Below are 288,358 nucleotides of genomic sequence, written 5' to 3'. Positions count from 1 at the left end.
AATTTTTGGGTGAACTATCCCTTTCAACGTGATCATTTCTATCAGCCAGAATCAAGCTACTGTAAAATAACATAAACCTAAAGAAATCATCCTGCAAAGTGAAGCTATGGAGTTTACTAGACCATCACACACTCCATCTTTTGATCATCTTGTCTCTATGTGGACTCCAGACATTGCGGCAGACAAAATTAGCCATACCACTCTATTTACTGGATTCTGGGGGAAATGATTTTGTTTTGGAGACGCGTTATAAACCAGTTTTCATTCTAAAATGATCATGCATGCTCTGTAATTCAGGCTTGCTTCTGGGAGACTGGCAGGATTTTGAGGAGCTCTTTTGGGTTTGTACTCCCAAACAGCCACGTTCCCCCTTCCTGCCAAGCGGTCCTGCCCAGACTGAGCAGACTCACCAAAACCACACGGAGCCACGTGTTAAATCACTGCCGTATGCTGGCAGGCCTCAATAGATCCAGTGATTCACTGTTATAGTTGTTCCTGTAGGCTTTACAGCAGTACATGAGCGTTTTTGCTGTCCTCAAGAGATTTCGCAGTTATAAACTTTAAGAATGATTTTAGTAAGGATCTTGACAATTGTTCTTTTTTGTGGGTTAAAAAAAAAATTAATGTTAATGCTTCGATAATTGATGCTTTCTTCTAAGAGCAGGAGTCGTAACATTTCACAGTGAAAAAATAATGTGTTTTTTCCCAGAGCTGTTGGGTTGCAATAAATGGCTAGAGAAAAACTAAACATTCTCTAGGGAGAATACATTTGACACATAATTATCTGTTTTTGCATATGTACACAAAAGAAATGCTGCAGTTCAACAATGAAGAGAAAAGGGAAGAAATGTGATCTATGAAATGTGCCAAATAAAATAATTCAAATTCAAAATAAATCAGGTTATTTGAGTGTTTTCAATTTTTAGATGCCACAGATACGGTCTTCAATTTAAAAGGGACCCCCAAAATGCAAACGCAGTCTGTATAGTTTATTGTCTTGTTTTTTGTTTATTGCTGGTTTAAATGTATTTTTGTTGTTACAGTTTGTAAATTGTTTTTGTGGGCTCCAAACATTGATGATGATTAAAAATGTTGATTAAATGTAAATAATATCCATAAAAAGAACTAAAATATTATTTGGAAACATTTTGTGTATATCACTATTGGTTGATTTCTTTATGTGCATTTTATTTAATAAATAAATAAACATGTAAATAAAATAACATGATAAATAACCATGGAAACACCCATGAAAATTATTAAAAATTAAATAAAATGCACATAAATAAATCAATCAATAAGCAATAATTTTCCCTCCTCAATATAACTCATCCCTACTCATTTTACCTACTCAATATAACACTCAGTTTATTGACTGATTTATTTATGTGCTTTTTATTTATAATTTTTTTTATTAACATGGTTTTTAATAAACTGCACATAAACAAATCAATCAATAAACTAAGTGTTATATTGAGTCAAGAAAAGTAATAATTAAATTAAAATATAAGCAATAAAAAAGTATTTGATTGACATTAATAGTTTTAATTAGATCAAAACAACCATGCAAATACAAAAATGCACATAAATAAATAAATAAACCAACAAAAAAAATTTCTCTACTCAATACAACTGGGTCAATATATGCTCAGAATATACTCAATATAAATGAATAACCATGTAAAATAACTACAAATAAATAAAATGCACATGAATAGATATGTCAATAAACAGTGTTATATTGGGTTGAAAAAAAAAATGAATTCCCTATTCATAACACTAAGTTTATTGATTTTATTTAATGAATAAATAACCATATGAACAATATAACCATGATAAATAACCATGTAACTAGCCATGCAATTTTAAATAACCATGTAAATAAATAAACATTTTAAAAAATACACATAAATAAATCAATCAATAAACTGAGTGCTTTATGGAGTAGGGAAAATGAGTAGGGATCAGTTATATTGATTGGCGAAAATGAATACCATACTCAGTATAACTCATTGATTTATTTTGGTTGTTTTATTTCATTTTTATTTATTTGCATGGTTATTTTGATCAAATAAAGCTATTAATTTCAGTCAAATATATTTTTTTCTTTATTGCTTTAACTTTTATTGTATTATTAATTTTTCAGACTTAATATATAAGTTTATTGATTGATTGATTTATGTGCATTTTATGTGATGAATAAATAACCATATAAATAAAATAACCATGATAAATAAGAATGTAAATAACCATGTAAATGAATAAAAATGAAATAAAATTATATCATTAAACTACCTGTCAAATTCGATAGGGAAATGAGTAAGGACGAGTTATATTGAGTAGGGCATATGAATGTTTATTGATTTATTTATTTATGTCTATTTTATTTGTATTTATTTACATGGTTATATTGATCAAAAGACAATCAATCAAATTATTATTTTCTCTTTATTGCTTTTATTTTTATTTTAATATTAATTTTTCCAATTCAATTTCAAAATTACATTGTTTATTTCTGTGAATTTTATTAATTAAATTAATAGCCATATAAATAAAATAATCATGATAAATAACCATGTAAATGAAAATTTAATAAAATGCACGTAAATCTATCAAAAAACTGAGTGCATTTTATTTTTATTTTTTTACATGGTTAATTTCATCAGATTAAAGCTATTAATTTTAATCAAATTATATATTTTATCTTTATTACCAACTTCCCTTTTACATGTTTTACTGGACTGTCGTGCTTTTAATTATTCCAGAAGGCTTTTTTTATGAAATTAACTCTCTTGAGGACCTTTTTAACAAAGTGACACCAGGAAAAATGTTAAAATGTTTATCCTGTATTAACAATAAAATTTTATTTAATTTATGTATTAATTTGTTTGTTGTTTTAATTGTATATTTATTGTTGAAACTTTCTTGCCATCAAAATAGCTGTGGTTGCTGACATGGAATTAAATGAAAAATACGTTACATTTTCCTTTGTTGCTTTAATTTTAATTATATTATATATTTTCCTGACTCAATATAGCACTCAGTTTATTGTTTGATTGATTTATGCGCTTTTTATTTAATGAATAAATAACCCTGTTAATAAAAAAAACATGTAGATAAAAAAAAATAAATTATAAAATGCACATAAATCAATCAATCAATCAATAGGGTTATATTAAGTAGTGAAAATGAATTACCAACTCGATATAACACTCTGTTTACTGATTGATTGATTTATGTGCTTTTTATTTAATTTAAATTCATTTATTTACATGGCTATTTTAATCAAATGAAAACTATTAATTTCAAGCAGATAATTTGTTTTCTGTATTGCTTTCATTTTTATTTTATTATAATAATTAGCTTATTTTATTACATTTACCCTACCTACCCTATTTTAATAAACACATTAAACTGACAGGCCTGGAGAAAAATGCAGCTCTTCTGACATGTCCATTTGTCTCTCTGAGTAAATGTAATGGTTCACAAATGCCAGTTTATTGCTCAATCTTTTCTTATTTACGCTTTCGTCCTCTTTTACCGCAGCAGGAGCTGGAAAGCGGCACACAGCAGTCCATCTATGGTCTGCACACAGATAAAGAGTATGAAGTGCGAGTTCGCTGTAAGATGTCAGCCTTCAACAACTTCGGTGAATTCAGCGACAGCGTATTTTTGCAAGTTGCACAGATTCCAAGCAAAGGTAGGTCAGCGCCAAACTACTTGACTTGCTAGTCAGCAAAGTGAAAGCAGATGTGCAGCATTAATCAGTTCAGCACCAATCAGTTCAGCACTTTACTCCAGTTTCAGATATGTTTTTTTTTTTTTGTTTGTTTGTTTGTTTGTTACAGAATCAACGTTTCCGATGGCGCTGGTGTTGAGTTTTATACTGATTGGGGTTGTGATTCTTCTGATCTTCATTGTCATCTCCCAGCAGCAGAGGTGAGGTAGTTTTATTATTATTATTATTATTATTGTTGTTTGTATCTTTCAAAGAAAAATCTAATATAAATAATATTAAAATCATATTTCGTCAATTCAGGGTTATTGAAAAATTTTAGTGCTTTCCACACATAAACTTTACTTGGGTGAGCCGCCCAACAGGCACGTGCACACATAGGGCTCAACCTGTGCAGTGCACATGCCCTTTTTAGTCTTGGATAGAAAGTGCCCTTCCAAAATGATCAAAAGTGCCCCCGCGACAAATCAAAAGTGCCCCCCCCCCCCCCCCTCCCGCTTTACAGAACTCGCTTCAACACTGCTGATGAGAACGCGTGACAACACCGCTCTTCAGTACGCGCACGGCAACAACAACAACAACTACAATAATAATAACAATAATAATAGTAATAGTAAAATGAAAAAATAATAATATGAATGAATCTTTACAAAGAAATGTATAACATTAATATTAAAATGCTAATACTGTATTTCAATAATTAATAGTATGAATGAATATATATTATATTTATTGTATATGCATCTTTACAAAGAAATGTAGAACATTATTAATACTAAAATGCTGATACTGTATTTCAATAATTAATAAAATCTATATATTGTTATTTAAATATGTAATAAAATTTAAATATTTAACTTAGTATCCATGATAGTAATAAGAGTAATAGTAAATAAATTTATATGAATAAATAATAGTATGAATAAGTACATATGTATTTATGTAAATGTATCATACAAAAAAATGTATAACATTAGTAATAATAAAATAATATTATTTTAATATTTAATAAAAATCAATATAGTGTTACTTAAATATATTGTATAATAATAGTTTAATATTTAACTTAGTATTAATTCTAATAATAGTATACTAAAATAAAAATAATAATAAATATTAATATGAATATATTTATTATTGTATTTGCATCTTTACAAAGTAATGTTTAACATTATTAATATTAAAATGCTAATATTGTATTTCAACATTTAAGAAAACCAATTTATTGTTATTTAAATATGTAATAATATTTAAATATTTGACTTAGTATAAATGACGATAATAATAGTGATAATGATAATAAATAATGGTATTAAAAAATATTTAATGAGTGTGTAAGGATGCTTCTCAGTGATGAGTTAAGGCAGGAAAAGGGAATCCTCTGCATAAAACATATGCTGGATAAGTTGGCGGTTCATTCCTCTGTAATAAAGGGGAACTGAACCAAAGTTAGAATTAAATTAGAAGTTAGAGTCAAATGATTTTAAAAAGTATATCATACACAATGAAAATCAAGCATCTTTATTTAATCCTATTATTGTAGAAATTAATTACATAAACACTATAAAAACGAATCATTATTTACATTACTGATTAAAAGTTAGATTCAAATAATTCGGAAGTATGCACTTACATTTATTTTTATATTATTTTTTTCCACAGGTTGATGGTAATCTTTTTACCACCTATTCCTGCACCTAAAATTAAAGGAATCGACCCAGAGCTGCTGAAGGTAATTTTACAAAACATGGTTACTTGTATAAAATGCCATTATTTTGTTTTATACAAATAATTATACTTCTATTGTTATTGCAACTGCAAGTTATTATGATATAATGTATAGTTAACAGTATGCAATATAGTAAACAGAGCAGGGAAATAATAATGCCTAGTGATTTTTTTATATAATATTAGAAAAGATTCCACTTTGTTTTTTGAGTGACTGACAAAAACATCTCATTAGTTGCCAACAAAACAAATGGTGGAGAGGTGAATACACTATGTACATTATGAAGGGTCTTGCATAAGTAAAACTGTAGCATTATAAAATTAGAGCGAAAAGGACTGCACCTGTGAGCAACAGTGGAGTGGTACGCTGTAGAGCGAGATTGTTTTGGAAAGGTCATAATTGTTGACATATTGTGGGTGTTCTTTCGTAATTTTCCACCTCCAGAGAGTGCAGGGACTCGTTAATTAAACAGCCCTCGTACTCCGTTTTTAGACTGCAGTGGAAGCATTAAGTAAACAATTTAACCCAAAGAGCAATCCAGTACAAACACACCTATGCACGCTGTTTTGGGGATTTTCACATGCAGAAATATTGTTTAAAATGATGTTTCTTTACATTTCTTATAATACTGGTAACTCACTTTTCACTTGCTCATTTCTTAAAGGGAAAGTTCACAACAAAATTACATTTTTTTGAAAACCTAAGTGGTTTTAAATATTTGATCATTTCTTTTTTGTTTTGAACAGAAAACAACATGTTTAAAAAATGTTTGAAAAATCAGCCATCCACATCCATAGTAGAATGAAAATAAAACTTGGATGTAAATGTTTTTGTCAACATTCTTCAGAACATCTTGCTTTTTGTTCAACAAAAAAAAGAAACTCGGCTTTGGAACAAGTAGAGGATGAGTAAGTGATTTCTGTATGTGTACATTTGTGTGAACTTTCTCTTTAATGCATTTGTTTACATTGCTACAATACTTCCAGCTGTAGCTTTGAAGTTCGCTTGAAATCTAAATTTACAGTGTTTATTTTGACTCACGTTTTTATTCTTAAGGTGAAAATTTAAGCCATGCAAGGTAATCCACTGAAAATAAATAGTTTGTTTTGTTATTCTTCAATGAAAGTCAGAAAAATTGCTTTATGTTTGGAGTGGCGGAACAGAATTTGCTTTCGTTATTGTCAACCTGAGAGGTTCCATAGCTACTGCATATTAAGAGGTTGTTCACATATAGCATCTAAAAGTGCATGGAAAGCGTTCCTTTGTCATCTTTCATAGTTAGGCAATCATCAATCGCTTTCTCTTAGAGGGTGACAAACTAGCAAAACATTGCTGCAGCTCTGATACAAGTTTTTTTATGAAAAAAATTTCAAAGCACTGCAGGGTTTGGGTGTTCTGTGTTTGTCTGATGTAATTGGTTCACCGCAATGTGTATATTCCATACAAAGTATAAAGCTGATTGGTCAGCTCTAGTCATGTGACTCATGGACATTCTGAAAAGTTGAGATGTTTTCTACTAGCTGCACATGGAAAGCGTGTGTGCGTTGCTTCCAATATTCGCGTGCAAGCCGCACACCTCCATTGGAATTAACAAACTTGCGCAAACCACCTAGTTTTTCGCGATTTTGCGATCGCAGAATCCAACACAAAAATCAACAATAGGTTGCAAATTTTTGTGTCATAAAAATTGTAAATAATCTCATTAATCATCTCATTACAAACCCTATAATCAAATTATATGTATTTCAGTTTGCAATTGTTTCACTTGACTTATAGACATAGTTGCATAAGCAGAGCATGTGATGTATTTTGAGTGTCTCTCGAAAAATGACATCTCACCTGTGCCCTCACAATCGTGATGTTACATGAAAGGTGGGGGATTGTTTTGCAGCCTGTGCATTAAACAGACGTGGGTGAAGACCGAGTGATTTACATGTGAAGTCAATGCAAAGATGCGATTAGACATCCTGTAGCACAAATGGAGTGAATAATACGGCGCGAATTAGGCGTTTTGTATGTTTGACTTGGTATTATGATGTGCATCAAATCAATAAATAATTTTTATTATTTAAAATTATTCTCTTATCCGTTGATAAGAGAAAATGCTTCCCTGCCAGTAACGAGTTTTTGGTAATCTGTATGTTAGGTGTATTATAGTAGGGGAGTCGTATGTGTGAATTACAAGATGTACATCATGAGGTACATTTTAGATCTTGACAAGAGACCAAAATAAATAAGCTTTATTTTTATGATTTGTGTCATTGTCATTGTGTCACATTTCACACCTAACATAGTTATCAAATATGGTAAATAAGATATCATACATATATATATAAATTTTTTAAATCACAAAATGGTCCTCAAATTTCTTGGAATTACCACCACAAAATCAGTCATTTTATTGCAAAAAAATCACATTAAAATAGTGGAAAAACTAGAGGGTCTGGATATGTGAACAACCCCCTAACTTCAAATTTTGTTCATCATAAATGTTAAATGTTAAAAAACAAACCCACATGTCAACTAATGAAATCACATAGTGTTAATTGACCTGTCGAATTTTTCTTGTTCTCCAACAGAATGGAAAGCTTGACCAGCTTGATTCTTTACTGAGCAGTCATGATATGTACAAGCCAGACTTCTACCACGAGGACCCATGGGTGGAGTTCATCCAGCTGGACATCGACGATCCTGCAGACAAGAAGAATTCTGATACCCAGCATCTGCTGGGCCTGTCCCACTCGGGTTCTTCTCACAACCTTAATTTAAAAAACGACGACGATTCCGGTCGCGCTAGCTGCTATGACCCAGAAATCCCAGATCCTGAAGACTTGGCTTCCCTTCTTCCCAACCATTCTGAACAGGGGGAGCACCAGCACTCTCTGGTTTCCAGAAGCAGCTCGGCCAATCCAGATTTCCAGCAGGAATCAGAAGTGGTGGAGACGCCCATCCAAACACAACCCAGCTGGGTCAACATGGACTTTTATGCCCAAGTAAGTGATTTCACACCAGCTGGAGAAGTGATGCTCTCACCTGGACAACTGAACACCTCTCCAGAGAAGAAGAAGAAAGAAGAAGAGAACGAGAAGAAGATACAATTCCAGCTGGTTTGCGATGGAGCCTACACTTCAGAGACCACAGCCAGGCAGTTTTCTGCAGATGTCCCATCTAGTCCTGGTCCGGAACAGGAATACCAAGCATTCCCAACTCAAGGTGTAGAGGGGAACCTCTGGAATGGCGATTACCTGGTGTCTGTCAATGATTCCCAAACACCTTACCTGCTTCTAGAACCTCCTCCAGCCCCAGTACTGCCACCAATCTCAGACTACACCGTAGCAGAGCCTCCCTCCAAATCCTCCTTCCTCGCTGCCTATGGCTTATCTGCGCAACCCAGATAAGCATCAACCAACTTTTTGGGAAACCTGACCCCATGAGGGGACTATTAAAAGCTTTTCGACGGTCTTATTGTACCTTCTTACTGCTGGAAACCAAAGTTGCACGAACGGCGGGACAAGGGCCGAAAATTCCTTACTGTTTGGGAGTTTTCCACATGGGCTTTCTCTGCTGTGCGCTACAAAATGGACGAAGCTGAAATGTTTCCTTTCTATCAGCCTTTGCAGAAGCGCTACGCTAATGTGCAGAGGGAGTTTAAACGTGTTATCGATTTACAATCAGCAACGCCAGCTGGTTACATGCAACAAAAAAAAAAAGAAATCACTACAGAAATACATGCTCGCTTGCTGTGTCAGAACTTTTTCTAAATTGCGTTTAGCATATTACTACAAAGATACAGATGTAGAGCTACAGTCAGTGGCATTGGGATGTTTACACGCAGGTTAAAGACGTATCCTTTTACTGCGATTCATCAACCCACATTCGCTTGTATGTGGAATATTACATATATTCCGTAGCATTAAATCAAGGTTCATGAAATATTTCCTTTTGCAGACAAAGTCTCAAAGTTCAGTTTTTTTTTCTCAAACATCGGCCTTGATTATTATTGGAGGAACTTTCCTCCTTAGGGAGCCTTTTGAGCGCTTTTTCCTGCACATTTTATTAATTATGATGTGGTGCAGTATTTTAGCATCACTATATATGACTGTAACGTTCGAGATCACTACTATAAAAAGTTTGAAATGATAGCTGAACAAGCGTTTACCTTGCCTTGTTCAATTGAGCTCATCTTTATTTGTATTAATGTATCCAGGGGAAATGTAAACAAAGCGCTTCTAGAGTCATTTCTGTGCAATGCAAACCGTATGGCAGGTTTTCTATGTTACCTTTGTACATGTAGCAGTTTTATATCAATGAAGACACTATAAATCTACACATGCATTTACAATGGGAGTTACGTTATGGAATAGCTGGGAAAGAAGTGCCATTTTCTTTTCATTTTTTTTGCCATCTAATGAACTATAATTCTTGCCAGGACTCAATGAAACACTGTATTCTTGTGCACCGTGGCTTCTACACAGGGACAAAGCTGCTTTAAACTAGAGTTGTTTTATGAAATAATACATTATGAGATATAATAACTGGAGATCTTTACTATTTTGTGATTGCGGACAGTTCTCAAGACGCATTGGAAGCGGAGTTGTTGGATTTCTCACAGATGTTAATTCTATGCTGTTGAAATGTTTGTACAGCGAAAGTGTTGCATGTTAAGTTGTATAGATCAGTTTATTTGGAGCGCTTTTTCACTCTTATATGTTCTCTGTTTTTAGAGAAACACAATGGAGGTAAATGATGGTGAAGAGGGAGGCTTGGGACTACAAGCTTAATTAGTCCTGGGTTTGCCTGTGATGCTTGAATACCGGGTCCTACGTTGTTTTAGGTGTTAGCTGTAATTACAGTGCCTTCTAAAAGCATTTCTTTTCTTTTTTCTTTTTTCTGTTTCCACCTGGTGTTAACATGGTTAAGTGGAGAGCCTTATGTTACAGATTGTTACAACCTGGTATTAACATGTTTAAATGTGTCTCTTGTTGTGACCACCTAACTTGTAAAAGCCTCCAACATATTCAGACAGCCTCACAAACCATTTTTAGATGTTTTTTTTAAATACTTAAAGGAATATTCTAATTTCTTGGGGCCTTTAGATTTATTTTAAAACTCCCCTTAAGTTAAACAGTCAAGGTTTACCATTTTGGAATCCATTCAGCTGATCTTTTGGTATAATGAGAACACTTTTAGCTTAGCTTAGCATAAATCAGTGATTTGGATTAGACCATTAGCATCTCACTCATATATGACAAATAGTTTGTAAATTTTTTCTATTTAAAGCTTGTGTATTTTTCTGAAAATCTTTCCTATTCATTCATTTATTAATTTTCTTTTCGGTTTCGCTTTATTAATCAGGGGTCGCCACAGCGAAATGAACCCCCAACGTTCCCAGCACGTTTTATGCAGAGGATGTTCTTCCAGCAAAATCTTTCCTAATCTTTTTCTTATTAATGATAGACGACTCAAAATTATATTTGCAGGTGCTGCCTATTATCATTGCGCCTGCTGCAGCCATTGTACAGCAGCTCAGTTGCTTATTTCTGCTTATTACGCCAAAAATATAGTATAGTTTCTAACCAGATCTGTTAGGAAAATGGCAACTTTCCATTCCATCAGTCTTAGTACATGATGTAGTAGCTACAGAAGAACTCAAGCTTTAAATAAGACAATTATCAAAATCCTTAGGTGATTTGTAAGCAAGATGCTAATGGTCCAATCAAATTCAATTGTTTATGCTAAGCTAAGCTAAAAGTGCTCCCGCCAGACCCCGAGATTAGCTGAATGGATTTAAAAATGGTCAAACTCAGCTGTTAAACTCTGTAAAATTAGTTTATTTAACAAAAAAAAAATAGTGGATTCTTTTTTCGCCATTTAAAAAATGATAGTGATCATGATTATTGAATAAAAGTTACAAAAGTAACTACTGCAAATCAGTTTCTATGTAATTCACTAGCTTTGTGTGACAAACAGACCAAAATGTAATCTTTAGCTCTATTCAGACTGGGTCATGACATCAGTGGCCATGTTTCCATCCAAAGTTGCTAATTCAATTTATACGAAAATTTTCCATGTGTCCAAGAAAACAAAATAGTCAACATAAAATATTAAAATATATAAAAATATAAATGGGAGAAACCACTGTGGCTGCACAAAATAACAAACACTTTCATGTTATCTTGCTCTTGGAGGTGGGTTCCTGATGTTAGAGAATACAATTGTTTGAATTTTGGGTCAGGTGTGCCCAAACTTCGATCTGGACAAAGGTTAGTTCCAATCTCAGTCAGACACAAGAGCTAATCAAGCTCTTAATAGGCTTTCTGGAGACATCCATGGAAGTTTGTTGAGGCAAGTTGAAGCTTTAATCTGCAGGACACTGGCCCTCCAGGATCAAGTTTGGGCACTACTGATTTAGATAATATTTTTTGTAGATCGAATAATTTATTCAATAAATGTGTTTCTGTCATAGTAAAATCACAATTATTTACCTTAAATTGAGTAATTTAAGTGTAGACATTGCATCTGCATGGCTGACTTTTTGAGAATTTGGTTTTAAAGAAAAAAAAAACATAAAAGTCTTTCAATGTGGTATCAGGAACACAATTTTACCAACCAAAAAAAGAAAAAAAATCTTAGGATCTGTTAAGTTAATACTTCATAGCATTTCCATTCAGTGGTTTTTTAACAATATCCCAAACCACAGAGTAAAAAGTACTGTTGGAAACTTGGCTAGTGAGTTAAACTTTTGGTGCTTTGCGCTGATAAATCATTATAACACATTAAATAAAATGCACAAAAATTTGCTCTGGCCTCATTTGAAAAATGTTCATTGGCAAAACAGAAAATACTGTGCCTAAAATAAAAGTCAACATTACCTCCTTGTTTGTTAGTTATTTGAACCGTTTTTAAAAATCGGTATCACATTTTAGATCATGCTTAAACACTGATATTCGACAAAGCATGTAACAAAATTAATTAATTTTCCTTTAGCTTAGTTCCTTTATTAACAATATCACATCTTAAAAATATAACAACACACAACCATTCAGAAAAAGGTTGTATTTATAAAGACTGAACACATTCTATATCATTTCTTAAAATCTTAAAAAAAAAAAAAAATCATGTAGAGCTATACTTTGCTTTCAAGATTGGAATCAAAGCCCATTCAAATTTTATTCTAATAGTCTTCATCATGCAGCAATGTGTTCAAATAAATCAAATCAAATAAATAAAATTAAATAATATTGATTTTATTTGCTAAAAATCACTGGAAGATTTTTATAAAATAACAGTCGCAATACGATCACAGACATTAAATTTCACACACGCTTACTTTCATGTGAGTTTATGTTCAGTTTTTCACTAGTAATCAAAATTCTGAGACAAAGGCAGCATAAATTCAGTCCTCTTTTTGAATGTAATGAAGTCCTTTTTTCTCGTTCACTGAAAAGAAAAGACTCAAAAGCACAATTAGTTCAGCTTTTTAGTTCACTGACTCACTGATTCAGTCTTAGCAGTTCTGACAGCTCATCGGAGAGGGAGATTACCACTGAATAATGACTGCAGAGAATATAAAGCAAATTCTGCTATCATTTGCACAGCTAGTCACTAGTTTTCAGTTTGTGTTTCCCAGAACAAAATGATCATTAGTAAATAATAAAAGAATGTTCAGTTTTTGGTTGACTCGTAATGTGCTATTTACAGACATCACCGTTGATGTTCTGCCAAATCTGTACAGATGCCTTACTTGTTTAGTACAAATAAGTATGTAAAAGGTCTAAAATGGGCTGTTATCTTCCTAACCTGCATGTATGTTTACATATCCTAAAGAGATCTACAGTTTAAATTAAAAATACTTAAATACAAAATATACTGAAATGCTTTTTTGGAGGGCACTGTATGCGTTTTCAGGCTAATGATTGGATTGTCTGATTGAATGATGCGTTTTGTGTATTTCATGTAGTTGCATTATAATGCAGGAGGATAAACTGATGATTATGATGCTAAGCTGTTGGTATTGTGCGAACACTCAGTTAGACCTAAGACAAATGGGACCAAAAACTGTTAAACAATGAGCCAGAGGGGAGACGTGAAGCAGAAGCTCATGTTGGAGATGTGATATATTTGGAGATAACTAAAAGTATGGTACTGGAGAGTAGTGTTGTAGTATAGAGCTTTTTTCTTGCTAGGAACTTCAGCTGGGAAATGTTTTACCTTTTATATTATAAAAAGATTTTAAAAATAATTTATATACACATATATATATATATATATATATATATATATATATATATATATATATATATATATATATATATATATATATATACAGTGCTATCGTATTAGTCGTATCCAAGAAAAAGGTTTGTGTTTACATAATATATACTGCTAAAATATACAAAAGAAATATATCTACATATATATTTGTGTTATACACTACCTGTCAAAAGTCTTGGCGCCTATCCAAGTTTTAGGAACAACGTATAATAACTTGACTTTTGGTTGATCATTTTGAATAGTGGTTTAAATAAAAGGCAAAGACCTCTAGATTATGCTTGTTTTACCTAATTAAAATATGATCATGCCTTGATTTTTAATTATTTAATTAGGACAGTAAGGTCAGACTTTGTAAGACAAAAGTCTTGTCACTTAACAGAAATAATGTACAGTGTAGAATATCAAGTCATGGTGCAGTGGAAAAAGAATGAATATTGTGAATGACTCCCATGAGCTTGGAGGACTGCATCCATACATCACTGCAATGACTCAAATAACTGATTAATAAAGTCATCTGGAATGGCAAAGAAAGCATTCTTGCTGGACTTCCAAAGTTTATCAAGATTCTTTGGATTCATCTTCAATGTCTCCTCCTTCATGTTACCCCAGACATGGTCAATAATGTTCATGTCTGGTTGACTGGGCTGGCCAGTCTCAAACCCTGATTTTTCCTTCACCAAACTTGACTGATTTCTGTGTTATTATTTAAGTTATTATTTGTTGCTGGGATCAACGACAAGACTTTTGTCAGGTAGTGTAAATAAATATTTATTCATGAATATAAACAATGTTCATAAATAAATATTAATTTTGGATGCAATTAATTGTTTGACAACACTAATATATACATGCATGCATGATATACCACTGCATATATGGATTTACTGGGCTTCATTTTCCCCCATAAGTGCAAAGATGTGGTATAGGTGAACTGGATAAAGTAAAATGGCTGGAGTGTGTTTATGTGACTGGAAGAGTGTGTGGGTGTTTCCCTGCACTGGGGGTTGAACATTTTGTGCCATAGTAAGGGCAAATCCTGATTCTACTCTTTATCTCTATGCTTACGTCTTCCCCTTAGCCTTTGAAGCAGAGTGCGAAGGGGTAGGGATGAAATATTCGACGCACACGTCATCACAAACGCCCACATGAACTTCTTCGTCACTCATGATGTCATCTGCAGTGTGGTAGTCCTTCCAGAGAACACAAGCGCAGTGATGTTTAATAGATTACTCATGTGCAAAGTTGTTTTGTGCTGTAATTGGAAATTATCAAACGCTTTTATTTTTGAGCGAGATGCTAATGGTTTATCCAATTCAATGATTTATGCTAGGCTAAGTTAAAAATGCTCCCGCCAGACCTAGAGATCGGCTGAACGGATTTTAAAATGGTAAAACTCAGCTGTTAAACTGTGTTCATTTACGTTTGCATGTGGCATCAGAGGCTAATGAATAAAAATAACATACATTTTCAGCTTGAAACCAAATGAGCCTGTGGGTTTCCTTGCGTGCCTCTGTTATAAATGGTGGATCATGATGCAAAAAGCACAAAACCGTACACTGTATTTACAGAGTGCTCATATTCATGGATGTAACCACAATAAAACAACATTAATGTTAAACCAGATGTGCTGTAAAAAGCTAATTTTATGCTCCTAGACCTTGACAAAATGGCCTACTCAGAATTAATGGGATTATTGTGTAGCAGTTATTATAGGGCTAAGTTACAACAACAATGAAGCCAATTTTTCCCTTGCATTTTAAAAAAAGTTTCAAATTTAAACAACAAAGTTTTCTAGACGTTCCACCTTTACACACGTGAAAACTACCAAAACTGCTGTATTAGGGATGCCAGGCTAGTATTTTCACCATAACATTGTTAGTAAACAGTCCCTGTAGGGGAGTGACTAAGTACAGTTGATGTATATGTAGAAGATCCGTCTGCACTGTTTGGTAGTAATGTGAAGTAAATCCACACTTTGCCGATAAAGCATTGATTAATATTTGAGCAACAACAACACTCTACCATTGATGTGCATTTGTTTGCTCTTGCCTTTGATCTACACCTTGCTAAACATGTAATATCCATGTGCGTAACGTCATCGTTTTCAAAGGCTCTCGTTTTCTGGTGTTTACATGAACACGACAACTGCAGCGTTTTTAAAAACATACACTTTTATGCAATTTTAGTCACAAAAATGCTGTTGTTGTGTAAACAAACATACAAAAAAAATCATTTTTAAAAAATGTCTATGCCTACGCCTCGAATTAAAAGAGAATCACAACCTACCTCTTCATGAGAATGCTCAAATTAGATAGGTAGGGGGAAGAGCTACTGGGTAGAATTTGGATTGGGCCTAACTGGCGGTTCATTCCGGTGTAGCGACCCCTGATAAAAGTACAAGCCAAAAGAGAATGAGTGTGGGTTTATTAGGAATGGGTTTGAGTAAGTATGAGGGTTTACCCTATTCTGTAAAGTCTGAGAGCATTTCTTCCAAATTTTAAATAAGAATATTGTCATCTAGAGTCTTTTTTTTTCCAAATATCAGCTGGAATAACATTTTTTTTTTACATTTATTTTTTTATTGCACACACACTCGCTGGCCACTTTATTAGGTACACCTATCCAACTGCTCATTAACAGTCATTTCATTGTGTTTATTTATAAAGCGATTAGATATTAGATATAGATATTATAGTATATTAATATTTAAATATATAGTACACTCACTAGCCGCCTTATTAGGTACACCTGTCCAACTGCTCGTTAACGCAAATCTCTAATCAGCCTATCACATGGCAGCAAGTCGATGAAATTAAGCATGTAGACATGGTCAAGACAGCAGCAGAATGGGGAAGAAAGGTGATTCAAGTGACTTTGAATGTGGCATGGTTGTTGGTGCCAGACGGACTGGTCTGAGTATTTTAGAAACTGCTAATCAACTTGGATTTTCATGCACAACCATCACTAGGGTTTACAGAGAATGTGCTGAAAAAAGAAAATATCCAGGATTTGTTGTCAACAACATCAAACCAGAAACCAGCCTTGTATTAATACAAGTAGTTGTGCAAGGGTGTGGGGGATATCGTCTTGGAAAAATTTTGTCCCAATAGTACCAAATGAGCATCGTGTCAATTGGCACATCGTGATCATCTCAGACTGGTTTCCTGAAAATCACAATAAGTTCAATGTACTCAAATGACCTCCACAGTCACCAGATTAGAGTCCAATAGAGCCTCTCTATTGTTGGGATGTGGTGGAAAGGGAGATTCGCATCATGGATGTACAGCCAACAAATCTGCAGCAACTGCATGATGCTATCATGTCAATATGGACCAAAGTCTTTGAGGAATATTTCCAGTACCTTGTTGAATGTATGCCAATAAGGATTAGGGCAGTTCAATAGCCAAAAATGGTACTAGTAAGGTGTACCTAATAAAGTGGCCCATGAGTGTACATTCAGATGTCTGAAAACTGAAACTTTTTTTGTTATTTTATGCAAAACAAAGATTCTCTTAACAACATTTTTATTTTGCATTTAGAAGAAATGTCATCATAAATCGAAGTGGCCTCTTATTTTCTCTCTCTCTCTCTCTCCATATATATATATATATATATATATATATATATATATATATATATATATATATATATATATATATATATATATATATATATATATATATATATATATATATATATATATATATATATACCCACATACATATATACATTTTGTTCAGTAATGCACAGATTTTAATTAGCAACCCAGCCCACACACTCTGTGCCTCCACATACACGACAGACAGAACATAAGCTAAATTATAGACGACAAAGGTTATACGAAGAGTAATGAACTGATATGTGTGTATATATGATTAACAGCGGGCCTATAGATGATGTAGTCAATCTTAACACTGTGCTAAGCAACGTGCCATTTTTTTATATATTATGTAAAAATAATATTGCCTTACTGAGAAATATCAAGTGTTATGCTGCCATAGCTGTGAAACCAGCATGTTCATGTTTTAATGGAAACGTCTTAAGCTCTCATGATATGTGGTGTCTGAAATGCATTTTAGCTTGTGTCGTATGTTGCTGCTCCTCGCTATTCTCTCATGTAGCATTTACTTCTCAATCTGTCCTGAAATTCTTTAAAAAATAATGCACAGGGGGCCGAATGCCTGTCTGTACACGCAAAGCTGACAAATGCACATGATATGCATAGACATTTGAATCTTCTGTACATTTAGTCCTGTTATGTGGCTATATTTTCAGAGCAGTTTGGTGTCCTTTGTTTTTTCAACAATTGATGTGTCTGCCTTATGAATGCACACCGCTGAGCATTATAAAGAACTTGATTCAGGTTTGTTAAACCATTTATACGGTTTGCTAGTGGAATTGATTGAATTCGTCATACCTCAGAGGATTGTAATTTTCAGCGTTTGCTTTTTTTGTTCTGTTTTCTTCAATTGAATAAAGATAGCTTCTCTGCCCGGATGATGTATGATGGTTAATGTAATGTTTGGGCTGGAAATATATTGTGTTTTAGGTTGGCTTAATGTGTGCTTTGTGGACTTGATTTGTGCCGTGAAAATAGGTTACAGCTTTTTAATACTATACAAAACAATACAATACAATAATTATTTTAAAAGCACATTTAAAAACAACCAAATTTGACCAAAGTGTTGTATATGGGAGTACTAAAGACAGAGAAGAACGCAGAATATAGAAGAAACATTTAACAAATAAATGCAATAAAACAGTGATCATATTAAAAGTGAGAGAAAATAGATAGGTCTTTCAAACGGACCTAAACACAGAAATGGAGGGGGGACGTCTAGTGTGAATTAGTCGAGTGCTCCAGAGTTTAGGACCAGCAACTGCAAATGCTTGATCATCTTGTTTTTTAAGACGTGTTCTACGCACATTGAGTAAATTAGGATAATAAGATCTCAATGATTGAGAGGGTTTTTTTTTTAATTCCCAGGTTCTGCAGGTTGCAGAGTTAAAAATTTTGATTGCCAATCTGAAGCCAATTGTTTTGGTTCAGTTTGGAATTTTCCTAACCGGCGCAGAGCCTGGGGTACCAGAGTGAGTGCTCCAACTTGGCCTTCCCTGGTCCAATCGAGAAATGGTATACAGACAGATCAAATACAGGCAAATACAGTCTCAGAGAGTAGTCTAGCAGCCGTATTTTGTACCAGCTGCAGACGAGCGAGAGAAAACTGAGAAATACCGAAAGAGAGTTATAGTAATCGTATTATGAAGGCAGGAATCAATATTTTAAAAATTCTCAGAGATGAAAATGGCTTTAGACAGCTGACTGAAGTGGTAAAAGCAGGATTTCACGACAGTACTGATCTGTTTGTCAAATTTTGATTTTAATCAGATTTCTTGCACACTGGGAAAAATGTAGGGCCAAAGATCCCACGTTGACATTTAACAGAGAATTTTCTTTGTGCCCAAATAAAATGACTTCAGTTTTTTTTTTTCGTTTAAATAAAATATATATTTTTAAAAAAGCTTGAAAGAGGTTGTAAACCATTTACATCTTTTTGTTTTAGAGGAAAATGCATCTGAGTGTCATCTGCATGTGCTTTTCAAGCTTCGTTATTGTCAATGTCAGGGACAGACATGGTTAAAAATTAACCAAATAGCCATGTATTATAGATTGCTGTTAAGATGTTTTGACTACTGTGATATTGATTAGCAGAACACACACACATATATTATTTACACAAATGTACTGTATACACATACCACAGTTCAAACATTTTGGCTTGTTACTTAAAAAACAACCAACAAGGGTGTATTAAAGTTATCAAATGTGAAAAAAAAACATTTATAATGTTACAAAAAATCTGTTTAGAATTAGTATAAAATAATAATTATAAATAAATTATGTATTTTATTTTATGTATACACTTAATAATATTTTAAAAAGATACTTAAACAGTTTCGAACTTTCATCAACTAATCAAAAAGTGTAATTTTTTTGCAGTTTTTTTTAACTCTGATAATAATGACGCTGATAATAAAAATAATAATAATAATAATGATAATAATAATAATTAGAGGGTCTAAGCTGACAAGAAAATTAATGAATAATTGAATAATGAATAGGGATGTCCAGATTCGATCACATGATCAGAAATCGGGCCCAATCGCACAGTTTCTGATTTGATCGGAAACGACATTACCTCCAGATCAGGACTTGACTATATATATGTATCCATTAAGCAACAATACAGTAATCCTACGGTTCAATACATACCTCGGTTTTTTAACAACGTTTTGGTTCGGTTTTGATGGCTTAACAGGTTTTTATTTATTTATTTTTTGTTATTCTATGCATAGGCAATGGGAACAGTAAGAGATTATAAGGAAAAAAATTAAACCGATTTATTGCAATACTCTTTTATTTTACCTAAAAGACAAAAAAGCACAGTAGTAGCCTAGTGTATTGTGTAAAAAAAATTTACACTGAAATCTCACAGGTGCTGGTAGCCCATGTATAAACTGGGGAACACATAAATCCCTACTTTTTGAAAGTAAACATAGATGTGAAGTTAACAAACATAAATTGACCATTTCAAATAAACATATTTCTACTTAAGTAAACATAAATAAACCATCCTACACTGTAAAAAATATATAAAATCTGTAATTTTATGGTTTATTTTTGGCAGCTGGGGTGCTGAAAAAAAAAAATAAAATAAGGGCCATTAAAATACAGAAATTTACTGCAAAATAACAGAGGTTGAATTAAAGAAATTTACCAGAAATGTAAATTTAAGTAGATTTCTGTAATTTAATGTCCGTTATTTTACATTAAATTTCTGTAATTTAACGGCCGTTATTTTACTTTTTTTTCCGGCACTCCAGCTGCCAGAAATAAATCGTAATTTTTTTTTTTACAGTGTAATTATCTCGGTGCTGAAAAAAGTGCGAGACAGTAGTCTGTGACGCGGATCGAGTGCTTTTATAAGATGATAAACGCCTGCATCTCCAATCATCAAAAACGGCTGCAAATCTTTAACAATGAACACCCCACAGCCTCAGTTTTTTATGTGTGTCTTGAAACCAGCTGGGTATGTTTGCTGGAAGGATTCAGCGAGGGATTGTTGTTTTTTGGAGGACTTTATTACCTTCTCTGGTATCCTGCCTTCAGACAGTGATATTGCTGGGTGATGGCGCTGCAGATGTGAAGTCATGGTTATACGTGTAAAACAATGCTTGCACACAGTCATTTTTTGTTCACCGTTATTTCTTTCATTGGCAATATTCTAAACGGCAAAACCGAAATGCCCTTACACCACAGATTTAAAAGATGCTGGCTCTTCCTCGTACTGTTGACTCACTTCGCCGCTCGCCATGTTAAAGTGTGGAATGATGGTTAAGTGCCCTCTTTAGAGCATAGTGATTGAATATTTACTCGTGGGGAGAAGTTTCCTCATCTCAGCTCGTGAACTTACAGTCTCACACAAACAGTCAATTCGGAGAGATATAAAACGCACAAATTATTTAAATGTAAAACCAAAAAAAAACAATTCTTAAGTGCGTATTGAACTGTGTTTGTCGAACCAAACGATTCAATATTAAATTGAGAATTGTGGCATCCCTAGTATCCATATATATAAATTGTCATTATTTTTTAACACATTTACAGTTATGCCGTGGCACAAAGTTAGATCTTTTTCTTGACTTCTCACAAAAACAGCAACATGTGCGGCAGGACATCACTTTGTTGCAGAGACGCTATTGGTTAAATGCCAGCATAGTACACTCGCTTGAAGCGGAAAGTGCAGTATGTCTGCGGTCTAGAGGTATTATAAAGTTGATGATGAAAACATGGCCATCACTAACATTGTGAGATATGTAAACTTGGCAATGCAAGAGGTGGAAAGGAAAAGGCTTTATTTAACATAACAAAACTGATAAGACACCTCAAATGTTGAACCTCGATTTGAATAACCATCTTGCCACTATTTCACTGAGAAAGCTCTGCCAGCCCTTTATAAGAAGATTTCTGACAAACTACTTGTCCTGTAAAAGGTATGTATGTAACGCATGTTTCATTTACCACAGACATATAGAGTCTGTCCGTAGTTCCCACGTCTCTACTAAGCCTTATATATTATATAGTATTATAGAATTATCGGATCGGGTTTTGGTATTCGTAGATACCTGAATTCAAATGACTCAGACTTAAGGGCAAAAATCCTGATCGGGACATCACTAATAATAAAATCAAGCATCAAATTAGTGTTATAATTTATAAAGGATTATATGATCTCAAAGATTGCTGAAAATCCATTGAAATTCAACTTATTTAAATAATATTTCAGATTATTTGTGTTTTACTTTGCATCTGATCACATCTTAAAATCAGTTATCAGCAAAAAAAATCTTATCAGCAGTTGTATTTAACAGACTATAAATCATTATTGGTTTTCAAATTTAAACCTATTGGTTCCATATCTCCCCAAATTTCAATATCGGTGCATCATCCATCATATATACAGGCATTTTTTAAAAAAATCTGAATATCATGGTTATATAGTTCTTTACTTTTTATAATTTAATTTGAAAAAAAAAAGGAATGAGCTCAAGACTTATTTGGATGTGTGTTTAAATTTTTTTTAAATTTAATATTCAGTTTCTGAAAAAAGTGATTATTTTCTCAGGGATCAGTCAAAAATAGATTTAGAAAATGTTCAAGATCTCCAGAGTATCTGCAGTCATGAACTCAATATTAGGTTGTGGCACATTTTGCATGAATTACTGCCTCAATCTGTCGTGGATGTGATCGCACAGCTTAGGCTTTATTGAAGTCCAAGTTGCTTTGATAGCAGCCTTGGTCTCATCTCTTGTTTGGTTGCATGTGTATTATTATTTTACTCTCCACAGCAGATTCTTAATGGCGTTCGGGTCAGTGGAGTTGGCAGGCCAAGCAAGCACAATAAAATCACGGTCAGCAAGCCAGTCAGAAGTAGTTTTGACACTGTGGACAGGTGTGAAGTCCTGCTGCAAAAGAAATTGGTATCTCCAAAAAGCCTGTCAGCGGAAGAAAGAGTGTGTGAAATGCTATATAATCTCTTGGTAGACGCTGAATTGACTTTTGACTTGATAAAGCTCAATGAGCAACACCAGCAGACGCATGACCTCCAAAATCTTCACAGACTGAAAACTTAATACTGGCCTTAAAGCGTCATGTATTTTCTGGTGCTACAGTCCTTTTAGCAATGACCTTCTGCTGCTTTTTATGCATGTGGAGGGTGTGGATGATTGTTTTCTAGACAACCGTCAAGTCAGTATCTTTCTTGTAATGGTGGTTACAAATAAGAAAGCTCAAAATTGAATATTTTGTTTAAAGATTTTCCTGTGATAACCATCAGAATTAAAATGAAAAACACTCTCGAAATCTTTCAATATGAGTGCAGTGAATCTAAAAAATGAGAAAGTTCGATTATTTTGAATTATTAAAAAAAGAACTTGTCCATGATATTTAGATTTGAGCACATACAGATTACCAATAACGCTTCATTTTTATTTTATTCCCCTCTTTTTTGTTTTCATACTGCTTTTGGATTGCATTTAGATTACTTTTGCGCAAATTACATCTGATAACAGACTAAATAAATTCCTTTAACAAGAGCCTTAACAGCTTCTTTTTAAAGTGCAATCAGATAAAACTTCAAAACACCAACACTACTGCACTTTGCTGTTAGTGTTTGCCAATAGTAACACTAAATAAAAATCACATCATGTGGTTTTGAAACATTTACTTAAAATGAAGTCAATTTAGAATACAGCAACATTGCGAAGGACAACATTAAAACCCATGACATTCACAGCAACATCGTTAAAAAATATTAAAATAAGGCAGAATGCATCTCCTTTTTACATCCATTTTGTTTTGCAGATTTCACTCACCTCTTTTTACCAAAATAAAATGTGAAGAATTACTAACATATACAAGTGGCAGGTTTATAAATGAAGAGAGTTAAAAATTGAAGTTAAAAAGAGATTAAAAAAAATAGAAAATTGTTACTGAATCATTAAATAATAAATTGTAAGCAACTTATTTCTTGTGTTAGAAATATAGTCAGTACAATTTAAGTTTTTTTGTTTATTTCTCAAGTTTATTTGTATAGAGCATTTTACAATGACTATCATTTCGAAACAGCTTTACAAAAGGTGCAGGTTATTTTGTTAGAAAAGTCCAAATTAGAAAAGTTATGGAGTTGTGTACAGGGTGGGCAGTATATGTACAGTTGAAGTCAGAATTATTAGCCCCCCTGAATTATTAGACCACTTGTTTATTTTTCCCTTAATTTCTGTTTAACAAAGAGAAGATTTTTCACATTTCTAAACATAATAGTTGTAATAAGTTATTTCTAATAATTGATTTATTTTATCTTTGCCGTGATGACAATAAATAATATTTGAAAAGATACTTTTCAAGACACTTCTATACAGCTAGAAGTGACATTTAAAGGCTTAACTAGGTTAATTAGGCAGATTAGGGTAATTATGCAAGTTATTGTATAATGATGGTTTGTTCTGTAGACTATCGAGAAAAAGTATAGCTTAAAGGGGCTAATCATTTTGTCCCTACAATGGTGTATAAACAATTAAAGCTTCTTTTATTTTAGCCAAAATACAACAAATAAGACTTTCTCCAAAAGAAAAAATATTATCAGACATACTGTGAAAATTTCCTTGCTCTGTTAAACATCATTTAGAAAATATTTTTAAAAGAAGAAAACAATTCAAAGGGGGCTAATAATTCTGGCTTCAACTGTACATGGTTAACTTGCAGTTGTACAGTTTATAGTTTCCTTTCCAAAAAGGTGATGTGTATAATACATTTTCAATCAAGTGTATTTTGTATTGCTTATTGTGTTATCCTCAAAGTCTGGAGGATTGGCATCAATATGAGAAATGGTAACCATGTAATCTATAAAAAAAGTAGCTGTACTCTGATTATTGGTATTAAAAAGTCATTCTAAGTATTCGATTTTTGTAAGTTGATTACGTAATCGTAATCTTTTGTAATCACTGTAATAAAAATGCTCTATATAATAATATGCACTCACCGGCCACTTTATTAGGTGTACCTTACTAGTTCCAGGTTGAACCCCCTTTTGCCTTCAGATCTGCCTTAATCCTTCATGGCAAAGATTCAGCAAAATAATGGAAATATTCCTCAGAGATTTTGGTATATATTGACATGACAACATCACACAGTTGTTGAAGATTTGTCGGCTGATCATCCATGATGCAAATCTTCTGTTCCACCACATTCCAAAGGTGCTCCATTGGATTGAGATCTGGTGACTGTGGAGGCCATTTGAGTACAACGAACTCGTTGTCATGTTCAAGAAACTAGTCTAAGATGATTCGCGCTTTCTGACATGGCGCGTTGTCTTGCTAGTAGTCAACAGAAGATGGGTACATTGTGGTCATAAAGGAATGGACATGGTCAGCAACAATACACAGGTAGACTGTGAAATTGACACAGTGCTCAATAGGTACGACTGGACACAAAGTGTGCCAAGAAAATATTCACTACACAATTACACCACCAATCCCAGTAGATCTGCAGTTTCTGAAATTCTCCGACCAGCCCATCTGGCACCAACAACCATGCCACATTCAAAGTCACTTAAATCACCTTTCTTCCTCATTCTGATGCTTGGTTTGAACTGCAGCAGTTCGTCTTGATTATGTCTACATGTTCAAATGCACTGATTTGCTGCCATGTGATTGGGTGATTAGAAATTCGCGTTAACAAGCAGTTGGACAGGTGTACCTAATAAAGTGGCCGGTGAGTGTACTGTATACTGTTGTATAATACTATACAATAATATCTATATCTAATATCTATAATATCTAATCACTAAAATAAACAATACTATTACTCAGCCACGCTGTTAAAAGACATGATTCATTCATCATAAGCGTCGTCTTACTTAGGCATAATAATCTCCAGTTCACAGCACAACAGGAAGTTGTCTTCAGTCTCATCTCTCAGGGTTGGAATGGAAAACAAGAACAAACTGTATCCTACAACGCAAGGGGTCCATTAGTGTGATGTTAGAGGGAAGCGTACGACAGACTAGCTTAACTACATCACTGACAGCCATGCTGCGGAGAAGGCCTGATGCATTACGAAGGCCGGGTCAACACCACCGCAGTCTTAATGTACTGGGAAGAGCAGGCGTCCAGCGAGCAGCAGATAGAAACGCTCCGGTCTCTGCTAAGTGGATCCAGCATCAGCAGGACCCCGGCGGATGGCCAAAGCAGATCAGGCAATTTGGCGAGTGGTGCGCACTTAGCAACTCTGCATGAGGCTGATTGAATCTGTGTAGCCCACTCGCACAGTCCGCTTTGCAGGACATTGTAAGTAATTGCCCATAAGCCTCTGCTCCCCTGCGCTGGATCTTCAAGCCAATTAGGCCTATCAGAGCCACCCACCCTGACCGTTTAATGCCTGCGCTTGCTTGTTGACCTTTAGCAGTGCGTGCTTTGAACGGGAGGTCTGAAGGAGTTGGCGTTTTCATGGCATCTCAAGGGTTGTCAAATGAGGGATCGTGATTCTTGATCTTACGCTGCAAACAGTTCAGGGTTCAATTATTGCTTGTCCGTGCAATCTAGACTGTACTCAATGGTTTCAAAATAATAACACAGATAGGTCAGGTTAATAGCGAGCAAGTTGAGAGGTCTTAAAAATGCGAATATGTTTAGCACAGATTTTCCCTATTAGTTTTCCTATGTAAAAAGTCAGATGAGTAGTAAACCTACTACAGAGCTATTAAAATGGGGGTGAGGGAGTACTTTGCTTCCTCGCAAATGAAAGTACAGCAGATTTTTTTTATATATGTTGTGAAAATAATTATAATATTATTAATAATATTCCGCTGTGGCGACCCCAGATTAATAAAGGGACTAAGTCAAAAAGAAAAAGAATGAATGAATGAAAAAGGTTATAAAATGCAGATTACAAAATGCATGCTCTAATCAGCAGTCTATTTTGTTACAAGATTACTGGTTTTGAAACTTAATTTTAACTTAATCTAAATACTTTAGAATACTTTGAATACTTGAATAACGTGCATTTACAATGTACAAATATTAATAACCAACAAGTCTGTTTGAAAGCTCATAGCAGGGGTTCCCACTGGTAATGGAAATTGTGGAATTGAATGCAATTTTAAAAGGTCTGTTCCAGACATTGAAAGTCAGAGTTTTTTTTTTCTTTTTTGTCAAAGTCATGAAATATCAGGAACTTTTTTGATTGTTTGACACTTTAAATTTTAGTCTCCATTTAAAAGAAATTAATTTTGAAAAAATGGAAACTAAAATTTCAAGTGTCAAACAATAAGAAATCCCTGATATTTCATGACTTTGACAAAAAAAGGTTTTTTAATCACACTTTTTTGCTGTGGTTAGGCTCACCTCCATCACAGCAATCTCTTAAATCATTTGCAGTCACCAGACTTACATGCCAGGTAATGTAAATGTTAGCAGCTTTGGCTTCAAATGACCATTTCAAATATTAGGTGTTTAAAAGGTTAGATGACAAAAATATTTAAACCTTAAGTTTGTAAACCTATTACAGAGCTATCAGAAATGGGAGAGAGAGCACTTCGCAGCCACGCAAAAAGTAAGTAGCTCTGATTATTCTTTTAATCTGAAGAAAACTACAAATTGTTTTTCTCAAAGTTGTTATTAAAGTTCTGCTAATTCATTTTCATAAGCTAAAACAATTTTAAAATTATGTAAAACACAACAACGGTCTGTTTGACCATAATGTAAATTCAGCTTTTTAGTCAGTGAAAGTGAAGGAATTTTATATTTGGCATCGAGTGGCAACCCTGTCTTGATGTAAATCTTGATGCTTTCCTGAGGACTGTATTTTCCTGAATACAGTAGACAATTAATTTTGTTTTTAAACTATGATTGACCCAATTAATGTATGGCTATTTAGAAGATTAGCAGAGTCCTGACCTGGATTAGGCTTTATTCCCGCGCAGTGACATAAATATTATAATACAATGTATTGTTGGAGAAACTAGATAGTCACCTAAACACTGAACAGCATTGTTCAAATCTAGATAGTCAAAATTTGGACTGATACAGAAAATCATTTTGAAAGCCAATAGTTTAAATCTCTATATGAGTTTTGCTTAAAAGTTCCTTGTTTAAAAAGAGATATTATTGTGTAATACACATTCAATTATTTACTCAACTGTCACTTGTTCCAAACCTGTTTGAGTTCCCCTTTTCTCTTTAAGACAAAATAAGTTATTTTCAAAGATGTTGTGTAACCATTGACTATCTATTCATTTATTATATGGAAGTCAATGGTTACAGGTTTCAAACATTTTTCAAAATATCTTCTTTTGTGTTCAACAGAAAAAGGCACCCTAAATATGCAAGCATTCGAGAGAGGGTACAAAGTGAGTGAAAAGGAGATTTGGAGAAAGTGGAAGTAGGGCTAGCCTGAGGCAATCCAATCTGACCACACAGGTTAAAAACCCTTTATAAAAATAAACTCAAGATGATGGAAGTCAATGTATGAATGTGTGGAACAAACTCAGCCTTCTCCACACCATTACCACACAAAGAAGAAAAAGGCAAATTTGGGCAAGGAAGCAGTTAATAGCAGCAAAATGGATCTGATTGGTTAGTGGTGCTTGAGACTAATAAGGGAAGGTGTGGTCTCTTGTTGAGGAGTGCAGTCCAAGGCCACAATCTTCCCAACAGTGAGTAAAGTTTCACTATTAGTTAAACAACCCTTAAAGAACAGGACCATGTGGAGGATAAAGTAAGCTTATGCTAAACAACAACACAAAATGATACCTTTACTCAGTGTTTTTGACTAAGATAATTAATTTAGCTGCTCAGACTGTTGGAGAGATTAGCTTAAACTAGCAATGTCCAGTTTAAAAGGACAGTTCACCCAAAGTGAAGATTTACTCGCCCTCAAGTGATTCCAAAACCTTTATTAGATCTTTATTCTGTTAAACACTTAATAATATATTTGACTTCCATAGTAAGAAAAACAAACACCATGGAAGTCAGTGGTCACATGTTTTCAGATTTCTTGAAAATAGATTGTTTTCTGTTCAACTGAGGAAAGAAACTTTGGAGTTGGAAAAAGTAAAGGATGGGTAAACAGAGACAAAATGTTCAGTTTTGGGTGAACTATCTCTTTAAAACAGTTCCTTTTATGCTACATTTAGCTATTTTTCAACAGAAAATTGGCGTAAAGTATAGCCTAAAGTCATGTTTCCTGGAAAACTAAGAAGGATATGCTTAAAACAAGAACAAATCTGCCTGTGAGGTCAAAAAAAAGAAAAAAAAAACTTTGGTTCATTTTCGAATTTAGCCTTTCTTTTCTTTTCTGACTGGCATGCTTTTTAAGTACAACTATAAACTCTTGATACTTTTTTTAACAGGGCTCAGTTGCCTTTAATATAAATAGATCACAAGTAATCAGGTAATCACATCTATAGTCGTTTCTACCAGGGACAAAAATAGAGAAATACTGAGTAAGAAACTGATTTATTGCAGAGCTAAACGATGGTAAAGCTATGGTTTCAAGCCTTTGTATTCACACATATCCATCATTTTTCCTAAGTGTTGATAAAAACTGACTGGACATTATGTTAAAACTGCAGGCATTGTACATTCTGTTGTGTTGTTTTAGATTTATATAAGAGATCCCACATAGAAACTTCTAGTCTTCAACTGAGGCTCATGCTGTTTTTTATTAATACTGCAAGTAATGCTGTGAAAAACTATTTGTCTTCTGTGAAAAAATAAATAAAAAAATATCTCCTCCTCTTTCTCTCTCTACCTACGTTTTCTGCCAGGAGACAGAGCTGGAGTTCGTGGGCAGAGACTCCTCTGGACCTGAAAGGAAAGACTGCAGACAGCGAACGATTCCAGGTCTGGGAGAAAAATGTTGTAGAGGCTCTCAAAGGGAAAGTGAGCAACGTGGACGAAAGGGAAATCAGAGAGCGCGCGCCATCTATCGGTGAATGTCGGTCAGTTACAGAATGACGCATTTATTTCTTTTCTTTTTAGTCCCTTTATTAATCTGGGGTCGCCTAAGCGGAATGAACCGCCAACTCCAGCATATGTTTTACGCAGCGGAAGCCCTTCCAGCCACAACCCATGACTAAGAAACGACGCATTTAAATGTCTAAATCGATTCATTTGAAACTTGAAATTGTTTTCTTACTTTATTCATGTGAGATAATTACCAAATAATGAAATTCCTTAAATATGTAATAACACAAATAATTTTATATTATGAATTATAAATTTACGAATTTATAGACTCGATTTCTGCAGGTTTTACCAAGACAAATTTAAGATTTTTTTAAGAACTTTTTAAGACCTTGAAGAATGAGAATTTAGACTTGCATCGGACTAAACGCTAAAGATTTTTAAATGGCCAAGCAGAAAAATATGTACTTTGCCCATTAAACAATTAATTCTAGTTAGTTTGTTAGTTTATTATTAATTTGTTAATTAGTTTTTATAATTAATTAGTTATTTTATATTTCCTATATTTAAAATAATAATATGTCAAAACAAGCAGACCCTTGCTGTATCTCTTTAATATCTAAAACAGGCTGTTATAATATTAGTTATGAATCTTGTTTGGCTAAAATATTTATTGAGATGTATTGTTGGGGATTGGGTGTGTGTGTTAGATCGATTTGGTAGCTTTTCATTTGTTCATTTTCCTTCAGCTTAGTCCATGATTTATCAGGGGTTCTCACAGCGGATTGAACCGCCAACTACTCTGGCATATGTTTTACGCAGGGGATGCCCTTCCAACTGCAACCCAGTACTAGGAAAGGTATAAACTAAGAAAAATTGAGACCTGCTGAAAACGATTTAAGACCTACAAGATAATATTTCAGTTTTTAAGGCCTAAAACTGTGTTTTTGAAAGTTAAGACATTTTAAAAACTTCTTAAGACTATGCAAATACCCTGATAGACAATTAGTTCAAATAAAATGTACAAATTGATTGTTTATGTAATCAATGATGCATGTAAAGCATTCATTCATTTCTTTTATTTATATATTTTAGATTGCTCTACTTCACACCCTCTATGTAGCAAGAGTCGACACACAACATAGAGTGATGTTTCTTGTGAATACTCAAATCTTCAGGCTTCAAACACTTTTAAATGTGTGTGTGTGTGTGTGTGTGTGTGTGTGTGTTTGTGTGTGTGTGTGTGTGTGTGTGTGTGTGTGTGTGTGTGTGTGTGTGTGTGTGTGTGTGTATACAATATTTAATAAATATGATAATAAATTGTATTAACTATTCAACATTAACTTTAATAAATCTAAGTAAAATACTTAAATGAATTAAGTGTATTTATTTAATCAATATTATTTAAATCTTTATTACTAAAAATTTCCAGTCAGATGATCCACATATGTAAGGTACAAATGCAAGTACAACACTGTTTATTTATTTTGATTTTTACTTTATTTGAATTTATCTGAGTAACATATTTTTCCTCTTCCATTTCACATACATTTCACATTCATTTATACCACAGCATACATTTCCATACAGTTTCTCGGGTCTTCCAGGTGATACAAGATTTACCAGAAAACCTTCATTAAGTATAAAAAATGTTTAAAACCATCTATCATAAAACAACAATCCAATCTTTCACTTGTTACTCCATTAAATTCTTGCTCATCTCTAAAAAAAAGTGTAGTACAAGATACAGGCTTTGTGCATTTCCCTATAATCCAGTAACATTGCTTTTATTGTAATGCCAAGTATACCTAAAACAACAGACATACTAGTAACTATTAGAAAACAAACTGATCCCAATAAAGTGATTCAAAAGTGTTTGGTCTTTTTTAAAAAATAAACTTTCCACCTACTTAACCACTTCTACTGCTTCTCCACACAATAAAAACATCTTTCTGAAAACTAGAACTTTAAGAAAAATAGATTTTAATACCCCAAAATTTTTATTAGGTATAGCCAAGGTTACAGGATGTTACATGACCTTTGCCCTCTGCTCTGTATGGCCAAACATCAGACAGGCACCACTAGTGCATAGTTTCTGCACCTGCCTTCATAAAGACCACATAAAGCACTTAGAGGTGAAAAGACACTAACATGATGAACCGAACACACTCTCAGGTGAAAAAATACAGACACTGGACCAGTTAAAGTCAGATTTAACCAGATAAAAAAATCACATTTATGATTTTTAGGGGAAATTAGGTGTATGTTTTACAAGACAATACTTAAAAATGGATTCAATGTGTTACTTGCAGTTTCTTTGTTTTTGCCAAATCAAAACTGTTTTATTTTGATGTTCCTGATTTGATTATCTTGCATTGAACAAGAACTAATTTGCAAATCGGGATGCTAAAGTCCAGTGCTGCCTCACACTGAGGTTTAAATACTAGTTGGTAAGTTTCACCTTGAGTGTTAACCAGCAGTGACTTGATGTTTACATGCTGATATTATTGATTGCTCCCTGTTTACTTCTTTCGTCACCCTCAAGTGGCGTCCCCTGCTGGTCAGACTCAGGTTGGTTGTGACAGCTCTCATTCGGCCGGAGGGGCGGGACGTCACTGTCAGGTCTCCTTGATGTGGTTGTCCTGCTCCTTCAGGCCCTGTCAGGGTCAGGAGGCCGGAAGAGGCTCATCACAGTGTCAGAGACCTGCCACGCGCCCGTTGCCCTCTCCGCCAAAGAGCTGTCGTCAGTGTCAGCATCAGCTGGCCACAGGGGAATCTGCCCCCTGCTGTCAGCTGTACTGCACTTTTCACCTGCTGTGCTTTGCTCAAGGCCGTTTCATCATTGGTGTTTCAACAGCCACCTGACCAAAGTCAACCTGGGATAGGACCTGCTGGTCCACATCAACCTGCTGTTGGCCTCGGTGGTGGTGATGGTGGTGGTGGGGATGATGGTGGCCATGTCTGTGCCTTTCCGCCTCTCCTTGATGCTCGTGATGACCCTGTTCATGATGACCATGATCTTGACGAGGTTCTTCTTCCACCGGTTTATTCACTTCTTCTGTGGCTTTCTTGCACTCTTCAAGTTGCGCTGAACTCTGTAATAACAAGGCAAAAATTGCACGTTGAAAGTATAGCATGCACTTTCAAAATGTTTTTATGTTGTCAGTGCCTTTTTGTTATTTAAAAAATATTAATAAATACTTTTTTAACGTTTTCTAAGTGCTGTGACACACCAGAGTGGGTTTCACAGCAGGTAGAACTCATAAAACTAATAACTAGACCTGGTTCCTTAAGAACTAACTTTCCTGAGACCATTTTTTCTAGTTGCATTCTCACCACCAGCTGTAGAAACACTGGGAACAGCTGTGGCAGTAAGATGTTAGACAGTTTAGGACTTTGGGTCTAGTTGGAGGTTTCGGGTCCAGGCACCAGCAGGGATTGTAACCAGATCTCTCTTCCACCCTCAATGTATGTAGAATGGAGCAAATATAAGGCTGAAAAGAGGCTGGGGAGTCACTTCAGTTCAGTCAGAGGCTGAAGCCAGATGCTGTTTGGCATGGGAGCAGGGAGAGTGAGGGAACACGTTGACCATCATTTGGTGATGGGGGAATGAGAAATTCTCCAGTGCCGCCACACTGCGAGTGGGGATCTTTAAGCCACAGGCAACTGTGAAATTTATTTCCCTCACTCTTCCATCTCTTTTCTCTCACCTCAACATATATTTTCTGTAATGTTTATAGTGTGCATTTATATTCTACAAGTACTCCTTCATTCAACTTTTTATATAACTATACATGTAAATGTTTGCATTTCTTTTATTAAGTTTGTTCTGTGTTTAAAATAATTGACACAGTACTGTTGTTGTGGCATGGCGACATCGTGTGGTCAACATCTTAACGTGACATTATGGGCTCTATGCACGGCGGCGCGTGACGCATTTCCGGTAAAATTTAAGACCCCGAGCCTACTTCCGCCGATCGTACACAGTGCTACAACAGGAGCGCTACTGATAAAAACGAGAAATGTTTTGGACAGTTGTCTTAATGTTTTATGCCATTATAGCCCACTTATATATGTTTATGTCAGCTACATAAATATGACATCTAAACGTTTAAAAGTGTCATTTCAAAGACGTGAGAACAGTACTTGTAGATACCACTGCTGTGTTCAGCAATGCACAGCGTCAAAAATTAAACTCTTACCTTAGTTTCCAAAAGACAAAGTCGTGCAGAAGAGGTGGGTTGTTGATATTAAACGTGAGAATTTTACAGAAACAGAAAAAAACAAGAGTGTAGCTGACAATTTCAGTCTAGAAAACTGATCGAGGCTCGAGTGCCAACCGGATGCAGACATTTAAAGAAAGGAGCTTTTATGGCAAATAATAGTTTATTTTCATTGCCTTTGAAGTAAAAAAAATGAACATTAATATACATAAACATTTCTTAAGCTACTTTCTAAGTGCAATTTTTAAATTCAGAATAAAGACCTTTATTTTATTCACTGTACATATAAAATATAATTCACTGTATGTAATTTGAAATAAAAATTGTCAAAAAAATGTAACATTTTGAAAAAAATATTTTATTCAGATGAACAGAAAAAATGACATTGAATCAGTTGTTTTCTTGAATCAGGTGCTTCTTCTGTAACTTGTGCATAGAGAGGTATTTGGGCTGATGTGTATTAAATAAATAAATAAACACCCATCTGTTTCATGGAACTTAACACATAATTGATCCATTCCAAACAATTGTTCATGTGACAACACACATTACACATTTCAGAGTAATGGGCTGTCTGGAAAAGCAAAGCAACCAAATGTTTGCATATCCCACTCTCAGCCACACAAGAGCAGGAGCTATTAACTAGCAGACGATGGCATGGATCTTCTGACGGATGTCCGCTCCAGGATGAAGTAACACATATAATTTTCTAGCTCTGAATCTCATAATGTTACCTAGAAAACAGAAACAAGAATATTAATAGGTTTTTAAAGAGTCATTAAAGGCAGTTCACTCAAAACTGAAAATTCTATTTCCTCATCCTTCACTTGTTCCAAACCTGTTTGAGTTTCTTTCTGATGTTTAACACAAACAAAAATACTTTGAAGAAAGCTGGAAACTTGCAACCACTGATATTCATAGTAGTTCTTTTTCATACTATGGAAGTCAATGGTTACAGGTTTTCAGCTTTCTTCAAAATATCTTCTTTTTAAAGGCATCTGCAGCAATATCATCAGATTAAACTACACAGTAAATAATTAATTTAAATTATTTAAAAGTATCTCCCTTTAGTCACACTTTAAAATAAGGTTTCATTAATTAATGTATTTGCTCACTATTAAAATAACTATTTAATATTTAATAGTTAGCATTGTTAAACTAATTTACTAATGAATAAAAATCCAAAGTCATGCTTGTTAACATTAGCTATTACATTGTGAGTTAACAAGCACAATGAATAAGCATTTGTTCATTAATGTAAAAAACTAATAAATATTGCAATTGACAAATTGTTGATGTGAAATTAACTAATGACACCTTATTGTTTTGGGTCACCCTCCCATTTAATTACAGTGTTATCGACTAAATAGAAAGCATGCTATCTACACTGTTACACTGCGTCTGTCATCTCCACTGTTTCAGCAATAAATCTCAGCATTGACACAGTGCTATTTGTCTGTTGTGGATGGAACGGCATTGTATTATTTTATTCCTAATATATCTTGCTCAATAATCATGCTTACAAGCTAAGACAGCATCTGTGTTTCTGTGATTATCCGAACTGAACAGTGGTGGTCACTTTAGAACAGTAAAAGTATGAATGGGACAGAATTTCACATGTATGCTGTCCTACTCTCAGCTGGTGAGGAGGCTCTCACTGAGATCTTATTCCTGCCCTGTTTTTACCTGACACTTTGAGACAGAATTACATACACATATGATTATTTTTACTTACGTGATAAAGCTGCAGATGGACGGATCGTAAGAGTATTAACGCTAAAGTTAGCCTTCAGGCTAGCTGAACTTACCTTCATAATTGCACAGGTAGGAAGATGCATACAACTTGAAACCTTTCTCAAGCTTTGCTCTGCGGTGTTGTAGAGCACATCCGGACAATCATTTGCACATCGTTGACCATAATTTACTCGCAAACAGCGAGTAAATATTGACGACTCTGCCATAATACTATTTACCTCCGCTTAACATCACCCAGACCGGAAGCTGGACCGCGGCCTTAGACAAAACGCGGAAGTAATGCGTGCATATAGCCCATTGACTGGAACTCTACCTCATTTCAAACGCGCCACTTCCTTACCGCCTTCTTTTCCTTATATGGTGTTGAGCGCACTCAATTATCTGCGCATGCGCAAACCAGAAGACGTTCTCGTGTGCATAATTCACAAATAATTTTATTATACCTTTATACGGTCTTGACACCTACTTAATAGCGAGTACCATTCAAGTGAGTAAATGAAAGTAATTGCATTATTATTTCATATAGTTTCTACAAAACAGCTTAATTTTTTTAGTTTTTGTCAAAACACTGCAATATCCCTTTTTGTAAAGTTAAAATGTTTTGATTTTCATTTTTATGCACCACAGTAATTAAAAACATATAATATATATATATATATATATATATATATATATATATATATATATATATATATATATATATATATATATATATATATATATATATATATATATATAAACCGCTAACGTGGAGCATCACAAAACCAAACTTTAGCTTTTTTCTAATCACTTTAGGTGATGGTTACCTCCAGGCTGCACTCTCCGCAAATGCGATCACAGTATGTATGTTTTATAGCCTCCTCCACATGTGGGTGGATCAGGATGGTGTAGGGAAGTGACAGATGGTAAGTGAGTCGGCCACACCTGGTTGACAAAGATATTTAGTGACATATTGATAAAGTTATACATTCATGTTAAGTGAATTCATCTGGATAAGCCAAACCTGTCATAGACCAAAATGTCATCCTTCTCAGCATTCACAGCCTGCCAGGCGTCCGGCTGGCTGAGGTCTTGGGCGTAGAGGGTGATGTTCAACAGCCTTTCTTGAAGCAGATGGTGCAGCCGCTGGGACCTTTCCTCACGGTTGTTTACCACCATGTAGGCTATATTTGGATAACCCTGGTTCTCCAGCTTCAGGAGCAAGTCATTAAGCCTTGAAGAAGAACATTCATCAAGCGAGATTAGATCAATACGCCTTGTGTAAACGCTACAGAGTGTTTAAGAATGAAGGGTTTGGGACTCATTAAAGATTGAGTTTCAATATAATTGTCTGCACTGACTTTGATGCTTGCTCCAGACAGAACAATCAGCTGGCCTGGAGGTAAGCCACCACTGTCACTTGTCCAAGAGCGTTCTTCATGGGCTCCACATCCCCAACCTTCCACTCGGGAGGAAGTTTACAGCGGGCTCCTTCTGTTTCGCTCTCTGCACTGCAGCCCACCAGCAGGCAGAGAGCCAAGGTAAGGCTGAGTGCCTTCCACATGACTCCAAACAACAGACCCACTAACCTAAACACAAAAGATCAACTGTTTAGACATCAAAAAACAACATAATTTTTTTTCCAGAGCAGACACCTGAAGTGTAATATTTTTATTGATAATAATATCATGTAATGTAACATAAATTTGTTAAATCTGTTAAATTAACTTAATCGATTTGTGCTGAGACAAGGTGAATTGTGTGGAACCCAGCAGATAATATTATATTTCCCAAGTGATGTTTAATGGAGTAGGAAACTTCACAATATAGGCTATCCAATAATTTTTTTTATTCTGGAAAAAGTCGTATTTAGAAATTTTAAACAAATATTAAAGTCAAAATTATTAGCCTCCTTAAGTTTTATTTTAATAAGATACGTTTAACTTTTTTTTTTTCAGAAAAAAAACTGTTGTTTAGTAACTTGCGATGCCTAATTAATGTATTGTACCGAGTAACCTACTAACATTAAGCCTTTAAATTGCACTTTAAGCTGAATACTGGTATCTTATAGTACAACTAGTTAAATAGTATATACTGTCTTTATGACAAAGATAAATTAAATTAGTTATTAGAAGTTCAACTATTATGCTTAAATATGGTTTGAAATAATTTTCTCTTTGTTAAAAAGCACTTAAAAAATATTTCAAAAAGAATAACATTTTCACACATAATATTTATTTTTTATTTTAATAACATTTGTATTTCAGATATATAATAACTTATTTTCCCAGTAATAGGTTGCAGCTGAAAGGGCATCCGCTGCGTAAAAAATATGCTGGATAAGTTGGCGGTTCATTCCACTGTGGCGACCCCAGATTAATAAAGAGACTAAGCCGAAAAGAAAATTAATAATAACTTACATAATGATAAAAAAGATATGCAGCAGTGCGCTCTAATCGTTTGTTTATCTAATCGTATCCATTCTATATTGGCCATATAAAATTCATGTACATAAATACCTGTAATTATGGTAATTAACCCAAATTTACTTATCAAAATCGTAAAAAGCCAGATTGGGTCAAGATCCATAGTCCACCCAGGTAATATAAATTTGCAACATGAGTTATCAAAGCCAGACTGGTGCACAGATAATGCATTCAAACCTACGTAATTACCAAACAATATTAAATTATATTATAGATAATGCACACCCACACAACAGCATCTGAACATAAAACTATAAAAAAAATAAAAATAAAAAAGCTGACAAGAAAAATGAAAAACTTTAGATTGGGAGCAAAAATGTACTAATAACTAAATGTTCTGCAGTTAAAACATACGACTTCATTACTGCAATGGCATTAAATAAATAGTTGTTGTAGTAATTAAGGGATCTATGATCATGCAAAAAGAGGCCATTAATAAGAGCATTATTTAAAACAATCAGCAAATATACTAGTAATATGCTATATTAATTAATGTGTTTTCCTAATGTTTTACCAATGTGTCGTAGCTGTAAAGTACACTTACTTGTTTTCCTTGAGGGTCTTCAGCAGCGAAACTTTCTGAGCTAGTTCTTGACAAAAACAACCCTCCTCTCACACGGCTCCTCCTATTTATACTCCTCTTGTTTTTCCTGACTAAAAGCGGGGCAAAGGTCCCTCTGTCCTTGTTTCGAAAACTTTAATATCTCACGTACTCGCCACAGAAGTTACACGCATCAGCAGTATATCAGTAACCTCCGTAATGTGTTTTAAATGGAAAAAGTTAAAGCTTTGAGCTGAAAAAAAAGCAGAAAGTTTAAGTGGATTAGTGGATTAGTTATGTATCCCTGCCAAAGTCTGTTTGGATTTTATTTAACCTAAATTAAATTTTCTACATTTTTAATTTATTTATCTGTGTCTTATGTATGGAAAAGTAATAATTAGCAGCAAAATAGTTTTGTTTCTACCAAAAAGTCTCCAGGCAGCAAACTGTTAAATCTCACTGCATTCCAAACTTCTGTTTCCCTAGAGAACTGAAAAGGGGGGGTTGAGTGCAACATTGAAAAGAAATGACAAGCAATTAAGTATGAAAGCACTGTGTACGTGTTTATTAAAGCATTAACTCTTAACTAATCATTGATTACTGTGCATGTATTTGCATGCTCCTCTTAACATCCTTTATTTTTTGTTTGTGCAGCAGTGCACAGCTGTTTCAGAGTCAGCACTTTTTTCCTGCTGAGATCAAACTTTGAAGCTTCCTGTCTCTGCTGAACTTTCATAAACACCATGTTTTTACATTACTGTAAGACGGAACAATGATAGATAAAACATACTGGCCTTGGACACAGTGTTAAAAACTTACATAAACATTCAAAAAACATCACATTGTCTGTAGACCCAAATTGTCCTTGTATCTGAGTTGTTTTCTGATTTATCAATTAGTTAATTTACATAATCAAGTCTCATGACCTGGAGGACGTTTTGACCTCCTAGAGATGTACTTTAGATACAGTTAACACGCATTACTGATTACTGCAAGCTAATGGTTAACTCTAAAGTATTATGAAATCACTCAATAAAATAAAATAAACCCTAAAACTTCATGTCCTTAAAAACAATATACTAGGCTCACCAGCCACTTTATTAAGTACACCTTGCTAGTACAGCTGATTTGGTGTGAATTCAAGAAGGTGCTTAAATGTTCCTCAGAGATTTGGTATATATTGACATGTCAACATCACATACAGGTTGCTGCAGATTTAACGACGGCACATCCATAGTTGGAATCTCCAGGTTCAGCACATCTTAGAGGTCTGATGAAAGACCTGGTGACTACAGAGGTCATTTGAGTTTATGAACTCTCTCATCTTCAAAACCCAGACTGAGATGATTTGATATGTGTGGCATTATTATTATCCTACTAGAATTATGCACCATCCAACCCTATTGGTCATAAAGGGATGGACATGATCAACAACAATACTCAATACTCAACAGTGCCTCAATGCTAAAATGTTTGGCGTCCTAAGTGTGTCAAGAAAATATCTTTCACATTCATTCCACCACCCCCTCTCTAAAATGTTATTAGAGGACAGAATGAAACCATGGTTTCATGTTAAATGCACCAAAATCTAACCCTACCATACGAATGTCACACTACTCTTCAGTTTCTTTCCACAAGCTGTTAAAGCCCTCAACTCCAATCACATTAACATTATCTGAAATATTCTCCACAATATTAGCTCCCAAAATCTCCACAACACCACACAAAAACCTCAAAACATATTGCCATTCCCAGTGTGCCGCATACTGGTGAGGGGGCTTGACAAACCACCTGTAGAAAACACTCTCTATCATCTCTTTGACATTTTAACTGACACTTTCAACAGTTTGCACATTTACCCCAGACACTTTCTTACAATCACTGCATATTTCTTGAAAAGCATTGTGCATTTCTGAGTGTGCTTCACAGGTGAGAGGGTTTGACAAACCACCTGTAGAATCACTTATGCAACGGACACTTTACTTAAAGGACCATGAACCATGACCTGTCTGTCAGATGAAGAACTGGAGTCAGAGATTCAAAAAAATAAAGGTTACTTAAGATAGTTTGCAGTTTCATCAGCAGAAGCCATCAGATGAATATACACGCAAGAGACAATCTGTTAATAAAACCCAAGGTTGTTTCTTCGTACTTTCAGCTATCTTATCAAACTTGTTCAAAAGAGGTATAAACAGCATTCAGGCTGCTATACAAAAAGTCTATCTAGAATAAAAAGGAAAATCACTTTAAACAGAATGAAAACATAATAATATCAAAATCACTTTAGACTTTAGAATCATCAAGATCTTCAGTTCCACTCGTGGTCTCCATGACCTCTGACCTATTGTAATGCCCTGCTACATAAGTTATTTGTAATTTCATATACACATAAACACAATTTGTAATATTATTATAAAGTTGATCGAGTTTATACAAACACTATTAATGAGGTGGACTTCTGTCCTCCTGTATCCCCTCGTCTGAATGCAGACAGACTGCGGATAGCAGTGCAGCAGGTCTCTTTCCCTGTCTATTTCAACCATTAGCCCTGCCGGCAATCTGTATGATTTTAATGATAGGCAAACACGGCAGCATGGATATAGGCGATGTGTCTGAATGGTAATGAACTCAACTGATAAAACACAAAGTCCACCATTCTCCAATTCTCGTACAGCTCTCTCAACAAAAATACTTGCTACAAACCAACAGCTTTGCTGTATCGGCCCCTGACAGCATCTCAGGAAAAAACATGCAACAAACCCTTGTGAACGCGGTCTCACCCAGTCACTGAGTCTTACAGTTTGGCAGGTCTGCCCTGCCTTCAGAAAGCATCTGCTCTCATGAATATTTACGAAGCAGGGTCTTCTCATAAGAAAACTCCGCTATGAATAATCATGAGAAACCGACACGTCATCACTCCACTTGTCGATTTTGATCCCGTCCCAAAAATTATTTTAAACCGGAAAGATGAAATTAGCTGACAAAAGCTCAAATTATCCAGTTTTCCCCACAATAAAAGCTGACAGTAGCTAACGTTGTCTTAACTGATGCTCAACACACACAAAACTGTTAAAATCTCAAAAATAAATACTCCAGGGTGTCTTGAACCTTTAAACTTCATCTTATAAGGACTCAGTAAGGAAAACAATGTTTACTTGTAAATGTACCACACATTCATGTTGCACTACTTGTTTTTTTAACCTTAAATACCTCTTGCACAATATTTTTCTGTCTTATGTAATAGTACTGTCTTAGGTTATGTGTATAGTTAAGTGTTTATTGCAGGCTATACTGTATGTTGTTAGATTATCGATCTGGTATGTTAGCTATAGGTTTAAAATGGCTCTTAATCATTTTTGTGATTGTTTGTTTATATAGGTCTGTTTCTACAAGACACCATATTGCGTTCCACTGTAGGTCCACATGTAGCAGAATGACAATAAAGCTCGACTTGACTTGACGAAATCAAGGCTAAATAGAGTAACCTTTTAATAATCCTGTGTACATTGCATGCTTCGTTTGGTGTTGTTATTTGACACGACTGTCAACAGTGTGCATCAGATACCAACTCTTCTCAAACTGACAAACATGCTAGATTCAAAGTCACTTATACCTTTCTTCCTCATTTTGATGATCTGTTTGAACTTTAGCAGATCACGCCTTGACCACGTCTAATGCATTGAGTTGCCACCATGTGATAGGCTGATTAGATTATGATAAGATATAGAACAGTTGCTTATGTATGTGTGCATACTAATATAGTACTAATATAGTATACAGCAACAATTGGAGATTCAATTCTGTTCCATTTCTGTTGATCTGTTAGAGTTTAGTTGTTTTTTTTCCCCTTGAAGACAGTACAATAATATCTGTTATTTGCCAGTAGCTTGTGATTCAAGGGTGTTTCTCTTGAAATGTTAACTCTACACTTTAACAAAATGACATTTACTGTCATTTTTAGAAGTGTGAAACAATATATTGAATGACAAATTAGCGATAAATCCTCAAAATAACAGAAAAGGTACTGTCAGCTCATTGGCTGGTTTTCGTGCCCTATTTTACAACCAGACGATTTATAGTTTCAAACTATGGCTGTTCAATCTATTGTTTCAGCATTGATTGCAATGTGCACTTCAGCAATAATCACATCGCAAGATATGCAATGTTGAGGCTGAATTAGTTTGCTGGTCAATAATTGACCAAGAGCTACAGAAATGTATTTATTTTCTGTATATATATAAAATTTATACGATTTATGCAACAATAAAAAATATATAATTTTTTGTATTGTTTCTAGTCCAATTTATCAACAGCATTATTTTAAATATATTAAATCAAATTACATAAAATGTATTATATTTTATTAACAAAATATAATTTTACTTATCCCACTGGTAGATAATTTTGCTATAAAAAACTAGATAAAAAACTCTTATTTTCATGAAGTTTGAAACAATTTTTTGGACTAGAATTAAAACAAATTGTCTCATTGGTATTATTCCATTACAGCTGAATACTATTAGACTCATTAGAAAAGTCTGAAACAATATATTGAATGAGAAATATTATATATAAATTCCCAAAAATAACAGCAAAGGTACTGGCAGCTCATTAGCTGGTTTTTGTGCCCTAATTTACAACCAATATATAGTTTCAAACTAGGGTTGCACATTATATCATTTCAGCATACTCAATACTATTTGACTCATTAGAAAACCATAAAATAGTGCTTTTCAATCTATCTTGTAAAACTGTATTCATATTCACAATATTTAGCGCAGAAAAATAAAATAATGCAATATCACATTTTTCCAATATCGTGCTGCCCTATTTCAAACTACTAAAATGTCAGTAAAAGTCATCAAGTCATCATATATATATATATATATATATATATATATATATATATATATATATATATATATATATATATATATATATATATATATGAGCAATATCACACGAGTAGCAGTGCAATATGGCTGTGTATTGGTACTGGTTGGAGGAGTGCCCCCACCAGTGCCGATTTACAGCCGTATCGCACTGCTACGAGTGTGATATTGCATTTATACAACAGTTTGACGGCATAATTGTGTATATAAAAACAAAATCAATCATGGAGAGTCTTAAAAACCCTTTTGAATGAGGAACTACTCTCTTCCACCTAGGATTCAAATCATAAGCTGACAGTTAAACAGCTGAGCAAGTATCTTTTAAACTTTAGATCTGTAGTGTCAGCTTTCTGGCTGTATGTGGGCGCCTGGGCGGAGTAATACACAAAGGGTAAAGAGGCTGTACGGGTGCTGATGTGTGTGTGTGTGTGTGTGTGTGTGTGTGTGTGTGTGTGTGTGTGTGTGTGTGTGTGTGTGTGTGTGTGTGTGTGTGTGTGTATATATATATATATATATATATATATATATATATATATATATATATATATATATATATATATATATATATATATATATATGCATTATGGATGTGACATATGCAGTAAAAACTCAAAACATAAATTCACATCTAAGAATACGTTATCATTATATTGACATATCTGTTTATATTTTCCAAAAGAACTAACCAGAGTTATGGGATCAGAAAAATATCAATCTGTAAACATTTTTTAAATTTTAAATGAGAAAAACAAACATGCGTTTTAGATGTGACAATAAAAAAACTTGATTAGTTTTCATGGCAAGGTTGACATTTGCATGGAATTGCTCATGTTTACTTTTAGTTTATTTTTATACAGCTTAGGGTTTCAAAGAATAGTTTTTGCTATCTTGGTTTTGCCTCACGAGGGCAGTAGAGAGCTTTGACTGTCAGCAAGGCAGAATATTAGATGCTTTGGGAAATAAAAAGTATAAATATATTTGATTATATGTGTGTGTTTATATCTTTCAAACATAAATCCATAATCAAATGTAACATTATCAATAAAAATAAAACATAAAATAAACATTCAAAAATAAAGAAAAACATTATTAATCATTTTAAATAATACAAACAATTCATGAAATGAAATGAATGATATGATTGTATGATAAATAAAATTTTGATTTTAAACAATTTTAAAACATAAAGACATGATCAAATAAAACAATCAAAGAAATAAAACGATCAAAAATTCTAAGAAAACAATAATAGTATAAACAATTGGATAATTAAAACAATACATGAAGTATATATTTATTTAAAATAAAAATCTAATAAATAGTGAAACGTTTTTAAAACATTTGTGATTTTTCCCCTAAGCTTTAACAAAACATTTTGTGTGACCCTTATTGCCACAGAAAATAAAAACAACAAATCAAATTAAAATACAATTGCAACCGAAATAGACAAAAATAAAACAAAATAAATTAAACTTTATAGATTGCATACATTTACAACCAAAAGACAATATCAATTATAAAAATAATTCAAATAAATAAATACCTAAATCAGTTATCTGACATAATTAAAGTAGTCTTCTACATAAATATGAAACTAAATAATAAAGTTAATGATCACATATAATGTGACAATTTCCTCTCAAGTGATATTCTTTTCCTCGCTAATTAAGTAGCGAAAGACAACATTTTTTACCTTGTTTGTCCATGATATTTTGTGTTCTGCTACTCCACAAAGATTTTTTAACACTAGGTTTTATTTCTAATTAAAAGCATCATTTAGTGTTTTAAATATTTGTGTACAACAAGCCCAGAACATCTGGAAAGTCTGCCTTGTCACTTTTACATGGATCATCAATTTCAGGATATATTTGTGAGAGTCTACACTTTGTGTAATAGGCACGAAGTCCGTTATCCTGGAATATGCAGTTTTTCCATTTCTAAACTAGTAGACGCTTCAGGCATTTCACTCGCGTTATTGCTAACGCTATCAGAATTCGCCTCTCACAGAGATGGACAAGCTTCTGTTCTTGTTTCTTTTCTCTGATTTTTGTAATGGACACAAAACAGCCCAGTAAGTTATTTAAATATTTTTTTTTTTTTTTTACTAGAACATAATAAGAGAACTTTCCAAACACACCACTAGCAGCGGATGCTCTTTGAATTTGCACAGCGCATCATTCACCTGTTGCTAGGACGCCATCTTGGACAAGGTTGCCAAGATGTTGCTGTTTGTACTTGACCAAGGTGAGTTCAATACCAACGGTACGAGTGGAGCCATGCCAATTTAACGAAGTCCGCTTCGTGAAGCTTCACCCGGGCTCGTCTGTGCTGTAGTTCCTCGTGGTTTGCGTACGTAAACGCAACATCGTGAGGAATATTACGTGTTTGTTGCTCGAAATGTGCCTCTGAGCAACATTCCGGGCATCCGGCACGGAATGGCGCCCGGTTAGCTCGTGCACTCCCTGGGGTGAGTCAGCTTATGAACCCTAGGCAGGGATCAATAAGGGCTGTGAGGACCCTCAGGGAAACACGGGAAGCTGGTATACTGGAACCTGCTGCCAGGTTTAGGGTGGGTGGGTGCAGCGTGGCGCACTTTGGCTTCTATTTTAATCTATGGTTTTAAACTATAGTTTATTGTAGTTATATGTGCCCGCGTATCATAATCATTTCTCCATTTTCGTTCTTCCGGTTTGTTGTTTTCAGATGAGTTTGCAAATTAAACAGAATAAAGTTCTCTTTCTCAACACCTGAATTGTGTTTTTATTTGTCTTGGAGCCCACTGTAATAGCTTACAATGTCATAGGAGTACCACTGCATTAAATGCATCTGGTTGACAAGTTAAAGTGGTCCAACAAATAGGTAGTTATTACAAATAAACCTTAATTTCTCTCCAAAGTATTAAAAACATCTTAAAATAAATAAGGATTTTGAACAATGTGGATTTCATGCTAAACATTCAAATTCATTCAACAGCAGAGCTTTATTGAATTAACATTGATTCAAGAGTGGAAAGGTTGAAACTTCAACAGTATATCAGAATCAGGTCTGCACCATCAATTTTTTCTTAATATTAGAAACGGATTCGAGATCACAGTGTTACTGAGAACTGATGATCAACTTAACAGGCAGAATCACTGAAAAAACATAACCTTTTTAGTCCATCTTGGTCTATTTTTCATCACTGAAATGATATGATTTGATTAGGCTGTTTAAAGAATAGCTGGTGAAAAAGCCCTTTATCCGCATTAAATCATAACTCTGACAAATGCACGTGTGAGATAGAAATTATTGCACATGAAATCTTCTGACTTCTATTTTGTTGTATAGTTCCATAAACCCTCATAAGTATGACCATATAATGTTGTGCTTATGCTTTTTACTGAAACATTGCTGTGATCTATTCACACAGTCCATGTTCATGTTTTATTGAATTTTAATAAACTGAGTCCTGCAACATTTTGCACTATTTAAAAATGAATTCATGCTGGTTTGACTAAGTAACGTATATCCACATCTTATATTTGTAATCACAATTACGGGGCGACTCAGTGGCACAGTAGGTAGTGCTGTCGCCTCACAGCAAGAAGGTCGCTGGGTCACTCGGCTCAGTCGGCCTTTCAGTGTGGAGCTTGCATGTTCTCCCTGCGTTCGCATGGGTTTCCTCCGGGTGCTCCGGTTTCCCCCACAGTCCATAGACATACTATTCAGGTAAATTGGGTAGGCTAAATTGTCCTTAGTGTATGAGTGTGTGTGTGTGTGTGTGTGTGTTTGGATGTTTCCCAGAGATGAGTCACAATAACATACTAATGACTGCGTCATGACAATGATCCTAATAAAATATTAATTATTATAAAGCAATTTGACAGTCTGTAATCTATTTTTGTTTATCATATGCATTTTATGTTAATAATAATCTAATGCAATTTAATAATGTTTATGACAGGCTATATTACTGTAATAAAAGACATGTTATGGATAATAAATGAGGTTATGTTTATTTTTTTTATCAAAAACCAAAGCGTGTGGGGATGAATCTGTCTACTGATTTCACAATCACTGGACTGCAGGCTGCATAACTAGACTGCTGAAGCACACACAATCAACATCTAATATTATATACACATATCAATTCAGCATTTTAAAAGATTAATTCATGCAAAAATAAGGAAATATATACTTAAAAAAACTGTTCTGAAGACAAAAGGGGTCCAACTAGGTAGAAGAAAGGTGTACCTAAAAAAGTGGCCAGTGAGTGTATAAACCTTCATATTATGTTTTATATTAACATCTATATCATGGTGTTGAAAAATACACTATTTATGGTAATACTTCTTCATATTTTATGTGAGTGCAAATTACTCCATTATGTGGATGCAGACAGAAACACAAATAACAGCATCGTTAAAAAGTTGCAGTCTTCAATGTTTACAAATTGCTTTTTTATTTAGCAATTTTTTTTTATTATGTTCGACTTGTATTTCATTTTTGAAAAGTGTTCCACTTTATTAGGTACACTTTACTAGATTCAACTAGATTGCATAGATTCAACACTGGAAATATTCCTCTGACATTTAAGTCCATATTGACATAATAGCATCACGCAGTTACTGCAGATTTGCTTCTCAAGATTCAGTTGCTTCAACTTTTATCAATATGTCTATAGGCTCAATCCTTTCACCATTAAACTGACTTAGTAAAGTAAACAATATTTGACAGCAAGTCAGCTTCTCTGCCAACTCTACTTCTGTACATGAGGAGGTATTAATAGAATTTTGTTTTTCTTTCATTTTAGTATACATTTAGTACAAATTTCTTACAGAAACTCCTGTCTTGACGATGTTTAATCATCACTGTTAAAATCATGTAATGCGGAGAATGAGTTGGAACATAGTACTAGTAACATCTCTTCATTGTTTTCATCCATTGTGTGAGAATGACTTATTTGTATGATGTTGTTTGTCTTATTTTCTTGGCATTTACATCAGCAATCCATCTAAAACTACTATTATTTGTGCAGTTTACTCATTCTGCCCAGTGTTTTTCAGTTCTTTAATCGGAAGATGTTCAGTTTAATCCATTCCTCTTAATCAGTTCCTCTGCATTTACACCTGCAGCCCTGAGACTGAGAATGATTATGTGCTGAAGGCTCCACATCCTGTTTTTAAAGACTGATATTTTATTCCATCTCATTTCTTAAGCAGAGGTGCTGATAGCAAACTGTACTCTAAGCTGCCATTACATGTTACTGGTTTGAGTATTGTGCTGTATGCTATTTTCAGTGATTGTTGACTTGCTCTCAAATATACCCATAACATTTGTTAGTTATTTTCTTTATCTGTGCATAATTTCCATCCATACTCCAAGCAATACTAATGGGCCCAAAGTGTGCCGAGAAAATATTCCCCACACCATTATACTACCACCACCACCACCTGCCTGAACCACTGATACAAGGCAGGATGGATCCATACTTTTATGTTGTTGATGGCAAATTCTGAGCCTACCATCCAACGTTGCAGCAGAAATCAAGACTCATCAAACCAGGCAACGTTTTCCTAATCTTCTATTGTCCAATTTTAGCGAGCCTGTGCGAATTGTAGCCTCAGTTTCCTGTTCTTAGCTGACAGGAGTGGCACTCGCTGTGGTCTTCTGCTGCTGTAGCCCATCCGCCTCAGGGTTGGACATGTTGTGTGTTCGGTGATGCTCTTCTGCATACCTCGGTTGTAACGAGTGGCTATTTGAGTTACTGTTGCTTTTTTATACCATGCCACATTCAAAGTCACTTAAATTACTTTTCTTCCCCATTCTGATGCTCGGTTTAAACTGCAGATCATCTTGACCATGTGGGTGCTTCATAATGTAAAAAGAAGAAACAGTCCTTTATATGTGGCAGCTATTCAAAAGTAAATATTGTCAAATATATCATTATCAGGATATGCGGTGACTTATATTGTGATACAAGATTTTAGATTTTTGTATGAGGCTTATATATATAATATTATTGTAATAGGCCTACTTATAATAATGTTTTGTAAAATTACTTGCAATATTATTTCTTTATTTTTTTAGGTACACATTTTTATATAATGCTACCCATAGACAGACAGACAGACAGACAGACAGACAGACAGACAGAGAGATAGATAGATAGATAGATAGATAGATAGATAGATAGATAGATAGATAGATAGATAGATAGATAGATAGATAGATAGATAGTAATAACCTTACTTTTCTGATTTTGACTTAATGCAATAATGTGCACATTTTGTAAAGTTTCTTTGAAATAACTGTTGTGAAAAGCGCTATACAAATACACTTGAAATGTATAGATGTTTTAATTATGCTTTAGATGTTTTAAATGTTAAACACGCATAAGATTGAGCTAAAAAATGTATAAATATCAGGATTTATTATTTTAATCACGTTGCAAATGAAATATTACTTTCTTAATTACCTTTTCTTTTTCTTTTCTTAATTTTACCTTCTCTTAAATACCTAAATATTACGGGGTCTTCTGTCTGTGAGCCTCGCGCGAGAAAACCTCTCCCGCAGGGGCTTATGGGAACTCGAGGCCAGAGCATGAGCGACCGCCCTTTTCCGACGAGCGGAGGAAAAACAGCACATTGATCGCTTCAGGCCTCCAACGCGAATAAACAACCGCACTGTACATCCGAGCGTCACCCGGGGTAAGTCCTCCGGAGCGTTAGCCGCCCGGCGACACTCATCATTTAGCTGAAACGAATATGTCTGATTAAAAGAGCATTTTAATGCGCGATTTGATGACGTAACGACAATGGTCCCGAAAACAAATGGCGAATGCGTTAGCAGCCACAGGCCTTGCGCGCGGATAACATGAAGCTGGCCAGCGCACAGTGCTGCTTTTGCCGTTTTTATATTTCTCTCTGGGTCGTTGAAGTACTTGGCTCTTGCGGCTGTTTAACCTGCTGAATGTAAAGTTGGCCGCCTGGCTCCCCGCAGAAATGCGCGCTAATTCGGCATGCTGCTTAGATATGCCCGCTACTCTGTGGATCTGTTGGCATAGGGGCGATTACAAAGTATGTGCTGAATTTATCTCAATTGTGATCTGTACTATACACGTCTTTGGAAGATTACTGACACTTGGCTTTTGAAATGCTCTGACATCTTGCAGTTTGATTAAATTGAAGCTGTCTGCCAGTTTAGAATAGCTGAGCAATTGCTTTTTGTTATCAATAAACCATATCTTTATGTTAAGTAAATGAGTTTTATGATTTGATATATTTCTTATTCCAGCGTGTTCTTATTGTGCTTGTGTTTTTATAGTACTTGCATGCGCAGGGAAAGGGCTGAACCATGTCTGTTGATGGAGATGTTGACTATGGGCATGAGTTTCCAGCTCATTATAAAGTGATGCTTGACAAACTGAATGAGCAACGTCAGCTGGATCAGTTCACTGACATCACTCTCATTGTGGATGGTAAGGTTTTCAGTCTCTCTGACTTTTAATGCAATGTCCTTTTCTGTGTTTGTGGATCTTAAAGGGGCCTCAAAAAGTCCTAATTCTAAAACCCACATTGTAAAATACTACATTTATCCTCATTTAAAATAGAAATCTATGTTATTCAGTGTTGTATACAATGCAAAACACTGTGTAGATATTTTTACATATATTTACATGCTTTCACTTCAGATGACAAATAATATTCAAGAATTAAGAAAGCTATTAAATCAATTTATGAATATAATAACAAAAAAATCAGTGGGTAATAAATAGGGGTGTAACGATATTAAAACCGAACCGAAATATCGCGATTCACCAACCACGATACATATCAAGAAACTCTCGTGGCGTACCGCGGTACTCTCACGCCCCCTGCTGCCCATTGTTGAGGTTGACGTCACTTGTCTCTAACTAATTAAACCAATTTAAACACATCTTCAATATTATATTTGATTAAATTGTTTTAGTAATGATGAGGATTTGTTCTAAATATTATATTCTAAAGTTAGTATTTTAGTGCATGTTATGTCATGTGACTTGAGTGAGCATCACACTCGTTACTACTGGACGCATGATGGCTGCTTCACATAGTACTGAGATTGCAGATCCCCCAGACACATTTAAGTCATCTGTGTGGAAACATTTTGGTTTTCCAGTTAAGTACAGGAATAGAATTCGTGTCGTAGACAAAGCACCTGCCTGTCTGTCTCGACTGTTTCACGAAACTTACTTGTAAGGAAAAACATTTAAAAAGTGGGGTAATTTCACAATGTGAGGGTGTAAGCAACAGAACTGCCAACAAAAGTGATTTAATGTACAAAAGTAAAACCAGAATAATGCTCAAATATACAAAAAAAGAGAAATATTTACACTAATAAAAATAATATAATAAAGTAACAAATTCAAACAAAAGTATCAAACAAAAATTAGTTAAACTCGAGCAAGGGGGTGATAGTGAAGACAAACAAAAGAAATAAATTTAATAAAACAATTCTAACTCATGAATAACCCCTCTTACCTCGCTAAAACTGATGAAAAGAAAAAAAAGGTCTTCAGCGCCGCATTCTTCCCTATACTGAATAAAATAAACAAAGATGACCTTCACCTCTTATCTGATGTCTTTAACAATACATTTTCTACGTGTTTGCAAAATGGAAATCTTATGACATTTTCCCTATCCACCTTACACTAAGACTGAACTTGAGGAGATACAGCTAGTTATATTGTCGGGAAGGAGCGGAGCTTATAAATAATATACAAATCAATTGAAATAAAAATGTACAAACCTCACAAAATTTCTTAAAGTGGGCAAAAGTAATGCAAAAATAATTTTACCCAAACGAAAGTTAAGCAAAAACAACGAAAATCATAATCATGTCAGAAAAATACACGAAAAACGAGATCAAAGGAAAAAGCGCTCTCTCTCCTGCTCTTCCTGACATGCTTTTTACATTCACGCGCTGCGTCGCCAAATGATGATAGATCGTTCTCCTGACCAATCAGCTGTCAAAAAGGCGGACCTACAGAAATGACAGGCATCAGCTGTCATGAAGGCGGACCTACATAAATGACCGGCATAGAGGGAGCGGGAGAGAGAGAGAGAGAGAGATCGGGAGGCAAACATACAGCCGGCTACAACCCTAACATTAGTTTCAGACACAACTGCAATGTATTTTACTGGTGAATATGTCATGAAAAAACACTTTACAAACACATTATATGTATATTTTTCATTAATTTAAACGGAAACCTATCTATCTAAATGAAACCATATAATCAAAAATGAGCGTCTGTGTCTGCACAGAGATCAAGCCTCTCATCGGAGAATATGGATATTATGGTGTTTTGAAGAAGATCTTTCACTAGTCTACACTGCAGTTATTTATTTAATTTTAGTTTACTTAGTTAAGATGGCTGCACTAAAGAGAATAGTTTTTTTTCTGACTAGTCTATATTGGAGGTATTTATTTAATTCTAGTTGTTTACTCGGGTATCCTGACTGTACTAAAAATGCGATGACAAAGTTAATAAAGAAAAAGGTAAGATGTTCTTGTTGTTAAGTGAATTGTCTCTTAGCATTGCTGTTAACATGACATCAACCCTAACCCCACAGCAAACAGAAACCGAACCGAACCGAACCGTGGCTCCAAAACCGTGAACCGAACCGAACCGTGCCTTTTGTGTATCGTTACACCCCTAGTAATAAAATATATGCTTCGGCTTGAAAAGGTTTGGAAGATATGCATTAGAAGAAATATGTCCTTTAAATTTTGAAGATTTCTCAAAGTCAATTTTATTCTCAAGTAAATGTATGCCGCTTCAAGAATTGTTTAGACTGTTTAAATTGAAAACAAAACAAAAAATGTTTTATGTTTACATTCATAAAGCCTGCAGAACTGTTGCTTTCTGAATTATGCAAATTAATAAAGAGTTAAGCAGATTCAGTGGTGCCTATGTATTTTATTTTTTTAAAACAGGCCATCAGTTTAGAGCCCACAAAGCTGTTCTGGCTGCCTGCAGTCAGTTTTTCCACAAATTCTTTCAGGACTTCACTCAAGAGCCTCTAGTGGAGATTGAAGGTATGTTATGATGTATACAAATGCATGTGGACAAAATGTGGATTTATATTATTTCCTTAAAGTCCTCTTTACCTTTCCTGGATAATGGCAGGTTTGAGCAGTGTTGACACTGTGTTGTCAGGTTTGGTATGACTAAAACAGCCTCTAGTGTGATTGCTCTGTTAAAGTGACATTTGTTTAAAAGTTCTGTTAATATTACTTGTTTCAAACATTTATAAACTTCTTTCTCCTGTTAAAAACAAAATTAGATTCTTTGATAAATGTTTGAAACTTATAACCATTGACGTCCATCGTATTTGTTTTTCCTATTTTGGAAGTAAGCCAATACAGGTTTTCAGCTTTCTTCAAATTTTCTTCTTTTTTGTTTAACAGAAGAAAGAAACTCATAAAGGTTTGAAACCACTTGAGGGGAAGTTAATATTAAGTACATTTTTAATTTGGTGTGAAGTTTGTTTGAATCATTGTAAAAGCTGAACATTGGTGCATGCCAAACATGTGGACCAAGACACCTCAAAAGAAGGGTCTGTTTTTTTAAATGTACTCTTGGTACAAATGTCAGCTAAGAATCATCATGATAAGGTGTGATTTAAAAAATATGCACACCATCCAACCTTGCCACAATGTTGCCAGTTATTTGAGTATATTAAAATGTAAGATTTTTAAATTTTTTTATCAATTGTTTTACCTATTGATTCCTTTGAGGAAAATACAAAAATATATATACAGGATTTGTGCATTTTGCATAGGATTTAGTTGATTGGTTTGGCTTTATAAAATTGTTATAGTTATTACACTTAGGCAAACAAATTCCAAGTGGATATGCACAAGTTAATATATCTGTACTGGGTTCAATGCTAAGGATTTTTTCCGTGGTTCAAATTTTTACTTGCCCTGCCAATTGTTTTTAGCCACATATTTTAAATAATGTGCCAAAAGCCAAACTTAATTGTATACACACACTTTTTGTCAGCATAACTTTTCTATAAATAAATACATTAGTTGTAAAGTTTTGTAAAAATCTATTTATTCAATTAATTAATCTATTAAAATAATGTTGGGTAAAATTATGCATTATAGGCTTAAATTGTAGAGAGCATTAACAGAAAACCAAGACTGCTGTCAGATCAAGAAGCAGATCAATGGTCAGTTTTCTTTCAAGGTGTCAGTGCAGAAATGAACAAAACAATAGGCCAAATACAAAATATTATAGGAATAAAATATGGAAACATCATCAGATGGTAATATTTTATATTTCAATATCAATCAACTCACTCAGTAAATAATAATATTTAAATAATATTTCAACATGCTTTCATTTTCGCATTCGACATGAAAAGCACATTAGCCAGTAGGAATGACATCCTGCCCTACTCATAATTCTCTCTTCATATAGCTGTATATTTGGCTATTACACAACAATAATACACTGTGATATAGCCTCGTTCATTAGTTTGCTGGATAGTTTTGATTTGTCAGTACAATCGATTCGCCCTAGAGTTTGTTTCAACTGGTCAGAGCGCTTATTGTTAAGTCCTGCTGTATGTAGATATATTCATATTAATAGCAAAATCTCTTGAATGGCTTATGTTTAGCAGTGGTCAGTCTGAATCCAGTGTCTAATAGCCCTTAGGTTTGGTCATTTTAAGCTGAGTAGAAGAGGAATAATTACATTGTATAGAGGGTAACTCTAGTGAAATTTCTGTTATTAATTACTTCATATCGTTACTTACTTTTGAGACCTTAGTTCACCTTTAGAACACAAAAATTAAGATATTTTAGAGTAAAATATCCAGGAGCTCTCTCATCCTCACGATAGTCCTGAGATGTTCAAAGTCCAGAAAAGGGACCAAAAACATTGTGTATTTTCAGTGGTTCACCTGTAATGATCAAAAGCTCCAAAAACACTTTTGTGTGCCCAAAATGTGAAAACTACTTTGTTCATCAATGTCTTTTGCATCAGATCAGGGTGTGTGTTTACTATGGGCAACACGATGCTTACATGTTCTACTGCTGACTCTAATTTCAATATGTCATACTGCCCATAGTAAATGCGCACCCTGATGACCTAACTATAGAAATTGGTGGTTTTCAGTCTTTACAAGTATTATTTACGATTTTTTAGTACACACATGTTTTTGTTTTTGGAGCTTGATTTGATTACAGTTTAGTATAACCACTAAAGTCACATGTAATGTCTTGACTGCTTTTGGTTCCTTTTTTGGACTTGGAATGTCTCAGGATCATTGCTTTCTATGGATAACGAGAGAGATTTTAAATAGCTAATGTTTGTTTTTAGGTTAAATAAACTTTAATTCACATTTCTACTTGCTGAAATCAAGTTTGTAAACAAGCATCTGCATGTAATGTACAAATATAGATTTATTAGCATAAACGCATCTTAATTAAAGCTTTAAAATGTAAATATATCACAATAACTAATTTTATCAACTGAAACAAAAAACATTCTAAAGTGTCGCTGTTTATTTGATTTGATGAAATGCCTAAAATGAACATTTAACTGACTGTACGTTGTCTCAGTTCAACTGGATACAATCTTTGTCTTATTACCTCAAACAGGTGTTAGCAACTCTGCCTTTCGCCATCTAATGGAGTTCACTTATACAGCTACATTAGCTGTGAATGGTGAGGAGGAAGTCAGTGATGTCTGGCGAGCTGCAGAATACCTTCAAATGCAGGAGGCAATCAAAGCCTTAAACAACAGGTTACTCGCATACTGCACTGACTATATTATTCAGACATTTTCTTCTCTCTGATTTGATCTCAGAATGTAAACGATTACTTTTCATCCTCCAATCTAGAAGGAATGGTTCTACCTCCCCCCAGCCCGGAAAGAGCAAGGCTAAGAAGAGGAAGATATCAGAGACCTCCAATGTAATTACTGAATCTCTTCCTTCAGCGGACACAGAAGCTGTTGAAATTGAGGTGGAAGTTGGCGAGGAGCACATCGAGGTTGAGGAAAGCGGTCTGGTGGAGGTGGTGGACGTGGCCCGGGGCACCACTGTACCCTCTTCAGATGACTCTGCTTTGGCTTTGCTGGCTGACATCACTAGCAAGTACCAGCAGGGAGAGCAGACACTTCACGTCATAAAAAAGGTTGATGAGACTGTAGTTGTGCAGGAGGAGGCAGTGGTGGCCTCCAAGACACTGGAGAACATTGAAGTGGTGGAGGTTCAGATCTCTCAGCTCGACAACCTTTTCCGGTGCGATAAGTGTGACCGCTGCTTCAAACTCTACTATCACCTCAAACAGCACATGAAGACTCATATCGCCTCCCCAGAAAGAGGCTTTGTTTGCAGACACTGTGGCAAAGCGTACGCCCGGGAAGGAGCCCTTAAACAGCACTTGAATAATTATCATTTTGATGCAGAGGAACAGTCCCGACGGCAGAAAAAGAAAGTGCATGTTTGCGAGTACTGTGAAAAGCAGTTTGATCATTTTGGACATTTCAAAGAGCATTTAAGGAAGCACACAGGTGTGTGGGTGAGATGTTTTGAGGAAAATTTCCATATTCAAGATTCATTTTTAAATAACTTCTCCAAATAAATTTGTTTTTGTAGGTGAGAAACCCTTTGAGTGTCCCGAGTGCCATGAACGTTTTGCAAGAAACAGTACGCTGAAGTGCCACATGTCAGCATGTCAAAATGGCTCTGGAGCCAAAAAAGGACGAAAGAAGCTCTATGAATGCCAGGTTAGTTTTTGTTCTCTAATATTCATTAAATATGGCAAATGCTTGCAATTTATTATCTTATTTGAATGGAAAATATTACACTATAACACAGTTAAAATATTTTTTTCGTTATTTAAACAACAAGACTCAAGACTGCTGTTTTTTCTCAATTCAATGCTATGTGTTGCATTTTTTGTTTTGTTTGTTAAAATGCATTTTATGGAAGATTGTGGTACTTGAGTCTATTAAGAAATTAAGTAATTAAGAATTAAGAAGAGTAATTAAGAAAAACTTATTAAATTAAAAAAAAAAGTTTAAGGCCAAAATTTCAACCAGTATTATATGGTAATAATTACTAAATGGCAATACAAAACATACTCCTTTATTTTTTAGTTTTGTAAAACAATGAGGATTTAAGAAAAAAAAAAAACATTTGACAATACAGCTATACAATTACAATAATAGTTTATTTTATTTGTTTATTTAAAGTTACATTTTTTTTTGCAAACAATGGGGTATATGCACATGGACTTTTAATTTTTCAATCAGCCAGTCCAAGTGCTTCTAGTAAACTATGGAACTTCCAGTCTTTTTGTTACATTTAAAAAAAAATAAAAAATCGGCTATCTTCACTGCCTGATAGATATATGATATAAAAATGGTCTCAGACTGGACAAGAAGCACGACATTAAACTTTCCCTACTGTGTCTTTTAAAATATGCAAATATTTTTCCCCAGTATTTTCAATGGAGTTTTTGCGCTAGCCTGCTGCTACTGATGGCACTAGTGCTTGCTCGTTTTTTGCTTAATCAAGTAATTGGATGTTAAGTTGATTTAACTGACTGTATTATAATTACATTACAACATCAGTGCTGTAAAAGGAAACTTGTAGACTATTTTGAGGGATGTAAACAAAAACAATAGTCCCAACATATTTCCTGTTTTACATTTTTAGTTTCTGAGAATACAAAGCGAGTCACATATTGAAAATTAATGTTATGACTGCTGTATTAACATTAAGTTATGATTAAACAGCTTCTTGTTACTGTTATGAAATAGTTTGATAACAAACAGTAAATGTTCATGGAAACACCAAGAGCAGTGTCTTAAGAATTATACATGATGCAGATTTACCTCTTAATAACAAATTAAATGCAAATTACAGTCTTGAGAAAACAGCAGCTTTTAAAAAAGTCCTTATGTAATTAAGATGACCTCAGAGTCATCTTCACTCTTCTTTATCTTTTTACTCACGGAAATCTGGCCTTGATGAAGTAAACAGAACAAATGAATGTAGATTACAATAGCCGCGTTTCCACTGTCGGGCCAGTGCGAGCCATGGCTTTTATCGGGCAGGGACGGGTCAATCGCCCGGGAGGTTGAGCAGTGAGGCCGAAATCATGTCACGTTTCCACTGTCGGGCTAGTAGCTCGCAGCGCATCACGCAAACCCCGCCTCCAGAGCGTCCCCTAAATCAAACTTCACACAACCCGCCCACTTCAGAGGGAATCAGGCAGATAAAGCGCACCATTGCATCATCACGAAATCATTAAAATGAAGACAATCGAAAAAAACAAATGACATGTTACTGTACAGCAGGACATGATTTGTCTATACGCATGGGCCTGTGTGTTTTTATTCATTATATTCATTTACTCACCAACCCATTGTTGGCATCGAAAATCAAAGGGTCTTGCCAGCACAGGGAGCGCACCATACATAATATAACACCACAGAAATTCTCCGTTCATAACTCGTCAGAAAATGTATAGACGCTGTCAAACATTTTGTTTTGCTCAGCAGCTTTTCTCTAATAAAGCTCTTCATGTAAATTTTATTTTTAAATTTTACCACGTTATTTATAATTATGAACACTTGTTTGAGGACACAGAACAAATTTTGTATTTGCAGTTTTCCTTGTAAAGCGGCGGTGCACAGGACAGAAAAAAAGGTAGCCTAGTTTCTGCTTTCACTCACCCAAAAAATGCTCTGTTTGCACGATTTGATTAATATCATCATATCCCAATACTTTATAAATAATATTTAAACCTTCTCCAGTGTTTGTTGTTGTTTTTTTTTAGAAAATATCTAATCTTTTTTCAGAGAGGCCTTTGTAAAATGAAAGTTTAATATGGCTTTAAAACGGTTTGATTTATGTATTGTATATTGTATTGTATATTGTAAATGTTTGGCACATATACTCGTGTGTGTGTGTGTGTGTGTGTGTGTGTGTGTGTGTGTGTGTGTGTGTGTGTGTGTGTGTGTGTGTGTGTGTGTGTGTGTGTGTGTGTGTCTGTGTGTCTGTGTGTCTGTCTGTCTGTCTGTCTGTCTGTCTGTCTGTCTGTCTGTCTGTCTGTGTGCGCCCCCTACCTGGCCCTCTTTGGCCCAAGGTTTTCGGTGGGCCAAAAAAGGCTGGCTGCTGGCCCCGAGAAAGACCCGATTAGGCCCCGTAAGTGACGCTGGAATCGTGACTGGCCTTGGCTCGCTCTATTTAGGCGCGTTATGGAAAATGCGGCTAATGTCAAACGAAGGCGAAGCCTCAGATCCACAGCTGTTACATCATTACCACATGCCAGGGGTAGTTCAAATGGTAGTTTTCCATTCAAAAGAATTAAAAGGTTGCTTTTGTGTGTTCTTTTAAACTCCTTAAACAACCTCCAAATGAATATCGTTTTGGTCAAAATAACAACACACCCGTTCGTTATTTGATATCTTACTTGCATGTGGCATGGTTGTTGGTGGCAGATTGGCTTGTCTGAGTATTTCAGAAACTGCTGATCTACAGGGATTTTCCCTCACAACCATCTCTAGGGTTTACTGAGAATGGTTTGAAAAAGGGAAAATATCCAGTGAGTGGCAGTTTTGTGGGCACAAATGCCCTGTTGAGGCCAGAGGTCAGAGAATGGCCAGACTGTTTCAAGCTGATAGAAAGGCAACAGTAACTCAAATAATCGCTTATTACCGCTGAGGTGTGCAGAAGAGCATCTCTGAGTGCACAACACGCTGAACCTTGAGGTGGATGGCCTACAGCAGCGAAATACCATGCTGGGTGCCAGTCCTGTCATATAAGAACAAGAAACTTGGGCTACATTTTGTACGGGGTCACCAAAATTGGACAATAGATGATTGAAAAAACGTTGCCTGGTCTGGTGAGTCTTAATTTCTGCAGCAACTGCTTGATGCTGTCATGCCAATATGGACCAAAATCCCTGAGAAATATTCTAGTATCTTGTTTAATCTATGCCAAGAAGTAATAAAGCAGTTCTGAAGGCAAAGGCCGTCTAATCCGGTACTAGTAAGGTGTACCTAATAAACTGACCAGTGAGTGTATTTGGACTTCTCAATAAATCGTGAGGTGCCAGTAATCTTTGCTGAACTTAAATTATGAACGGTTGTTTTCCCTTTGCATGTTTTCAGCTTTATTTTGTTCAATAATCCATCTTTTTACTCCTCAGGTTTGTAGCAGTGTTTTTAATAGTTGGGAGCAGTTCAAGGATCATTTGGTGACCCACACGGGTGAGAAACCCAACCACTGCACCCTCTGCGACCTGTGGTTCACATCACCCAGAGACCTCCACACTCACCTGCAGGAGCACCACAGCTTACAGGAGAAGGTAATCGTGGCAGAGGACATCTTGATTTCAGACCCTGCTAATGTCTTGTCTATGGAGGAGGGCGAGGAGCGGGTGATTCTGGAGGATGGTATACGGGTGGAGCACGTCACTGTGGAACCGGTGGACGTTGTAGCTGTTGAGGAGACTCTCGTGGTGGAGGAAGAGACGCAGATACAGCCCTCTCAACCCGAGGGTGGAGTAGCAGAGACAGTGGTTTTACAGGTAGACAGTGAAAAATTGAAAGAACAGGTGATGGGGATTCAAGTCGAACGGGAGACTGTTGCAGAACCAGCAGAAGCCAAACAAGAGCCTGCTAGCTGTGAAAAGACCGAGAATGTATGAAAGGCTGTACTTGGACGCTATAAGAATGAATTGAGGAGGCTTTTTCTCCTTTTCCACCCTTTTAAAATGATACAATAAAGCTCATTGTGGAGTTGTCCAACATAGATGGATCACCTGCTCTATTTCTTTCTTTCAGCTTGGCTTTTTCCGAAAGCAGTGTCAGTGTCTCTATAAGTACGATCACAAGTTCAGTCATGCTCTTAATGTATGTTGTGGATAAGAATAGATGGAGGTTTGTTTCAGGAATAGTGCACGTTGACAAGACTGTGGTGGAAAGAATGTCTTTTTTTATTTTTTATCTTTGGATGTATGTTTATAGTGTGTGTAAGAAGCTTATTTTCATAAAAGAATTAAAGGGCAACATGTTCCCCCAAATTATCCAGAGCCAACATGTATACTCTTCTGGCTTGTGTTTTTAAGCATTCTCCTCGTTCAGAGAAATATAAATGTCAGCAAGTGAATTCTTATTATGCTGAGAATGACTGCAGTAACAGCATTTAATTTAAGCTTCAGTTCAATTCATGTATATTTCTATAGCCCCTTTACAATGTAGATTGTGTTAAAGCAGCTGAACATAGAAGTTCAAGTAAACTGAAACTGTCAGTCCAGTTTTCAGAGTTGAAGTACAGTTTAGTTCAGTTCAGTGTGGTTTAAATTTCACTGCTGGAAGTCCAAACCCCGAAGAGGAAATACATTGATGCGCAGCTCTACAAGTCCCAAATCAAGCAAGCCAGTGGCAACAGTGGCAAGGAACAAACTTTACCAACTGACGAAAATGAAGGAAAAAAACCTTGAGTGAAACCAGGCTCACAATAATTTCTCCTCTGACCAAACATCTTGTCCGGAGCTGCAGTCAATCTCTTGAAACTTGAATGTACTACGGTATGTTTTATCGTTAGGTTAAACTTTGGGATTGGTCTTTTTGACCTTGATCTTAAGCGAAGCTGTAGATCAGGAGGAAAGGATCAGTAAGGGCAGCATGATGATGCAAACAAAATTATATTCACTCAATTTTAATGTTATTAAGAATGTATAGCAACTATTAGAAAAAATGTAAACAAAGTATTATATTTTACCGCTATTATAACAAATGAATTGTAATTAATGAATTGGCACAATTTATTTCTTTTACATATTTCAACATTTCTTCCTGTTCATGATTTGGGTATTTTTGTTGCTTTTAGTGACTTTTTTTTGCTTATTTATTTATCAGAAAAATCAACAAGATGCAGTTTAGTGCAGGGGTGCCCAAACGTTTTCGTATTAAGGGCTAAAAACCAAATATTATTGACAGCTGCGGGCTGAATGTAAATATACCAAACTATATTACATTAAAGTTGTCATGGGTAATTTCCAAAATTTTCATAATATTTCAAAATAGAAAATAAATAAAAAAACATTCCTTTAAATCATATAAAGTAATGCATTATAGTTTCTTTACGATAACATATTGCAATAAAAATAATTGCATCTATAACTGGAGTTGAGTGCTGAATACACTAGGCAAGTAGAATCTGCCTTTGCCTTGATTTTCTTACTAAAGTTTCTGCTCTGTCGGTTGACTGTTCGTACAATTAAACAAAATCTGATTCATTTAAACCATTTATTTTCATTTAGCTTTTAACAATATTACAAACAAAGGGTTACATTAAATTTGAATTAACAATCTTGAAACCATCCCCATTATTCCCTCTCTCTTCTTAGATGGGATGGCAGGCTAAGTCAAAGGTGAGCCCTAGTTTGGGCATCTTTGATTTAGTGGGTGTCTTCTGTAAATTGCTGTGAAATGTATAAGTCTTTATAAATTTTGAACACTTTGACATAAAGTATAAATAAATCTAATCAGGACATTATCTAATATTGGCCTACAGGACATAAAACTAACATGTACATTGCTTTGATTTAATTAGGGAACCTTTGAATATTATGTTGGGCAGTCAGGGTGTCTGAAAATATAACAACCAAATGTTGCTTTAGTGCTGTTAATGTGAAGTATGGTTAACATTAATTTTATATGACTTTCTAATTACAGAACCTGTTAACCAACAGTCCCCCAAAAACACATGTGTTCATATTTCTGATGGGGAAATATTCAATTCATCTTTATTTCTATAGCGCTTTTACAGTTGTGTCAAAGCAGCTTCACATAGAAGATTATAGTAAATTGAAACGGTGTCAGTTCAGTTTTCAGTGTTGAAGCTCGATTTATTTCTAAAACATACTAGGCGGTGAAATAAACATTTGTGTATCAATTTTTTATTATTTTTTTATTATTATTGCTTAAACTGGCAATACAAGAACATCATAACAAGGTCCAAGGGATCACAGACAGATTTAAAAAAGGTAAATAATACACATAGTAATAAATAATATATAAAAACACATACAGATACAAATAATACCATTAGACAGAAAGGGAAAAAATAAAAATAATAGAAGTATAATATTTATTATAATAATAAATTAATAATACTAACAATACTAAATTAAACAAACAAATGAATAAAATTACAACGACACTTAAAGAAGTAACCAGAGAATTTTCTGTAAATACATCTGCATAATATTTCAGGAATTCAGGTTTTTTTATTCTTAAAAGTTGAAGTGATTTTAGGAGGGAGTCAAATTCTATTCTAAAATGAGCAAATAATGGATAATTATTTACATTTGAATACTAATGGTTTATATAAGCACACAAAAAGCTTTAGTCAGTTAGTTGGTTAACTTTAAATACGTCTTTAATGTATTTCTAGCATTAAAAGGGCCAAATCATCTTATTGGTTTAAGAACCTGTTTAGTCCCACCTCCAGTCTGTGATTGGTTGATAGCGCTGTCCGTCACTTAACCTCCCTGTTGCTGTGATGGTGCCTGGAGTCCTCGCGCATCACAGTGAGGCCAATGACACACACACACCGAGCACTGAATGATCTCTCAACGGACACGCACGATACATTCAACCGGGATGCTTTTAGAAAAGGTAAGGACAACTACTCTTATCTATTCTTATCATATTCAGTGATTGCCAAAAAAACATGACGAATTCGTTTATGGGTACAAATTGTTAACAAGGCTTCCAGATACCATTTGTTTAGAAATCAATCGACAGATGCTGATGTTGATGTACCTGTCCTTATTACCAAGCAGCAGTCGTTATGGAAGCTATAATTTAAATTATAATTAATCTTTAATGCAGATAATAGCGTCGGCTTATTAAAAAAAATAGCTGTTATTATGAGAAATATTTTATTATAATATTGCACTGACTTTAAATAGGAACCAAAATCTAAGACGCATTCGTTTAATCTTCTAGGACGTGTTTAAAATACGTTTTTAATAACACATTTTACCTCTAGTTGCCTAACATTATTATAACTATTTATTTGATTAATATTATATTTAAAATTCACTATTTCCTATCTTATTCATGTAATTAAATGTTACATTAATGAAGCTTTACAATAAATATAAAATCCTTTGATCAAGTGCCATGTGCGATTAATAGCGTTGAGAATTTGTGGGGGTCTACAGCGTCTCTCAGGTGTAAATAATAAAAGCCCTCATCAGTGTTTGAACAGTACAGGTGTGCGAATCTCTGGGCCTGAATGAATAGATCTGATCCCAAATGGCTACTGAATAGAAGTATTAATTTGCAGAGAATATTATAATTTATGATACCAAATGATCCTTTCTAGTTTCTCAGGGATTGATGTCAACTTTTGTTCAGTCTCCTTTGATGACTCCTTAGTTTGATGACATGAAACATGGTTTTAGGTATGAGATTAAAGGTGCTTTGATGGGCTGGGAATATATTACCAGAGCACAATGCAACGGAAACAGCCTTTTTTGTGGTTTCGCGGCATAATCTGCATGTTTTCCCCCTCAAAGGTCCAAACATCAATTGAACTCCTTAATTATGTTCCTTTTTTAAGGGCTCATTATAATGGACATATTCAGACATGTATCAACATGTTCTAAAGCATGTGCAATGCTTGTAGTTTCATGCATTTTAATGCAGTTATTTAGAGTTAGCGGTTTAATTTTAGAACAAGGCAGAACCTGTTAATTTAATGCTTTCTTTTCCTTGCTTAAAAGTGTATGATATATAGTATTTTAATATAACATACTCTTTTTTTTAAATTTTATTTTCCATTTAAGAAAGTTTACTTACAATTGCTTTCGTTTTAACTACTTCATTCCTCAGTAAATTATTTGAAATTGGGTGGCTACGTGATGGAAATTCCAGATTGGCACCTCTGGCCCCCTATTGTCCCTGATCTTTTCACCACTGAGTTCTTTTCCCCCTCTCTAGCCATGTGTCTCAATCAAAACACACACAGGGGGGCTTTGTGTAGCTGTACCAATGAGTGTGTACACAGAAATTGCATGCTGAGTATGTACTACATTTAATTTGGTACTTGCTTCTCAACTATTTAAAAATGATATACTTTATAGAAAAAAGTTAGGAAATGCATTGGTGTTTGGGACATTTCGCTGCCTCAAATGTGACAGTAAAGTAGATGTAAACAGCAAAAATCTGCCCAAGGCACTTGAAAAATGTGGAAACATTATTTGAGCAACCCCTAAGCACTTTTTGTTTGATTTTGTATTTTTAATCCGTTAGATGTGTTCCTAATCTCACTAAATATAGCTGGGAAGTTATGTTGTGATTCTCTTGTGTATAGTAGCAATCCAGCACATACAAATCAGGACTTTAATCCACAAATAGAAATACACTGGATAAATCACATGCATACATTTGTATTTTACATGCATAGCACTTAATTGAGTAAAACAGAGTAATTTAAGTCATTTGTTTTTATTTAAAAAAAACAACAAAGACATAACAAAGCACAGAGTTTCAGAGTTGAAGGCGGTCTGTGAGAAAACATTTTGCGTTCTTGGACATGTCATTTACAATAATGGTTTGTGTCCACTAAATTCGACCTTTTTAGAACACTATTTGCATGGCCTGTTGCTGAGCATCCATTTTACGCTAAGTGCTGCAGTTATAAAACATTTGCAGTCAAAAATGTTTTGGTCGCAGTGGACAAGACTTGAGCCCAAAAATTAGCATTTTCAAAATATGATATTTTTGTGTAGATAATGTAGTTTGTGGAACCTTCATAAACTGAATAACAAGTGAAAAAAAGAAAACACACACAGATGCAAATTGTTTATTGATAAATATTTGTGTGTAGTTAAAAAAAAATTGTTATTTTTTGTATAACATGTAATATAAATATATAAAATGGGGATAAATAAATTTGCCATCTTGCTCCAGCAAAAGTGACCGGAACAAGTTTGACAATATAATCACGACTTGCAATTAGTAAATATGCATCTCCAATACACATAAATAAATGAGAAAATAAACAAAATAAACAAGGAACCGATGAACACAATAAGTTATTCATTCATTTTCCTTTGGCTTAGTCCCTCTTTTTCATCTGGGGTTTTTCACAGCAGAATGAACCACCTACTTATCTAGCATATGTTATACATAGGGGATGGGTGGGAAACACCCATACACTACAACCAATTTAGTTTATTCAATTCACCTATAGCACATGTCTTTGGGGAAACCAGTGCACCCAGTGGAAACCCACGCAAACACAGGGAGAACATTCAAACTCCACAAAGAAATACCTCGAACCAGCTACCTTCTTGCTGTGAGGCGACAGTGCTAACTACTGAGCCACAGCACAATAAATAAACATTGTAATAGAAACACACACTAGGAAACAAGGTCAACTACCGAAGATAAGCACATTTTACACATGATATTTATTGCACAAGTCATTTTTCACATCACATAAGCTTGTTTGTGCTTTGTTTGTGTTATTAGGCTAAAAAAAATCATATTAGTATTTGAATTCATCAGGCTGAAATTCATATATCATTGCATCTTATTAATATAATTACTTTCTGTAATGAAAATGCCTGTATTTTAGAGAAAAGGATTTTCTAGAATAACTCAGCCAGTGATTTTTTTTTTCTTCAACAAGGGGCCTCTGATGTCCCATGTGTTGAGTGTTTATCTTATGTGCAGATCAGAGCTGGAGTGGTCTCTGTGGATGATGCTTAACGCTTAGTCAGTGCTGTTGTCCTGCGGGGCATGAAGGGAGTCACACAGCTGATGCAAGTACTGCATTTCTAAATACTGCCCCTGAGATCATAGAGCTAATGGTGGAGTGTAGAAGAGAACAGCTGAATGAGGAGATTCTTAAGAGGAGTCACACATACTGAAGATGGCATTTTAGAAGATTTAAATAGCAAAATATACACTTTAAATGGGATAACTGACCTTTAAAAATTACATTCCAAACATGTTTGACATAAGGTTAAATAAAGGACGAAGCAGCTGAAAATCTAGATTTCAACAAGTCCATAACCCCAGCTTTTCCTTTAAATAATTGCACAACATTTTAGCAATGTTTTATAAATGTTGATAAAAAAAACAATATAGACTGATGGTGTTTCCATTACCCATTCTTTTTTCTCTCTTTCCTGAGATAAGCCATTGCATAAACCATGACACAGCATGTTGGTATGTTTATGTACAGTATATTGCAGCTATTTATTATATGCAAGGAAAGCCCCTCTTGGGAGTATCTGAGGTGTTTATTAGTAGTTTAGATTACAGTTAATGATTTAATAAAGGAACTGCTCATTAATATTTCAATCTTTTTTAGTTTATATTAGTTTATATTGTTTATAAATGTATATTGTTAGTTTAGTTTTAATTATAGTTTAGTTTAATATACTTTGTTTATATTAGCAGTGTTTGCTGTAAAACATGAGCTATTTTCAATTTCACTTTGAAGGGTAATGCAGCAATGAACTTTTTGTTATTTAACAAGACAGAGTTTACTTAGAAATCTTGGTGTTAGTTCACTTTAAAGATTTGCTCATCATTTACTTATCTTGTATCCTATCAAACCCATAAGCCTTTTATTCATCTTGAGAACACAAACGAAGCTGTTTTTAATTTAATCTGAGAGATTTCTTCATAAAGAGAGCAAAAGGAAATCTATTTGAGGATAAGTAAACGATGACAGAATTGTTTATTTTGAGGTGAACTTACTGACTAAATAGACAAATAATACATAAGCTGGTGTAATTATGTATACGTCAGAAAGGGGATGGAAAAGCACGAATCATTATCCAGACAATTGCACATCCATGCACTTGAAAGGATCGTTTTAGGATTCCTGCTTGCTTTATACTTTAAAAGACAATTCTGTCAGCAAGTGAATCTTTGCAGCTCTTTTAGCAATCAGCAACTACACACACACACACACACACACACACACACATACACATTCAAAAGTGTTTGAAGCCTGAAGATTTGAGTATTCACAAGAAACATCACTCTATGTTGTGTGTCGAGTCTTGCTACATAGAGGGTGTGAAGTAGAGCAATCTGAAATATATAAATAAAAGAAATGAATGAATGCTTTACATGCATCATTGATTACGTAGATAGGTTTACTGTTTACATAATAATTAAGTAATCGTCAGAATGACTGATATTTTAATATAAGATAGAAGTTATTTTTATTTGTCATAGAATGCATTATAGTTATTGTTCTTGTTGCATTATTGTGTTGTTAATCAGAAATATCTCCCTAGCTGCAAATGAGCATCTAAATTGAATTCTAAAGAATCACTTGACTTGAAATAATAATGGAAATTATAATTTTACATCACAGAAATAAATTACATTTTAAAATATCTTCTAAGACAGAAAATAGTTATTTCAAACTGTTAAAATATTACAAATTATTTTTAAAAAGTTGAAGTCTTGAATAAATGTAATATGTTTGCCGTATGACTGACGGCACTGGAATTAAGCTCTTGTTTTCAGTGAGTGAAGGAAAAATAATTAAATCTACTTGACTTGAAGACATGCTTTTGGTTCTCATTAGGTTTTTTTTAAATCACTGATTATTTATGGCACATTTTTATATCATAATAAGCTTTCTTTAGCACCAGCTTAGCTCTAATACACTTTTAGCTGATCTGGATAATATAGCTTTAATTCAGACTTTCAGATGATCATAAAAATACAAGAACATGGGAATACAGTTTTGGTTTGTTATACACCACTGGATTGTGTTCCAGTATGATCTGCAGAAAAACACAATCACATCTATAGAGGTGTCTGTACAGGTGCAGCATTTTGTATTTTTGAAAGAAGACTGCATTTATTTGTTTACAAATACATTACTTTTGTAAAATATACTCACCGGACACTTTATTAGGTACACCTGTCCAACTGCTCGTAAGCACAAATTTCTAATCAGCCCATCACATGGCAGCATCTCAATGCATTTAGGCATGTAGACATGGTCAAGACAATCTGCTGCAATTCAAACCGAGGATCAGAATGGGGAAGAAAGGTGATCTAAGTGACTTTGAACATGGCATGGTTATTGGTGCCAGACTGGCTGGTCTGAGTATTTCAGAAACTGCAGATCTACTGGGATTTTCACGCACAACCATCTGTTGGGTTTACAGAGAATGGATCGAAAAAGACAAAATATCCAGTGAGTGGCTGTTCTGTGTGCGCAAATGCCTTTTTGATGCCAGAGGTCAGACTGGTTTGAGCCGATAGAAAAGCAACAGCTATGCAGAAGACCACAGTGTACTCATGTTCTGATGGCTACTTCCAGCAGGATAATGCACCATGTCATAAAGCGCGAATCATCTCAGACTGGTTTCTTGAACATGACATTGAGTTCACTGTACTCAGTTGGCCTACACAGTCACCAGATCTCAATCCAATAGAGCACTTTTGGGATGAAGTGGAATGGGAGATTTGCATCATAAATGTGCAGCTGATAAATCTGCAGCAACTGTGTGATGCTATCATGCCAACATGGACCAAACTCTCTGGGCAATCTTTCCAGTACCTTTTTGAGTCTATGCCACAAAGAATTAAAGCAGTTCTGAAGACAAAAAGGGGTCTAAGCCAGAACTAGTAAGGTGTGCCTAATAAAGTGGCCATTGGTTGTAGTTATAAATGTAAAAAATTAATTGCTTTTATGTAATTATATTTACGAATAATAAATGTATGACTTAGATGCAAAAGTGATATTTCAATTGAATTAAATCAATTGAATTTACTATTTAAAGGGTTTGTATTTAGGGTGAAGCAGTGGGGCAGTAGGTAGTGCTGTCGCCTCACAGCAAGAAGGTTGCTGGGTTGCTGGTTCGAGCCTCAGCTCAGTTGGCATTTCTCTGTGAAGTTTGCATGTGGGTTTCCTCCGGGTGCTCTGGTTTCCCCCACAGTCCAAAGATATGCAGTACAGGTGAATTGGGTAGGCTAAATTGTCCAAAGTGTATGAGTGTGTGTGTGAATGTGTGGATGTTTCCCAGAGATGGGTTGCGGCTGGAAGGGCATCCGCTGCGTAAAAACTTGCTGGATAAGTTGGCGGTTCATTCCGCTGTGGCGACCCCGGATTAATAAACTAAGCCGACAAGAAAATGAATGAAGGTTTGTATTTATTTTTGAAAAATTTCCATTTCCATTTTGCTATTCTTGTTATCTTGGCAAAAAAGTTGCTTAATATTTATTATGTAAACATTATCTCTTGTTCAATATTTCAGTTTATGTATATTGCAACATCATAAAGTCACTTTTGATATGACTTTTAATGCATCTTTGTAAAAAAAAGTATTTCTTTCTCTGATATTTTATAACTGCTTATACATCATGAGTTTTGTTTTAATGTGGAGTATAAGGTTTGAGGTGTTTGTTTTATATGTGCTGTTGGTGCTCAGCGGCTCTAGAGAGTGAAATGAGGCACTCTGTGTTCTAATATTCGGCTCTTCTGGGACATTGTTAGAAGAACTACATCAGCAAACTCACCCTAATTGCATCCTCAAACAAACACAAATGCACACACTGAGCCCCAGTCAAATTTGCAGTCAGACTTTTATTTAATTTATATAAAAAATTATAAATGCATTATAAATGCACCGGATCCTCCAACACTAGCACTTTACATTCTATTCTAAATCTGTGTAATGGTTTCTTCTTTTCTTTTCTTTAATAAAAAAACCCACTATGTACACTCATCTTAATTAAAGCTTAACACTTGAACTACCGAGGCGGCCATTTTGACCGTTTATAATTTTTGCAATTTAATAACTTTGTTGAAATAAAACACACATATTTACTCTTCCTAAATATGTGGATATTTCTTTCTAACATTGTTAATTTAATAAAATTACAAAGCATAAAAAGGTTTTGATTATTTCTACCTTTAAAGGTGCACTAGATGATCTGCCAAAATGCTAACCGTTAGCATGATAGCTTTGAAAACACAGTCCGTCCCCTGCCATCCAAAGCTACGTTTTCTGAAATCATGAAGGCGCATTGTAAAGATGACAGACAATCCTCTAAATAATGTCATTTGCCAATTAGAAAATTCTTTAGTACTTTATTATGCTTCCTTTATTTCCGAACAAAAACTGTATTGTATCTAGTACATATTCAGATGTGTAGTTAGCAAGCAAAACTTAAAACGCATGACTAAACCCATTCTGTGTGAATAGCCTTTCATGCTGGGTTCACACCAAACATGGAGCTCCAAATATTTTTAGCACATGTGACTTTTCAGCTCAAGTTGAATTATTTGAACTTTTTGTGTTTGAATTTACTGTATCTACATGTGTCAATGCTTATTTTGCTTTTGGTTTGAGCCAGGCATTATTGTATCAAATAAAAAATTCTAATCAAAATTTTGAATCGGCTGCTCATTTTGATTAAAGCTTAATGGGTTAATGGGCAAAAAAAAAAATACAAAAAATTCTTTAAAAAGTGTGCTAAAAAGTACAAATACTACTATAAGATAATTTACTCTCTGTATGTGTACTGTTGTTATCATGGTCTTGATGTATTCTCTCTCTCTCCAGGTTAACAGGAAAGTTGTAGTTGAGTCACTCCAGTTTAAATTGGAGATTTAGGATCCACTAAAAAGACTCGGATTAGGATCTCTGCTAATCCCAGAGAGAAGACTAGAGCAAGTCAGAAGCTCAGAGAAAACCCCAACACATGAACCAAAGAGAAGCAGTGACTCCCTGTTTGCCTCCTTTCTGACCGACAAACCAGCTGAAGATGTTAAATGAGAGGAAGCCCCGTACAAGAAGCCAGGGTCACCAACAGCCTCAAGGAGGCTTGTTATTATAGCATCCAGGCAACAATCACAGCCTTCATCGCTCTCAATGCTGATCCTCGGGCTATTTTTATCGGTGACACAATGCAGCAATTAAATAGGGCATTTGTGATGAGACTGGGGGAGATGCAGGACTGAGGGAAGAACAGCACTGGGCATCTGGACCACACTCATTGTCTGCTCGTTTATTTTTGGATATGTGTGTAACCTTGAGCTCAGATGGGGCCGTAATGAGCTAATTTTGGGACGCGACACAGACGTTCAGGACAACATGTGAAGGTGAGGAAGAAGAGCTGTGTGTATGTGTGATAATGCTTTTGTAGTGTGAAATTATATTTTTATTATACATTTATTTTGTTAGATTTTTTTTGAAATATGGTCATTATTAGTAAAGAAATTCACTGAATAATTGATTGTATTATATTTTATTGTAAAAACTGTTTAATATTATTTAATTATTTATATCATATTCTAATATAATTATTTTAATATATATTAATTTCTTAATTTCTTAAATGTTTGTATAAAATCTTTTCAGTATTAAAAAGTAATTTTAGACTCCAAATATATAATTTTACTGCAATATCCTGGAGATTAATTATTTGTAATATTTCATTTTATTTTGTATATAAGTACACCCCTCACAAATCTCTCTCATATTTTTAATAGGAAGCTTTACAATATTATATTTCCATATACATTAGATTAGTTAGTACTGAAGCTTAAACTGGAGCTTATCTAAAAAATAACTTCTAATAACAGTCCAAAAACTAGTGCAGCCAAATCTTTGTTATAGAAAAATAGTAAAGACAAATTTTAAAAATTGGAAAAATCAAGAGAAGCAAAAATGTGAAAAATTTAGTAGAATTTTTGTAAGTTGTCATTTTTTGGCAATATTTTGATTGAATTTAATTGTATCATCTTTCAATTTCTAAATATGTTTGGTGTGTTTAAATGCACCAAAACGCATTGCCTATGTTCACTGAGAAATAGATAAAAATATTCAGTTTCAAAATGGGTGTACTCAATAATGCTGTGTATATATATTCCCATCCCATATAGAAATCTGGTATACAGTGGTATATGTATATGTGTATATATATGTATACTGTATAATAATAATATTGTGTACACACACACACACACACATACACACACACACACACACACACACATATATATATATGTATGTATGTATGTATATGTATGTATGTATGTATATGTATGTATGTATGTATGTATGTATGTATGTATAAATATATATATATATATATATATATATATATATATATATATATATATATATATATATATATATATATATATAAAAAATAGCATTTAAATAACAAAAAAGTTGTTGTAATATAAAATAAACATTAAAATGATAATTGTATTTATTACATTATTAAAGATAAAACAATAATATTAATTAATCAAATACTCATTGAATATATATATGTATAAAACATCAATACATTACATGAAGTGATGTTTAGAATGGTTATTGTTCAACATTTTTAACATATCAGAGGAATTTTATAACTCTCTTTTATTGCTTTTTATTTATAATGAACACTATTCTGCAAATGGCCGATACGGTGGCTCAGTGGTTAGCAAAGGTCACAGGTTCGAGGCATTACTGTGTGGAGTTTACATGTTCTCCCCGTATTCGCATGGTTTTTCTCTGGGTGCTCTGGTTTACCCCACTGTCCAAAGACATGCGCTATAGGTGAATTGAATAAGCTAAATTGGCTGTATAGTGTATGAGTGTGAATGTGAGTGTGTATGGGTATTTTCCAGTACTGGGTTGCAGCTGGACAGGCATCCACTGTGTAAAACATGCAGGATATGTTGGTGGTTCATTCATGTGGTGACCCCTAATGAATAAAGGGACAAAGCCAAAGGAAAATGAATGAATGAATAATCTTTTGTAAAAACCTTGATAATACAGATAAAGTTAAACTGTGAAATTTGTTTTAAGTAGTGCTAAAGTGGAGATTTATGATTAATGAAAACTCTTTGTGAGAAAACAGCCTTAAAAAATTGTGTATTCTCATTGAAATCTTCAGACTCAAATGAATCAAGTTTTTGCCTGTCATATTTCTCCTTATTGATTAATCACGTAGCTTTGTATATAATAATTTCAAAAATGTAGAATAATATTGAAATGACCTTTATTATACACGATATCATTATATTATGTGCTCCTTAAAGATGCCATTGTTTTGAGTGTGTAAATTGTTGTTTGTGTCAGGTGTTGGTGTAGTTCCAGGTCTCCTGCCATGAGCACTCCCCCCCAGTGGCGTGTGGCAGGATGACGGCCGTGTATCCGGCTGTGGGGGTCTCTGTCGGGGTCTCATCCGTGGGTCCGCAGCGTTATGCCCGCTGGAGCCGTCAAGACAGCTCTGACATCTGCACAGATGATGAGGGGACTCAGGCGCGCCGCCTCACGCCGCTGGAGAAGCTCAATCTGGACATGTGTCAGGATGAGAAGATGGTCCGAGAGCTCACCGTGGGCCGACGCATCGGCTTCTACAAGATACGCGGTGAGATTGGCTGCGGAAACTTCTCTCATGTCAAGCTGGGCATCCATGCACTGACCAAAGGTAATTGTACACATGCTTTGATTTTTCTCTGTAAGCTTCAGTACTGCCCTCCAAAGGCAAAGTGCAGTATCTACGTAGACACTAAACTTGAACTAAGTGTCTTCTTGCTTTTGTTTATAAACTAAAATGGATTTTCTAGTCAAAGCAATCGTCACAATCTTGTTTCTCTAAAATGTTGAGAATTTGTCACAAGATGAAGAGATGTCACTTAACTTAATATCAACAACAAAATGTGTAGTTACTGCATTTTGTCTTTGTACCTATGTCCAGCTTATTGACACTGTAAATGGAATGCTCATATAACCTATTGAATCAGTCTTTGTTTAAAAGTGTACTGAGCCCAGAAGTTTGACCAGTTTATTGTTGAATGTGGAAGTATGATGATTTCTGCTTATGTGCTTATGATAAAAAAAACAATGAACATTTATTTGCATTTATGAATGTATTATATCATCTTTGCGTCAATTTACAAAAAAATGAATTACCGCTTATGCAAGGTGTTTCTAATGCAGCGTATATAAATCTGAGAGAAATTTGATGTTATTCTCTCCTCTGAATACAGTCATTGTTCTCACACGTCTTTTTTTTTCCTTTTTTTAAAGTCTTAATAACTCCATCGTTGAGTTTGTATTTTTATTTTTCCTTATTTCAGCAAATAGTATTGTAAATTAATTATTTGTTGTACTTTCTTATTCACTGGGATCTAAGTTTACCCAACTATGGTGCCTTTCGCTACTGAGATTCTCAGATTCTCTGAGAAGGGTATGTTGATAAAACTGACTTTGCTACAAAACAAGGTTTTCATAATTAAATTATAATTAGTGAAATACATTAAATTGATGTGGTATGAATTATTAGTTTGTAAGTTCAGGCATCATTATGAGCTGTTCTGTCTACCTCTAAAGTCAGACACATTAAATTTAATTTAAATTTAAAGTAAGTCTGTTCTTGTGTGGAAATTTTGTTTTTATATATATTAGGTTATGTGTAATCTATCTTTAAATTGTACAAAAGTATAATTTTTGTATTTTTAATGGTTTTATTTTTTTCAACTGACACATTGCAAAGTGACTGGAACACTGGAACACAAAAGTCTTTTTTTGTATAAGACAGGCTTTTAGAAAATTGTTCATTAAGAATAGAAACTTCAGATATTAATTTCCAAACATCTGTATTATTTTATATATACTTTGCATAAATAATTTTTATTATTTGTCATTTAATTATATTGCATTATTTTAAAATTTTTATAAATTATAATAATTATTTTTATGCATTTGTTTATTTTAATTGTCACATCATTACTTAACATGTTGATATTTCTGATTAAAATAATTATGTCGAGTATGCAAGTGAAATATTCACTATTCACTGCTTGGGTTGGTAAAATATTTAAACGTTTGAAAAAATATTATGCTCACCAAGGCCATATTTATTTGATCAAAATGCAATAAAACAGTAAATTATTATTACAATCTAAAACAACTGATGTCTATTTTAATAAATACAATTTATTCCAGGAATGAAAACGGTGAATTTTCTGACCCTTCACAAGTAATTTTACAGTACTGATTCAGTGCTACGTTGCACAGTCAAATTTTTTATTTTCATTATTTTTTTAACTTACCCCCCTTTTTACTCCACCTCAAACTTTTTGAACAGTAATGTATATAGAATTTTATTAGACTATGCTGATTTTAATTTTAAATATTGTATTTTAAGATATTATTTACTTTAAAAATAATAATTTTGTAATTTATAAATTGTATATATTTTTTAATTTATTTGGATATTAACTTATCACTTAAGGTGTATACAACTGTGAAAAAACATATATTTGATCCCAAACAGGGAATAATTGTTTATGTAATAAATTTAAATTAATATTCAGTTAATAAAAATATTACATTTTAAATAGCATTTTCCTGGCAAATTCAACTTCCCAGCTGTTAAATTTTAATTTTTACCTAAAATAAATGTAAAAAATATATTGTTGAAATGCTTTTAATGACTTGAGTGTTTGTTGACATGGGCAAGTGTATTTGTTATTGTGTTGTTGTGTATCTGTGTCCAAACAGTAAGGTCTTCATTGATCATGTGGAAAGCATGTTCTCAGTCAAAGTCAAGCTGAGACAAGTTGTCTGATCCAGACACAGATGGATCAATTTGAGGAGTCACATTTCTGTCCAGACCTTTAGAATTGCTGTGGGCCTCATCAAAGATTGCTGTGTGTGTAAAGGATAGGAGCCTGTGGTGTGAATTACACACGCAGAGCATTTTCTACTGACTTTTGTGTTGAGCTGCTGCAGATCTTCAGAAGAGGGTGTAGAATGACTCTCCGTATCGCATGACATATCATATCTGACCTGTTAGAAAACTGCTCAAAGGTCTTTCCTTTATTACAGCGGAGCTTTGCTGACTAAACAGTTCCCATAAACAAATTTGATTAGAAAGCATTGATATAATAATATAGTTCAGCCAAAACTGAAAATGAAATCATTATTTACTCTTGGTGTTGCATCAATACTGTATGTTATTAACGCGTATATAATACGTATGCAATAATAGAACATTAAAATAACACCAGGTTGAGTAAATTATATATTTTTTAATAATTTAAAAAGGGTGACGCGGTGGCGCAGTAGGTAGTGCTGTCGCCTCACAGAAAGAAGGTCGCTGGTTCGAGCCTCGGCTGGGTCAGTTGGCGTTTCTGTGTGGAGTTTGCATGTTCTCCCTGTGTTCACGTGGGTTTGCTCCAGGTGCTCCGGTTTCCCTCACAATCCAAATACAGGTGAATTGGCTAGGATAAATTGTCCGTAGTGTATGAGTGTGATTGGATGTTTCCCAGAGATGGGTTGCAGCTGGAAGGGCATCCGCTGCGTAAAAAATATGCTTGATAAGTTGGCAGTTCATTCCGCTGTGTCAACCCCGGATTAATAAAAGAACTAAGCTGAAAATTGAATGAATGAATGTTAAGCTCCAAAGACGTTTTGAAAGATGTTTTCTGAGAAAATGTACCTGAAACTTAATGTGTTGTCATCCGCAGACAAAGTTGCCATCAAGATCTTGGACAAGACGAAGCTGGACCAGAAGACACAAAGGCTGCTGTCCCGTGAGATATCAAGCATGGAGAAGCTGCACCATCCAAACATCATCCGCCTCTATGAGGTGGTGGAGACTCTGACCCGTCTACATCTAGTGATGGAGTACGCCGGCGGTGGAGAGCTGTACACCAAGATCAGCACTGAGGGCAAGCTCTCCGACATCGACAGCAAGATTGTCTTCTCTCAGGTTCTCTCAGCCGTGAAGCATATGGTAAGATGCACATTGACAGAGTCAAATCAATTGAATTGTTTTCTCTTCTTGACTTGTTGTAGTCCAACTCTTACATTTAAAGCAACAGTTCATCTGAAATTATATATACTAGCATGAAGGTGATTTGTTTCTTCAGCAGGACACTACAGAAGATTTTTAGCTAAAAGTGTGATCCTTAGAGATTCATAAAATGGAGTCAAGTCAAAAAGAGAGACATGCAAAACAAAATGAATACCTGTGGCCCAGAAACATTTGTACACAAATCATGTCAAGAATCATGTGTGTTTCGGTCACACATATGTGATAGTGCAACTTGGTAACTTGCTCTAGATAATTGTCAACATTCTCCGTACCATCTGAAACAAGGTCAAGATCAGTTAAAAATCTTCAGTAAGGTTCTACTGAAGATTTTTTTTCTTATTTTTTCTGTGAACTACAATTTTAAGTAATTTTATGGCACTTTACTTTTTCAATTTGGCTGTAAGATACATAGTTTCACAGTCAATAACATGATGCCCCTTTTGTCAGAAGCTGTTTTATTTTAAAATGCAAAGCAATTCATATGTACAATCCAGAGGTGGGAGCAAGTCACACATGTGCAAGTCACAAGCAAGTCTCTAGTCTTAACCTTCAAGTCTCAAGCAAGTCAAGTCAATTTTTGTCAGACTCAAGTCAAGTCGAGCCACTGCTTATCTCAAGTCAAGTCAAGCCGTAGCTTGGTCTAGCAAGTAATTTTCAAGTCAATCAATCAATTTATTATTTTTATTTTTTTTAATTTTGCAATTTATATTTACATATATAACTTTTTGGTTTTGTATGTAATGCTTAATATACAACAAACACTTATTTATTTAACAAAAACAAGTTATTTTGAGTAATTTAACTCAAGTGCAATTCAATTCTGAAGTCATGACTGTCAAGTCCAAGTCAAGTCGAGTCTTTTTCGGATATTTGTCAAGCAAGTCTCAAGTCCTATATTTTGTGACTTAAGTCTGACTTAAATCAAGTCATGTGACTCAAGTCCCACATCTCTGGTACAATAACATACAAACACCTACATTATGATTATAATTTTAAAATTCAAACTTCATCTGAGAACTTAATATATTATATTATTATAACATTATATTATGTAAGATTTTATTTGGCTATGATGAGTCATAAATAAGTCTATGTGAATATTATTATAATTTTAAAAAATTATAATGTACAGATCATATTTAGATCTGGAGATTGTGCAGGCCATAGGAGATGTTCAACTTCACTTTCATGTATATCCAACCACTGTCATCAGTCTTGCTGTGTGTATTGGTGCATTATCATCCTGATACACCTCACCACCTTCAGGCACACAGAACTATAAATGCACGATTACACGCCATGCTGGCTCTGTGAGTTACGCCATATACATTTCAAATCCCATTTTTCTAGTTCATCTATCTGATTATCATCAACATTGCTCTCCAAAATATCTGAGGTTGATCTTCCTCTTTTCACAGCATGACAATAACATCATTCACCGAGACATGAAAGCGGAAAACGTTTTCTACACCTGCAGCACTTGTGTTAAAGTGGGCGACTTTGGCTTCAGCACCGTCAGCCGTCGTGATGAGACCCTTAACACGTTCTGCGGTTCTCCGCCTTACGCCGCTCCGGAGCTCTTTAGAGACGAGCACTACATCGGCGTCTGTGTGGACATCTGGGCTCTGGGGGTCATGCTCTTCTTCATGGTCACTGGCACCATGCCCTTCCGCGCCGAAACCGTGGCCAAACTTAAGCGCTGCATTCTGGATGGGACGTACACAGTGCCTACTTGGGTGCCCGAACCGTGTCAGAAACTGATCCGGGGCATTTTACAACCCCAGCCTTCCGACCGCTGCAGCGTGGAGCAGATGATGGCCTGTGAGTGGCTTCAACCAGTGGAGTTTCCCAAAGCCATGGAGCCTTTCAAACTGGACCCGCACCATCTGGTTGAGTCCGGGCCGGGGGAACTAGAAGAGCACGAGATAGAGGTGAGGAACGCGCTGGAGATGTTTGGAATCACCGCGGAGCACATTCGCAACAACCAGGGCAAAGACTGCAGGAGCTCCATCACTGGAGTCTACCGAATCCTCTTACATCGCGCACATAAACGGCAGGCAGTGGAAAGCATGCCAGTGGTTACTCATGTAGTGAACGGGACGGACGCTAAGAAGGAGCGTCTGAAGACTTACAGGAGCCTTAGACATACATCTAAACTCTGCATCATTCTGTGACGCTCAGGAGATTGTGGCCTACAGTAATATTGGCAAATATGGTGGTAAATCTGAGAAAAGGAGGCCGGGCAAAAATGTTGTTATTGTTTAACCTTTTAATCTTTTGCTTAAGGGGAAGTATCGTCTCACTTTTCCCATTCTTGCGTGAATCCACAAAATCTTAATTTTTTGAATACTTGTAAGAATTACAGAGATTAACTTTTGTCTCACTCTCTCTCAAACAAAAAAAAAAGCACTTGGAGGCATGCCATAGACGACATTATACTTAGTCAACAGTGCACGAGCAGGCAGCTTTCAGCAACTGACTACTTCCTGTGATATCCCTGTAAATAAAACAGGGGAACTACTTTAGATAATGCTGAGTTCAGACTGCAGGACTTACAAAGTAGTTGTGTCACAGATGTTTTCACACTGCATGACTATCTGGGGTAGCATTCTGTAGCTGCTGTGTTTACACTGTAAGATGGATCGACAACAGGGGGTTTCATACTGTATGACTTTACAATCGGAGAATCGCCAACAAGCTTTGTCTTGGCAGGGCCGGAGCAAGCTGAACCGATGTTTTAGGCCAGGGTTGGGAAAACTCGGTCCTGGAGGGTCAGTGTGCTACACCGTTTAGCTCCAACACTAATCAAACACACCTGAACATGCTGATCAGCGTCTTCAAGATCACTAGAAATCTATAAGCACGTGTGTTAGATTAGAGTTGGAGCTAAACTGTCCAGGACACCGGCCCTCCAGGACTGAGTTTGCCCACCCCTGCTTTAGGCAAACGACCATCACGATGCCCTAAACCCAAAGGTTAAAAAGGAAGTGATTGGCTCGTGAAGTGAAGAGCAGGGTGGGGGGTTGGGGTGTTGAGGACGAAAGTGAGGAGCAGGGGGTGGGGGTGGTGTTGGAGTGGTGTCGCTAACGACCTAGGTCGCCTCTATGGACGCGTCGGCCCTGTGTCTTGATACACAAACTACGTCTCACAACCAAATGCATGTGAGAAATAACACGTAAAGTCACATAGTGTTCCTTATGTTATTAATTACATAATGAGAAAAAAAGCCTTCAGTGGGATAGAAAAGGTATGTATTTTGCTGACCTTTGAAGAGAATTCGCAATTTCTCTGTAGCTGTTTTCTTTTTTTTTTGACCCAGTTGTAATATTTCTCAGATGACACATCAAACAGACATGGGTGCTCCTTCCACTAGTTTTTCCTTCATTTCTGTCCAAATAGACCAAAAATAAGCACTTTTAACTTCTCTCCCAACCTGCCGCTGGCCTGCAGATACCTATACTAGTGGACGCTGCTCTCTCATTGGCTGTAGGTAATCGCCGATGTCCTTTTCAATTAGAACACATTTCACATGGCATGATTTGAAGATTTGAATCACAGACATGTCCAGATATTTAGCATGCTAGACTCATCGTTTTTAATTGTTCACTCTGTGTGATTGTTACTCACATAAATGAGCACCTATTTGCCTGTGATTTCAGGCATTTGTCAGCGCCTTCTCAAAACCTGTCAGCGAGTTAAAATCGGGGATAAAATAATGCAGTCTGAACTCGGCATTTGAACCTTTTGACACACATAGGCTGGTTCCTGGAGTGTTTAGTACATCATTGATTTGCTGCTAAATTCAAATCTGCCCTCCTGGAATGGGTGGCAACGAGACAGAGAAAGACAAGTACATCAATACTTATAAGTACTTTCAATGAAATAATGTTTCAAATAATGGGGGGTTGGGGTTGGGATGATGAACTATCTTATGCAATCTTTTAGCCATGATTCTTGGAGATTTTTTTGACCACTCAAACCATCCTCCTGACAAGATAAACACACATCCAGGCTTTTTCATAACACTTACAGTTGACTGGATTTTCTGCATTATTGCCCTGATGGTTGACCTTAGCAATTTATTTTTTCATTTTCTTGTAACCAAATTTCATTTTTTGATGCATATTCACGTCTTTGTTCTTTGATTTTACCCATTGTGGTGAATGACGGAGTGAGTCCCCATAGATAACTACATATGCGAAATACAAATGGGAATTTACTTGAAATATTTTGCTATTATGAATTCATAGGGGTTCCGATATATGTGCACATATATTTAACAAAGATATTAGTTGTTTATTCTGTGTTTGCAGCGAGAGCAAATTTTGAGCAAATAATCAAAAGGTTGAACAATAAACACATTTGTTTTGCACGGCCATCTTCGCACATATTTGTAACTTACAGGAATTATAGTTCAGCTAGATATATTTGATATACCTCTTTTGTTATTGTTTTTAATTGAAAATGAGATCAGAGATGCCTCTAATAAACTAGTCTTCTATATGAATGAATGGAGAGAGTGACTGTAAGAGAGTGAAGCAAGAGATTTGTCTTAATGTCTTGGATGACACACATTTTGTTCATAAATGTAATAAAGTGCTTTGGACTGCACTGTTTTGAAAATTCCCTTTTGTCTGGTGTAAGTATCATTTAGGGATAAGAAAAATTTTTTGAAATGCAATAGTCCACTGTTTAAACATGTTTGTAATATATTATTTAAAAAATGTATATTATTTTATATTATATTATATTATATTATATTATATTATATTATATTATATTATTTTATATTATATTAAGACTTCTCAAATAAAAAATAATGTAATTTTTAAACATTAATTGTTGGAAAATGTTTTATTATTGTATTTTTTTTTATGCATTTTAATGTTGTACAGATAAAACTAATTAAGATAATTTGAATAATTAACAAAATATGACCAAGAACCCTGAAAAACATTTTGTTAAGCGATTTGTTTAAATAATTTGTTTTGCTTTATATATATATATATATATATATATATATATATATATATATATATATATATATATATATATATATATATATATATATATATATATATATATATTTGCAATATTATATTATGAAACCATTCTAAAAATTATAATTGTGAATAAAACAGTTACACAATATGCATATGTGTGCACAAATAAAAAAACTTTTTGTAATATACACATTTATACTCAAGCAAATGCATATTTTAAAATGTACACCTCATATGTAATTAAACAAATAATTTTAAGTTAACCAGTACTTCAGTATTTGATCTTGAATCACATTTCAACATCACAAATCTTTCATAAATAGCTTAGTCGAGGCGTGACTTACTGTACTTCACTACAACTCCCAGGATCAATCTCGCAGAAGACGTGCCGATACAGACGCACCCTTACGTGATGACGCAATTTTTGCCTTGTTGGAGGGTGATTTCATCAGGAACTGCTGGCGTTCAAGACAAAGAGAGAAGGCACTTCCTATTTGTTGTATATGTCAACGTATCTTGTTTCGGTACAAGATCAGCAGAGGTAAGAGCTTATTTAAAACCTTTTTAGATTCGTCTGTGAGGGCGACTTTGCGTCTTACCAAATGTCATTATCACTTACAATTCGGTCACAGTAAAGCTGTCAAATACCAGACCTGTCACATGCTTTACCAGAAACTGCATTACCTTATATTCTCTTTATCATTTAACATTTACCACAACCATTATTCTGTTGTTTACTACTATTGCTGTTGTTATTTTTTTGAATAAACATGTCCATTTTGCGTCGCTATATTGAGCATAAAGGACAACCAAATCAGTTGCAAATCATATGGTCGTTGCATTAGTATCTGTTTTAGGCTATACAATCATTAATTAACTCAAGATATTTATTACTGCTTTCGTATTTTTTTGATACAATTGAAACTACATATTTATCACACACAGCATACCCGTTTCATGTTTGCGACTTTGATATAAAGTTGTTGGTTTGTGTGTTGTTGTGTTTCCACCAAATGTTGGTCACGTGAAGAGTGGGCGGGGTCTGGAGGTGATCGAGCTGTCAGTGCGCAGCGTCACTGCGGATCTGCTGAAATTTCTCCACTTCTGCAAATGTCTTTCAGATGTCGGTAAGCGAGGAGATGGAAAACGCAGACCTGCTCGGTCTGATCTTCCCGGACGGTGAACCGGGATCCGGCGATCTGTTCCTCAAAGAGGGGAATAATTTCCTGGATGATTTTTTTTCAGAGCAAGATGTACGTAACGTTAACTCGCTCTTCAAGTGATCTAAATACTTCTGTTATCATGTGTAATGTAAATAACAAAATGGTCATTTAAATGTATTATCATACAAATATTATTTATTGGCATGTTTGTAAGATACAGTAGATAGCATTATTGTTTTGCAAATGCTCATATTGTTGCAATTGCTGAATAGAAGGGATTTAACAAGCCCGTAGCCGGAGGGGGGTTCGGGTGATATGAAAGGACCCACTCCCCACTGACAAAGGTCCTGAATTTGTCCCTACATGAGCGCATTTGTACTATTTTGACTGCTCTGCCATCATAAATTGTGAAAATAACTCATCAACGAAGGCTTTAAAACAGAATAATCTGATGAAGTCATCTTTCTGACTGAGGAAAGTTAAATGTGCTGGCCAGTTTGTTATTAAATGACAATACTTAGCCTTAAAACTTTAACAGATCTCTTTTTTCTTAATGATATTTGATGAAAATGACACATATAAATACATATTTTTTTCATATTTCTTAAATCTTTAGCAAATGCTTTGGTAGATCAAAAAGTGTGGTTATGACCACCCGACATGCTAATCCAGTAATAAATGATGCTTAAAATGTCACTTAAATGCAATATAGCTATTTTAACTAATAGAAAATGAGGCGAATAACTGTAAAAAAAAAAAAAAAAAAGTTCCACGTTTTGAGAAAAAAAAAAAACCACCCCTTCAGTGGTTTCAGTTCAGATGCAAAAACTTGCTGTCCGAAATTTCCATCGAAAATTAACATTTCTCTTACCCTCCTTTGTTTATGTTGAGATATTTCACTTTAAAGATCAGAAACAGGACTTATTCTATGCCATAAGAGTGATATTACTGAACATACTTGCAGGAGATTGATAAAAATGCCCATTTTAGAGGAAAATTTCAGATGGCATTTAGTTTTAATACACTATATGTATGCTATATGAATGCCTCAGAATAATAATAATATCATTTATAAAATAATATAAACAAAAATATGTTTCTTTTTAACCTAATTTACTTTACTAAATTATAGAATAATAATAATAAAAAGTAAAAATGTTGTCCATATAGTAATTTAAAAGTGGACTAGATAAATAATTCCTATAGATTTTCTTAATAATTATTACAAAAGCAATATCTGTATTGCATTAATTTTATATAATAGTAATAAAGGCGACATGGTGGCGCAGTGGGCATGTTTGCCTTACAGAAAAAAGGTTGCTGGTTCAAGCCTAGGCTGGGTTAGTTGGCATTTCTGTGTGGAGTTTGCATGATCTCCCCGTGTTGGCATGGGTTTCTTCCAGATGCTGCGGTTTCCCCCACAAGTCCAAAGACATGCAGTACAGGTGAATTGGCTATGCTAAAATTGAACGTAGTTTATGAGTGTGTGTGAATGTGTATGGATGTTTCCCAGTGATGGGTTGCAGCTGGATGAGCATCCGCTGCGTAAAACATATGCTGGATAAGTTGGCGGTTCATTCCGCTGTGGCGACCCCATATTATAAAAGGGACTAAGCCGAAAAGAAAATAAAGGAATGAATGAATAATAATAAAACTAATTGATTATAAATATAGCAATATTGCGTATGTACATGTAGATAGATGTCATAAAAATATATAATTACAGTTTTATACTTTATTGTCATTGTATAAAAATGAATAGAAATAATGTTAGTGCATACAGATGGATAGATTATAGAAACAAATGCTTTATTGCAGATGCTGAGTGGAATGGACACAGAGGACTTTCTCAGCAGTCTCCTGGGTGAGGAAGATGACGGTGTGATGGTCAACTGCATGTCTCAGTCTCCTCACGGCAGTGACAGCGGGATCTCAGAGGACACCACTCCACCACACTGCCAGAGTCCACATGATGGCAGCGAGACCGACACCGTGCCCAGTCCAGGCCAGGAGCCGCTGCTGTACTCAGAGTGTGTGACGGAGAGCTACGAGGCCCAGGTGGTGCAGACTGACCACTGCTACACCCTCCCACAAGACACCAACACCCTGCTGAGTGTCCGCTCTGAAAATCCTGAGTCAGATGTCTTCATAGATGTTGGTAAGGAAATGTTTTGGTGTGATTTGTTGATTTGTTCAAATGTGTCCCATCCTAAGCTATTTTTTCTTCCTGTCAGATGATTTGGATGCTAGTATGGAAGATGATGACTTCTCTCCTGAGCTGCCATGTTCACTTACCATTGAGGACTCCATGCAGAGCAGCAAACTGGACAGCCAGGTACATTTTCAATAACTTAAAAAGCCCCAGTTACTCTGTTTTACTCCTATCAATGGTTTACATTCTTTTAGTTACCACATAATATCCATTGCAGCATTAGCACTTTTTACACAGTGTCCGAAAGGGTTCAATTAAGTATCTGCTTATTCTAAATGCAGCCTTTTTGAGAGCCTGCTCTGATTGGTCAGATGGCCTAGTCTGTCGTCATTGATCTAACATTTAGGAGCCGATCACAACAAGCAGACTTTTTAGTTCTGAACACACTGGATGCACCATAAATCCTTTTTGTTGACTTTCGAGAAGAGCAGTGTGCTGCGCTTTTTACGTTGCAAGGCAACCACTATCAACTGTTTTGATGCTGGAGCACATGACGTCGGGTGCTTTTTTTCACATAGAGCGGATTTTTGTTTTTAACTGAAGGCACAGTAAGAGTATGAGACATATTCTGGGGCACATAAACAGCACTCTAACTGCATGCTGCCAATAGAAAAACATTTTAAAATGGTCCCCCTCACTGCAAAAAAAAAAAAATGTATTCATTGTAATTGGGGCATGGTACATGTTGGAAACCATATGCTCATTACCATATCTAATTTCAGCTCTAGAGGCCTTTTCAGGGCTTATAAACAGATATGAAGAGTAACAATGTTACTCCTTGTGCATTCAATGTGAATTTGATTTTGCAGTGCAGAACAGTGTCTGCTACTTAACCCAACTACTGTATTTCTCAGGTCAAGAGTTGTTTACAAGCAGCCAGTTAAGATCATAGGCTGGCATTATGCATATCTTTTACAAAACTGCTTGTTTGTGTAAAAATTAAGACAAAATTTCTGAACGACTGACTCTGTCTTTTTTCAAGTCAATAGGGGATTTGCACCAGTGGAACTTTTTCACAGTTCCTAGAACTAATAGTGGAAGTACCCATTTTTTGTTTGGTTCACACTGCATGAACTGGGACTGAATTAAGTTATTGGAGGAACAAAGTTGGCTCCTACATCAGAGCAGAGTCTAATCCAGCCTGGTAGGAGCAACAGTGCATTTAGTGTACACTGACTGAGGGAATACATTCCCATACATACACATGAAACCCCTGTACATTATTTTATAGTGGTAAAGGTTGTCGATGTACACAAAGCTGGGGCTTGTTCATGCTCAAACGGTGCAACAGTGTTCTCGTTAGGTGAGTTTTTAAAAAATGTAAGTCCAGTCAGCAACAACATTTCCATAAAGCTCACATTATTAAAGAGACAGTTCACACAGTGAGTACAAGAAAAGTCTGTTCTCTTTTATTATGAACGACAAGGCCAGTGACTGTAACATTGAGCCTATTTTGGCCCAGAATTCTTCAGAAAGAACAAAAAGAATGGAATTCCCAGCTGCCATATTTGCAAGACATGCGTCAGAAGATGTATTGCAGAGTGTTCAAAGCACCACTGATTACATTTAAAAATTGTTTTGCGACATTTTTGTTGGGGCTGGGGCTTTCCTTTGTGGCTATGTTTTCTCATCCTCAATTTTATGCAGGCCTACAAGTTGTCACAGGTGATTTAGTCTTTTTTTTTTTCAGTTTCAGTTACATAACTTTTGCAGTCCTTTTCCATTGTCATGAAACACAATGAAAACCGAGCAACCTTAGCCATCTTCATCCTCCAGTTTGTTGATTAGTTGAATGCCACATTAAGTCACTTCATAGTTCCTAGTAATTGTGCGACTCAACTAGGAATATAGTCTGGGTGGAAATGAGTTGTCAGGCAACTGGGCCAGGGTGCTAGATCGTAATACTACCCTAAAGCCCTAATATGTCCATGTATCTTTACTTAAAACATCTGAAACATTATGTATCTTTATTCACATAAAGCCATGTTATATACTATAGATAAAGTAATGTCTGAAAAAGAATAATTGGACAGCATTTTGTTACAGTATAATGTGCCTCTTTTATCTGCAGTTCCAGTTCAAAGAGATTGTTTTGACTGATGAGGAAAAGAGACTTTTGGCGAAAGAAGGTGCGACTATTCCATCTCACATGCCTCTTACAAAGGTAACAGAAGTGGTTTTTGATTTATTATGGTTTCGTATAGAAGTTTTCATGAATTGCTCATTTAATGCAATACGACAGTGTTAAATGTTAAATTGTTTCTTAAGGCAGAGGAACGGACCCTGAAGAGAGTGAGGAGAAAGATCCGGAACAAACAATCTGCTCAAGAGAGTCGCAAGAAGAAGAAAGTTTATGTTGACGGCCTAGAGAACAGGTCAGTGTGGAAATATCTCTCAAAATACAAGCAGCACATAACTAGTTAACTATAAAGGTCTTGTGTTCAGTTGATCCTGATTATTAATTTATTCAGTATATAAAATTTGAAGAATTGTAAATAAATAGAGCACATTAAAATGCGGTTTTTTTTTATTAAATCTTTTTAAATGACTTTTTTTTTTTACCAAAAGTACCACATGTAATGCTACTATTCAAAAGAAAGAAGGGTTTATTGTCACTTTTAATCTATTTTATAATTTATTCTTCCTAACCAAAAAAATCCTCACTTTAGAACAGCGTGGTAATTTTGGGGTATTTTAATAAATTATTTTTTAAGATATTCAAGCAAATATTCTGTATGTCTATAGGGTTGCTGTTTGCACTGCTCACAACCAGGAATTACAAAAGAAAGTTGAGATGCTGCACAAACAGAACATGTAAGTGTATTTCTATTTTTCCTTTTGTCCTGAAGGTTATAATATATGGAGGACCAGGAGTCCCGGTTAGAAATGAAATTAAGAATCAAATTATCAGTTTAATTATTAAATCATTAAAATGTGTATAAATACACGTTTTTGTGTCTTCAGGTCCCTAATTGAACAGCTAAGAAAACTGCAGGCTATGGTAAAAATGTCCACAATGAAAACCACCACGACTAGCACTTGTATTATGGTAAGTATTTTGCCCCTGTGTTATTTTAATCTAATCTGAAGTATGGTGTATAAGTTTGAACTTTCACCTGCATGTCATTTTTTTTTGTTTCTGTTTTACATTTATTCAATAACATGCAATATGTTTCTGGATCTTCTCTGTCGTCAATTTCCAGGTGTTCCTGCTTTCTTTCTGCCTCATTATTTTCCCTTCAGTCAATCCGTTTGGCAGCAGCGATCAGAAAGACCTGTATGCGTCATCCACAGGTGAGCTGATTTGTTACAGTAAGGAATGTTGTCAAGCTTGTTGTTCTGCTCTTTTGACTTACAGTTAAATAGAAGTTGTTCAGTGTAACAATAGCTTTTGTACAAAATAAATCTTGTCAGGCATATTTACAAGCTATATGCTATATGTTAAGTTTTATATATATATATATATATATATATATATATATATATATATATATAAACTTGTTGAGCTGCTTATAGCTGGATTCGCTCTTCAGTGTTTGGACTTTCAGCAGTGAAATAAAACCACACTGAACTGAACTGAACTAAACTAACCTTCAAATTTGAAAATTGGACTGACTCATTTTAAAGATTTACACACACACACACACACACACACACACACACACACACACACACACACACATAAATATATGTATGTTCATCGCATTTATATATACGTTGTTATTTTGATACCAAATTCATTAATTTTATAATAAGCTAATGAGCTTTAATGAACTAATTTGGATTTTCAGAAATAATTTCTATAAATAGTTCTTATAATTATAAATTACAAAACAGACTACTTTCAAGTTAGTAAAAATTACCATTTAAAATGTTTATTAAATACAATGATTAAGTCAATTAACAGAATAATGAGACTAGGCATGGGATGATAACCCGGTTTCAAGGTTTACTGCGATTTGGAGAAGTCAAGGCTTTTCAAATCACAAAAATGTTCCGTTATACCATTCCTATGATACATGTAAAGGTTAATGTGTTTGTTTTATGTGTTGAAAAGAAATCTGTGTTTTTGAAACTAAGAAGCAGAAGACATGTTTACTGTTCCAAAATATTATAAATGTTTTCTAAAATCAAATATATTGTGTTCAATAGAGACATTTTAAAAATAATTTATTTTAGAGCAGGAATCACAATACTGTGAAATCGTGATATTGTCACCCAAGGTTATCATACAAGGTGTCCGCAGGGTCCTAAAAAGTATTAAAAGATGATAAATCAATTATGAGAAAATTAAGGCCCTTAAAAGGTATTAAAAAAGTCCTTATCACATTTTTACGAGGTCTTAAATTTTGTTCAAGCATTTACTTCAAAAAATTATGTATATTTATTTTCCGCCTAATATTAATAATGGCGTGCTCGATTCACATGATTGGTTCGGACTGTGGCGCATCCGGCCAAGCTCCTCTGTCCGGGTGATGCAATTTGCGACAAAGATGATGTGATGCTCTCCACGTGTAGCGAAACTATAGAGCAAAACAGATAACAAAATGTACGCTTACTCCTTTTTGTAGAATGACAAGTTTAAACAGATGCTGAAGCCTGTTGCTGAAAACAACCGCGTATTTTATTCTTTCAAGCTTTGTTTCTTCCGAGCTTTTCTGAGTTCTGTTGCATGGTTGTGCTAGATTGATAAACTACAACAGTTTATTAACAACTGTTTATTAAGTTAAAGGTTTGATAACTATTAAAACTTGAAGTGGCAATGAGATCTGAAAATATTTTTAGGTCTTCTAAAAGGTATTGAAATTACCTTTAGGATTCCCGCATTTAGCCTTTCATACCTTCAGAAACTTATGCCGGCCCTTGACTAAATAAGACAAAAACCAAGCAAATAAACTGTCACTTAAATCACAATTATTATTATTTTTTTTTAGAAACCCACGAGCAAAAAAAGTTTTTAAAAAGAGATAAAAGTTACTTTAATTATTAAACTCAAAAGCTTTATTATACAAAAAAAACAAACTGGTGTATTAATGTTGTACAGTAGCATCAGTGTTCTACTTGAGTACTTACATTTCTGACATCACTAAATAATATTCTTTTCCATTCCCTTCTAGGAATGTCCCGAGCCCTGCGATCTTACCCAGCTATTAAAAAGGACAACATCATATCGACCTCTGCAAAAGAAGTGGTGGATCAGGATGTACTTCTGGTGGCCACAATTGAGAATAACCAGGCTCTTCTGTCGGCCGGTCAGAACCACACACCAGATTACCAGCGGCTGGAGCAGTCCGACTCTGAGTCTGGAGTCAACAGCAACTCCTCATCCGACTTCCCCGCTCCGCCACAGTCAGATCTCAAAGCAGACGCCACTCTGTCCGAATCTCACAGGAACTCTGGTGCACCACCGGTCATCTATGATGGCCAGAGCAAATCCAAGGAGAGCTGGATGGAGCAGAAACCCACCTCAGTCATAATACAACAACACCGATCTGATGAAATGTAGTAACATGTCTAAAACAAAACATGCGCTTCAAAAAGTGAACTGTTGGGTCGAATTAGAAAAAATATAACTGGGTAAAAATGCTTTAAATTTAGTTGAAATAAATATTTACCTCTTTTTTAACTTAATGGATTACACTTTTTTAACTTAATTTGTAATAATGAATTAAGTTGAATCGTTTTCTTAGATGTAACCAGTTTATCCGCCTGTTCACTTTTTTAAGTGTGCATTGTTTTAGATGAAAGATCAAGTATAGCCATTTTTCTTCATTGTAGCATCGCAGTCTGACCATTTTCCTTTATTTTTATCTGCTGTCATGCTATAATAGCACTTTTTGATACCTAGTCATTTGATTATTATTGGATATTATTGTCCGTTTTATGTACACAAATGATGAGTCTTCTTAAAAAGGAAACGTGAAGGAGTTTTATTCTGCATTGCGTCCACGTTGAGATTTTGTAAATTCTGGAAATGTATTCATATGTCTGTATTACTATTTTGGGGCATCTAGCAAATGATTATTTTCCCTTTTTTTTAAAGGGAACCGTATGCTTAAAAGAGATTCCACTACTGAAAAAAATAGAGATCAATCTTAGTGATTTAAGAGCGTATTTAGAAAAGGGACTTGTAATGTTTGTTTTCTGCTTGTGCATTATTTGTGATTAGAAGAACCCTTTCTGTTAAAATGCTGTAAATCTAGCTTTAAATGTACTTTTCAGAGGGGGGATAGTGTTGCACATATCCATGCAATAATAATAGAATGTTTATGTCTACATATGTATATACTTATGAAACAAATGTCATGATCTGCTGTGTCAGTGATGCATTTTATGTCATTTTATTGGTGTTGATATTTTGTCTGATGAGACTTTTATGTTATTTCATTTTTTTTATGATTTATTTTTAGTCTTCGGTCATATGATGCACTGATGTATCTTGGAATGTTCATAAACCGTTCATTTATGTCATTATCATGCTATTCATTAAAAATGTCCAGTTTACTATATAAAAAAGTTGTCATTTATCTGTTAAAATGTATAAATTTATCTATTAAAATATAAAAAGAAATAATAATAATTCCTTACATTTTCATAGCGCTTTTCAGGACCTAGCAAGCATTTTTTTGTTGTTTTTAAAAGATATCTAATACATGTTTAAAGGACGTCTAAACAGTCGTCTTGGCTAAAACAAGGCTACTCCAGTTTTGGGCTTTTCTTTGACGTTTATTAGATTTCACTGACAGCCCAAATTTAGCAATGTTTTAGCCAAGCTTAAATGTCTATTAGACGCCTGATACTGAAAGGGGGGAGGGGGGGGATCTTACTCTCCAAAATATATATATATATTTTTTTTTTTTTGTTTTTTTAGATAAAAACGTGATATTTTCTGTCAGAAATTGATACTATATATTTCGTTAAACTAAACGAAACTAGAAATAATAAAAATATTTTCTTCAAAAACATTATCTTGTTACGACTCATGTCAAAACAACTGGAATTCTAAGAAATTGTCTTGCATCAAAACCAGGTCGATGTTATGTAGGCTACATGTCCAAGCATGTCTCAGTCAGACATATCCTATTTTTGCTGCTCCAAAGAAATGCAAATTTACAAAAATGAAGCCATACTTTTAAAGCAGAAATTAACATGTCTGACTTCTATGCAAATGCGCTAACAAAACATAAATGTAAATATGAGCTATTTTGATACCCTCTAGCACGCACGCAAATCGCAAAAAACACATGACGTCATTACTGTAGTTCATACATGAAGTAAAACATATTGTTTACTTACCAAAATATAAAAAGGTGTCTTTATCTATTACATTAAATATGTCTTTATTATATTACATATATATTTATCTATTACAGTTTTTTTTCAATTATTTTGCCACAAATTTTAGAACCCTGATGTCAATTTTCAAAAATCTAGACACAACTCTAAACACTCACCACTTTTAACACATGCTCTCCATTGTTTAAAACTCTGCAAACTGCATTCATTTCCTTTAGGAACTACTGGATTTGAAGGATCATTGGTTCACATAATCGTTTTATCATACAAATTCTACAGGAACACAACTTTAGATAACCAGCACACAAAATGCACATAGTTTAAAAAAAACAATCTTTAACAATCACTAAATATTGATGTATAAAATATATGATACAGGTTTTATTATGGTTTATAAATAACTGTAGAGGGAACAGTATACAGACAGTGGACACAAACTAGTTTTACTCATTCCATCATAATGTAGGTTTACTGTCTATATATATATATATGGCATGATAAATGGCAACATATCCAAATTACAACTATAATCAAAATAGTACGAAAATCACTGTTTACATTTTTTCAACCATCTATCTTTCTATCTGTCTGTCTGTCTGTCTGTCTGTCTGTCTGTGTGTGTGTGTGTGTGTGTGTGTGTGTGTGTGTGTGTGTGTGTGTGTGTGTGTGTGTGTGTGTGTGTGTGTGTGTGTGTGTGTGTGTGTGTGTGTGTATGTATATATATGTGTGTGTGTGTGTGTGTGTGTGTGTGTGTGTGTGTGTGTGTGTGTGTGTGTGTGTGTGTGTGTGTGTGTGTGTGTGTGTGTGTGTGTGTGTGTGTGTGTGTGTGTGTGTGTGTGTGTGTGTGTGTGTGTGTGTGTGTGTTCTTATACAGCCATATGGACAATATTTTGACATTTTTGACATGTGTGGCGTATTTTATATATGTACAATTCATATGAACTATTATTTCACACAGGTAATTTGCATATATTTCTATATATCAGATTTCTGTTTTGGGATCTGTTATCATCAGTCTGGTCTTGTGGATTTGGTTACAGGTTCTCCTCTACATCACAGTCATATTTTCATTAATCAAAAATCTTGGAAAGAACCTTTTGTTAATGTGAACCCAGGCCTGACACTGGTCTGCTGTGATTGGGCTTTCTTACATACAGTACAGTAATGTCATATACAAAAACATTGTCTGTAAAAGTGGTACACGGATGGAACAAAGAAACCATAAATATGGAATAAGGATGAATAAAAATGAAATCTATAGATAATGTAGTCCAGTTGGGTCATCTTCTGAGGTAACTGATGTCATTTGATCTATCCTGAATCTTTCATCATCTAAACATGTAATATTGTACATCAGTTTCCACACACCAAGAATAATGCAACAGCTATTTATCATTCTAAGTGCTTGTATCAGTTGATAGTAACATCATGTTAAGTAAATGAATACGCATTTATTTAAATGTAATGTTTGAGTTGCATTTTGAAATGGGATCAATTTGATGTTTAATTGTGTTATATTGAAAAGATGATCTTAGTTCAATGAACAAAGTATCTTTTACGTGTGTATTGTTTCCAAGCATTTGAAAAAAAGAGTTTTGCAAAAACATACAATTTTGGCAATGGTTTTGAATTTTGTGTCAAGAGTTTTATAAAATTGACTCCAAAGTTCTGACCTTTGTGGCGAAACGATTGTAAAAAACAGTAGGACATTTTTGTAGAGTTTAAATGAATTTATTTAAATCTGCAGCTCTGGCAAACCGTCTCGTTCCTGCAGATGGCGCCACAACAACATCTCATATCACTCTGGTGTCATTAGTTCTACACTTGAAGTTTTCTAAATGAGCAACTACATATCTACTGATATCATTCACATTTACATCGTAGTTTGCAGGGGTTTACTGAGGTATTATGTATCAAAATACTATGCAAAATACCTTGCATGTTTAATTTGCCATGCATAATAGATGTATAATCTATGCATGAATTCGAGGAGTGTTTCACACAAACAAGTAAATGCACAACCGCAAGATGGCGCATTACATTCACATTTACTAGATTTTTTTTTAGGCTATGGTTCAGATCTGCAGAAATGTGACAATAAACCCAAAATCTTAATGTTTTATCAAAAACAATAAAGCATTATTAAGTTCTATACTTTTAATTCTCAGCATAACAGGAGACACATCTACATATAAACTGAAATTTACTTAAATGTACTTAAATCTTGCTGCAAAAAAGAACCCACATAGCAAAATATCTCTGGCCCACACAATCAGCTTTTGCTTGGCCCACATGCTGGAGTGAATTATGGTACATGACTGGACCAAGTCTAGCTTCCAGACAAGGGCCAAACATGGACCATGTCTGGGCCAAGTCTCAGCCAAGTTAATACCCATAACTGAGCCTGAACTGGGCCAGATATGTTGGTACAGTATGTCACAATGGCAATGGAATTGATAAACCCATGAATCATTGTGCTTTAGATGTGATTTAGCTGTGCTTTTTCTTAAAGCAATCTGATTAGTAGATTTTTATTTATTTATTTATAAATAATAAATATGTATTTTAAATGTGGGTCAAGATAGGCCAAACCTCCATGTACCAATTATTAACATCTGAGCCAAATACTGCATTTTACATCTGGCCCAAGTATTGTGTGTCGCCTTAAAGACGGTGCCACCTTTGCCAAAACAGGGCCATGTTTGGCGCACATGCTGTATACCAGTGTCGGATGAATGCCTGCTGTGCCACATTTAGGCCAAATTTGGGCCAAAATTCTTTGCTACCTGGGAATGTATTTTGACCATAGGTACATTTGCAGAGGATTAAAGCTAATAATGTTGTAATTTATTTATTTATTTATTTTTTTTTGCGCATGGACTGCTTAGCCCTGATGTATAACACAAAGAGGTAGCCTATTAATTTTGTGTTGCCTGTAATTGTTTCTTTGACTTGCATAATATGAATCACCAAAGTGATTGAACCACAGTTTCAGCCAAAAACCTTTGTTCTACAGAAGAAAATGTTGCATAAAGCAGAATAAATACAGCGTGCAAATGTTCATTATTGGGTGAACCTTACCTTTCAAAGCAGCAAACCAGCTTAGGCTGGTCAGCAGGGTACATATGCGACATTACAGAGTCTAGACCAGTTTGAACAAGACTTGATGTAGTCTGATCCGTGCAGCGATGCCATTTCAAGGTGTTTCTAAATAATTAATTAATCTCTATTTACTGGAATGGCATTGCTCACAGTTTTGCACAAGGTATTAAAAGCTAAACACGTTGAAGGTGGAGTGAGAGCTATCCACTAGTCTATTTGTATATATGCACTAAGCTGACCCACTTCCAAAAAGCAGGAACAAAAGTTTTGGCTCTTGATCTCTCCGGGACACACTTTTGGCAAGCTGTAACAAAGCCAGGGGCAGGTGGAACATGAGGCTATTATTCCTGCTTTAGGGTCGGCCAAGCAGTCATTAATGGGCACACGACAAAGACACGTAAATGAGGATGACTTCTATACAAATGCAAAAGAGTGGCGTGTGCCTCACTCTTCGGCCTTTGTGTGCTTGAGTGTGGAGGAGGGGGTCATGGACCAAATGTCCCCACAAGTCCAGTAACCCTAATGAAAGCTGGTCTGAGCTGGTCAGTAGGTGGAGGAGCAATAACAAACACAGTCACATAACTTGCAGTTAAACAGATAACTGTTGTTTGTTTTACAATAAAGTTATTTAGCTGCGTTTCTTTGTTATTACTGGATTCTAGCAATTAGATGAAGCTATATGAACTCAACTTCTTTTGAAGAGGTCAAGCCTTATATGAGGAAAACACCCTGAACAAACAAATCTAAAAAAGAACATTTAAAATACATTGTAGTTTTTGAATATACATGTATAGAAATCAAAACAATATAAAACAAATATGTGATAGACTCGAGCAAACCACATGAATCCTACCATAGCCCAAAAATGGAGGATGAATAAATTCCGTAGTCAATTTCACACAGTTTGTACTCAAACATTAAGAAACAGCACGAGCCGTGCTTTGTGTTGTTGATGGAGTGATAGTTGAACACCCACGTGGGCTGTTTACAGGCATTAGAGTGATTTACATACACCCGTGCCACGAGCCAATCAGAAGCGAAGATAAGCGGGGCTCCTCCTTCTGCCGAGAAATTCACCCGATGCTGTATAAAAGACAGAGAGCGCTTTGACAAAGCATCACAAGCGCACAACTCACAGAAGAGCAAAGACACGCGAAACGCGACCTAAAGTGGATTTAAACAATGACTTTTGAAGAACTTAGTGGACAAGACAACACAGCTACTACTGGCGATAGGTAAGTCCTTGTATTGTGCTGATGTTTATATCTTTAATGGCGTTATATCGATGTAACTCTGCATCCAGTACATAGACTAACACGCCGGTTGTTTTCTCCAGAATGCAGACTGCCGGAACAGCACTAGAGGAGCTCCTGGTCTCCGCTAAAAAGCAGGACTGTCTTACTGTCGGTGTATATGAATCTGCACAAGTCATGAATGTGTAAGTATCCTATCTGCTTTTGAGGATGTAAAATCTTATTTTAAAAATCTAAATGTTGCTTTTTAGTGTGCATAATAATTACATTAGTCAAATAGAAATGTGATTTAGAGTTCCTAGTCCTCACATAAATGCATGCAGCACGTTGAACTGTTCTCTAATCAGCATGTCTCCTTTGTGCACCCTCAGTGACCCAGACAGCGTGGCTTTCTGCGTTCTGGCTACGGATGAGGAGTATGAATATGACATCGCCTTGCAGATCCACTTCACCCTCATCCAAGCCTTCTGCTTCGACAACGACATCAACATCGTTCGTGTGAACGACATTGAACGTCTTGCTGACATCGTGGGCTGCGATCAAGACGAGGAGCCTAAAGACGCACACTGCATACTTGTAACGGTGAGTAGATCACCTCCTCTTCACCACACTCTTATCAACACCTACATTTGCACGGGATATTAATATTGCTTCTTCTTTTCTTCCCAAAGCGCCCCAATGATGATTCTTGGAAAGATTCTGCTCTGGACAAACTGGGCTTGTTTTGTGAGGAAAGCCGTAATGTCTACGAATGGGTGCCTAGTATTACTCTGCCTGAACGCTGATGGGACTTTGGCATGTTCAACGTGAATGAAACAAGTCGAAGACGTCCATCCTAAAGGGTATACCGGTGCAAAGCTAAAAAGCTTTGAGATGTTGTGTGGATTATCCTTACAAGTGGACTGACCCAGCGTACGGTTGGTCGTCCTGGAAAAGCTGAGGTTCAGAATCTTTTTTTGGACGAGCATGGAAAAGTCAAGGCTCCTGTGCCACTCAAGTCTATTGTGGTGGTCTCGTGGAGACAATGGGAGAGACAAAAGGACAGTTGGACTGTGAGAGAGCACGTTTATGAGAGATTGTCGGAAGTGAAGAAGTTCTTGAGGAAAGAGAAGATGTGGATTTTACTTAAGTGATATTATGAAGAACTTATCTTTTTGAAGGCACTTGGGATGTTGTCTGAAAAAATATTACATGGACATTAATGTAATTTTGTCATTTGTGGGGGCAAAAAAGATGGATTTACTTATATGGTGATATTATGAAGTTGTGCTTTGTGTATAATCAAAATGCAATGTCAAACTGTGGCCAAGAAGCCACTGGTTTTTCAAATTTCTAAATAAAACACCTTAAACATCAAATATGGCATGTGTCTTTCTAAAGCTGATTTATTTTCACCCAGTTACATCAGAGTGGGGAGTTGATGGCAGTTCAGTAACACACTACAAGAGAGCGAGTGAGGTTGCGATTGCACTAGAGAGACTGGCATCTCTCCAAGCACTGCCTGACCTTTCACCACCCATGCACCAGCTGCTTTCTTTAAACGGCTTGCTCAACTGAAGAGCCCCCTTTGCAATGAGGGTTTGACTTCTGTCATGTGTAGGTTTTGCACCATCCGTTTGAAGTAGAGTCGAGCCAGTTCTGTCAGATGACTAATTTTGGAGAATACACCAGATATAACCATACAAACTTATTTGTTTTAACAGCAAAGGTCTTTAATAGTGTATAATTAGAACATTTGAAAATGAAAACAGGATTTTAAATTTAATATGCAGGTTTTTTTTATGATGTCATCAAACAAAATTGTGCATAATAATACAAATTAAGCTAAAATATATCTACACTGTAAAAACATAAGGGATGGAGATAGTTGCTACACTATTTTAATTCAGTGTGCATGGATCGCAACATGTTAACAGATGACTGTCTTCACTAATCAGTTTGAACTCTTTCATTGTGGACGTGTGCTTGGTTTGTGGTTTACTAGAGAAAGGATGCCAAACTACCAGTAAAACAGACACTCATTTGTGGTTAGTTTGAACTGTAGTTATGCTGTCCAGTCAGCCTCGCTCTCAGTTACTTCACTGGAAGTTTTCTGTGTGTTTAACAGCAAATAAGTGCACCAGGTGTTATGTACTGATGGCAAATGCCCGAAGCAAAGTGAGCCAAAACTTAAAAGAGCACTTCAGGTAGCGGCTGAAAACTCTTTGTGCACTTGAAAGTCAACCGACAAGAAAGCTAAGCACATGCATTCACAAAGCAACACACACACACCTGCTTCTGAAAACAAAGAAACAGCAGACAGCGGTTCTGCTAAATGTATCTTACACTCCTTTGGAGAGTAACTGATCTTTGCCATTAACTAATGACAACTCATGCACTAAAATCTAGAAACTGGGTCAGTTGTAATGGAGATCCCCCTTAAGGTCATTCTAGTAAACACCTACAAACAACTTCTTTGAAAGTAGTAATCACACATTGTGTCTTTCAGTATTTATTTGTAACAGATTTGAATATTAAACATAATTTTCTCAGTTCAGTGTGTGCATTTATAAACCAGAGAGTGATTAAAAACAGACAGACAAGCAGAACACAAAGACTACTCGACAAACAGACCCAGTGGCTTGTTGTCTTTTTCATCACAGCTGTAAATGGCTTCTCAGAAGCCCTTTGCAACAGCCATTTACAACAGTTATTGCAAAAGGGTCTATACATATCGATTTCACAGGTGCAGTTCATGTTTTCTGGCCAAGTTTACACAGCCACAGGATATGGCTGTCTGTCAGTCCTGTTTTGGGGTCAGTAATATTGCTGTTTACTTATTTGACTTAAGAAAGAGGATATATCATTCCTAAACTCTCACCTTACAATCATATTGTCAGTGAAACCTTGATGTGTGAATGTAAGATGTAAGATGTCTGTCACATCACCTGATAATGAGAAAGATGGAAAAGATCTGTTATTTACATGTACAGTAAATATATATATATATATATATATATATATATATATATATATATATATATATATATATATATATATATATATATATATATATATATACACACACACACACACACACACACACACACTATTATTATCATACAGTATACATATATATATACATATACTGCCGTATATCAGATTTCCATATGGGATGGGAAGGCAGTCTGAGGCTTAAGCATTCCATATTTATTAAAACTTAATTTTGTATATGAATTTTTTAAACAATTAATTTGTGCATCATATTAGTTTGAAAATGTACAATTTTCTTAAAAAGTAAGCACTATGCCCCATCTCTGAACATAACCATATTTGAGATTTCAGAAGATGAAAAAGATTGTACAAAGTTTACAGTAAAATGTACAGTGATTATAAAAGAAGACTAGATAAGCCAAGGTTTGATCTCAGCTGCACATTCATACTGACAGTATTCAAGTTTTTGTTATGAGTTGTTGCATAAACCTGGAGTCCAATCTAACAGAAAAAAAACTTTATCTAATTCATAGTAGCTAATTCGTATGAATACAAGAAAGAACATGTGCCCCTAACCCCACCCCTAAACGTAACATTATTGGGGCATGGCCAAATGGTACTAAAATGTTTGAGTGGGATTGGACAAATTTTACGAATCTGCGTTCACACCAAAGGCAGCTTGAGCGTCAAAGTTTGTTCTGGCCACCCTGGCGATAACGATGTCTGCCTTCACAGCTCTGCCAGCGAGAGCATCAAAATTCGCTACATTGATCGTTGTTTGAAATGTTGCACACTTTTTATCAGATTTATATAACAGTGGAAGATCAAGTTGTTGTTGGTGATGTGGCTTAGCTCCACTTATCCAATATGCATCCATATTTCTGAAATATTCTGAAGTAGCAATACTGTTTTGTATTGTTGCGTGAGAATCACACTTTTTTTAAAGAAAAAGAATAACATTAATGCACATCAGTAACTCGGCAGTACCTTTTTTAAATGTAAATCAATGTAAGAAAACATGCTTTCGGTATGAACGCACAGTAAGGCTGTATCCAAAACTGCATACTTTCATAATATCTAAAAACAGCATGCAAGCCAAATAGTATGTCTAAGTACATAGCATTCTAAAAACAGTATGCGAGAAACACCCGGAAGACTACTTCCAGCAAGACTCTGAAGTGCGCATTTGATGGACGTTACAATATCCCATGAATGGGAGTGAATCGAAACAACTGACGTTCCAGCCTGATCTCACGAGGAAACATAAGAATTTTACGTTTTGTCAGTTTAGTGGCTAATTCGTACGAATTCGTACGAGCTTAGTCGTAAGAAAATGTACGCTTTTAAAAAGGAGGCGTGGCAATCAAACCCCATACCTAACTGCACCCGTCATTGGGTAATGAGAAAATTGTACATAACTGTATGAATTTGATCGTACGGATTTATAAGAGTTAGCCACTAAAATCAAAAAGTTACGAATTGCCGTGAGATTGCGTTGTAAGTTTGAGGTCCATTTCTACTACTCACATTCATACTATATAAAAGGTACTTTTCTAACGGTCGTGTAGTAAATTAAAAAATGAAGAGGCCTTAGAGGCAGAACTTGTAGTACGTTAAAGGTGTAACTTTGTTGTCTGCAAAATGGCGCTGTACATCAGTTATTAACGTACACCAACTCCACACCTAAACCTAACCATCAGTTATTAAGGTCTATACCTACCACAACCTTAACCCAACCATCATAGTTATTTATGTCTACAACTAACACAACCCTTAACCTAACCATCACAGTTTTTAACTTCTACAGTTTCCTCAACCATTAACCCAACCATCACAGTTTTTAACTTAGAGCCGCGAGTTGCGGAGGCTTTCATACTTGACATGCTTGTCATTGTACTTTTGTTTGCGAGGCAGGTAAAAGGTTGCTGCTAGTGTGAATGAGGCATCAGTCTTTGATTTTTCTTTTTTCTCCATTTCCTCTATAAAATATGTGTCAAATATATTGACATACATATGACATGAAACCAATTACAAACAATGTAGTGCTGTAAACATGCTGTATGCAAATCAACGTAGCGTATATAGATAAATGTAGACATTTACCAGCAGAAAGCTTACATGTACATGTTTAGGTCAGTTAAGTTTTTAAACTGTCTAGAGCAGGGGTGCCAAAACTTATTACTGGAGGGCAGATGTCCTGCAGATTTTAGCTCTAACTTGCCTTAACACACCTGCAAGGATGAAAAGCCTAGAAAGCCTAGTAAGAGCTTGATTAGCCAGCCCAGGTGTGTCTGATTGGGTTGGAACTAAACTTTGCAGGACTCCTGCACTCCTGGACCGAGTTTGGAGGAAGATTGCATTGTAACATGATGTTTCATAAATGCAGTTATCAACTGCAGACACTGAGTGTAAATAAAGTCTTTTTGAGCCTTGTGGTTTGTGAAAAAAAAAGGCATCAAGCGAGTTCACTTTATTTACTTCAAAACATCATACAGATTTAATTTAAAAAAAATGTTGTATCATTTAAATATTACTTTTAAAGGTCTTCTTTCCTCTGTCTGGTCATCCTTTCCCCCCCTGCAGTCCCTAAATGACTTAAGCAACGCACACATCTGTCACCTGCTCAATGGAGACTGTGCTGCTGCATGTGACTATCAACGGGCCCTCACATGCTCTCAATACGAAACACATTTCTCATCATTTCCGCCCGCAGCATAGTGCTTTTCTTAGAGACCAGGAGGCCTTCTGAGAAAACCACACAGTGAAGTTCCACGCAGTATTTTTAAGGAAACACCAGTAAAAAAGGTCAGCAAACTTTCCTGTGCGCTTCAAAGTTTTAGCATTAGACAACTCAGCACCTTTTAAACTGAAATGACTTGTAGCTCCCCTTCGATTAAACATTTAGTACCTTTTCATTTGTGTTCACAGGTGCATGAGGCTTCAAAACATCAAGAAAAAAAGCACTTGAGTCTGAAAAGCGATTTGCAGCTGGCTTGATGTCTGCATGCCCCTCCTTTGAGAGCCCTGCAGCTAAAGTGACTCAATCCAGACAGTAGTACTGGCATCTGTTATCGCTAACGCTCGCTCTGAACACCAGCCACAGACATAGCGTTCTCTGCCTCTAATGAGTCAGGAACAATGAGCGATGCAGATATGTGAGGAGATTGTGGGTTTGTCATCAGCTTTTTCTGTCTTTTTTTTGGACGAGTTTAACAAGATCAGTTGTCAGTTGTGTAGATCTATGAAGCATAATCACTTTCAAACTGAGTCGCTTTCTGTTGTCCTAGTGGTAACTTGTGCGACCAAATGAAAATATTGCAGATTTTTCAGGGAAGTTTTTTTTTTTTGCCCTCACACACAAATTGTTATTGAAGTGACTGGATTTCCAGGGACATTTTGCAGAGCAATGATAAAGGGTCAGTTATGAAGCTTCAAACATAAGTTTAAACTGAAAGTGTGATAACAATTGAAAGTGCTCCTGAAATTCGTTCTTTGTTTGGTAGTAATTTTTTTTTTAAACATAAAGCTGTGGCATGCTGTTGTGTCTCAACCACAAACATAACTGCACTATGACAAAAGTGAGAAAAAAGTGGTTATGAAAGTACATAGTATATTAGTATATCTTTTTATTACAATATATTGTTTTAAAGAAAGCAGTTTAATAATACATTGGAAAATATACAGTTTATATAAATAAATAAATAAATATTTATATTTATAATATATGTATTTTGTGATTGCTGAATCCAATGCAAAATCAGCAAAAAGAGTTTTGCGATCCTACAAAATTCCTAATTTAAATGCAAAATAATTGCAAATTAGTAAATAATTTCATAAAACATTCAATAGCAAACCATATAATCAAATAATATTTATTTATATTTAAATTATAGTTTGTTTTTCGCAATTAATTGCTTTACATGGTGGCTCACGTGATTTATTTGAGTGTCTCTCAAAAAATGACGTCTCATGTGCCCTCACAATCCTAACATTACAAAGAAAAGTGTCAGCTTGTGCAGTAACCAGACGCGGATGAAGTGTGAGTGATTTACATGTAGTCAAAGCAAAGATGGGATTAGACATCCTGTGGTGAGAATTGGGTGTTTTGTGCATTTGACACGTTTCAGACTGCAAAAGAAAGTTGGAGCAAACATCTAACAATCAGAGCAATGAAACAGACAGATGGAGAGTGGTTCATGGATGACGTGGACGTGATTGAATTGAAGGACATTATTTTTGCTTTACATGTTTGGCTGGTATTATGATGTGTGTCAAATCGATAAATGATTTCGTTTAACTCTTTCCCTGCCCTTGACAAGAGAAAACGCCTCCGCAATCCGTGTTTTAGGAGTATTACGGTAGGGGAAGCCCTAACACCGGTCCTGAGTGAGGTACATGTCAGATGCTCTGGGGAGCGAAGTCTGAGAGAAAGTAAGATCGTGGATAAAAATAAGAGTTATACAAACTTCCTTTGGCTTATTCCCTACCGTTTTAGATCTTGTCTTGACAAGAGACCAAAAAAAAGAAGCTTTATTTTTAAGATTTGTGTTATTGTCATTGTGTCAGATTGCACACCTAACAGTAGCCTACATGATATGGTAAATAAGATACATTGGGTTATATAACTTAACCCAATGCATAGGGTTATTTTAATTAAATGTTATTCATTCATTTTCTTGTCAGCTTAGTCCCTTTATTAATTCGGGGTCGCCACAGCGGAATGAACCGCCAACTTATCCAGCAAGTTTGTTTTTTTACACAGCCCATCTCTGGGAAACATCCACACACACACTCATACACTATGGACAATATAGCCTACCCAATTCACCAGTACTACATGTCTTTGGACTGTGGGGGAAACCCACGCAAAGGCAGGGAGAACATGCAAACTCCACACAGAAACACCAACTGAGCCGAGGTTCGAACCAGCGACCTTCTTGTTGTGAGGCGACAGCACTACCTACTGTGCCACTGCCTCGCCCTAATTACTATTACCATTACTATTACTAGTACTACTATTAATTAAATAATTATGGCTGTGTAAATAAATAACATTCAGTTTACAAAAATATTGAAAATGCTTTATTTCCATTACATTTTAAGTTGCAGACAATTTTGTTAAAATAAAACAAGAATCTCAAATAATGAAGAAGCAGAACAAAGTACATACAGTTATAAACTGTGCAAGCGGAAATCATGTGTTGATAGAGCAGAACATGGAGTTCTGTGTGCTGTAGAGACTGTCCAGCAGCTGCAGGGGGCTTCACTCAGTGTCCACATTGAACAATACATTTAAACCACATTCAAAAGCTTCTAAAAGATGGTCTTGCTTTAGTGTTATCCTTCCAATGATAATGAAGATTTTGTAGTTTGGGATAAAATCCCAAAATTCAATGTCATGATGGATTCACTCTACTCCTACATATACCACATGATGTTTGCTCCAACCTTAAAACAGAAATTTAAAATTGTAAATTTGCACATGTATGCAGGACCAAATAACAACACAAATCATGTACTTACCCAGTTTAGCAATGGAGACATGATAACTGGAAGGCTGCAAGGGGACATCTCCAAGATATCAAACTGATATGCTCTTTGAAAGCTGCAGGACTAGGTTTTTTATGTGAGTTTTAAGGTGCATTACATTTGCAAATTTGGTGGGTAAAAACGGTCCATTTTACATTGCCAATGGTGCACTGCTGTTCATCAGTGTGCTCAATGCTCATGCTTAGAAACTTGCAAAATTATATATATATATATATATATATATATATATATATATATATATATATATATATATATATATATATATATATATATATATATATATATATATATATATATATAATAATAATAAATATTTTCACTTTTAGATATCATTTTTAGTAACTTTAAAATAAACAATAAGCAGAAAAACGTTATTTGGTAAACTTTAGTTGCTTTTTTAAAAGTAAAATCAACTCGAATTAAACTGATATATATAATCTATAAATATATATATATATATATATATATATATATATATATATATATATATATATATATATATATATATATATATATATAAATGAATTTAAAAGATGTAAAAGTAAAAGTTTGCCCTTTTAATGGATAAAACATATGTTGAAGCGAGTTATTAAAGTTTCAACTTTCCAAAATGAATACCATCTGGTTTAATTTTGTTTGAACCTTACTTAAAAGTGCTCTTTAATGTTATAAATTCAGAATGATTGCATGTAATGTGTGCTTTAACTGTATCATGCAACAGATAAACAAACTCAATGTACTTGTTGAATAAGCGGCACCTTGTTCATTCAAAGCAGTCTGTGATCTCCTGGATTAAGATTGGCTGCTTTTTATGTAACCTGTTCTGATCTAAGAGTACATGAACTAACAGGCCCAGAATAGCATTGTAACTCCTGGGTACAGACACTGCATTCAGAGCAGAACTGTGTGGTATGAGTGCAGGGCAGCGCCAGGATATTCATGGGTCACATGCTGCTCAGATTGTTCTGCATTCCTTCCTATTGATCTACTATTAAGGCAGTACAGCAGAGTGGAAGACGGAGTCAACATTCCTGACATTTTTAGATTATCTTTTGAAGTCATGTGTCTGCGCGGTGTTGTCATTATTAGAGAGGCAGGGTTGCAAATTTGCCAACACTGCTGATGTTTAAATATGTTGGTATAACATGCATGTGAGCTATTTCAGAATGCGGAGCTGACATCCATGAAATATCAGAATCAAATTCAGAACTGTCCAGGCACGATTTGTCTGTATGGTCTTGAAATGCAGTAGGTATGTTGTGATATCAGCACTATGTGCCTCTCCAAATGCCTGAGATATCTTGAAGTCTGGAGCAGATGCCACTGCAGGTACAACAGATGGCCAAATGTGAGCTACATATGGAGTTTAAAGAAAAAAGTAGCATACTTTCATTAGAAATGCAAGAATGTCAGGATTATTCAGAGGCCAAGAAAGAGAATCATGAGGTGAAATTCTTGAGGTGTTATTAGTGAGACTTGAGCTTTCAGACACAAGGTTTTTGCTGTTACATTAGTGACATTTTGATTACATTTCCCAGATTGCAAAAGGTTAATTGCAGTAATGCATAAGGCATAGCAAGCCATTATATCAATACCCTAACATACAGAAGTCAGAATTATTAGCCCCCCTTTAAATTAGTCTTTTCTTTTTTAAATATTTCCTAAATGATGTTTAACAAAGCTTGGAAATTTTATGTATGTCTGATAACATTTTTTTTCTTCTAATTCTAATTTGTTTTATTTTATTATTTTATTATGCGTTTTACTTTTTTTTTGAAAGCCATTTTTAGGTCAAATTTATTAGCCCCTTTAAGTTATATATTTTTTCAATAGTCTCCAGAACAAACCATTGTTATACAAAAACTTGCCTAATTACCCTAACCTGCCTAGTTGACCCAATTAACCTAGTTAAGCCTTTAAATGTCACTTTAAGCTGTATAAAAGTGTCTTGAAAAATATCTAGTCAAATATTATTTACTGTCATCATGGTCAAGATGAAATAAGCAGTTATTAGAAATGAGTTATTAAAACTATTTTGTTTAGAAATGTGTTGAAAAAAAAATCTTCTCTCCATTAAAAAGAAATGTGTTGAATAAACAGAAATTGGGGGAAAAAATAAAAAGGGGGCTAATAATTCAGGGGGGCTAATAATTTGGACTTCATAACCCAACCACCAGGGTGATGTCTCTGCTGGGTCTTAAAGATGAAAATGACAGCCAAATATCCCAAATATGTGTATCATTTCCTCAAAAAAAAAAAAAAAACTGTTGAGATGAACAGAAAAATAAGCATATTTATCTATTTAACATATAAAAATAACAACAATATAATTGCGTTATAGCAAAGTCACTTTAAGGCAAGTAATTTCACTCATCGGCCATCTTTTAAACACCTCTCGGGCAGTATGCTCGGGCATTCTGTCTGAATGGGTAAACATCAAATTCTCCAAAACTGCTTGTCAAGATTGCGATTGAATTTCATATTGGGAATCACCAGTAAAATTAAACAACAGCTTAGTTTCATTTAAATAACTAAATTACACAAAATCTGCAGAAACTTCACGCCTGGTCCGAGCCCCTCACCTAGAGTATCGTCAGTCTACAGCCATCGATGATTGGCTCTTGTAATAGAAAAGGGACTTTATTCGCCATATAGCGATTGATGATTGGCTCCTGTACTAATAGGCAGGGTTTTATTCACCATATTGCTTGTTATACTTTTCCCCATTCAAAAATATAGAAGTGAAATGTGTTTTGTATTCTAGAGTCTTTGTTTATAGCTTAAATAAAGCTTAAATATTTGTAACACAAAAATAACATTACGTACATCAAAACAGCTGTTCTGTGTCAGTTTAATCAGTTGACTTTTGAAATTCAAATTTTTAAATAATTAAATTAAATTTAAGTAATTAAATAAATAACAAATATAATAAATATAAATATAATAATAATACAAATAAAAAAACAACAAAGCATCAAATATGTTTAACTCAACCATTGGGTTAAATAAATAACAGTGTGTTTTAGAGTGCTTTGTGTTAGTCAGTGCTGTAAATTTGCATGAACACTATGAACAATATGAAGTGGAATCTGTGTGGGAACTTTTACGCCCTCATGCACTCCCAGTTGCACAAATTCCTACACATAAGAGTCTTGAAATGTTGCTGAATAGTAAGTGTGGTGCTAAATCTGTGGCCACAGCACAATTTAAGCATGCAAAATATTTGCAGGCAGCAATGGAAGCAATTGACATTAACATTTGTTGAATCTTTTTTTTTATCTAGTTTAATATGTCATCCATTAAAAAATATGGATGCATTGGATGCAAACTTGCAGTTTCCTCTTCACAGGTAAGCTAGCTCAAGGGTTTTGAACTTGGATGCTCTTCCAGCTGCAACCCATTACTGGGAAACTTCCATACACACTCATTCATACACATACACTACGGCCAAGTTTAGTTTACTCAATTTACCAATACAGCATGTCTTTGGAGTGTGAGGGAAACTGGAGCACCCGGAGGAAACCCACGCGAACAAGGGGAGAACATGCAAATTCCACACAGAAATGCCAACTAACCCAGATCAGACTCGAAACAGCGACCTTTTTGCTGTGAGGCGACAGTGCTAAACACTGAGACACTATGTCCCCTAAAAGGGGTTTTTAATGGTTTTAATTCCGCTAAGTGACAATAGCACATAAACTACATACTTTTAGCAGTTGCATTGCAAAGAGTCCTGGGTCCAGTGTACAGGTTTCTGCTGTTGGGCCCCTTAGTAAATATCGCGTTCCAGGGATTGCATTCCAGCTTCCGCAAGGGGGCCCCTCCAAGCCTTTGGGCCCTATGAACTCTGTCCTCATTCTCTTCCCACCGCCACCTTGAAGATATATTTTGCCATTGTGAGGTGTTAGGTAAGCTATGGAAATACTGTCTTATGCTTACCAGTTGTTTATGAGATTTTGAAGTCATCTTAAAAAGTAAAGCAGAACAATACATAGTATGGTCAAATCATATAGAATGAGCTATGGCATTTAAAATGCAAGATTCATTCATTCCTTGATTTTTCTTTGGTTTAGTTCCTGATTTATCAGGGGTCACCACAACAGAATGAACTATTTAAAATGCAAGATGTGCACATAAAAATTCATATATACAGTTCAAGTCAAAATTATTATCCCCTTTGCATTTTTTTTTTTTACATTTTCCCAAATGATGTTTACCAGAGTAAGAAAATGTTCACAGTATGTCTGATATTTTTTTCTTCTGGAGAAAGTCTCATTTGTTTTATTTTGGCTAGGATAAAAGCAGATTTTAATAAAAAAAAAAAAACATTTTAACATTAAAATTATTAGCCCCTTTTAGCTGTATTTTATTTTGATAGTCTACAGAACAAACCATCGCTATACAATAATTTGCCTAATTACCCTAACCTGCCTAGTTACCCTAATTAACCTAGTTAAGTCTTTAAATGAAACTTTAAGTTGTATAGAAGTGTCTTGAAAAATATCTAGTTAAATATTATTTACTCTCATCATGGTGAAGATAAAATAAATCAGTTATTAGAAAAAAGTTATTAAAACTATTATGTTTAGAAATTAAATGAAATGAAATGAAAAGAAATTTAAAAAATCTTCTCTTCGTTAAACAGAAATCTGGAAAAAAAAAAAACTGCGGGCTAATAATTCTGACTTCAACCGTCTATTACTTGACGTGGTATAAAACATGCAGTACAATGCCAAGCTAGTATTTGTTTACAGTGAAGATCATTTGAAAAGCAGCGCAGTGAAGAGCAGAAGCACATTCTGTTTAAAAGTATGTTTCATCATTGCTACCTTTTTTTTGACCATGCTTTTGCCTAAAATATTCCTTAATGTTCTACTAAATAAAAAAATGCAAATGCATTACAGTTATTAGGCACCATTTAAAGAGCCCTGCAGAGAACGAGGGTAAATTTAGGGCAGGCGTTTTTAGCAGCTGTGTCACCAAAGAGGTCTGCTTAACTCAGCTCATAGCAGCAGCAAACTGTAAAAATGAACAGACAAATTCGGAAGCCCTCAGAGAACATCTAGGCATCTCTTCAAATAAGGTCAGCTCTTTGAGCTTTAAGCTTACACGATGGAGCACGTAAGTTTCTGCAAACCCTTTGGTGGTTAAATTACTTTAAAAAAGTGCCCTGAGAACATAATGGGCCTTTTTTTTTTTTTTTTTTTTTTTTGCAAAGATAGCATCTTCATCTAGCACTGTATTCTGTGCAGACATTGATTGTTCCACGGCAGACGAATGTCAACACAGAGAAACAAGCCCAGTCTGTCTGATAAGAGGATTGTTTAAAGTTACCAATTTTACAGTATCACTATCTGATTTCCACTCTTCTTGTTTCAGTGAAACAAATTAAAGGGCCTCTCCAATTCACTAGGGATAGTTCCCTAATCCAAAAGGATAAGATCGAACTGTCTTAGTGCAAGAAAGTCCTAGAGTTTAACAGGATTACACAAGGGTATCAAAGCAGTCTAGAAGCCTCACTGACTCCAGAGGTCTTTATGATGGTCTAAGCTGCATAAATGCACCTGCTTGTCATCAAAGACATTCGCTATAAAACAAAGAGACAATAGAGAGATAAACACAGAGACCTTTTAACAGCTAGACTATTGTAGTGCGATGAACCAAATGACATGATTCATATATAAAAGAAGACTTGTAGGTGAGTTACATTCTCTGGATTTTATTATGTACCTCATTATGTCCACAAGCAAGTCTGAAGAGCACAGTGCAAACAAGAGAGTTAAAAATGGGTTAGCAGAAAGTGAAAATGACATTTCAGTTTGCTTAGCGTGGGATGGAAAAAGTTTTGTTTTCCTGACAGTTGGATCTGAAAGGTCAGGGTCACCAACTGAGGGCCATGACATGTCCAAACAAGTGATGGTAAACACCGAGACTTTTAAACCATGCGATCGCTGTTCCTTGAATGCCTTTCCGACAGAGTCAGACTGATGTTGACAATGATACAGTGTGGAGAATTTCCCCAAGTTGACATCCTTTGATTAGTGTCAAATTTACCTGTGCAAATTTAGCTATTACCTATATATATATATATATATATATATATATATATATATATATATATATATATATATATATATATATATATATATATATATATATACAGTTGAAGTCAAAATTATTAGCCTCCCTTTGATTTTTTTTCTTTTTTAAATATGTTTAACAGAGCAAGTAAATATTAACAGTATATGTCTGACAATATTTTTTCTTCTGGAGAAAGTCTTATTTGTTTTATTTTGGCTAGAATAGGAGCAGTTATTATTTTTAAAACATTTTTAAGGTCAATATTATTATATATAAACTATATATTTTTTTTTTTTCAATAGTCTACAGAACAAACCATCATATAATATCAAATATTCATATAATTTGCCTAATTACCCTAACCTACCTAGTTAACCTAATTAACCTTGTTAAATTTAAACATTTAAATGTCACTTTAAGCTGTATAGAAGTGTCTTGAAAAATATCTAGTCAAATATTATTTACTGTCATCATGGCCAAGATGAAATAAATCAGTTATTAGAGATAAGTTATTACAACTATTATGTTTAGAAATGTGTTGAAAAAAATCTTCCCTCTGTTAAACAAAAATTGGGGAAAAATAAAGAGGAGGGTGAATGATTCAAGCGGGCTAATAATTCTGACTTCAACTGTATATATATATATATATATATATATATATATATATATATATATATATATATATATATATATATATATATATATATATATATAGTTGAAGTCAGAATTATTAGCCCCCCTGAACTATTAGCGCCCGTTAATTTTTTCCCCCCAATTTCTGTTTAACAGAGGGAAGATTGTTTCACACTTTTCTAAACATAATAGTTGTAATAACTCTTTTTCTAATAACTGATTTATTTCATCTTTGCCATGATGACTGTAAATAATATTTTACTTGATATTTTTCAAGACACTTCTACACAGCTTAAAGTGACATTTAAAGGCTTAACTGTTTTAATAAGGTGAACTAGGCAGGTTAGGGTAATTAGGCAAGTTATCGTATAACAGTGATTTGTTCTGTAGGTTATCGAAAAAAAATTTGCTTAAAGGGGCTAATAATTTTGTTCCAAAAATGTTTTTTTTAAATTAATAACTGCCTTCATTGTAGCCAAAATAAAACAAATAAGACTTTCTCTAGAAGAAAAAATATTATCAGACATACTGTGAAAATTTCCTTGCTCTGTAAAAGAATTATTTGGGAAATATTTAAAAGAAAAAAAATAATCAAAAGGGTCTAATAATTCTCACTTTAACTGTATGTATGTATATATATATATATATATATATATATATATATATATATATATATATATATATATATATATATATATATATATATAAATTATTATTTAATGGCCCAAAACAGGAATAAATTAATAGATAAATACATTTGTTATGTATGTTCTGATCAAATTTTAATAAAAAAAAATGCAACTAAATAATATTTACAAATAAAAAGCAATAAGTAAAGTTTATTTATAGACTCATTTCGAGAGGATCACATGCTTATGATTGACTACGGATGGTCCTGCATTAGCTATCATATGATTTACCAATATGACGAATACAAATGCTCATAAATAATTAGATTTCCTTACCTTTGTTATCTTCGCCTTAAAGAATTCCCGCATTCACTTCTACTCCTCCCCCTCTTTTCTAGACTAGTCCAGGACATGGCAGCATGGCGGCTCAGTGACTAGCACTGTTGCCTCACAGCAAGAAAGTTGCTGGTTTGAGTTCTAGCTGGGCCAGTAGGTGTTTCTTTGTGTAGTTAATATGTTCTCCCCATGCTTGCAATTAGTTTCCTCCGGGTGCTGTAAGACAAGCAGTATAAGTGAATTGAATAAATCAAGTTGGCACAGTATATGAGTGTTTTAGTACTAGGCATTCAAAGCATAATCATATGCTGGTATAGTTGGCCACTGGCAACCCCTAATAATCAAGGAATAGGCTGAGCGAACGAATTCAGGGGAGCTCTCGAGTCCTACTTGAGCTCAGACTCCCCTCTCTCCGGATGAAATGGGAGGGAGCCCCAGTCTCAAGGACCTTTTGAGCTCAGGACTCTCTCCTGAGACAGCATGCCAAACATGCTTTATTATCAACCATCAGCTAAGTGTAAACTCTTGAAATCAAAATTAAATGGTGTGTTTATGGCATACGCATGTTCAACACACATAAAATGTCAGTATGAATTTGAAGTCTCTGTATAAAGTAGGGCATCACGGTGAAACAGTGGGTAGCATGATTGCCTCAAAGCAAAAAGGTCACTGGTTTGAGCCCTAGCTGGGTCAGTTGGCATTTTTGTGTGGAGTTTGCAGGTTCTCCCCATGTTGACGTGTGTTTCCTCCGTTTTCCCCCACAAGTCCGAAGACATGCGCTATAGGTGAATTGGGTAAGCTAAGTTTTCCATAGTGGAAGAGCGTATGGGTTTTTCCCAGTGTTGGGTTGCAGCTGGAAGGGCATCCGTTGCATAAAACATATGCTGGGTAAGTTGGCGGTTTATTTCACTGTGGCGACCTCTGATTAATAAAGAAACTAAGCCGAAAAGAAAATGATTGAATGAAACTGGCCACAGTGTATGTGTGTGAATGAGAGTGTATGGATATTTCCCAGTGTTAGGTTGCAGCTGTAAGGGCATCCACTGTGTAAAACATACAGTATGTTGCATAAGTTGGCAGCTCAATCTGCTGTGGGGACCCCTGATTAATAAAGGGACTCAGCCAAAAAGAAAATGAATGAATGAATGTATAAAGTAAAAATAAAAATAGACATGAAGATTAACTGAAGTATATAAACAAGATGTACATAAATAAAAATAAAATGCATTTAAATAATAAACTTTAATTATATTTACAAAGAAAATTAAATGTTGCTCATATCAAATATAATTTTCGTCCAATATTCACTAACACTTACTTTGTGTCAGACTAACTGATCAAAAGATATGCTATAATGAAAGTTCTCCTTTTACACTGCACCACTGCACACACACAAAAAAGAAACATTGACACAATTTACACAACTTTAATATGCACTAGCATCCAGATACTTTTTTTCCAGTAGGGTTGAATCATAATGTATCTGATGCAACACTGTGCCTTGAGTAGCACATATTATATTTCACCCGATCTCATCATTCCTGCTTCCTCAAAGAAGTAACCCTGGCAACAAGGATTCACCCCATTTCTCTCCTCTCTCCCTCACAAAACCCTCTTCCCAGCAAACAGCAAAACACAGCCCACTGTTGTTGTGAAGCCATGCAACTGCAGCAAAACAAATCTAAGCTTGCCTTGTTTTGATGATGTTGCTTAATCTGTGTGGATGAGAGCAAGAAGAGGGAGGGCCTTCCAGCTGAATGCTTGCAGAGTTCTGACCAATCAGAAGCCTGGATTCATCCCCATGCTGCTGGACGGGTTGTTGCTGGTGGTAACAGAGCTTTGATTGGTTGTTCAGCTGTGTCTAAGAAAAGGAGTTTTTGAACAGAGTTATTATTGTTTTGGTTAAAGAGGTGTTTTGATTAAGCTTGTTTTTATTTGGCTCAAATGGGGTGAGCAGAGTTTACAACCCCTTTGATGATGTCACTTGTGTTTATCATCTACCTTTCACAGTGATCAGTTCAACAGCCCACGTCAGCCTCAACGCCTTTGATATTCTGGATAAACAGGGTCATGTGCCACAGGTCAAACAGCACTATTGATTTTGGATATCTGTCTCATTCTCAGTCTTCAAAGATGTTTTTAGGCAAAAACAATGGCTATCATGCACCTGTAAAGTTTTTTTCTCTGTTTTGAAAATTATATATACAATTAAATGCTTATAAGAATAATTTATATTATAGTAATATTTCATAGAAAATTTTATAATGATTTTTTTCTTCTGCATTGAGCCATATATCACTTTAGCAGCACTTACATGCACCAAAATTAAATGTTTATGTTAATATATATATCTGTTTTCTAGTAGATTTAACTAATTTAGCTGATAATATACTAAATTTTATTCTGGCTGTTCATAGTATTTTAAAAATGCTTGTTGTAAAAATATTTCACTCTAATAAAATAAAATAAAATAAAATAAAATAAAATAAAATAAAATAAAATAAAATAAAATAAAAATAAAAAAAATAAAATAAAATTTAACAATCAAAACAAAACTAAAATAAAATTAAATTAAAAAATTAAAAAATGAATGAATAAAATAAAATAAAGTAAAATAAGATAAAATAAAATAAAATAAAATAAAGCAAAGAAAAGAAAAGAAAAGCAAAAAATAAAAATAAAACAAAACTAGAATGAAATAAAAATAAAACTAGAATAAAATAAAACAAAATTAAATTACACAAAACAAACAAAACTAAAATAGAATAGAATAAAATAAAATAAAGCAAAACAAACAAAAATAAAATAAAATTAAAAAAATAAAACAAAAGAAAAGAAAACAAGAATAAAACAAAACGAAACATAACTAGAATAAAAAATAAATAATCAATATATAAAATAAAATATAATTAAATAAAACAAAACAAGAATCAAATAAAACAAAACTAGAATAAAATAAAAGAAAACAAAAATAGAATAGAATAAATCAAAACAAAACAAAAATAGAATAAAATATTGAATGTTACTGTTAAATAAACACCCCACATATGCCTATATTCAAACATACATTTTTTGAAAGCATGTACTACAAAAAATATTTTTAATTGTTTAATGCAATCTTTCAATGTTACGGAAGTATGATGGATATTTGGGGATGACTATTAGGTAATCTTATTAGTCTATATGTCTCGCTTTCAAAACATTTACCTGAGGTTAATGCATAACGTATTGTATCTTTAGAGTTCAAAAGCGCATAGATGTCAACAGCGCTGACAGCATTCAGCATAGTTTCTCTTGCTGCTAGAGTTCAAGGGTGTTTGGTGCGTAAACGTCCTCTTGTTGTCTGATGTGCTGGTGGTGCTTCAAAGGGGTGTCTTTGTTCTGATGCTCTGTTGCTTTGGAGACAGGCCGAGCTCTTAGCCAATCAGATGCTGACTGGAGGACTGTAGCAACTTTTATTTTACCTCTCTAAGTACAGATCCTGCAGTACTGTAGCAAACATATTGATAAGTGCTATGAGGGAAAACACAAACAAACTCAGAGATAAGTATGAAAATTGATATCAGATTTTCTGTATATTCAGTTATTATATATAGAAATATAAATAACTATATTAATGCAATTAGATATTAAAGATTAAATTAAATTGTTGTTTTAAAAAATGCACACTATGTTAAATAAATACCATATTGCATAGTACAAATGAAGTAACACAGCATTTAAAAAGGAATATAACATAATGTTGAAACCATAATAATAATAATAATTTGCAGTACAATCCAACTTTTATTTAAAAAATATATGCATGCATGTTTCTGTTATATAACACATTTTGCATCTCATCTGCTTAGTTTCAGCTGAGAAGCACATTTACTAAATGGTATTATGAAAGCTAATACAGGAAAAGTGCCATGTGACTCACAGTCTAGAGTGCACAAGTGGGAAACTATTTTATAACTTTCTTTACACTTACACTTAGATAGGGTTCCTCGACACTGAGTAAACTGCAGGCTGTCATAATACCAATAATGCCAACAACAACAAAGAAGCTGCAAAAATATCACATATTAACAAATATCATGTCAAGATTACACAACAGCATTGCAAACACCCAACTGTGGCTTTGCAGTGCACGGTGTAGTGTAGACGCAGGTGTGTGTATGTGTGCGTTTTTGTGTGTGAATGGGCATATGCAGCTTCAGAAAAACAACTACGAGCAGTCGGCTTTCACACATACAGGAAGCAGCTGGTAAAACTGCACTGACTGAGAATGTGCAACACCCTGCAACTTAATGCAACAAAAGAGAATAAGGAGAGGAGACACTCGAGAGAGAAAGGTGAGCAAGCTGCACACTGGTAATGTGATCTACTTGATCTTACTGCTGCATTTGACACAACTGATCACAACATACTCATAGATCAGTTACAGAATTACACTGGTCTTAAAAATTAGGAACTAAGTTTAAATCCTCTCTGACCTGTTTGTGTATTTCCGTGAGGAGTCATCCTGGTTGACAGCAGTAAAGTAGTGTCACAAAGATCTGTCTAGACCCCCTCCTGTTTCCTAGACACTATAAGGTTACCAAGTGCGACATTTTCACGAGACATAATTTCAGTCAGCCAATCAGATGTTCAAGTTTACAGTTTAAATTCAGTTTGGCTTGCAATCAGGGTTTGGGGTTTGTACACCACTGTTAGACTATGTTTACACTACAGCGATATAGTTAAAAATGTAAACGTTTTTCAAGTTTACACGACAACATTTTCAAAATGATTCACATTTACACGTAATGTAATGTAATGCGATGTGTGTATTTCTATAGCGCATTTATCATGTATGGCCGTACACCCAAAGCGCATTGAAATCATGACGGGGTCTCTCCACACCACCGCCAGTGTGCAGCATCCACTTGGATGATGTGACGGCAGCCACAGGACAACGGTGCTAGTGAACTCGCCCCATACCAGCAATAGTTGGAGTGGAGAAACAGTGATTGAGCCAATTCAGTGGATGGGGATGATTGGTAGGCCATGATGGTTAAGGGTTGATGGAGGAATTTGGCCAGGACATTGGGGTTTCACTCCAAATCTTATGAAAAGTGCCGTAAGATTTTTAATGACCACAGAGAGTCAGGACTTCAGTTTAACGTCTCACCTGAAAGACGGTGCTCACTGACAATATAGTGTCCCCTTCACTTTTACTGGGGCCTTAGGACCCACACTGCTGGCCTCACTAACACCACTTCCAACAGCAACCTAGCTTTCCCATGTAGTCACCCATCCAGGTACTGACCAGGCTCAGCCCTGCTTAGACCGAGTGAGTAACCGACCTTGGACTAGAAGGTCATATGGCTGTGACATTGATGAAAATGGTCAAAGACAATATATTGCGTATACCAGTATTTTAAAGCTACTGCTAGTATTTAAAGCTATCATCTTGTTAGCACACAGTACCCTGTAAAGAAGTGATTACAGTATGTGATGCCAGAGGTTCAGTGTTGGTGTGACGTAAATTCACTCGATGCTGATAAACAGTCAGCAACAACAACACTACCACATAATCTGCCATTGTTTTGCATTTATTTGTGCTTGCTCAATGGTCATGTCCACACATACACAGACATTTTTTGTAAACAGATCTTACAGAAATAAATCTAGTGCATGCATGCAGTTTAAAAAAAAACTTAATTCAAATAAAAAATGCAAAAATAAAACTTTGTCAAAAGCATGCCAAAGCTATAGGTGGTGATCTACTTTTAACTGTAAATTCATGTTGGTTAATCAGAAGCCTAAAAAAGTATGGAGTCAATCTAGGTCCATATATACTTGCAAAATAAAAGATGTTTTGAAAACAAAAATAATAAATAAGGCAAAAAAATAAATAAATGCAAATCATCAAAAATCACAAAGCAAAAATACATTTTTGAGAAATAAAAATAAATTTTGCTAACAAAAATAAAAAACTCAAAGGGAAAATTAAGTTTTGAGAAATAAAAATAAAATTTGCAAACAACAACAACAACAACAACAACAACAAAAAGAACTGCAAATAAAAATCAAAGCAGAGCAAACAAACAAATAAATAAATAAAATATTTGCAATAAAAAACTATGTATATTTGCAAAACATTTTTTAAATTGCGTTGCTTTTACAAAAACCTGTCCAGTCAATTTCAATGCTCATTTTGCTTTTTAGTCAACTGTGATTTGGTGATGCTGTTTTCACTTTTCACAAGGGGGCGGAGTCAAGGAAACTTGGGCGTTTACAGCAGGCCCGGACTTACTGGGCTGTAAAACCATCTCAGTAATACTGTGTCTCCAGATGATGACTTCACTTCAATAAAGGCAGGTCCAGGCCTACTGTAAACACCCAAGTTCCCTTGACTCCGCCCCCTTGTAAAAGCAGGGCTACAAAGTGAAACGTGCAGAACTGTGAAGTGCAAAGTGAAAACAGTATCGCAAACTCAATATGCAAATTTTTATTTATTTATTTTTTTGCTCTGCTTCATATTGATCTGCAGTTTTTTTTTATGTTTGCAAATTTTATTTTTATTTCTCAAAAATACATTTTTGGAGATTTGCATTTATTTATTTAGTTATTTTGCTTCAAACAATTTTTATTTTTATTTTTTTTGCAAAACTTTCTTTTATTTTGCAAGTATATCTGGCCCTAGATTGACTCAATAAAAAAGTGTTATTATTGGTTCTGGTTGACTCTCAATTTGGTGCATCGGCCATTGCACAGATGCATGTCTTGTAAACAACAAATATCATGGGGCACAATCTGATGTCAAACAACGTAAATTATGTCATGGACTAGCCAAAAACTCTGGTTTTGCCAGCTACACAACTACACAGACTGATATTGTTGACAATTTACAAAAAGTTGCAGCTTCATTGACCCGACACTGTGTTTGCATGTGGATGAACAGCTGCAGTTTTGAAATGACTCAAGTTTGTGTGGACAGGGTCTTAATCTTGTGTAACATGCATGTCCATGTCATCATCAATTTCAAAGACTCTTGTTTTTGAGTGTTAATATGGACACGGCTGTGTAAACAAACAGGAAAAACGCATAAAAGGTTTCCTGTTTTTATCTGAAAATGTTGTCGCTTCTTATTCACTTATTATTTGCCTCTAATTTTAAACTAATTGTGTTTAGGGTTAGGGATAAGGTTTGGACTAAATTTCAAACAAGAATGATGTTCCAAGTTCAACAAAATATTGTGACTAGTTTGTATTCAGCATCTGCCCAGGATTTAAGATTATCTTATTACCTGTGATATGATGCCAGCTCTAAATTTACATAGCAAAATCCTCTGAGTAAAATTTACTCAGTTTAGTATTTGGGTGCTCTCTAAATTGAGTTAAAGCTGCTCAAATTAATGGGACATTGAAAGGATTAATAAAGTGATGATTGAGCACTGATAATGAACACCTGCTGTTGATAAGCAGAAACACAGAAGAGAAACACACAACTACAACTGACTTCAGTCACAGAAATCAGCTCAAATATAATACATTGAATCTCTCAAAATCTCAGCAAAGGATCAAGTCGAACAATAAGCAATTCCACAAACAGCAGCTTTACTTATTACCAATATTGTTTGCCCTTATTTAAAGAGGGACCAAATACTCTTTAAACTGAATAAATTTTACCCAAAGAATTTTACTGTGTATTTATAAAACTTACAATTTCCCTTACATTGCATAATTGCATTCACAAAATGTAATCATCATGTTTATTTTGCTTGAATATCACATTAGTTGTAAGCTTGATTCATCCCGGAACTGGACATTTCTTCAGTATGAACACAGTTTCTCAGCAATGCACATCACAACAACATTTATGAAGCATACATAAGTTTAAATTACAGCAGAATCAAGCCAAAACACAACGAAATTTAAAATGCTAATTTCTGTTCATAACACAATCAAATCAAACCACAACACAATGATCACTAGAACTCATTTTAATATTGGAGTCTATATTTAAATTTCCCAAGCAACAGTAAAGCATTCAGACCTTAAAAACATATGAGGAAATGGCTTATTTCCGCAGACCAACACCTAGTGGTTAAAAGCATTTCCATTGTGTCCATTATGTGTTGATTCAGTTGTGTAGTAAACTTACAATTTCTTTTTAAATTCGGTTATATTTTGGCTTGTTTCTGTTTTGTTTTGTCTTGTTTTCCCTTGTGCTTTGGCTCATTTGCATTTTGTTGTGAATTGATGTTGAGATTACTGGCACACCATAACTTTAAGAAAGTTATTTAATGACAACAGTACTCTTAATTGTAAATTGTAATTATCCTTTTTTTTCTTTGCATCTGTTTAAAAATGGCATCTATGCTGAAAAGCGCTGCAGAAATTACCGTGAATTGAGTTGAATTGGTAATGAGAGGCAGCCTGGTTGCTGGGTAAAACTGAAAGTGTTTCATCAGCAGTGGGGGATTCGCTCTTGAGGCTCAGGCTTCCCCTCATCCTAATGGAAGGAGCACAAAGCCTCTCCCTGTGCCCGAGGGTCTGCAGTGGGTTGTAATATCCTTCAAATTAAAGAGCCCGCAGTGCCTCTGTGATAGAGTGGTGGGCTGAGAGGAATCCTTGGATTGTATTAGAGGACGTTTAATTCTTGAGGAGGGTCATGTAAACCACAGCCTCCGTCAGCTGGAACTGAACAAAACAACTGGCCGTTTTGTTTCTGCCGTTTTTTTGTTATTCAAAACCTCAGGATATTTGAACTGCCTCCCCACAGCAAATTTTTTTGTATGATGATATTTTACATAATTGTAGTATATACAGTATGTTAATATTTCGGTTTTGCTGTAATTTGTATTATATTATATTATATTATATTATATTATATTATATTATATTATATTATATTATATTATATTATATTAATATATATTATATATTATATTAATTATATTATATTATATTATATCATATTATATTATATCATATTATATTATTATTATATTATATGCACCTATATTAGTTTTTTTTATCTAAATGCATCTATTATCATCTATATTATCATCTTCTATATGCATATATAATATTAATGTCAGGCTCAGGCTTAAAGGATGCTCCTCCTTCTGCACCCATTCACCTTCATCCCTCTCTTTCTCCCTCCCTTCCTCCCATCATGACATTTGGGGTCTCTGGGAGGCAGATGGGAATGAGCTTCCACTAACGTTAGTCTGAAGCCCGAGGGAGAGAACCCATTCAGAGGCACACAGATAGTCTGACAGCCACTGGACTCTTCAAAAAAAGAAAAACCCTAATGTAGCTTTTTGTTCTCTAGGAGGTACATCAGAGGTAGAACACATCTCTGTTCACTTATAGTACATTTCACCTGTTTTCACTCTTAACAAACACACACATACACACGCACGCACACACATGCACGCACAATAAAGCTTTAATATAATTTGTTTAAGTGCATGAATGAGGACATGCACTGACTGATTTTATTCCTCAATACACACATACAGTAATCTAGTATTAAACAGGAGCAATGATTTCTAGGAGAAAATATTACACTGTTGATTATACTATAGAAAATCCTTACTTTAACAAATGGAAGAAAGTGTAGATATAATTAAAATACAATTAAATGCTTAATAAATGGTTAAACATCATCAAATGGATAACAGCACGTTTTCTTTCTATTTATAATTACTGCAAAATATATGAGCTTCCATTCAATACAATGAAAAAAAAACAAGTCAACAAACAAGTTTTACAGTAAAAAATGTAAAATGGCATTCACTGAATTACATCACATGCTAATACTTTATCCTTTTTCTTAAAATCCATTTTTTATAGTACATGCAACATTTATCCTGGGGAATTTCTGGTAAAATATTTATACAAAATCTTGTATAGTCTTGTATCTTCTATAACAAAAACCAAAACATTATTAACACACAGCCGTATGATTTTTTTCAAATATATAACATACACAGTAACAGAAATAGATACATAATATTAACGATAATTGTATCTTGTAAAAATGATTGCAATAGTGTCTGTTTTATTTCAGTTCAAGTAGTATTGACTGGTTGATTGATTAATCGATATTATGGTGAATTATTTGGTCAAAATAGCCTGGTAGGAATGAAATAAGCCAATTTGAGCACTTGAGTGAATGAGTGAGTGAGCAACTAAGTGAGCGAGTGAGTGAGCATGATTGTAACAGTGAAAAGGACATCCATCAATGTACCAAAAATGAAGTATTTGTCAGGTTATAATTCTCGACAGTCAAGTCAAGCTTTTTTTTCTTCATTTTTTTGGGACTCCTATAATAGTATCCTGGGCAAGACTGGTTAGCACTGTCAACTCACAGCAAGAAGGTTGCTGGTTCGAGTCCTGGCTGGGTCAGTTGGCATTGTTGTGTGGAGTTTGCATGTTCTCCCTGTGTTCACGTGGGTTTCCTCCAGGTGCTCTGGTTTACCCCACAGTCCAAAGATATGTGGTATAGGTGAACTGAATAAACTAAACTGGTTGTAGTGTATGTGTGTGAATGTGAGAGTGTTTGGGTGTTTCCCAGTACTAGGTTGCAGCTGGAAGGGTATCCGCTGTGTAAAACATATGCTGGATAAGTTGCCGTTTCATTCTGCTGTGGCAACCCCTGATGTATAAAGGGACTAAGCTAAAGGAAATGATGAACGAATGAATATTGTAAAGCATTTTGCATATACAATACCCTCATTGCTCATCAAGTCAGTTTGGATTTTTTTTTTACCAAAACTGTAATATTTGTCATGCTATATTGGTCAAGTCAAACCTTTTTTGTTTAATAATAGTAATAGTATATAATAGTATCCAGTAGGATAAACTACATTTCAAGAGTTCACACTAACGGTGCATCCACACCTGTGGATCAATTGTTTTATTCCAAAACATAGATTAAAATTGTTAAAATGTTACTCTTTGTTCTTGGAGTGGTTTGCTTTCATACCGCAAAGTATCTAAATGGACTAAAATAACCAAAACAAGTCACATGCGAGTAAACCTTCCTCACATTGGTCACAGTTTTAGGGTTTATTTTGAAGAGCATATGAGTCCCGCTCAGCTGTAATGAGTCTTTATTTTAATTTATGGCAATAAGCAATGAGACATTATAAGCAAAAAGCTGCACTTTAATTTTGAATGGTGACACCTACAGACATGGCCACCTAATATAAATCAGAGGTAACACTTTCTCATACATAGCAGTTGACTAGAATTATGTATTATAGGCTTTACATTATAGAGAGAAATAACAGATAAACCAAGACTGCTGTTTGGTAAATTTTCTTAATGGATAAACCGCTCTCATTAATAGTTTAGCATGCTTTCACTTTCGTCTTTTCTAATATCTTTTCTTTTTTTGACATTAAATGCACATTTACCCATAGGAATGACATCCTGCCCTACTCATAATTCTCTCCTCATATAGCCGAATATATGTCTGTTACATAACCATAATACACTGTGATATAGCCTGATTTAAATCATATTGCTTTCTCACTATAATCAATGTGCTCTAGAGTGCGTTTCAATCGAGAAGAGAACACCTCATTCAGGCGATCTTAGACCGAATGTGTTAGCCCAGATCCGGGCTAGATTGCAGGATTCACAAACGCCACACGAACCGCGCTAACAGGAGAAACACACCAGGTTTCGAAACAAAAGTCTAGGTATGAAAGCACACTTAGATATTGCTTGATGCTATTAGCAGGCTGCCGCCAAGTCTTTTAGCATGTAAGGGGGTCCGAGATCAAGTAGATGTTGAGAGATCCCTCTAGTAAAGCAGGAAAAGGAGGAGATAGGGTGGAAGGGGGGATTCTTCCAAAAGGAAGATATGGCAGTAGGGCGAAATCAGTCTATTTGTAATAGGCTTAGATTAATCTGATTGGATTATTACTGATCAAGGATGAGAGACCTGCCTCAATCAATCATGTGATCCTCTCGAAATTAGTTTAATAATTTCACTAAAAACTGAATGATCTGATGCCACACAACAGCACGACAATTTAGATAAAGTACATGCCAAATTCTCAACCTTACAACCCACTTTAACATTTTCCACTTTAACAGTATGTGTGGCTTGGTCTTCTTGATGGATGCTTCTGAAGGTGTCAAGTATCGCTGCAATGTGTGTTGCAAACTGTTGCTGAAAAAGTGGACATTAAAGTGAATTTGGGCGCAGCGAGAGGCCTCTTGACCCTGCAGCTCTATTGTTTCTAATGAGTGGCAGATTGAGGGAACTGACAGCTGTGTTGGCTCTGTGTTTTCCTCCTCCTCTCTGCTTTTCCTCGACAGCTGCCCTTGCCTCGGGCCTCGGTGACTTTGGCTTGGACAGATTAGAGAGATGTAAGCACGTGTGCAATGGCTCCACAGACAATGCACACACTCCCCCTTCATCTCACTTAGCTCTTCTCTCCCTGCCTTGTTATCTTGATTGAAAATAAAATGACCATTTAAAATGTACCTGTTTGATGTCAAAATGTAAGTTTTCACCCATTTGAATTAGGCACTTAAGACAAGGCACTGCAGGTAAATAGGGATAAAGCATTACTTTATCATACAGCTATACCCCAGTTGATTAATTACAGGTACATTAATTACAAGTTGGCGGCACAGTGGCTCATTAGGTAGATCTGTCACCTCACAGCAAGAAGGTTGCTGGTTCAAGTAACTACACTGGCATAATTTGTAAGGTATGAGTGTGTGTGAATGGGAGACTGTGTCAGTGTTTTCCAGCACTGGGGGCTTGTGAGTAAGAGTGCACTCACACTATGCTATCTGAACCATGCCCAGGTGCATTACTCAGTTCTGTGACAAGTGTGAGTGCTCTGAATTGGGCCCAGGCATGGTACGTTGGCCGGCCTAGGTTTGCCAGAGTACGCTTGTAGTATGAGTGCAAAGCGCACCTGAGCCCGAAACTGAAGATGCGACATCACTTTTAAGGTACTGTTTCATATCGATTTATTAATTATTCTTACTTTTCAACAAAGGAAAATTGCCATAGTTTATTAAAGATGCAAGTCAGCTGCACCTTCAGCAAACCTCCAAACAATGACTTTTATGATAATTTATGAGCATTAAAAGTTGTGGATCTGTTCTGCAAATATCTGACTTTTTTAGCCAAATGGCTAAAACAATACAACTTTAGCAATCTTCACTATGCTGAGTGAGAGTGCACTGCAGTATGAGTGCAGGCCATCAGGGAAGAGAGGAGGGGGCGACAATCACACTTCGGCACGGTTAAAGGCAACAGCATCTAGTGTGAGTATGCCCTTAGTGTACTATCTGAGCTACGCTACAGCAGGAAGGACCAGTAAAAGATATGACAGGGAAATTGGTGGTTCATTTCGTGAAATGTTCTGTAAAACAACAGACATTAAATTACAGAAATTTACAGTAAAATAACAGACAATAAATTACAGAAATTCACTGTATAATAACATACATTAAATTGCAGACATTTACAGTAAAATAACAGACAATAAATTACAGGAATTTATTGTATAATAACAGACATTAAATTGCGGAAATTTACAGTAAAATAACAGACAATAAATTACAGAAATGTATTGTATAATAACAGACATTAAATTGCATAAATTTACAGTAAAATAACAGACATTAAATTACAGAAATTTACCGTAAAATAACAGTCATTAAATTTCAGAAATTTACAGTAAAATAACAGACAATAAATTACAGGAATTTATTGTATAATAACAGACATTAAATTGCGGAAATTTACAGTAAAATATCAGACGTTAAATGACAAAAATTTACCGTAAAATAACAGACATTAAATTACAGAAATTTACCGTAAAATAACAGTCATTAAATTTCAGAAATTTACAGTAAAATAACAGACAATAAATTACAGGAATTTATTGTATAATAACAGACATTAAATTGCGGAAATTTACAGTAAAATATCAGACGTTAAATGACAAAAATTTACCGTAAAATAACAGACATTAAATTACAGAAATTTACCGTAAAATAACAGACATAAAATTACAGATATTTACTGTAAAATAACAGACATTAAATTACAGAAATTTACCGTAAAATAACAGACGTTAAATTACAGAAATTTACCGTAAAATAACAGACATAAAATTACAAAAATTTACCGTAAAATAACAGACATAAAATTACAGAAATTTACAGTAAAATAACAGACGTTAAATTACAGAAATTTACTGTAAAATAACAGACATTAAATTACAGAAATTTACTGTAAAATAACAGACATTAAATTACAGAAATTTACCATAAAAAATGTTCAATTACAGAAATTCACCAGAAATTTTAATTTAAGCAAAAGTAAATTTCAGTAATTTAACATGCGTTAGTCCATGGTCAATTTCTGTAATTTAACGTCTGTTAATTTACTTTTTTTTCCGGCACCCCAGCTGTAGATTTTTTTTACAGAGTATGTTATATGCATATTATGCATTGTTTAAAGTGCTACTTCTGCATTTACTTTAATCTGATCACATAAATTATTTACACATAAATCTGAACAATAGAGGAGGTCAAGTTCAAAATTTAATTTTGAGATTTCTTTTGGCCAAAAAACATTCTTCACTAAAAGTTTTTTCTTTTCTTTCTTTTTTTTGTCACACTTAAATTGTGTCTGCATTTTCCAAGTACAATAAATATTTTTAAAGGACATTTTCTATGAGATTTTCTCTGAGCTTTATTTCTGTCATTGCGTGTCTCATTTCTGCCTTGTTTTCACAGGAGGCAGTGGATCAAATAAAAATGGTACACTTTTATCTGTCAAGATAAAACAATATTGCCTACAATAATATTTCTCCAACAGTCAAACTAAGTGTACACCTTTTTGACTATACTTGTCTATCTGTGCCTATACATGTGTGTAATGTGTGTTTTGCTTAACATATTTATTGTCTTTCACACATTTATTGTCTTTTATGTATTACTGTTAACATTGCTGATAGTATTGTTTTGTTTTTTGGAGTATTTCTTAGCACTTAGCACTGTCTGTATTTTCACTATTAGCTTTTCACTCAAAGTGATTTGATTTGATTTGATTTGTAAAATTTTGTTCCTTGTTCTCATCATCATTGTGTATCTGAAAATTTTCTGCACCAGTGGGTGTCGATGATGATTGGAAATCATCCACAACTGAGTGCAAACTTGCATTCATATCTTCCTCAATGTTGTTAGCCATGCCCATCTTCCGATGATTCAATCAGTTGCCAAAGGACAAAACCCTACATTATTTTCTCATTTCAAAAATTGTTTTAATTGGATGGAATGGGGAGAAAAAAAGAGCAATCTTAACTTCTGTTTCTTGCTGATTGCAATGCAATCAATCACCTGCACTCAAAAAATAGTTTGCTGTTTGTTTAAACTGCTTATTTAAAAAGAGCTGAAACAACACGATTATTGAGTTTTTATTGAGATAATTGAATTGCTTTATGTTTAAGTAAATTAGTAATTTGTAAACTAATTCCTTCATGTTGTCCTAACATAAATCCAGCAATGCTTACTGTGTGGGAAAGTATTACTATTATTATTTTTTACCGTATTCACTTGCACTGTCCTGTCTTAAAGTGTCAATTTACACCTAAATATATTTAAATGAGTGCATCAGAGCACCTACAGCAAGCAGGCTCATCCAGAGCAATGGTGCAGTCAGAGATCCACACGAGGAAGGACAAAAGCAGCAGCAGTCAGACAGTCTGAATGGAGCTGCTGTGTGCGTGTGCTGAAAGCTCTGCTGTGTGGCACAGTGGCAGCTGCTGGAAATCTGACTCTGCTTTCTTTCACCAACACATGGCTGGCTGGACGAGCAGGCGGGCATACAGTGGTTTGGGAGGGGGACAGACGTGTGTGTGGAGAAAAAGGGCACGCTTTGGCCCAAATAGCTGCCTTGCAAATGAATAGAATGAGCTGTAGAACAGAATGAGACACTTTCACCCATCAAAAGAGAGAGAGAAAAAAAAAACAAGCATGTGACTTGATCTCCATTTAGTGCACACAAAAGATCTTCAGTTTAGTGGTCTGCTTATGACATATTGATGTGACTTTTACGGTTGTGCTGATTTAGCAAAACAGGACTAATATAAATCATTTCTGAGCCTTTGGAAGTAAAGACAAAACAGTTTAATTAAAAGTTAAACCGTTTTGTTAGAGGACAATCAGCTGATCGTTATGGCAAACTAAAGTCCATATGTACAGTAAACAATTTTACATTTATTTTTTACATTTTAACAATGCAAATATATCCTCAAAAATATTTATTTATACATTTTTATGTTCCATTTATTATTACTTAATAGTTTTACAACATTTAAATAACCAAAATCTTTATTTTTTTACCATCTATTTTATTTGTTAGTTTATTTATTTATGCATTTTAGTATGTATATATATATATATATATATATATATATATATATATATATATATATATATATATATATTCACATTTATATTTATTAACTTATTTATTCTTTATATTTTTTACAAAAAAAAAGTAAAATAATGACCATTAAATTACAGAAACTTACTGTAAAATAACAGAGGTTTTAGTTATTTATTTATTCATATATTTATTTATATTTAGGTATTTCTCATATATATATATATATATATATATATATATATATATATATATATATATATATATATATATATATATATATATATATATATATAAAATAAAAGTAAAATGATGGCCATTAAATTACAGAAACTTTCCTTAAAATAACAGAGGTTTTCTTTATTTATTTATATAAATTTATTTATATTTATTTATTTTTAATTTTTTTAAATTGTGATATACGTTTATTTATATTTATTTATTTATTCATATTTATAATTACTTATTTTTATTTATTGTTTATATTTTTATGGGGAAAAAACATTAAATAATGGTCATTAAATTGCAGAAACTTACAGTAAAATAACAGAGGTTTTATTTATTTATTTATATTTATGTATTTCTTATTTATATTTATATGTTTATTTATTTATATTTATTTATTTATTCATATTTTATGTATTTTTGTTTATTTATTTAAATTAATTTTTAAAATATTTTTTAGGAAAAAAAAAATAAAATAATGGCCATTAAATTACAGAAACTTACTGTAAAATAACATTGGTTTTGTTTATTTATTTATAGCTATTCATATAAATTTATTTATATTTATGTATTTTTAATTTATATTTTTATATATGTTTATTTATATTTATTTATTTTTTCAGAGTAACATAACAAAATAACAGAGGTTGAATTATAGAAATTAAAATTTTAAGACATTTCTATAATTTAACAGTCGTTATTTTACAGTTTATTTCTGGCACCCCACCCGTAAATTTTTTTACAGTGTAGGTTTCATTAGTTAATGTATTTACAAACATGAACAAATAATGAACAATACATTCATTACAGAATTTATTCATCTTTGTTAATATTGTTAATATATAATGGCCCATATAATATGGAAAGTAAAGCCGAACACATTTTTAGCCTATTAATAAGGCACTAGTAAATGTTGAATTGTCATAATTAAGAATTGTGACACAAGTATGTCCATTTTTAGTTCAAATTAAATACATTAGCTACCGTTAACTAATGAAACATTGTAAAGTGTGACTTATTTTTTATATTTCACACAATATTTTTATTTTTTACCCACTGCATTAATGTATGTACATATAGAACATCTACAGTCAATGTCAGAGTTAAAAGACTAACTGTACAGTCAAATGACATCCTTCTTCATGGCCTAATTTGATCTGACTATTAAAATCAGATTTGCAGTAACTGTCACCCTGCCACATGCCGTGCTTGACTGCACCCGCTCACTCTCTGTCTGCTTTGTGTAGTAATTAGAGGAGTTGTGATTGTCAGACTGGGCGGTGATTAAACACCCCTCACACCCTCAGTAGGGCAGATGCTCCTGCATGATCTTCTGGGTCAATCGTCAGCTCAACAAAAGATGAAAACGAACACTCATCAGCCTTGCAAAATGCTACCCATTATATGCTCTTTTGTTACGAAGTGTGTCTGTTTTCACTTGGCGCCTTATTGTAACGTCTTTATGAGTGAAAGGTTGATGGACAAACATGGTAAAGCAAGACAATATCGATAAATAGTCGAGTTTAAAAAAAACACAACAGCTAATAGCTATAACCATATACTTTAACAGTCAATTGATTACAAGGATTCTATATGTCTAAAGAATAATTCTAAAATTATATGTTTATTTGAAGAATTCAGATGCAAAAGCCTCTAAGTGATATTGGCTCAGGCCTCTGTCAGTAATATCCCACCTTTAAGGCAGGGAATAGGTAATTTTGATTGTCTTTAGATGTAAAAATAACTGACCATACTTAGAAAAGGCAACATTTAGAAGAAAATGAACAAGGTTTTTGCATCTGAACTCTTCATACGAATGAGGCAATAAATAATTTGCATACATTGCTAGCTCACAAATCTGAAAATTCAGTCAGAGTTTACTACAACTGATTAACTGATCTATGAACTATTGTCTGCAGGCTGCCACTTTCAACCAGTCATACAAGTATTCTGGAAAGCTGTAATAAAGTATATTATAAGAATTATGTCATTTTAATTCAAGTGTATTGTACAGTACAAAACTAAATTAATTGCAGAAAAACTTTTGAGGAGTTCAGAATGTTTCTTGAGTGACTGTGGCAATGATTCAGGAGCAGTGAATGTGACAGACTGACAGATTGGGTCACTGTGATCTCATCATGACTAAACTTACACTAGCTTTATACCCCCACAGCGCCATTCACAGCAAGAGAACAAGTCAGAAAACCAACTAACTTTTTATTTTGAACTTATTAGGAACAACAAACAATGCAAGTCCACCACAATTAAAATGGGGGTTGCTTGAAGGGATGGTTCAGTCATTTGTTGGGATAGTTCATCATTTACTCATCCTCTACTTGTTTCAAACCGGTTTGAGTTTATTGCTCCTGTTGAACACAAAGGAAGATATTCTGAAGAATGTTGGGAAAAACTGCAATTGACCTAGTTTTTGTCATTAGAATAGATGTTTATAGATTATAAAAATATTTAGTTTTGTGCTAAACAGAAAGAAGAAATTCATAAATGTTTAGAACCACCTGAGTGTAAGTAAACGGTGGGGAAATAGACATTTTTGAGGTGAACACTTTTTTTTTTAATACCTCTTAAGATAGAGACAAACAAAATAAATAAATAAATAAATAAATAAATAAATAAATAAACTGCCTGTCAGTTGAGCTTTGGCTTTTCATAAAGTTGTCACCTTGGAATTATAAGGTTTTATCTGACATCTTTGTCAAAATTGAGTTACTGTATTGACACATTGTTATTAAATGACAATATATTTACATTATGGGATGTTTTGTTTTATAAGTTGTTTACATTTTAAGACTTATTAAAAAAAACAAATGTCACACACATACCGCTATGGAATGCAAAAACTTTAAAGCACAATATCTCAAAATCAATCAGAACGCAGATAGAACCCTATAAAAAAAGTGTTTTCACCCCAATAAAAAAATAAATAAATAAATACAAAATACACAATTATTTTGTCAACCACTTTCAGTATTGATCTGTAGATTTGAATTACAGAACATTTAAGGAATAAGGGATTTACAAAGCATAATTAGTTCTCACTTTAGATTAGGTCACAAAACTGGAATAAGTTATTATAAGAGTTAATAAAGCATTTGTTAACATACATCGTATCCATTACTATATGCCTGAATAATAAAATATATAAATGTGGATTTGAACAATTTATTAATTGTTTACAAACGTATACCAAATGATTCTAAAAGCCACCAACTACTCTTAAATACAAATTGTTTGTAAATAATGCAATACTAAATTTAGAAATGAAAAATTTAAAGTAATAAAGTACGAGAACACAATTATTAAGTACATTATAAATGTGCTTATAAGTCAAGAACACAGCATTTCTAGCTGTACTCATAAACTGCTTACTAATGTCAACTAATGCAGAGGTAATGCTTAACAGATAACGAATTGACTATTTGTAAATGCTTAATAAATGATTCATAGTGTGTAGTTATTATAAAGTGTTACCAAATATTTCAGTGTTATTTACTGATGTTTAAATTTAATTTAGATAAGACATTTGATACGATTTCATTTGGTATCTTGAAATAAGGAGAAATAAATTAAGTTGTTTATAGTCTTTTTTCCTGTTTAGAGTATGACTGAGCATTTAATATTCTTTTATAAGCAATTTATAAAGCATAGTCATCAAAACTGGATGAAGTTAAGTTATAATAATAGTTACAAAGTAATTCTGAATAATACGATATATAAACATAAGTTTAAATAGTTTATTAATAATCATTTATAATAATCATTCTGAATGATCTTAGAAAACCATCAACTATTCTTAAATCTCTTGTTTGCACATAATGCAATGCTCAATTTAGTGATGGAAAACTGTATCACTAACAAAGTAAAAACACAATCATTTGGCACATTATACATGTGCTATTAAGTCAAGAACACAGCATTTGTAGATGTATTTATAATCGGCTTATAAAAATCTATTAATATAGAGTTAATGCTTAACAAATAATGAGCTAACTACTTGCTAATGCTTAAATGATTCATAGCGTGCAGTTATTAAGTGTTACCAACATTTTTGTTTGCAATTCTTAATGATATCAATCAAAGTATGATGATAACTATTAATTCCTTTTTCTTCTTCACCATCTTCACCTGCGGTGTCTTGCCTTAAGCTTCATAGGAAACACTGAGGCGTTTGATGTCTGGGTTAATCCAGAGTTTGAAGCGCTCTCAGATGGTGGTTTCCTCCCTCTGTGTTCAGAGAAAGCGTGCTGGGTTTACGGTGAGCAGCTGTGAGGGGCTGTACAGAGGGACTTCACTGCTGGCTTTCAGCAGAATCACAGTGTGTTTGCTACACCTGGGGAGAAATGCTGAGCTGTTCAGGAGATTCTGACAGACTGAGGCTGTTTGATGAATGCCATCAGTGCGATTTTCTGAGATAAGGAGCTCTGCTTTCTGCTCATCACTGAGTGTCATGATCACATCAACTTTTGTGTGTTACTTTACACTCCACAGCAGGATTGAGGCTAAAGGTCTTCAGTTGACAATGAGATAATCAAACCACAGTATACTGTCCTGCTGCATTTATTCAGGACCGGTAATTCAATTAGTTTGCAGTGGAAACTAAAAATCAATACTACATTCTGAAACTGCTGACATGCAAGTATATATTATTGAAAAGAAATAATCAAGAGATCACTCTCTGAATGTCAATTAAATTAAATTATTCTTTATTTCTATAGCGCATTTACAATGTAGATTGTGTCAAAGCAGCTTAACATAGAAGTTCTAGTAAGTTGAAACTGTGTACGTTCAGTTTTCAGAGATGAAGTTCAGTTTATTTCAGTTCAGTGTGGTTTAATTTTCAATGTTGAAAGTCCAAACACTGAAGAGCAAATCCATCAATGCACAGCTCCACAAGTCCCACACCAAGCGAGCCAGTGGCGAAAGTGGCATTGAACAAAACCTCAAGAGAAACCAGGCTCAGTTTGGCACAACCATTTCTCCTCTTTCCAAACGTCTTGTGCAGAGCTGCAGTCTAGGTCCCCGGCGGGTGTACAGGCTGGCCCATGGGATCAATGCAGAGACTTGTCTGTCACTGGGTCTTTCATGAATTAGTCTCATGCTCTCCACCCCTCCATGATCACCACATTTAAAAGTTATGTGCGTGTGAACATTTTTGGTTCGCAAAATATTGATAACAACCTGGTACCCAGTAGACTCTCGCACGGACAACAATAGCCGCCAATCAGGGAAGCTTCTGGCACTACAAGCCCTGCCTTCGATGTACTGTTTTGGCTTATGATTGCTATTTCAAACTTCTGAGGATGTAAGAATTGTGTGCCCAATGGACTAAAGCGTATTAGGCTGTCCTGACAACGACGCGTTGCTATGTGTGGGCATCTCATTTGACATTTATTATATTTAAAGTAGTAACGTTATGACATTTTTAAATTACATTTGAATGACCTCAGTGCTGCATTTATACAAACGATCATAATATTCTCCTTGATAGGCTTGAAAATATTGTTGGTATTACAGGAACTGCTGGGTTCAGGTTTTATTTCTGAGAGTTATCGATAGAATTAATACATACAATGTCAGTTGGTCAAAAAAGGTTGCCAGATGTTTATGTTCATTTTTAAGACAACTTTATACCCATGTTTTAACACCAAAAGAGTTAAAGGTCAACTAAAATTGAAATCTCTGTCATCATTTATTCGCTTTTCACTTGTTTAAAGCCTGCATAAGTTTATTTATTTTGTTCAGGACAAAAGAAGACATTTAGAAGAAAGTTTAGTTCTTTAGTTTTTTTTTTTTTCTGCTATGGAGGTCGATGGCTTCCGGCAGCCAGCATTTTTCTAAAAATATTATTTTGTGTTCAACAGAAAAAACAACAAGACATGAGGAACAATACATTTAGATAGTTTTTTTTTCACACTGTTCTCTTGTCCCTTAAGTAGGCAATATTTGGTGGAATCATCATGATTTTAAATCATATCTACTCTGTAAAAAATACGTATATACAGTTGAGGTCTGAATTATTAGCTCCCCTTTGATTTTTATTCTTTTTTAAACATTTACCAAATGATGTTTAACAGAGCAAGGATATTTTCACAGTATGTTTGATAATATATATATATTTTTTTTCTGGAAAAAGTCTCATTTGTTGTGTTGTTATTTATTTATTTTTTTAATTTAAGGTCAAAATTATGGAGAAGGGTACAAACGGAGGTCGGAGCCAGCTCCAAGTGGGTGGGCCTTGGAGCTCCTAGTGGGCTGTGCAAACCTTATTTAGTCGTATTTAGAGTTCAATATTGTGCTTTATGAATGTGTACACCTAACCCTAACCCTAAACCCAACCTCACAGTAACCTGTTGTGTTTTATAACCGTTTACACTTAAACCCAACCCTAAACCCAACCTCACAGTAACCTGATAAACCCAACCTATTTGTGGTTTAGGTCCCTCATACTTGGAGGTCACCCAACCTACTTGTGGTGTAATCCCTCCCATTTGCAGGTCTCCGGGCTGCAGTAATACTTGAAATTATGAGCCCCTTTAAGCTATATTTTTCTATAGTCTACAGAACAAACCATGGTTATACAATAACTTGCCTAACTACCCTATCCTGCATAGTTAACCTAATGAACCTAGTTAAGCCTTTAAATGTCACTTTAAGCTGTATAGAAGTGTCTTGTAAAATATCTAGTCAAATATTATTTACTGTCATCATCACTAAGATAAAATAAATCAGTTATTAGAAAATTAGTTATTAAAAATATTATGTTTAGAAATGTGTTGAAAAAAATCTCTCCGTTAAACAGAAATTGGGGAAAAAATAAATAGAGGGGCTAATAATTCTGATGGCAACTGTACATTATTTGAAAGAAATTAAAAAATTGAATTTTAAAGAATAAAAGAAATATCAAGATACTATAAAATACAGTAAATCTATCTCTTAATTCCTCCATATAGCTCTATAAGTATATTATTATTAATATTATTGATACTAAAATATATGTTGTACAATATTAATGTAAAAACCTTGCATTATACATAAGATCATTAAAACCTATATAATAAAGTGGCTTTGCCCCTCATGGTTTTACCATGTTTTGTGCACCAGCATAGTCTTGCTTAAATTATCAGTTTGGCCAGACTGAAAATAGGCATGCGCAACAGATCCTGTTTTTTTCTCAATTTTTTTTCCCCTTCACTTTCATAAATGGGTGAAGTTTGTTCCTCACCACTGTGGCTTGCTAGGTTTGGGACTTGTGGAGCTGCACATCGATGGATTTGCACTTCAGTGTTTGGACTTCCAGCAGTGAAATTTAAACAACACTGGACTAAACAAAGTGAACTTAATTTACTAGAAAGTTGCTTTGACACAATCTACATTATTAAACCGGTATAGAAATAAAGATGAACTGAATTAACTTGAATATTCTGAAACAGGTTGAGTAAGAAGGTCTTAGTGGCTGAACTACCAAACCCTGGTTAATACACCAGCCTCTAAACAGAGCAGGGTGTTATTGTACTGCTGTTGTGTTCTGCTCATTCATTCTGTGTAAGGACAGTTTGTCCTGCAGCAGCTGCTGGAGACGCTGTGGTGACTACAGCTGGACTGTGACCCGTCACAAAAAAATACACTGAGGTATTTCATTGCCCTCCGCTGTTTACCTGTGACACACGCTGCTGATTTTATCAGCGCTCCGACACACATGAATTAAGCTGGAGACAAAGGGCACACTTCTGGCTTTTCCAGCAAAGATAATTTTTTGAACTGGGTAACTGTGCATTGTGTGCTGTGTTTACACTCATAACAGCACACACAGCTCTGGGATTGATGGAGATCAGAGCGAGTGTCTGCCTGCCTGTATATCTGATGCTACGGCTGCATTCACAGTGGGACTGTGTGTGTGTGTGTGTGTGTTTGTGTGTACAGCTCATGGAAAAACATGCAGTCATTGCATTAAATATGTGCTCTCCTACTCAATGTATAATGGCACACACACACAGACACACACATGCATATATTATGTCCATGTTCCTTATAAATCTTTCTGAGAAATATTACATATGATAACAATGGTGCTTGCATTGCCTGAACATTTTAAGCATATGTAAATAAATCTGAAGCATAAATGAATACATATTGTACACATGCATGCTTATGTATATACATTCATTAATTTTCCTTCGGCTTAGTCTCAGAGGTCACCATAGCGGAATGAACTGCCAACTATTCCAGCATATGTTTTCTGCAGCAGTTGCCCTTCCATCAGCAACACTCATTTACACATACACACTCATACATTACGGCCAATTTAGTTTATCCAAATCACCTCTACCACATCTTTGGACCCAGAGGTACACCACTTTATTAGGTGCACCTGTCCAATTGCTCGATAACGCAAATTTAATCAGCTAATCACATGGCAGCAACTCAATGCATTTAGGTATGTAGAACAGGAAACTGAGGCTACAATTCACATGGGCTCACCAAAATTGGAGAATAGAAGATTGGAAAAGCGTTTCTTGGTCTGAAGAGTCTTGATTTCTCCCGCCACATTCGGATGGTAGGGACAGAAATTGGCATTTACAACATCAAAGATTACACCATCCAGCTGGTGGTGTAATGGTGTAGAGAATGTTTTCTAGGCATACTTTGGGCCCATTAGTACCAATTGAGGATTGTGTCAATGCCGCAGCCTACCTATGCCACAAAGGATAAAGGCAGTTCTGAAGGCAAGAGGTCAAACCCGGTACTAAGGTGTACCTAATAAAGTGGCCAGTGGGTGTATATATACAATATATGTAGCCTGTTAATTAATTAAATTAAAAAATGTGTATTTGAGTTTATTTCAACTGTGATTTTTTTTTTTTTACTGATATCTCCACTTCATGGCTGTATTTTTTTTATTTCAAAATGATTATAACATAACTTTATTTTGGTGCAAAAAAATTTTATTTGTATTTGTGCATGTGCACTTAACTTTATAAACCTTTGAGATATATTAAAACTGTAGGCCATGCTACAATAATGATAAAATCTTATAAAACAGAAAAATAAAATAAAACCTGAAACAAACAAAACCTATTCATTGTACTAAACATTAATGCAATTTTATATTATTTAGAACAAATATTTCAGAGTATAGGAAAAAAAACAGAAGAAACCATAGAAGTATTAAAAAACCTTTTAACTAATGATGACATCATTTCATTTAGTGTGAAATGTCCCTTTACAGAGGTATTTCTGCCAGCAAACATTACAGAAGTCAATGACCAGTAAGCTCTTGCTCTTTTTACCGTCTTTCATCAGCGTTTCCTGGCAGCAACCTACGATCAATATATCAAACAATATCTACTTTTCTCACCCCCTTATCAATCCATCCCAAAAAAACTCATCATGTATTTTGTCACCGTGAAGCATCAGATTTTATCACTCCTCAATATTTAGCTCTAAAAGCCCAGCTCAACCTTCTTTCCACATTTTCCCGCTCACAAGTGCATGTGAAAGACTGTGAGACACCGGTGTGGCATAACCTCTCAGTGGACTGAGAACAAACACACCTCTCCGTCCACTGCTTGAACCGGCACAAGGTGAATTCAGAGAGACGTGTGAGGCACAGCCAGGCAGAGATGTAGAAATTTGCTCCTGTGTGTGAACAGTGAGCAGTGAACAAAATATTTTTACTGCATTACTGTTCATATGTATTTGGACTTCATCTAAATATTTCTTTATCTTTAGCCAAATTTACGTCACTGCATTCCAAGACTAAATATAGTTTTTTTATTACACTACATTTTATAAATTGAGAACAAAGTAATTTTGACCAGGAGAAATCATCAAAAATTGTCAGTTAACCTGTTCAAGTCCATTCACAAATCACACTGAACTATTAATTTGTCAACTGGAGAGATCTGACTACATTTGTTTTTGAGTCAACAACTCACTGATTCCATTGATTCATTCTGAGAGAGTCTATAGTTAACGATGGTTCAACTGATCTGACTCTGAAGTTAACGATTCACTGATTCAAATCATCTGGTCAGAGAGAGTCTGCAGTTAAATATTTACTTGTCCAAATAATCCATTCAGAGTGTAGATGCAGTTAACGATTCTCTGATTCAAGTGATCCAGACAGCGCCTGCAAGCAGCAATTAACTGATTCAAATCATCAGCGAGAGTCTGCAGTTAACGATTCTTTGCTTTAAATATTTAGCAAATTTTCACTTCAATGCAGTGCTGATCATTATCTATTTAGAGTACATTTCTAGTTAACAATTCACTAAATTGTACATTCTTTCAGAATAGACAGACTGTCACACAGTGTTCTTAAAATGTTCTTAAAGTTTTCTTTGACACACAGACACACACTTGCTTCATGACTTTATGCATAGTTTTGACATTTTTCACACACACTTTTTGTTTACTTACTGTTTTTATATACCAGGCTATATGTAGGCTATATATATATATATTGAATAAATGTATATTTATATTTATTATTATCATTAACTATCGATGTAGGACAAGTGTTGATCAAACTTTATTTTAAGGTGCAATTTTCACTACTAACAAGCTATTAACTATAACTTTTAGCTCATTGAATCAGAATTTGCTGCTTATTAATAAGATCACTTTATTTTGATGGTCTTTTTAACACATTTTGTTAAATTTAATTTACTTTGCATCTACATACCAACTATTTCTCAATAGATTATAAGTACACTGTTAGGTTAGGGTACGTTGACATGTATTAGTGTAATCAAAATGTAAATAAACTTTAACCAATAAGTACTTTAAAAAACTTTAGTCCTTAAGTACAAATCAAATTCACTACTTTTGTTCCTTGACTCAAGTGAAATTGAAAAAGTGTGCTCAATTCTTTGTCTTAAGCAAGATTTTATGAGGGTTTCTGTGCTTTTACTGAAGTGCCTGATTTATGTTCAGCACTGGCTGCAGGTGAGGGTTAATGAGTGCCGGGAAGAGCTGCATGTTTCTGCACAGCAGCGGTCGGTGTTAGGAAACTCCAGCGCTCTCAAAGACAGCTGACTCACCCTGCTGTCATAGCATTACACAAAGACAGAGAGAGGGAGATAAAGAGAGGGAAAGAAAGAAAGATAGTGGGCAGAAACATGAAAAGAGCAGAAACTAAGCGTGAATGCGACTATAGTCTGTTTGAACATCTATACCTCAGTCCTTTATTTTGAGCCTATGCTGTTGTAAGACGGTGCCCTTTGAAGTCTTTGGAGAAGAAAAAAAGACAACTTAAGATGCACCGAAATCTCTTTGATCACACTTTTGAAGAACTTTTTCTTTAGGAGGAGACGATTGAGGTGCTCGAATCACTGATCCAGTGTAATTATTGTCAATGGTAAAGCTTTGTTTAAAAGGTTACACAGCAGTAAAAGGGACGTTTCGGTTACTAGAGCGCACGAGTGTCGGTTTCAAACACGGCAGGTCTCTTTTTAATATCAGTGGCTGCAGAAAATGACTCAGCAAGCGGATTGTTAAGACGCTCTTGACTCATCAAGCTCACATTTGCTCTATACACACTTGGCTTGTATGAAATAATCCTTATCCATGAAGTGTAAAACTATTTTTCAAAATTAGTCATCATTCATTTATTTGCTGTTAACATAATACACTCAAAAATAAAAAATAAAATAAAAACCTCTTTGGATAACATCAATCGAATTAAGGGCAGGATTTCCAATAAATCCAATAAATTTGTTTAGCACCAACTAAAAAAATAGCTATTAACACAATTAAATGCAAATGAGTTGATCCAACATGAAATCAAATAAAAGTTTAAATACATTTGTATTTTTATTTAACTTAAACTCAAAGGTCGGATAATATAATTTGTGTCTATTATGTGTGATACATTTTGAAGTCAGTTAATTTTAATTGAAGTTATCGTAAATAAACTAAAAGAGCCATTTTTAAGCATTTTTAATGGGTTACATATACAGTTGATTGAGACTGATCACAGAAATAATTTTAGACAGTTATTGCTCATTAAGCAAAGCAACAAATGGCAGCTTTACTAATTAAGCTGCAAATACCCAAAGCATGGGTGCTTCTGCAAGGTGGTAATCTCACAACTCAAAGCATTACATGAAAGTCTTCTAAATCTTCAAACTAAAGTGAAGATTAAACTTTTAACAAGTTTTCTATTAACTTTAAACTCCTAAGATTACTTTTATTGTCAACATTTCCATCTCTTAATTCAATCCCACGCAAAGCATGCTGGGGATTACAAATACCCTAACAAGGTAGTTGGACCAACATTTACAATATTTTAAAGGCGATGTCATTACATCATTAGGTACATTAACTTAATTATCAAATTCTGCATCATTTAATCATATATACAGTTAACAACTGTAAAACCATCACCAAATGGCATTGCACAAAGCTAAATAGTTGTGGAAACAATATTCAGTCAACATTTTGGACACAAGAGTTAATTTTCAGTTAATTTTCTACATGTTTCATTTTTAATGACAACAACAAAAGAATTATAGCGCCCAAAAACATAAAAATGACACATAAAAGCATCCTTCTATTCTTTAAAAATACATATGTTCTATATCCAGAAATTTAATATTTCTTTAATGCTTTATGGTATTTTTATTATTTAATTGAATTAATTATTTTGTTTTTGGTTACTAAAGGTGTAAAATTATAATGTTTTTCAATATTTTCATATAGATCACATTATATTAGGGAAAGGTTAAGGAAAATTCAAAGTTGATAGAAGATGATTGCCATCCTCTGAAGACTTTTTTGTATTGTTGCCTTCTGGAAGAAGGTTTAGAGGCATTAATTGCTCTTCTAATAGATATAAATTTACCTTTGTTCCTGAGGCAAAAAGGCTGTATAACCTTACCTTATATTTTAGCATGTTTTAAAATGTTTAATATATGAGTCCTTTCTTATAGCTGTTTTTGTTTTAGTACTATTTATGAAGTTATTATGAGTCATGCTGGACTTTTTATTATTGTTTGTAAGTGATTTGTCTTTTCATGTGTTTGTTGTCATAATGCTACTGCCCTAATTTAATTGCCCCTGGTGGGAGTAAGTTGTAAAACTATTATATCTATTACATCATCACCTTGGACCAATTGTACTAAATGTAGTGAACATTTCTGTTAAATCGAACAAACTTTGTATAGATTTCCTAAAAAAGAAACTAAGCCATTTTATTATTTGATTTAGCGTAAGGTTCAATATATTGTGCAAATGTTTTAGGCAACTATAAATTTGTTGATTTATTGATATGTTCATTCTATTTACTAGAATAAAAACAGAAAATACAGGTTAGAGTTGGAATATTATAATATAAAATTGTTGGTAACGTTATTTTGATGGTCCATTTGAGTATTAGTAGACTTTCTGCTTAGTATCTGCTGATACTGCTCCTTCAACAGACATTTAACTGACTATAAGAAACTTTGCAAGTACATGCCAACTTACACTAACTTTAACCCTAACCACAAACCTAACCCCAACCCTAACAGCCTACTTACAATCTAATGAGACTGAGTTGACATGTAGATGCAATGACACTTAAAACCATCAAACGAACCATCAAAATAAAGTGTGACCAAATTATTTTATAAATGTGACGTGGTGAAGACTTTGTCTTGGTTTGCATCGATTTGTGGCTGCATTTCTACCAGAGCTGTTGGTAATATTGTCTGAACTGATGGTGAAATGTACAGCCAGTATTTATGGCATTCCGTATGCCATAAAATAAACAACTGCGGAAATTCTGACAGTCATGAAATGGCCTCCACAGAGTCCAGACCTGAATATTATATGGACAGTATTCATCTGGACAGTAAAAGAAAGATATTACAGCCTAAATCTAAAGAAGTTGTCTGGTAAGTGTTGAAAAAGGCCCGATCTTGCATACAGCACATTATTTCATTTAACTTCAGCACAGTCTTTCCAAAAGAGTTCAACTTGTTTGGTGTCATGAGAGGTCGCACTAAACAACAACTTCTGTGTAAAGAAATAACTTGTTCTCTTTAACCTGCAAAATTTGATGAGGATATTTCCTGCACTTTCTGATTATCTTTTAATAAAGAAACTGAAAATTAAATATGGATTTAGAATAGCTTTGCTGGCCGATAATTAAGTCTTTATATTAACACCTCCAATTTCATTTTTTAACAACTCAGTGCATCCAAATCTATAATAAAAAAAAATGTCTTCTGTCTTTTGACCAACGACTCACTGTAAGTGTCAGCGCCCCATCCCTGCTCAGCCAGCTTGACATGATCAGACATATGTTACCCATCCCAGAGGACTGTTAGTGCGACCGATGAGCGTTTCTTACAGTCTGCCCTTGCCCGTATTTTGCTTTAAGAGCCCTGGCAGCTGCGCCGTGTGCATGAAATCTGAAATGGACAGGTAGCGCCACATGTTTGGGGCTGGAGTCAGTTCTCCAGTTACCAGCTGCACGCGACAGCTGCTGTAAAAGCGCTCCAGTTTCATGTGGCTTTATCGCAGTTTATGATGAACGTGCTGGACTGCACACTTGGCCCCTGTTCTGGGTATTTAAGAAAGACAATTAAAATGCCAAGCACCAAGGACGCAGGACAGGACGGTGACTGTTGAGCCTGTTGAAAGCTTTTCCGGTTTATGTAATAACAAAAAAATCTCAGTCAAGAACTGCAACTGTAAACAAAACACAAAGGATGCTTTATTCTTGGAAAACAGTGTTTTCTCTGGTTAGACTGGACTTGGGTTTGTTGCAGGTGAAGATGTATATCTTATCTAACGCTTAAAATCTTAAAATCATCTTATCAGATGTTATATTATGGATGTTTTGAGGATTTTATATACAGTGGTTTATTCATGCCAGCTTTACAATGCAACTGGTGGAGCCAAAAGACTGGAGATAATGAATAAAGGACAGTTGTTTCATACTGTATAGCTGAACAATGGACTCCATACATAAACCCAGATGTAGTCGATATGGTTAAATTGCTTATGTCTAAAATATGTTGATGTAATAATGTACAGTATTTTTTGTATTATGCTGTGAAAAGCTTATACTTCTATGCATCGATCATAGTTAAGGCTTTTTTAATCTCAGATTCGATAAAAAAAAACTTAAGTGAAAATAGGGAGTTTTGACAACATAAAAACTCAAGAAATTGACTTTTGTCCTCAGAATTTTCTAAGACTTATCAGAATTTTGTTTTGTAGACTTGTAATTACTTAAAACAAGTTCCAAGTTCCAAGATAAAAACTCAAACTGACTTTTAGACCTCAGAATTGTGACTTTTTTTCTCAGAATTGTCAGTTTTTTTAGACTTTTTTCATACAGTTGCGAGTCTATAATCCAACATGGGTAATTCTGAAAATTTAGCCCTTTATACATTTCTGGAGATAGCAAATTATGTAGCCAGAATACGTATTGCTGTATTTAGTTTTTAAAACGAACGATAGGAAGCGATATGACATTGTTCCTTTTCGCGCTAGCAGCTGACCGATTACCTCCGTATGGCAGCTTCCCCGCTGTTACCAGTTTGTCTGGTAGCTTACTATGTATGCCAGTTGACTTGAAATGTCCCTTTAAGGCAAGCCATTTCTCTCGACTGCCATTTTTGAAACCAGAAAATTTTTGTTTTCAAGAGCACTTGCTTTTTTTTAAAGTACAGCTTTCAAGCTTTATGTGGATATATGTGGATATATTTCTTATGTCTGTGAAGCAAGTATTCACTGAGATTCCATTGCATTTGATGACCACCAAACTGTCATAAAAGCACACGTCTGGTCTGAGTTTCTCCCCCGCAGAATCGACAATCTATAGCAATCGATGAATGGCTCCTGTACTAGTAAGTTGGGCTTTATTCACCATATTGACTGTTAAGCGTTTTCCCATAAAAAAACTATACAAGTGACATGTCTTGTGTATTCTATAGTCTTTGGATGCAGAGAGGAGTTGACCAGGGTGATGGGGTTTGAGTCTGGTAAAGAACGGTTCCAGAAAGCAGATAAGACAAAAGCAAAAGCCAAAAGTAAAATAATCAAGTAAATAACAGGGTACAAATGTGGTAAAATCTAAAAATGTGGTAAAAATCAGGAGGCTTTTCTTTTTCTGGATTGCTTTTGAAAATACTGTCAGTTGAGTTCAGAGAAGTGATTGGGCGCTTGTCAATCTGTGTTTTTTAAAACACTATCGGTTGGTTTATAGGGAAGGGGGAGGGTGGGGTTATCAGTCGGTTGGTCAGTCAGTCAGTCGACAGTAGTCTCCGGTGGATTCACACTAGAACCGCAGGCGTGAATGGCACTGGCGAGAGAATTTTGAGATCTCAAAATCATCCAGCGGCCTCTGGTGGATTCGTGAAAACAAAAACTGCCAAAAAAAGTGTAGTTTCTGGGATGTATTTTGTGATCTCCAGAAATATATATAGAACTATGTTTTCAGAATAAGCCTGGGTTGCTATAATACCATGGTTGATCTAGTTTTCTCACATTTCTGTTAATATATTGCAATTCTGACTTTTTTTGTATTAATTTTGAGTTTATATCTGACAGTTCTTACCATTTTTTAAAAATTGCAAAATGTGTCCTTTTATCTTGAAAGTTAAAAATCACAACTCTGAGCAGTTCAAATGAACATGTAGAATGCTACTGCCAAAAAGAACTGATATTTTACAAGAAAAAACAAACAATGATTAAGAAAATCATTTCTGCAGTTTTGCAATTTGAAAGCTGTCTACACAATATCTGCATGCTTTTAGCATAAACCATAGAACGATGATAACATGGTGATTTGTGAACAAAAATGGGCATCATAGTCTGAAGACTCAAAAAGAAAACAAACTAGTATTTTTTAGCTGAACTGTGATCTATAATAGTGGTTTTTAATCCAATGAAATTATTCTTGTTCAAAATATCCCTGATAAGAGTTATTGGGTGTCTTCCATATGTAGGACTGATATGTATCTTTATTATTAGTTCCAAGTTTGCACAATATCTACATTTTACAAAGAAAAACATAACAATTATTTAAAAAAATCACCAACTGTCTAGCTGCATTTGCTTGTAAGGACACATTAAACTTTTTTTTTTGGACTTTTGAAAGTCTGTTTACTTATGCTTTCTTTCAAAGTCTGTGCTTTATGTTGTGTCCTCTCTGCCCTCCCACCTGACGGCTGTCTGAAGTCATGTTGTATAAGCAGAGTTACAGAAGTGTCTGAACGTGTCCTTTACTGCTCCGCTGAACCAGAAATATGATCTAGCACATGTTGTTTACACTTGAGAGTATTAAAAGGAGGATGATGGCAAATGAAGATGCCATTATTATGCCCAACAACAAGTTCTCTATGACCAGCTCAGTGTATAATGCAATAAGTACATTATATTCAATTCAACTAGCAAGGCTCCTGGTACTGATTTTAGATTTCTTACCATGTAATGTGTGTATGTATGTGGCACAATTCTTCCTACATTTGATAGACAAGTAATTATTGCCAGGTTTAGACCACAAAATATCAGCTTGATTCATAACCATAGGCGTCAAAATCAATCCATTTTTGTTTTAAAATTTGTTTCTTTTTAAACGTTTTATTTATTTTTGTTTTATTTTTTATTTTACCTAAAATTATGACTTTAATTTCTCAATAGGTTTATAAGCTCTCACAATTCTGACATCACTTCAGACAGTTTTAAGTTTGTATCTCTTAATTCTGACTCTGATGTAAACTCACAATTCTGTATTTAACTATATTTAACGTTTGAAACTAATATTGATTTTAAATATATATTTTTACGGAAATTTTACCATATAAACTGAAAATGTTAAATATTCTCAGAATTATGGATTTTTTTTTTTCGCAAAGTTGCAGGGTTATAGGCTCTTGTCAATGACTTTTTGCAGTTCTTGATTTTATATCTTGCAATTCTGACTTAACTGCTATCTAGGATATCTATCTTATTTCTAGGTTACAGTGCTCAGCAGAACTGAGTGAACCCTGATTTGAAAATGAAAATTTTTCTCCATTTCTTAGTGAATATAGGACAAATATTTTATTTAAGTGATATTTAAGTCTCCAAACATATTTAGAAATTGAAAGATAATACATTTAAATCCAAACAAAATATTGCAAAAAAATAAAAAAATAAAAAATACAACATACTAATTTTTTCTATAACATATAAATTTGGGTATACTACTTTTTTAACCGATATTGTAAGTTTTTTTGTCAGATAACCTCTAGAGTTGGCTTTGGTACTGACTAGTCTAATATATATGCACAAATATAATATTGTATAGCTTCCTATTTAAAATATGAGTTTAAAAGATTTATGAGGGTTTGTTATATATGCCAAGCACTGTATATCTCACAATTGTAACAATTCTAACTCACAATTATGTATAAACATCTCAAAAAACTGCAAGCCAAAAACATCAAATTTCAAAATTTCAAAATTTAGTTGATATAAAAGAACTGTTTAGTGATTGTGCCCCATATATTTACTGGCAAAACATACATGAAAAACAAGTAAATAAGAAAGTGATAGATTTACGGAAACTGGCATCAAATTAAAAAATAAATAAATTGTGAGTGCTGTCTCAGACTACATGATATCAGCTACAATTTGGCAACATTTATTGTTATTGTGGAGATTTATAAACAACAACAAGCGGATAGTGTCATAGTGACAACCCCTGTCCCCTGAGCTTTTCTTATAGCAATACTCTTGCCTTTATAATGTTTCCTCAGTTCTTGTTTCTGGAGGTTAGTCACTAATTTTGCCTTCATTCATCTTTATCTGCATTCATTTATTTATTCATTCATTCATTTATTTTCCTTCAGCTTAGTCTCAATTTCAGAAGTCACCACAGCGGAATGAACCACCAACTATTCCAGCATATGTTTTATGCAAAAGATGCCCTTCCGACCGCAACCCAGTGTTGGGAAACACCCATACACACTCATTTACACAAACTATGGCCAAGTTTATTCAACTCACCTATAGTGCATGTCTTTGGACTTGTGGGAGAAACCAAAGCACCCAGAGGACACTCACGCGAACACGAAGAGAACATGCAAACTCCACACAGAAATGCCAACTGACCTAGTCGAGACCAGAACCAGCAACCTTCTTGCTGTGAGGTGACATTGCTAACCACTGAGTCACCGTGCCTCCTCAATACAGTTTATTTCAATATTATTTTTATTTATTATATAATCACTAAAAAACTACATAATAATTTATATACAATTGTGTTTAGTTTTAATTTGTTTAATTAATAGTTTTTCCAGTTTATGTTGTGAACACATTTCGATTTAGTTTTTCATATCTAGTTTCAGGTTTAGTTGAGCTACTTAAATGAACAAAAAGATAAAGAATTCGGACAAACAAATTCACAAAAAAAAAATGAATTCATCATTAAAATATGAAATATATTATATTTCAAAAAAAATCATCTGTCATAAAAATTCAATCATAATTTTTTTTTGTTTAAAAAATATGATTGTTTTTTTTAAATGCCGGACTGATGTGCTTGATGATTGGTGTGGTTGTAAAAACTATTATTGTTGCTTCTTATTTTTGCTTCAGTTAGGTTTTTTCAGTGGTTGTTGTTCATTTTATTTTCTTAACTAAAATGTTTTTGAGCAGTAGTTTTAGTTGATATTACCTTGATGGCAAGTAATGATTGGTTATGGATGCAATGTGTCATAATTTGTCATAAACAGTCATAATCTGACGTACGTAGTGTCTATCTTAACAGTAAGTAGCATAATGTAACGTGAACCAGGCATTAGTCATGAACAACAAGAGGAATTTATCTCCCAATTATCAACTGGAGTAAACAATCCCACTCAAATATCCCACTCTATATCCCCAACAGTGTGCAACAAACCACTGTTAATGATTTTACCCTTTTCCCTGCACAGAACAAACTCTGCATTTTTTTCTTGATATTTTGATGCAGCATATTTTTATCTGCTATTAAAGAACCTTGGCCTTGCTCTGGTTATGTTAAATAAGAGAAGTCTTAATAATATAGAGCTGTGGGAGGCAAACTATTTCAAGATTTCAATAAATATTACCTTGGTGATGAGTCCTTAATATACTATTGGACCTGTTGACAAGGGAAAAGGAGGGAGATGACAGTGAAGGAACATCATGGTCTTCATTTTAGGAAAGAAAATGAGTTTTTATAATTGTACTGTATGTACAAATCCAATTTACTTCTCAAATTATGATTTAATGTTCTATCAGTGAACATTTTGAACATGAAAATAAATCTCAGAGGCGCCAACATGAAGATGTTGGATATTGTGTCTATATTTAGATTGACAATACAGTTAAACGGAGTTTAAGAGGATTCAAATCAACAAAAGAGAGTGTGTTCAGACATTTCAAATAAATTTTTTTCTTTATTACAAAAAAGATCACAATATATAAAAAAATATTGAAGTCTGTTTCTGCCACTGGATAAAATAAAATAAAGGGCGTCACGGTGGTGCAGTGGGTAGCACAATCGCCTCACAGCAAAAAGGTCACTGGTTAGTGCCCTGGCTAGAGTGCAGCTGGCATTTCTGTGTGGAGTTTGCATGTTCTCACCGTGTTCGCTTGGGGTTTTTAAGGGTGCTTCGGTTTCCCCCACAAGTTCAAAGACATGCACTATAGGTAAATTGGGTAAGCTAAATTGCTCGTAGTGTTTATGTGTGAATGAATGTGTATGGGTGCTTCCCAGTAATGAAGGTTATCACTGGATAGAATTGGCGTTATCAGGGGTTATCAGCTGATATATAAGGGCCAGTAGGGGCCTTCTGCACCTACTAGTAGGCTCAGGCTGTTATTGTCTATCCACATGGTAAATCAGCTATATATCACATACAGCTGCAGCAGGAGGTTAACAAGAATCATTTACAGTATATTATTTATTAAATTTCCCATTAATTGTATTTTATTAATGTCTACCCCTACAGCAACCCTAACCCCAACCGTCACAGTAATGTAAAAGAAGATTGGGATCTGGAGTAGTCTCTATTAGTATAGCTGATTAATCATGTGGATGGATGATAACAGCCTTCTGAGACTACCAGTAGGTGCAGAAGGCCCCTACTGCCCCATATCTATCAGCGGGATCTGGAGTCGTCTCTATTAGTAAAGCTGATTAATCATGTGGATGGATGATAACAGCCTTCTGAGACTACCATTAGGTGCAGAAGGCCCCTACTGCCCCATATCTATCAGCTAACAACTGATAATGCTTATTCAATCAAGTGATAACATTCAAAGCTGGTGGAAAAGTCAATAACTCAAGACATAAACTATTGAGAGGTTAAAAAAAACTCTTACCATTATTCATTTATTTCAAGCAGTTCTTCAGTTCTTATTAAGTCAATTTACAATTTTTATTATTTGTTTATTTTATTTTTATATTTATGGCATCTCATATTAGCTTTGTGTGTCGAATTTGTGCTGTTTAAAAGTCAAATATCATGTAAAAGTAAATGAATCTGAACTCACCAAAGTGAACTCAGTAACCTAATTCTAACCTTGTATCTCACATTTTACACATACAAACTCAAAAAAGTCAGAATTCTGAGTTTATATCTTACAATTCTGAGCTCATATATAACAATTCTGCTCTAATTTTTTTTTCTTAGAACTGCAAGATGTAAATTCTCAGAAGTTTAACTTGTGAGATATTTTTACTGGAAAACAAGATTAATTAAGAAAACGATGTTCCTCAGAATGTACAAAGTGTGCATGAGCGAAAGCAAAGAAAAGAATCTGCTACAGGGCCACAAAACAAATAATCCTCTGTTTCAGGCTCATGCCTCATTCATTGAGAAGCCCAAAGAGCTTCTTCACTGTTTGTGCTGCAGGCTCTCTTGACGTAAAAAAAAAAAGTCAGTATTTATGAAGCCGAGTGGGCAATGAGTGGACCTTTTCATCTCCTCTGGGTATTCTTCTGTAGACGCATTCAGGGGGTGCAGTTTTTGTTATGTGTGGAGATGTGAATGAGGTTATCCGAAATGTCTCTCATGTACGCAAAAGAGCCAGCAGTGACGGAGATGTGCCCACACACAGACAGACAGGGAACCCTTCAGCTGTGTGACTACCTTACTGGATAATTCATTGGCTTTTGATAGCAGTAGCACAGTGTTTGCTTGATGTCATTACTACCACTACTACTAAACACCTTGAAGCTAAACACTCACACATTTGTTTTCATACAATAGTGGAGACTTTTCATGAATTCTTGTTGTTTTTTTAACTGATGTATATATTTTTTATCTTCTAATCTTAAATAAAGCCCTTTTAGATGTTTAGAAAAGACATTATTTAGTTTGTAGCCTATTTATTAATTACATCTGTACAATATACCTAAAGGACTAGTTTAGTAGTTGTTAACGATGCAGGACTTTTAAATAAAGAAGTTAATCTAAATGCAAATCATAATATTTAATGGCTTTATAACATATATTCCTGATAGTATTATTAGTTTATCATTTAGTGTGGTTGTAACAGAGTCTGTGAAAAACAGAGGTGTCAAGCAACACACTTACCTGTAGGTTTCTAACAAGCCTGAAGGACTCAATTAGTTTGATCAGGTGTGTTTAATTAGGGTTGGAATTAAACAGTGCAGAGTTGCAGCCCTCCAGGAACTGAGTTTGACACCTGTGGTATAGAAAAATAAATATATCAAAGGAAATATACCGAGAAAACTACTTCTATATTGTTGCATTAACTTAGCTCCCAGATCACCTGTTATTTGATATTGAACTTTCAATTAATAGTGTATAGATTTTATTTCTCTTTTATATTTTTTTGTATTTTTACAATATGTGAAGTTACCTGCTTCAGGGCCTGTAAATTGTCAGGGCCCTATGCACCATGCAATTTTCCTGGAAATAACTGCAACCAAGCGACTTTGATAACTTATAATCAGTGTGTTACAATGCTGTAGAAGAATTTTGGCTCACTCAACCTTGCTGAATTGTTGTAATTCGGCCATATTGGAGGGTTTTTGATCATGAACCACATTTTTAAGGTCATGCCACAAAATCTCTATTCTGAAGTAGACTTACTGGTGTGCTTTGGATCATTGTCCTGCTCCAGAACCAAAGAGAATATCAGCTTGAGGTCACTAACAGATAGTCGGGTATCTTTCAGGATATTTTGGTACACAGCAGAAATCATGGTTCCCCTTCGGGGGGAACTTCAGCACTATAAGTGGATTTGATTGTAAAATCCACGCATTGGGAGGTTCGGTTCAGAAGCTACTCGTCTGAAAGAGTATTGAACGGGCCAATTAAGAATGAATTGGCAGCGCAAGCCTGCGCAGGTGAGCGGCATAAGCAATCAACTGAGTATATAAGCTCACCTGGCGCCAGCAGACGCTATCCTTTTCGCTTCAGAGACTTTCTGATCGAGTCGATGAGGGTTCCTCCTGCTGTGACCAGCGATTCTGAGCGAACGAGAGCATTCTCCCGGTCCAGAGTGTGTACACGCAGGGGCAGACGGTCGAGCTGGGTTTCTCCCTTGCCTGGCGTTCTTTGGGTCCGGTCCTCCAGAGCGGTGCGTATAAAGTTGCAAACTTCACAGAAAGAGCAACACAGTCGTGCAGCACGTCCTTATCAGGACGGCGCTCCGACTGTGCGTTTCTGGATGCGGTGGTTTCCTGTCCTCGGATGATGGGCGCGGGCACTGCGTTACATGTCTGGGGGTCCAGCATGTTAATGCGCTGCTCGCGGACAGTTCATGTCGTCATTGCGATGCCATGACTGTTGCGCAAGATCGCGGTTAGCCTTTGCAAAAGGGCGAACCACCCCAGTTGTCCCCTGCTCTGCAGCGGGCACTCGGGCAGATCTGAGGGTTTCAGCGAGAGATAATCCGTCGCCCACGGGCCCGCGGACCTCCCGCTCCTCTAAGCGCTCCATCCAAGCTTCGGGCGGGGGAAGCGATCCGTCTAACAGATGGTAGCCCTTACGCCCGATGACACCGGAGACCAGATGTCCACCGCGGCATCGGAGGGTGGGCTTTCATTGTCCGATGATGATCCAGACCCGCTCGCCCCCTTCGGGCTGGTGAGCGCTGTCACTACGGATCCTGAAACGGACATGTTAGCCGTGCTTTCCCGGGCTGCTTCGGCCGTGGGTTGGAGATGGTTTATCCCCCAGCTCCGCGGCCGGACCGACTAGAGGGGCGTTCCCTTCTTCCCGGAGGTGCACAGTAGGCTCACGCGGTCTTGTAAAGCACTTTTTTGTGCTCGTGCTGCGTGTTCCTCCACCCTAACCACTCTTGACGGTGAAACAGCCAGGGGGTATGTGGCGATTCCTCAGGTTGAGTGCGCGATGGCGGTAAATCCGCGCGGCGCCTCTTCTTGGCGGGGTCCGCCTCGTCTCCCATCCAAAGCCTGTAAGTTATCTACCTCCCTCGGAGCTAGAGCTTACATAACTGCGGGCCAGGCTGCTTCCGCCTTGCATGCGATAGCCACCTACCAGCGCTACCAAGCGCAGGCGCTGGCCGAGCTGCACGAGGGTGGGTCCAACCCAGGCTTACAAGCTTCGCACCGCCGCCGACTTAGCTCTTCGGACTACTGAGTCCGCTGCGTGTGCGTTGGGGAGGACGATGTCCACATTAGTGGTCCAGGAGCGCCACCCCTGGCTGATATGCGCAAAGTCGACAAAGTCCGCTTTCTTGACTTCCCCATATCCCCAGCCAGGTTCGGCGACACTGTCTGTGAATTCACCCAGGAATTCAAGGCGGTGAGAGAGCAGTTGGTGGGTGATGTCTTATCGGCGGTCCGTAGCCCGCTCCGCCCGCCGTGCCATTCATACCTGCTCCTCGCCGAAGGCGCCCGCCTACGAGAGCTGCTCCGCCCCCGCACACGCCTCCGGCGAAGCGAGCGCGTCGGGCACCTCGTAAGCAGGCAGCCCCCCTGCCCAGAACGCCGCTAAGTCCGGCAACGGACCGCGAAGCGCCCCTGGGACAGGCCATCTGGAGAAGAGGGAACTTGTTCTTTCCCCGCTGGAGGGCGGGGCCCCATTTCCAACGGCACTTTTTACTGCCATGAAACATTATGAAAGGGCACTTTTCACTTCCCCAGATGTGACAGCCCGAAATCTGCCAGTCTGGGACGCTATGCTTTCTAGCTTGCAGATTCGGTGCGTTTCGCCAGTGGCTCACGAGCGCTGGGAGGACGGTCTCCTTTCTCCCACCCCTCGAGCCTCCTCTCCGGAGCTCGGGTTTGGAGTGAGAGCAAATATCTCACCTCCAGCTTTTCCGTGGGACCCGCGAGCTTCCCGGATCAGCACACCCACTCCGCGCTGCCCCACTGCTGGTACGTCAGCGATTGTAGCGATGAGTCCATTAGCGGGAGCTCTGCCTGCCTGGTTAGCGCGGGCCAGCTCTTCGCGGTGGCTCATACGCACAATCAGACTCGGCTATGCGATTCAGTTCGCGAAACGGCCCCCCAAGTCACGGGTGTGTATTCACCAGGGTCAGCCCCCTGTCCGCCCGTCTTTCGAGAGGAGATTGCTGTCCTCCTGGCGAAGGATGCAATCGAGCCGCTCCCTCCAGCCGAGATGGAGAGCGGGTTTTACAGCCCACACTTCATCGTGCCCAAAAAGAGCGGTGGGTCACGGCCAATCCTAGATCTGCGCGTTTTGAACCGCTGCCTGCACAAGCTGCCGTTCAGAATGCTCACGCAGAAGCGCATTCTCCGGTGCGTTCGTCCTCTGGGTTGGTCTGCAGCATTAGACCTGATAGACGCGTATTTCCATGTCTCCACTCTTCCTCGCCACCGACAGTTTCTGCGGTTTGCGTTTGAAGGTCGAGCTTGGCAATACAAAGCCCTCCCCTTCGGGCTCTCTCTGTCTCCGCGGGTCCTCACCAAGCCCGCGGAGGGTGCCTCAGCGCCCCTTCGGCTCGCGGGCATCTGCATACTCGATTTCTTACGACTGGCTGATTTTGCCCTCTCTCGGAGCAGTTGATTATGCACAGAGACAAAGTGCTCTGGCACTTCCACCTGTGGGGGTTTCAGGTCAACCGAGAAAAGAGCAAACTCGCCCCCGTGCAGAGGATCTCTTCTCTCGGGCTGGAGTTGGACTCGGTCACCATGGCAGCGCGCCTCTCCGGAGAGCGCGCTCAGCTGATGCTGTACTGTCTGAGAGAGCTCGACAGTAAAACAGTGGTCCCACTGAAACTATTTCAGAGGCTCCTGGGGCATATGGCATCCGCAGCCGTTTCATGCCGCTCGGATTATTCTATATGAGACCACTTCAGCACTGGCTGATCACGATCGAGTCCCCAGACGCGCATGGCACGCGCGCGCACACCGAGTCTCTGTTACTGCGCTGTGTCGCCGCGCCCTCAGCCCTTGGAGCGATCCCTCGTTCCTACAGGCCTGGGTGTCTCTAGAACAGGCGTCCAGTCTTGTTGTCGTTTCAGCAGACGCTTCCAACACGGGCTGGGGGGCTGTGCGTTGCGGGTATGCGGCTGCGGACCTGTGGAAAGGTACCCAGTTGCATTGGCATATCGCCTGGAGCTGTTGGCAGTGTTCCTCGCTCTCCACCGTTTTTTTCCGGTGCTGGAGCGGCAACACGTGCTGGTCAGGACGGACAGTACGGCGGCGGTGGCGTATATCAGCCGTATAGGGGGTATGCGCTCTCGCCGCATGTCTCAGCTCGCCCGCCGTCTGCTCCTCTGGAGTCATCCGCGGCTGAAATCGCTGCACGCCATTCATATTCAGGCAAGCTCAACCGTGCAGCCGATGCGCTCTCACGGCAGCCTTGCGTCCTGGAGAATGGAGACTCCACCCCGAGTCTGTTCAGCTGATATGGGCGCGATTCGAGGAAGCCCAGATCGATCTGTTGCTTCCCCCGAGATCGCTCATTGCCAGTTGTTCTTTCCCTGACCGAGTGCTCTCGGCACGGATGCACTGGCTTACAGCTGGCCTCGGGGCACGCGCAAATATGCGTTTCCCCCAGTGAGCCTGCTCGCGCAGTTACTGTGCAAGGTCAGGGAGGACGAGGAACAGGTTGCTGGTTGAGCCCCTCTGGCTCAACCGGACCTGGATGTCAGAGCTCTCCCTCGCGATAGCCCTCCCCTGGCAGTCCCTTCGAGAGAGCACCTACTCTCTCAGGGACAGGGCACCACCTGGCACCCTCGCCGATCTTTGAAGAGATTTTTAGACGCGAGGAAGACTTAGGTAACCTCCGATTGCGGTGGCTAATACCGTCACTCGGGCTAGAGCCCCCTCCCCGAGCGCGCCTATGCCCTGACGTGGAGTCTATTCACTGAATGGTGTGTCTCTCGCTGAGAAGACCCCCGTAATTTGCCAGATCAGCGTTGTGCTTTCTTTACGCCGAGAGAAGTTGGAGAGCAGGCTGTCGCCCTCCACACTCAAGGTTACGTGGCTGCCATCTCCGCTCTCATAACGCGGTGGCTGGCGGCACCGTGGGAACGCATAACCTCATCATCCGGTTTCTCAGGGGCGTTAAGCGAATTAATCCACCCCGCCCCCTCTCATGCCCTCTTAGGATCTCGCCCTCGCTACACAAGCCGCGTCAGATCCCTTCGATCCTCGACTCAGTATCTTTCTGTCCCTGAAGACAGCTCTGCTGGTCGCGTTGATATCGATTAGAGGGTCGGGGACCCGGAGGCATTTTTCGGTCAGTGACTCGTGCCTGTAATTGGGCTGGCTTCTCTCACGTCCTGAGACCCCGCCCGCGATATGTGCCCAAGGTTCCTACCACTCCGTTTTAATACGAGGTAGTGAGCCTGCAAGCGCTGCCCTCGGAGGAGGCAGACCCAGCCCTTCTTTATTGTCCAGTTCGCGTTTTGCGTATTATCCGGACCGCACTCAGAGTTTAGATCATCTGAGCAGCTCTTCGTCTGTTATAGCGGTCGGCAGCAGGGAAGTGCCGTACCGAAATAAGTTCCCACTAGATTGTGGATGCCTTTCTTTCACTATCAGAGCCGAGATGAGCCGCGTTCCCCGAGAGCGCGTGCGCACTCCACTCGGAGCTTCGCATCCTCTCGATCGCGCGCACGCGGCGCCCCTCTAACAGACATCTGCAGAGCTGCGGGCTGGGTGACACCCAACACATTTGCAAGGTTTTACAATCTGCGAGTGGAGCCGGTTTCCTCAAGGGTATTAGGTAACCCTTGGTGATTGAGGAAACAATTCGGTAGGGTGTTGAAACACGCTTGCTGCGCCATTTTCCCTAACACGGAGATACGTGCGCCTTTTTATCTGTCAGTAAAGTTCCCCGTCAGGTGAGCCCTGCAGATTCCTCTGTGGCCCCCAGCACTGACTCAGCGGAGGAGTCACTTGCTGGCCCACTACGTTGTAGGTCTGCCCGCTGGTCAGCCCGCGTTTTGGGTAAAGGTGCCTGTTATGCGTGATCCCCACTAGGCGATCCCATATACTTATTCCGCCACGGTTAAGTCCCCCCCCTGGGCGGACCCATGTCTTCCCTCCCCGCTAACCACTCTTTTGCTATGCGTACTCCCCCTTTTTAGGGCTAGTCCATATGTAAATTCTGCCATCTATCCCCCCTTGGGTAACAGATGGCCTCCGCAGCGTCCTCCCTATCGGGATTGCACGCTTCCCAACGTACTGTCGTATTTCCTAGAATTATCTAGATGCTCACGACTTCCCAAAAAATATATATAAATCCGTAAAACTTCTGTTGAAGTAGGATAAATTAGGGCCAGGGACACGTTGGAGGACCGCGCCCCCCATGATGTGGGTGCGTCACGCTTGCTTGACTATCTCCTCATCGGGGGTGTTGGTAAGGTGCAGTCATTATGGCGCTTTCAATGGGCTCCCAATGCGTGGATTTTACAATCAAATCCACTTATAGTGCTGAAGTTCCCCCCGAAGGGGAACGTTCGAGGTTACTAAAGTAACCCTTCGTTCCCCGAGGAGGGGAACGGAAGCACTATACTCCGTCGCCATAATGACTGTCCCTTAGCTGTTGAAAGTCTCTTCAGCTTAAAAAGGATAGCGTCTGCTGGCGCCAGGTGAGCTTATATACTCAGTTGATTGCTTATGCCGCTCACCTGCGCAGGCTTGCGCTGCCAATTCATTCTTAATTGGCCCGTTCAATACTCTTTCAGACGAGTAGCTTCTGAACCGAACCTCCCAATGCGTGGATTTTACAATCAAATCCACTTATAGTGCTTCCGTTCCCCTCCTCGGGGAACGAAGGGTTACTTTAGTAACCTCGAACGTTCCATTTATCATAGCAATTCCTCCAGGTTCTGAAGCAGCAAAACAGTCTCAGATCCCAGTATAACCACTACATTTTACTGTTGGTATGATGGTCTTTTTCTGAAATGCGTTGTTACTTGTATGTCAAAAATAATGGGACACACACCCTTTAAAAAGTTCAAATTTGTTGTATCAGTTCAAAGAGTACTTTCCCAAAAGTCTTGAGGATCATCAAGATGTTTTCTGGCAAAACTGAAATGAACCTGTACAGTATGTTGTTTTTGCCCAGCAGTAGTTTTCTTGGAATTTTCTTTTTTTCTAATGATTGAGTCATGAACACACCAAACACAGGGCTATGTAGTTTTGGATTTTGTTTTCCCTTAATAATAAAAACCTGTTTAAACTTTACTTTACTACTTTAATTGTGTTTTCTTTGACTAACATTTAAATTTGTTTGATGATCTGAAACATTAAAGTGTGACAAACACAAAAAAGTAAGAAATCAGTAATGGGCAAACACTTTTTCATTTTTTAAATAGTTAAACAGTATATATTAGGTATGAATTAAAAATACATGTATGTTTATTTTTAAATTAGATTTTATTTTTAGTTTATATATGTATATTACCTATCATTAACTGGTGATGTAATTATTAATAGTATGACTTAGGTTTTGGTTTTAGATTTTTATATTTTGTGTCCCTCATTTTCATTGCTTTAATCTACATATTACGCAAACCGAAATACAATTTATGGGTGACAAACCAAATAAAGGGTCAACAAAATACATATGCCACTTATTACAGTTTATTGTAAACATTTTAGATATGATCATTCAACATTAATACAACAAGGTATTTATGGACATACAGTATTATACTATTTTTTGTGAGATTTTCTTTTTTTTCCTTTAAAGAGCCCATATTATACATGAAATAGGGTCATATCTTGGTTGTAAGGGTCTCCAACAACAGTCTAATATGCATGCAAGGTCAAAAAACACTTTCATGGTCTTATAATCTGCATTTATTTTTATCTAATTATCCCAGCGACTCCTGTATGAATCGTCCAGTGATTCATTTGTTCCCAAACCCCTCCTTAGCGCGAAGCTAATCTGCGCTGATTGGGCCGATGACAGTCTGTCGCGATTGGTCGACTGCCTTCAGTCAGAGAGGGAAATGGCCAATAGCTAATCAGCAATTTAAAAAGTAATCACAGTTCATACACGCTCGATAGTGTAGGCGTGGACTTTAGCTGCCACACTATGGCGAGTGGATACTCGCCATACCACACACACACAAAAACACACACACACCTCCGGATGACAACGCTCCCGCTTCAGCCCGCACCCGCCAGGTTTTAGCCTGAGAACCCGCTCCGTTTTCTGCCCGCCGCGCCCGGTCCCGCTAGAGCGGAGAACACAACCAAATATCACCCAGTATACAGTCCAGACAGCCAAGCTGTCTGTATAAAAACACACACACAGCACAAAGTACACAAAGCTCGTTCGTTCGTTCGCTCTCTCTCTCGCTCTCTCTCGCTCTCTCTCTCTCTCTCTCTCCCCGCGCCAGATTTCTGCGGCGCGGGAATACATTTCCGAATAAATCGCGGGAGCAGAACTCTAGCACGGAGCTCCATAAACAAACAGCACGCGTCGCGTTTTTAACGTGACTTTGCACGCGATAAGATAAAATATCCAGTTAACCTGATACAGTACACGCGGTTACAAGTAACAAATCACAACTAAATACATTTGCAAGCTAGAGTAAACGAGGCAACAACTTTAACCGCACGTACTTACACTTGAGAAATGTAGGAAGAAACCCATCCTGACGTCCATCAGTTACTCTTTACTGATCCTTCCTTTAACAAACTCAGATGAAGTATTCTTTGTAGCATGTAGCTTCCAGAAGTTTCCAACTGCTTGGTTATAATGCTGATGTTTTATCTTTGGGTAGAGACTCAATATAATATCCATCTGCAGTGTGACTTCAATCGACCGGCATGTTTGTGTGCGTGTGTTTGTGGGTGTGCGTGTGTTTGTGGGTGTGTGTGTGTGTGTGTGTCTGGGTTACTGCGTCAGAGGGCGGGGCCTCAGGTTTGAAATCTCCCGGGTTTGCGCGTGCACGTGAAAAACTTTGTTTCGTTCGTACGTCATGGCGAAACACCTAATGAGTCGGTATCAAGGCGACTCGTTTGAAGCACTATGATTCGACTCTTTTATAGATGAATCAACAGTTTTAAACACTGTATTCTTACAGATTTAAGCCTTAGCTGGATACTTCACTTCACTTAGAGCTGTGTTACACACTACATGGAGGGGAATTTTCAAAAACCCATAATATGGGCTCTTTAAAAAAATTTATCTTGAGGCTTGTTATTTTCCTAAAAAAATTGATGTGGTCTTTTGAATTAATGTGCATATTTTCTTTAAAAAGTTTATATTCTGGATTTATTATAAAATATTGAGAAGATTTCGCTAACATAACTAAGACTTAAATTTCACTTCTTTTTTAAAGCAAACTAATACAATTATTGAACTTAATTTGAGAAACCAATTAAGCTAATAATATTGAGGAAAGATGGCTTCACGTTTATTTTAAGAAAATTCACTCAATTATGTGGATTTGATTGAGTTGTTTGCATTTGAATCTCAACAACGGCAGTGATCAGACAACATTTTGAAAGAGCAGATCAACAGTGAGCTTGTTAAGAGGTAAGCATTAACAGTTTATAATTTTATTGTCTTAAATAGCCTAAGCTCTTTCAGGAAGGACACATGCTGTTCAAGCTTGTTCGGGAGCTTAGTTTTTGCCATATGATGTATATAGGGATACACAGGTATTTTAACCACCCTTCATTCACCCTTTCATTCCTATTTGAAATTGATTTGCTTCAATGTTTATTCTGAATTATATAATGAAATTGAACAAATTATTTGCATAATGATCAGGCAACAGTGAAGCAGGGTGGACGAACAACAGTGAGCTTGTTAAGTGGTAAGCTAAGTTAGCTATAGCTATTCAATGGGGTTTATGCACAGCTAGAGCTTTTCCATTTCATAAGGTTCCTTTTACAGCATTGATGATGTAATGTAATGAACTGTGTTTATATAAAGAATAATATTGAACATAAATACTAATATTTGTTTGCTTCATTTTTCAGATTATTGAAGAAAACTTTCGCAGTATTTTCCCACTAAAGAGGAGCAGTTTATTCAGGCAGATTTTGATAAAGAGAATCGGTGCCATACATCAGGTATTTTTAATAATGTTATTTGTGCATTATTATTATTATTTAATTATTATTATTATTATTATTATTATTATTATTAATATTATTATTATTATTATTATTATTATTATTATTATTATTATTATTATGGGCAAGGCAGTGGCGCAGTAGGTAGTGCTGTCGCCTCACAGCAAGAAGGTTGCTGGTTCGAACCTCGGCTCAGTTGGCGTTTCTGTGTGGAGTTTGCATGTTCTCTCTGCCTTCGCGTGGGTTTCCTCCGGGTGCTCTGGTTTCCCCCACAGTCCAAAGACATGCAGTACAGGTGAACTGGGTATGTTAAATTGTCCGTAGTGTATGAGTGTGTGTGTGGATGTTTCCCAGAGATGGGTTGCGGCTGGAAGGGCATCCGCTGCGTAAAAACTTGCTGGATAAGTTGGCGGTTCATTCCGCTGTGGCGACCCCGAATTAATAAAGGGACTAAGCCGACAAGAAAATGAATGAATGAATTATTATTATTATTAGGCAATTTTACTAATTTCTACACTTTTTTTTAAGCATCAGACCTTTACATTAATTCAGAGATGAAATAAGAGATGTTCTCCTCTGTTGCTGGTCTATCTGTATGAATAAGGGAAAGAGCTCATCCAGGAGTGCAATGTAAGTGTCTCAAACCGTTTCAGATATTTATGGTCTTCATAAAACTGCATTTAAAATTTTTGCATTACAAAAAAATATGTATATAGCTCAAGCACTAATGTTGAATGCACTATTCCTTGTATAAACATGGTTTGTTTTTATAAATTTCTAACCACTAGTATACATTTTAATAACACCCTGTCCATTATTAGTCAAAATACATGTGTACTTGTGTCAGTCAGCAATGTCTACTCAAACATTTTGAAGAATTACTGTTCACAGAGATACTGTACAAAGAAATGGTTTATTTCCTTTATATATTTCCTTAATATGTTTTAGTAAACCTTAAACATTTGAAATGTACAACTGCATAATTTCAATATAATAAACGTAATGTTTATTTTACAGTGTGGGAATGCACAGAGAATTGCTGCCAGAGGGATGACCAACCATGAGGACTTTTACATTGTCTTGGAGGATGAGTGAGTCATGGCTAGCTTGGAAATCTAGAATTGCTGAACTGGATTTATACAAATATTCCCCAAATAAAATAACTTACAAAGAAACCCATATTAAGTTTCTGACACAAATTCACTGCTACAACCTTTTGGGGAAAATTTCACTGCATTGACTGATTGATTTTGGTGCTAATATTTTGAGATACAGCTTTTATACTGGTTTAATATGTCATGCAATACACAAATTATGTCAAATTTTGTCTAAAATGTGACTATTCCTACAAAAGAAAGCTGACAGAAGACTTTTTTCCATACCATGGATAAAAGATTTTTTTTTTATCAGAGATTAACATTGCTGTAAATTTTATATAGATTTGTTTACCAAATTGTACCATTTTGTTATCAGTGGAACATGTATTAAAATGATATTTGGCAAAAATGTATTGTGTGTGTATTTTATTATACATTATATATTTTACATTTTTTGAATGAGTAATTTTCATTACTAAATTTGAGTAAATGGTGAGTAAATGGTGTTTACAAAGCACATTCCTAATATTAAAATCTTCATATATCACTCAAAAAAATAAAAAATAAACTAGTAATTTTCACGATTCATTCAAGTGTTTTTTGTTAAAAAAATAAACAAATGTGAGTAAACGGTGGTGGATTTGCTTAAATTATAAAAGCACATTCCGCTAATAATATTAAAATCTTCATCTATCACTCAAAAAATGTTGTAATTTTTCACATGATTCATTCAAATGGTTTTTGCTAAAAAAAAAATCAAGCCTTGATATTTACTTAAAAATGATACGTGCAATAGTGTTACCACTATTTTTTTTAAGTATATAGCACTTAAGATTATTTACAGTATAGTTTTATTTTATTTAACTTTTTGGTTATGTTTTAGTTATTCTGATTTAAGTTAAACTATAACTTAAATAAAAAATGTATAATTAATAACTAAAGTCAAAATATTTTATTAATGTTTTCTTTAATCCAGAATTATTTAACTATAGTACATACAATAAACTATGGAAATAAAAGTAATTCTAATATTATTATATGGTATATTATTAGTACTATATTATTAATAAAAGTAATATTAATCCTGGTCCGATGTTTGCATCAAATGAGTTGAAAACAATAGGATCACAGCATTGTAAATCTGTCCACATTGTTTACGAAATGCATTCACACATCATATATACTTCATGTATATCCATTAATCTCCCAAACAGATGCTGAAATGAGCCTATATGCACAAACACAAAACAGGACGGCCTGAGGATGTTTTTCCCCATGCCTCCATCAGCTTCCTCAAGGATTCCTATTCGCCTAATGCTTCTCCATTATGTTGTTGCCAAGGAGAATCTGTCATAATCCAGAGCGATCCTCCTATAGCGACAGCCATCCATAAATCTGGAGATCACAAGCTGCCACAAATTAAATAACATAAGCAGGACTTGCCTGTTTTGAATCTCAGCCTGGGCTGCCCTCTGTCCAGTCCAGGTAGATGACAGCGGGTGGAATCCAGCTGTGAAGATTAACAGTTAGACCAATGCATCAACAACTGCTAATCTGTCATCTGGATTATGAGTAACAATCAAAAGGTTAACAAACATAAAACACAAAGAAAAGACAAAAGCTTTCCGCCCTCAATCCCCCCTTTGCACCCAACCTATAAAATCAGACAATTAACATGGCCTGGCATGAATCAAATCACTTTGTGTATGTACTTAAAGGGTTGTGAACTTCTTTTTGTTTGTTTCGTGCTGTTCACTGAGGTCCACTTATTATTTAGGTTTTTAGGATGTTTCCATTAAATCAGCACACCTGAAAATATATTACACGTTGATTGGTTTGCATTAATGATATTTATTGGTTATTGTTATTTTTTTAATTTAATGACTTTATGTCTGATAAAGGTCAGGAGAATAAAATGTTACATTTAAAAAAATTGCTGGATTGTTTGCTTGTTTTTGCACATTTTGACAGGATTTTTAATCAAATACAATGTAACTTAGAAGTTATTAGTTTTATTGCTAACCTGTTTCAGCACAGTTTGAATGGGTGTTGAATAGGTGCATTTATCCTACTTAGTTCTGTTTTTTCCAGCTTATTGTTTTATTTAATCCAGATTTTTTTATCTCCTTTGTGCCTTCACTGCATTTTTATTGTAGAAGGATTTTGTAGAAAAGTTTTGACACACGCATCTTTGAAGAATGGTAATTCAGACACACTGTAAGGTTTTAGAGCATGACCATGCCACACCATGCCAATTGGATTTTGGTCAGTACTTTGACTAGGCCACTCCAAAGTCTTTATTTTGTTTTGGTTCATTGTCCTGCTGCAGGAACAAAGTTCATTTCAGCTTGAGGTCACAAACAGTGATTTTCATCTTGAAATTCTGCCATGCAAATAATTTTTTCTCATTTGTCTCTTCAGAGCATCTTTATTGTTTGTTTTCTGTGCCTCTGTCATTAATTACCATACTACAGCATAAATTGTTGGATTGAGCAAAAAACATGAAGTGATGTAGAAGTGGATGTTTAGACACTATTATGTAATGATATTTCACAAATCATTTTGTCTAATTGGCTTAAAGATGCATTTTACTAACAAGAATGTCTTGAGTATTGGAACATATAATATGTTTTATTATAATTAAGGCAATTATGATTTCTCAGTTTGTGACATCTTAAATACAAAATATAAAAATCCTTTCTTTAAATCACACATTTAATGCTTAAATATACAGGAAAAAACATTTAAGGATAACACTAATAACTATAATATGCTCACTAAAAAAAAAGAAGTCCTTTTTGTTGAAGACCACATTATGTACGCAGATTTTCTGCATAAAAAGATTCACAGAAATCTGTGACAAACCTTTTGAAATTATTTTGTGTGGAGTTTTTGAGGCCTTCTGGTTATTCTAATTGTTATAGCTGGATGTTAATTTAGCCTCTGATTGTGTATTTCCGACATTGCATCTGTTGGTGAATGAAAACATGAATTATTGATTCATAGCATAATATGTAAATGGGTGATGTGTATTCATTGTGAAATACGGAGACCCTCAGGGAAACAGTGTTTGGTCTCCTGTGATGTTTGATTGCTCTCATTAAAGGCAGATCAGGCATGTTATAACGTCAGGTCATTAAGACTGAAGGTGCACAACATGAACGCAGTGATCTTATGAAACACAAATAATTTAGTATTAATAAAGTTTAAAGGGATATTTCAACCAGAAATTAAATTTCGAGTCATCTAAGTGGCATACTCCTAAAAAAAAGTTTCCTAATTTTTTTCAAAATAATGACATAATAATAATAATTTAAAAAACATGATTAAGGGTCAATTTTTAGTGTCAGTTTTGGATAATATTTGATGAAATGCAATTATTTGAAAATCTGATTCTGAGGGTTCACAAATATTAAGAAAATGGCAATATAGTTGTGCAAATGTTAGCAATGCATAATGAAAATCAAAAATTAAGATTTGAAATTGACAGTAGGACATTTACAAAATGTCTTGAAAGATGAAATATAATCTTACATGTTCTAATGACTTTCGAATTAAAAATTTTTAGATTTATTAAGGTATTTTGACTCATACAATATATATTTGGCTTTTTCCATAAAAGTATGCAACATAAAACTGGATTTATGGTCCAGGGTTTACATTTCAGGACTATTTTTGGTTCCACAAAGAACCTTTTAGATTAAAAACAATTCTTAAAAGAACCGTTTTTTATTCACATAAAGAACATTTTAAAAATCTAAAGATAATTTTTCTACCCTAAAGAGGTTATTTTGCAATTTTGCAATTGAAAAGTTCCATTTGTCAAAAGTTCCACGTTTAATAATTGATACCAATAAACAAATAGTTGTATAATGATGGATCTTGTACCAGTTCAAATCAACATCACGCACACATGCTAAAAGCTTCTTGTGATTGCAAGTTTAAAATCTAGAACAAAGGAGCTTGTGTTCATGTTGTGGAACAAGCTTCCCAGAATATGCTCTTTATCCTGTGGACAAAACAAGAAAGCAGTAAATCCCCTGATGTAAACAAATGACGAAGTCACTATGCAAAATCTTCCGTTTATAGGATGGATTAATATTGTAGTTTTGACAAGCAATAATGAAACCAATTTTAATACCCACAAGTGCTGAAATGTAGGGAAAAAATGCACAGAATGTGAACAGCTGTCGAGATAAACAGTGATTCATTTAGGGTTTTTTTTGTGTTTGATCCAGTTGGGAAAATTAGATTCATTAATAGCTGTGGTATCAGAGATATGGGTGAAGCACACAGGGTTTCCCCTGGCCAGGTCAGATCCAGCGTCAGCACTGCTCAGGTCGGAGGCATGAGAGGAATGTTTTCCGATCCCCGAGTCGGGGTTAGCCGGCCCACTTGAATTCCAGCATGTAGCTGCCAGAATGCAAAACACCACCGGTGGACAAATAAAACATAGTGCTTAATATTGCTGTCTGCTGTGTCATATAAAGGTCAAGTGTCTTTGAATTAGTTCCGACACCCTAGCTTTGCTATTGACTACATGTATTTGGGATGTTAGACTAGAAACTCTCAACTTATCTCTCTATTCTATTAAGAAGGGTGTTGGCCCAACACAAAGCCAACATCTTTATGAGGGATTTGGACATCAGGTAGAACACAACACAAGTTAACAAATGAAACAGAGGTTTTAAAATCACACTTAATCCTGTTCAATGAAAACAACTGTGAAGAGATTAACGGCTTACATCAAATCAAAAAAACAGATAAAGCTATATATTTGCTAATCTTGATAATGAATATAGTACTTACTAAAAAAAAAAAAAAGAATACTAAAAAAAAAAAAAAGAATACTAAAAAAAAAAAATACTAAAAAAATAAATAAATAAATAAATATATATATATATATATATATATATATATATATATATATATATATATATATATATATATATATATATATATATATATAGTCTTTACTGAATGTTTTGATTATGCTTATACTACTGTATGAAGCAAAAGGTTAAACGTCTGCAAAATCTGATGTTTTGTTAAAATAATATAGTAATTTATGGTATTCTACAGTGTTTTTGAATTATACTGTACTAATTTTGTTGCTTGTATATATTATATTATTTACAACTGTTTGATAATGAATGCTATAGCATACTGGAGAATAATAGTAATTACAGTGAACTGATAAAATGTAACAAATACTGTAGTACACTTTAGTTTTTACTAAAGTAACTTGAAAGAAACTGTCATGTATTGTAGTATGGTATACCCTATAGTAGTTGAAAACTACTGTATTGGGTATTTTGCCTTATTACGTGTTGTATTACCATGGTAATTACAGAATTACCAAAATAGTTTAATTCAAGTACTTTACTATGCAAGACTATAAAACCCAAAAAGTTAAGGTAACTTCTCAAAACCATTTGAGGAAATCGATTGCAAACCATTTAAGATCAAAAAGTATCCTAATGAGTACTGTGAACCTAATCCCTTTGAGTAAACGAAGCAATTTGATTACAGTAAAACCCAATAAATGAAGAGAACTCAAACCAACTAAGTACTGTAAAACCCGAAGAGTTAAGGCAACTCAAACTGTTTGAGGAAACCAATTGCTACAAACCATTTGAGTTAAAATCTAATCTACGTATATGAGTACTGTGAACTTACTCCATTTACGCTCCAGTATATGTATTAAATTATCTCATTACCTTCAACACTGAGTTCAAAAATTTTTTTCAATTAGTAGAATTAACTTTCAGTCAATTTTGAGTTATACACATTTAACTTGATAAAGTTGACCGTTGGGTTTTACAGTGTATGGTTCAAACAAAGTTGAGTGTTTACTAAAAAACTACTAAACGATTTCTTCATATAGGGGATTTACTATTTACTGACTATGTTTTTACTACACTCCTGTTTGTACAAGTGCACAGTCTCTTTGTAATGAGCTATGAATCAGTGCCCTCTGTACAAACTTAATGGACGCAGTGCTTACAGAACACACATGAACACATACTTTAAACAGAGCAAGCAGCTGTGCTTTCACCTGTTCTGGAGATAAGGTGATCTCTAATGCTTTTAACAGAAAGGCCACTCCGGTGGTCTAAAGTGCGACACACTGACCCACATTAAGATTGAATCCAAAGTTGAACATTCTGGCAAAATACAATTTAAAAAAATCTATATTTTCCAAGTATTTGAAAAAGCATATACTTACCATTTTAGAAAACTATAAACGATTATACAAGAGAATTTTCATTTTTGGGTGAACTATTCCCTTTGTAATTCTACAGTAGTAAACTGTTAAGTTGCATTGATCTGGGATATACTGTAAATGTAACTTTACAGTTAAATTAAGTATTTCAACTGCAACCTACTGCTAATTCACATTAATCTTTAACTGTAACTTCATAGTAAAATATAGCCAATTCTGCAGGAAATACTGCTAAATTAACTATCTGAAGGCAGATTATGGCTGTAGTTTCAAAGTAATGTTTTTTTTTTTTTTAATCACTGTGACCTACTGTAAACATAATTATTTTTCATCTTGTTTATAGTCCAAATATCAAAAAATCTTAAGTCAAGAGGCATTTTCTAGACAAATAAAACATATAGTCTTGTTTTAAGAAATAATGTCTAAATTAAGTGAAGTTTTACTTATAACAATCTAAATAATCTGCCAATGGGGTAAGCAAAATAATCCTATATCAAAAGGAAAAACAAGATTATTTTGCTTACCCCATTGGCAGATTGTTTAGATTGTTATAAGTAAAACGAAGCATATAAGAAAACTAGATTTAAAACTAGATTTAAAAATCTAAATAAGAAAAGCATTTTTTTGCAGTGTAATTTACTGTGAATGTACACTGTACCTTGCTGTGAAAGTAATGCTTTTATTAGCCAATAATTTACAGTGAATTTAGGGTCAAATATTTAACAGTGTATATTCAAACTCTATAACAAGGATAAAGGCAGAAAAAAATGAGTTAGTGAAAAAATATATCCGTCTCTGACAACAGGTTTATTTACATATGCTGATAATTATAATGATTGCATAGCAAGTACACCATAAAACATGCAAAGACAAAAGTGTTTTTAAAAATAATCATTCACTAACTTGAAAAAAAAAATTAAAGACTGCAGGTGTGCATTTCACTTTATCTAGTGCTTTTTGTTTGTTTTAAAGATTTATCAAATGTTTCATCCCATGCTTTTCAGAATGAATCCTGAACTCTCAAACTGAATTCATTTATCTAACTAGTTTGACTGATTCATTTAACAGAATCAGCTTGACTGATTATTCAGCAGTTGGACATTTCTAGATCAGAATTGAAGAACTGAAAAAAAGCAAAGTGATCAGAAGGTCAGACAGAAACAATGAGTATGGAGGGAAAAATAAACTCACAAACACCGAATTCGACACATAAAGAAAGCAACCATCTGCTACAGGATCATTTTTGAAGCAATCAGTTGAGTCGTTAACTGATCAATATAATTGGATGAGTTCAATACTGAAGAGTTCATGCCTTTGGCCAAATCCTATAGGATTTACACTACAACGTGAACATTTTCAAGGGTGCAGAGTGCAGGGGACCAAAACTCAGAACACATGCATCATCTTGAATCTTAAGTCACAAAATGCACATGTGCAAAAAAATAAAATTAATAATGATCATTGCCTGTTTATTTATTTTAAAGAGGTTAAAGAGAGTTAAAAAAGAGAGAAATTTCTGCCATCCCATACTAAAAACTTGACATTCTTAAAAATATATTTTTTGTGTGTTTAAAAGAACAAAATAAATAAATAAATGAATGAATGAATGAATGAATGAATGAATGAATAAATAAATAAATAAATAAATCAAACTGGTTTGAAATAAATCAAGTGTAAATGATACAGAATTATTGGCAGAATTTTTGGGTGAACTATCCCTTTAAGCTGCTTTGACAATTTACGTTGTATAAAACAATATATAAATAAAGGTGTCTTGTTTCTCATAAACTAAAAATGATTTCAAAATTATTAAGTACAAACATACAGAAAAAACTGTATCATGTGCAATGCATACTAAGAATATAAACACAAAAATACTTTTACAATTATTGAAAAACGTAATCAAATATCATTATTCACACTTATATAAACCGTTTCTTTACTGCACAAAATATGGCATGGTTATATTTAAGTACCATGGGATGATTAGTATAAAATTGTGCATATCTCTCTGCATATTAAGTGTGAAACAAGTATTTAAAAAACTACGCTGAGAACTTGGGAATCTTTAATAAAACTAACATGGCTCTAAAAAATTAATCAACAGATGTGTTTCCGGTTTCAGTGTTTGCATTGCTAACACATTTGCCGTGAGCTTTGTTCACTGTACTCGTTACACTTTTCTCTCTCTCTCTTTTTCCGCTTTCTGGTACCCTCACCGTCTCACACCCAGCTATATTTCTAGACAGGATCTCTGCTGTGTACTGTGTGTGTGTTTGCTGTGTAAGCAGTGTGTGGAGGCCTGAGGCCATTCAGCAGCATATGGGAGACAGAGTGGGAGGAGATGTGAAAGGGCAGATGTAAAGGGGGGAGAGAGTTTAATGAGGACTGAACCCAGGGCCAGACAGCGTGCATCACCTGGTCTGTTTGATGTGGTTGACGCATAGAACAAAGAACGATATTTCTTTAAAGTTTCGACAAGCCACAGAAGTCAACGCTACTGTAGGACAACGCTAAAGAAACCTGATGCACAGGTGAAGGAGAGAGACACAAATATGACTTCCTCATTTAATAAACTTTTTAGATATGTATACAGCCCACTACATGATTTGAGTGTAAAATAAAATTCCAAATTAGCTATTTTCAGGCTTTTATTTTATATTGACTATCATAAAGCGTTGTTTACACTTGGAATGCATTTTGACTACAACTTCACTAATCCAGATAGATATAAAAATGGTGTTTTTTAATCTAAAGTGCCCACACTAATGTTTTAAACTGCTTAACAAAAGTTTGTCATCCACACTAAAATGACTGAAAACACTTTTGTTCCAGTATTTTGCATGCGTTAGGTCATTTAACTTGGTAATTTTACTTGAGTATTTACTTTCTATATCTTTGAAATGTCACAGCAATATTTTGAGGAAAAGGCAGAAATTTATAAATGGACTGACAGTAAAGTGTAGTAGCTTTGAATAACACAGCAGTAAGTTATAAAGTTACAAAGTCGAGAGAGAAAATAGAGCTGTTGTTTTGGGATGTCTTTCAGTCTGATTGAACATTCCTTGTTCTTTGAAGTAAAGTATTAATGTAAATTAATACTATGATTTTAATATTTAACAAGTTGTCAAAATGGAGAGCAACCAAAACAAAAAGCTGTACAATTTTGTCGTTTTAGCTTGTTTTGACAAATTTTGACAATTTTAGCTTGCTGGTCTTAGGGACCCCTTAGGTGGAGGGCAAGGGCTCCTCTGGGGCCCAGACTGCAAGTCCAGGGAGAGAGGTTGGCCCCTAGGTAGCTTGCTGGGGTTAGGGACCCCTTAGGTGGAGGGCAAGGGGGCACCTGGGGCCCAGACTGTAAGTCCAGGGAAAGAGGATGGCCCCTGGGTAGCTTGCTGGGGTCAGGGACCCCTTAGGTGGAGGGCAAGGGGCCCTCTGGGGCCCAGTATGCAACTCCAGGGAGACAGGTTGGCCCCTGGGTAGCTTGCTGGGGTCAGGGATCCCTTTGGTTGAGGGCAAGGGGCCTAAAGGAGCCCAGACTGCAAGTCCAGGGAGAGAGGTAGGTCCCTGGGTGGATTGCTGGGGTCAGGGACCCCTTAGGTGGTGGGCAAGGGGGCCTTACGGAGCCCAGACAGAAAGTCCAGGAAGAGAGGCTGACCCCTGGGTAGCTTGCTGGGGTCAGGGACCCCTTAGGTGGAGGGTAAGGGGTCCTCTAGATCCCAGATTGCAAGTCCTGGAAGAGAGGCTGACCCCTGGGTAGCTTGCTGGGGTCAGGGACCCCTTAGGTGGAGGGTAAGGGGTCCTCTGGGTCCCAGATTGCAAGTCCTGGGAGAGAGGTTGGCCCCTGGGTAGCTTGCTGGGGTCAGAAACCCCTTAGGTGGAGGGCAAAGGGGCCCTAAGGAGCCCAGACTGTAAGGACCTACTCACACTATGCCATCCGTACCGTGCCCAGGCCCGTTTCCCAGATCGTTTGAGAAGTGTGAGTGCGCTGAATCGGGCTCAAGCACGGTTCACTTGGCCGGCCCTGGCCCGGTTGGAAGAGGTGTGCCTGAGCGCGGATCATTTGGGCTTTGGCGCGGTACGCTTGTGTGTGAGTGCAAAACGCGCCAAAGCCCGAAACCGAAAGCGAGACGTGACTTTTAAGAGGCTGATTCATATGGATTTATTAATCATTCTTACTGTTCAGTGCGAAATATCTGACTGCGTGTCCCTGCATCCCTAAGGACTGTTTGGCGAAATATTTGACTGCAAATCTAACGACTGAAACGATATAACTAGAGAAATCTCCACTGTGCTACTGGGTGAGAGCGTATGGCAAGCCGTTTTAGCATTTAAACCTTGTTCTGACTATCCATAAATATATTTAGAGATATCTCTAATTATATTTTGACTAGTCATAATTATAGTTCGACTTGTCAGAATGACAATTAGAGATATCTGCAATTACAATTGTACTAGTACGAAATCAGATTGGAGATATCTGCAAATATATTATGACTAGTCATATCTCTAACTGACTTTTGACTCGTCAAAAATCCAATTCAAGATATCTACAACTGTAATTCGACTATTAGTAAATTAATTAGAGATATCTTCAAATATATTTGTATACAAATATCTTTAAATATGACGAATTAAAGACATCTCCGAATGTAATATGACTAGTAAAAACTCGGTTAGAGATATCTCTAATTACAATTGTGACTAGTCAAAACTCATTTAGAGATATCTGCAAATATTTTTCAATGGAAGTCAATAGAGGAATATGACTAGTCATAATATATTTGCAGATATCTCCAATCTGATTTCGTACTAGTACAATTGTAATTGCAGATATCTCTAATGGTCATTCTGACTAGTCGAATTATAATTCTGACTAGTCAAAATATAATTAGAGATATCTCTAATATATTTATGGAGTCAGAACAAAGATTTAAATTCTAAAAAGGCTTGCCATAGAGAGCGCTTCTGAACAGCGCAGCAGCGATGACGTAAGCGTGCCGAGGCCCGATATGGTGTGAGAGCGGGCCGTCTGGGGAGACGGGAGGGGGGACAAGCGTGCTTTGGCCCGGTTCGAGGCAACTGTACCTAGTGTGAGTACGGCCTAAGTTGAAGGAGAGATTGGCCCCTGGGTAGCTTGCTGGGGTCAGGGACCCCTTAGGTGGAGGACAATGGGCCCTAAAAAGCCCACACTGCAAGTCCTGGGAGAGAGGTTGGCCTCCTGGTAGCTTGCTGGGGTCAAGGATCCCTTAGGTGGAGGGCAAGGGGACCTCTGGGGCCCAGACTGCAAGTAGAGGGAGAGAGGTTAACCTCTGGGAAGCTTGCTGGGGTCAGCAACCCCTTAGTTGGAGGACATTGGGGCCCTAAGGAGTCCAGGCAGCAAGTTCAGGGAGAGAGGTTGGCCTCTGGGTAGCTTGTTGGGGTCAGGGACCCCTTAGGTGGAGGGCAAGGGACCTCTGGTGCCCAGACTGCAAGTCCAGGGAAAGAGGTTTGCCCCTGGGTTGCTTGCTAGGGTCAGGGACTCCTTAGGTGGAGGGCAAGGGGCCCTAAGGAGCCCAGTCTGCAAGCCCTGGGAGAGAGATTAAAGACTTTTAATTTAAATACCTTGGAGAGCATTAAAAAACATTTGTTTTGCCATAAAACGTGACTGCCTGTAGTGTATATGGAAGGCCAAGAGAGATAAAATCAACTTAATGGTGAGGACATGACCTTTGTCAATCTGATCACAAGTGAACAACGCAATGTTTTGAGCTTGTCACCTTTGGCCACTTTTATGGCACTGCAAAAAGGCGTTTTTTATTTAGAAATGTTTGTCTTGTTTCTAGTCCAAATATCTAAAAATTCTTAAATCACGCAAAGTTTTTTGGACAAGATAAACATTCAGTTGAAGTCAGAATTATTAGCCCCACTTTGAATTTAGGAATTTTCTTGAATATTTCCCAAATGATGATTAACAGAGCAAGGAAATTTTCATAATATGTCCGATAATTTTTTTTGCTCTCGAAAAAGTTTTATTTGATTTATTTCGACTAATAAAATCAGTTTTAAATTTTTTAATTAAGCATTTTAAGGTCAATATTATTAGCCCCTTTACACTTTAATTTTGGTTCCCGATAGTCTACAGAACAAACCATAATTATACAATAACTTGCCTAATTACCCTAACCTGCCTAGTTAACCTAATTAACCTATTTAAGCCTTTAAATGTCACTTTAAGCTGAATACTATCATATCTTTAAAAATCTAGCAAAATATTATTTACTGTTTTCATGGCAAAGATAAGTCATTTATTAAAACTATTACATTTAGAAATGTGTTGAAAAAATCTTCTCCGTTAAACAGAAATGAGGGAAAAAAAAACGGGGACTAAAAAATTCTGACTTCAACTGTATATTGTCTTGTTTTTAGAAATTAGCTCAAAATTAAGTGAGTTTTTTCTTAAAACAAGCTAATTAATCTGCCTATGCTGCAAGTAAAATAATTTTGAAAAACAAGATTATTTTTCATATCCCATTGGCAGATTATTTTACTTGTTTTAAGGGAAAACTCTGAAATGTTTGAAAGCAAGACTTTTTTTTGCCTGTCTAGAAAATGCATCTTGACTTAAAAATTTATAGATATTTTGATTAGAAACAAGACAAAAACTCTAAATAAGAAAAGCATGTTTTGCAGTGTGGTAGTTGATAATAGAGTGCATTAAAACAGATATGCTATCAGTAAATAGGTATGTGGTTCAATGCATTTAAACACCTACAAGAGACTTTATTGTATAACTCTCCAACTACCGACCAGACATGTTATTTCTATGTTATGTTGTGAGACAGCAATTTTTTTAATTTAGTTTTAGTCTTAGTCTTTTGACTAAAATTCCATGTTACAATTTTGGTTTTAGTCAAATTTTAGTCTTCTGAATCATTTAGTTTTAGTCTAGTTTTAGGCGACTAAATTTTATAAGATTTTAGTAGACTAAATCTACTCTACTCTTATGATGATGTTATCGCATCTCGCATCTACTGTGGATCAGTTACTTTTCAAATGTGTGTGTGCATCATGCATCACAAACCAAGATTAATTCTGATTGGATATTTTCCAAAAAACGTTCCACAATCACATTATCATCTCGTTTTTATTAGTCAACACATATGTCAGTATATTTTTATTACAGTTGTATTCATCATCACTTGATTTATTCATTTTTATTTAGTTTTCATGTGAAGAAAATTGTTCCATCACGAAAATTAAGACGAAAATATTGTCAACGAAATCAACACTAGCCGAAACAGATCATTGTCAAATTTGACTAATAACACTTTATTTTGTATGCCAGGCCTGCAGTTGGTGATGTCACATTAAAGAAACACTACACGCTGAGCACATGTAGTCCATGCTATTGTTGTTTTGTCTTTTAGATGTAGTTTACACATAGATTTTTAAACTTTAGGTTTGTATTTTAGGCCCCCAAAAATTTCAATGGTGCGTAAATAGTCCAAAAAGAATTGAACATTTTCAATTTTAGTTTAAAATTATAATTAAATTAACCAATTAAAATCAGAATTTATAAATGAATAAAACCACAATAAACAAACTATGAACAAAATCTGATGATCATATAACTTCAACAACATTTCATGCATTAAATTGAAAACCCATACACAAAACATTCAGAAGTGTTAAAAGCCTAAATCTTTTCCAAGATTTTATCTACAAATGCATAATCCTAGGAGCTTCTTTCTGAGATGTTAAACACCCTTCTTATACAGAACAACAACTTAACATAGTTGCTGGGTTCATTAATGAGCCCTAACATTCATTTATTGTCTTTTAGAGCACAATGAAAGCTGCAAATCCAGGAAGCCTTGGCAAACAAGTCCCACCTAAACAAAGGGATTGTGCAAATGTCTTAATGGCTTGTAACACAAACAACACCTTTTGCAAATGTTAGCCCTTTAGTAACATGCTATGCGCTTTAAACTCAATTTAGGTCGGATTTGAATAAATAACAGGTATATTGTTAATATGCAGATTCATTGAAATCTAATTGCTAATCTGTTTGTTCTGAATGAAGCAATTAAAGTGTGAAAATCAATGCAAGCCAGAATTGCAAGCAGACCAGTAATGTAATATCTTACAAATTGCCTTATATTCACCCTGGCTTTGCATGAAGCAAGTTGTTATGCAGGGCATTTGCATGCAAATATAAATAATAATGTGATGTAAAGCAGCCCTAGGCATGTAGACACAAATGACATACATTCATTAGATTTAATTTGCGATGCCATGCAAAGCAGAGAAAGAGTAAAAACGGCGAAAAAATAATATGAGATCTACTTTTGTGCTCATTAAGGATTTCAGCACAGAGCTTCTACGCGGCTCTCTGCACTCACAGTGACGAAGGGGAATTTGTCACGTAAGCTGAATTATCCAAACAGGCCAAATGTAGGTGACTGTGTATTTATACCGAGGGGATATTTATTGCCAGCTCTGCTTTATTTTTAGACAAAGCCATCTGAGGAACAATCACATGCTGCTAACACAGTCACACATATTGTTCAGAAACACAAGCATTTTAGCAAATCCATATGACGTCGATGTTGCCTTAAAAAGGAAGTTTCCAGATTTAGAGCTCAATCTGCTCAACAATGTTAGGTGTGAATTGAATTTTAACACTTGGTGAATAACACACAAATAATATTCTGCCGTGGAACACATTGTTCTTGCACGACATGGCATTAAAGCAGATCAATATTTTCTCCGATGCATCTTGTTTAAAATTGTCGAGATTTTAAATGAAAATTAATTATTGAATATTATTTGAAATTACTATAAAATTATGTGAAATTATTATTTATTTATTCTCATAAAATGCACAAGTCATAATTGTTCCAAAACAGCCAAGGAGTTGCATTTTAGATTATTTTTGTATTTTTTTAAGTGCAAAAATAATACAATAAATGATTTCTTTACACACATATTTTAATTATTTGTGTCACATCTGCTAGACTCAAAATATCATTCTTCCTATAATCTACCAGGGTTGAATTATCATACTTGTTTTTTTTCAAAGCCACCAGCTACCTGGGATATAAACAAGTCCCTCTTAAATACAGTCAGTTCACTTTGCAGTCACCTAGTAACTCACTTGTGCAATATGCAATAGTTCACCCAAAAATGAAAGTTCTGTCATAATTAGGGATGCAACAATATTGTAAATACCGTCATACCGCAATAGTAATTTTTTTTCAATATTACCGTAGGCGCATGACTCAATAAAACTATATTTCTGAGAAAAGTTTGCTCAGGCGAATGAAGCGAACGGGAGGTAGCGGGAACTACAATTCCCAACAGCCTAGGCGTGGCCATCATCCTTTGCAGTCTGTTGTCGCTACAGATCCAGTAATGCGGAAATGGAGTGTGTTGCTAGTAGCAGGGAAGAAAAGGAGCTGGAAATGATCAAACCTAAAGTGGGTTTTAAATCGGGTGCGTGAAAGCATTTCGGTTTCTCTCTAAAAAGATACAAGAAAGGAGAAAAGGTGACAGACAAAGACAAAAACAGTATGCAGGCACTGCCAGACTGTGGTGAAATATAAGTCGGGGAATACGACTAAAAACAGTCATGGGGACTGCAGAACACAGCACACTTGTTAGATTGATGCAGACATTAACTTGTACCGCAAAGAGACCACTATCTCACTCATGGCTTGTCCTCTCAAGTGGTGGAAAGACAATGCACAACGTTACCCACTGCTGTCAACCTTGGCTAAATCATATCTCTCTGTCCCAGAAACCTCAGTCCCAAATGAGAGGGGTTTTTTCTGTTGCAGGGGACATGCCCAGAGATCCCAGCTTTTACCAGATTATAGTTATATGATAATTTTCCTTAAAAAACCCATCTCTATCTAAGTGAGTGAGTGATTAAATGTTGAATGTGATGAGTTTTCAACAATAATAAATTGAAACTTTTTTTTTTATATAGTTTAATAGTTTTTTGTTATTAAAATTGAAAAATTGAAGTTTCTGTTTCGAAACTTACAAAAAGATGGCTAATTTGTATGTCATTGATATGTTCAGTGCTAAGGTAAATAAACACTTTTGGCACTTTTTTCGAGTCTTTTCATTAGTTTTGATTTTCCTGTAAATTATTCAATAAATCCCGTACCGTGCCATTCATACCGAGGTATTACCGTACCGTGAAATTCTGATACCGTTACATCCCTAGTCATAATTTATTCTTCCACATTCATTAAAATTTACTTTTGTGTTAAGCAGAAGAATCTCAAAAAGACCTGAAACCACATTAGGGTGAGTACATTTTCGTTTTGGGGTGAACATTCCCTTTGAGAAACAATTTTAATTTGTAGTAGCTCATATTTAGACCTTGCTTACTTTTGAAAACAATTAAAGCAATACTGCCCATTTATTTACACAGAAACTGCACTCTGGGCACCTTGAAACGTTTAAAAATTAGTTTTTGGTGGCTAAAAACAATTGAGATAGTTATGAGTTAGTTTTTTTAGAGTTAGTTATGAGTTATAAGTTAAAAAATAAACAGTACATAAATCGTAGACTTTTATGCTATTGCAGCAGCTATAGATCAATTTATTCTTTGATACTGTATGTAAGCCAGGCTCATTATAAATACATGCCTTAGCCTACATTTTACATACTGAAATACATTGCTCCGGGAACATTTCATTGCATGTTTCAGATGACAAATCTACTAGAGGGCGCTGTCTAACAATACGTTATTTAGGTTCCGTTTACACTGGTTACATCTAGTATCATCATTACTCCAGCATCATCAAAAAACAAAGGTTTTTGAAAATGCTAAAGACCACATTTTAGTTTAGAAATGCTAGTCTTGTTTGTAGTACAAATGGACTGAAATGCAAACTTCTAAATAGGAAGGCGCAGCCATCTACAATTGCTGATCTTCTGGTTCCTTGTTTCTTGATTTGTAAACCCCCTCTTATATGATCATTACACAACCATTAGACTGCTTGTACAGGTGCAGGCAAACTATGCACATGTCCAATGAGCAAGAATGGTCATGTATCACGTGTTTTAGGTTGTAGAGTGCAGACAGAGATAGTTTTACTTAAACACAATAAAACAGTCATTGCATGGTGTGTTTTCAATATAAAATGCTGCTTTAAAATGAAAATACACTAATGTAAAAGTCACCTTAGAGTACGTTTGCTGTAATTTTTAAACGCATATCTTTCTTAAACTTGTTGTATAGATCAGTGGTCGCCAATCCTTTTATCACTGTGTCCAAGTCAACGCTTTACAATTATACCATTTGGTGGATGTTTTTAAATGGGACACAAGCACGTTGCTCCCAATATGCACACCTCCATTAGAAATGATGAACTTGCAAAAGACACGATATGTGAACTGCCCCCCACTGTCATTTGCAATCTCCAGCAGTTGATCTTTGTCTTGGACAAACATGCTGGATTGACCTTATTTGTTGACAAATGGGATGTGAATGCATTCATTGGCAGTTTGTGGGTCCTTCATTGGGGCTTTTCCTCTTCACAAAAAAACTTTTCAAGTCAAGAAAACTATTATGAGACATGTTTCTTGCTCATTTTGCAAGCTTGTGGATTAAATCTTAGTAAAGAGTAAAGTTCACTGTGACCATGCACATTCTTTACCTTGATTTCATTTTACTATTGTCTCTGGTGCAATCATGTTTCACCAGATTCAAACAGAAGTGCTCTACATAACAAATACAACATTGTACATAGTGATCTACCAAGCAAACCAATGACACCTGAGACAAATGTATTGCATTTTAAAACATAGACACCCTTAAGTTGATTTGTTTGATGTAATTTTATATAAAAACTGCAGTCAAACATACAGTATGTTAAGGTTTGTTTTGGAGGTTTCACAAAATATAGGCTTAAGCATGTTTTTTCAATGAACTTGAGTTGGATATGTGCTCAGCATAATTGAGTACACACACTATTTTTTTATCTATTTCTCTGTAAATATAGGCAATGTATTTTGGTTTATTTAAACAAATGTATTTTTATTAAACAGATATATTTATTAAAATAATACTTTAGACATCAAACATATTTAGAAACTGAATTATAAAACAAATAATTAAAGCAAAATACTGCAAAAAAATTACAACCAACAAAATTTTAACTAAATTATTAAATTTTTTTGCTTCACTTGATTTTTCCTCTTTTTAAAATTTGTATTTATTATTTTTCTTTAACATATACATTTGGGTGTACTACTTTTTGGACCGTTATCATAAGTTATTTTGTTAGATAAGCTAAAGATTTGACTTCAGTACTGACTCACTGAAAAAAAGTGTTGCATGCAGAACTGTTGCAAACAATTTATTTGTGTTGAATTTAAACAAACAAATTAAATTGAGTAATGTTCAACTTAATTTGTTTGTTTAAATTCAACACAATTAAATTGTTTACAGCCACTTAACGTAAAAAAAAAATTGTAAATCCAAGGAATCATCTTTAAATATTTTTTTTCAGTGTAATCTATTTGCACAAATATAATAATGTGATCTATATATGCTGAGTACTGTAGATCAAGGTCACTAAAAATATGTATTAAAAATTGCCAAAGCATTTGTACATCTAAGGGCTAACAATACCACCACAGGCCTGTTTACCTTAAATCATGGCAAAAGAGCAGAACTCATAAATATTTTTAAGCAATTCGCTGGAATTTCAATCATCTGCAAATAGTGTGCAGTTTGTTTCCTTGGGTAAACTATATACTATACAGTGCAATATAGATACAGTCTAAAACTGTCTACTCTAAAAAAAAAATTAATAATCTGAAACAACAAAATGTTTTAGATTTTTTGGGACAACCTAATTGTTTTATGTTCAGTCCACTTAAATTTGCAACTAAGTTGACTTATTTCCTTCTGGTTGTCTGTCCTAACACAAATCTCTCGACAACTGACCACTTTTTTATTTGTCAAAGCCAATAAAAGCTCACTTCTGGCACTTGGTGTGTTCATTTTGGATGCTAGTCAGATTTTGAGCAATAAGATTTACTCAGTCAGCATATCTCTATTAAAGCAACTGTTGCACATTGATTGTGCAGTTTTCTATATGCATGATAGAAATGGGTGAAAGTTTATGGTATAAGTGGATTAGGAAAGTCCATGGATGAGTTTCAGCTCTCTCTCTCTGTCTCTCTCGAATGCACAGATGAGATTAAAGTCTGCTTTAGAGTTACAAAAGCAGCTGAACATGGATTTGCACATCACGCTCCTTTTAAAACATGTTCAGAATAGCTTGTGTTGCGACCTACTGCTCTGGAAAATTCTTCACACATCCTTATGGTTTTTTTGTCAATCTTATTTCAAAGTCGGAAACCACAAAGGCCATATCATAGACAGTTCAGCCGTCTGCAGCAGAGCAATCACAGCAGACGAGTCTGAAGTTAATATCAGGTCAAATGTTACCCGCAGATGATGAGGCTTTCCTTCACAAACACGTGCAGACACTTTGCATGAACAGTTGATCAATGTCACCTGACCACAGTTACAAAAGATCTTGCAAACAAGACAGATTTGTAAATTAGATCATTTCCTTTGTTTCTTTAAATGCACTCAACATAGATTTTTTTGGCTATATAATTAAATACTCGGTTCACCATGCTAAAAAACAGCACCTCTTGATTTAAAGGTATATGTGGCTTATTTGCACTTTAAAAATACATTGACTCTAATATAATTAATTTTCAATTATTATTTCATATATAGTACAAAAATGCACAGTGGGTCAATGATTGGGCTTTAAAATATAGTTTCAGTTATCGTAATGTTATCATTCGCAATAAGCTTAACCTTAATAGAGTGAAAGAAATTTGGCCATGTTAAATTGTGAAGAGAGTTTAGTCGAATCGCGTGACCATGGCGGCTTCGCAAACTTTGATGTTTTGCCACAAAACAGGAAGGCATGCATTGTCTGATCTGCCTTAAAAATCCATACTCTTGATAACAGTCTTGACCTGAACATGTTTACATGCCAATATCCAGTTACAGTTGTAGTGCCACCTGCTGGCAACAGGAAATTACATGTTTTACACTGCAACAAATTCCTCCTAAAAATTTTATCAGATCTTGTTCCTTCAGTTTAATCTGATGTTAAATTGTGAAGCTCTACAGTTTTCATCAAAGGGCGTGTCCATAGCAGATTGACGAATTTAAGTGTTTCGCCATGGAAGAGGAAGTACTTATAATTCAGCTACAGAATGTCTGATCTGCCTGAAAATTCACAGATTCGATGAAATTCTTCGCCTGAAGACATCTACATGTCAATATTGAGGTACAGTTAAAGTGCCACCTGCTGCCTGAAGAAAGTTTAGCATAAATATGTGATTTTCTTTATATTTATCAACTTAAATTATTATTGTCCACTGTTCTCTGTCATTCTAAGGCCAGCAAGCGGCGGTGAGCCCGGATGCGAGGTCCCTTTCATTGCTGCTCCAATATATATATGTAAAAAAACACGTGTTAGATTTTATTTTAAAGAGCAGGTATTAGGTTCAGCTGTGTCCTTTGTTTCATTTTCTGTCTGATTCAGGCACAAACTGATATGGCTAACAGCTACCCTGACTAACAGTGTTTATAGAGTGCAAAAGTGCGTGCTTGAGGGGGCATGATGCTTTCCTGGTGACGTGGAGACTGTCTGCAAATCACACTACGTTATGTTAGCTGACCAATCAGAGCCTCTTGAGGGCAGGACTTTTAGAGGAACTAGGAAATATGACCATTTCTTGTTAGCTGAGTAGCTGTATATAATCAAAGTAAAATATATGAAAAAAAAAAATAACATTATTTTTTTTTTACTAATAAAGCATGACCACACATTGCTCTGCATCTTTTAAACACAACCAATCCTTAAAAATGCACTTTGTACCAGCCCCTTAAGGAAACAGAACCCTTCAGCCTAGTAGTGGGAAATGGGCTCATCTGTGTGTAAGAGCAGGCCCTAACATAAGCGTCAGAGCAGAGCTCATTAATATTTACAACCATTCCAAATATGGTCAAAACTGACCGTTTCATCCAAGGGGTAACTGCTCTGGTTATAAATGAACAAATAAAAGCATATAATTTCTGGAGAATTTTTGAACTTGTCTGAGCTACTATGTAGATTTCAGAGAACAATTTATCATTGAACCAATGCACTCCAGGGCTATGTACTATGTATGCATTATAGTTCTGTGATTTTTTAATTCCATTTAAGCACCTATACTGTTTGCTTTGTTGTTTTTATTTTTCATTTACTTGGATAATAGAGAATAGAATTTTGGTATAGCATATTTCAAAAAATGTTATCATTTTAAAGTCAGTGCATCTGTTACACTTGCGATTTATTTCTGCAAATAAATATAAATCCATGCACTGTCCGTTAACTGTGCCATCTACACACAATAGGGCCCAATTCAGGTTAGGGATTGTATTGTTGTGAACGGGTCTGTACACTGCAAACTAGGGCTGAATGAAACAGTGATGTTCTTACACTGATCACAGAATGATGCTCCCATTTCTGTTGTGTCCCTTGAGATGACAAAGGAACAGATAGAAAAGATAGAATGGCTTATGTGTAAGTGGGTCAATACATAGCCGATGCGATGCATAACCTGGTGCAGATGACCTCTTTCAACGTTATGCTGTGTAAGTGGCCCATTTTTAAGGGACGCTACAGCATGTCTGTCACATGTTGAAAAGACCAAAGCCTGGAGAGAGAATGAATGATGAATGAAAGGTGAACAATGAGACAGACATGTGTTTCACATTCACATCAGATTTAAATTAATGAAGATGACCGTTAAATGAAGTGTTTATATAAAAATGAAAATTTGGTCTTCATACTGGTACTGCACGTGTTCCAAACCTGTATATGTTTCTTTCTACTGTTGAACCCAAAGGAAGATATTTTGAAGAATGTTGAAAAACAAATAGTAAATGACATATTTAAGTCAATGAGTATGTTTACATGGAATCTGATTTTAAAACTATTAAGACAATACACTGATTAAGAGTCTACCATGTAAACAGCTATTTTTGATAACCTTAATATGGCTAAAGTCATAATCAAACTAAACAGAAATCAAATTAGTACATGTGGAGTATGCCAATTTAAGTTGCGTTATTAAAGAGCAGTACAGACACATGCAGACATGTAAACACCTTCATCAAACTATTATCATTATGTAGGATTTTTGCTGCATTTTGCGACAGGATATTTCATACACATATGGCTGTTTGACATTCTTTGCACCTACGGAGTCAGTGAAGGACCACAGACAGCTTTTTTGAGAAATACAGAGGTTTTTTCATCCATACAGCATGTGGTATCAAATTCCATTAAAACTACACTCTTCCAGCAGTCCATACTCACATCCAACATCTAGTTTGTCAAGGGGACATGCATGAAATGTTACTGAATAAAAGTAAAAGTGCTAAAATGCCATTAAAGTCGACAAATTAAAAATGAAACACCCAAAATCACATGAAACTCCGGAGGAAACATGGATAGCATGGGGCCACAATGACATTAATAAAATTTTGCGCCATAACATGTCAAACGGGATTATGAAAGGTCCATTTAAAATGCAACTCATAAGAACACCTTAATCCTATTATTATCTTATTCAGATTAAGGCAAATAATTTGATTACTGATGTCCATGTAAACGCAGTCACTGTTTGGTTACCAAAATATGTATAACTACCTTCTATCTGTAATTTCAGTAACATTTCCAGTCAGCTTTACACTTTTTATTTTCTTTTTAAAGTAAAAATGTAGCACTGATGACTGGAGGTTCAAATTCAGGTAAATTTTTTAGTGTCCTATTGCTCTATTACCACTCCCGCATGTTACATGTATATGGGAAAATATATTATTCTCCAAAAAAAAAAAAATGTACAAATAATTATGACATGACTGCAAGTTGAATAAAATATTGGGACAATTTAATAGTACCTGGCCCCAAATAAATGTTGTGGAAAGAAATTCTTAATATCTACATTTTAAAGTCTGACGTTTTAAAGTTTTTTGGGTTATCAAAATGTTAGATTATTAACAATAATAAAATTTGCAAATACAATGTATGTATTCAAAATCTTTTACTTCCACCAATATCAACGAATAATTTTAAAGATATCATGCTACATTTTAGCTTCTTGTCAGATATGGGGCCCTATCATACACCCGGCGCAATGTGGTGCAAGGCGCGGCGCAATAGTCTTTTGCTACTTTCAGCTCGGCGCATGGGTCAATTTGAGGTGTTGCGCCACACTGTTTAAATAGCAAATGCATTTGCGCTCAAATGTGCGGCCATAGGCGTTCTGTTCTAAAAAAGCAGGCGTGTTTTGGCACATTGCTATTTTAAGAAACTGTAAATAGTCTGTTCTTTAGACCAGAACAAAGTCGGTCTATTGTCTGGTGCAAAGTGTGCCTGGCTTACACACTACACACAAGATGTAGAGCAATACGAAAATATCTTTACATATGAAAAAGATATAAGATCTTAAAGATATATATATATAATAAGGATATATATAGGATATAAATATAAATGATTAAAATATTACAAAACATATACATTTTTAGCCTACATGAATTTAAAAACCACTGCCTTACTTTCTTCATCTCGGAAGCTTTTTCAGTTCATTCAATTTGCTTTTGTATAATGTTATTATTATTAGCAGTATTATTTATTAGATGCATATTTATATTTGTTTTATTAAAAACAAGTTTAGATTTGTCCACCTGTTATTAATCCTAGTCATTTCTCCCAAAGGCAACTAAATCGGAAGTTCTAAAACAATCGCAAAAACGAGTGCACTTCCGCATTGAAGAATATGGTCAATAATCCCATACAATCACCAACAATCCATCTCAGTATTTGACATTTATTTTATATAATTTTATTATAACTCTATTTACCATGAAGGTTGATTTAATTTCCTTAAAATAACATTTGTTTAAAAGTTCTCCATTTAGGGCTGAGGATACTGACCAGGCCTATATTTTTATTATTAAATGATAACTATTGTTGTTGTATTATTAAATGTATTAAATTACAATCATTTATTTGATGGGGCATGTGTAAATCTTTACCAACTGGGATATTCTAAAGCCTAAATAATTTGTTTAGCCCGTATAAGTTTAAATTTTGTCTATAGTGGTCTTAAAAAGTCTTTTGGTGAAACCTACAGAAGCCCAGATCCCCCCTTCTCTAAAAATGGATCCTAAATGTGCTACTGAAATCAGTCACTTTTTCATACAGTTAAACTGTATCTATATGGCTAATGATATAGTGCACTAGTGTGAATACATTTTTCACTGACATCAGTAAAGTCTGATTTTGTCTTAGTATCCTGCAATCTACCCCGGCACACACATAGTCTGCTCATAGCACTTTAGGATGCAGCAGGATTTGAGTCAGTAAACTTTGTATACTGCACATTTTTGCTAATCTAGTAGGTAAATCGGCTAATAGCAGGGGTATTACTCCCCTTATATTCATAGATTTAGTGAAAAATCTAAAAAGCTAAAGTCCTTGCTCTCTATTTAATCTCGTTCATCTAGTTCCTTTCATCATGGATTACTTCACATGGTGATTCTTACATATTACATCACATTGTATAAAGTGCACACAGAGCAGGTGATTTTATATCCGTCAGCACTGATTTGCAATGAACAGACATTGCCTAATACACCATCACTGCTGGAGGAAAACTGAATTTCAGTGTTTGATTGTACTGTATCAGTCATTGCGTAAGTCGGTGCACAATGGAAGCCAACAGTTTATTTCAAAAGAAGTCTGAATAAAAGAACACTTTCACTCTGTCCTTGAGTGTTGACATCCAAAACATTATACATAGTACTAAAGTTCGCTGACAACTGAAACCAGAAGACAAAAATAAGATGGCCTAGAAAGGCATTTCTTTTGTAATCATAAAATGGTTAAAATTGCAAATACCTTACAAGCATCAAATAAACGAATGAGAAGATCATGAACAAGTTAAAATGGCTGAAAGATGTTTTTATGAATACATTTTCATCAACTGAGCAGAATAAAAGAAAAGTCCTTGAGCAGAAATCTGGCCTATTTTAGCTTGCCAGTTTATGGTATCTCTGTGCTTTCTATATGAAATAGCTTTTTTTCCCCACAACCTTCATAATATTCACAATATTGCATCTATTATGCTATTTTAAAAGTTTCTAATTTTATTTTGGAGGTCTTCTACTAAAGTTTTACATCCATTCAAGATATAAAAAATATTTTTCATTTTCTTTTATTGCGCATTGCAGCATCAACTATATTCTACAGTCTGAATTTTATTTTTAAGGATGTGGTCCGTCTAATATGGAGCACAAAAGCTGCAAAAACAATAAATAAATAAATACGTAAATATATAAATAAATGAGTAAATAATCCATAAATAAAACATTAAAAAAACATCTGCAAATGAATAAATACATGTATATAAAAAGTACACAAATTCCTGCATAAATAAATATTTAAACGGTTAATAGTGCAGGCAGGTAAAAAATAACATAAATTATATAAATGTTAGGAGGAAAAGAAAATGCTAAATAAAGTTTATTTTTTCCCTCTTTCAAACGGTTATTCATTTCCTGAACGTAGTTCCGTATTTACTATTTTTCAGAACAATATGCTAATAAAAGGGTGTTAATCATCAGAAGCCATGCAGTCAAAAAAAAAAAAAAGGTCAAATTTTTCTAATGATCAGCAATAATGGCATAAAGACTACCTTCTGATGATTGATAGACAGCCTCTTATTATCATTTTAACCTGAGGAAAAGTAAATACGTGTTCAAGGTTAAATAAGCGTTTAAAAGGCGGGGACAAAGAAACTTTCAGTTTCGCATTTTCTTATTTACCCAACATTCATGTAAATTATTTAATAATTTACCTGGCCACATAATTATTTATTTATTTATTTATTTATTTATTTATTTATTTATTTATTTATGCAGGAATTTGTGGATTTCTTAATTCAGTCATCAATTTTCTTTTCGGCTTAGTCCCTTTATTAATTTAGCGTCGCCACAGTGGAATGAACCACCAACTTATCCAGAATTTATTTTACGCAGCGGATGCCCTTCCAGTTGCATCATTGCAGAACACCCATACACGCTCATTCACACTCATACACTACGGACAATTTAGCATCCCTAATACACCTGTACTGCATGTCTTTGGACTTGTGGGGGAACCCAGAGCACCTAAATAAAACCCACCAGAACGTGGGAAGAACATGCAAACTCCACACAGAAATGCCAACTGACCTAGCCGAGGCTTGAACCTACCTTGCACTACCTACTGCACCTTTGTGGATTTTTATAAAAAAAATTTTTTTGCATATTTATTTATTATTTTATTTATACAGGAATTTATGGATTTATTTATTCATTTATATATATATAGATGACTCAATCTGTTGTGACTGATCCACTATGACATTAGAGTGTGTTGAAACTAAATGTGCATTGACCATCTAACCTTCTGCTCCAGAGGCTTCTTTAACAATTGTTATAACAGTTTTACAGGAAAACCTTTAAGCCAGAGTCCTCATAATTTAAAAATGGAAGCAAACAGCTTCCTCTCAAAACAACATTTCAAAGACAACAGCCCAGTGCCTCTAACACTAGCTTTTGTTGAATATCTGTGTCTTGTAACACTTTAAAATATGATGTCAGTATGAAATACGCCGTATGACATACATTTTCCCAATTACTGTAGACGTATGGCACATTTCCACTGCACACTATGACTCAGCTCAGTATGGTTTCCACTACAGTTTAGTATCGCTTTAAGTGGGTGAGATTACAAACGTTGTTAGCCACTCATTTATGATGATGTCACAATCAATAGATTTTGACATTGTATATCAGTATTGACACAGAGTTCCTCTTATGTGTGAGGTTGTATGCATGGAGAGAGAGAGCAAAAGAGAGAGCGTAGAAGACGCTGCTTGTTTGTATTTAAATTTTTTTTTTAAATTGTTTGTAAATAAACAGTTTATACTGTTTATTTCCTCTTATACCCCACTTTTTGTGTTGATAACAACTATAAAGATAAGTGGAGCTGTTTCTTCCTGTATAGGCAGATTCTAAATATAGAACAAACGCCTTACACCAAAAGAAACGTCAGCACATCATCTACTGATCATGATATAGCCTTGCACAGTGCAACAGTACATTAAAATACATGACACATAAATAAACAGTAAGTTTACAGTTTATTTAGGTGTCATGGGAAATCCAGTGATACAGATAGTGAGGATTATCTCCAGTCACTAGGTATACTGCAGTGTTTACACATGGTATTCTGGTAACTGTTTGGCTGTCTTGAAATCAAAGCCTAGTTGGTATTTAAAAAAAAAAAAATACACGTACCAGGCACTATACCAAGTGGAAGACACCCCCCAAAAATATACCGTAGCATACTGTACTATGTCATACCAGGAAGAGGAAAAGCGCCATTAGTTGCCAGGATTAGACCCCACACTTAAGTAGAGGTTGTTTTATTTACCCCTAAATGGCATTCCCATTTCTTGCAATGCAAAGTTTATAGTTTATAAGTTTATAGTGCAAAAGCATCTCATATCGACAACACAAAGCAAACTTAGCTTTACTGTGTTTGTGAAGGTCAAAACACAATTTTTGCAAGCAGCAAATGAAAATCACAAACAGGCCTTATGTATTTGTGATAAAACATATGCAGGTTTGTGCAGGAAATATGACTGTAATTACTGATGACCAGGCCTAGATGGAATCTGTCGATATTTTGTAGCTATTCCTGCACAGAATTTTGTTAAAAATGCAGATAATTTTGAGACTATAGTAACAGTAGTCTTAACACGTCAAATAAAAAGGGACTTTTTTTTTTTACTCTTATTTAAGGTTTACAATGCAAATACAATTAGATCCACCTGGGGGTAATAGAAAGAAAATAGTTCTTAACAAACTGTATTGTACATAAGTCATGAACACTTTTAGAAATAAAGGTACGTGAGCGGTCACTGGGGTCCTAAATCATTATAAGGTACACATTTTTACTTGAAGAGTCCATATAGGTACCCTATAGGTAATTTATATGGACCTTAAGGGACAAATTTGTACCTTTTGAAAAGGTACCACCCCATTGACCGCTTGCGTATATCTTTATTTCTGAGAGAGTACATTTTTGCATATTGTTTAATAATATTATTGGAATTAATATGAAAACTCATGTACTCACTATACTTTGGCTTAGGGCTTTTTTCTTTAAATGTAATCACTCAATTAAACAGGCATTATCAGTGGTTATCATCTGATAGATATGGGCCAGTAGAGGCCTTCTGTGGCTCCTAGTATGCTCAGAAGGCTGGTAATCAGCTATACTAATAGAGAAGACTCCAGACCCAGATCTGTTTTTACATTACTGTGATGGTTGGGTTTAGGGTTGAGGTAGGGGAAGATGTTAAAAAATACTTCAATGAAAAATGTTATAATTAATATAAATAATTCTCGTTAACTTCTGGTTGCAGCTGTATGTGATCTATAGCTGATTAACCATGTTGATGGATGATAACAGCCTGAGCATATTAGTAGGCGCTGAAGGCCCCTACTGGCCCTTCAGCTGAAAACTACTGATAATGCCCATTTTTTGAGTGATATGATAGGGGTCTTCACATATATATATATATATATATTAAAAAACTGTATAAATAAATATTTTCAATTACAATAACACAGTTATAAATGAACAGACTTGATGCGCTCAAAATATGTGAAAATGTGCTGGCACAGATTCTATTTGGGCTTATTGAAGACTCAATCAAGCAGCTCAAAAACAGTTATGTTTATTAAGGGAAAAAAATATATATATATATATATATATATATATATATATATATATATATATATATATATATATATATATATATATATATATATATATATATATATCTGCGCTTAAGTCTTTGCAGACCTTTAATATTCCCTATAATTCATGCTACATGAAAGCTAATATCCGAAACGGCATAATGGGGGCACTTTAACAAGATTGCAAATCAAGAATCCTCATTTGCAAATCTTGTTCTTCCAGTTGCTAGGCATCTATTAAACTGAGCCCTGCGTTTGTTTGGCTAATGCCCTCTGGCCGATCTGAGGAAACAGGTGTGGGCCTTGTCTCTGCTATGAGTTTCTGTCTTATTGGAGCAACTGCATAGACCACAGAAACACACACATACTGCCCGTCAAGGAGATGGAATCAAACATCTACTGTTTCAAAGGATTAAAGCGCTCGAAAGGCACGCTTACTCACACAAAGGGGACTATGGGGAATTCTAGCATTATTTTAAAGATGACTCTTTAATGAGCACAGCTGTCTCTGTCTGCTCCTGATAAAGCAGAGGAAGACATTTGTGAGGGGCATTATGTCCCTGTCACAGCTGTGCAGCTGCAGTGTGCAGAACGGCCAGCATTCCTCGAATGGCTGGAATACTTAGTGGTTTTATTCTGGAGCCTTGAGTCAATCTCGGTGACTTTTTCATTGGCTCGAAGACTTGGAAACAAAACATTTGTTATAATTCATCACTGGGTGAGCTGAAGAACATGACGTCACGCAAGCTTGTTCTGCAGCTATTTATCTGACATGTGATCAATGCTTTGAGCTATAAAAAATTAGCTGATATGCTTGGCACTTAAGTTAAAGACCATTGTATAATCATAAATTTAGCTTTATGCAATTGCAGTAAGAACAACTTGCATATATGCTTTATGATTTGCATGCATTATTCCAGGGGTTGGCTGGGTTAGAAAGGTTGCTTCACAGTTAAAAGGGTCGCTGGTCTGAGCTGAAGGCTGAAGCTGAAGGAAATTGTGAGTGAGTGTTAGTCCAGCGTCAGCTTCATATGAGGATTTCAAATGCCATCTGAAATTTACTTTTAAGGGGTTCTTTGTTTGGAGGTAAAATAAACTTGAAAGTTCATGCTACTGTTCATCTTGGTATTTGTTGCAATATACTGTTAGAAAATATCCCCACACCTTTAACAGAGTTAAGAGCAACATTTAGATAAATATGCAAACATTGTGCATTCCACGAACTTTACTCTCAATAACAGATTTAAAAACTTAATTAAGCAATGAACAAAACATATTTCTTCAACAAGTCAGAGTCATTGGAAGCCCCGTTTCTAAAAATATTGTGCATTTAAATAAACTGTATTTTGCTAAGGTCATGCAGTCAGTAGTGTTCTAATATGGATCAGTGAAGACCGATGGGGACTATGGGAGTTTCCTAGTGACATTTAGACGAATATGTAAATACATTACGCATGGTTTACTCTCAATAATAAACAAGGAAAAAAAAACTGTGAAACAACACCAGCAGTTCAATTAAAGGTCAACATATTTTTTCAGTAGTTCAGTAAAGAGATGCCCATTTTAAAAAAAAAACTCTGCGGTTTGGTGAGGTCATTGGGATATTACAGTTCTTATAGCATCTTACATCTATAAAATGGCATAAATAAATAAATAAAAAAACCCTTTTTTACTTTTTAGGTACTAATATTTATACTTGAGGTATTAATATGGACCTTTTAGGTACAAATTTGTACCTTTTGAAGAGGTACCACCCTAGTGACAGCTTGCGTGCCTTTATTTCTGAGTGTATGATCTACTGGTTTTGCAAGTTGATCCTCCAGTCATGTTAATTCAGATTAAGTTATTTTAAAAACTGATTATCAAAAACTCATTATCATATTAACTGATAAATGATTAATTTATTAGATTTCAGTTAAGATTGCAAATTTCAATTTCAAATTTGATCTAAAAATAAATGTAATATATAATTGTAATAAATAATTTACATTTTTCAACAATCTTGTGATTTCATTCATTCATTTATTATTTTATTGGCTTAGGGCATACTCACACCGTACAGTTGCCTTGAACCGAGCCAAAGCACGCTTGTCCCCCCTCTTGTCTCCACAGACGGCTCGCACTCGCATTACATTCGGGCCTGGGCATTCTTGCGTCATCGATGCTGCGCTGCTCAGTAAGCGATTTTGCTCAGCACAGTGGAGATTTCTTTAGTTATATCGTTTAAGCCATTTGATATGGCAGTTGTCACGCAGTCAAATGTTTCGCCGAACGGATCAGCCCCTTTTGACGCTCATAAACAGGTCCGGCCCCAACCAATTTGGCACCCTATAGGCAAGATTTCAGGTGGCGCCCCGTCACATCGCAGTAAATTCCACGGCTGTATAGTCATAAGAATCTAAATAGCTTTTTGATCGACTACTACAAGCTGGGAAAACTTCAGATAAATATGCCAATGCAATTAACGTTATCGCTGAATAGATCTAATATTTACACATTTGATTGAGGAAGGAATGATGAAGGTAGTTACATTACTATTACTATTACTATTTTCCATAACATTTATGCCCTTCCATAACATTAGCTGACATTAAAACTAACTGATAGCACTATAGCTATTTATTGATTAGCAATCGGTCAACGTTGGGATATAAAAAATATGGGACAGCAAATAGCTTCAAATGATAGAATACAAAGCAAACATTTGAAAATATTAAAGCCTATTAAAATCCATGGCCTACACAGAAATTAAATAAAGCTATAAAATCTACTTCACTTTTTATTGTATTAGCATATTGATTAAAGTTACGATAGTTATTTAGTGAAAAGTAGCAAATGAATCTCTTATTGTGTTTTGTTTTATAACATAGGTGTTAATCTAAGAATGCACAGATCTATAATGAAGCATTTTGACTACTTTTGTAACAGTTTGTGGTCATTTGAGAGGAAATTAGTTGTGTTTAAAATAAAACACCCAGGACGGACATGTTGACATACTTTTAAGTGTATTTGTCTGTTTAAACACACACCCGAATCACCAAAGTATCGCTAAGTTTTGTTTTCAATATGCGTTTAGCTGGGAGAGCTCGTGCTGAGCGGAGCAAAAAAAAAAAAAAGAAGAAGAACTTTTCGACGATCTCTTACTGAGAGCTCCCCTCAGAGCGACTTTATAAAAATACTTTATACGCAATAAACAATGATTATGCAAGCTTACTGCATAAGAGTACTGTTCCACATAGCAAAATTTTAACAAATTATTTTCAAGACAGAAAGTCAAGTTATAGAAACCAATCCAACCCAGGCTCATTCTAAAAACATAAAGCTAAATAAATATCTGGACAGCACCAAATATATCCCAGGAGCTACGTTTTTTTGCAGTTTTTGTTTTCACAAATCCATTAGAGGCCACTGTGTACCTCAAATTTCTCCCAGGAATGCCATTCCCGCCTGCTCTTCTCACGTAAATCCACTAGAGGCAGCTATCCACTGACTGACTGACTGAATTACTCACTGACCGACCGACCCATTGACTGACCCACCCCTCCTCCTTCCCTAAACCCAATCAATAGTGTATCGTCCATTTTAAAGACATATTGCAGGGTTACGTACTTATTAATTTCCAATCTCCAGTAACATATATAGGGCTACGTTTTCAGAATGATCATTATTTGTTATTTATTTATTACATTTTTTTCCCCTCAGACTCCTGTGTGTATAGGCCCAATAATTTTACTTTTATAGTGATAAATAAGTTGTTTTCATTGGCTTTAATGTGAAATAAATGAACAGAAAAATTTTAGCAGAAAATAAAATATATATATATATATATAAACAGAGAGAGAGAGAGAGAGAGAGAGAGAGAGAGAGAGAGAGAGAGAGAGATTTTATCTACTTAAAAAAGGTAAACATAATTTTTCCAGTAGTGGTGTAACTGCTTTAGCCTCATAATCAAGTCGGTGTCCTTGGGATACCCATTTCTAAAAAAAAACTCAGAATAAAAATAAACTGTGTTTTGGTTAGGTCATGTGGTCAGCAGCGTTCTGGAATGGACCAGTGAAGACCGATGGGGATTATGGGAGTTTCCGAGTGCTCTGATCTCACCTTTTCACATGTAGGTTACACAAAGGTTTAGTCTAATGAGATAAAGGACTATTTTTAGTGCCCTTATATCTGTTTAAAGGACAGTCCAGACTATTTTTAGCCAGTCATTGGCTTGTGATTTCTATAATTAGCTTATTCGTGTTCTAAATGTAGGAACATTCCAGACAGAAATATTTGTTCATGTCCCAAGTGTACACAACAGGGTGTTTATTTTAGCATGAAAGCGGGAAACAACCATATGGTCAGTGTTCATAAGCCGCCCTGAGGGAAACCGTCGTTCAGCAGCAGACTGTGTGTTTTTGTGCTCATTTGCTGGGTGTTTTTGAGTCTTCTGTATGCTTTATTCATCTTAAGCAATCCACATTTTAAAATGAAGCCATTATAAATACCCATCACAACAATTTCAGATTTGGTATTTTTTAAATATTCCAAATCTCTTTCAGTGTTACAGCTCTGGATTCATTTTGCTGATCAAAGAGGAAGCTCTGCATGAAAACACTGAGCTTTGCTGAAGGTGTTGCTGTGGTTTGGATGAGTCTGAAGGGGAAGCCCATCATACTAATAGCAGTCGCAGTTTCGGCTATATGTCATATCGCACTCTTGATGCTGACATGTACACAAATGTCAGCTGAACTACTTTCAAAACATGAGCAATTATCCACAAACCTCACAAACCCTGATATAGATCAAGAAGCAGCGCTCTATATGAATAACTACCGTGCACTCAGCGATAAATAACAAAAAGGTTGCAAATAAGTGATAAAAGATGGAGATTTTGACGAGCTGTGCAGGTTGTGCATGGTTTGAGGTCAGGTTGAGGACAGGCAAGTGACAAGTGAAGGATCTGGGTTGCTAATACAAAAGTCGCAGGTTAAATCCCACGTAGCACTTATCCTCAAATTACTCCAGGAGGCTGATGTGTGTCCTATTTGTGTCAATGACTCAGGATAAAAGCACACGCTAAAGGCTAAATAAATATTGACGCTGTTTTAAGTCAAGGTAGGACAGTAGTTATTTTGGTAAATGGACGTGTAAGCAACAATATTTTATAACTCTTTATATTAATAAAAACTGACATTGCCCTACTAAAATTTGGTCTAAAAGTAACCAACCAATCCTATAGGAACCAACCCGCTCTGAGCTGAGATTGAACAGGTGATTCTTCGTATCATAGGTGTTGGTTGCTCTAACAAAGAGTCTGAAGCCCATGGCATTTAGCGTTTGTCGCTAGAGCACTTTTAGCGGTCAGAAAAGTGGGTTTATCTGCAGAGCACTTCACTAGCTGGCCCTCGCTACACTCACCCCTAAGCCTCACTCCCATCTGGGTCACACCACCAATGTAACCCCACCAGTTCTACACCCCCGAACCTGCTCCGAGCTGGGATTAAACAGGCAACTTTCCGTATGGGAGTCAGTTGCTCTACCAAGGAGGCTAAAGACCATGGCCTCTAGCATCAGTCGCTAGAGCACCTTTAGAGGTCAGAGAAGTGAGGTTTACTTGCACAGCACTTCACTAGCTGGCCTCAGCAACACTCACCCCCCTAAACCTCACTCCCATCTGGGTCACAGCACCAATGTAACCCCGCCAGTCTAAACCACCCAACCTGCTCCTAGCTGGAATCGAACCGGCAACCTGCAGTTTTTTATATTTAAAGAGCATGTTAGTTGTTATGTTAGGGCGCTGGACAATGGAGTTGATCCAAAGCAGGTTTATTCAAGAGAGTTGTCATACAAACAACATCAGAACAGGAGCAAACATGTACATGCAGGCAAATCCAGCATATTCATACAGGCGAATGGTCAGTTCTGGCAGCAAGCAATGCAAACAAACAAAGCAAAGGTCAAGCAAGGCAAGGCAAAGCAAGGGGAGCATGTCAAAGTTTACCAAACAGTTTACAAGACTTAGCCCAGATGTGTGTGTTTGCTGTTTATATAGTCCAAGAATCAGTCCATAAATAGCTTCAGCTGTGTGTGTTTGCAGTCAGTGGAACACAGGAACTGGTGTGCACTTGGTGCATGCTGGGAAGTGCAGATCTTTAGTGTGGTGTGTGTGTGTAGTTCTACAGTGATCTGAAAGGTTTAGATGCTCATCTAATTATAAATAGAGAAACTATTTAACTGATATGCAGATGAAAGTGAAAAGCGGGGGGACAGGCCCTTGATAATGTCTCTGGAGGCACCCTAAATGTATGGGACCTTACAAACGTCCTAACCCCATATATGTCCTTCATACTAGGATACATAAAATACATTAAAAACAAACATATAGTGCCAACTAAGATTTATAATTTTTTTTATTGTGAGTTTATGTTAACAAATAAGTCCTTTCTGTATTATATATATTTTATTGGAATATTTTAGTTTAAATAAAATGAGACATAATGAGCAAATAAGGTCACAGTGAGCAGATGATTGATCTTCACTATTAGCAGCAGTGACACTGCTTGTCATAATGACAGAGGGTCAGAGAGGTGAAACTGGATGAGGATTGAGTGGCCTTGTTGTCAAACTGCAAGGACCTTATGGCTCAGACAGGCTCCTACTTAGTAGAAAGGAAAGACCTTTGCACTTAATAACCAAGATTTAATTTCATTAAGTGCAGCAGATGCTTAGATAGCAGTCTGATCAACAAGATCCTTTGAAAAAGAAAAAAAAGTTCTATGACAGCAAAACTCCAAATAAGTCACATCTTCTGGTTCCTTTGGGTCTAAAAACGGCATTTATTATTATTTTTTTTTTGCATGCCCTATAGGATTTTTGTTTTTGTAGTTTATATTGTTCACATAAAATTAGGATTTTTTTAACAGTTCTTGAAAGAACAAACACTACTGGGTGGGAGGATTTACATAACGTTTAAGTGCAACATCCTTTCAGATAATAAACGAAACAAAACAACTTTGCATAAGCTGACATTTCGTGAAAAAATAGATAAATAAATAAATAGATCATGGCAATTATTGAAACATCAAACATGACAAGATAATTTGCTGACCAACAGTACAGACATTTCACCTTCAGTCACAAACATCTCACCACTTTTCACAAAGAAAATAAAAAATAAAATATATTTTCTTTACAATTGTAACTAACTATAATTATAATTTTATTTAGCAAAGCTGCATTCAATTGATTACATGTGACAGTCAAATATTCATCAATTGTTTGTGAACATGGAGTATCAAGGTTGACAAAAAAAATAGACTTCATAATGGTTTTAGTCATTAAAATAAATGTTCCTTTAAATTTATGCACATTACATAGATATTTGAAGGATCAAGTGACAAAAGACTGGAGCACTAAAAAGTAAGCTGTATAAAAATGAACAGGAATAAATTCCAACTGACAGTATATTAAAATAGAACAGTATTTTAAACATTCATTTACTTTTCAGCTTTGTCCCTTTACCAATCAGGGATTGCAACAGCGGAAAGAACCACCGGTATTTTAAACAGTAACATACTATCAATTAATATATATAGTATGTAAATATTTTTACTAGCTATTAGTACATTTAGAAAGTCACCCTTGAGAGTCTTTTAGGAAGTCACCTTTGAGAGTCAGAATGAAGTCATCTTGTAAAATTAGTTTTTAATAGTTCAGTTCTCTTCCCTTCTTCAGCCATCACAGTTTTTGTCCTTAGAAAGCATTGGTATCATGGCTAAACTTTAAGGTACTGGGTCACCGGGTACACGCTGCAGTGAGATCTAGGACAGACCATTGCTGCAGTATTCATTGCACACATTTATTATTCATGGCCTAGGATTTACTCCTCTCACAATGTGCCTATACTGTATATCTTACATTAAGGCTTAGGTCATCACATTTATTTAACTAAACCACTTGACCATAAAAATACAATTGTGTTCAGAGGAAAGTAGCATTTATTGTTTTTATTATTATTATTATTATAGCAGTAGTAGTAATTGTAGCAGTATTAGTATACTCTAGAAAATGTTGGGTTTTTGTAGCTCAATGTTGTTTCAATTGTGGCTAAATCCATCTGTTAGGTAAAAAGTGTAATTAAATTTAATACAAATCTAAATTTGGACCATAACCCAACATTGGGCCATTTTTTGTTACATTTAAATTGCACATTTTAAGCCATTGTGTCCATATTTGATCAAATATTGAGTTGCAACAACCCATTATTTTTTACAGTGAACTGCGGGGGCACATTAAATGAATATCCTATTGCACACTTGCTTTTTGAAGTAAGTCAAATATAGTAAATGCTACTTCTGCAGTATAGTTGCACAGATGGCTCTTCTTTATCACTCTTCTCATCTATATGTTTTGATCTTGCTCCAGGTACAAAGGAAATCCCCTGTAAGTAACTCATGCACTTATCCCTTGTGGGAAGAGAGTTTTCCTGCAAACTGTGGTATCCTGTTTGGGGGGGTTTGGATTTAGTATAAAGGTAGAACACTTTTTTTAATCAAATATGTCAATCTTATTTCAATAGAGTAGCTGAATTAGCATTCCAGGTATAACTGAAGTTGTATTTTTTGATTGTTGTGATGATGCTTCTTAAACCAATGGGAAGGTCATCATGAGTCAATAAATGCCAGTCACAAATTGGTTTACTGTACTTAAGACCACAAGAGTGTGCGGTCTAACCAAAACCTTTACACATCAGTGAGTCATCAGTCATGACAGTACGAACAACCTTAATGGTTGATGTTTCCCACCTGCACCACTAGCCACATTCATACAGTACAGTACAAGATTCAAGTGTACAGTATAAAATCTCTCATACGGAAATTCATAAACAAAGGTGAAATGGAGAAAGCTAGAGGAATGTTTATCTGTATGGTTGCACATCTATTTTTGTCCTGCAGTATTGAAAATGCAGTACAGCAGCTTTAAATATTATTGTCCATCAATAATAGTGCATAGAACATTTGTGCATCTGACATTTACAAAAGCAAGAGCAGATCAGTGCTTTCGGTACATTATAGTGACTCATCAGAGTGAGATGAGCAGCACAAGGCCTGATCATATTACCTGGCTCAAAGAGTAAATCCATTGAAGCAACTGTAAAAAATAACAAGTAAAAAAAGTGCATGTTTCAGCAGGTGATCAGATTAAGTTTGTCAGTTGCAAATTTTTTATTAAATTTGCTTCGGAATTTATTATATATTATTTTTTATAAAGATAATTAGTGGATATAAATGTTAAAGAGTTTATGTTTTATGTCTTGATATATATATATATATATATATATATATATATATATATATATATATATATATATATATATATATATATAATAAAAGGGTGGGACAAATGTGCATATGTGCTTTCTAATCTAAATTTAAAACAAGATATTTCATATATATAAAATCCATGCATTTCTATTAGGGCTGCAGGATATTGGAAACATCTGACATTGCATTATTTTGTATTTCTGCTAAATTGCGATGTGAATACAGCTTTATTTGGAAAGAATTCTTAATTTTAGAAAATTTATTGGAGTGGATCTCGAATCATATATATATATATATAATATAACTTACTAGCATAAATAAATACAACATAGCAAAGATAAAGTGAGTTATAGTTTTCTGGAGAGTCCAACAGTATTCAGGTACAGATAATGAACAATCAACACAGCATTTTCTTTATTGTATATAATGTAATTTTTTAATATAGTTACAAATACTGTACAAAAATTTCAACTCTAAAATATTGAAATGTTCACATAGTCACAGGCCTCAACCGGTTAGTTCACCAATAAATGAAAATGTACTCACTATTTACTCACTCTTTAAGATTCAAACGTTTATGAGATAATAAAATATCTTCTTTTTTGTGTTCAACATAAACAAGAAACTCAGACATTTGAAAATAGTGAGTGAAGTAAAATGTTTAGGGTAAGCTATCTCTTTAAAAAAATGCATGCTGATGATAAACACTTACTCTGTTATAATTCAACTCTGCATAATCAACTATAATCCCAACTCAACATTGAAGATCCTGCGATGTGACTTGCGGATACACCCATTGCAATATCAATGCTGAAACAATGTATTGTACAGCCCTAATTTTAATCTAGTGTATATTTTCTGTTATTATGGTTCTCTTGAATGACTGGTTCTGATTGGTTGATGAATTGTTTTCAGGAAAATGCACAGTTGTGCATTAAGTGTAACTGAATTTTGGTTCCATATGATTATCTTAAAGGTCCTGTCAACATCAGAGCGAGAATACAAACCCACAATGTATTTTGAACAAAAGTATGATTATAACAAACTATTACCATGGTTTCGATACAAAATGAGGTTTAATTGTCTGTGGTAGGCAGATGCTCAAGCTCAAGTGAGTCATGAGTTTTCTGACTAGTAAAGGTCAACAACAGAAGCTTAGAAGGGAGGTTGGGTGGAGGTTTGGCTGACAGTTTAATGATCCAATAGAGTTATGTGACAAGTAGTGACAAACTCTTTTTTGCTTTTAATTTAATAAAATATAAGTAAAACACATAAAAAGACAAGTGTGGCTAATGCCTTTATAATTTATGGAAACAAAAATGTTTAAATATAGAGTTTTCAACCAATAGTGATTATATGCATTAATAAATCATTTAATAAGATCATTGAACATGCATTTAAAACCTGAATTTGCATTTTATATAAAGTTTAAGTATTTGTGCATTAATAGCTAATAGGCTTTTATTCACAGTCATCCAGAACACATGAGAATAAATAACATTTATACAAATTCACCTGATGCATTTTTTATCATTTTGTTTAGCAAAAAGAAGAGTGGAAATTAAGTGGATATAAATGGGGGCTCGTCCGGGACGAAACCACAAACTAGGACACCAAAAACAACAACAATACAAGATCTTTGGTAATGCCAGTCTGAAGCCTTTTTTGAGTTGTATGACCTATGTTTACAGAGATGATGTCAAATAACCAGTTGTTTGTTGCACTTATAACTAATGTGCCTTCATCCAGTTGATGACCTGTACTACTGAGTAAAACAATGCACTTTTTCACTGAGAATCTAACAGGCCCTTCATGACATGACACATGTTGCTAAGCTTGACCTTTCCTCAGAGATGACAGATCAGTGGTCAAAGTTAGTGGAGGGTTAATGAGTAGGTTGAGGTTAAGTTTAGGGTTGAGCTAAGGATTTGGTCAGTCTGCCCCTTGAACACCTCATGACATAGAGATAATCATCTATTAGCACTTTGCCTGAAGCATTATTTGACCTGACCTTGTAGATGTAGTAGCCTGAAGACATTTGGAGATAAAAGCCTTTTTCTAGAATGATCAAAGAACAAGATAACATCATAATGTTTAACAAAAAAACTGTTTTCCTAAAAACAGCACAGTGGTTATAAAGAAAACTAATGTGGATGTGAGTTAGCATATAGAGAAAGTAGGAAGGGGTCTTTTGTGTCTGGGTTTGTCTTAGAGGTTTCCTGTATGTGTATGTGCAAAATAATCTACTTTTTCTACCACATAGTATGTTTACCAGGAAAAAAGAAAGCTGCTAAATTCTCGTTTCTCACTGTGATCAGAAATGGCCCAGAGCTGAGAAATGAATCCACTACAGCCTGGGAAACCATACAGCGATCAATATCTATTAGGGAATGGAGAAGTACAGACATTATCATCCTATTTGCTTGTAACAGTAAACGGCTGTAGGCCATATTTTGTGATGGTAATACAAAACGAGATTGATGCAGTCATTATCACTTGATGTCTTCTAATTTGCTGAATGCAAATAAATGCATTCACTTATGATCTTAGCAGAGATGAATACGGGAACAGTCTTAAAATATTATTAAAGGTGCTAAAAGGTATAGTTGACATAAAAACATTCCTGCTGTTCTTCCACATGGAGCATGACCAGTCACAAGTGTATAAATAAAAAAAAATTCTTTTCACTCTTGTACTTATACACTTCTTGACAAAAGTCTTGTCGCCGATCCAAGTTTTGGGAACAAAAAATAATAACTTGACGTCTAGATGATCATTTAGTATCAAAAGTGGCTAATATGAAAGGCAAAGGCCTCTAGATTATGCTTATAACATTTAAATAAAACATGGATCATGCCTTGATTTTTAATTATTTAATTAGGAGAGTAAGGTCTGACTTTGCTTAAACAAAAGTCTTGTCACTTAACAGAAATAATGTACAGTCTAGAATATAAAGTCAGGGTGCAGTAAAAAAAGAATTAATATTGTGTATGACTCCCATGAGCTTAGAGGACTGCATCCATACATCTTTGCAATGACTCAACTTATGAATAAAGTCATCTGGAATGGCAAATAAAGCATTCTTGCAGGACTCCCAGAGTTCATTAAGAGTCTTTGGATTCATCTTCAATGTCTCCCCCATCTTACCCAAGGCATGCTCAATAATGTTTATGTCTGGTGAATGGGCTGGCCAATCCTGGAGCACCTTAACCTTCTTTGCTTTCAGGAACTTTGATGTGGAGGCTAAAGTGTGAGAAGAAGTGCTATCCTGCCTAAATATTTGGCCTCTCCTGTGGTTTGTAATGGGCAGCACAATGTCTTAATACCTCAGGCTGTTGATGTTGCCATCCACTCAATCCAATCATTTTTCCTTTATCAAACTTGACTGATTTCTGTAAAAATCTTTGGTCCATGCTGGTTCCAATAGGTCTTCTGCAGTATTTGTGATGATTGGTATACAGTTCAACAGATGATTCATTGGAAAAAAATCTACCTTCTGCCACTTTTCCAAATGATCAACTAGAAGTCAAATGATTATTTGGTGCTCTTACAGCTGGGACTGACCACAAGACTTTTGTTAGGTGGTGTAGTCATCATAAATAGTGACTAGAATTAAACTTTTTTAACATCACCAGTCTTAATGTTTGTGTTTAAAAGACGACAAATAGACGTCTTGGCTAAAACATTGCTAAATTTGGGTTGTCTAAAAATCTATTAAAAAATAAATAAAAAAAACTAACAATCATCCAAAAATACTTCAGTCATCATACAGACGTGTATTCATTCCCATCTATTTGATGACTAAATTTTTACTACTGTTAAACATCTGTTATTTCCCCATCTATTATTATATAGCCCTGATACAGCCTTGTTTTAGCCAAGACATCTTAGTTTGGTCATCTATTAGACACCTTTTAACACACACACACAATTCTTGCTGGGTAGTGTTTGTAAAAAGTAAGGATCTTTGTTGATTAGGCAGCAATCATTCAGAATGCATTTATATGAATTGTTGATGAATTGCAAAGTTTAAATAACAAAGTGAAGGCTTATCATTTGTGTGTTTTCAAGGCCTACTACTGTGTAAACATCACAAGGGAGTTTACTGATAATGGCGCTTTACCAAAGACTGATTGTTTGATTTATACAGTGAGGACTTTGCAGTGTTATTTTATTATTCACTTTCTGGACCTGAATACTGTTAGACTAACTTCATTTGTATCATTGTTTTTTTTTTCTATGTAGCTCGTTTTAATTGGATTTTATACAGATATACTTTGAAATTATTACTGCAGATACTCAAGACATCCAGTGATTTTTGTGATTTTTTTCTTCAATAGGCTGTATTTAACAAAACTGACATTGGCTGTTTAAGTCTGTGCTGTATGTTCATGAAAACATACTAAGCATCATTTACTCAGAATTGGCCAGATAAATTATGTAAGTGCCCTGTTTGCATTGATCAAACTTAATAAAGACACACACACATAATAATAATTATTATTATTAGCCTATTTTAGCCCCTTTAAGAAATATGTTTGTTTGATTTTCTACAGCAGAGATGCCCAAACTAGGGCCCACGAGCCAAAGTTGGCCCACGGTAACTTTTGATTTGGCCCACCATCCCACCTGAGAATAGAGGGAGAATGATGGGGATAGTTTAGGTATCGTCATTTTAAATTTAATGTAACCTTTTAATTCTTAACTTTATTGTTAAGCTTCAGAAAAGCTACCTGAAATTAAACATTCAATTCTTAAATGCTGTAGTTTAGTTTAAAATGTACATACTGTCATCCAACTAATAGAGTGCAATGGAGAGACTTCAAATCAAGTCAAATGCAGATTCTGCTCTACTGATGTCACCATTTAATTCCTCTGTGTTATAAATGTGGTTATGTTTTTTATTGCAATAAGTTCTAATTAAAATGTTATAATGCATTAGCTAATACGATTCAGAGCAATGTTTTCTACTTATTTTTAAATATCATGAAATAAACCTGGAAATTACCCATGGCAACTTTAATGTAAAATAGTTTGGTATTTTTATCCTCGGCCCACAGCTCTCAATGTTATTTGGTTTTTCCCTTTATACGAGAAAACATTTGGCACCCCAGGGGCCTGTTTCAGAAAGGAGGTTAACTGAAAACTCAGAGTAGTTTAACCCTGAAATGAGAGAAACTCTGGGTTTTCCGTTTCAAAATGGCAGGCTTGTTAAACTCGAGAAATCAGGGTAAGTCAAGCCTGTTTCTGAAAGAAAGGTAACTTTAACTCAGAGTCAGTTACTGTGGTAACTTACTCTGTGAATCTAACCTGGTCAGAAGCAGGTTTTATTCTCTAAACTCTGAGTTTCTGTCGGTCTCCTCCCCTTTTTTAAAGATGAAGCGGTATTTCTCGCCTTAGCCTTACGTTTCCACACACCTATTTTTATGCTTATTTTGGATACGTGCATAAAAACGATTGATAGAAACGTCATGATGCACAAAACTTTTTAAAATATGCATAAAAAAAGCGCATAAATGAGTAGGATAAACTTTTATTCGATAGAAAATGTGCGCATAAACTACGATGGAAACACTTTTACTGAACAAATTACAGTATGTGCATTAAAAAAAGATCATGATCATATGATAATGAAAATGTGTGTAAATGGACAAACCAGCAGGCTGAGCACACTGTAACATGTCTTAAATATTGTTTTAGTCATTCTAAAATGCCTTAACTGTTTCAATTTTAGTGTATATTATTAATTACCTCCGAACGTCTGGTGCGTGTCAAGAGTCTCCGCATCTCATGGCTTCAGACGCCCCCACGTGTTCATTGTGTTTCAGCATTGTCTTCTGACATAGAGACGCAAGTACATTAATTAGGCTAAATAAAGAATTAATTGACGCAGCTTCTTTTACCACAGTAAATTCTGTTTTTACTGTTGATATTTGGTGCCAGTTTAATCAGGAAGTGACAATTTTTTTCTCTTTGACTCGTTGGATGGAATTTTATTCGCATCTTTTATGCAATATTCCAGTTTTGCACATAAATTTATGTAATATATTTGGATGGAAACATAGATATAGCCTACATTTTAGTCACACACAGAAGAACTGTACTAGAATGGCTTATCCTTTTTTAATAAATAATTAAATTAAATTCACCTTCGACATGCACTGTAACTAGATTAATGGGATTATTATTCTTTCTAAAAAATATTTTTAGTACTGCTTACCTTCTAAATGTTATATTAACCTCTATCACTTGATCAATAAAAAAGGCAGACACACAAGTGCACTGTTAAATCATTTAAAACTAATAAATGTATAAAAGAAAAGTTTAGAAAAAAAATTATAAACTTCACAAATTACATTACTTATTTTATTATACTTAAATATTTAAATACTTAAAAAGTGAAATTAGGCATTAACTTGAGCAGCTGTTTTCCCACGCTAACTGTCTCTTCTTCACTGATGGTTGCTTCTTTTCAAATATATACGCTCATATTTGCTATAACTTTGCATGAGAACATCAAGTTCAGCTGGAGAAAGAAATGCTGATCTCTTTTATAAGATATTGCCATAGTCACTCGTAATGTCTGCGCTCCATTGATAATGGCTTTTTATAGTCACGGTGTGCGCGCTTAACTCTGAGTTGGTCTACTCGAAGTTGATTGACCCAACTCAGATCAGCTGTTCTGAAACCGAAAACTCAGAGTTTTTAATCTCTCGGTAAATCAACTCAGAGTTCAAGTTTAAACTCCGAGTTGTTTGAACCTCCTTACTGAAACAGGCCCCAGGTCTACAGAGATGATAGCATGATAACTTGCGTTGCAACAAACAAAATAATATAAACCCAATAATAGTTATATTAACCCCAGAGAAGACACTATGTATTGTATGTCTAATATTTATATGATGAGCAAGTGAACTGCATGCTAATCTTTTTTTGCGGTGTAAAAAAGAAAGAAAGGCATACATCATTTGGGTGAGCAAATGACTCAGTTTCATTTTTAAGTGAGCCATCCCTTTGTAATGTTTTTTGGTCACTAACAAAATCAGTTTATATAACTGTTCTCGTATATTTCAAGGAACAAAAAGTACACACAAGGACACATTTTCATGAAATCAACGAAAATGTAGATATGCGGACAACAATTACGGACATAAAAAGAAACGTTTTACTCTCTGAACACAATGTGCTTCTATGTTCACCTTTGCTTCTTTTCAGAAACACAGATTTATTTTTACAATCACACAGACATGATGTGCTTTCGTGCTATACATGTTTCACAGGTGCTATACAGTTGTTTAGATGTACAGACCTGGAATGTTGTGGTAAAAATGACACTTCACTTAGGTCACTGCTAGCATTATCAGCTATACATATAAAGGATTAGTGATGCTAATGTAATGATGTTTACCACTGACACAAATCATGGGGCTTCTCTATGGACAACACAATGAACTCTTCCGGCTCCATAGTGACAAAACCCAACACCGACACAAGGGTTCCTCAGATGAACTCACTCTCAAATGACCATGCGCCTTAAGTAATCATGTTTTTTGGGGAGAAATGTCACACTGCACTCTTATTGTCCCTTTCATCGTGACTCATCAGACAGTCAGCAGACTATTTGGATGTTTTAAAGAACAATAACGCAGCAACATGCAGCTGGCATGTGCATAACACTGTGTTTGCATGCATTACTATGGTTTTAGTGATAATGCAATGCATGATGTAAACACCGCTGTCCTCTTCTAAACATTCTCCAGTAAACAAAAGACGATATGGTTGTTGACTCTGAGTCATCTGTGCTCCTACACAGGATAGAGGGTGGGGAAAGTACCCGTCTTAGGCATTTGAATGTCTGAAACCTATTGACTAAACAGGGATCTAGCTGACAATTGTTGATTTGCTAATGTAAAAATTTATTTCTATTTAAAGCAAGGAGCTTCAAAACCTTGGTGGCAATAGAGACAAAACTAGGCCACATATTGCATAATGTAAACTTTTATGTTGGATTGTATGCCTATAATGTTCATTAATGGATTATTTACAATATTTATGATGCCTCAATTGCAAAGCCATTAGGAGTCATAATCCATGACTGCTTTGACTTAGAGGTATACTTAGTCAAAGCAGCCACCACCCCCCCACTCCGAATATAACGTGTTAGCATCGATATCGCAATGTGATCATTCTCAATAGTCACATCGCAATTATATGCAATGTTGAGTCTGGAATATTATTTATCGTTTTGCAAGTCTTTTTTTTTTAAGGCGTTTGACTGTGTGAGGCTTTGAAAAGCATTTAGGTATAAGAAAATGTACTGTTAGTAACTTTGAAAAATTAATAACGATTAAGTTTATTGAATTGTTTATAAAACAAAGACTATGCAGTATTATTTTACATTTATACCTGAATAAATTTTGACTCTTCGAAAAACAATCAAACACTGTTTATTCAATTAGCATATTTTTCTTTATTGAATTTCTCTATGCTTGTAGATTGTTTATTATATTTTATGCACTCCCCTACCGAATCGTCCCAATCAATCTAAAATTATAGATTCTTTACAAACATTTATTCAATGTATCTGGTGAAATTGTATTCATATAGCAATATATATCTCAGAAAAAAAAAGGCAAGTAGTATTTTTTCCAATATTGTGCCGCCATAGTGTAGGTGACTTTTTTCAATAGAGCAATAAAAGTTTTTTCATCTTAAACGTGTTAGGGCAAAACAATTTCTTGATAGGACCCTTTCAATTTGCTTTCAATGACCCTACAAGTTATTAAACCATGTTAATTTAGGAAGAGAAAAATATGAAAGCTGCTTAAGGTATTTAAAAAAAAACATTTTTGGGGTGGAGAAAACATAAACTACAGTTTATGACAGAATATGAGTTTTGTTTTTGTAGGAAAAGTTAAAACAATAAAGTATGGCCAAAAAAAAAAAAAAAAACATATAATATGTTTGATCAGAGGGTAAATATTGAAATCCCTTTAAGTCAGTCTCCATATGGACGGCTTTCCCACTGTTATCAGTTTGTTGATTTAGCTAGCCATGTACGTCGGCGGACTTGGGTCAATCGGTGCTTTTGAAAACACTATTGGTTGGGTTTAGGGAAGAAGGAGGGTGCATGGGTTAGTCAACCAGTATGTCAATCAGTCAGTTGACAGTAGCCTCTGGTGGATTTATACGAGAATAGAAGGCACGGATGGCACTCACTAGCGAAATTTGACATCTCAAAAAGCAAACAGCTGCCACTGCTCTGGTGCGTTCACAAACATAAAAACTGCAAAAAAGCGTAGCTCCTGGGACGCATTTCGTGATCTCTAGAAATGTATATAGTGTTACGTTTTTAGAATGAGCCTGAGTTGAATTTATCTGTCTGTGCAAGAAGTTTGAAACAATATCAGGGTTAGTATAGAATAAATAAATAATTTCCGTTTGGTCGACCTAACATAAAATAAGATGCCTAAAACAATATATCAAAATCAAAATACAAATACTCTAATTATCACTAGTAGATATGTAGTTGCAAATTTGGCCAGTTACTTTTGCATACTGAATATTTTCACATTATAACAAATGGTAGTTTTAGACATCCCGCTGTCCTTCTGTTAAGGCCATTGGTGCATAGTATTAAATGTCACACAGTGGGCATTTCCCACGAAAGGGGAAATGTATACGTGTATATATTTAGAAGCATATTTAAAATATTCCTCTGGTATATTCGTGCATTACTTGCCCACATCAGGCCAGCCTCCTACAAGCTGTCCCAGAGGAAAGCCTTTACAGCAGCACTGCCCAGCAGATTCAGCCATTTATGTAAGCGGTCTCAGCTACAGAAAGAAGGAAATTAAGAGGACATTAAGAGGAAGCGTGCGAATTGCTGGAAATGACACAGGCCTCGTGAACGGCACCATGAGATGCACATGGCAGTTGTGCAACTTTCCAGTACTAGAATTCATGTTATTTCTTTTCAAACTGATGTGTATGTGCACAACTATAGGAAAAAAATAAGAAACCACTTGAAAATTCTCTGAATATACTGGATATGTTAGATATAAGTTTGAGTAACACACCAACAACTGATTTATTCTAGGGGGTGAGGGGTTTTATAAAAAAATATTGTATTTTAGAACATTTTTATTTCATAGGTATCACTTTACAATAAGCCTTTATTGGTTCATGTTAGTTACTGTGTTTACTAACAATACAGTAATAGATGTTATATTATAGAAATTTATTGTAAAATAACAGACGTTAAAATACATAAATTTACTGTAAAATAAACATTAAATGACATGAATTTACCAGATATTTCAATTTAGGAAAATTTCTGTAACGTCTGTTATTTGATACATTTTTTTAAATTTCTGTATTTAATGACCGTTAATACGTTATAACAGTTTTTTTTTTTTTTTTTTTTTGTTTTTTTTTACAGTGTAGACAGTGAAAATAAAAGTTGGTCATTGTTAGCTCATGTTAACTTATGGTGCATTATCTAAAGTTACTTAAGGTTTGGGTATCATTTGAATTTTATGAACTCTGATTCCTCTGATCAATTTTAAATCCAGTGTAGTAAAAATAAATCAATCTTCAAATCCTTACCCTAGTTAACAAGCATAAATTTGGATTTTAATAATGCATTAGTAAATCGTCATCTTAGAATTATAAGGTTCTATCTGCGTCCTGAATGATTTTGAGATATTGAGCTTCAAAGTTTTTGCATTTCATAGCAAACAGTAGTAACAATTTTTTTTATAAAAAGTCTTAAAATGTAAACAACTTCTAAAAAAAACATCCAATAATGTAAATAAATTGTCATTTAATAAGAATACGTCAATAACTCAGTTTTGACAAAAATGTCAGATAGAACCCTATAATTCTAAAGTGACGAAATGTTGAACTATGCTCAAATGATGATGTACAAGTATTGTTCATTATTAGTTCATATTGCAAATACACAAACATTAACTAATGAAACCATATTGTAAAGTGTAATCAATATAATAAGATTCTTTCTTCTGTTGAACACAAAATAAGATATTTAGAAAAATGCTGGTTAACTGCCATGGTATTTTTTTCTACTATTGAAGTTAATGGGTGTCAGCAATCGGTATTCTTCAAAATATAGATTTTTTGTGTTAAACAGAAGAAAAAAAATGCATGAATGTTCAAAACCACATTAGGGTGAAAAAATGATGAGGTAGTTTTAATTTTTGAGTGAACTATATACATTTAACTAGAAATCAATTGCTGCACAAATATTTCTAGTGCAGCATTTTGCAGAATTTCCATTTTTCCCTCTCACTAAACCAACTTTAATGCTACCACAAAAAAAGAAAAAAAATCTTTCAATGAGATAAAATCTAGCATCACGACTATGAGTGATTTTTACACAGCAGTGTAAAACCCAGACATTCATAAATGAGTACTGTAGCACTCTTTTGTCACCAGAGTTGTGGGATGACTTGTGCTTTGGCCATGCTTGCAGCACCTGGCGATCATGTGGGCTGGGATGTGTTTGGGCATGTGGTGCTTACAAAGACAACAGCAGCTCATCTCCCCCTTACAGCAAATGAATCATTCGTGACTCATTCTGACTCATACAGAGTGTCTGTCCAGCGCCCTCTACTGGAGCCACAGAGAACATATGCTAATAAAGTGCAAAAATGAACATTAAATATATATAAAACTGTATTTCTCTTTCATCGCCAACAGCCGTTCTCTTTTTAGGCACTGTTTTATGAACTTCTAATACTCTTTGGTGTGGAGGATCTTGATTTGTGAATCCAGTGATTGTGTACTGCATTAAACATGGGAATGTAGTGCCATCTAGTGGAAGAAAGAGCTTCCTGCAACTGCAAAAACTAGGACATGGCTTACGTGTATGTAATTAAATTATGCATAATTGTGTGTGTGCTTGAGCAGGTCTTCAAGCTGTGTTGAATTATTTCACTGGAAAGCAGATACTGTACGCATAAAGATGAAGCCTTCCCGTTATGTGGCATTCTTCCTGAAGGCTGGCGTATCAGCTCACTATACACATGCTTTCCCAGCAGCCTCCATTTATCACCCTGCCCACAGTCTGAAGTGCCTGGATGTTCACTCAGCTTTCTGTTTCCCGGCAACAAGCATCTCTCACTTCTGAGCCTCCACCTTCCTGCCTCCAGGAATTTTTTTATACTTACTTTTAGGTTTCTCTATCATAGAACATGTTGCATAATGAAATAAACTGATTAGCTGATATATATAATATTAGTTTAAGATTATTATTTATACCACTTGGAACATGAAAATGGCAGTAAAAACACATTTTACTTTTGCAGAATGCTTTAAATGTATAATCTGACATGGGCAATTTGGGGAAAATATGTGATGTTCTGCATATTGTGCAGGCTATTTATGCATTTATGATATAATACAAATGTGTGACGCCATCTGGAATGGATTTGCTTCAAAATTTGCAGCCGTAATGGAGAACATGTGCAACATATCTAGATGTGAGGGTGACTAAATCATGTCAGAACTGTATTATTAAAAAACTCTTTGATGTAAATCAAGACCAAATAAATAAATATTATATATTGCCACAGACCACAATCGCTAATATTTTAATATTAACTTCAAAAGGAAACCAAATTTCTAAATCCCATACTCTATTTAAACATTTTTAAAAATCTTTTTAACCAAGTGTGGAAAGTTGAAAGACAAAATTAGCCTACAGCTAATAACACTAAGTAGTCATGGAGCATTTTTGGTAATTAATCATGGTGTTATTGTAGTAAAAGCATATTTGTTGGGACTTTGATCACCTTTTGCACAACCACAGTTTTAAGCAACACATACCACAGCTAAACCAGCTATAGCGAAACCGTGGTTCAATTTGTGCAGGGGTTCCTAAAGTTTTTCCTATAAAAGGGCCAAAAACCAAACTGGATTGAGGGCTGTGGGCCAAATATATACCAGGGCTCGACAATACGGACAGCCCGATGGCTCAGGGCCAGTGTGCGATACGCTTGGGATAGTAGACAGGATCATTACTGGCCCGAAAAGTTAAATTTGGCTGCGACTGTTCATCTATTGCGTGCAAATAAAATCTTGAGGTGCTTTCACACCTAGACGTTTGTTTCGGAACTTGTATCGTTTGCCCCGTTATCACAGTTTGTTTGGCATATGTGAATCCAGCAATCCCGCTCGGATCTGTGCCAAATCAATTGGTCCGAGATCGTCTGAATGAGGTGGTCTCGGCTCGATTGAAATGAACTCTAGAGCTGATCGATTGTAGAAAGAAAGCAATATGATCCAACGAACTAACAAACCAGACTACATCATTTCACATCAATTTATTATGGTTGCGTAATAACCATATACAGTATATGGCTACTGTATGAAGATAGAATTATGTAAGGGTATTCCTACTGATAAATGTGCATTTCATGTTGAATGGAAAGCAAAAGAATGCTGAAATAATACAGAGAGCTGTTTATCCATTAGGAAAATTGACCTAAATTACTATCTGAAAGTTTTGCCATATTTTATTCTTATAATATTTTGTATTTGGCCTGTTGTTTTGTTCATTTCTGCACTGACACCTTGAAAATAGATTAACATTGCAATCTGATTCATGATCTAACAGCAGTCTAGGTTCATCTGTTATTTCTGTCTATAACTTAAGCCTATAATGCAGAATTCTGGTCCAAGTTTTTTAATAGATTAATTCAGTAGATAGATTTTTACAAAACTTGACAACTTAAATGTATGCATGTATGTACAGCCTGTATTCCCCATTTATTCCCCAATTTCTGTTTAACAGAGAGCAGATTTTTTTCAACACATTTCTAAACATAATAGTTTTGATAACTCGTTTATAGTAATGAACTTATCTTACCTTTACCATGATGACTGTAAATAATATTTTACTAGATATTATTCAAGACACTTCTAGAAAGCTTGAAGTGACATTTAAAGGCTTAACTAGGTTAATTAGGTTAACTAGGCAGGTTAGGGTAATTAGGCAAGTTATTGTATAACGATGGTTTGTTCTGTAGACTATCGAAAAAAGTATAGCTTAAAGGGGCTAATAATTTTGCCCCTAAAATAGTGTTTAAAAAATTAAATCTGTTTTTATTCTAGCCGAAATAAAACAAGTAAGACTTTCTCCAGAGGAAAAAATATTATCAGACATACTGTGAAAATTTCCAAGTGGTGCTCGCTGCAGAGCCATTTGAGGAGAGCTGAGCTCCAGCGAGGGGGTGCTTAAGCTTGAGCTCCACCTTTTTTGCACTTCTTCTACGAGTGATGTCACTGGGGGTAGGGTTAGGGGTGGGGTTGGTGTACGGATTAAAACAGTTTACAGGAGGAGGAGCGACAGCTCATGCTCCCCCTCGCTGGACCTCAGCTCTCCTCAAATGGCTCTGCAGCGAGCACCCTCTCAAAATTTCCTTGCTCTGTTACACATCATTTAGGAAATATTTAAAAAAGAAGAAAAAAAAAAATCGAAGGGGGCTAATAATTCTGACTTCAACTGTATGTATGTATGTATGTATGTATGTATGTATGTATGTATATATAAAATATATATATATATATATATATATATATATATATATATATATATATATATATATATATATATATATATATATATATATATATAATTTTTTTGGTACATCACAACTGTAATTTTACTTTAATTCTCAGTTGTTTTTAAAGAAAGGTTATGCTGGATAAAAAATGTATAATTATATTTGGCTATTGACACATTATTTAAATCATGTGGCTAGGAAATAGTTATTAACTTCTTTTTTTTCCAGTGAAAACTTTGGCAGGGCAAGTAAAAATCTGAACCACTGCCCAGATAGAAAAAAAATCCTTAGTGATGACCCTGTTTACCAAACTGTATTACAATAATCCTAAAAATGATGTTTTAAATCATATTAACTAACAGAACATCATTTTAAACATTGTATACTAAACTTATTACAGTGAAAACCTAATCCCATTTATAACACAATGGAGTTCAATGCTAAATACACTAGTCGAGCTGCTCCTGCCTATAGCTTGATTTGCTCACAGATGACTTGTGCATTGTCCTCTACAGTATATGTCAAGTGACAGTGTTTACTTGTTAAAAGCCCGATTAATTTACAATTTTTAATTGTATCATTTCATTTCAGGTGTTTTTTTGTAGCTCAGCAATAAAACAATGAAACAAAAGGTTATGTTAAATTCGAAATTACCATTTCTATAAAACCATTAGCCCCATCTTTCTCCCTCTCTATTCAGATGGGATGGTGGGCCAAATCAAAGTCTACCATGGGCCAACTTTTTTTCCATAGTTAAATCATGTTTTTGTAAAAATAATAATAATTTATAATTGTAAAATAATAATATCTAAATTATATTGTGTGTGTTTATGTGTGTGTTCTAAAACCGTGGTCCATTCCATAAATAATGTGTAAATAGTATATGGGATTTATTTATTTACTTGTGCTGCCATAAAATGGGACATATGTACACAATGCATTGTGCAATCTTTTATTGTTAAATTGAAACTGAAATGTTAGTGAAGATAATAACTTTAAAAAAACGTTAGATTCCAACCTGTATATTCGACAGTGGACACGCTGATGTTCATCTTGCATGTTTCTTTGAAGTCATCTTGGGGAAAGCAGCTACATTTGAGGTAGGTAGCGTGCATGAAACCGGAAGTTATAGGACCTGATTTACAAAGGTCGCTGAATTTCGTCAGAAAAAAACTTGACACACACACAGCATTTAACTTATACTTTTAATTTGCTTCATTTAATTCGAAAACATCTTTAATTTTATTTGTCTATGATGTGTGTAAACTTTTTTAGCTCTCACATATTTTATTTCAGACATCACGTGAATGGTACGTAATCTGTGCTCAGCATATATAAGTGCACGCCCCCACAAAGTTATATTTTAAATTATTTTTTTTATAGGATGCTATACAATATTATATTTGTGCAGATTAGATTAGTCAGTACTGAAGCCAAATCTGGAGCTTATCTACTAACACGATAACAGTTCTAAAACTAGTACACCCAAATGTATATGTTATAGAAAAATATTAAATACAAATAAAAATAGCAAAAATCAAGAGAAGTTTTGTTGAGATTTTGTAGGTAATAATTATTTTTTTAAATATTTAGCTTGAATTTAATTGTAATGTCTTTCAATTTCTGTTTGGTGATTAAAATATTATTTTAAAAACTAAATCTGTTTTGTTTTAATGCACCAAAACACAATGCCTATATTCACTGAGAAATGGATAAAATACTTTTTTTAAACGGGGTTTACTCCATTATGCTGAGCACTATGTCTTGTGCTTAACCAGCAGATGTCGCTGCAGCAATATTTGTTGGTCTATAATTTTTTTTACGCCGTTAAATTTCCCATGTATTTTTATTGAGGAAATTTATTGCACGCCACTTTCCCAGCTGCTAGATCTTAATAGCTCTGTGTGTTTAGTGTTGCACTTTAAACAACAGCAATACACACCTGTTTAAGTTAAACGTCTTTAAGACTATAAATTACTATAAATTACTGTTTAGAATGCAGATCATGAGGGCCCAGAGGTTCAGGGAGGCACACAATAACTGTATATTTCAAATTTGTAGCTACACAAGTCTCTCTCCTTCTTTCCCATGTTTCTCATTTACACACACATGTGCGTACTGTATAAATGTTTATATGTATGTATGTATGAATGCACGAGAAAAGTTAAAAACATTGTCAGCAATTTGCAATTTCCAAAGATATTAAATTAAATTATGGGACATTCTTCCAGAAAGGTACATTTTCACTTATAAAAAAAATGTGACAGGGCTTCACTTAAGCTTGTTGTCCTAAAAAAAACATACAAAAACAAACATAAAATCATACAATTCAATGATAGAATGCATATTTGATCACTGTCAGCTTCTTCTCCGTCAAATTATGTCACTTTATGGCATTAAAACGTGTATTGCAAGTATAATATGTTAAATTTAACGCAAATGTAACAGGACTGACAGAAACATGAGGACAATTGTAAATGTACTTGTATTATAAATTTCTAGTATTAGAATTTATTTATAATTTGAAGTTTTTAATCAATTAATGATAACATCTTAAACTTGCTACTTCTGAATTATTTTTTCCTAAATAATAGTTTATAGCAAAACAAAACAATTAATGCTTTAGGTTCAATTGGGCTGAGGAAAAAAATAATGACAGGGTACATTTGTAAAGTGTGTTTAATAAAGGAAAAAAAAACAGAGAACCAAATGAATAACATATTCCTTTACCAAACAACTCACAGAAATTAACCATCAGTCCTCAGCATATATAAATGCACACCCCCACAATGCTATATTTTAAATTTGTTTTTTTATAGGATGCTATACAATATAATATTTGTGCAGATTAGATTAGTCAGTACTGAAGCCAAATCTGGAGCTTATTTAATAAAACACGATAACAGTCTACCAAAGAGAACCAAATGAATAACATATTCCTTTACCAAACAACTCACAGAAATTAACCATCAGTCCATTTTAGAAATGTTTGAATTAAAATACCTTTTCTTCCCTGTCATTTGTTCATTCATTTTCTTTTCTGCTTAGTCCCTTTATTAATCTGGGGTCGCCACAGCGGAATAAACTGCCAACTATAGCGCATGTTTTACACAGCAGATGCCCTTCCTGTCGCAAACCATCACTGGGAACTTTATTCACTGTATTTATGTTTTTATTTCAGGGAAAGATAATGTTCGTTTCTGGTAGAATGTCCCTTATATAAAATAAAACAATCCCTGAGCATTAAGGCTGACCTGTTGCTTTTATTAACAAATGCATGAGCCATTGAGGAATTTTGGGTGTTTAATTTATTGACCATAGTACAGAAAAAAGCAGCACTTTCCAACAGAACACAAGTGATGAACTGGATAAATAAATCAATCAATAAATAATGGCATAAAAATGACAAAAATACAGAAAGAAACTGGTTGTTGCGGTAAAGAGTGTGCATGCTGTTGATAACATTATCTAAACGGTTTGTTTTTTAATATGTTTTCCCTCAGCAGTTTAGTAAAGTGCTATATCTAACACAATCTTGCTTACAGCAGTGTTATACACGTTGCTTAGATCGTTTTTTTTTTTTTTTACTAATTTTATATTTTATATTTAAATAGTACATTTCAAATATAGGCCTCTAAGTTTTGTCAGACATTATAAAGATTAAAATATCAATAGCATATTTTATATACATGTTCATCAGTTTTAACAGATATAGTTCAATAGATGTTTCAATAGAAACACATAAGATTAAAACTTTACAGAACCATGAAAAATGAACAAAAATGATCATGTCAAATGAATAAATTAGTATCTTACTTTGCATATGCTTAACTCAAAGGATTTTCTGTCATGTAAAATTAGTTGTTAACAATTCCAGCTGATTTAACCATATGAATAGATATAGTGCCTCATGAATACAATACAGAAAGCAGTTGCCATGTACAATACAGAGAAACTTTCCAAGCAGTTTATTTGACTATAAAAAATGTACCTGACGTGTTTGCTTTTCTGCCATACTGATCATAATTAGTGAATATTATTTATTTTGATGAAATGAAAAATCATTGCAAATTGTTAGGTGAATTTGCATTTTCCTTGCCAGCATGCATTCTCCATGCAAGTGCATTTTATCCTCTCAAGGGGCTAAAGACAATGACTTTTAGACGCTATTGTATTGCAAGAGAAAATGAGACTTTCTCCAGAGGTTCTCCAATGGTTCCTAGTTGTTAGATCCTCACTGCAACATATTAGCACAAGAAATATAGTCATAAGCAGGGCCATATATAATCCACAGAAAGTTCAACAGTTTCCACAGATTTGTAACACCTGTCATTAACAAAGTTCTACACATCTCCCAACATTCTGTTTAATAAATATTTAAGCCAATTTGAGCATTACTAAAAAAGGCTGGTTTGTACTTGTGCATGATTGCTGTGACCCTTGGTGCCTGCCTAGTGTGTAGCCATGCATTTATATTTCTGTGTGCTGCGCTCTGCAATACCATCTTCAGAAATGCTAGCTGGCAGTAAATTATGTTATGTTTATCTGTGTTGAGTTTCTTTGCAGGTTTTTTATTTTTTCTGAAAGTTACCTCAATGTACAAGTAGCTAAAGCTTGCTCATTCAGAGGCGGGAACCAGCAGACATGCACCAACTTTAATCATAAGGTAAGCAAAAACAAAAGCTTCCATATGAATCTTCTTTATAGGACTTGACGCTTGTAAACAATTGCTCTATGCGAACCTCTCAAAAAATGTAACTACACATCACAGTGACACGTATCGCAAGCTCTGTGATTGGTCGGCTTGGTAGCGGTGTTGAGTGTGGGAGGGACCAAGAGCCACACAAACCTATTGGAGCGAGTGTTTACAAGTGTGGAGTCCCGTGAAGAAGCTTCAGATGGATAGTTTTGTTTTGTGTTTACCTTATGATCAAAGTTGTTGCACATTCTCAAGTTCCCACCTCAAAATGAGCAAGTTTGAGCTACTTGTACATAAAGGTAGCGTTTAGAAAAAACAAAACACCTGCAAAAAAGCTCGACACAGAGGAAAATAAAACCCTTTGCTTGGAAATTGTTATTGCAGAGCAACACAAACAGCATGCAGAAGTATAAATGCATGGCAACGTGCAAGACAGGTGCCGTGGGTCACTCCGATCACTCAATGCAGAAGTATAAAGCAGGCTTTAAAAGTATTCCTACTCTTTAACACCATTAATGTATTATGCAGAACTTCTTGGCCAAAAATGTCAGCACAAAAATGCAAAAAAGCTTCTGACTGGGCAGACAGAAACAGATTTTAAGACTAAGCAAAACTGCTCAAATATTCTAATAAGTACTGTACATAGCTTTTTATCCCATAAGCAATTCTTCTTAATTCTAGATTTTAGTGCCAGACAGAGAAAACTCTCACTAATAAAATACATATCTAAAAACATTAGTCGTTTATTTTTACACAGCAAAAGCTTGATACTACTGAATGCATAGGATTATATAATGTCATCTAGAAGGTGTGGTGCACCAACCCAATCTAGCATCCTTGGTTCAGACGCTGCCATGATCATACACATGAACTGTTTCCCAGTTCTCTTGTCAATGGGATAAATGGTGGTGGGGGTGAACCTTTTGTTGCTCTCAACAAACTCGCAAAGCTGGTTGTAGATTTGTGGGAACTCATGACGAAGAAATACACCTCTGGTTCGAAGCTCCCTTTGGATATTAATGAAGCAAATCTCTCGTGCTTTCCTGCCCTCTTGGCCATCCTTGTCTATGTCAGATGTTCCTGGAGGAGGAGTGAGAATCAGAGTCTCCATTTCACATTCTTTCTTGAAGATTTTCTTATCTGGGCTTGAGGAGGCCAATGAGACCTTCGCATACTTGCGAACTGTTGGCATTTGTAATTTAGGTGAAGGAAGTTTAGGCACTAGGTCTCCGACAGCAATGGATACATTCAGTAGGAAACATTCAGTAGGGTCATATTCCTTGCCTGCATTCTGCAATTCTTTGCAGTATGGCCCTAGGTTGTCTTTGAAACTGTCTAACTCTCGAAGGGACAAATATGTTGGAGAGATGGTTAGGCTGTCAAGACCAACTTGAAGAAAGTTATCCGCACACCCAGGGTTTGGAAAACCCAGGAAGAGAACGCCTCTCCCGCGGGACAGATACCCTACTCTGGCAATGCGTGAGAATGCTTTATGAATATCCAAATCCTCTCGACAGTGTTTTAGTATGTGCCTACAAACACTACTGATCCGGCCATAAAGACAGTTCTCTTTATGTGTGTCCCAGTCTTCCCGTCTACAGTTTCTAGAACAGTAGTAAGTATAACAGCTGTGGCAGGACTTGAAGTACAAGGAGGCATTAAATGTAGTGTCTTTACGTAAGCATTTTTTGTTGGAGCACACCATAGTGTCATCCTCCTCTGCAATATGGTTCAAAGGAATTTCTTCAACACAACGAGGAAAACCCTCACAACCACTATCTTGATCTTTGAATGTATCCGGGCTAGTCTTTGATGAGTCAGTTTGTGTGTTCAAAAGTCCGGAATCATCTTGGTCCATTTCCCTTTTGCTTTCTTTGGTCTCATCATCTTGAATCAATAGTTTGAGTTGGTCTATAAGATCCTTGCTTGGTCTCCTGCTATTTTGAGGTTTGTAATCAATGACTAGGTCGGCTAGCAGCTCATCAAGCTGTTCGAGGCTTTGCTGCAGGGAGTAATTATTGTTCTTCCTCTCTGTGGATTCTGATGGGTTTGCTGGTCTCTGTAAGTTATGCAAGTTGTCTGTTTGGCATTGGCCTGTATTTGAGCCTGTTTTCCAGCTGCTTGTTCCCCCATTTCTCTTGTTGCTGTTTGCTGCACGGATGTCATTGTCAGTTATAGTAATCTCTGGGGTTACAAACCATTGCCCTCTTGCACTATTTTGTCTATCACCAGCACACTTTTCGAGACAATTTTCAGAGAGGGACAATGCAGCATAACGTCTTGGCGAACTAGACAGATTCACAATAACTGGCTGTTGACTGTCATTTGAAGGAACTCCTGATCTTCCATGATGGAGAAGGTTCTCGTAACTCCTGCCTCGTGAAACACCAATTTCTCTGTCCATATGAGGAGTGAGAATGTTGTCCCAGGATTTAGAGAAATTCCGGATATCTGTTCCTAAGCGACTTGGCTCGGTAAAGTCATTGGGATACCAAGAACTTATTGACGGTGCCCTCTGAGGAGTGGCCTGTGAGGATGCATACTGGCTAGAATATGTAGCAATGCTTGACCGGTGCAAGTCATCTGAAAAGACCTGAGACATATGTGGTCGCCGTCGTCCCTCTGTATGATATCCTCTCATAGGAATGTGTACTTCTGCTGGGTAATGGCAAGGCCGTGTATAGAACATTTTTGATGGATCAGAGGGAAATCCATATGTTCTTGGGTCATCCTGAAAGTATGTTTCACTCTGAGGGGTGGATATGAAGTATGGTCCTGGCTCACTCACTGAATATGGTCTACCATAAAATGGATCCAAGGGTTCCCGATGGGAATCTGCATAGTACGAACGCACAGGTAAAGTATGAACCCAGCGAGTTCTTGGGTCAAGTACATACTGACTACTGACAGAGGGATTTTGGCTGGTACTGCTGATAACACTGTACTGGTCATCCTGATAATAAGTCCTAGGTGGCTGAATGGGATACCTGCAGGGATCATCTGTGTAAAAGAACTTGGTAGGGATGTTAGGATTAGACAATGTTCTGTACTCCCTTGGATCTCTAGGAGAGGTCCTTCCAAAAGGGATCTCACCAGAATGAATGTAACTACTTGACAAGCTGTTGGGATACTGATATGCTTGCCTGTAGTCCATGTTGTAACACTCACTAGGGGTTGGTGTTCTTGAAGTGGATGTCTGACTTGGAAATGAGACATTTCTGATTGATGATGTTGAGGAAAGCTGCCAGGGAACATTACCTCTTTGAGTAGGTATCTTCCGTGCTGTGTGCTGGAGAACTGAGGCATCTGGCTTAATATCAACACGACACCTGACATGGGGAGTGTTAGCTTGTTTTTCTTGTCTGTTTTCCTCAAAACAATCAGAAACATAGAGGGGTGTGTGTGGTTGTAACTTTATCGGATGAACCTCATTAACTAAAGCCCTGCTTGAGTGGGAGGCTTCTCGGTTTGGCAAACCTTCTATTCTTTTTTGAGGGTCCACTGGAGATCGACGCCTTGTGGTTGCAGGAGGAGAAACTGTGATGGGTACTGGGGTTAGGGTGGCTCGAACTCTAGGTGTACTTTTTGAGCGAGGCTTGCCATGAACACTAGCCCTTGCTGTCTCATTGCTTTTGTCTGTACTGATTTGATGGGACAGTCTCGAGTTGAACAGATCTGGTGAGGAAAAACGTAGGTGTCCCTGCTGCCCAATGCCATTCCAGACTGCATCCTTATTTACTGGTTGCTGTTCAGACCTGTAAGGATACTCCATGGACGATGAAATGTCCTTTGGGTCATCCAGTGACTCGATGAAGTCAAAGCTTCGGCAATGTCTTTTGTTAATTGTTTCGAAGTTTTGATCCAGTGGGCCAACCATTTGTGAATCACATTGCTTCGAAGATCCAGAATACTTTGAGAGCCCAGAGTTAGGGCCAATATTTATGTCTTCATACAAAGTTGATGTTAATATGTCAGGAGGGTCCGTACGTGTCATTTTAAATGGACCCCCGTTATTTTCCCCTCAGTCTGTGTCTCCTAGAAAGAATCAAAAGCAAGTTTATTAGTTGATTCTTTTTCTTAAATCAGCCATTTGTACATGTGAAATCTATGGATAAAGGATCAATTTTAAATTTAGATGAAATATATACAGAGCTTCCACAAGGCATTCACTGGACCACAACTGTTCTATTATGCGCAAATATTAAAAGCCATTATAATACTGATCACAAATATGCATATTTAATAAACCCCCACTTTTGAAATTGTCATGGGCCCCTAGAAATCATCATCGCCTTTCTCTCAGGCTAACAATGACCTTGCATATGCCCAGTAACACAGAAGAGATGTACATGTATGTCATTTTTTAATACATAGTTGCAAGTAATTTGGTTTAATATGACCACTGCGGACATTCAGTGAAAGATATAAGACTAACACATTATCATGTACAGAATCAGTGTAAATGTTATCCTCCTATTAAATGTCATGTCATGCATAAACATCAGTCTGTGCAGAGAAATTGCAAAATGTTAAACCAATGCAACAACACTGAATGGAAAATCTGAATTAATTATAAAAATAGAGGCCTTGCAGCATCTCAGAAGAATAAATTAGTGTACAAGAAAACTCCTTTCTCAGTGAAGGACAGAACATTCCTCTATAAAGCTTTAATTTACACTAATGTTATTAGGGTATTCAAACATAAACATGATATAATGCCATCTTTTAAGATTCTCTCATAATCACTGAATGCTTTTGCTCATAATCATTCCTTAAAAAATGCAAATATGAAATGTAACATGAATACAATCATTTAAAAATGTGAAATTATTTTGTCTTTCAAACGCAAATAATTTGTCTCTATCAATCCAGATGCTTTCTTACACAAATTACACACACTGCTTTACCGCATCCTGCTGCAACACCCCTACTCCTGCTACTCATTAATAATAGTGCCACTCTGATCTATGGGGAAATAAAATGAATAGAGTGGAAATAAGGCTAAAAAAGGAAAGCGAATAAACTAGTAAATGTCAAATGGTAGTTTTACCATAGGCGGTAGATACACTGCACAATGCTCATTTACAATTCAGAAGATTAGCTTTGATCCCAGAATTCAGATTCTAAGAAGCACAGAAGAACCATGTAACCATCTTTGCACATGGTCTATATTTATGCTCGCTCTGATTTTCACTGTCCCTCGAGACACCTTCCTTTGTCCTATTAAATATTTGCAGTTCAGACCAAATTTTGATATAATTTTCTACATCCTGTCCTGTCTAAAAAAAATGGCAGCAGATGGGACTGTATGAAAAAATGTTTCATACAATAAATGTCATTGTTTGGTTGCATATTTTCCACCATACAGTACAACATCTGTGAGATGTTTACAAGGGGTTAGAAGCTAATTTTGAGGTTATTTAGATTGCTTGGCTTTTCATGGATTTTTTAGATGACAGTAGGAGCTACAGTTCCAATAACATACTGGCTACCTCTTTCCAGCCAACCCTGAAAAACCATCTGTTCATCCTGCTGAGAGAGGACCGACAAACAGTCTGAACACACATCTCACACCTTCACTCTTTTCACTGCATGCTTTCATTAAAAACATAACTAGAATTTCAACATTTCTGCTTATTATTACATTGAAAATGCAATTTTGCAGTAATAATGCTAATCCTTCATACACTGCTTTGGATTGTGGAGTTAGTGTTAAGGATAGATACCAATGACATGCTTTGTCAATCACACATTTGACCATTATAATTTATTGCACAACACAAACATATCACTATTACCGGCCACTTTATTAGGTACACCTTACTAGTACTGGGTTGGACCCCGTTTTGCCTTCAGAACTGCCTTAATCCTTCTTGGCATAGATTCAACAAGGATCTGTAAATATTCCTCAGGGATTTTGGTACATATTCACACAATAGCATCATACAGTTAATGTAGATTTGTTGGACATCCATGATGCAAATCTCCTGTGCGACCACATCCCAAATGTGCTCTATTGGATTGAGTTCTGGTGACTGTGAAGGCCATTTGAGCGCAGTGAACTCATTGCCATGTTCAAGAAACCAGTCTGAGATGGTTCGCGCTTTATGACATTGATGCCAAATTCTGACCTTACCATACGAATGTCACAGCAGAAATGGGGACTCATCAGACCAGGCAATGTTTTTCCAGTCTTTGGCAGGTTTTAAAATACTCAGACCAGCCCGTCTGGCACCAACAACCATTTCACATTCAAAATCACTAAATTACCTTTCTTCCCCATTCTGATGCTCTGTTTGAACTGCAGTAGATCATCTTGACCATGTCTACATGCCAAAATGAATTGAGTTGCTGCCATGTGATTGGCTGATTAAAAATTTGCTTTAACAAGCGGATGGACAGGTGTCCCTAATAAAGTGGCCAGTAAGTGTACGTCACTTGCTGTGACAAATTGAGAACTTATGAAAAGTGTAAAATGTGAATTAAATAACCTAGGATTCTGTAAACGGGTTATACCTAAAAATAACCCAGGTTTAACATTTTTCAAGAGAAGAGCGTCCACATAACTACATATAGTAAACCTGCACAATATATTGTTTCAGCATTGATAAGGCAACATTGCACATGTACAATAGAGCATAAGAATCTGCGTCACAGTAAGTCAGTTTTTGGTCATAAAGGTCATCAGTTTACTGAACTCACAGCTATTTACTGAGTATGAACACAGATACAGGGACACTGGAACATTTTAAAGTTACATCGATCAGCTGGTTTGTCTAAGGGCCTACTCACACTATGCCATCCTTACCGTGCCCAGGCCCGTTTCCCAGATCGTTTGAGAAGTGTGAGTGCGCTGAATTGGGCTCAAGCACGGTTCACTTGGGAAGCCGAGCACAAATGCAGAGGGAGCGGATCAAATAAATGTATAAGATTATCTGTAAGTGACAGGGTATCAATAAGCTGCCACAAGAAAACATTTTCCGCATATGATTATTTATTTGTAGTGTGAGCACTTACAGTTTATTGTTGATGAGTATGTAGAGTATATGGTACAATAAATCAATCGAGATCAATGGTAATCAGGCTCCCATGTATTAAATACCAAGAATGTATCTCTATCGTCACATCTTAGGATCTGCAATGCTGGTTGGGATTATAGTTCACCAGACATCACAGTTCAGAACATTGCAAACTTTTAACCATAATGAAATTAATATATTTTTGAAATTATTTATATAGCAGAGACTATACAATGCTATTTTACATTTCTTTATTCAGTTTCTGTACCTGATAACTGACTCCACAGAAAACCATGAAGCAGCACTGTTTATTTCACTGTTATCTTTGTTCTATTGTATTTATCTATGCTTGTAATTTGTTATGTTCATTATATTTTATGCATGACTCATTTCCCTACTAAATCATCCCAATCAGTCTAAATTAATGAATTCCTTCTTAATAGAGCTATTCGAACCATCTGGTGTAATTTCATTCATATCGCTACATATCACATAAATATACTCACCGGCCACTTTATTAGGTACACCTGTCCAACTGCTGGTTAACGTAAATTTCTAATCAGCCAATCACAAGGCAGAAATCCAATGCATTTAGGCATGTAGACATGGTCAAGATGATCTGCTGCAGTTCAAACAGAGAATCAGAATGCAAAAGAAAGGTGATTTAAGTGACTTTGAACTTGGCATGGTTGTTGGTGCTAAACGTGCTGATTTGAGTATTTCAGAAACTGCTAATCTACTGGGAATTGCACGCACAATCATCTACAGGGTTTACAGAAAATGGTTAGAAAATGAGAAAATATCCAGAGAGCGGCAGTTCTGAGGGCACAAATGCCTTGTTGATGCCAGAGGACAGAGGAGAATGGCCAGAGTTGTTCGAGTTGATAAACAGGCAACAGTAACTCATAACCACTCATTACAACCGAGTGAAATGCAGAAGAGCATCTCTGAATGCACAACACGTCGAACCTTAGGGCGGATGGGCTACAGCAGCAGAAGACTACACCGGATGCCACTTCTGTCAGCTAAGAAATTGAGGCTACAATTCGCACACACTCACCAAAATTGAACAATAGATTGGAAAAATGTTGCCTGGTCTGATGTGTCTCGATTTTTGCTACGACATTTGGATGGTAGGCTCAGAATTTGCCGTCAACAACATGAAATCATGGATCTATCCTGCCTTTTATCAACGATTCAGGCTGGTGGGGGTGGTGCCAATTGAGCATCGTGTCAACTCCACAGTATTGTGGCTGACCATGTCCATCCCCTTATGACCACTGTGTACCCATCTTCTGTTGACTACTTCTAGCAGGATAATGCACCATGTCATAAAGTGCAAATCATCTCAGACTGCTTTCTTGAACATAACAATGAGTTCACTGTATTTAAATGGCCTCCACAGTTACCAGAACTCAATCCAATAGAGCACCTTTGGGATGTGGTGGAAAGAGAGATTCACATCATGGATGTGCAGCCAACAAATCTGCAGTAACTGCGTGATGCTATTATGTCAACATGGACAAAAATCTCTGAGGAATATTTACAGTACCTTGTTGAATCTATGCCACGAAGGATTACATAATAAAGTGGCCAGCGAGCGTAGATTTTGATGATGAACCTTTTATATCAGATGATCTGTAGATTCATTCATTCATTTTCTTGTCGGCTTAGTCCCTTTAGTAATCTGGGGTCGCCACAGCGGAATGAACCGGCAACTTATCCAGCATGTTTGTACACAGCGGATGCCCTTCCAGCCGCAACCCATCTCTGGGAAACATCCACACACACTAATTCACACTCATACACTATGGACAATTTAGTCTAACCAATGCACATGTACTGCATGTCTTTGGACTTTTGGGGAAACCGAAGCACCGGGAGGAAACCCACGCGAACGCAGGGAGAACATGCAAACTCCACACAGAAACGCCAACTGACCCAACCGAGGCTCGAACCAGTGACATTCTAGCTGTGAGGCGATAGCACTACCAACTGCGCTATTGCATTGCCTGATCTGTAGATAGTAACCCAAAATAAATACCAACATAAACTGAAATGAGTTCATTATTAATCCAATAGGATATGGACTGACTCAATATATCTGTAGACTGTGGTGTCCTCTCATAAACAAGATTTCAGGAAGACATTAGCAATTGGATATAAAGGGTAATAAAACTCCAGCGGAGCTCAGATCACATCTGCTGCGGTCCTGTGATTGATGCAGCTGGGAGTGGATGACTTCCACGACTACTGTTTCACATGTCTGCTGGGAACAATTTTCGGGCACAAACAAAAATTGCACTTTAACGTGCACTAAGCACTTCGTCTAGTTTTAGAAGCATTTTGCTCTTGTGTCTCTGCAGCCAGAGGTGAAGAGCGTCATGTGGTTGGGCAACAACCCAAACAGCGTTTTGAAATGTTGAATGTCTGGACCTGTCCATTTACCAATTGTTAAAGAGAGCCGAATCGCACCATTTAAAAGCTATTTATAAAACACTGTCATTCATGGCAAATGCTTACGAATCAGGTTCCTTTGGGCTGCCGTGTCCACTGGTTGTGTTTCTAGCTGACTAAGGGTATAAGTGTCCTCTTGCTGAGCTAAAATCTGCACACAATCTCTCCCTGTCCATCTTCTTTGCTCTTAACACTGCATGTCAGAAAAGGAGAAATAACATGAAGGCTTGTGCTGATAAGCTTGGTGTTTATGCAAATTATTTTCACGCATCACATAATTAAATAATATGTATCACCCCATATGAACCATCTGTTCATCCTGCTGAGAGAGGACCGACAAACAGTCTGAACACACATCTCACACCTTCACTCTTTTCACTGCATGCTTTCATTAAAAACATAACTAGAATTTCAACATTTCTGCTTATTATTACATTGAAAATGCAATTTTGCAGTAATAATGCTAATCCTTCATACACTGCTTTGGATTGTGGAGTTAGTGTTAAGGATAGATACCAATGACATGCTTTGTCAATCACACATTTGACCATTATAATTTATTGCACAACACAAACATATCACTATTACCGGCCACTTTATTAGGTACACCTTACTAGTACTGGGTTGGACCCCGTTTTGCCTTCAGAACTGCCTTAATCCTTCTTGGCATAGATTCAACAAGGATCTGTAAATATTCCTCAGGGATTTTGGTACATATTCACACAATAGCATCATACAGTTAATGTAGATTTGTTGGACATCCATGATGCAAATCTCCTGTGCGACCACATCCCAAATGTGCTCTATTGGATTGAGTTCTGGTGACTGTGAAGGCCATTTGAGCGCAGTGAACTCATTGCCATGTTCAAGAAACCAGTCTGAGATGGTTCGCGCTTTATGACATTGATGCCAAATTCTGACCTTACCATACGAATGTCACAGCAGAAATGGGGACTCATCAGACCAGGCAATGTTTTTCCAGTCTTTGGCAGGTTTTAAAATACTCAGACCAGCCCGTCTGGCACCAACAACCATTTCACATTCAAAATCACTAAATTACCTTTCTTCCCCATTCTGATGCTCTGTTTGAACTGCAGTAGATCATCTTGACCATGTCTACATGCCAAAATGAATTGAGTTGCTGCCATGTGATTGGCTGATTAAAAATTTGCTTTAACAAGCGGATGGACAGGTGTCCCTAATAAAGTGGCCAGTAAGTGTACGTCACTTGCTGTGACAAATTGAGAACTTATGAAAAGTGTAAAATGTGAATTAAATAACCTAGGATTCTGTAAACGGGTTATACCTAAAAATAACCCAGGTTTAACATTTTTCAAGAGAAGAGCGTCCACATAACTACATATAGTAAACCTGCACAATATATTGTTTCAGCATTGATAAGGCAACATTGCACATGTACAATAGAGCATAAGAATCTGCGTCACAGTAAGTCAGTTTTTGGTCATAAAGGTCATCAGTTTACTGAACTCACAGCTATTTACTGAGTATGAACACAGATACAGGGACACTGGAACATTTTAAAGTTACATCGATCAGCTGGTTTGTCTAAGGGCCTACTCACACTATGCCATCCGTACCGTGCCCAGGCCCGTTTCCCAGATCGTTTGAGAAGTTTGAGTGCGCTGAATCGGGCTCAAGCACGGTTCACTTGGGAAGCCGAGCACAAATGCAGAGGGAGTGGATCAAATAGATGTATAAGATTATCTGTAAGTGACAGGGTATCAATAAGCTGCCACAAGAAAACATTTTCCGCATATGATTATTTATTTGTAGTGTGAGCACTTATAGTTTATTGTTGATGAGTATGTAGAGTATATGGTACAATAAATCAATCGAGATCAATGGTAATCAGGCTCCCATGTATTAAATACCAAGAATGTATCTCTATCGTCACATCTTAGGATCTGCAATGCTGGTTGGGATTATAGTTCACCAGACATCACAGTTCAGAACATTGCAAACTTTTAACCATAATGAAATTAATATATATTTTTAATTATTTATATAGCAGAGACTATACAATGCTATTTTACATTTCTTTATTCAGTTTCTGTACCTGATAACTGACTCCACAGAAAACCATGAAGCAGCACTGTTTATTTCACTGTTATCTTTGTTCTATTGTATTTATCTATCCTTGTAATTTGTTATGTTCATTATATTTTATGCATGACTCATTTCCCTACTAAATCATCCCAATCAGTCTAAACTAATGAATTCTTTCTTAATAGAGCTATTCGAACCATAATTGTATTCATATCGCTACATGTCACATAAATATACTCACCGGCCACTTTATTAGGTACACCTGTCCAACTGCTGGTTAACGTAAATTTCTAATCAGCCAATCACAAGGCAGAAATCCAATGCATTTAGGCATGTAGACATGGTCAAGATGATCTGCTGCAGTTCAAACAGAGAATCAGAATGCACAAGAAAGGTGATTTAAGTGACTTTGAACGTGGCATGGTTGTTGGTGCTAAACGTGTTGATTTGAGTATTTCAGAAACTGCTAATCTACAGGGATTTGCACGCACAACCATCTTTAGGGTTTACAGAAAATGGTTAGAAAATGAGAAAATATCCAGAGAGCGGCAGTTCTGTGGGCACAAATGCCTTGTTGATGCCAGAGGTCAGAGGAGAATGGCCAGAGTTGTTCGAGTTGATAAACAGGCAACAGTAACTCATAACCAGAAGAGCATCTCTGAATGCACAACACGTCGAACCTTAGGGCGGATGGGCTACAGCAGCAGAAGACTACACCGGATGCCACTTCTGTCAGCTAAGAACAGGAAATTGAGGCTACAATTCGTACAGGCTCACCAAAATTGAACAATAGATTGGAAAAATGTTGCCTGGTCTGATGTGTCTCGATTTTTGCTACGACATTTGGATGGTAGGCTCAGAATTTGGCATCAACAACATGAAATCATGGATCTATCCTGCCTTTTATCAACGATTCAGGCTGGTGGGGGTGGTGCCAATTGAGCATCGTGTCAACTCCACAGTATTGTGGCTGACCATGTCCATCCCCTTATGACCACTGTGTACCCATCTTCTGTTGACTACTTCTAGCAGGATAATGCACCATGTCATAAAGTGCAAATCATCTCAGACTGCTTTCTTGAACATAAAAATGAGTTCACTGTATTTAAATGGCCTCCATAGTTACCAGAACTCAATCCAATAGAGCACCTTTGAGATGTGGTGGAAAGAGAGATTCACATCATGGATGTGCAGCCAACAAATCTGCAGTAACTGCGTGATGCTATTATGTCAACATGGACAAAAATCTCTGAGGAATATTTACAGTACCTTGTTGAATCTATGCCACGAAGGATTACATAATAAAGTGGCCAGCGAGCGTAGATTTTGATGATGAACCTTTTATATCAGATGATCTGTAGATTCATTCATTCATTTTCTTGTCGGCTTAGTCCCTTTAGTAATCTGGGGTCGCCACAGCGGAATGAACCGGCAACTTATCCAGCATGTTTGTACACAGCAGATGCCCTTCCAGCCGCAACCCATCTCTGGGAAACATCCACACACACTAATTCACACTCATACACTATGGACAATTTAGTCTAACCAATGCACATGTACTGCATGTCTTTGGACTTTTGGGGAAACCGAAGCACCCAGAGGAAACCCACGCGAACGCAGGGAGAACATGCAAACTCCACACAGAAACGCCAACTGACCCAACCGAGGCTCGAACCAGTGACATTCTAGCTGTGAGGCGATAGCACTACCAACTGCGCTATTGCATTGCCTGATCTGTAGATAGTAACCCAAAATAAATACCAACATAAACTGAAATGAGTTCATTATTAATCCAATAGGATATGGACTGACTCAATATATCTGTAGACTGTGGTGTCCTCTCATAAACAAGATTTCAGGAAGACATTAGCAATTGGATATAAAGGGTAATAAAACTCCAGCGGAGCTCAGATCACATCTGCTGCGGTCCTGTGATTGATGCAGCTGGGAGTGGATGACTTCCACGACTACTGTTTCACATGTCTGCTGGGAACAATTTTCGGGCACAAACAAAAATTGCACTTTAACGTGCACTAAGCACTTCGTCTAGTTTTAGAAGCATTTTGCTCTTGTGTCTCTGCAGCCAGAGGTGAAGAGCGTCATGTGGTTGGACGACAACCCAAACTGCGTTTTGAAATGTTGAATGTCTGGACCTGTCCATTTACCAATTGTTAAAGAGAGCCGAATCGCACCATTTAAAAGCTATTTATAAAACACTGTCATTCATGGCAAATGCTTACGAATCAGGTTCCTTTGGGCTGCCGTGTCCACTGGTTGTGTTTCTAGCTGACTAAGGGTATAAGTGTCCTCTTGCTGAGCTAAAATCTGCACACAATCTCTCCCTGTCCATCTTCTTTGCTCTTAACACTGCATGTCAGAAAAGGAGAAATAACATGAAGGCTTGTGCTGATAAGCTTGGTGTTTATGCAAATTATTTTCACGCATCACATAATTAAATAATATGTATCACCCCATATGACCCCCGGGATTAGTTTACAGTCTGAATCACTCCCTATAAAATGCTGTTTCATCATTCAGCAAATGGCAGCATTTAGCAATAGTTCCAAAGCATGCAACTGTATAAAGAATAGTCCACACAAATAGAAAATATAATGAGGGCAGAGAATGAAAAAGAGAGAGAGAGAGTTTGGAAGATATTGTCATTGTCCTTTTTGATTAAATTCTGCTAAACAAAATATGACACATCCATCTTTGGCAAGGTGAACGTACTGTAAATAATCCCCTTCTTCCTTATGCAAGGTGGCTGATCAGCAGGCACTTTCACAGCTAGAAACAGAGCCAGTACCTATGACTGAGACCTGACTGATCTCACACAGTCAATCACCAGCTGTCTGACACTTCCATCACAGTCTGCCAAGACTAGCGTCCTCTCACTTAAGCAACACTCAATCTTCAAAACAACCTCTTTTAGGAAGTATAAAATATGCATGTATATTTGAAAGAGAAAGCATATAATTACTGACTAAACTGGTCATAAACTATTACACACAAAGTACTGTTGTATGTTTTAAATCCCTCCATGGCCTGGTCACTGAGTATAACAACCAGTGAGATCTCTTCACTCTAAGGATTAACTCTATTTGCAAGTTCCGTGATCACGCTTGAAATGTTGAGGTGATAGAGCTTTTTCAGTAGCAGCTCCAGGACTTTGAAACAAACTTCCACTCTTCTTAAGAACATCGCCAATTTTTGAGTCTTTTCAGAGGTCTCTAAAAACACACTTATTTTCTTTAGCTTTTATTCATGTGTTGTGAGTTTGTGTACTTTGATTCCTTCTTAGTTTGCATGTCTCCTGTGTTTTATGTACAGCACTTTGGTACCCATTGTGTTTGGTTGAAAGTGCTCTAGAAATAATTGAGTTGAGACTTTAACCAAGTGTGTAATAACTCTGATCTGAAAATTGATGATAACTTTTTATTTCTAAGGGTTCATTTTGTTTTTTTTTATTCATTTTGAATGTTTGATGTTGTTGTTTAGAAATTAAAAATATTTAGTTACACAGTACAAAGTCCAGTCCATATAGGGATTTAATTTCTGAGCACTGGTTCTGAACTTGCTAAGATGCCCTGATTGCATTTATGTGTTTTTCTTCTGGGAATGCACATGTCTCAATATCCTGAAATTATATAACCCCCACCCAGGTTGGTGAGGTCTCACTGTGTTGTGTTAGTAGTGTGTTGATATTTGACATGCAATTGATTCCACACCTGTTAATATTCACAGACATAATCAACATTGGGGCAGTTTACACCTGCTCACTTCCTGCATTTTTTTCTGATTGGATATTACTCTACCACTTCAGGAGGCGGTCAGGAACGGATTCCAGATTAAACTGGACTGATCTAAATACATCTGGTTTGTGAATCCACATGTAAATTTTACGCCTCTCAAATTGTATTATTGTAAACAAACAAACAAAGCTCTGAGAGTGTGTTGTGGCCTACATGACATATATATGAGATATATGGCACAGATGACAGTTTAAGATGCAAAGCAGTTTTCTCAGAGCCCTGACAACATTTACTTTCCAACTACAACAGCACATTCAGAATGCAACCCTTGACGGAGCTACCAAATATTTTGTGATTTCATCACTGTGTCCCATGGTTAGCTCCGAACTGCAGTTTTCAAGTGCAGAAAGTAAATCACTGTCAATTACTCTAAAGGTTATGTACCACTATAGATCCCAACGTATTTCCTGTTTTACATTTTTTATTTGTATAACTTTCGAGCATCCAAAAAGAACCACATATCGATAACTTCTGTTATGACAACCGTTTTAACGTTAAGTTATAATTGAACTGCCTCTTGTTACAGTTATGAAATAGTTTGATAACAAGCAGGAAATGCTCATGGGCCACTGACATGACCACATTGAAATGGCCTTAAGTTACTTAACATCCTTAAGTTTGCATGGTCTGAGTTTTTCAGTAAAAAAAATAAATTATTAAGTATAAATGGCAAGAGTTCCTGTCGAGACGAAAGTAACACTGTTTTGTCCCACTGCTAATAGCCATACCATATTTTTCACTTCCACCTATGAGTTTGCAGTGTCTCCTTTTAGATTCATTCATTCATTCTTAGTCCCTTTGTTAATCCGGGGTCGCCACAGCGGAATGAACCGCCAACTTTTCCAGCAAGTTTTTCCACACACTACAGAAAATTTTAGCCTACCCAATTCACCTGTACCACATGTCTTTGGAGCACCCGGAGGAAACCCACGCGAACGCAGAGAGAACATGCAAACTCCACACAGAAACGTCAACTGAGCCAAGGCTTGAACCAGTGACGCAGCGACCTTCGTGCTGTGAGGTGACAGAACTACCTCTTGCGACACTGCTTTGCCGTACTCTTAGATGTTTTATAAAATTAATGTTTATTGGCAACAATAATAAAAAAATCATGTGCATTTAAAGAGAGACACATGAAAACTGTCTCTGCTTCCACCCAGAAATAGAATTTACAGCATGGTGTAATTAATAATGTATGGTGTATTTTGAACTGGAACTTCACACATTCTGGTGGCACTAGACATTTTTAATACATCATCTATCTAAAAACAGAACATTTAAAAATTTGCGTGTAATATGTTAAAATATAAAACAGCAAAATGTGTCTTGTCCTATGACAAGGACTGCATGAATGGTTCATCTAATATTTTCAATTCAAAATGGTGAAATTTTACAAAGAAAAATTTTCTGTGGTTGTTTAGTGCTGTTCGGTCAATTTTTCCAACGGATAAACAGCTTTTGTTAATAGTTCAGCATGATTTTACTTTCTTATTTTACATGAAACGCACATTTACCGGATGGAATGCCATCCCACCCTACTCATAATTCCATATGCCTATTACATATCCATAATACACTGTGATATAGCCTGGCTCGGATCGTATTGCTTTTCCACTACAGTCGATCTGCCCCAGAGTTTGTTTCAATAGAGCCATGCCCACCTTATTCTGGCGATCTTAGACCGATTGTTTTGGCGCAGATCCGAGCATGGTTGCTGGATTTACATATGCCAAATGAACCATGCTAAATGGGAAAACACGCCAGATTTCACAACAAAAGTCTAGGTGCGAAAGCAACCTTAATGACTATGAACGTGGCATAGTTGTTGGTGCCCAACGAGCTGGTCTGAGTATATCAGAAACTGCTGATCTACTGGGATTTTCATGCACAATCATCTCCAGGGTTTACATAGAATGGCCCGAAAAACAGAAAATATCCAGTAAGCAGCACTTCTGTGGCCGCAAATGCCTTGTTGATGCCAGAGGTACTGTAACAGGAAAGTGGCCAGACTGGTTTGAAAGGCAACAGTAACTCAAAAAACCACTCAATACAACCGAAGTATGCAGAAGAGCATCTCTGAATGCACAACACGTCGAACCTTGAGGTGGATGGGCTAAAGCAGCAGAAGACCACTCCAGTTGCCACTCCTGTCAGTTAAGAACAGGAAATTGAGGCTACAACTTGCACAGACTCATCAAAATTGGACAATAGAAGATTGGGAAAAACGTTGCCTAATCTGATGAGTCTCAATTTCTGCTGTGAAAATTCCACGGTAAGGTCAGGACTTGGCATCAACAGCATGAAAGCATGGATCCATCCTGCCTTGTATCAACGATTCAGGCTGGTGGTGTAATGGTGTGGGGGATTTTCTTGGCAGACTTTGGGCCCATTATTACCAATTGAGCATCATGTCAACTCCACAGCCTACCTGAGTATTGTTGCTGACCATGTCCATCCATTTATGACGACAGTGTACCCATCTTTTAATGGCTACTTCCAGCAGAATGACACACCATGTCATAGAGCACAAATCATCTCAGACTGGTTTCTTGAACATGACAATGAGTTCACTCACTGTACTCAAATGGCCTCCACAGCCACCAGTAGTAAATCCAATAGAGCATCTTTGGGACAGGAGCTTCGCATCATAGATGTGCAGCTGACAAATCTGCAGCAACTATGTGATGCTATCATGTCAATATGGACCAAAATCTCTGAGGAATATTTCCAGTTCCTTGTTGAATCTATGCCAAATAGGATTAAGGCAGTTATGTAGGTAAATAAGGGTCCAGCCTGGTACTAGTAAGGTGTACCTAATAAAGTGGCCGGTGAGTGTAGATGCGCACTCTTTAACCATAGACTAGTCTAAACATACAACTTCAAACAACAAACTTAACCATCATTTTAACTTTTTTGGGAACGCCTCAACATCCGTGCTGAATTCATTCTTCATTTAATCTTTTTTCTGCAACAGTAAAATAACAGAATCAGATATGAAGTGAATCATTTATGATTGTAGATTCACTGAATACTGTAGGTCAGTTACATCATTGTGAGTAATGCAAAAAAATCCTTAAAACTACCGACTGACTCCAAGAAACCATGACAGCAGAAAGTGTTAGCAGCGGCAGTTAATCTCAAATGATGCCCATCTCCTTAAATACACAGCCCATTCCTCAAGCAAGCTTGTAGAGAGTGCGCTTTTTCTTTTTTCTTCTCTTTTTTTTTTTTTTTTTTGGCTGTATATGAGGCAAAGAGGCTATATTTGGACACAGTGGATAACAGGGAAAATGCATCTCAGTGAAAGAAGCCCAGCTGGATGATTCTGTAGAGTATGGAGATTTGGAGTAGAAATTTCTTTTCTTTTCAAGGAAGAAAATCTCGGTGGAACTGAAAGTCCAAGCTATACCTATAGCTATAAATCATACCTGTCTTAAGTTTCTGGTTTATAAGGTCTTGAGACAGACTAAGTGGAAACTTTGGTTTCTTTGCTTTCTCAACTTTCTTTTTTTCTTCTTCTTCTTTTTGTAGCTCTAAACACAAAATCTCTATCCATCCCATTTATTCCCCAGTTATAATTGTTTTCCATTTAATTGCACAACAAAGATACACTAGAAACAAAGCTGTTTTGCATTTTTGCCACTAGCTAATTCAGTAGTACCGCTGTATGAGATGGAATCGCAGATGCAACATAGTCAATATATGTTTTTAATATATTTGATTGCCACGGGTTTAGGTCAAATGAGACTATTTTACTTTGCACTAAATATAATGGATTTAGACAATAACACTCTTCAAGCACATTACCAACAATTACACTTAATACACTATACACTTATTGAGTTAAATCAGTAAGAACGAGAGTACAATCTGCTGATATGCTCAGCCCTTGAGGGGGTGATCATCCTTAACACTTCAACATTAAGGCACTCGTGCATGTCTGTTTTCAGCATCTTAAACCTAATGGAAAAACATAGTTTTAATCATCTTCTCTAGTTGAATGTTTGGATTGCAGAAACGTGGTCTAAGTGGAACAGTAACACCCTACAAGCATTTTCCCTTTTCTTTACTCCAGGCCACTGCCATTAAAACTGCTGCAGTATATAAAATGTCTTTTTCAAGGGTTTCAGCATTTTTGGTCTGGTAAAATAAATATAGATGAGCAAGACGTTGTTTTTCCTAAAGCTATTTTTGATTCTATGTGGAGTATGTCTAGCTATAGATTTGTTATAGATACGATATTGGAAAAATCTAACATTGCAATATTTTTTATATTGCAATATATTGCGATATGAATACAATTTCACCAGATGACCATATCTCTTTTTGGAATGAATTTAAGACGTTAGATCAATTGGGATGATTCTGCCATGGGAGTGCATCTCCATAAAATCTAATAAACAATCTATAAAATTTGTGGGGTCCCCCAACACATTTTCATTGTGGTCTGTGCTATTTGCTGTCCATTTCTCTATTTGCATGTTGTTATTGTTTTCATAGATAACAATCTATAAATACAATCAAGAAAAAGATACAATTGAAATAACGTGTTTTATCATTTCCCGAGTCTAACAGCATTCAAGTACAGTAGTTGAATGATAAAAATAATTCAATAAAATCTATTCATATTTAAGGTCATAAGAGATGTTTTTAATGTTTTTAAAATCATTATACAATTACAGGCATCAAAAACACATGCAAATGATAAATTATAATACAAACTAAACACTGCATATCCTGCAATGTGACTATCGCGAAGGACCACCTTGCAATATCAATGCTGAAACAATATATTGCACAGCCCGAGTATAGATTATCTAGTGAAGCAGGCTACTGAGATATTGCATGCTCATATACTTTATTTAAATTTTTATGTATTTACATTTGTTTTAAATGGTTGTTTTCAGCTGGTTATTTTAACTCTCAAAACCCATTTAAGTCCATTTTGACCCAGAAGGGATATAAAATTACATGCATAAATTTTTTTAGTTGGGTAAAATAACATTAAAAGTTTAACAATTATTAAATTTATTTAAAAATGTTATATATTTCCTCTTTTGGCCAGTTTGGATCTAGCATGTAAGAATAATTCAACATTTATTTTATTATCATAAGCATTTTTACCCATATCTCACACACTTTTGGCACTGAATTTTCATGATAAGTATGCATACTGACAAAACATAATAATGATAATAATACTACTAATCTATAAAAAATAAATACATAAATAATTTATAATAATACATAATAATAGTTTTTTTGTACTTTCTTGTGGTTTATGTTAGGGGTGCATGATTTACCGGTACTTTGGTAGTATTGTGATACTATGACTCCAAAATTCTGCCGGTGCCACTGTTTGTAAATGGTAGTATTGTCATTAATGGTTTATCTATAATCGATAATGTTGCATGTGGAAAAGTCACAAAAATGCTAGCAAGTTTGTGCAACAATAAACCATTTTATTTTAATAGTGTGTGGAGCCATTTAAGGTTGCAAAACTGCAGCCTGTTGCACGCTTTGTGGTAGCCTATTGCATGTTTTCTAACACTTCAGTTCAAACGCACATTTTAATCAGTTAATTTCTGTTCCTGTTAATATGATTTAGTAGCTACAACAACCACGACAATCTCTTTAAAAGAACGACTCACAAAGTGAAATTTTGAATTACTTTGGATTGTTAGCTGATAATACCCAAAATAGCAACAGGAAACAATTGGAACAATTTTTGACCACTTCATATAGCCTAATTTTGTAGGGGAAAAATCTTCTTTTGTAACAAATTTCATTCTGTATAATTTGTATCTTTTGTTGGTCAGTTATCTACAAAATAAACAAAAAGAATGAATACATTTTAGGTGAAGTGTAACAAAAATACGTGAAATAATACTTTCTGGCCTTAAGGGAATTATGAATTACATTCAGGTAGACCTATTATAACATAACATGTAGTATTTCTGACCATTTTCATTATAATTTGAGCTATAAATTAGGGTATCGCAATACTACATGGTATCGTGAGACTTCAGCTGGTATAGTATCGTAAGATTCATTAATGGAATCGCAACAGTTCGTGTGTATTATTACAGAACATTTCAAAGAAGTTTAAAAACTATTAATAAAAAAGAGCAAATACATAGTTTAAAATATGGCGACAAATTGACATTTTTCACAGTGCCTTCGTTAATTAATTGTCTTGTTCTTCTGATATTATATAACTTTTTCTTTAAAAACTCCAAAACTGATAAAACTATGAATGCTTCAAGCAATTTTGAATCCACCATGATGGCTAAATTACACTACAGCTGTCAAATAACTTTTTAAAGCACAGAATTACAGTTTCTCAATCAATTATGAGTATGCTGTCTATTTCTGCTATAATTACATTTTTTAAATCTAACATTAACAACAGGATTTGTCAACTTTCCAAAAGTATTTTCTATTAAATGACCTACAGCTAAATGCATTTTGTCTACAAATAAGTACAGAACTTACTCCCCCTAAAACCTTCTCCGGACAAGCACATACCACTTGCCCTGTCGCCTGGATACCTATCAACCCCCAAAGTCTGCTATGCACAACCTACTGACTTAGAAAGCAACCTGATTTACAAGGTCGCCATAAAGCGGAGCGTGCAGTATCATCACCGTCCTCGATCTTTGATAACAACCATTATTAAATCTGACAACTCTGATGACCATGTCGAGGATTTACAGTCTAAAAATAATCCTCAACAACCCATCGCACAAAAAATGTAACACAAAAGCACACTTTGTTCTCATTTATTGCTGCGGCACGAGTCCCGCACTATCGAGCATCTCTCGTAAAATGACCTAATGCCTTTCGACGCAAAACACAGCTGCAACACGCCAAACTACCGCAACATTTTCGGGTTCGCGAAAACAATTCATTCAGTCCTAAGTTTAGTTTTCCAGAGAAGCTTTGAGGAGGAGTGTGCGCATTTGTCTTACCGTCTTCATCCATAGTTAAAATCCTGAGGGTGCTGATAATATCTCGTGTGTCGGTTTAGAGATTATGTGGTCTCCATCTGATTTTGGATGCTGCATCAAACTCCTCAAGTATTGTTGTTCGCCCACGGCTCTCGGGGGCGTAATGAGACAAGACGAGGGGGTGTGACCGCATCCCTCACGCGTTGCGTTTCTGAGAGATGCTTGCGGACTGCGCATGCGTGCAACGCGGGGTGCGCGCTTGAACCCTGCCTGCGCGCTCGCGTGTGTTTGCGATGCGCACGAGTCTCATGCTGGATGGACATATGCGGTGACAGCTCAGAGACGCGGGTTTAATTATGAAGGTGTCATGTCTTGCTGAACGGCGCCAGTAGTTATTCATTTTAAGACGATAGGTGATCCATAGGTTTTTATTCATGTTTATTAATTTTAATAAAGTTAGTGCATGCATTCATTCACTCTTTTATTCATCAGAGATTAGGTATGAATTCAATAACATTGGGTAAAATATAGACAAACCCTTTGATTTTGATTTTTTAATTAAGTTTATGCGAAGTTTATTTTATCCCAGCAGTTTTGTTCAGGTTTGTTCTTTCATTCATATTTAAATATCTATCTATCTATCTATCTATCTATCTATCTATCTATCTATCTATCTATCTATCTATCTATCTATCTATCTATCTATCTATCTATCTATCTATCTATCTATCTATCTATCTATCTATCTATCTATCTATCTATCTATCTATCTGTCTATCTGTCTGTCTGTCTGTCTGACCATCTATCTATCTATCTATCTATCTATCTATCTATCTATCTATCTATCTATCTATCTATCTATCTATCTATCTATCTATCTATCTATCTATCTATCTATCTATCTATCTATCTATCTATCTATCTATCTATCTATCTATCTATCTATCTCTCTGTCTTTCCCCTGTATAAATCATTAGTCCTTAATTATAAATGGGACTTAATTAATTACATTAGTCCTTAATTATATTCTATATATCATAGTGTGAGATCTGCAAAAAAATAATAATAACAATATAATATAATATAATATAATATAATATAAAATAATATAATATAATATAATATAATATAATATAATATAATATAATATAATATAATATAATATATTAACACTGGATGATAGCCAAAGTGAAAACTTTGATTTTGTAAGTCAGCTTTTTTTTTGTTTGTTTGTTTGTTTGTTTCCAGAATCACCCGTTCTATAATAAAGATTTTATTGGACAGCCTAACCTCAGCATTTCCTGCTTTTCTAAGAATAGCGCCCATTGCCCTGTTGCACCTGCCTGTTTATTCAATTAGCTGAAAACATAAGTACAGCTTTAGGGATCAAGTGAGACATGCATGTCATTGATGTCTGCATTAGTGTGATCAATGGCAGATTTTTTGCGCTATTTAATCAATCATAGCATAAAAAGCATGTTCAGTGAGCATGTAACACATAGGGCAAACCAACTAAAATCAGCCGACTAAAATCATGAGGAAAATTAACATGTAGTTTCTATGGGAGCTATGGGAGCCACAAATACAAGTCCAGGCTTGTTGGTGATTTCAATAGCATTATTGTAGCTGTAAATCCAGCTGCTCATTTCCCCCAGAGTGGATCGCTTATTGCTCTGTACCCTGGCTTGTGTACATCCTACAACTGTAAAACGATGGACAGAGTTGTAATTTGGTGAACCATCAAACTGGAACAACTGCATTGCTTCCTAATGCGGTAAAACCTTTCTTTTTTTAGGTTTTCCCAGTCTGTCATAACCGAAATAGTGGAAAACACTGCTGACAGCTGACAGGTTATTGTTTTGTTTCTTGTTATCTGCTTTCTTCCTGGTTTCTATTGTGTCTGTGTACTGACGTTTGACTCAGTGTCTGTCTTTGACTCAGGATTTCTTTCTTCTATCTCTTTGCCTTTTGTTATTCTATAAAAGACAGCCTCATCATTATTCTGTGTTTTGAATATACACAATCTGGAGAAACAGAGAGCGAGCAATAGATAGTAAGATGAAACTGTTCTCTCAAATATGAAAATTTACTATTTACTCTTTCCTTCCAGTGGTTCCAAAACTTTATGACTTTATTTTTTCTACTAAACCCAAAGATGTTTTGAGGATAGCTGGGAAGCTGAAACCATTGACTTTCAGAAAAACGAATGGAAGCAAACTGATGGTGGATTTTGTCATGGATGTCTGCTAGAAACACATATCTTTTCTTATGTATTTATGATTATTAATAAAGTTGAATGTTAAAGAGCTTAGATTATATGATTATATGATATAGTGTCATCTTACTTCATGGAGACTTCTTGAGTGGACCTGGACTGTTGAAGAATTGGAAATATCCGTTTATATTGTTATTTGCTATGTGTTAATTATGTCTAAAGTAATATTTGCCATTTTAAGTGTTAAATCTTTTAATGTTAATTCCTTTGTATGTAAACCAGATGTAGATTCTACCAGGATGTAGATTATACCCTTTTTAAAACAGTTTTGATAAAGATGGCTAAGAGTACATTCAACCTTGGGTAGAAAACGGATTGTTCTTTGAGTGTGTGTGTTTGTTTTATTAGATTGTGGATCCTTTCACAGGTCTAGGGTCAGCTCTGAACAGCCTAGTCAGCCTATTAACCCATATATATATATATATATATATATATATATATATATATATATATATATATATATATATATATATATATATATATATATATATATATATATATATACATATATATATATATATATATATATATATATATATATATATATATATATATATTCACATTGCATCCTTAAAAAGTAACTAACACATTTAATTAATTAATTAATTTTTTTAAGTGACTACAGATTGTAATATATAACTTTTTTCCCAACACTGATTCTAAAACGCCTTAGCCAAAGTCTGTCTTCAAAGTGGTTCGGTATTATTACCTCCCAGAACTGTCTTGAGCAGCTATGATCCCAAAGAATGGTCTCGCCCCTCCAAAAGCCACTGTGTGTTCATTTGATTTAAACTGAGACACAAGTAATTTGTTGAATAAGAAAAAGGCTCAAACTGGCTTCTCTTAACGCAGAAAATCATTTTTTTTCTTTAAGACATTTGAGCCAGTTCAACAGGAAGTTCTCTTTGATTCTGAATAGTAATGGTGCTTTATTAACAAATGTTCAATATTGCAATTTGCATCTTCAGATGGAAACACAGTTACTGATGACACAGTTTTGAGTTTGGGGGAACTACCCCTTTAAAATGATGACACGTAGGGCTGGGATGATAAACAATATTTTATCAAATCACAATAAAATGTATGTTAATAACAATGATAAGCTCTGGACTTTTCTTACTCTAAGTAAAATTTTTGATCTAAGAGCCAAACACAGCAGAAATGTGGAACAATGGGAATCTAAAAGTTTGTTCATATTAGAGATGTACCGAATTTTTAGAACATTTATTGGCTGGAAATATTTTAAGCCATTTAAAGGACCCTTTATTTTTTGTGGCGTCAGTCATCGTTGGGATCCTCTTTTAAATCTGAAAGCATTAACAACTCATATAAAATATATATCGTTATCGATTAATATGGATTGTTGCCATATCACCCAGTCCTATACACTCAAGTGATATAAGAGGTTTAATTTTTGGTTTTAGAGCTTTTTTAGCTAAAATTATACTACTGTGATTATAAAATGCCTGTCAAAGATAGAGACCATTTACATAAAAAAAATACATGCAAAAATAAATGAATTCCACTGGTGATTTGTTGAAGTCTTATTAAGCAAATAGACTGCACTGTGAACACTGTTTATTACATTGTAATTGAAATTTTCCTAATGCGACCGAGGTGTATTGTTGTAGAATGTTATGTGCTGGGTTGCAAAATAAAGATGAGCTTTCATTAGTAAAACTCAATATTCTTAAAACACTAGAGACAGAAGGACCACATAAACCATAATGGAGAAAAGACAAAAGAACAAAGGAAAGAAAATGAGCGAACAAAATGGACAACAAGTGATCTTAATTAGCTCATAAATGACATGCACTACATTTATATTACATGTAATGAAGTATACGTTTTTTTTATAATCAACATAAATAAATAGGTACAAAAAGCTGTATTACAATACAAATAAATTATTTAAAATTCCATTTTAGGGTGAAACATTCCTTAATGTACACTGTCCATTTATTCTTTAAAACAATAATTAAACTACTGCAATGAATCCCATTATTTTGTTAATGTCTAGACACTTTTTATTTGCTCATTTTTTAAATCAATAAAAACATCTTGCTAAGGGTAAATCTCATTGGTTTGAAGGATGGTAGCTAAGTATAAAGATTTAAAATGACAATTCATGTAAATATGCTTTATAATATTTTTTGATACATAAACAGTCACACTGGATGACATTTTATAGTGTATTCTGTAAATCCCAAAAAATAAGTATGAGAGTCATCAGTTTTAATAAGAACAAAAAGTATAAACACATTGTAATGTACAATATAATTACAGCTGCATTAATGCCTGAAAACTTGTGTCACCGACTCGGTCCCAGTCATTCCCCTCGCTGGCCAGAAAAACCTGTTGATTATTGCACCCATCAGATGGGATATTGAGCACGAAATAACGCAGGCTTCAGAGCAAAACCCTACTCCGCAGGCATGTCCCGAGAACAAGACTTATGTGCCTCCCCTGCTCCGTGAACAATTGATCGCTGAAGTTCACAATCACCCCAGCTCTGGTCATCCAGGTAGCACTGCTACAACGCAACTGATCCAGTCTCGTTACTGGTGGACATCCATGAATAAAGATGTAATTGATTTCCTCAACAAATGTTCCCCCTGTCAAATGGCTAAACACTCCCGTCACCGTCCAGCTGGTTTACTACAGCCCTTAGAGATTAGCCGTCGGCCATGGTCTCACATGGTCATCGCCATAGACTTTATAACAGATTTGCCCCAGTCACAGGGAAAGACCACTATTCTCACGGTCGTGGACCGTTTCTCCAAAGCCTGTCGACTCATTGCCATACCCAAGTTACCCACAGCCCTAGAAACCGCAGAGCTCCTCTGTGAGTAAGTCTTTCGCTATTATGGTCTTCCCGAAGACATTGTCTCAGACCGAGGTCCACAATTCACATCTCGACTATGGTCCGCCTTTTTCCAGAACCTCCAAATTAACATCAGTTTGACTTCTGGCTATCACCCTCAGTCTAACGGACAGACAGAACGCCTTAATCAGGAGATCGGTTGCTTTCTTCGCACTTACTGTCACTCCAACCAATCTGACTGGAACAAGTTTCTTATGTGGGCGGAGTATGCGCAGAACTCCTTGAGAAAGGCAGCTACAGGTCTGACCCCTTTCCAATGTGTATTAGGGTTCCAACCTCCACTGTTTCCCTGGTCCGGTGAGACCACAGACCTTCCAGCAGTCGATACTTGTTCAAAAGGAGTGAGGAAGTCTGGAACGCAGCTCACACTCACTTGTCACATGCCGTCCGAAGATTCAAGGAACAAGCCGACCGTCACCGTCGTCCTGGTCCCACGTATTCCCCAGGACAGTGGGTATGGCTATCCGCACGAGACCTTCGCTTGAAACTTCCCTGTAAGAAGCTCAGTCCCAGGTACGTGGGTCCGTTCCAAATTGAACGTCAGATATCACCTGTTTCCTTTCGACTGACACTCCCTAACCATTATCGCATTTCTCCTACTTTCCATGTTTCCCTGCTCAAGCCTGCTGTTGGTCCAGCCGAGGCGGAGAGGGAGGTGGCAGCCGGTGAACAGGGTCCCCCGCCTCTCATGATCGACGGAGAGGAAGCCTATCAGATCCACGAGATCCTGAGATCCAGACGCCGGGGTGGTCAACTCCAATACCTCATCGACTGGGAGGGGTACGGTCCGGAGGAAAGATCATGGATCAACCGTAAGGACATTCTTTACTCAACACTACTGGATGAGTTCCACTTACAGCACCTGGATATGCCGGCCCCTCGCCCCCGTGGAAGACCCCGGCGTTGAGACTCTTCTTACTTCAGGAGCCGTTCGTTGGGGGGGTGGGGGTGGGGGGGGGGGGTTTGCTCTGTCACCGACTCGGTCCCAGTCATTCCCCTCGCTGGCCAGCAGAGGCCACCATCCCCGGACTTCTAAGCATTACATCATCCACTTACACTGATCTAGCACACCTGAACTGAATCTAGCTAACGACCCACGTACCCTTTATAAGCCAGCTCCAAACGCTCAGTCAGTGCGAAGTCTTGTTTAGCCCCGGCCAGCATTTCTGAGCGTTATTCCTGCCTGATTCCTCGTGTATTACTCCAGCCTGTTCCTGACTCTGCTTCGCCTTCTGCCTGCCCACGACCCGCGCCTGATATACGGACTCTGATGCTTGCTGCCTGTCCACGACCCACGCCTGATACACGGACTCTGATACTTGCAGCCTGCCCTCGATCTATGCCTGGTAAAACACTCTGTGTCTGTTCATCGCCAGTCTTTATCCATCATAGACTGTTGCTGTTGTGTGTTTGCACGTTAGCGCATATTGTGTGTGTGAATGAGAGCTTGATTATTAAATACTGCATAATGGATCCCTCCGTGTCAGTCTCCTCGTTACAACTTGATTTGGTCTTTGACCCATATATATTCAATAAATGTGAGTAAAATGCACCTTTTTACCCCTTTTCAAGATTTAAAATAAATCTTTTGTGTTTGCAGAATGTGTCTGTAAAATTTCAGCCCAAAACACCCATCAGATTATTTATTAAGTCTTTTAGAACATTGGATATATCTGCACAATGTAGCTGTTTTTGTGGCCTGTGCCTTTAATGCTAGTTCTCCCCGCCCACCGTTCCCACATGTCTGTCAAAGTGTGCCTCAATCTCATCTCTGCCCTGGCTGCATCAGATAAACAGCACAGTGACAGACATGAAGGAAGCAGATCTCACCAAGAACTTTCCCAGTGATTATTTGATGTATTAGTTGTAAAGCTGCAATGATGAGTCACACACACACACACAGGGAAAAAAAGGCCAGCGCGTCCATAGAGGCGACCTAGGCGGACGCCTAGGGCGGCAGAATAGAGAGGGCGGCGTCCCAGACACTACCCTCACAACCCACGCCCTATATCCGCGTAGGGCGGCCGAATAGAGAGGGCGGCGTCCCCGACACTACCCTCACCACCCCGCCCTATATCCGCGTAGGGAAACAGAATAGAGAGGGCATCATCCGTGACACTACCCTCACCACCCGCGCCCTCAGTTATATCCGCGTCTAGTGAGGTATAATACCCCGTGCTTTCACTTTAGAGTTGAGGGCGGTGCGACCGTCCTTTGCCTAGAGCAGCAGTTCAGTTTGCTCCGGCCCTGATTACATTTAATGATGACTGATGATGACAAAGCGCTGAACAGATCTTTTAATTCCAGTTGCTGTGCATGTCATGTCTTGTTAATATGATTATACGCGTTACATGTTAATACGAGGCTGTCAATCAATTCGGTAGGTGAGGAAACCACACTCCTACATCAGGTTGCAGTGGGCCTGAAAATGGGAGATCAGGAAATTAAAGAAAAAGACTTATTGTCTTTAAATCACTCCAGTATGACCTACACACGGTTGTGTAGCTGTCCTAACAGCTTACAAAAGATGATTTTCATCATAGATGCCCTTTAAAAATGATTTTTGCTTTCAGTTAAAAGTTATCAATTGAATGTGTATATATTTGTTTTATTTTAGTTTTCCCTGATGCTGTCCTGCATTTATGCACAACTGCACAACATCCACAGTGCGATGGGTTTTATATTCTGCAAAAAGGCTGTTTTTTGAAAGATGGTTCAATTAAAAACAACATCTGAGACGACAACAGACCTGCAGCCTGTAAATATTGATTTGTCTGGATTTACACAATGGCCACAAGTAAGATCACAGACTCTGCTTATCAGTTCTGCTAGGAAACCAAGCCTTTCTAACAAGGTGCCAGGTTAATACAACGAGCTGATCACTGCAGTTCCAAGAATTTGCTGGATTAGTGGCATTAAACACACGCGCACACACACACACACACACACACACACACACACACACACACACACACACACACACATTTCCACAAAATTTAATGATGTTATAAAGGAAAGTGGTACTATAAAGCTAAATTATTTTAAACTGATGTAATTAAATAGTTTTAATTTGAATTATCCCATGAATTAAACTTCAGAAATGACATCTGTTTTCTTCAGAATTAATTCCTTCTCTCATTAAAATCAACACTGCTATTATTTGAAACACCATCTTTCAATGCGTTGGCCAATTACTCAGCAAAAACAGAAGGCAAGACATTACATGTGTTTGTTTTCTTTCTATTACACTACTGGATTTGCAACTCATTTAATTGGAATGCATAAACATTACTATTAATAATAACAGTGGTTCAAAAGTTTACATGTGTGCTGCTAATGTATGTGTGTGCATTTGGTTTGTGTGAGTATATTTTATATGGGTGTGTGTGAATATGGATGAATTGATGTTCCATATGACCTGGTTAATATTTATGAACCAGATCAATGTCCCACATAATGTGTGCATCTGCTAATAAATTTATGTATCAACCTTAACGGAAGTGCAAAAGTGCTGTCCCTGCAGGCAAAAAGGCACATTTACGCACTCACTTCCTCACATGGTTTGGTTAATTGACATATTTTCGCAAGCTTGAGAGAGCATAATGAAATGCAAAAAAACACTCTTTCGCCTTTTTCTGTTTTCTTCCATGTTCCCATCCTTGTAAATCATGAATTCAGTATCTCTGGGGAGAGAAGTAATGGCACATTATCAGTGTATATCATCAGAGTACAGCCATGGATAAGGAAGACTGGAAGACTGGTGTGTTATTTTAGTGCTTTTCCTGCATAAAGAATGTCCTGCTGTCATTTCGTAGGCTTCACGCACATCACACAAGTGTAAGTTTCAATGTTGAAGCAGAAATTGATTGTTTCATAGAAGCTACAATTCTGTTAGATCCATGTTTGTTCTCATATTAAAGTGGATCAGTTTCTCTCCGTCATGGTAAATATTCCGCAGTGTGGGTGCAAACTTAGAATGACTGGAGGAACGTACCAAAGCAAATTTTATTTGACTGCTTGCACAGATTCCACATTAGAGAAGTCTTGTGTCCAAACTGACCTTTAGTCATGGCTGAAGCAGAATTCTTCACTGACATTTAAAGATTGTGGACTTTCATGCATCATATCAGGCTGTCTGCCACATGTGTTCACATCACTGTTTTAAATGTACATTCCCTATTGAAGTAATCTTTGTTTAGGTTAGGGGGGCATGAAAGACAGAGGCCAGTGGGCAGATTAGGCCAGAATGCCAGGGTTAAACCCCTACTCTTTTTCAAAGGACATCCTGGATTTTTTAACGACTACGGAGAGTCAGGACCTCGGTTTAACGTCGCATCCGAAAGACGTTTAGCAGTGAGCAGTATAGAGTCCCCATCACTATACTGGGGTGTTAGGACCCACACAGACCGCACTTTGGGCGCCCCCCCTGCTGGCCTTACTAACACCACTTCCGGCAGCAAACTAGCTTTCCCATGTGGTCTCTCATCCAGGTACTGATCAGGCTCAGCCCTGTTTAACTACAGTGAGTAACCAGTCTTGGGCTGCAGAGTGATATGGCGATGAAGTGGCTTTTGATGTTGTAAATTCATCTCTACAGTTTAGCAAAGTGACTTTTATAGACATTTTAGTATATAATATAATGTATAAGAAATAATAGAGAGAAACAAGTCTGCAAAAAAAAAAAAAAATCAAAATGTACTAGTACTTTATTACAAGGTATTTGTACCATAACATTAACACAAACTCAGACCAAAATATCACCAAAATAAACTATTAAAAATGTTAATAAAAGTCAGTTTTTCAAACTTTTTAAGGTTAAAAGTTGTTGGAAGAAAGATCAGTGTCCCATAATGCATTTTAAGAGTATAAATAAATGGGAAAATTATCACAAAATATGAACAACTGCTAATTTATGATTTTTTTTACAGTGCGTTGTAAACACTCACCCTAATCTGATACAAAAGACAAAGGCAAACAAATTCATTTTTACAGAGTCTTTGGTACAGAAAAGCTTCTTTGCTTACAATTGAACCACTGAATGTTTTAAACAATGTCTTTTGTTTTCTTTTCTGAACTTTCACCATCTCAGAACCAGTGCTGTCTATGAAGGATAAGAGAGCTCATGGATTTTATCTGAAATATCTTAATTTGTGTTCAGATGAAGAACAAAAGCTATAGGGAATTGAAACAACATAAGGATGAATAATTAATTACAGAATTTTCCTTTTCTGGGGAAACTTTAAGTCCTATTATGTATACACTTAAAAATTTTGGTTATGGTGAGGCATTTTTTCCTGCTGTTATTCTTCTGTAACTTAGGCTGATGTGTCATTTCTTTGACAGTAAATGTTAATGCTGAAGAATAACACATTGTGACTTGTAATGCAGATATTTATTTATTTTTAAATAAGTCAGGTTTGTAGTTTTTACATCTGCACTGTATGAATTAATCCATATTGAGAGACATTTGGTGAGTTCACAGATCATCTTAGCACTGTGCAGTATCTACTCGTGACTGCCTTTATGTAACATGCAATATGGGACTGTCATTAATTCAGACTAGACTACTGGAGCAGATTAAACCTGCCAGTGGATGAAGAGAGAGAGAGAGAGGAGTGAGAGAGATATATATTAAATATTTATATTTTTATTTATTAAATTTATATGACATTGTTATAAAATAAATTATTATTATTATTATTATTATTATTATTATTATTATTATTATTTTATTATTACTGGTTTATCCTAAAATGTTATATATTTTTTAATGTATTAAGTTTATTTTAATACATTACATATACAGTTGAAGTCAGAATTATTATTGTTTTCTCTTTTTTAAATATTTCCCAAATTTGACAGAGCAAGGAAATGTTCACAGTATGTCTGATAATATTTTTCTTCTGTAGAAAGACTTATTTGTTGTATTTTGGCTAGAATAAAAGCAGTTTTTCATTTTTTAAAGCCCATTTTAAGGTCAAAATTATTAGTCTCTTTAAGCTATATTTTTTTCAGTAGACTGCAAAACAAACCATCGTTATACAATAACTTGCCTAATTACCCTAACCTGCCTAGTGAATGTAATTAACCTAGTTAAGCCTTTAAATTTCACTTTAAGCTGCAAAGAAGTGTCTTAAAAATATCTAGTAGAATATTTACTGTCCTCATGGCAAAGATAAAATAAATTAGTTATTAAAAAATAAGTTATTATAACTATTTTGTAAAAATAAACAAGGGGGCTAATAATTCTGACTTCAACTGTATACTAAAAGATGATTTTGTCTCATCATAGCTATATTTGAGAAGCTGTATAAAACTTTTAAAGCTGTACAAATAAACACTATTAGAGTGATGCCCTCATTAATGTTTTTTAATAATAGATATAGATTTGCATCCACAATCTATTTTAAGGTTAAAATATATCACTTCTATTTTAAATCACATTGTAAAAACATCCGCAAATTAGCCGTTTATTTATGCTTTTGTAGAGCAAACAAATATTATTCCTAATTTCCCCATGAGCAAAGGAAACGGTTTTAAAAATATTGCAGAAAAGAGCTTTCTTACACATGCCAAGGCGAAATAAGATCAATACTTTTGTTTTGTTTTTTATTTTTGTTTGTTGTAAAGATGTTTACTAATAGTACACATTTAAATAAACTGCTTTTATGAACAATTAATTGTTGACAAGTAAAAATATAAATTTCTCCTTTTGAAAACAAGAAAATAAACAATGGTTGTATGTATGTACATGTATAGTACGTATGCACAACTCTGTAGTACATACTGTAAGTAACTCTGTAGATTGTGAACAATTGATTGTGAACAACTCCAAAAGGAAAAAGGTAGAGTTAACATAACTATACTAGGTACAAACAACGACAGAAAATTTAAAGTGACAGACAGCATATCAGCAATACGGGACTAATCAGTTTAACTTCATAGTTATTATCAGGTTCTCTTCATACTGTAGTTATAAAACTCTGATTTACAATTGATCCATTTTGCATACTTCTTGTAAAATCAAGTTAAAAAACCTGAAAGTTTCAAAGTCCGGTCAACATTGGGTATCAGTTCATGCTTAAAGTCCCACACTCTTTTATCTACCAACAATTGCTCTTTTGTAAGATTTGCACCATTCTGAAAGGGTTCTCTCACATGTATCATCCTAGACACATCAAAAGCTACAAAGCAATAATATCCGGAATATTTCAAAGAGGAATGTACTGAGGTCTGCTCCACCTTTCTTGGATTTATGATCATCTTTGCGGGATTGTAAACGTTCTTTGGTTCTGGTGCTCTGTAGATATGCTCCATGATGTTTACTCCAGGAATATTATTCCATTCTTTTCGCTTGAACTTCCTGCTCTCCTCAAACTGTGTTGTGGGGAATAAATGGCTTTTAACATGGAATACACTTGCACCAGGGTGAGTAGACTGGAGGTACTCCATAAGGGCCTGTAAATTATTGTGTTTGTACGGCATGATGATCTCATCAATGTCATTCAGTAGAACATATTTGGATTGATACATGTGCCTGTAGATGCACTCGTTGAGTGTTACTAACTGACCATAATAATGGAGATCACCCTTATGTTCCTGAAAATTCCAGCCTGAGGATGGATTCAGAAACTTATTGATAGGCCAAGAAACAATCTCCAATATCCCTTCTGATTCATAATATTTCAGAAGCTTCTCTAGGTCTTTTCCACAGCTGGTTTTATACACTGTAATCCCGAATAAGTTGACAAAACTCAAAAAATTTGAGGTAATCAGTTACGTCAAATTTTTTAAGTTATGAAATTATCTATTTTAAGTAACCAGAAACATTAAGTTTTGAGTTTGTTGTACTCATGCAAGACACTTCACTCAACTTAAAATACCCAAGTTACTCAGCTTATACGTTTTAATTGCAATTAACTTAATTGTTTTAATTTTTCCAAACTTTAAATACTTAGTCACCCAGCTCATACATTTTAATACCAATTAACTTAATTGCTTTAATTTCTTTCAACTTTAAATACTTAAATCACCCAGCTCATACATTTTGATAGCATTTAAAATTAACTTCTCCATCGTCAGTTTCACAAATAAAATTAGCCATTATTTTAATCTTTAAACCCCATAAATCTGTCAAAATAAATCTGTAATTTAAAACACACAGACAATACCATTTTAGACATTTATTGTTAAAGAAAAAATGTCCAACAGTACTTTCAAATTTGTCTCCTATGCAATTACAAATGTCTTAAAACGATAAAAACTATTAGACATAAAGAGATTGAAAATGAACACTATTCTGAAATTGATAAAAATTACCCACAATGCAAATATGATATCAGACATAAGAGCCTCAAGAAAAAACAACTATAAGTTTAATAAAATTTAATAATACATTAATAAGTGTAAAACTTACTCTTAAGGCATTCGTTAAAAAAAATAATAAGTGCACATTCTGTGAAGTGACTCGTTTAGTGTAAACTACACAGAAACTGTATATATATATATCTCGTTGAAGTCAGAATTATTCGCCCCCATTTATTTTTTCCCCCAATTTCTGTTTAACGGAGAGCAGATTATATATATATATATATATTGTAGCGAGGCAGAGGGAAAACAGCGACACAGTTGGATAAGTTTACAGACAAGTCCCCGGAGGGTGCTTTATTTACAACGTGAATGGGGTGTAAACGGTGCTCTTCTTCAAGGTGAGGTGCTCTGGTGCTCCGGGAAGTAAGTGAAGGACAGTGAGTAGTCGGATGTGGGATTGTCACGAGCTGGAGTCTGCTGTGGAGAGACAGAGAGACAAGCGTTAGCGCATGGAGTCATTGGGTGAATGAAGCTCATCTTCTCCTTGCGTGGGCTTGGTTTATATGCCTCTCCACTTGATGACGTCCAGCTATGAACGATCCTGTGTTGATGATGGTCCAGCTGGGTTGAATTAGCGACCAGGGCGACGTGGCATGTGTGCGCTCGTTACAATATATATATATATATATATTCAGTCTTGGTTGAACTATGATTCTGTCATTTACTTATTCCAAACCTGTTTGAGTTTCTTTCTTCTGTTGAACACTTAAAAGGTTATTTTTGACCAAAAAAAAAAAAAAAGCTGAGACCTGTAACCACCGATTTCCACAGTATTTGTTTTCCTATTAGAAAGTCAGTGGTTACAGGTTGTCAGCTTTACTTAACTTTTGTGTTCAACAGAAGCAAGAAATTCAAGCAGGTTTGGGACAAGTGAAGAGTTAGTAAATGACAGAATTTTACATTTGGACAAACTATCCCTATATATAATAAAATGCATATTTACCAATTAAAGGTAAATAAATGTTTTGAAGTTACTACCCCAGAGAGTTAAAAGTTAAAAAAAAAAAAAAAAAAAGCTCTACATTAACTCATTCTTTAAGGTTTCCATGCTACGAGACTTTTTATTTTCCATCATCCATGCCAAGCAAAACTTTTTGCACAAGTTCAAAGTCCTTTACTATATATTATGTGAAGAGCATACATTAATCCATACAAGACAAGAAAGGTCTGGAAGTGTGCTGTGGGTGGTGTCCAATTCATTCTTCAGGACAACAGAGACCCTCAGTGAATGCAGGGCCAATAAAGCTTCTTCAGTCAGCAGGATTATCAATCTAAAAATATAATTCAAGGATATTAATGTAAGGACAGTATCAAAATGACTGAGCCAATATTATATGATTCATCAACTATTCTTGATTACAAATATGTTTTTAAGTAAAAGTTTTCAAAACTTTCATCTTTTCATTAAACATGCCTAATTGTGAAAAGAATGAATGAAGTCTTACCATGGTGTTCCTAAAGAATCTTAAGTCACGCTCACGCAGCAAGACCAAAAGACCTCTGATAACAGTAGTCCGTCATGAACTGACATCATTCAGTTCCTGGAAATCAAGAATCAATTTTTTAAAAATTAAAAAAATAATAATAATTCAAATTATATTTTAATGTATACTTTAACACGTGACCCCAAACATACCTGCTCATCATAAACCTTTAAAAGATTAGCCAGGGTATCTGCTGTCTTGCCAGTTTTGGATGCTGTTTGCCTTAAAATTGTCATCAAATGAAATAGGTGGTGGTCCAGTTTTGCAAAGAATTTGTGGGGAAAATTCTCATTTGTAACATGTTGGTACTCTGCAAACAGCAAAAAGAAACAAGAGAGAATTTCATAAAACAAACCCACACCACAAAATATACAATTCTAGAAAAAATGTATTAATATTATTATTATGTTTCATTTACTTATCTATTTTTTACCTCAGATGAAAATCAGGTGTTGATCAGATGTTGAAAGCAGGATCTTCATGTTGTAAATTGAACTCAAGGTCTAGCTGAAGTTTCACTTTCCTTGCTGCAAAAGTATCATTGATAAATACACTGTAATATTTATTTTATCTGGATATGCCAGGCATAGTAGTACAAAATAAATATTTTACCCACCTTTCACATGCCTCCATTTAAGAACCTATCTGTAGTCAGCAACACCTGACCTTCAATTCTGTATGTACACAAAGTCACAGTGTCATTTAGCTGAGAGTGGAAGTAGTACAATTGCCTGATGTCTAACGTTAACCTCCAAAACGGTTAGCAATAGAGCTGATTATCATGTTAGTTGCTTTAATTCGATGAACACAGATTTAATTTAAACAGTATTGAAATTTCTAAAACTGAATAGGACGACAAAGAAATTTAAGGCCTGATTTTAAAAGCTAGAAATAACAAAACTTACCTTACTGTCTAATGATGTAAAAATATATAGACTAAAATATTTATATTTTTAAGATATAAATATATTTTAAGCTACAAAATTTGCACATCAGAAAACTGTCTTGTTTACCACTTCTTGAATATTTTGTTTTGTTACTATTTTATTTAATAACATAATTTTGTATTAATGTGTTATAGATATGCATACTTTGTTTTTTAGGCTGTTTATATTCTCTCCAGAGTAGACATTTTAAAAAATAGATTGAAAAAAAAAAAACTTTTATCATACCTTTAAAATACATTTGACCTAAATGACATTTAAACTCATTTAACTGATCGCATTAATCAGGTAATCATTGATATGCAGAGATGTCGTCTTAAACGCGAGGAAATATTAAGTGTTGATCAGTGCTGGTGATTGAGGTAAAGTTAGTTTTATATTTACACATTCAGACTTTCTCCTTAATAATGTAATTTCAGAAAGGTAATTTTTGCATATTCTTAATGGTGAAATCATATTAGCAGCCAATGACTTTCAAAGTACAACATTGTTCAGTCAAAAAAAATAGTGCATTTAGTGTAATGTTGTTTTCATGTCATACTTGCATGTGATTTCAGAACGAATAGACAAAGTACCATGGTAAACAATTTATGGAGCGAGTCACAAGTTGTTACTAAATGAATGTATGAATATAAAACCAACTTTACCTCAATGTGGTAGTGTAAAATGAAGCTCTGCTCTGTACCTGCTCAGGGGAGGAGCGCAGCTTAAATGTTCTCCGTCAGGCTATCCTCATACATGGATCAGCAAGCAACAAGCTGCGTGTGACAGAGTTAAGTTTTGAGACTACGTTTTTGCGCGTCATCAGAAAATACCGTTAAGTGTTTAGGCGGAGATCATTTGAGTTATGATTAACGTTACGTTTCTTGCGCCTTTCGTTTCCGAAGTGCCTACAGATCGCGAAGATAATACCACATTCACACACTGGATGGAGTTCAGCGCAGCGCCATGACATGCGGTTGTGAGAGCGCACGTCTCCATGACAACTTCAGCACAGGCTGAGAAAAGGCATACTCGCGCCAAGATTGAAATTTTTTTGAAAAATGTAATCTGCCGATTTTAAATATTTTTTGTCTTTATCACACTCTGTTAAAATTCAGAGTTAACACATTACAACTAACGCTAACATTGCACTGATTCTAACTTTTTAAACAGTAATGTTAACGTTAGTTAGCAACAAGTGAGGCTAAACATGTTTTCTGTAATGTACGACATGTAAACGCACCCTGATTAACTCTACATTACATTGAACTGTTACTGTGATTATATTAATTAAAACATACATTTAATATTTCTTGGATTTGTAAAAATTTTACTTACTGTAGTGTGAAGCGAGGCCGATCCGCCATCTTGAAAAAAACGAATGAAGCATGAGCACGTACGTGAACCTGGATGACGTCAGACGCAAAATCACTAGGCTGACAGAATTTGAGTTAATGAAACTTTAAAGAGACATTTTGTATAGATTAAACCCAGCAGAATTGTTCACCTTACTTAAAAGATTAAATTTTTTCAAACTCAAAAATAAGAAAAAGTTCTAAATACTCATCAAGGTTAATTAAGATAAACGAATTTTAATGATTTAAGTTAATAGAACTCAACTCAATTAATTAGTTACAGCATTAGGGTTTACAGTGTATAAGACCACATGCTGTACGCCCAAAAGCTTGTACATCTCCATAGTTTGAGCAAACTGCAGTACATTGTTGTAGTTTCCAAAAAGGCTGGAGAAGCAAACAGTGAAGTTAAACTTGAAAGTGTTTTTGACCTCCTTATTATTAATCGGCAGATACTTCAGCTTGAGGTTGGATGTGTTTTCTTGAGTTGTGATGGTGACACGACTTGCATATTGCATATTGTTGCCTTTACAAATCACATCTGCGACGTGAAACGGGAAGCCAAAATGATCTGTGTGTACTTGGACTTCAGTCGCAACAGTTTTGCAGTCATGTTCAGTGCTACAGTAAACACAGTAAAGTGGCTGAAGACTGTTTCTCTTGATTATGCTGATGACTCGAATGGCCCCACCCAGTCTGTGGTCAATAAACGCAGACACCATGAAATGCTCTGAATCTTCGATGGGTGTAATTGATGATAGACTTTTTTTGGCAACTTTATATAAAGGAGGCATGTATGGGTGAAGAGGTTTAATGCCAGTGTATGCCAAAAGCAGTGTGAAAAAAATAACAATGGTGCTTGATAGAGCAACACTCATTTTCAGTGTGCTTTTATCCATCTTCCCCTTTTGTTCCTGTAGATTGAAGCAAAGATGAATGTCAGAAAATCTGTGATCTGCATCATATGAATGTTCATATAGCCTATACATCTTGTAAAACTGCCTGATCGACTGACCCTCCCTCCTTCTTCCCTAAACCCAACCAATAGTGTTTTCAAAAGCACATGCTGCGTTAACGCAAAACTCTTATCGCGCAATTTTAAAAAATATCGCCATTAATCTATTCTCAAAGTTGGGTTGGGAGCTGGGTCTATTCCACGCAAGCTATGATCACTTTCACTTTGATAGTTTAGTGCAGATGGATACCTGACAGATGAGCCGTCTGACAAAAAAATGCCCTTCTGAATCAAATCAGCAAGATGCCCTTCTGGATGTTTCACTTGCTTCGAAGACACTACTGACTACTCTTATATGGACATCTGTAATCTAGTTATTTGCCTTAATAGACAATAATATAATTAAGGTGTTTACGTGAAGTGCTTTCATGTAAGAGTATCCTGTTGTTTTGGGTGACTTTACCCGCAGTTCGGCAGTTTCACTTTAACTCATGAACATTTTATTCATACCCTGTGAACTGGGGTATTACACGAAAATAAGTAGTATTTTTGTTGAGTATTGTTGTTTGTGAAAACCCAATATACTTCATCTATGGCTTGCATCGCTGCAAAAAAAAAAAAAAAAAACAGCTGCATTTTATGAGTATAAGCTATTTTTGAACCTCAATTGATGGTATTTATGCTTGCATTCAAACTCTATGGAGAGAATTCAACTAAAAACTCATTAAGTGAAATGGAAGATTTTTAAAACCAAAATGTTTTTTAAAGCAATATAAATTCCCAATACATCATTGTTTTGATTAAATATCTCCCTTACAAACATGTGGTATAGGTTAATTTGGTTAACAAAATTGGCTGTAGTATATGAGTGTATGTGTAAATGAGAGAGTGTATGGCTATTGTTTCAGCTGGGATGTGGCTAAACCACATAAAACATACACTACCAGTCAAAAGTTTGCGGTCAGTTTTTTATGCTTTTATTTTTTTTTAAAGAAAATTATTCTGTTCATCAAGACAGCATTTATTAAATGTTAAAAAAAATGTATGTTGTTAAATATTTATTACATCTGCTGCGTAAAATTTATGCTGTATAAGTTGGCAGTTCAATCCGCTGTGACAAACTCAGATAATAAAGGAAGTAAGCCAAAAAGAAAATGATGAATGAATAATAATATTAAGTAATATTAGAGTGATTTCTGAAGGATCATATCTAGAATGTAAAGAAGGAAACAATACCTGTGGTAACAGTCTAACAGGAACTGGACAACACGATAGCAGCAGTCATAAATCAGTCATAAATCTCCATATAATTGATAATAATATTAATTAATATTGAAGTGATTTCTGAAGGATCATGTGACTCTTAAGACTGGAGTAATGAAGCTGAAAATTCATCTTTAAAATCACTGGAATAAATTATTCAATTAAATTATAAACTAAACTGTTATTTTATAGTACAATAACATTTCGCTATTTTACCATTTTTTCTGTATTTTTGATAATAAATGCAACCTTGGTGAGCAGGAGAAGCTTATTTTAAAACATTTAAAAATCCTACTGACCCCAAAGTTTTGACTGCTAGTGTATGTCAGATTAATTGTCAATTAATTCCAATGTGGTTAAATCAGGAACTAAGCAAATGATAGTGGATGAGAGTGAGTGAATGAGTGATTCAAACTCATTGACTCAAGATGTTTGATCTTGAAGTGAACTTTAGCCTGAATGGTGATTAGACTGCTGTATTGATCTCAAAAATGAACAGTCATCTCTTTTCTTTGAGATGTCTGACATGGGCTGCTTCATTGTGCTTACAGTTAATACTTATACAGCCAAAACACATTGTCAGAACCTTTTGTACAAAAAAAAAAAAAAAGAAATGTCCAAATGTCTTCTTGAAACCTTTAGGTTTCCGTGACAAACATTAACCGTTGGTCATACTTACTTGAAAGGCACATAAAAAGAATTTTATGATCACGTAATACTATTATTACTATTATAACACAATATTTTGGTGCACAAGTTTCATAAGCTGTGACTTCTGACATTTTAGTTTTAGCTAGTAAGTTCTAAATGGCCAAATTGTGGCCAAATTAGACAGCTAGTCTATATATATATTAAACCCAGATTAAGAATACATAATAATAAGTGTGATTAGGATTAGGCAAGGTTTTTTTCACCATTATGAAAATGGGTTAAACTTTTTGGTAAATTATTTTTTAGTATACCATCACAAAATCTAACAAACACATCATTGAAATGTGATCAAGGTTAGACTGTTAGAATGATCACAACTGAACAGTTACAAGTCCCTAAAAATTCATATCTGTTCATATGAGCTTCTGGCGCTTTAGCAAATATTTAGAAACTCTTAACTTGTAAGAAGAATGCTACATAAAAACGGTCAAATAAGATGAAAAAGAGATACAGTACCTTTTGTCACAACGACACCATTGCTTAACAGGAAATATCCACATGTATGATTCTATCTAGACTGTTAAGAAGGAAACATTACCTGTGGTAACAGGAACTGGACAAAATGTACACCTTGATAGCAGCAGTCATAAATCTCCATATATCTTAGGAACAGCCCTCTTAGCTTGATTATTAGCTCACAGTGTATACAAGGTGGTCATAGCACTCACTGTGTCACTTGTAGTGATTGATGCCATTGCAAAAGCAAAATAAGTTTTTGTTGTTGTGGTCTTTATGTATCTGTTATCGTCTGTCTTGGCACAGAAACGTTGACCTCGTGAGATATTAAAAAGGATGTTTTCTAAAGAAATAAAAAAGTGAGATGTTATATGTAAATCATTTACAGTATAAAGACAAGCTGTTTAAACTTAACAAAAACAACATATTAAAAAATCAGGTTATAAAAAAACAGAATGACCCAACTCAATCCTTTCATGGACAGATTTATGTGCATTTTAAGATGTGAATAGCAAATAAACATATGAAGTATGCAACTCAGGCTCATTCTGATTACGTACCCTTATAAAAATTTCTGCAAAGAGCAAAATACGTCTCAAAAGGTACGTTTTTTGTAATTTTTGTTTTCGCAAATTTACCAGAGGGTGCTCTGTATGCTTTTTCAGATCACAAATTTCTTGCGAGTGCCATTTGCGCCTGCTGTTCTCACGTAAATCCACCAGAGGCTGCTGTCAACTGACTATTTGACTGACTGATCAACCGACCAATACCCCCTCCTTCTCATCATAGCTATATTTGAGAAGCTGTATAAAACTTGTAAAGCTGTACAAATAAACACTATTAGAGTGATGTCCTCATTAATGTTTTTTTAATAATAGATATAGATTTGCATCCACGTTCTATTTTAAGGTTGAAATATATCACATCTATTTTAAATTACACTGTAAAAACATCTGCAAATTAGCCGTTTATGTATGCTTTTGTAGAGCAAACAAATATTATTCCTTATTTCCCAATAAGCAAAGGGGAAAAATATTGCTTTCTTACACATGCCAAGGCGAAATAAGATCAATACTTTTGTTTTGTTTTTTATTTTTGTTTGTTGTAAAGATGTTTACTAATAGTACACATTTAAATAAACTGCTTTTATGAACAATTAATTGTTGACAAGTAAAAATATAAATGTCTCCTTTTGAAAACAAGAAAATAAACAATGGTTGTATGTATGTACATGTATAGTACGTATGCACAACTCTGTAGTACATACTGTAAGTAACTCTGTAGATTGTGAACAATTGATTGTGAACAACTCCAGAAGGAAAAGGGTAGAGTTAGCATAACTATACTAGGTACAAACAATGACAGAAAATTTAATGGGACAGACAGCATATCAGCAATACCAGCCTGATCTCACGAGAAAACGTAAGTATTTTACGTTTTGCCAGTTTAATGGCTAATTCGTACGAATTCGTACGAGTTCAGTCGTACGAAATGGTACGAGTTTAAAAAGGAGGCGTGGCACCTGACCCCACCCCTAACCCCAACCGTCATTGGGGGATAAGCAAATCGTACTAAATTGTACGAATTAGATCGTACGAATTCATACGAATTAGCCACTAAATGAAAAAGTTACGAATTGCCGTGAGATTGTGTTGGCAATACGGGACTAATCAGTTTAACTTTACTTTGGTTCTCTTCATAGTTATAAAACTCTGATTTACAATTGATCAATTTTGCATACTTCTTGTAAAATCATGTTAAAAAACCTGAAAGTTTCAAAGTCCGGTCAACATTGGGTATCAGTTCATGCTTAAAGTCCCAGACTCTTTTATCTACCAACAATTGCTCTTTTGTAAGATTTGCACCATTCTGAAAGGGTTCTCTCACATGTATCATCCTAGACACATCAAAAGCTACAAAGCAATAATATCCAGAATGTTTCAAAGAGGAATGTACTGAGGTCTGCTCCACCTTTCTTGGATTTATGATCATCTTTGCGGGATTGTAAACGTTCTTTGGTTCTGGTGCTCTGTAGATATGCTCCATGATGTTTACTCCAGGAATATTATTCCATTCTTTTCGCTTGAACTTCCCGCTCTCCTCAAACTGTGTTGTGGGGAATAAATGGCTTTTAACATGGAATACACTTGCACCAGGGTGAGTAGACTGGAGGTACTCCATAAGGGCCTGTAAATTAGTGTGTTTGTACGGCATGATGATCTCATCAATGTCATTCAGTAGAACATATTTGGATTGATACATGTGCCTGTAGATGCACTCGTTGAGTGTTACTAACTGACCATAATAATGGAGATCACCCTTATGTTCCTGAAAATTCCAGCCGGAGGATGGATTCAGAAACTTATTGATAGGCCAAGAAACAATCTCCAATATCCCTTCTGATTCATAATATTTCAGAAGCTTCTCTAGGTCTTTTCCACAGCTGGTTTTATATAAGACCACATGCTGTACGCCCAAAAGCTTGTACATCTCCATAGTTTAAGCAAACTGCAGTACATTGTTGTAGTTGTTGTAATTATATTATTCCCCAAACCAATATTGCTTTTAAAAGAACCTATCGACCCACCCCTTCCCTAAACCCAGCCAATAGTGTTTTTAAAAACACCTATTGACCCACCCCTTCCCTAAACCCAATCACAGTTTTTTGAAAAGTAATTCAGAAAATGAAAAGCCCTCACCCGATTTTTACCACATTTTACAGATTTTACCACATTCTCACCCTGTTATTTACTTGTTATTTTATTTTTTGGCTTCTGTTTTGTCTTACCCGGTTTCTAGAACCGTTCTTCACCACAGTGGGAAAGCCGTCCACATATAGGTAAGCAGTCAGCTGGTAAGCGAGAAAAGGAATGTCATCATACCGTGACGTAGCGTTCATTTTTTATTATTTTTTTTTTTATTAGAATATGCAAAAACCATACAAATACAAGAAAACATCAACAAATAACAAATACAAAGCAACGAAACAAAAACAAAACAAAAACAACAACAATATAGTCATGTACTGGTATGTGCTTGAGTGTGTGCGTGTGAGTGTGTGTATGCATGTAAAGGTAACTTGGTGGACAGTTCAGAGTACATACATAAGGGACAATAACAGTCAATAAATGAAGCAAGTGTCACAGATATAGATAAGACATATAGAAAGAAACCAGTCAGAGGTAGGGAGTAACAGCAATGCTTATTAATGTATGATAGTAAAAATGAGAGTAAAAAAAGAAAGAAAGGACAACAGTTATAAATGACAACAATAATAATAAATCCCAAGTGCTACACCAACTACTACTACAGAAAGTTACTTATATTACAACTACTACTGCTTCTACTACAGCCACAACCACGACTACTACTACTACAATGTCTACTAATACTGATACTACTACCACTACTGATACTACTATAGCGTTTGCTACAACTAATACAACAACGTCTACTGCTACTACTACTACTACTACTACCACCACCACAATCACTTCTACTACATCTACATCAACAACATCTACTACTGATATTGCTACACCAACAACGACTACTACTACTGTAACAACCACACCATTATTACTTCTGCTACTACTATACAAATGACATCTACTACTACATGAACTACTACTTCAATAATCTCCGTAACAATTACTCAATAACAATTGATACTATTACAATGTCTACTACTTCAACTACTACTACTAACACAACTACTACAACTACTACAACTACTACCGTTACAACTACAACAACTGCAACCTTACTAATGATAATGGTATAAATACTTGTAATAATGATAATGGAAAGATAACCGGACAAGTCAGAACAGTAATAATAATAATGATTACAAAAAATAAAAGTAATACCATTTATGATAAAGGTGTCGAGGAGAGGGGAGGATGGGAAATCAGGGAGAGGACAAGTAATAATAATAATAAATAATAATAATAATAATAAATAATAATAATAGTAGTAAGTAGTAAGTAGAAGGGGAAAGAGAATAAAAAAGAGAAAATAAACTAATAAAAATAAACAAAAATTTATAAAATAATAAAAATAAAAAAAATAAAAAATAAATAAAATCAAACAGAAAAAGGAAGGGGAGGAGTAGAAGAAAAAGAAAAAAGAAACAAAAAGAGAGAAGAAAAATAAAGTTCAGCAAACAAAGCAATAAGAATAAGCAAAAAAAAAAAAAAAATGACGTAGCGTTCATTTGAGAGACAAAATGCAGCAATACATAATTCTCTCTACATAATTTGCGATCTCCAGAAACGTATAGGGCTACAATTTTCAGAATGAGCCTTTGTTAAAACTATACATTGTTTTCATGTTGACTACTCAAACACATAGTTGCATCTTAAAACTCACCTATAGTTAACAAAAAATAGCTGCTGCCTTAAATTGAATAAGATTTAAAGTTGAATAAATCTACAAATCAAGTCATTCACAAGTCTTGTACTATTTAAAAAAAAATATTTGAAAGATGATGAACTTAACTTAGAGAAGGATTGTCATGACCTACTGATTTTAGCATTAATCTTATTGTTTACATTATTAAAACTGTAAAACCATTAATTGCATTAAATATTTATGTTTTCACATGAAATCAGACTGTTGTCTGTAGGCCTATGATATTTTTTTTCTGTTTCTGCAGATTGTTGTTGTGTAAAAATAATTTGTTCTCACACTGTGAAACAATAACAGACAAGTTCAGCGTTGACACCTAAGCTAGCAATGAATTGTAGATTTGAAAACAATCATAATTTGTTGGCTGGTTGGTCACTTTATTTAATACCCTGAGGCTGATTTACACCCATAGGCCTACACCAAACAACTAGAGCAGACCAAACCCAACTGTGTTCTCATGTTGTCTCCTGCCTGGTTGCGTCTGGACCAAAAAGCTGCCCACAAACACACCAAATGGACAAAAGACTAAAACGAGAGAGTGTATTTGCAGAGGGCAGTGTTTTTTGTTGTTCGTGGCAGACCTGAACCTTTGACGCATGCTTGCAAAGGGTAAATAAAGTAAAGTTCGGTACCATTATCCTAGTACTTGTCACTCACCGCACAAGGATTTGCTCCAGCAAATGTCTGATAATGTAATAAATCATATAGCTTGCAAATATTTGAGAAAGGTAGCAGCCTCTTTGTGTTCCTTCTTGACATCTCTTCACTAAGTCACACTTGCACTCTGATTCGTTGCTGAATAACCAGTCAGATTACTCTTCAGCTGACGACCCACATCGATTCTACATGCTGAATCAAGCCAACAAGCTCTCACATAACTTGATGAGAGGCAACGTGTGGAAAACAACAAACCAACTAGCTGGACTAACACTGACCGACAAACCAACAAAGTCCAACAGACAGCCGTCAGCTTGATGTGTTCCAGCCTATAGAGAAGTAAGGCTGCAGTGGGCAAGTGTAGGCAACTTCCCATACAAACAGTACTAGACAAAATAAAAGACATTAAACAACACACATTGACAATAACAAAAAAAAAAAAAAAAAACTTAACTCATTTCATTCATATGATTATTTACCTATAAAATTAGGCCTCAAAGTAGGAAAGAACAGCTTTAGCCCACCAACTTTAGGATGTACATTTGACTAGCTGCATCCTTCAAAAATGTAGACCTACATGGTTTAGTTTAAAATCACATAAATAGCATGTAAGGAGTACATCAAATGTGTTGTGTGGTGTAACATTACTGATTTAACTTAGTCAGCACAATATCATCTTAGTTTCACTCTAGTGTGCAAACTCATTTGTGGTAAAAATGCTAACAAATGACCAAGTTCTTACTGGTGTAAATGAGCGAGCTCTTACTGGTGCAGTCTAGAACTTCTAAAAATTAAGGTTAATTTCTTCTTTTTTGCAACCCAGCAAACAATTTTATGTTTAATAGACATCAAATAGACATCTAAACGTAGACAGCTTGGCTAAAACAATGCTAAACATCTACTATATGTCTAAACATAATCGTAGTCGGATAGATTTGAGTTGTCAGTGAAAACATAATAGACGTCTAGCTCAAAACTAGACTAGCCATTAAATAGACAGATTAAACTTTATATGTGTAGTCATTCATTTCTGTTTATTTGACGACTAGTTTTGACCTATTCTTACATGTCTATTAGATTTTCACTGACAGCCCAAATTTAGCCTACTTTGACTGTTTAGATGTATAGTAGACATCTATTAGGCATCTTTTAAAAACAAAAAAATGCTTGCTGGAAGGGTAATAAAAGTTTTTTGCTTTTCCACAACTTGTAATTGCAGTGTCTTGTTGTACTCAGATCAATAAGACACTGCTTTATTGTTTGGTGTCTGTAAACCTACATTTGCCTCTCTTAGTATTTATCTCCACAAAACTTTAGGCGGAGCTAAACAGGCAGTGATGTAGAAGCAGCCATTGTTGTAGGGGTGGAGTTTAGCCACACTACATAATACATATATAATAAAGTGGTTCAATCCACAACATTTTGCACTTACTCTCAATCACTTTGGTACATTACTCAGATTAGAATTGAAATTAGCAAAACTAACTTTAATCTTCACATCGATTGTGTCACATGCGCACATAAAAAAAAGTTTCTTTGAACACTTAATCAGAATTTCTTTTAACAAGTTACAGTTGCATTTGTACATCATTGGAAATGATTGTGCTCAATTGTCTGCTGTTTCCTACATTATTAATTGCTTAATTGCTTGCCTTACATAGGCTCCTGTCTGGTTGCGTCTGGACCATAAAGCTGCCCATAAACACACCAAACGGACAAAAGCCAACTGAAACAAGAGAGCACATTCACGGAGAGCAGTATCTGTTTTTTTTTTTTTGTTTGTTTACAATAAGAAACTTGAACCATTCATTTTAATAGAGTGACTTCCGGCAACCTCCGTCTATAGCCTCATTCACACTATGAGCGACTCGCAATGGAGAGTGAGCGACTTTCGGCGTCTACGCAAACGACAATGGCCAATTAAATTAAGGAAATTTTCCAGGAGAAATAACAAAACGGGAGGGTAGCGGGAGATGAGTCTGATATACGAAAGACTCCCGGGACTGTTGGCAGGTATGATCAAAAGGTGTAAGAAAACTGCACTGTAATTCCAACTGCATGTTTTTCCTAACAATATTGTCCTATGTCTACATTTCAGTTTTTTTTTTTGTTTGTGCTATGCAGTGCTCTTTTTCTTTCTGTAAAAACAGTGACATGATCTGTCAACAAATTACAGTGCAAACAGTAAAAATATAAATGCGAATCTTGTCCATTCTCTTCCAATCAAATTCCCACATACATTAAGTTGCAACCTACAATTTAATATAATTGTAATAAAAACTGTAGCTATGGTTTACATCAGAACATCCCTTCAGAGTGCTCTCTTATATAGATAACATGACCAAGCAATTTGACTGTCTTATCCATACACAATGACATGAGGAATTTCATTCTTATGGCACTGACATGTTTACTGACACAGATAATTATTTTTGAGAGACGAACTAAGGATTTTGAGCTAGAGTTTGCTAGTAATCCATTGTGTTTTGCTATTTGTGCACTTTTTTTTGAGAAATGCATTTACTTTTATGCAAATTTCAATTCTGATCAGAGAAATGTACCAAAGGGACTAAGAAAATTGTAATAATCTTGGCTTTAAAATAAGCAGTTATAGAGTTCTTAATTTTTAAAGCACAAATACTTCTTATACTACATCAAAAGATCAAGGAATTTATGATTTCTCAATTCAACTAAATCACTCTGGCATAATTTGGTCAGTGGGTGGTTTCATTCTAATAGGACTCTCTATTACTTGCAACATTGTTATAGGATAATAATTCCAGTCACTGCCAGGCAGCCTTATTGGCCCTCTATGATGTAAAGTGTGGGTGAAAGTGTGAGTGGAGGAAATAAATGGAGATTTTTCTCTAACAGGCGGAGGGTCTGACAGCATTTCTCTGGATTTAAATGAACACAGAACTCTCTGTACTGTCAAGCTATCACCACCCTCCATTCATCTTAAGTCCATATTGCCGGTTTACTTGGTTTCCATGGAGAACTGCCCTCAGCATACCATTTCACAGCCCTCGAAAAAGAAAAAACACACTATCCACATTGCAGTTTTTGGCTTTTGCGTAGTTGAGGTAACCATGGATACTACAGGAATTCTTCACCGAGAGGTAGGAGATTTGTGCTTGATGGTATATTGTCTAAAACAGTGTTTCCCAACCAGTCTTGTTGAATATCCAATTTTTAGGAATAACAAATTATAATTTCTAGTTTATCATTTGGTATCAGAAGTGGCTAATATGAATGGCAAAGGCCCATTACATTTATTTTACCAAAATAAAATATGATCATGCCTTGATTTTTAATTATTTAATTAGGACAGTAAGGTCCTAAAGACAAAAGTCTTGTCACTTAACAGAAATAATGTACAGTATACAATATAAAGTCATGGTGCAGTGGAAAAAGAATGAATATTGTGTCTGACTCCCATGAGCTTGGAGGACTGCAGCCATACATCTCTGAAATGACTCAAATAACTGAATAATATAGTAATCTGAAATGGCAAAGAAGGACCTCCGGTCTTGCAGGACTCAGTGGCGTAGCGGACGGGCCCGCAGGGCACGCACCGCGGGGGGGCCCCGCGTGATTAGGGGGCCCCACGTCGTCGCGATTTTTAATAATTGAAAATCCAGGAACCGCAATAATCAAACTCTTGGGAACAACTGTGGTCGGAACCAAAGTTTACAGGTTTGTGTTCTCTGAACTCCGCTCAGGCGGTGGACTACTTCATTCTGATTGCTTGCCGCCGAACCGCGTCATAGCCAATGAAGACGCGCCGCTGTTTCTCGCCGCCGGTTTTCGTTAAAAAATGAATGACTTCTGGCTACTTTGACGCTCTCGCCACTTTCGGTTTGTGATCGATCGCTCCTCAGTTTGAAGGATTCCCCGCGTTGTCACGCCACTCCGCCTCCTTTCCCCGCTCCTCAATTTGTGACATAGATATATACACTAGATATCGCATAGGGACCCTGAGCATGCGTCTATAGCGCCGCCACATTGGTAGTCACTTACTGCATTCACCATAAGGCAAAGTAGCACCAACTCGCACTAAACACTCGGTTTATGCTAGGTTTGTTGAATAAATCAGCAAACAATGCAAAAGAAATATGACAGAGAGATGTTGTGGTGCCAGAAACTTGTATTATTGTCGGCTAGTGAACGAGTCGTTCATAACGGAGATTCATTCACAAACGAATCGCTCCCTCCGTCAGTATGAGAAGTGAAAGCAGGAGAGGAGCTGTATTTCAGCACATGATTAGATCAAATTTAACAGGGAGAGTGAATAGTACATTTACATACACACAAACACAAGCTTTTTGTCAGGAATGCCCGTGCGATAAGTGATCCATCAATGTAGAAAAGTGATGTCAAATAAAAATGTTAATCATTAAAAAAAATGCATACTAACATCCAGGAAAACTCCCGATCATAGACATATGTGTATATGTGTATATCTATGTGTATATCCCCCCCCCCCCCCCCCCCCCCCCGCCTTCAACTGGGGGCCCCGTCGGTGATCCCTGCAGGGGGGGCCTCCGCATTTTGCGCTACGCCACTGGCAGGACTCCCAGAGTTCATCAAGATTCTTTTGATTCATCTTCAATTACTCCTCCATCTTTCCCCTTACATGCTGAATAACGTTCATACCTGGTGACTGGGCTGACATTCCTGAAGCACTTTGACCTTCTTTGCTTTCAGAAACTTTGATGTGGAGAGTCAAAAATGAGAAGGAGTGCTATCCTGCTGAAGAAATTGCCCTCTCCTTTGTATAGTAATGGGTAGCACAAATGTCTTGATACCCCTGGTTGTTGATGTTGCTATCCACTCTGCAGATCTCTCGCCCACTCCTATACTGAATGTAACCCCAAACCATGATTTTTACTTCACCAAACTTGACTGACATCTTTGAGAATCTTGCATCCATGCGAGTTCCAATAGTCCTTCTGCAGTATTTTTGATGATTGGGATTCAGTTCAGCAGATGATTCATTGGAAAAATCTACCTTTTGCCACTTTTCCAAATGATCAACTAGAAGTCAAAATATTATTTGTTGCTCTGACAACTGGGATCGATGACAAGACTTTTGTCAGGTAGTGTATGGTGTCTTTTATCTAACCCTAACTCTATCTAAAATGTGTACTGTTGATGTGCAGAAACAGGGTTGGAAAACTGACCTAGATTACGATTATTAGAATGTTTTAGAGGAAAAGCTTAAATGTTTTTTTTTTGCACCTTAATAAACAGTCTTTTATTTTCTTCACCATCTGCAGTTCAGTTGCTATTACTCAAGTAAGAGCTATGACCAAACTCTGAACAAAATAGGGAGGGATTTTCACCCATCATTGATTTTATGGCTGAGAGGAAGAAGGAGTTGGAAACACAATCTTGCTCTCTGTCCATGTGCCAAATCACCCTGGCAAGATATTTCACCACACATCACCAACCGTCAACCATGGACAGAGGTGGCTTTCATCGACCACTGCTGCATATTCTACGATTCAGGATTCAGTAAGTCTTTATGCTTTCCTCAATGGCTCAATGATGAACCAAATGTCCTGACAATCAAAGAGATGAGGGCAAAGAAAAAAGACAGACAGACAGACAGACAGAAATATACACAGACAGAGAGAGAGAGAGAGAGAGAGATAAAAAGATAGATGAATAGATAGATTGATTTGAGTAACATTTTGCACATTTTTGTTTCTTTTATTGGCTGTTACAAACACACACAGACAGACAGAAAGACAGACAGACAGACGGAAGGACGGACGGACAGATGGATGGTTGGTTAGTTGGATAGATGGAAGGATGGATGTATAGATAGATGGTTGGACAGATAGATAGATAGATAGATAGATAGATAGATAGATAGATAGATAGACAGATAGACAGATAGATAGATAGATATATAGATATATAGATAGATAGATAGATAGATAGATAGATAGATAGATAGATAGATAGATAGAAAGATAGATAGATAGATAGATAGATAGATAGATAGATAGATAGATAGATAGATAGATAGATAGATAGATTATGGACGGACGGACGGACGGACAGACACACAGACAGACAGACAGACAGACAGACAGACAGACAGCTAGATAGATAGATATGGATGGATGGACGGATGGACGGACGGACGGACGGACGGACAGACAGACAGAGACAGACAGCTAGAAAGATAGATATGGATGGATAGATAGATAGATAGATAGATAGATAGATAGATAGATAGATAGATAGATAGATAGATAGATAGATAGATAGATAGATAGATAGATAGATAGATATGGACGGACGGACAGACAGAGACAGACAGCTAGATAGATAGATATGGATAGATAGATAGATAGATAGATAGATAGACAGACAGACAGACAGACAGACAGACAGACAGACAAACAGATAGATAGATAGATAGATAGATAGATAGATAGATAGATAGATAGATAGATAGATAGATAGATAGATAGATAGATAGATAGATAGATAGTGAACATAATATAAATTGTATTCTTTACTGGCTGTTTTCCAGTAGCAGAGTAAAAATACATGCTAATGAAATGCTGCAGAACCGCGTCCCCGGTGAGTCCTGTGATCTCAGCGCAGAGCCTAACCTTTACTGGAACACATTCGGCTTTCGGTGTTCCCACTCTAATGCACTTTCACTGTTCATTCTCTTCATAAAGCTCTTGCAGCTGTGGATGGAAAAATGTATCGCATTTAAATAAAACATGTTGCATATTCAGCATGCTGCTCTCATTTAGCATGGCTAGTCAATTAGGCTATGGGCAATTTTATAATATCATGTTGGTGTTTAATATAATCTCATTTTAGAAATATCGCAGAAAACCTTCAGTTGAGAAAAGGAGGAAACTTGTCAGCTCTGTTCTTTTTTTCTACCATCATGCACCTTGCCTTTACACAAGGTAGTCATTAACAAATGCCCTTGTGATGTTTGCTCCCAGCAAGATCTCCTCTTAAAGAAACAGCTCGCCTTTTACTAATGTTACAGCTAATGCACTGTATTAGAGCATAGAAAAACACATAATCAGAGATTTTTTAAAGTAAGCATTTCTATGATTTTCCTAATAAACCTATAAATGTAAAATTTTCCTTATAACAAAGCATGTCAGAAATCTTAATAGGTGGGAATGTGATAATATAATGTACTTAATCAGATTAACAGGCTTAAACATAATGACTCAGCATGAGGAGAAAGAAAATCAATATATGCAAAACCCTTCAAGGCATCACTGGCTAATTCCAGATCATCTGGAAGTTTCTAGCTGTGATTTTTGCTTGTACAGCTGTTGGGTGATTAAGTGACTGCTTGTGAAAGGAGTAAATGGCTGTAATTACTGTTCTTGTCAGAGAATTGGAGTCGTAGTCTAATTATCGAGTCAAACTCAACATGGAATGTGGATACTTTGTTAATAAATCATGTCAAGATCAGTCAGACGTGACAAATACTGCTTGATTTGCATACATATTATTTATTGTGATATGAATCATGATTAATTAAAAATATACTTTTGTCATGATCATCATTAAAAAATAATAAAGGAAATCATACATCATGCATCTTTATCATACATTTATAGTGTTTACAAATATTTTTAAGCAAAGGATTTTAAATTATGATTTTTCTCAGGAAATATCTCAAAATCTGAATTGATATTAAAATGTGGCAAGATGCGCAATCTGATCTCATGCATGCATTGCCATAAAACAAAATTATTTAAATGAACCTATTGGTATTATTTCCACTTGTCCTAATATTTATTCTATTTGTTAGTTTCTAATATTTTGCTTCTGCTTGTTTCTTCACTGCATTGTTGATGTTGGAAAACAGAGGCTTTCCAGTGCGGTCGGACAAATTGAGCTACATGCATTCAATAGTGATCCTTTACAGTGCTGATGATGAAAATCACGCCACATCTGTTTTAAAGAAATATTTCCAAGTCACTAAAGACCTAATATGTAACAATGATTATGTAAAAACATGCAAGCTGTTATATATCATATGACATCATTGACCTTTATCTTTCATCTTCGCGAAAACAAAAGGAACGTCCAGAAACGTCCACAGAACTGTTTTCAGAATGAGCCTGGGTTGGTTTGAGTGTTCATGATATTTCATTTTCATATCCAGGTTTCAATTCCATGGCACCTTTAAACAATTAGGCCAGAGTAATGTTATGCTAATGCTAATTATTTATGCTAATATTACAATATGCCAATATTATTTCTAAATGTTGCAGGTTTGATTAAATGTGTGGAATTGACACATTTTCATTCATTTTCTTGTCGGCTTAGTCCCTTTATTAATCCGGTGTCGCCACAGCGGAATGAACCGCCAACTTATCCAGCAAGTTTTTACGCAGCGGATGCCCTTCCAGCCGCAACCCATCTCTGGGAAACATCCACACATCCACACACACACTCATACACTACGGATAATTTAGCCTACCCAATTCACCTGTACCACATGTCTTTGGACTGTGGGGGAAACCGGAGCACCCGGAGGAAACCCACATGAAGGCAGGGAGAACATGCAAACTTTCAAACTCATTCAAACCAGCAACCCAGCAACCTTCTTGCTGTGAGGCGACAGCACAACCTACTGCGCCACAGCCTCGCCTGACACATTTTCCACATTTGCAAATAAAAAAGTAGGTTTGAATAGCATCTTTCACATTTGTTTCCATATCAAAACAGATTACCACAGTTCAAATGGCTGCAGACTTGGTTTGGAACACTAATGGTGTAAACCTGATTGATCTTCTATAGTACAGGCATCTTATTAACAAGAGCAGGATTTGCAGCCAGGACATTGATCTTCCTCTTCCTCCTAAGAGTCTCTGGAGCGGCTCTGACACCTGCTAGCATGCAGCTGATGGACGGCCTCTAATGCCTGTGTGCTTCTTAGAAGGAGTTGCATCATTCATGCCTTGAAGCATCAAAGCCTGTAGCCGAGTTTGTCTTCATGGCCCCGGGTCCTCACACCTTGTGCATTATGGGATTGGCTCCTGTCATGCTGCATCATTTCAAACCCATATGGGAGCAGACAGATGGTGGGCAGGCTAAACCAACGGGAAGCTGGGTTGCCATGCCAATAACAGTGCAGAGTTCTCACTATAACAGAGGACAGAGGCACAGTAGCCCACAGGATGAACGATGGTGGATTTTATTGTGCATGTAAAATGTGAGGAATAAAGGCGTTGAGTGCAACAGTTACCGCCCACTTCTTTTGCAACCTGACTTCTGTAAATATTTTTTTAGTGATTTTTGTATTTTCAGTGGGATTTGTTAAAAAAAATATTCAGAAAGAGCTCTATGCTTCAAACCAAACCATCTAGCTTCAAGATAAGTAACAGTACTGGAAATCTACTTTCAAAGCAAACGCGCATCAGTGTTATTTTAAACAGAGTGAAGGATTTAGTTACCTTTTTACCATGGACACAACATACTAGTGTTGAATAAAATGTTGTTAATTGAGCTGTTAAACTGAACTGTTAAAATCTCAGTATTGCAAGAAAAATGTTCAAAATTGCGAGACCTTTTCTTTCAATTCTGTTATATTGCAGATCTAGTTTAATTCGTTATTTATTTACTTCATTTGAATCTCAGAGTTGTTGATTTATATGACTTAAAATTTTATTTTCAATTGTAGAAATTGGGAGATGCACATGCACATTTTATTGAGAATGACACTGAGAGAAAAAAACAAAACAAATAGTACTCTTACAGGGCCGTAGCCAGTTCGTGTAGTTGGAAAGTGCTATGCAATCATAAATTGTGAACATTACAGATAGAAGAATGCTTTTGAAGGCAAAATAAATTTTAATTATTTAAGTGGCCAAATTCTGACTGAGAAAAGATGAATGAAATGGCCAGTTTTTAATTTGCCTATAGGCAACACTTTTTAGTTTAAAACAAGTTTTACCAGATTCCTAATTTTTTTCCTAAATGATGGATGATAATAAATTTGTATTTAAAAATAAGATTTTTTTTCATATTACTTTATTATTAATTTTTATTTTAAAATGCTAATATTATAACATTATGTATAACATCTAAAACTGCAATAGTTTACAGTTTAAATGCAAATTTATAAATAAATACTTTGTGATAAAATAGTACGGTAAGCACATATTTTTAGTACATCAAAAAATGTGGTTATGATTAGCACCCGACAGCTAATTCAGCAAAAATTAGTGCTTAAAATGTGACTAAAATTCAGTATTTAAACCTTGCATGAGGCGAATAACTACAAAAAAAGGAAAGGTACACATTTTCAGAAAAAAGAACCACCCCTTTTAATAGGCTGGCTATGGGCTTGGGGCACAGGTGTCAATTCCAGTTCCTGGAAGGCCACAGTTCTGCACAGTTCAGTTCCAACACACTTACCTGTAGGTTTTAAACAAGCCTGAAGGACTCAATTCGTTTGATCAAGTGTGTTTAATTAGGGTTGAAACAACAGTTCCCCTTCGGGGGGAACTCCAGCACTATAAGTGGATTTGATTGTTAAAATCCACGTATGGGAGATTCGGTTCAGAAGCTACTCGTCTGAAAGAGTATTGAACGGGCCAATTAAGAATGAATTGGCAGCGCAAGCCTGCGCAGGTGAGCGGCATAAGCAATCAACTGAGTATATAAGCTCACCTGGCGCCAGCAGACGCTATCCTTTTCGCTTCAGAGACTTTCTGATCGAGTCGATGAGGGTTCCTCCTGCTGTGACCAGCGGTTCTGAGCGAACGAGAGCATTCTCCCGGTCCAGAGTGTGTACACGCAGCGGCAGACGGTCGAGCTGGGTTTCTCCCTTGCCTGGCGTTCTTTGGGTCCGGTCCTCCAGAGCGGTGCGTATAAAGTTGCAAACTTCACAGAAAGAGCAACACAGTCGTGCAGCACGTCCTTTTCAGGACGGCGCTCCGACTGTGCGTTTCTGGATGCGGTGGTTTCCTGTCCTCGGATGATGGGCGCGGGCACTGCGTTACATGTCTGGGGGTCCAGCATGTTAATGCGCTGCTCGCGGGCAGTTCATGTCGTCATTGCGATGCCATGACTGTTGCGCAAGATCGCGGTTAGCCTTTGCAAAAGGGCGAACCACCCCAGTTGTCCCCTGCTCTGCAGCGGGCACTCGGGCAGATCTGAGGGTTTCAGCGAGAGATAATCCGTCGCCCACGGGCCCGCGGACCTCCTGCTCCTCTAAGCGCTCCATCCAAGCTTCGGGCGGGGGAAGCGATCCGTCTAACAGATGGTAGCCCTTACGCCCGATGACACCGGAGACCAGATGTCCACCGCGGCATCGGAGGGTGGGCTTTCATTGTCCGATGATGATCCAGACCCGCTCGCCCCCTTCGGGCTGGTGAGCGCTGTCACTACGGATCCTGAAACGGACATGTTAGCCGTGCTTTCCTGGGCTGCTTCGGCCGTGGGTTGGAGATGGTTTATCCCCCAGCTCCGCGGCCGGACCGACTAGAGGGGCGTTCCCTTCTTCCCGGAGGTGCACAGTAGGCTCACGCGGTCTTGTAAAGCACTTTTTTCTGCTCGTGCTGCGTGTCCCTCCACCCTAACCACTCTTGACGGTGAAACAGCCAGGGGGTATGTGGCGATTCCTCAGGTTGAGTGCGCGATGGCGGTAAATCCGTGCGGCGCCTCTTCTTGGCGGGGTCCGCCTCGTCTCCCATCCAAAGCCTGTAAGTTATCTACCTCCCTCGGAGCTAGAGCTTACATAGCTGCGAGCCAGGCTGCTTCCGCCTTGCATGCGATAGCCACCTACCAGCGCTACCAAGCGCAGGCGCTGGCCGAGCTGCACGAGGGTGGGTCCAACCCAGGCTTACGAGCTTCGCACCGCCGCCGACTTAGCTCTTCGGACTACTGAGTCCGCTGCGTGTGCGTTGGGGAGGACGATGTCCACATTAGTGGTCCAGGAGCGCCACCCCTGGCTGATATGCGCAAAGTCGACAAAGTCCGCTTTCTTGACTTCCCCATATCCCCAGCCAGGTTCGGCGACACTGTCTGTGAATTCACCCAGGAATTCAAGGCGGTGAGAGAGCAGTTGGTGGGTGATGTCTTATCGGCGGTCCGTAGCCCGCTCCGCCCGCCGTGCCATTCATACCTGCTCCTCGCCGAAGGCGCCCGCCTACGAGAGCTGCTCCGCCCCCGCACACGCCTCCGGCGAAGCGAGCGCGTCGGGCACCTCGGAAGCAGGCAGCCCCCCTGCCCAGAACGCCGCTAAGTCCGGCAACGGACCGCGAAGCGCCCCTGGGACAGGCCATCTGGAGAAGAGGGAACTTGCTCTTTCCCCGCTGGAGGGCGGGGCCCCATTTCCAACGGCACTTTTTACTGCCATGAAAACATTATGAAAGGGCTCTTTTCACTTCCCCAGATGTGACAGCCCGAAATCTGCCAGTCTGGGACGCTATGCTTTCTAGCTTGCAGATTCGGTGCGTTTCGCCAGTGGCTCACGAGCGCTGGGAGGACGGTCTCCTTTCTCCCACCCCTCGAGCCTCCCCTCCGGAGCTCGGGTTCGGAGTGAGCAAATATCTCACCTCCAGCTTTTCCGTGGGACCCGCAAGCTTCCCGGATCAGCACACCCACTCCGCGCTGCCCCACTGCTGGTACGTCAGCGATTGTAGCGATGAGTCCATTAGCGGGAGCTCTGCCTGCCTGGTTAGCGCGGGCCAGCTCTTCGCGGTGGCTCATACGCACAATCAGACTCGGCTATGCGATTCAGTTCGCGAAACGGCCCCCCAAGTCGCGGGTGTGTATTCACCAGGGTCAGCCCCCTGTCCGCCCCTGTCTTGCGAGAGGAGATTGCTGTCCTCCTGGCGAAGGATGCTGTCCTCCTGGCGAAGGTCCTCTCTCTCCGGAGAGCGCGCTCAGCTGATGCTGTACTGTCTGAGAGAGCTCGACAGTAAAATAGTGGTCCCACTGAAACTATTTCAGAGGCTCCTGGGGCATATGGCATCCGCAGCCGCTTCATGCCGCTCGGATTATTCTATATGAGACCACTTCAGCACTGGCTGATCACGATCGAGTCCCCAGACGCGCATGGCACGCGCGCGCACACCGAGTCTCTGTTACTGCGCTGTGTCGCCGCGCCCTCAGCCCTTGGAGCGACCCCTCGTTCCTACAGGCCTGGGTGTCTCTAGAACAGGCGTCCAGTCTTGTTGTAGTTTCAGCAGACGCTTCCAACACGGGCTGGGGGGCTGTGCGTTGCGGGCATGCGGCTGCGGACCTGTGGAAAGGTACCCAGTTGCATTGGCATATCGCCTGGAGCTGTTGGCAGTGTTCCTCGCTCTCCACCGTTTTTTTCCGGTGCTGGAGCGGCAACACGTGCTGGTCAGGACGGACAGTACGGCGGCGGTGGCGTATATCAGCCGTATAGGGGGTATGCGCTCTCGCCGCATGTCTCAGCTCGCCCGCCGTCTGCTCCTCTGGAGTCATCCGCGGCTGAAATCGCTGCACGCCATTCATATTCAGGCAAGCTCAACCGTGCAGCCGATGCGCTCTCGCGGCAGCCTTGCGTCCTGGAGAATGGAGACTCCACCCCGAGTCTGTTCAGCTGATATGGGCGCGATTCGGGGAAGCCCAGATCGATCTGTTGCTTCCCCCGAGATCGCTCATTGCCAGTTGTTCTTTCCCTGACCGAGTGCTCTCGGCACGGATGCACTGGCTTACAGCTGGCCTCGGGGCACGCGCAAATACGCGTTTCCCCCAGTGAGCCTGCTAGCGCAGTTACTGTGCAAGGTCAGGGAGGACGAGGAACAGGTTGCTGGTTGCGCCCCTCTGGCTCAACCGGACCTGGATGTCAGAGCTCTCCCTCGCGATAGCCCTCCCCTGGCAGTCCCTTCGAGAGAGCACCTACTCTCTCAGGGACAGGGCACCACCTGGCACCCTCGCCAATCTTTTGGAGATTTTTAGACGCGAGGAAGACTTAGGTAACCTCCGATTGCGGTGGCTAATACCGTCACTCGGGCTAGAGCCCCCTCCCCGAGCGCGCCTATGCCCTGACGTGGAGTCTATTCACTGAATGGCGTGTCTCTCGCTGAGAAGACCCCTGTAATTTGCCAGATCAGCGTTGTGCTTTCTTTACGCCGAGAGAAGTTGGAGAGCAGGCTGTCGCCCTCCACACTCAAGGTTACGTGGCTGCCATCTCCGCTCTCATAACGCGGTGGCTGGCAGCACCGTGGGAACGCATAACCTCATCATCCGGTTCCTCAGGGGCGCTAAGCGAATTAATCCGCCCCCTCTCATGCCCTCTTAGGATCTCGCCCTCGCGTCAGATCCCTTCGATCCTCGACTCAGTATATTTCTGTCCCTGAAGACAGCTCTGCTGGTCGCGTTGATATCGATTAGAGGGTCGGGGACCCGGAGGCATTTTCGGTCAGTGACTCGTGCCTGTAATTGGGCTGGCTTCTCTCACGTCCTGAGACCCCGCCCGCGATATGTGCCCAAGGTTCCTACCACTCCGTTTTAATACGAGGTAGTGAGCCTGCAAGCGCTGCCCTCGGAGGAGACAGACCCAGCCCTTCTTTATTGTCCAGTTCGCGTTTTGCGTATTATCCGGACCGCACTCAGAGTTTAGATCATCTGAGCAGCTCTTCGTCTGTTATAGCGGTCGGCAGCAGGGAAGTGCCGTACCGAAATAAGTTCCCACTAGATTGTGGATGCCTTTCTTTCACTATCAGAGCCGAGATGAGCCGCGTCCCCCGAGAGCGCGTGCGCACTCCACTCGGAGCTTCGCATCCTCTCGAGCGCGCGCACGCGGCGCCCCTCTAACAGACATCTGTAGAGCTGCGGGCTGGGTGACACCCAACACATTTGCAAGGTTTTACAATCTGCGAGTGGAGCCGGTTTCCTCAAGGGTATTAGGTAACCCTTGGTGATTGAGGAAACAATTCGGTAGGGTGTTGAAACACGCTTGCTGCGCCATTTTCCCTAACACGGAGATACGTGCGCCTTTTTATCTGTCAGTAAAGTTCCCCGTCAGGTGAGCCCTGCAGATTCCTCCGTGGCCCCCAGCACTGACTCAGCGGAGGAGTCACTTGCTGGCCCACTATGTTGTAGGTCTGCCCGCTGGTCAGCCCGCGTTTTGGGTAAAGGTGCCTGCTATGCGTGATCCCCACTAGGCGATCCCATATGCTTATTCCGCCACGGTTAAGTCCCCCCCCCCTGGGCGGACCCGTGTCTTCCCTCCCCGCTAACCACTCTTTTGCTATGCGTACTCCCCCTTTTTAGGGCTAGTCCATATGTAATTCTGCCACCTATCCCCCCTTGGGTAACGGATGGCCTCCGCAGCGTCCTCCCTATCGGGATTGCACGCTTCCCAACGTACTGTCGTATTTTCCTATAATTATCTAGATGCTCACGACTTCCCAAAAAATATATCTAAATCCGTAAAACTTCTGTTGAAGTAGGATAAATTAGGGCCAGGGACACGTTGGAGGACCGCGCCCCCCATGATGTGATCGGGGGTGTTGGTAAGGTGCAGTCATTATGGCGCTTTCAATGGGCTCCCATACGTGGATTTTAACAATCAAATCCACTTATAGTGCTGGAGTTCCCCCCGAAGGGGAACGTTCGAGGTTACTAAAGTAACCCTTCGTTCCCCGATGAGGGGAACGGAAGCACTATACTCCGTCGCCATAATGACTGTCCCTTAGCTGTTAAAAGTCTCTTCAGCTTAAAAAGGATAGCGTCTGCTGGCGCCAGGTGAGCTTATATACTCAGTTGATTGCTTATGCCGCTCACCTGCGCAGGCTTGCGCTGCCAATTCATTCTTAATTGGCCCGTTCAATACTCTTTCAGACGAGTAGCTTCTGAACCGAATCTCCCATACGTGGATTTTAACAATCAAATCCACTTATAGTGCTTCCGTTCCCCTCCTCGGGGAACGAAGGGTTACTTTAGTAACCTCGAACGTTTGCAGAGCTGCTGCCCCGCAGGAACTGGAATTGTCACCTGTGTCTTAGGGTGTTATCACACCTGCCTTATTTAGTTTAATTGAATCGCACTAGAGTTCGTTTTCCCTCTTGGTGCGGTTCGTTTGGGCAGGGGTAAATGTAGCAAATTGCACTCGAGTGCGCACCAAAAGCGGACCAAAAAAGTGGTCTCGGTACACTTTCAAATGAACCTGGATCGGTTTGTTTGGGGTAAGATCATGATCCGAATAAAACAGATCCAATCGCAAAAAGTACTGTGCCTTTTTGGACTAATCCAGCTGCTGTAGTCCTATGCACTGTCTCATCTTATGATGCTTTAACAACCATTTTTGAACAGAGTTAGAGAGGAAAAAACATTACCTGATGATTCGTAATATTTCTGGAAGATGACCATGTAGCAGTTTAGCTAAATCAGTTCACGTCTCCTCCTGAAGTCACTTGCGATGCGCTTTTGCCAATTACAATGCATTAAAACATTGTTTTCTAGCCGCACCTTCATTCTCGAAATGTATAGTTTGTCTAAAGCAATGTATACAAACTATATAGTAAACTATGACCAGGGATATAATCAGCTAGTGCAGTCATCCCTCCCTAGTAAAAAGTGACATTTTGCCACTTTTTTTTACTTGAGGCAGTTTAGGAAATACTTTTATTAACATCCAGCCAATGAGTGATGTGGATTTTGTCACATGACTGCATTTTGTTTCTTTTTAACTGGTTCGGACCAAAGCAATCAGTGTGGTGCAAAAAGGACAAAAAACAACAGAAAAATACTACAATGTATCATTTGTTGCCCTTGGTCCAAACCAAATGAACCGAACCACAGATGTGAAAGCACCCTTAGTATCAATATACTTTGTTTCTAATTTAAAACAAGTGAAATTAACTAGTGTGAAATCATTCTGACAACATTACAACATTTCACAACTATCAAAAAAGTCATTTAAAAATTCATAACTGCAATAAATGTTTAGAGAGTTTATATCGTGAGGTTCTGATTTTATTTGTCAATTGTCAGTTGAGTTGCGACTGATTTTGTATCTCTCCATTCTCTCAATTTATTTCTTAATTCTTTTTATTAATTCTGAAAACTTTGTAATACATTCATGATTTAAAAAAGCATTTAGGATTAGTTTTTTATTTTATTTTTTTATCTAGACCAAATGCCTTCATGCTACCATTGGAACATGCCAATGATGCAATAAGTGATTTCTTGTGGTAAATTGGGTTGGAATTCAACAATTCAACAATTCAAGTGAAACAACACTTTAACACTTTAAAGCTGCTTGTTTTAAAATATAAATTGCTTTAAACTGTTTAAAAGTTATTAGTAAATGTGAGATATGATTAGTTTACATTTATTGAGCAAAGTATACAGCGCTTTTTTATTTAACTAAATGTCATGCAGGGTGGTCAGTATCAAGACTTCAAAAACTTCATTGTGACTGTTTTAGGACTTAATGGAAGTGTACGTTTGCTGCTCGTATCTACCATTTTGATTTGCATAATAACGAAAACCAACAAACCAAATCTTGTAAATCATTGATCACCAGCTGCTGCTCACTCCTTGGTCCTTTTGGTAAATGACACTATAAAAGTCATTATTATCATCAATGAATTACAAGTTCAGTT

At 36.0% G+C, this 288,358-nt stretch overlaps 8 protein-coding genes, 3 long non-coding RNA genes and 1 pseudogene across 30 annotated transcripts in view; 5 read left to right on the top strand and 7 right to left on the bottom strand.

Annotated features, from left to right (window-relative positions):
- ghra (growth hormone receptor a) overlaps positions 1 to 12,334 on the top strand; it is a 152,217-nt gene extending 139,883 nt beyond the window's left edge. The window contains exons 5-8 of one of the 2 annotated variants that reach the window (XM_073908936.1): positions 3,547 to 3,700; positions 3,849 to 3,939; positions 5,399 to 5,468; positions 8,045 to 12,334. In XM_073908936.1, coding sequence (XP_073765037.1) covers positions 3,547 to 3,700; positions 3,849 to 3,939; positions 5,399 to 5,468; positions 8,045 to 8,863 — 1,134 coding nt within the window. In that variant the 3' untranslated portion in view covers positions 8,864 to 12,334. 2 annotated transcript variants of the gene reach the window in all.
- An 18,892-nt stretch (positions 12,335 to 31,226) lies between these two features.
- selenop (selenoprotein P) lies at positions 31,227 to 38,815 on the bottom strand. Its single transcript, NM_178297.4, is given in 5 exon segments — positions 31,227 to 32,860; positions 36,550 to 36,667; positions 36,747 to 36,956; positions 37,084 to 37,311; positions 38,753 to 38,815. Coding segments are annotated over 4 exon segments (1,104 nt in total). The 5' UTR covers positions 37,287 to 37,311; positions 38,753 to 38,815; the 3' UTR covers positions 31,227 to 32,287.
- Positions 34,328 to 35,981, bottom strand: LOC103911520 (uncharacterized). The gene is made up of 2 exons (XR_662397.5): positions 35,797 to 35,981; positions 34,328 to 34,722 (listed from the first exon to the last, which is right to left on the bottom strand). It is a non-coding gene; the product is annotated as an uncharacterized lncRNA (long non-coding RNA).
- Positions 38,816 to 50,229: 11,414 nt separating the features above from the next.
- Positions 50,230 to 61,736, top strand: znf131 (zinc finger protein 131). 4 transcript variants are annotated; one of them, XM_021478215.3, is made up of 7 exons: positions 50,230 to 50,330; positions 50,947 to 51,100; positions 53,602 to 53,703; positions 56,281 to 56,425; positions 56,526 to 57,196; positions 57,282 to 57,412; positions 60,847 to 61,736. In XM_021478215.3, exons 2-7 carry the CDS (start codon positions 50,977 to 50,979, stop codon positions 61,345 to 61,347), a joined length of 1,674 nt encoding a protein of 557 aa, XP_021333890.2. In that variant the 5' UTR covers positions 50,230 to 50,330; positions 50,947 to 50,976; the 3' UTR covers positions 61,348 to 61,736.
- A 2,454-nt stretch (positions 61,737 to 64,190) lies between these two features.
- On the top strand, positions 64,191 to 83,141 carry nim1ka (NIM1 serine/threonine protein kinase a). Of its 3 annotated transcripts, none has more exons than XM_005167192.6 (6): positions 64,191 to 64,324; positions 67,397 to 67,485; positions 72,271 to 72,809; positions 74,785 to 75,136; positions 78,183 to 78,451; positions 79,951 to 83,141. In XM_005167192.6, exons 4-6 carry the CDS (start codon positions 74,845 to 74,847, stop codon positions 80,704 to 80,706), a joined length of 1,317 nt encoding a protein of 438 aa, XP_005167249.2. In that variant the 5' UTR covers positions 64,191 to 64,324; positions 67,397 to 67,485; positions 72,271 to 72,809; positions 74,785 to 74,844; the 3' UTR covers positions 80,707 to 83,141. The 3 variants fall into 3 exon arrangements, with proteins under 3 accessions (XP_005167249.2, XP_009302345.2, XP_003199151.2); XM_009304070.5 differs by having other exon boundaries at positions 67,353 to 67,485; XM_003199103.7 differs by lacking the exon at positions 67,397 to 67,485.
- Positions 83,142 to 84,007: 866 nt separating this feature from the next.
- creb3l3l (cAMP responsive element binding protein 3-like 3 like) lies at positions 84,008 to 93,426 on the top strand. Of its 2 annotated transcripts, none has more exons than XM_005167154.5 (10): positions 84,008 to 84,076; positions 84,566 to 84,788; positions 86,517 to 86,856; positions 86,933 to 87,033; positions 88,982 to 89,074; positions 89,179 to 89,285; positions 89,656 to 89,724; positions 89,875 to 89,959; positions 90,114 to 90,204; positions 92,028 to 93,426. In XM_005167154.5, the coding sequence occupies exons 2-10, from the start codon at positions 84,657 to 84,659 to the stop codon at positions 92,414 to 92,416; spliced, it is 1,407 nt and encodes a 468-aa protein (XP_005167211.1). In that variant the 5' UTR covers positions 84,008 to 84,076; positions 84,566 to 84,656; the 3' UTR covers positions 92,417 to 93,426.
- A 5,015-nt stretch (positions 93,427 to 98,441) lies between these two features.
- On the top strand, positions 98,442 to 99,919 carry gadd45ga (growth arrest and DNA-damage-inducible, gamma a). Its single transcript, NM_205691.1, is given in 4 exon segments — positions 98,442 to 98,543; positions 98,645 to 98,746; positions 98,933 to 99,143; positions 99,233 to 99,919. Coding segments are annotated over 4 exon segments (480 nt in total). The 5' UTR covers positions 98,442 to 98,490; the 3' UTR covers positions 99,347 to 99,919.
- A 21,477-nt stretch (positions 99,920 to 121,396) lies between these two features.
- On the bottom strand, positions 121,397 to 219,123 carry LOC141375657 (uncharacterized). Of its 4 annotated transcripts, XR_012384443.1 has the most exons (5): positions 219,027 to 219,123; positions 166,424 to 166,490; positions 153,967 to 154,078; positions 151,492 to 151,523; positions 121,397 to 123,435 (listed from the first exon to the last, which is right to left on the bottom strand). It is a non-coding gene; the product is annotated as an uncharacterized lncRNA (long non-coding RNA). The 4 variants fall into 4 exon arrangements; XR_012384442.1 differs by lacking the exons at positions 121,397 to 123,435; positions 151,492 to 151,523 and adding an exon at positions 129,401 to 130,724; XR_012384444.1 differs by lacking the exons at positions 121,397 to 123,435; positions 151,492 to 151,523 and adding an exon at positions 133,602 to 133,767.
- Positions 219,124 to 221,297: 2,174 nt separating this feature from the next.
- unm_hu7912 (un-named hu7912) lies at positions 221,298 to 245,112 on the bottom strand. Of its 3 annotated transcripts, XM_073910486.1 has the most exons (3): positions 245,034 to 245,112; positions 223,531 to 226,742; positions 221,298 to 222,245 (listed from the first exon to the last, which is right to left on the bottom strand). In XM_073910486.1, the coding sequence occupies exons 2-3, from the start codon at positions 226,699 to 226,701 to the stop codon at positions 222,243 to 222,245; spliced, it is 3,174 nt and encodes a 1,057-aa protein (XP_073766587.1). In that variant the 5' UTR covers positions 226,702 to 226,742; positions 245,034 to 245,112; the 3' UTR covers positions 221,298 to 222,242. The 3 variants fall into 3 exon arrangements, with proteins under 3 accessions (XP_073766587.1, XP_073766586.1, XP_068074597.1); XM_073910485.1 differs by lacking the exon at positions 221,298 to 222,245 and having other exon boundaries at positions 223,429 to 226,742; XM_068218496.2 differs by lacking the exons at positions 221,298 to 222,245; positions 245,034 to 245,112 and adding an exon at positions 230,233 to 230,348 and having other exon boundaries at positions 223,429 to 226,742.
- A 10,913-nt stretch (positions 245,113 to 256,025) lies between these two features.
- Positions 256,026 to 257,944, bottom strand: LOC100331417 (uncharacterized; the record flags this gene model as incomplete). The annotated part of the gene is made up of 1 exon (XM_021478559.3): positions 256,026 to 257,944. A coding segment is annotated over one exon (750 nt), but the record flags the coding sequence as incomplete, so codon positions are not given.
- A 397-nt stretch (positions 257,945 to 258,341) lies between these two features.
- LOC137487321 (uncharacterized) lies at positions 258,342 to 265,796 on the bottom strand. Of its 8 annotated transcripts, none has more exons than XR_012384438.1 (8): positions 262,290 to 262,334; positions 261,655 to 261,727; positions 260,642 to 260,699; positions 260,459 to 260,552; positions 260,178 to 260,335; positions 259,987 to 260,082; positions 259,695 to 259,812; positions 258,342 to 258,958 (listed from the first exon to the last, which is right to left on the bottom strand). It is a non-coding gene; the product is annotated as an uncharacterized lncRNA (long non-coding RNA). The 8 variants fall into 8 exon arrangements; XR_012384440.1 differs by having other exon boundaries at positions 258,805 to 258,958; positions 259,683 to 259,812; XR_011016638.2 differs by lacking the exons at positions 258,342 to 258,958; positions 261,655 to 261,727 and adding exons at positions 262,738 to 263,220; positions 265,692 to 265,796 and having other exon boundaries at positions 259,573 to 259,812; positions 262,290 to 262,357.
- A 1,605-nt stretch (positions 265,797 to 267,401) lies between these two features.
- LOC100536206 (uncharacterized) lies at positions 267,402 to 268,226 on the bottom strand (annotated as a pseudogene).
- Positions 268,227 to 288,358: the final 20,132 nt, after the last annotated feature.

This window comes from Danio rerio, chromosome 8 (genome assembly GCF_049306965.1).
Source record: "Danio rerio strain Tuebingen ecotype United States chromosome 8, GRCz12tu, whole genome shotgun sequence".
NCBI classification, from domain to species: Eukaryota; Metazoa; Chordata; class Actinopteri; order Cypriniformes; family Danionidae; genus Danio; species Danio rerio.
Note: the sequence above shows the minus strand (reverse complement) of the source record. Positions and strands in the feature narration are given on the sequence as shown.

Excerpts from the sequence above, each read along its gene's own strand:
- znf131 (XM_021478213.3), top strand. The coding sequence starts at position 50,977 with ATGTCTGTTGATGGAGATGTTGACTATGGGCATGAGTTTCCAGCTCAT. Across the intron at positions 56,426-56,522 it reads ATCAAAGCCTTAAACAACAG|AAGGAATGGTTCTACCTCCC; the intron begins GTTACTCGCATA and ends CCTCCAATCTAG. Across the intron at positions 57,413-60,846 it reads AGAAGCTCTATGAATGCCAG|GTTTGTAGCAGTGTTTTTAA; the intron begins GTTAGTTTTTGT and ends TTTACTCCTCAG.
- nim1ka (XM_003199103.7), top strand. The coding sequence starts at position 74,845 with ATGACGGCCGTGTATCCGGCTGTGGGGGTCTCTGTCGGGGTCTCATCC. Across the intron at positions 75,137-78,182 it reads CATCCATGCACTGACCAAAG|ACAAAGTTGCCATCAAGATC; the intron begins GTAATTGTACAC and ends TGTCATCCGCAG. Across the intron at positions 78,452-79,950 it reads TCTCAGCCGTGAAGCATATG|CATGACAATAACATCATTCA; the intron begins GTAAGATGCACA and ends CTCTTTTCACAG.
- creb3l3l (XM_005167154.5), top strand. The coding sequence starts at position 84,657 with ATGTCGGTAAGCGAGGAGATGGAAAACGCAGACCTGCTCGGTCTGATC. Across the intron at positions 87,034-88,981 it reads GCAGCAAACTGGACAGCCAG|TTCCAGTTCAAAGAGATTGT; the intron begins GTACATTTTCAA and ends TTTTATCTGCAG. Across the intron at positions 89,960-90,113 it reads CGACTAGCACTTGTATTATG|GTGTTCCTGCTTTCTTTCTG; the intron begins GTAAGTATTTTG and ends GTCAATTTCCAG.
- unm_hu7912 (XM_073910485.1), bottom strand. The coding sequence starts at position 226,701 with ATGACACGTACGGACCCTCCTGACATATTAACATCAACTTTGTATGAA.